A 269896-nucleotide genomic window follows, 5' to 3' on the forward strand; every position below is an offset into this window, starting at 1 on the left:
AGTTACCCATCTTATCAGGCAATTTCCTGGCACTAGCAATCCCTCTCTGCAGCCTTCCACCCATTTCACTATGCAGTCAGCCCTGATGTATTTTGCTGCTGACATTTTTCGAAAGTAGATCAAATGTACAAAAATAGATACAAAGAAGCAAAGGCAGGCCCCACACTTCTGCAGCAGAACATGGATTCTTCTGGTATAAAACTGTGCTGCTAACCGCATTTTCACTCCCTGCCTTTCATGGCCCTGCACACCACGACAGATCAGAGAGGATCCAGTCTAACCCATCAACAGGGAGAAATGCAATGGCAGGTGGATTTCAGCCCTCAGTGATTTTGCATGGGTGAGGGGTGATTAGGTGAAACTTGTGCTCCTGACTTTGAATCTGGCTACCTTTTATATCCCTGTTAAGCGGAGAGCCAAGCCCTGAACTGCAGTTTCCAGAGGCACAACCAATGCGATATAGAGCATATGTGGAGGACAATAATTTGGCTCTTGATTATTAACGGTTGAATCTGAGAGGTAGGAAGTGGCAGTATGTGTCTTAAGAAGCGACAATGTCCACTTTGCTGGGAAGAAAACCTTCAGCATACGGGAAGCGTATCAGACACTATCTTCATCAGCACTTCCTTCACCAGGTATTGAACATGGCCTTGTATGGAACACTGTCTTGGTGTCAGGCTCCCAAAGTGGTCTTTGCTGTGCAATTGCAAAGCAGCACTGTGCTGATAAGAGAAATAGTTTTGTGACAGTATCCTTTTAGCTTTAATTTATTATTTCTTGGTTATTGTACAGCCCTTCTCAAGGTGGTATGTGAGCATCTTCCAGGAGCTCAGATCTGCTCAGGGAGGTGGGCACTTGAAATAAATAAACGGAACAAGGCAATCTTTTGTGGATCTCGATTGAAGCAGTCGAGTCACTTTTGTCAGAGCCATGGGGCAAATAAGTGATATTTCCTTTTTATTCCCAGTGGGAGGGTTGAACACGAAGTCTTATCATTCTGTTTTGGTACGATTTCGATCTTCATGATGACAATAATTTTACGCCACTAAGATTTGTTAGCCTCTTTTTGCACTTGGTTGTGTTTTTTTCTGTAGTGGAGGAAGAGGACAGGTTACTTTTTATTATTATCCCCCCACCCACATGTCTGAGGCATCTTTTTCAATAATCTTCTTACTGCAACAAGCAGAAACATCGCCCTGTACAACCTCTCCATAGAGTGTGAACATCAATCCTTTCTTATTAAGCTGAAGCTAAAATGCTCATAGACAAACTGTTAAAAAGAAGAAAGCATCCACGCTGTGGTGGAAAAGGTAAAATGCAGTAATTGTCCAAACCTTTCAAGAAAGAATGTCTCAGTAGGGAGGGGAGGACCTTTTTCCTTTTCGTGGCAAATTGCCAGAAGACTCCAGGAAACCTCACTTCATCAATATATATTTATTTTTAGGCACAAAATCACCTTTATTGCCCTCGATTCCTGTGAATTTGTTCCAACGACCGAGAAGAGAAGCAAATATCTTTCCCTTCCCAGCTTCCTGCACATGCTATCCCTATCTCGCATTGCTGCTCTTTTTTGACTGCTTTCTGAATCTGATTTATTTGCAGTCTTCCAAAGAAAAAAAGACACTTCCTGTCATGTCTACACAGCAACAAGAGAGAAAACTGGAGCGTGTGTAGACATATACGGTGGATTAATCTGATTAAATTCAGGCTTCTAAGTTTAAGCTAGTCACCTAAAACTCCTTTCTTATAGTAGACTGACTTCTCATCAATATACAGTCAATGGACCCAGAGGTACAATTCATCTCATTCCAAAGTAGATGCCTAAAGTAGGTCACATGAATCACACCCTTAAGAGCTTATTTTTGCCCATTGGCTATAGAAGGATCCTAGCATGACTGAATCGTTTGTAGATACTGAAACCAATGTTGACTGAAGTGACTTCTATCCGCTGCACAACAGCACTCCATGCCCTTGAACGCTCGCTTCAAAACCTCTTCTTCCCTGACGTCTCTGATGCTGTGGTTTTGCTGTTTTTGTTATTCATCCCGGGAAAGGAGGGTGGGTTCAGCTATGGAGACAGGGCTAAAGGAACAGGTCTTACTGAAGGATCCTGAGGCAACCTAAGAGAGCACTGCAGGCAGGATAGAACAATGTGGAGACGACAGTGCCCTTCATGATATTTTTATCCTCATCTTAGATACAGCCCACCAGACAGCCATGTGCAGGACAGCATACCTCTATGGATCAGTCCTCTGAAAACATCTTTTGGCAGCAAAGATGAGTAAACCCATGGGAGTCCTCGCTGCTCATCATCATCATACCTGAAGTAAACAATGGGCAGAGATAGAAGATGACAACATGATTATAGCACCAGAATATAGGAGCTCAGCCCTTTTTCTCTGCTCTGTTGTATCCTTGTGACTTTGGGATATTCACTGTTTCTGTGACTCCATTTCCCACCTGCAGCACTGAAATAATTGTCTCTTCCTTTCTCTGCTCCAGGCTGGTCTATTGAGCCATATGTGCTTGGTGACAGGGAGTGGAGACCTAAAACAATGGCCCAGTGAGCTGTTGATCTCTGGACTTCATACACAACTTCAGTCCAAATAGCAATAAACAGTGCCTGAAGGCTGGGGAAGCATCTGAGCTTGGTTGGGAATGTGAAATGGGTTGACTGGGTCATTTTGTTGGGGAAAAAGCCTTTTTCCTTTCTCTGCCAGGAGATTCTTTAAACGGCCTTTGGGAAAAACAAAACAAAACAAGACAAACCAAAACAAAACCGAAACAAAACCAAACTCAAGCAAGACAGCATGAAAACAGAGCTGTGAAATGCTCACCAGCCTGCTCAGGTCTAACCAGAAGTCTTCCAAAGCTGAATCCAAAAGTTAGATGTGAGATTTTGATGCCTAGTGAAGCTAACTTTTTAAAGAAAAGGAAAGAAGCCTCTTACAGGCTGAACAAGTCAGTTCTTCTCACAGCCGTTTTCACGAATCTAGAAAGACAGTCCATATATTATTTAAACCACCCAATTTATTGAACAGCTCAAACAGGTTCTCTCTACAGCAGCCAGAGCTGACGAGGGCTCACAGAAAACTTTGCAAAATATTCTACTTTCAGCCAGTTCCGCCCCAGCCTTAGGAAGTTTTGCTCCCTTGCCTGGATCATTTGCATGAGTAAAGGTCTTTGCTCCTGTCACCTCTTTACTGCCTCAGAGCAGAACCTCTGGTGATAGCAACAGAGTCACCTGTGCTGCTTCAGAGAGAGGTGATGTAGAGCTTCATGGCCCCAGGCCAGCGCCTTCATATGCAGTGATGACTCTACTGGCAACATCATAGCACAGATGTATCAGAGCGAGCTGGAAAATATGAGCCTTTAATAACATCTATTCTGAGATCTGTTGGAATTAGAATAGCAGACATTAGCTGGAAGGCAAGTGCTCCCATCCATGGATTTGAAAAGAGGATTGTGTTTAAAATCCTTCGCCATACCCAGCCAGCAAACTGCCCATCTGCGGTTCCTTGGGTATCAAAACGACGCACATGCCATAAAAGGATGTAGAAGTACACGTGCTTCCAAATAAAACCCACACAGGCAGGGCTCTAAGAAGCTGTGAAACTGGGAACTAAACCAAACTTTCTCATCCTTCAAATATTCTTGAGTTTTCATTTTTCAGCCAGTGCTTGGGTGAAAGTTTGCATCTTTTGTTGAGCTATCCAAACAAGCTCTTTTTTTGCTTGGTAACAATCCTTTGCCTCTCCTGGATTTTCTCAAGTCTGAGTCACAAAGTGATGTGTTTATACTGGAAATGAGTGTGAGCAGATCTTCTCTAACTAGGAGAGGACTGGAGAGAAACAGCTGAACCAGTACACACTCGTACATACACAGACACACACACAATGGACATAGCACAGCTAGTTATAAATCTAATAAACTGGCAAGTACTGCGATCCTTATGCTGCCCATAAATAATTCACTGCCAAGATGTTTGTAGGAACAGCACCTTCTGGATAGTCCATGGAAATTCTAACGGGTAGCAGGCCCTGCTGACTCCAGTTATTAATCCTGTTTATTGCTGCAGTGCCAAAGGGCCAACACAGAACGAGCTCCCTTTGGGCTAAGCATTGTATAAACACAGACTCTTGAGTTTAAAAGGACTTTGGGAGAAAAAAATATCTGGTATAATGATGTTAGCCCAGCCCCAGGACTGTCAAGATTCAGAATTTTTTTCCTCTCCGAGAAGCAGCAATTGCTTTTAGGCAAAATTCTCTGCTTTGTGTTAGAAATAGACCCCAGCTGCTGAGTCTGGAGTCTGATAAGGATGTGAATGTCTCCAGCTCTAAAGGATTTGGATGGGGTTTGTTCACTAGAGTGGTCTCTTTGCAGCATCTTTCACCCCACTGGAAGGAGGTGGCAGAGAAGGGAGGAAGATTTTGCCTCTGCCTTCTGGGAATGCTTCATTTTAGAAACATAATTTTCCTGCCAAAAGGTGTATGTTCTCAAACAGAGGGACCGCCCTGCACCACAAACATGCAGAAGTCCCAGACCTGGTGGCTTTCTCACATGGTAGTTCACTGAAGCATTTATGGGGAAGAACAGGGACCAGTTTCTGCGCCACTCGACCCTGGCTGGGTTTGTCACAGCGAGCCATGGAAGAGAAACCATGGAGCAAGTACTTTCATATAGTGACAGTAATCAGTGAAGTGAACAAGATTTGTTTCAAGGGACAGCTGAGCAGCCATTAGACCATGACCAACATTGCCAGCGGCCTAAGTGTAGAAGAATCTTAAATATCCCATTATCTTGTGAGCCGACCTGTCCCTTTCCACTGTGATTTCTAAATAGGCCCTGGTGGAGGCTGAGTGTTGTTGAAAACAGTTATTTCAAGGGGTTCCTTTTTCTTTACCCAGAAAATAGCAGGTGAGATAGGATTCAGTAGGGTTAGCTGTAATCTCCTCTCTACCACTCACTCTACTGCAGCTTAGAAATGGCATTTCAATTGCCTTAGCTGTAAAGTAGAGGAGAGCTACAGGCCTACAAAGCTCTCTGAGATCTACCAGTAAATGCTCCCAGTCAGTGCTGATCAATACTATTGATTTATTTCTTTTTTTTAATCCTGAATCATAGTCTTGACTTTTTAAGGGGCATGACCTAGTTGAGGTGCGTCTGTGGTTCTCTGAGCAAAGCCTCTTGCTGTGACTTCCACTGATGTGAAGCGCAGGAGAGGACTTTTGCCTTCTAGCTGAACTACGCACCTCATCATAGACTCCCAGAATGGTCCTGCTCATGCTTGCATCTGCAGATCAACCTATCTATGCTTTCCTCCTGCCCATCCCTGATGGAAAAGGCTGTTTGAACTGGTTTCATATCAGCCTCCAGAAGGTCATTAACACTGCTGACCCTAAGCACAGGGATTGGACACAGCTGGGGAGACCCCTAGGATTCAGGGTTGGAAGCTTTTTTAAAGGGAAGTTTAAGAGGGATGCTGGTTCCCAACACAGCAATAGCTGCAAAGAAAGGGAGGGTACAGGTGACACCGAGCAGGAGGGGACTCACAGGAGCTGTGGTGGTCTCAGTGTGACAAACAGCTCCAGACTGCAGTCATTGAGGTGAAATTCCCTGAAATTAGACATTTATACATGTATGTATAATATAATCTTGTAAGCCATAAAGCAAAGGTTGGCTCTACCTCTTCCAAGGTGTGTTTACCAATAACGTCTTAAATGAAGTGTCTCAAATAAGGATTTAATTTAGACTCAATAAGGAGAGTTATTGCTCCGTAATGAAATAGCAAGTAGTTACTGCAAACACGTTTAGTGAGGTTTAACAGTCTAATAATAGATACGTAGAAGCTGTGGCCTGGCTAGGAAAGTTCAGTGACTATCTCCTTAATCTTGTACAGGTATTTTCTGTTTTTCTCACTACACAATTACCATTTCATTAAATTTGTGTTAAGCAGCAGCCATGGATGGGAAAACCCAACTAGTTCCCCAGCACTGGCTGCTATTGTCACCCCTCCAAATGACTACCAGTAGTGTCACTTCGAGTAAATTCAGCGCTGTTGTCCCCTCCATGGCCTATTAAATGTATTAAATCGGAGCTGACATCAGGGACTGGCAACCTGGGTAGGATCAAGTTCGGGGTGCAGGGTGCTGATAGTTCATGAGCTGCTTAGGAGAGGTTTCTAACCTGAAATACGATGTCTGCACCACCTTCCATAAGGACTTGATTCTCTTTGGACCACAATAGGATCACCTATGGAGTCGTGCTCAGATTTGAGGATCCTTTGCACCCGAGGAAAATAAAAGCAGGCTTGGTTTGGGGCAAGGAGGCTACTCCAGAACCAAAAAGGCAACAGCATTTGAGAGAGGCATGGTTCCTCTCCCTGTGCTCAGCCACCCATCCCTGGGGCTCACCAGGTTAGTGCTCTCCTCTCTCTAAACATGAACACAGAAAGCATTTGGACTGGTGCCAGAACAGGTCCCCGAGGACCCTGCCTTAGTCTGTTCCTGTTATTTGCAGAAGTTTCTGCCACAGAATTGCCTCTCCGAAGATCTCCTACCTGCCCATTAGGCATTAACCTCAGCTAGACAGTATCAACTCAGGGCAAAACGAGAAGCTCAGGCTTAAAGGCAGCAGGTACAACAGAGGATGCAGGTAGAAAGCAGAATCGATGATTTTAAGGGAAAAACTACAATCATACCCCATGCTGTCACAAAAAAAGCCATGCCCCAGCTAACAGAGGATAGAATCACACTTTCTTTACACCAGCCAATGACTTAAATTGATCTAATGTAGGAACTCATCCTGGCTAATCCTAATTTTATAGGGTCTAATGGCCGTCGTTTAGCTGTGATCACACTTTACCCAGTGTGTGAAAGAGACACAGCTCGAGTTAGGGTGGATGCGAAGGCAAGTGAGAGATTATCTGCTTTACAGCTGTGGAAAATGAGGCAGGAAAGGGGGGGTGGACTGGAATAAACCCACTCTGATTGAGTAAGGCAGTTCCTTAGCACATCACAAACTGCATGAATGGATCCTGAGCAATTACAGAGATCTCCGCTCCGTATTGGTTTTAAAGATTACTCTCCCTGTAATCTGTCTTTTAGGATCTAAATGGCCCGTGACAAAAGGCCTCTGATTAAGCGCTTCTTTTGCTTTGTTACACTTCTGGGTGAAACTGGTGCTCCTGAAAATAAAATAACTGAATTAAAGTTTAAAAGGAGAGACGGCTGATTGCAGACTCCCAGTGCAGGAGGCTCTTCTTCAGTGTCAGGTCCAAATTTGTTGGAATTTTAGCCCCAATTGATTCTGGATCAAATGTTATGTTCTACTCAACCAGAAATAAAACATTTAATTTTAGGTTTTGGGAAACTTACTGTAGATCTATAAAACATCCATTTAAAAAAATCACTTAGGTAACTTTTTTTCTACTTTGAGGAAGACTTTTCAGGTACTTTAAAACAGAGCCCATGCACCAAAACATATAAAGCTGCAAAATTGTTTGGCTGACCCATGCCTGTAATTCAACAGAAAATGCTCATGAGCAGATACATCCAACTTTTCTATCAAAGGAAAGTAAGCTTCACATTTAAGTTTCTTTTTCCAGTGGGATTTTACAAAGCTGAGGAGATAATTTTTTTTTCTAATTTTCTTTAAAAATTATCCAAGAATTAGCTTCATAAGGACCACTGTGGCTGCAGGGGGAATAAGCAAATTAAACAATTAAACTTACTAAAACCAAACCCAACAAACATAACAATGTAGTCTACACTCAGAGAAAGGAAAGATATGATCAAGAAGCACAGTGCACAGGGAGATCATCTTCTTTCCCTTCAGCAATCCAAGTACTCACTGTTATATCAGCGAAGACACGCTTTTCAGTCATTACAACTTGTACCAATCCACAGCCGTTTAGCAGTACAGGACTCACACAACCTCAGCTTGTGGCTCTGCTTTTTGCCTTCCCTTAGGACAGGTGAAAGGCTGCATTACACAAATGTAGTACAAGTGGCATCTCTGCTGAATGATGTGGATGACGCTTGCTGGGCACATGCATGGCTGGAAGGCCAAGTGATGAAGTGATGAAGGATGCCTGCATGGAGGAGTTGGGGAGGGGAACTCCTTTCTCCTCTGACATGGCCACTGTGCTCCTTTAGAGAAGAGATATATATTTTTTTTTTTTTGACATGCCATCTAAACTGCATACAAAATAGCGTTGCCACAGGGTAGAAGATAACAAGCTCGAACGTCTCTCAGGACTCTGCTTTTGAGAGGGCTTGTTGGCAAATTGGCAGTAGAAGAGCAGGAGCAGAGAGAGTTAAGTCCCAGGGACCCTGCCCACAGCACCATGTGCAAACACTTGAGCCAGCAAGGAGGTAAACATTGCTTCAGTTTGGCAGGAGCAAGAGTTGGGATAAAATCCTTGGATTGGTGAGCGAGGCAATGCCTGTCACATGCAGCAGAACAAATTAGTCTTTCTCTTTGCCACTGAAAAAGTGATTCATGACTCCCAGATCACCGAGCGGAGGGAACCTGGGTTGCAGAGCATTGCTGGTACAACTGCATGTGCCATAATCCGGAGAAGGGTTTTTTCACCACCTGGGAGAATTGTTTCTCCTTCATCTCAGAGGGAATTTTTCACAAGCCCTGGCTCCATTAGCAATCCAAATATACATCTGCTTTTCATGGGCCCACCCAGTTCTCATCCAGGGAACTGAATGTAAATTTGGGCTATTGAAGCATTCAGGGACTGGGACACTTGTTTGTTGGGACTGGCTCCTGAATTAAGCTGCCAGACTGGGAGGCCAGAAGCATCCCAGTGAGCAACTGGCCAAGACCCTGTACCTGTAAACCTGATGGGCTGGATTCTGATCTTCTTTGCCTTCCTACATATACACCCTGAAAAGGTCAGGGAAATCACCCCATTAATTCAGCAGTAGCAGGCAAAAGCAGAGGAATATTTGAGAGATGTCTGTGTTTTTCAAGCTTATACATTGCTGTACCGATGGAGAACAGAAGTGAATTTCCTCCTAGCCTCAGAGACCTGAAAACACAACAATGTCCCTACAGATGTCAGAACAACTCTCTCCTTCAAATCTCCATGAGATCTCAAACAGCTGCTTCATTATTCCTTAAAACAAAAGGGCAGTTGGTGTTCCAGATGTTTTAGCTTGCAACTGAATGATTTCTTTCTTGTCTCCCCCCAGCATCCATCCCTATGTTTTCATTTGCAATTCTGTTGTCTAATTTGCAAGAGCAAATCACAGAAGCACAATCTTTTGCCTTTCACCTCTGCCCCATCCCAGCCCTATCACTCATTAAGTACACAACAACATTCCGAGGAGATATCCCATGGACAGAAGCAGGAGATCGCTGAAGTTTCTGCTTTTGGGGGACAGGCTCTGAGGATAATTCTTGAATGGGGGAGATCCATAGAGCAGTAGGAAATCTGTAGGTTTAGTGATTCAGCTGTTAGACCTTGAACAAACAGCAAAAGATAACCACAATTTGCCTAGGAAAGAATGCAATTAAATAAAGCAGGATGCACACTTGTTTGATAAATTCATCCTTCAACGCCTCAATCGTTGTTCCATAAGGCGAGCATAAAAGAAGCATTTCCAAAGCTCACTATTGGAAAGGTGTGGTAGACAGAAGGAGAAGGAAAGTAGGAGGTGAGAACAAGGAATTGAGTTATTGGAAATGAGCCACAATCTCACAAGCTGCCCTATCCAAGGTGCACAAAACCCACTTGCCCCAGGAGCCTGTACCACAAACCTATGGACGCTGCAGTCACCACAGCCCTGGGCTGGGACATCACGGTCCTTTGATCCATGCTCCATCATAGGAAACACCTGGGGAGGGCTGACTCCTCGCTCCTTCCAATGCACAAATATCTTTGGCCGCACCTCTGGGGAGAGAGGAAATTGTCAGCAAAGTAAATTGCTTTTTGGATTACTTTTTGTCCCATTGTGAGAGCTTCACTTTAGGAGCTATCATGGGAAGAGGTGACATGGTCAGGTGAAAACCCCACATCCCAGCGGCTGCTGCAGAGGCCCAATGTATTAATAAACCAATTGCAGCTGAGGCAGGAGCATGAACAGCCGCTGCTTCTTCAGAAGACGATAGTTTTCTGCTGGAGGGGTGGGGAGAGAAAGACCTATTTTATACCTAAATAATAAAAATAATAAAGGGAGACAAATAAATAAATAAGTGAATCCTGCTTGATAAATGCATTATTAGCTGTAGTAGGAGCAATTACAGGGAGAATGGGAAGTGACAGCTGCAGGCCCCAGATAGCCAAGGCACAAAAGGGAAGTTTTAGACAAATATTCTTCAGATACTGGGTTTGTTTCTCGTCTAGTTTGGGGAGGGATGTGGCAGATACTGGAAGCATTAACAGGCTATGCTGCATGTAGGGAGCAGAAATGCTGCTGTACCAACCCTCTGCAGGAATAATTTAGCTTTTTTTTCTTTTCAGTCTTCCCTGGTGCATCTGACTTCGTATTTGTTTAAAGCAACATTGGTTTCACTGTTCTCACCCTCTCTGCACAGAGCTGTTCCCAGAAAGAGAAGGAAAAGTGGGTCCTGGGATTAGCTTCTTTATAAACATGTCTGTTGCAGGACTGGGAGCTCAGATTAATAAAGTCATGGGGTGACCTCTGGAACGGGAGCAAAGGTTCTGGGACTGTCTGTGTTGGGAGGGACGATGGAAACTTGACGGCACTAGCCCAACAGAGACAACCCAGAGTCTGCTATCAGGAGGCCCCTTCCTCCAGATATCTCAGGTCCCTGCAGAAGTCAGGTCTGTCCAGGAATATCTCATTCACCAGGCGTCTGTTTGCTTTCCACGGGTCAGCCTCCCCAGTTCGTTAAATCCTCTCTCCCTGTAGCATAGCCCAAGTCTGTTGCCTAAAGCAATGCATTTCAGCACAGTATCCTTGCAGCCCCCGTGGGCAAAACCAGCACCTCTTCCACCATGACTGGCTTTTATATTTGTAAGTCCTGTGCAGCCGGATCTTAAATCTGTGTCTCCCCTCTGCTGGGTGCTGCTTGGCTAGGACACAGAGATGAAACAGCTTGGTGGGAGTCATAGGGGATCATGTTGCGCCAGACCTTGCTCCAAGTATTCAAGCTATGGTTGCTGGGAGCTCACTATAACCTCTTGCCTTGATGTTTCTCCTACCAAGGATGAACTGTGGACAAAGCAAAGTAAATCACCTCCATTTTTTTCTACTGATGAGCCCTATCCATGCCTCTAAGACTGGAATTCAGAGCCCTACCTGTTACCCTTTTCCTGTGAGGCACACACCTTCTGCTGCTTTAACCCATGGCACTTTTCCAGTCACACAGTAATGAAAGCTTTTGGCCGTTTCAGGAGCACAGGAAAGTGCAGGTGACGGAAGGTGGAGGGAGAATGACTCCCCTGTACAGCAGCATGCTCCGTAATAACAGTGTGAGAACCGGTTGCAATTTGCTGGGGATGATGACACTGAGGTCAGACAAGCTGTATTGTAATTTACGTCCAGGAAAATGCAACCAGCCACGGCCCGGCGACGAAGGATCGCTCTTCCAGTTATTATGAATAAAGAGCATGCAGCACGAAATCATAGAGGCCTCTCTACAAGACCCCTCTGCCTTCAGCTTAGCTCCATCTCAGTCTAATTACACACCCTGGTTTGCATTAGTATTGTCTACTGGCTCTGCCATGTCCCCTTCTCCATGTGTGTCATTCAGAGCCATTAGCAGATTGCACAACCGTACCAGGGATTCCCCGAGGGCATATATGAACTTCTCATGCAAAATATGATCAGTCCAGCCTGAGGCATCACCCAGGAGGGGAGATTTCAGCCTGAGTGGTTAGAATTTGGGAAAGTTGTAAGTAACAGAAAGTGGGGTCTAATAATAGGAGATGTTAGGCAGCCTTAATAGAAAGCACATGATGAGGCCTGCGCTGTGCATATAATGTATCGTCTCTGAGTTAATTGCTCATCAGTTCAGTACATAAACAAAGACTGATGCTGTGACTGTGCACGTGGCAGGGCTCATTCCACCATCACTTTCTCGCTGCTAAAAAAAGGCTCACTCTGAACATCATCCACCACCTGTCCATGACGGCAGTGTGTCTGGAAGAACAGCTTCCTACAAAACCAGGTGGCCCTCCCGGACCTAAGGAGCTGGGGCTCTGTCACACTGCCACGGCTCTCCTCTCTCCTGCCCGCAGACGTGCCCAGCTGGAGCGGGGTTACCGACACGTCTCCTCATCTCGAATGCGCTCCCTTCTCTGCCCTCAGGAAGGCTCACAGGCAGCTCCTCGGTAATTGCAGCTCCTGCCTGGTGTTTTGAAATGCTGCCAGTTTTGCTTTTGTAAGAATCAGATACCTACAGGGGCTGGGACAGAAGTACCAGCCCTGCCAGTGCAGGGTTATCAGAGCAAGGGTGGAGGCTGGGGACAGCGAGCGTCCCGCAGTCAGGATGTGCCCAGAGGACTGGAGGCAAACCCTGTAGTGCCTCTGCCGATGTATAGGAATACGTGTATGTCCGAAGCTGGAGGTCTGTGGAGGCAGATGCCCAGTGACCAGAATCAATTCTCACATCACCTGCAAAGATATGGATCTCTGGATCCAGGTCCAGAGATCCAAACCATGGTATCCATGATCCATGGGTATCCTTGGGTACCTTGGGACCTCATAGGGTGTTATTTCAAGAGCTAGTTTCTCCTTCAGCCACAAGGACATACTTTTCCTGTACTGGGTATAAAGACAACAGCTCCATCTGGGAGACTGGAAAGGTTTTCTCCATCGCACTGGGAAGTCTACACAGCCATCCTGGGCAGCACTAACACCCCTTCTGCAACTGTTTCTGCTTGGTCCCTGGGGCCATCCAGAATATCCGTGCTGGTTAGAAGGGTGTATACACACATCTCTGAAATGTGTGTGCATGGACTTCGGTGGGCAAGAGCAGGAACCTGATGTTTACAAGCCAGACACAGTAAGGTCAGCACCTTGCAACTACCCTGAGAGGTCTTCAAGTCTGCACCAAGCCTGTGGTCACCATATGGCATTGAAGACTGAATTTGCATGGCTTGCTAGGTATCGTATTAGCATCCTGGTCTGTCCCTGCTGGAAAAGAGCTCCTTGGCACTTGCCTTGGCAATGCTTTCTGAAATAGCCTTTAGGGTTGTCCATGAGAAATGCCCAAAATCTGGTATTCCTGATCTCATGAATGACTGGTCTCACCTGGAATCATAGGGCAGGAGGGGTAATGAATTGTTGGTCTCCGGCTGCAAATAGGTCTAGACACATCACCGGGCTGTTTCTAAACAGCAGAGAATGAATGGCCAGAGGTGAAAATTGTCTGGTCTCGGGAGTCCGCTGCTTGCAGCAGTCTCACTGCCCGGAAAAGTAGTGTAAGTTATCCCATGGCAAAAGATATTCTAATTTGTCTTTGGCTCAGCCTGCAAGTCTGTAATCAGTGCTGCTAATCTTTAATAAGAGGGGTTCACAGGAGCCTTTGTTTATAATGACACGGTGGGTGATAGCTCTTTCTTGTTATAATCCCCTCGCAGAGAGCATCTGATGGGGAAAATGTCTCCCTTGACAGTTTGCTTAAATTTTCATTTGCCAAAACACTGAATAAACTTCTTGTTTGTCTAATGGAACTAGAAGGAATTGTGACACTTTTATTGTTTGTTTACTTCCTCACTGGGGCACCAGCTAAATTGAAGATGTCATCACACAGCCATGAGAATCAAGCTGCTTAATTTAACTGATTGGTTTGCAAACAAGGGTCTCCAAAGCACCACTCAGCCATACAGGCTTTACAGTGACCACAGACTGAAATACATCAGAGAACTACAAGCAGGAGAAACAATGCAATAGGGAGGTAATCCCAGAAAAGCTGCTTCTTTTACAAGGTATTGCACAGAAGCACTGGTCAAACGGCACCTGTAAAACCGGCAGCGGGAAGACAAAGAGAGCAATACATTTTCCTATAAATCCTACATAATTAGCAGCTGCTGCTGGATTAATGCTAGCACTAATTCTGAATAGATGGAGGGGGACTGGATTTCTTACCTCAATTCCCTCTACTATTTGGTACTTTTTATGCCCTTAAAACCAGGAGAAGAGTAACTCTCACCTTACACCGTGCTAAGCGAGGAGAGGAGGCAGCACTCAGGATGCACACCAACGAGCAGTCCCCCACGGATCGGTAAGATTTTCAGACAGATCAAATGTTGAGCTTCAGGTAATTGGCAGAGATCCTTTAATGTCTGAGTTTAACACTCACCTACTAGAAGAGAACACAATTAGGCAATGAGATGTGGAAGAGTCTGAAGTGCCAGGTATAATAATTCAGCCGTAGTACGCTGTTCAGCGGAAAGCTGACGGCTGAGAGCTGTCAATTACACCAGGGGTGAATTAATACAACCAAATTCATGCACTGAAGCATCTTATTATTGCTATGATCACATTTTATTATGAGGCAGTTTGGGTGAGGTTATTTTTTTAATTTATTTATCTATGTTAATTTTGTTCAGAGGCAAATAAGTTATGAGTTGGGAATTGTATTAATTTCACTGCTTGGAAATATTTTAATAGCCAATTAGGTCGTTTGCTAGTTGTTGCTTTTTTTTTTCTTTCTTGTCTTTCTGCTCTTTATAAAATTAGTGTTTTGTACATCAGACACCATGGGGTAGCAAACCATGAGCCCCTCTTGGTTCCCATCCCACACAAAATTTACTAGTCACCCCCTAAACTCAGCTTCTCGACCATACATCTCCTTGCCTCCCCAATATGCATTTTAAGGGCTGGCCTCTACAGTGCAAACAGAATTGGATTTTACAGCCTGGAGGGAGGTATCCCTATCCTCCCCAAGGCAAATAAACTGTGTTTCACTCTAACTGCAAGCACGAGGGGGCTCAGTGATCAGAATCTACAATCGGGAAAAATCATAATTCAGCTGCATCCGCAAATAATGTCACATACTGAGGGCATGATCGCGCTGCGCCGTCCCAGCCTGCCATCAACAATGCTGCTCTTTGCAGACCAGGCAGGCTGGAGGGGAGCCATGCAGCAAAGTGAAGCTGTTAAACAGCCTTTTGCTTCCTGGTGGTGGCATCTAACCTGGGCTCACACTCAGCTGAAAGTCACCAGTGTTTGGTGCACATTTGGGATGGGTAGGAAGCTGTCCTTTCACAGGACATGGCATGGAGGACACCAAGTGAGGCCAAGGACCATCTAGATAGCTTGGACACACCATGGGAGACTGCGGGAGGATGGATGATGCCTGTAGGCGCGTTCTTACAGTGAATGATGCTCCTGGGGTCTCCAGCCAGTGCCTTGTAACTGCACAGATCTGACCTTCGTGGGGGAAGAGAGAGGTAAAAGGCAGGGTTGGGAGAGGGAGAAATAATTTGTGTGGCCTCTCTTGTTTCCTTACAAAACTATAAAAGGAAGAAACAATAATGTTTGAAAGCCCAGCTGCCCTGAGATGACACTGAGAGTTTTTGCCTATCCCATTCAAAGAAACAGAGATGTCTGAATATTTCCCACTTTTACAACTTAGACTGAAAGTCTCAGATGGTCTAGAGACTTTAATTAGTTCTTCACCTTGAGAGGACAGCACTCCAGGATTTTCCTCCTCCAACGGCACGGATGATGCGATCTTTGTGGTCTCACCCTACTGCTAGACATTTACCCGTAGTGGAGCAGGAGTGTCTGCAGATGTCACCCACAGCCCCTGGCTCCAGCAGGTCGTTCAGCCTCCCGGCTGGCTCTGCCTTTCGGGACACTGGCTCTGAGCAGCCTTTAAGGAAAAGGCTTTAAGCACCCCAAAGTGAGAGAAAAGGCCACTCCATTGCCTCGGCCACAGGTATTTCAGCACAGGCTCAATAACTTCAGCTGCTAACATCAGGAACTCGGAAACTCAGAGGAATCCTACAGTAACATTTTTCTTTGGCTTAATTACTGAAATAGACAAATTGGAAATTGGCCCATCATGAAGATAAATAGCAATAAAAAACCGCATTTGAGAAAACTGTTCCTGCTAAATTATAATTAACCACCCACCAGCAGCTACCTGACAGAGGTGAGAGGGGAGGCTGCGAGCAGCCCCCCAAATCGGCCGGCAGCGTTTCCCGTGATGCTCCTTGTTACTGCACCTCGGGGTACTTAATGCCCCATTTTGCTTTCAGTGCAATTATAAAAGGCCACTTACATTTACCACCCCCCCCCCTTTGTCTCCCCACCCCAAGATCTCTAATAGTCTAAATTATCAGCAAATTGCCTATTTGATAAGGGCAAGCCATTTTGCATTGAGAGCTGAACTATTTCCCACTTCTAGGGGATAATATTAGGCAAATAACAAGCATCATTCTTTTGACATGTACAATTATTTGCCAAGTGTATGTTTGAATAGCCTGCTCCTTTGTGTGACAGGGTCCGTTCCCCATTAGCATACTTGACAGATGAATATGCTGGGTCCTTGTGGAAAACCTGGCAGTAACCATGGTGATTGGGAGACAATGTTTTGAGTGAGGGATGTATTATCAATTTCAACTGGAAGTAAAAAAAGTGTATCGCTAACGAGCTGATCTGCAATCCAGGGGAAATACATTGTTCCCAGGTAATTAAGCCAATCTTGGTACTAGTTTTAAACTCACGTAAATTAGAGGCAGAGGTGTCTACCTATTTTGTTGTTTCGCTGGTTCCCAATGGAGAGTTTTCTCCTTGATTCTTAATTAAAGTTCTCTTTGAAAGAACTGAAATGTGGTTTTCTTCATGCTACAAAGTTTTGATGGCCCCAGGGCAAAGCGGATAACCAGGATACTCTCTGTCCTTGAGTGCATTAGAGAGAGGTGAGTGGTCAGCCTTGCGAAACAAAGATCTCGAGGCAGCTCCCATCACCATGGCTTTATTCTGAGCTTTCTTTTTGGAGCTGTGGAAGGAGATGTTACCCTCACGTCACTCCAGCAAAAGCAGGCAGCTCAGCAACAGCTGTAGACACCTCCTTTCCTGACCTTGCTGAACCAAAGCCTTCAATTCCCGGGGTCTCCCAGCTCCGTGGCATGCCACAGCTGTCCCCTCTAAGAGGAAGGAACTGATCGAGCCCCCAGAGAACCCCACTGAATGCCTCCGAAATATTGATTGCAAGATACTCTCTGAACAAAACAAGTCTTCTCCTGCAACTGGTGGGGCAACCCCCAACCTCACCTCGTCAAGGAGGGAGAGATGAAGCTGGGTGAGTGTTTGCTTTTGCTGACTACACAGCAGAGGGGGAACCTACCTTGTTCCCACCTCGTGGAGGTGATTTCATCTCCAGAGTAGCTCCGACGTTTGAAGCGGATCCCAGCCCTTCTTGTGCACACGGATGTCCCCATTGAAGTCCTGTGGGGAGAGGCAGACAGACACCACCATCCACATGCGGTTACCTGGTGCATCTAAAGGGACAGCTCTGGATGTGGCACCAAATCCATCACAAGGAGGAGAGGCATCCTTATGCCTTCGTTTGATTAGAGAGGCTGCTCACATGCCTCTCCCCCTTGGGAAAGAGACTAAATAACCTATGCATAGCAATGCTTTGCCTCAAATCTTGCCCATTTAAATCCATACAGAATAGGTGAAAAGCATCTCCATTTTGTCTTGGTAGTTATTTTGCATCAGCTTTGCCTGGGGATAGACTGACACAAAACCCAGGTAGGAAAGAATAAGACCGGCTTTTCCTTCATGTTCTGATAATAAAATCGAGCAACCTGTTTGAATCCATTGCCTAGTGCCCCTCCGAACCCCCTGAATCCCCATAAAACTTAACCTCGCTTTACTGAAAAAAAGGCGCATTATAGAAACAAGGTTGTTATTATTAGCAGTTTGATTAGGAACATATTCTCTACTGTCCTTCATTAGAAGGAACGTCCCTGCCTTTTTAGACACAAATTTGCCCTCATTTCCCACACACCTGGTGCTTTCTCCCTTTTATTATTGTAAAATATCGACTTGGTCAGAGAAGGTGATTTTTACCGGAGTAACAGATCCTGCTGCCTTTCAGGACTTGTTTTCCTTGCCTTTTCCTTGTTCCTGGGTCTTTTTCAGGCAAACATTTGATTTTTTTTTTTCCCCCACCCCCAGCCTCTGTCACCATCACTCTCCCTGTTTTGGACTTTGGCAGGTTGAGAGCTACAATTAGAGCCCGTGTTTATGGTGCCGGCCATATGGCTCGCAATGCAAAACAGCAGCTGCATGGGAATCTCGAAACGAGCCCTCTTCAAGGTCACCGCGCACATGGAAGCGTGTGCCCACCCAGGTGGGACACGCAAGCGTGTCGCCGGTCGATCTGTGATCACGCACGTACCCACCGAGTGCCTCTGCTGCAAACTAATGCCGGAGCAGCTGCAGAGCACTAATCGTGTCGCAAAGGCGGCCGCTCTGCGCTGCGCCGGAGCTGGGAACGTCGGGGGTTTCTGCCTCCTCTTTGAGAGATCAGCTGCAAATTGCTGCAAGATTGCAGCATCGCAGAGCGATTTCTCTCATCCTGACACCTGTGTGGCTCCCAAAGCTTCCAGCCAGTCTTGGTGAGCTCGGCTCTCAGGAGTTGCAAGTGCTTCTGGGTTTTTTTATGGGAAAATAAGGTAGGAAATGGGCTGAAGTCGCCCAGGAGGAGAGTGTTTAAATCACTTATTTTCGCTAGAAATAGCCCTGTAAAAAACAACCTGAGCATCTTCTGCACCCAGCTGCTTTTCTAGAAACCTAATGTCAAGCTGACCAAGCTGGGATTTCCTCTGGGCCTGCGGTGACATTAGCAGGTATGCTTTTAAAGACGTCACGTTCATAAAAGAGCAAGAATGTGACCTGACTGAAGCAGGCATTTCCCAGGCTGTTTATCACCCTCCAATAAATGAACGAGAGCATTTGGTGCTTACAGGCTCTAACTCGACCAGAAGGGCACTCTCTGGGACTGCGCCAGCTGCCCTGCTCTTCTCAGAGAGCATAAAAGGCGCGTGTCCCGGGACTGACACACGGGCCGGGGAGCAGCTCATCGTCCTGAAGGGAGCCGGGGAGCTTCACGTACTGCATTGCACAGCCCGTCTCTGAAACGCATCCCGTGCCGCATTTCCGGGACGTCCCTCTTTAACAGTATGTGGCAACACCAGGCAGTGGTTCTATATGGGGAGGGTGGAAGGCTACCATCCTATCTAAGACTGCTGGGAGAAATTAGCCCAACGCAAGCCTTCCCGCAGGACACAGCCTCCCAGCCTCTGCCGGACTGACTGTCGTGGCTGATTTAGGCCCTGAGGCTCTAGTTCTCACCTAAAAAACAGCAAGCAGGATCTTGCCTGCCTGTGTTAAGGATTCCTCCCCACCCCCAGACTAAATCTATACGTGAAGGGATGGGAGAGGTTTCCCAGCTAAGCACTTCATTCCCAAAGTTTTTACCTATAGTAACGTGTTCAGTCTTCGTGTGGTGCTCACAAAAAGGAGCAGATATGGAAAGAAGATGGCACATATAAAATTTCTCATGATATTACATAAAAAGCTTTATCAACGGGTCTTCAGAATTCTAAAGGAGATGAAAGGTGCCTGAAACTAGAATAATTAAGGTATGTAATAGAAATGTTAAATGAGAGAACAAGAAGAACAAAAATAACTTAATGTCTTGCATTAGCTTGTGATGCCCCAATGCCCAGTCACAAAAACAGACACTGGGTGGCAGCGAAAGAGAAAAGCAGAGGAGGTGATGGGACAATAATTTTCCGGGATCAGACATGTTCCCTTCCATGTAGACAGAATGCTTAAACTGTGGACATCTTCCTGTGAATCTTTAACAGCGCCTAATTTAAGTTTTACACTATGTATTGCTATGCATGTGGCTGCAGAGAGCAATTGAAAACATCTTAATGAGGTACTTGGGCTCCTTATATAGTCCATGAAGAGAGCTGGTGACTGACAAACAGCTGAGAAAGCCTGGGAGCGATCAGAGCAGCTCTGCTCTGCAGAAAACACAAAGCACAGCACAGTATGATCTTTCTCCCTTCAGGCAGGAAATAATTGCCTGCCTTCCCAAACCAGGGCACTTCTGTGCCTACGTGTCACTGGATAGAGGATTTTTCAGCTGAGCGAAGCACAAAATAGGAATTAGCCATCACCAGGGCTTACCGGTGTGGGACGGAGGCTTTCCAGGTTGCTCTTTGGGGTGCAAGTACCCTCTTGCACTTTGCTGATCAGCCTTACCCATGCAAGGCTCTGAGCAACTGCTTGTTAGAAAGAAAAGCCAGATCTGGTGGTGAATTCAAGGTTCTGGGACCAAAGTCACCTGGTCCCTCACTGTTATCTGCATCCCTGTGCTCCGAGACTGACAAAGCATGCTGTGAGGGGAAGAAACCACCAACCTGATTTCTTCCTGTGATAACCCCACCTGGGTGAGATGCTGACCTGGGCTATCTCCAGCAGTAGAAACATCATTTTGGACTTCTTGATGTTACCCACCTGGTGCTGCCCAAGTCGGTGAGAAGTCCAGCCGGAGTCGTGTCCCGTACGCAGGCTGTTCTGGGCCGCAGCAGCCGACTATTTCCAGAGAGATCCAGAATGAGCGTTACTATTAGACACAGGCCTAAAGACATATTGAAACATAATGAAGTGTCTTAATCACCCTTTACAAGCTAAATTTGTCACAGGGAATCCTCTAAAATGAAAGTAAAAGAGAAATTCCACAACGACACTTACCCAAGATGGATTGAGAGATATTATTTGTTGTTAATGAATGGCAAATTCATCACCATCTCGTCTCCATGAATGAACTGTGTGGGAATGTGGAGCAAAGAACCTGGGCTGCACAGACAACATTTTGCAATCAGCTCACAGCATCTGTTTAAACTGCCTGGAAGCTTGGTTACACTGATGCTCTAATGCTCAGACACGGGCATGTCTGCCTCAAAATCCTCTGCTAACCTGGGGCTTTCAGGCCCCTCCAGATTCAATTGACTCTATCAGTGGGATTTTCCTTCACAGAGCCCAGGAGGAGAGTGCAATGATTTCTGCAGCTTCTTTAATGAAGCCAAGACATCTCAGCCTAAGTGGTGTCCTTCCCTGCATAATCAAATATTTGGCAGTGGCTAAATATTCGGGGTAAATACCCCAGGTGCATGTCTACTGGGCTGCTGAGGTCCCAGCAGTACTCCAAGCAGGAAGCACCTGCAAAGCTGCTGACCCTATCCATGCACATCCCCGCCAGACAATGCAGAGCACTGGGGACTTCTGGCCTTTTCTCTCCCCGCCTCTCCGCAGTGCTCTCAGAGCTCCCACCACTCCCAGCCTACACCATCCACTGCAGCCAAAGGGCAGCATGGGCAGACATCTCCAAGGACCACTCTCTCCCACAGGCTGGCTGCTTGGGCATAGCTCAACCCAGCCTTCAACGCTGCCCTGAAGAGCGAGGGTTTGACAAACATGCTGAGAGGCCAGATGGACCACATCCCACCGGGCTTCGTTACAGACCTTTGCTCTGTTCAGCACAAGCAGTCAACGATCTCTGTCCTCTAGATGTGCCCTGGATGTGCTGTTTTCCTGTAGCCTTAATGACAGCGATGCTGCACATTGTGAAAGCAAAAAATCCATAGGCAAGGCAGAAAAGCTCTTTGCTCAGATTCACTTGACATCTGTGAGGGCCTTGGGGCTGGGGGAGCACCCAGCTGCCTCTCCAGTTGAGCAGAAGCCCTTGCCTCCAACTCTCACCAAAGACGTGTCCACTGGGCAAACCAATGCAAGCCTCTCTAAACGCAAGGGGAGAGAGTTTAAATAATTGGCTCTTATGCCCAGATCCACCAGGCATCCTGTATTCTCCTGTTCCCATCTCATGCGTGCCCTTCTACTTCTGTGACCATACATTTAGGTCAATGTGCTTTAAGACACCAAATCTCTGCTCTTCACCTGCTCTAGCCCTGGCCACTGCAAAGCTGAACTTTTCTTTGCAGGGCTAATTTCTGCACAAAGCAGCAGGGGCAGGATGCATTCTCAAAGGGTCAATGTTTTAGGACTGTTCCAATGGACATTATAGGAAGCCTCAAAGCACAGCTGGAAAGGTCCAGCTCCCTGCTTTACTACTGATTCACTGCATGAGTGTGGATAAATAAATCATTTCACCTCTTTCTGCCCTCATATAAAAAGAAACGATGGTGCCTTTCCTTTGTCAAGCACTGTGAGATCTCAGGGTAAAACACACTCAGAGTTTTATTAATTCTTCTTTTGGGCTCTTGTTATTACGGTGATCTGTGCAGCCATGCACCTTTGAAGTAAATACCAGCAGGAAATAGAAAAAGAGAGCTCCCCAGCATCCAGGGATCAGACAGTCCCATCGATTGCAAACACACAGCCTCATTTAAATGAGTAGGTGCAGCACACACACAGCAGCAGGGGCGGTCTGCTCCCAGCCAGGCCCGGCTAGATGTCCCGAGTAACGTCTGGACACACATCCATTCAAACTGATGGTGCGGGGAAAAAAAATCCTTCTTTATACATTTGCAGCTCTGCCATCATCAAAAGCCGACAGCATACCATGACCTTCCTTCCAGGAGACGCTGGCTAAGCTGTGTATTTTCCTTGAGGGTCTCATATATCGTCTTCTTCTGAAACGCGGCCGAGGCAGGTAACTGTTTGTTAGGCTGCACGACTACTGGAAGATTGTACAAATACAGCATCTTCTTGTCCTTGAAGAGCCTATAAATAAATGGGCTCTTACCTTGACTGCAAGCTGCAGCATTAGTCAACACTCGAGCAGTTCATTTGTAAATTTGTACACAATAGAATCCAAGACACTTGAAAAAGCAGCAGAATGTACCTTTTTTGTGTGTCAGTGGATTTAGCGCTTGAGCAAACTGCCGGACTAATAGGCAAGAGACCAAAGGTTCGTATTTATCTGCAGCAACATGGCTCAGACAGCCGCTGTGGTCGTGCTCCCTCCTTTGCCACCCAGGCAATACCTCCAGAGCCTTCCAGGGATGACAAAAGGACCCCGGCATCCCCCTCCCTGCAGAAGGTGGTTATACCACATTGTGACTATCCATCCCTGGGACACGGCTTTTTTATTTGGCTGGCCTTGCAACCTGAGAAATGACAGGACTAGATCTCCTCTCCTCCCACTATTTATCCCCTTCCCACCTCCCTCCTTTGGTCTGGCGTCTGAATGGAAAAAACTTACAGTCTGTCTTGCCAGGTTCTGGGTACTCAGCACACCTGGAAAGTAGGTCCAAAGCCGTGCACAGGAGCCAGATGTCAACACGCAGTATCTCTGCTGGTCACTTCTTTTTTAATGCATAGTGGTTACAATATTTTTTTCTAGCTCTTGTTAGCTTTATAGCTGGATGACTTAATTTATTCCTCCTTGACTGTCTTCACTCTATCACTTCAGTAATTTATATTGTTTATGGTCTTGCCACTTCAAATTATTTAATTTTGCAAAATATTTCAGAGAGATGTTTGTCCGGTATGACGTATCATGTCACCATGCCGCTGTGATTTCTGGCAGTCTCGCCGCACAGGAAAGTGAGGGACAAAGCAAAGGGAGGCCTCAGCCTCGTCATCGACATGAAACGAGCCCAAACGGATCAGTCTTGTTTCATGAGCTATCATCTCTCACGCCAGTTGCGTTGTGTGGGATCCTGTGTTGTTAGCGAGGACCAAGGACAGGCTCTGTACAAACGCCTCTGAAGGAAGAGTTAAAAACCATCACACGCTTAGTGAGGCTAAATGGGTATTCAAATTGGGTAATAAAAAAGTAATGAGGAATGCCTGCAGCCCTGAGCCACCTGAAGAAAATCAACAAACGACAGCTACAACGCAAACACTTTCCGTGGTTGGCAGTGGGGATTTCACAACAAGGCAGGGAGGGCTTGTGGGGACGGCAGAGGGAAATGACATGGGAATCACAGCTGCTGGAGGAGGCACAAGGGAAAACCATGGGGGAGTATTTTCACTGAAGGCAAAGACAGAGCCGGGAAGCTCCTGGCTGAAACAGAGCACAGAGCCAGACTCCTGCCCCATCCGCCCCAAAGCGGTTCCAGGAGGAAAACCTCACCTGAGTATTGTACGGCCTCCTTGAGAGCTGAGCAATTGACTGCCAGGCTTCCTCATCCAGCCCCAAAACCAGGTGAGTTCAAGCAGGGTCTCCCAAGGACGTCCTCAGGTTTGAGTTCAGGTTCTTCCAAGTCATCCCAGGGTGCTGGAGGGATGCTCCACCATCGCATATGGCTTCGAAACATAAGTCCATGCCTTCACTGCATCATAGTTGTCCTGTAGCATGGTCCTGCTTGGGATGCTTATCCCAGGGCTCACCTCCCCTAGATATCAGGGCATTTATCCCACACGAAGCTCCCCACCTTTCTTCAGATGAGCAGAATTCACCTGTAGTGCTTTCTACCTCCTTCCGTCAATGGTGGGAACTTAAATTCCATGTCTGATGCGGGGATAGGTAAAGTTGGTGAGATGTGTGCTACTCAAGGGGAAACACCACAGTGCACAGCATTGGAATAGGCTGCCAAGCCACCACATCCCTTGATCAGCCCAGTGGGATGAAGGAGAGGAGGAGGTGACGGTGGATAGGTGTCTCTCAGGAGCATGCGAAGAGAACTATATTAGAGATTGTGAAATGCTCAGGTACCCTGGAGACCATTTAAGTATCTATGACAAGACAGCGAGAATAATTAGCTCGACAGCTCTGGGTACTGATCAGGAGCGTTTTTAACAGTATCCTGTCATGTTTGGGTCTATTACTACAGTCCAATGAGGTGTGATGCTATTTTTCCTGGTGATGGCTTTTCTTCCAGGAAGCATCAAGGTGCACTTACATTTCAGTAGGTATCTTGAGGGTCCTTAGCATATTCTGTCCCTCATTTAAAACTCAAAGCACCTTTTAAAAAATGACAAGCCAGAGAACTTGAGTCTAACAGACCTGTGGGAATAAAGTCTGACTCTGCGGGGGCCACAGTGTTAGAGTGTAAATGAGCTCAGAAGCAGGCCAAGCAAGCTTTAAAGTGCATACTTAAATGGGTAACAGGATTTCCTGGCCTTCCAGGCTCGAAATCTTTCCCTCAGCAGGCTCTCTTATGTTATTTACCTCTTCTGCTCAAGAACAGTGGCTTAGCAGAGCAGCCAAACTTCAAAATGTAAAGCAACAAGAGTGGGAAAGTTGAAGAAAATGTCATCCTCAGAGTATCCCAAATTCAAACCGGGGTGACAGTCTGGAGTTTGGCCCTTGGGTCTCCACAACGCACGCACATCTCTAACACCCTCCAGAAAGATACCTTCCCCTCACGAGAAGCTCAAGGGCCAGCAAAGGCAAAACAAGTAACATTGACTTTTGTACCATGGCTAGGAATTGCAGAAAAGGAGTGTGAAATAAGAAAATCCTCGAAGAGAGCCAGGGAATGTGTTTTCCAGAAACATATAATCTGTAATTGCGCTTATTCTGGTGTATTTGTGTCTCCAATTCTTTGTTTCCCCGTTGTCTGTATAACTCTTGATTGAAACATTTGACGTTGCTTTTGTGAGTTCCTAAATCCAATCCTCTCTGATGATGTACATGAATGTTCATCTGATGGATGTTTTCCAGCACCTTTTTGTTGCCTCAATTAAGGGATAATGAACAAGAATTGTTCCTATTTGTAAAACATCTCCTGCTATCTCCTGCTTCCCAATTGGTTGGACAATGTGTCTTAATTAAACACAAAGCCTTGTAACATCTTTTAGGGAAGAGAGACCAAGACTGGAAAGAGAGGAAGAAAAGGAGGAGGAAGGGAGAGGTGAGGGGCTTTTATACTTTCAGTGACTTGCTTGTGGAGGCATATTTGATCTGCTGCAATAATGGTCACACCTTGCGTTTTTTTCTGACTCTGATACTGGGGGAATGGATAAAGACATCAGAGTGATCTCCACTCAGATCTGTGACTCTATAGAATACCAGAATCGATGCCTCAGGGTATAAGAAATGAGATGTAGAGTCTTTTGGTTTTGGTCACCAGGCAAAATCCAGTTCATCTCCCAAGGTGCAAAAAGAAATAACCATCACATGATACCTTTTAGGTCCTGTGAAGCATAAGCTTATAGATAGCACATAAGAAAAGTAAAGTAAACTAAACTAAACTAAAACAAAACAAAACAAAACCAGAGTACACTGCACTGCATCTGTCTGAGCAGAGATACGCAGGAAAGAGGAGATCATAAATTTTTTCTAAACTCATCACTTCGGGTTGATCTACACCAGAGTGGGGGGTGAAGCCATCTTTGCACTGACTCTGCCGCTGTGCAAAGGGAGAATGTGCTTATCATGCCATCTCTCACCAGCACACAGTTCATTTGATTGCATCATTTTAAATCAAATCCATCTGGAGCTCAGCACTAGCATAAAACATGCAATTTCATGTTTTAGCCCAATTAAAGGTATTACAGAGTGTCATCTATTCTGCCCATGAAAAATCAGCTTTAGCCTGACCTTTAGCCTCTAAGATCTCCTCCGTCACCTGATCAAACATGTCTGTTTCGTCCTCTTTGGTTAAAGCCCAGAATGGGTTTCTGGGTGGCTCCTGCAGCTTTGAGCCCTAAGTCTGTTGGGTCAGCAGCAATTCCTGCCTCGCCTGCCATCGCCAATGACCGGCGGGCTGTGACATTTGTGGGGAGGATCGGATTATGCGCTGCGATGCCATCACTGACTAATCGGATTCCATCCACCCTTCATGCTCACTGCCTCTGCCAAACTTGTTCCCATCCACAGAGGACAAGGGGGGACCGCAGGAAATCCTCACCCCGCACGGGAAGCCTGGCCCCTGGTTTAAGTGGAGCCATATGTTTAATGCTTAACGCACGACGCTGGCAAAGGAGGGAGGCAATAAAAGTCTTTGGAGCCTGTATTACACATGCAAATATCGCCTGTGAAAGGCAAGTCTGTCTCCTTTGACACTGCTTGTAATCCTGATGTCATCCTCTTCACTTCCTCTTGCACACACAGTGTTTATTTTGTCACGGTGCATCTAACACAAGAATAAAACCGTGTGGGGCGGCAGAATTTTGCACTTGTCCTGAAGCCAAGTCTTCATCCCCACAGAATCTGTAAGTTTAAATATAGAAATGAGGAGGCATGACAGAAAGATGAGGGAAGTGCATCTGGTCTTTGTCATCCTGATGTAACTCTGTAGTGGCATCTGTGAGCCTAGAGCAGCTCCAGCTGAAATAACCGGCCAACCCTTCCTGTCTGCTGGGATATCCCAGACAAACCCATGCTCTGAGCTCTGCTGTTTCTTTATATTTGCTCCAAGGAATCTGGGAGCAAACATTGGATCTGTGCAGCAAAAATATTCCATGTGCCCTAGTGTGCCTAATCCATCTGTAGCTGAGAACGAGGAGACACCGATAGATGTTAAACTCCATGACTTAATGTGGATAAAAGAAGGCATATTTACCCATCTGGATCCTGGCATCATCTTTGCTTCACGAAATAAAGAGCAGCAGCATAAGTATCTCCCATTGCTGTTCCTCAAAGCCCCGATCTGCAAGCACCTTGCCAGATAAGGAAGAAGAGCTGAATTTCCATGATCCCCTCAAACCGAAGCTTCTCTGAAACTGCCAGTGAAAGGACAGACTACTTTGTTCTCTCTGTTGATACCATGTAAAATGTGCTTAGGTACTCTAGAGATGGAGGCTCCTGTAACAAGGAGATAAGCTGGAGGTGGTGGCGGCTCTGGCGATAGGGACGGGGATGTTTGAGTGCTGGACACAATGCTGAGGCTCTCAGGAAGACATCAAATGGGCTGATAAGGATATTCCCCATCCAGGCGGAGCAGAGACCCGGTGGTCAGACCTTTATCTTTCCCTCCATATGGGCTCCTTGCTCTCCTTTGTGATAAAGAGCCTTGCACTTAGATCAAGGAAAATAAAAAGAGCCAAACATCCCTGGGGCGCTCCTTCCTCAGGAGGGGACCATGCCAACTTGGCACTCTTTCCCCTTGTCCCCTCCTTTCCTTCTCAACACTCCTTCTTTCCCAGGCTCCTCCTCTCCTATCCCTGTTCCTCCTGCCTGTGCCTTGCCTCGAGAGTCAGCAAAGCCAGGCGCACCCTACGTGGGAGCATTGCCGCTCTGTGCGCAGGAGATGCCATAGGGTTTTTTCTTTTTTCCACTGCAACTTAAAAAAAAAATAATTCTGCTAGCCACTCAATAATTAATGCTTACGAGCACTGATTCAGCATGTCAGGAAGAGAATTTTGCACTCTTATTGTAGTCTTTTGTAATTGAATCTTATGCTGTTATATTAGTGTGGCCCCAGGTGAGTATGCAATAGCTGAGGGGGGAAAAAAAGGTAAGATAAAGGAATTACAATAGAGCCAAGCTAATGTGAGAACAAGGCAATGTCTTCTGTGCCTCAAGGTGTTAAGTTAATCTCTGATAAGTTATTAACTTATTAATGGGCTGAGAAGGGATGAACTACTTTTCATCCAAAGTCCCAAGTGCTCCTCGTTTTCTTCCACATACTTCTCCTTGTCAACTAATTCTCCTTCGGTGCTTCTCCCCCATTGCTCTGCCTCCCTTCCTCCACGTATCCTGTGCCAGCCGTAATGAAATCCGCTCAGAGGAGCTCCTCCACAGAGCAATCACATCGTGCTCAAGGTCTGGGATGTGGGAACTGCAGGAAAGATTCCAGGGCAGAAATCAAGAGGGTGAATGCTAAAGAATACCTTACAGAAATTTCTAATTAATCTCTACTCCTGTTGTTGACTGATCACGGACGTGGAAATGAAAAGAGAGGTCAGTGGTCTTCAGATTCAACAAAAGGACTCGGAGTTATGCAACTCTATCCCAGCCCTCAGTCCAGCACTGAGTTCACAGGGAGTATTTCTGCACTCTGGGCCCAATGTATGGTGCAGTATCTGAGACCATGGCATTTGCCAGCCCTTCTTTTGAGGCTGTCTTCTTCTTCTTCTTCTTCATAGTTCTCACTGATTTTAGTTTCTCTAAAACCAGAGCAGGAGTTTAAAACTGATGAAATGGGGTGAAATTCTGAAAAGCTCCAGGAAAAGCTTTTGTTGAGGAAAGAGGGACAGATCTCAGCTCACTCTTGGGGAATGTTATTTTTCCTCATAGTTGGATTTGCTTTGCCACTGAACTGTCTCACTCGTCCTCTCTTTTTAAGTCACGGTGAGGTGAACCGCTGTGCTGGAAGGGGTCTTTTCCTCCCCATCCCCATTGCGGAGCCTCAGAGCACCAATTGGAAACTCCACCTTGTACTTTCCGCCAGGTCTCTTCTGTCAAGGAGGGGCATCTCCCAATGGCACAATGAGGATGTATTAAGCTGATGATCACAAGGTTTAAAGCTTCCTTTTGAGCATGGTTCAACAAGGGATGGGTCCAGGGTCTCTGTCCAGTGCCATTCCCTTCATCTGGCCAAAAATGGAAAGGGAAATGGTTTAGGGGTTCTGGGGGAGGAGTGGCTGTCCCCTTGGCCCAGAGGAGCAGGCTACAAAGGGTCGGCACATCAGCACAACAGGTTCTGATATCCTGATGGACCAGAGACCTCCCTGCAACACCCCACCAGAGCCTGACACTGTTTCTCCAGTGTTAAAAACAAACTGTGCTTTCAGTATTCCCTTTCAAGCTCAGACGCTGGTGCTGAGGTTGCAGGAAGCAGATAAAAAGGATACTGTTCATTATAATCTGCAGAAGACAATGAACCTGATAATTCTTCCACATGAAAAATCAGTGACCTTTCAGCCAGGGAAAGGTGCAGGCCATCGCATGCCTTGGCACAAAGCAGGAGGGGGATGGAAAATAACCAGCAGTCAACTTTGGAAAAACACCCAAGGGGTCATCTTTGAATCAGCTGAGGCTTCAGCCCAAATCTTTCCGTTTGCTCGGAGACAGGTTGGCATCTCTGTCTGAGCTGCTGCTGCTGCATGGGGAAGAGAGCTCACCAGAGCATGAAAGAGATTGTGATAAAGATACACTGACTGCCATCCTCCTTCCACTGGAAATGCTCAGCTTCATATTCAAATGACATCTCAAACACCAGCACCAGAGAGGGGGGAGGGAGGTAGTTGCTCTTTCTTTGCCCTCTCTGTTTTTGAGATTATGATTACTATTTGCAATTATTTATTGCTAGAACAGCTTCTCGGGTACATAAATAGAGGCAAAAGAAGCCTCCTTTCCTCTCCCTCCTTCAGTGCATGCACCTCTTTCATGCGACACCCAAGCTGGTTGAATTGTTCAGTAGATAAAAGCCTTTGTTGAAGATTCTCCTGCATTCCCACTTTGTGAGCTACTCCCATGCCAGTTCTGCTTTCCAGCAATATCAGCTGTGCATATAAATTTTCAGACTCATCTGGATGAATCCTTTTCTGCCAGCCGGCTGTTCGAAAGCATTCCCTGAGACCACGAGCCATTTGCTCTGCGGAGGCTGGCTGGCACCGACATTCCCCGGGATGCTGCTGTCCTGCCACGATGCAATGCACTTGTCACCATGATGGGGAAGGGGTAAAACACCTTCCATCCCCAGGGCTTGCCCACAGTGATCCAGTTCATACGCAGGCTCTTCTAGCCTTTGCCAGGTGACAGCAGCTTCAAGATCATCTTCTGTCAGCTGAAGTTCATAATTCATGCCAGCCTCATGGGAGGGTACCATAGGAACAGTTACCAAAATACTTTCTGTGTCATGAAAGCAGTTATACTCAGGAAAGCAAGACTGGGTCTTGCAGGCATCCAGCCAGCAAAAAAGTAATGACCTACAGGCAACCAGGTTAAATCTGCGTTCTGTCCCAGACGCTGTGTGAAACCTGCTGTGTGTCCCTTCACTGGGCCTGTTCTCACTCTGTAAACATGGGGAAAATAACAGCACTGTCCCACCTCAAAAAGGCACTGTCAGAATGACTATACCAGTGACCAAGGTCCTCACATTCTCCAGCATCAAAGGCCACCGAGCAATTAAAAGAAACAGTTTTGCTCCAGCAAGGCAGTATAAGCATAGCCAGGGATGAAGAAAAGAGTTTTCCTGTCCCAAAGAGTAAATTTGGGGAAGAAAAAGGGAGACATTGCACATCTGACCAACCACAATCCAAATTGTCATTCCTATTCATGTTTATAAAGTGTTGAGATCTGTAAACACGTTCACAAAGACCTTTGCTTGGCCAAGAATCGAAAAGAAATTGTGAAATCCTCATGGTTACAACCACAGCATAAATATAGGGAAGCAATCCCGGACCATAGCCAATACCTCATTGTCAGACGGAGATAATCATCCCAACAGACTCCCAAGTGGTGAACTCTGGTGAGGAAACCCCCTTGTGGACATGGGAACGCACACATCCTGTGTGTTTTCTGCATGAAACCGTAAATCATTAAGAGCATTATAATGGCCGGAGAACAGATAAAGGCTCTCTGTGAAGCCGAGTGGCAATCTGAGGCCTCCTTTAAATGCAGGGGTTGGCGTCAAGTAGTTAATGCTCACTTGATCCACATGATCACACTGCCTCCTTGTGTGAAGAGTCTTACTGAGTGAGGAACACAGACCACAGCACTGATTTACCATCTTGCTCAGCTCAAAGGGTGTTCACGCTTCCTCAGCCAGAGAAAGCAATAGAGACCAAGGGATCACCACTGGGCTACATCAAAAATTATTGTAGCCCAAACTTGCATCTATAAGCAAATCTGGTCACACAGCTTTTGGTTTCGAGCTTGCTCATGTCTGACTGGTTCCCCTGAACAGACCTGTTCCCAAAGGCGCTAAGCTGGAATGACGAATGGAGCCCAGCACAGAGGAGTAGTTCAAATAGAGGTTTGATTTCCCTTGCTTATCAATACCTGCTGCTAGGCAGGGGAAGTGTCACTTATCCCCTCCATGTCCACCTGCCTTTCATCATACACAGAACAGAGAGGATACCTAACATGTAACTGTGTGCTTTTCCTCAAAGAGAGACATGGAAGCCACTGCACTTGTATTGCTTCCCATGTCCCTTAACCTGCACTTACACAGTCTTTCGTGTCCCCAGAATTATTGCCCTCTGATGCAGCATTATCCCATGTTGACTTGTCATATTCAAAGCAGCACTACGTTCTCTGGGGAAAAAGGGCTCCTGGCAGTACTGCTTTGAGAGAGCCTTTATTATATTGATGCCAACAGAGATTGCCTCTTTGATAAATGAGCATGTACCTATGAATAAATACAGGAGTACATTTTATATGTACTGTATATCTGCAATGACAGAGCAGAGGTTTGTGCAGGCGTGTGCTTTTAATATGCATGGACGACAGAAGGCAGCAGTAACTGGCAACAGTAAGTTGCCACGTATATATTCCATGACAAATGGAGGATCCCTGACAACCAGCTAGACAAGATGTTTCCATTGGATCCCTTTTTTGCAGCAGTTGGCAGATATCCACTTTGCACTCTGACTGGGTAGGATGCTGTTTGGATACAACAGGACCTCCCTGCGAACATGAATTTGCAAACTCACCTATGCTGGTCTGTCTTCTGGTCTCTCCTGAGGTGAGAAAGATAAGGGAGATGGAGCTTTCCACGTATTCCAACTGACAAAAAGAATAAATTGCACATGAAAATTATTGCCTTTTGTGAGACTTTCCTGGAGGCACTGTGTGAGTGTGGGATTGTCACTGGGATACTCTGGTGCACAACAACGATTGGGAAGAAGCAGGTCAGAAATAGTTCAAGGAGCAACGCCAGACTTCAAAGCCTATTTTGGTTGTCCCAAGTCTCCTGAGGAATGGCACCACCTCTTCTACAACCCCAGATCTGAGACCCCACACTAACCCACACCCGAGTCTCTGTGTGCTACCCTGGCTGGAGATCAGCACAGGAGGAGACCATCATAAAGAAACAATCCCCAGCAAGAAGCCAATGCAGAGACAAAGAACATCACTTCACTGAGGAGCTCAAAGGGTAAAACTTTCCCGAGTGCTTAACCAAGAGGTGCCGGGTAGCCGACCCAAACCAGACTTCATGCTCTAACCCAGCTCTTCAAGAAGGGAATTAGGAGGGAAGGGAGGGAGCACCTTAGCCATTCTCATACCTCCCCAAAATGAGCTCACGGGCCCTGGAGGAGGGAATAGCAGCCTGCCCCTTGCCTGGCACCTCTCTGCTTGACACCTTGCCTCTGCCCCGGGAGCAAAGGAAGCTCATTTCCGGGTTCCTGCTGACCCTGCCTGAACAGTTCCTTGTTATATTCTCTGAAAAGTTTAGAAGTTGTCTTTGAATACCATAACAGCAAGGTGATGGTTACCAAGGGAACAGGCCGGGAGAAGGTCAGACTTTTCTGGGTATTTTTTCGTGCTTTATCTTGGCTGAAAGTTTTTCCAGACAAATCAGACGGGTGTCTTTCCATCCTGGAGAAATAAAGCTGTCATTCGCTTGGAAGACAACTGACAAGAGGTGAAAGGGATAGCTCAGATTTCCCACAACTGCACAACCACATTCTGGGGGAGTTACCCTCAAAATTGCCTGTGATGGGAAAACCCTGTAATACCATCAGCAGTTGTGATTTCAATCCAGAGACATAACTAACAGATCCCTGTGGTGATGAATTTAAAACTGGATTTGCTTGGAGGTTGCGGTAGAGGTACAGAGTAAAAATATCCCCGGAGCATAAAACAGAAAACTGAACCAGCAACTTGCCTGAAGTAAATCAGCACAGCCCTTGGAGCTCTTGCATTTCCGTGGAGCTCCGTCACTTTCACCAAGAGAAAATACAACTCTCCAGGAAAGACAGTAAAGCTGAGGTCTAAATGCAAGGTCTCACACACCAGGGCATCGTGTAGCCACAAATTGACAGCGATGTGGAGCAATTTCTACTGTAATAAGAAGCCCCAGACATGGAGTTGAAATCGAAGTAGTTAAAGAAGGGCAGAGTCTGATGCTGCTAAATGTGCTAATTGCTCAGCATGGTTGCCTCCTGGCCACAGAGGACTGGACCTCTGCTCTTTTCGGAGAGAGGTTAGCCAGCAACCAGGTTCATTTTTCATGCTGCACGTGGCCCCTATTGCGCTACTGCTGCTGGTAATATCTTTGCTTTGCAGTGCTGCTCCTACCCTATTGGGCTGCCTGAGTTAAGTGAGATATAGGAACGAAGGAATGGCCATTTGAAGTTCCTGGTGTATGTTGAATGCCAGCTGCTGCCAGTTTTTCTCCTCTAAGAGCCCTGCCAAGCATCCTCACCCTCTGCACTTCAGTTTGGATCTCTTTCAAAGTCTTTCACTAGGAAAAACAGTTTTGCTAATGAAAACCTATAGCTTTGCTGGCCTCAATTGCAAGTGCTGCTAATGGGGGGTCTCAGGAGACCCTGATTCTATACAGCGGAGTCACTTGACATGAGTCAACATTAGTTGCCCTTCCAGTCCCTGATAGGGTCAGGCAAACAAGGTCTTCCTACTGCAAGCAAAGAGCTGGCTCTACTGAACATCTAAATGTCAAGGCAGGTCAGCCAAGGTGTAATGGGCTCTCATGGCTTAACCAAGAGCTCAATGCTTTGTACTGGTGGCCAAGCAGACTACTGCTGGGAGTGAAACTCTTCCCCAGCTCTAAAAGCAAATCAAAACCCCTACCTCCATCTTGGCCTTCACAAAAGAAAGCCCAGCTAATCGGGCTGATCAGTCAATGACATAGGGTTTTGAAAGAATAGGTTTTGATTTGCAGACAAATATGTGTTCCCAGCACCAAGGTGCTTGTGGTTTGTGCTGAAATAGATGGTTTAGTGTTGAATTGCTTGGACCGGGGGCTTTTGTCTACTCTTTCTCAAACAAAAAGTCAGTGCAGGTAGCCTTCATGACCTGTTCATGCGCAGCCTTCGCACTCAACGTGCGTGTGTGTGGCAGGGGTGGAACTGAGCAGTGGGAGCCTGCCAGTGCAGGTGGCCCTGAGCATAGCCCTCACCAGCACACACCAGCACACATTCATCAGGCATTGGACAGGCACGCTTCCAGCTGATTTATTGATATTTAATATTTAAGTACTAGCTGATCATTCAGCCCTAGTGAGTAGATGTTCAATAACAGCAGAGAGGAGTCATCTCCTGCCAGCCCACCCAGCCTCCTCCATCACTTAATGCCAAGTGCAGAGCCTTCTCCTTGCTCCCTGGGCTTTCTGGGGGGCTGTGCCACATGCAGCTCAGCTCCTCCCGCCCTTGCCTTCCTTCCCACCCATCCGCCCTGTTTTACTTGTGTCAGAAGCCTCTTAGGATTCACAGCGTCAGGACCCAGCAAGGAGATTTCATTCCAGATAGTTCCTGAACAGGACTGACAAAGATCTGTTCCCCTCCTATCACCCTACGGGGTGAGCAACCTCGTCCCTGCTGGTGTTTATATCTGTTTCCCAGTGTCATCTTTTGCTGGGCATCTCTTTAGCTTTGTCCATCTGTCTTAAGATCTCCCTTCCTTAGCATGCAAGGACCCTGCCCTACATCTAACACACTGCATCCCTCCCATCAGTGCCTTTGCAATAACAATTCACTGTCCTGACACATGCATCTGGAGCATAGGGGACCTTGTAAGCTTAAAAATCACTGACACTCCTCTGGGACTCTGAATCCAGCAGTACCTGAGGTGTCTGAAACAGGGAGAGTTTTTGAAAATCAATTTGCTCTCCGCTCTTTCTACCTCTTTGTTTGCATTTTCCATTTCTCTCAGCTTGGGGGATGAGGCTCAGTGTTAGGCTCACGTTCACCAGTGCTTTGCTCTCCGATTGTCACTTTGCAGCCCTGTCTGTGGGCCCTGCAGGTGGCACTTGCTTTCCCATAAAGAAATAGCACCCCCACAATTTTTCTTCCAAGTCCTGTCCAAAAAATAAATAGTACAGGAATTTTTCTGATAGTGTCAGGCTTTGTAATAGTTCATTCATTTCAACCCTAAATTTGGGACTAAATTTGAGCTGGCAGCAGCTCTTTAATATACAGGACCTGTCTTATTACATCTCCGTCTAATGCATATTTGGGAGCTTTCCCTGAAAGCTCTTGTATAAAGGAGTATTATGACATCAGGAAGTCTAAAAGTACCTGAACTGCAGATGTGATAAATTCAGTAGGATGATACGTGCCTGGAATTCGTACTTGCCTTTTTCCATTGGCAAATGGCCGCCTGGGCTCCATCCCCCGGGATAGCTGTAGAGAACAGCCAGTTTGATGAGCCTAACCAGCCATTGGATGTCACTTTGGCTCCACACTAATTCAAGGGAAACAGCATTTATCTGGCAGCCAGGCAGCCAGCTCTTCAGCAGCTGAGAGTTTAATTATCCAAGGTTCAGGCAAATCTTGCTCTTGCTATCTCCAACCAGCTGCTGCAGAAAAAAAGACCTTCTGGCCCCATCCAGAAGTTTGTGATGCTCTCGCAAGTTCCCTTTTGCTGTTAAAATGAGTCCCAGCCCATTTGCCCTTTGCAGTGAAAGCTCTGGGCTTGATGCCACTAGAAAAAGGAGGCAGTGAAAATAATAGAGTGGGGAAGGGCTCCGGGTGGATGGGGCTGAGCAAGCGGCAGCCAGGAATGGGAGCACTGGGCAGACTCCAGCTGCTGCGTTGATCCAGCCGCAGGGGTTTGCACTGATAGATGGACATGGGCATGGCTTCTTCAAACTGCAGGATGCCGCTCTTTCACAGTCTCATTGCGCAGTGACGGAGCAGAGGCACTGTCTGGCTTGCACCCGGTCTGGGCTAGCCGTGTTTCTGCTGGCGGACCTTAGCCCGAGCAGTCTCAAAGCAAAAAGCAAGGACTACGCCTTCCCACTTTCTGCCCCACTTTCACGCTTCGGCAACCCCAGTGGGAAGGGTGGGGACTGAATGGGCCAGAGCAGGCAAGCTGAAGGCAAAGGCAGCCATTTGCACAGTATTTCTGCAGGAGCTAAAGCCAGAGGGTGTCCCGGGGAAATAATGAGGGAAAAGGTGACCCCAGATGAAGCCGTCTTTCCCTCCAAGACAAGAGGCCAGTGTGTGAGGAAGGTAGAGGAGGTGTTGTGGTTATGGGGGATATTCTGCTCCACTCTTCACTCACCTCGTCCCAGTGCCTCAGACACTTGTCGTGTTTCCCCTACGTTTGGGTTCGGGTACCCCTGGATTCCTCTCCCAGCCTTGCTGTCAACCACAGTCAGTCCGAAAACAAAAGCTGTTGGTACTCTCCTGGGTTCTGCTCAATATCCAGATCTACCATGTAAGTGAGACACTCAAGACCTGAATGAGGTGCCGTTTCCAATAGATCCTTTGCACTTTTGTGGCAGGGATGTCCCTGCCCTTTCAGTCCTGCAGCGGCTGGTAAATAATGGGGCCACTTAAGTGCCTATCAGGAGAGATCGTAACTAATGTGATAGTGATGCACCTGCTTTTCGTTATTCTCAGGCTCTCCGCAGACACAGTCAGACACAATTGGCCATTCTCAAGGCACATTTATCTTTCAAATATGAAGGCAAGAGACTCAATTATCTTTTTCAAAAGTAAGCTAAGATTCTGGTGAGCAAATTAGTTATCCTCCCCATTCTTCTTCAAAATGCCATCAGGAGCTATCATAAGCAAATACTATCAATCATTATCTGTTTTGCCCAGTCTGCCTGAGCTATCAATAAGAATCCACATAGGGAAATACATTGTCTCCACTCCCCACCCAAGAAAAGTCTTTCCAAAGCTTGGGCATGATTTTTGTAGCTGAGAGTCCAGGCTAGGTGCAATAAAACTAGGGAGCTCAGAGCATATATGAACCTGAAGGAGATGGAAGGATCAGGAACCCATGAATATCTACTACCAGTTGGAAACATAGGGCCCTCTCTGCCCCTTGTCCACCAACTTAAATTGGGAAATCACCCCACCAACTGTTCTAGATGGAAGAGAAACACACCCTGTAGTAATTTCCTGCTAGAAATTTGATCTTGGGCTCCCCCTTGTAGTCCAGAAGCACTGTCACTAAGGTCAAGCTGCCTTGGGTGTCTCATTTTTCCAACCTATATGAACAAAAGTGCTTATTTAACACCATCTCTCCAGGGTTTCCTCAGCTCCCTAGTCTCCAGACCTGTCAGTTTACTTACAACATCACCAACTGCAAACTGATTAGTCCAGTCCCCCTTCTTTTCTCCCCCATGGTTACCACTTTTATTAACAGCAAGGGAGTGATAATGGGGAAAGATGATCAAAGCTGCTGGTATTAACACAGAGGATTAACGGTATTTATATTCCTGACCAGTGCACTCTCAGTGTGGAAAGGGAACTGCCACAAATCAGCCTTTTCCAACTGAGAGTTGCTGCAGTGCCACTACCTAAATAGCTGCTGGCTAATGAGTCCTTTGCGACTGGCTGGGGGAACAGCCCGCTCGCTTGGCTACTTCCTCGCAACCTAATGTGCCCAGGCTTGCATCCACAATGGTGTGCAGGTACCTGATACTGGGTTTCAAACTGCTCTTGAAGTCCTAGGGGCAAGGTCGACTGCTGAGATCAAGCCAGCCAGTGCTGAACAAGCCACTGAACTGATGTGGCCAGTTGACGCTGGGATTGCATCATGTTATCACAGGGAGGGGAAAACACAACTTACGTCCTGGTCTGGGACTTTGTGGGAAGTTCAGTGAGCACCACACTGGGAGAGAGAGGGAAGACAAAAAAAAATATTTGTCAGGTTTTAAATGTAAGACAGGAGACTGAAGTCCTGCAATCATCCAAGGAGAATAGATGTGATGTTGTATACTGATTCCACCAGACATTATTGACAGGTAGGAATGTGGGGAGAGGAAGCAGGACCAGATGACCTTGGTCAATCAAGGTCGCTGGCTACCACTAACAAACCAACGTGAAAAGCCTTCACCTGGTAGCGGATGGAGACCAATGCAATGGACAAAGAACAAATGAAGGGTATTGGGATCAGGAGGACAGGTAAGAGACACCTTTGGGGATGCAGAATTTCATTTCACATGGAAGAATGAAGACACAAGGAAGCTGTCCCCTCTGCCTCCCCTGAGGGGTCTCTCAAGGGGTACATGGCCCTCATCCTCAAAAATCCCACAGATAGGCCCCACTGCAGCACCCTCTACCAACCAAAGCACAATGTATGGATGCTCAAAGACGACCTGAGGAACCAAGACAACTCCTATCAAAACTGTCCAGTCTACATAACCGGTTGCACTTCAATATTGAGCCAAAGAAGTTCATCCAAAGCCAGAGCATTCTTACAAATTAATCTTTACGAAAGGCAGGAAAACAGATGTCTTGCCTACCAGTTTTGGGCACCTTTTGGTGTCAGCCTACCAAGAAAAGAGCAACCTGGGTTTGGTTTTCAAGTTTGAACACTGCAATCTAGGCCATAAGATGCTTCCTCAGAAGAACTATCTGGAGACTGGATGGGAGCTATTCTTCTTAATTATTACTACTAAAGAAATAAAGATCTTAAAACAATATCATTTGTTTGCATATAATTTAGGGTCATTACTCCCTTCATGACCAGCTAGAGTTATCTTCAACTATCTGCACATCTATTTCTTCCCCCTCCCCTAGCCCTAGCCTGTTGTTCATCACACTCCGTCTCTTCTCTATGTAGTGTAATAATGTCATAAGGGTTTATTTATATCATCATAATTGGTTGCTGTGGAGACAATCATTATGTCACAAATATAGGCCAGGGAGTTTTGGCTGAAGAATGAATTACAAAGGGGCCATGGAGGTGAGCCCCGTTGTTTTAGTGCACACTCCCATCCTCTCACTCACACCATGGACCATCTGCATCCGCACACACGCCCAACTCCTCTTGCAGATGTTGGTCCCACATGTGGCCATATATAAACACAAGCCGACTTGCTCTGGCAAAATCTCAGAGCAGTTTTTTATCCACATAACAGGGCAGTGACAATCGAGGGGAGAGGAGACACAGTTGTGAACCACAGGAAAAGGTTGAAGTCAGGCAAAGGACAACAGTGATCTTCCTAACCTAAGCATCTTCCCCCTCCACCCCACCCATTCTTTAGCCTCTCCCCATGCATATGCACAGTAAAAATCCCTCTGAAGGTCTTTTCAGCCCTGGGTGATCCATGGGGACTAATGAACACTTCACACAACCCCATTACTCTTACTCACTCAGAAAACTGTTGTAGATTATCCCACTGTCTCAGCCTTATTACATGGCACAACCAAGACCCTACTTTTCTGGAGAAAACCTTTTGTCTCATAGCCTGCTTCCAAGGTCATGTTACCTGGTACAGTGTAACAGCAGCCTGTCATATAGGATGATGTGGACTTCTTATACACTCCATCTTCAGGATGTGTTTGTCAGCAGGTCATGGTCTGCTTGTTTCTTGTGTATAATCAGAAGGAGCAAGCAAGAGACGAAGGCAAGTGTTTTCTCTGTGTGCCTGCGTCTATCCAAGGTCAGCCAACTAACAGACTGCCCTCCTAGCCAAAGCTGATTGAAGGTGGACGTAGAAGAGCTGATTGGCATTAGTGGGTTTTGGATAAATGGAGCTGTTCACCTTGAGATCGTGAGTTCAGAGGAAGGTCAGTTCACTGTTGACCACCATTCGTTAGCCTCTGGCAGCAACTCAACTTCTGTGAAATAAGGAGCCAGTCTTGGCTTGGGTCCCAGTGGAACGAGCGTCTGTGTCACTGCAGTTGCTGTCCTCGCTGGACTCTTGGCTGGCTTCACCAGGAAATAATGGAGCAGTTCAGAGAGCCCATCCTCTCGGATTAGTACCTTTCTGGGGCATCAACGTACAGTAAAGCGGGGGGAGTTTCTGCTGTGTCTCAATGTCAGTAGGCGCAGAAATGACTGCTGAGCTCCAGTTCTGGTTCATCGGTGAAGACCAGATATCACTACCAAAGACTAAAAGCAAGGAAAAGCTCAAACTAAAATGGAGGAGGCGGGAGAAAGGTCAAAATCTGTGGAAGAAGTCAAAGAAAGGCAACTAAAATGACTGCAAAGCAGCTAACGTGAGAACAGGAGGTGGATGGTGAGGTTAGAGACTCATGTGAGGACCGCTCTCTGCCCGGCAACTGTTGCATTCATTTGGTGCTGAAGGGGGGTGGAGAAAAGCCTTTTCCCACCCTCCGAGCCCCTTTGCCCCATGCCCAAAGCAGGTGCGGGGTCTGCAGCAGTAGAGCTGCCCTGTAGCCCACCCCGTGTGCTCCTGCGTTGCTGGGCTATGTGAGACCTCGGGGAAGGAGGGAGGGAGGGAAACACCAGCCAAATGAACTGTCCAGGTGGCCTGTGGGCCTTAAATTGAGCGTCCCAGCATATATCGAAATAAATGCAATAAACCAGGTCACTATCACTTGCGTGAAATTCTCTTATTGTTTTAAATCATCATTATCACCATCATAATTAAAATCAAGCAGCAGCTTAAAGAAACTAATGAATATTTTTATACGTGAACATATCACAGGAAGGGAGGGGGGAAAAGTAAAGTGAAAATGTGCTTGGTATTGCTAATAAATATTATTGGAGGGACTCCCAGCTTTTCACATTACCACAGTGTGATATGACAGCCTATAATGGATTACTCAACTGCCTGAAGCCATTGTAGGAATAAATCCCTTTTAATATTCATGTGTGGTCTTTGAGAAAATAGATGTAAGCAGTTAATACTTTTCTATAGACAAAACAATGTAGTTTATCAAAACAAAATGTGTGCTTGAAAACAAAATTCACAAAGCTCCTGGACTCATTCTTTTTTTTTGCAAATCAGAAAAAATAAGACCCCGAAAAAAGACAATTTGGGGCACAATGGTGTGCAGAAAGCAAGACAGGGACAGAGAGGATATTAGCAAGAGTCGGTAGAAAGGGGGAAAAGGAATAAGAAAATGAGTATTTTGTGAACCTATGGTTGTAAACAGTTCACCAAAGCAGGGTGTTGTGGGAGGGAGGTGTTGGTTGGCTGTGGGGCTGCTGGTTGCCCTGTAAAGCCCTCACTGGGACAGGAGGGAGTATATGGGTGGCAGAGGAAGATGGGGCACATCCCAGGAAGGAGGCGCAGTGCTCCACGAGGTGCGAGGATGCGAGGTGATGCTAGGGCTCAGCTGTGCTTATAGGACAGTAAAGGATATAGTAAAAGAGGTGAACGGGAAAGCTTGTGCAGGGCCAGCTGAGGGGTCCCCCCCCCCCCACCCCCGAGGCCCTCTGCTCCATTTTCCTGCTTTTCCTTTTGCAGCCAATCTATAAAACCTGCCAGGTTTTTATCTCTGGTTTGTTTGGGATTTTCTTTCTCCACTTACACAGTGGAACCAGAGAAATAGCAGTGCAGAGGAGTCCTTGTACCTTTTTGTGTGGTAGGGAGTGAGGGAAATGGCAGTTAACCCTTCCTGCCCCAGCTTTTTGTGGGCAGTCGATGCTTGGAGGGAAAAACCAGAAAGCAAAACCCTCTCAGGGACTAGAGGAAATAGCTGAAGCCTCTCAGAGGTGAGGGGGCAAAAACAAGAGACTTGATCTTACAGCACCAGATGCAGCTGAGATGTGAACCCAAGTTTTATTTGGCTGCCATGATCCGTGGCTATAAATGGCTGTAGATGCATCTGAAACTGCGAGGGAGAGAGAGGCTGAAACTCTTCAGTTCCCCTCCTGCTGTGAGATCTAGGCAGCAAAGACACGCTTAAACTGAAGCATCAAGAACAGATAAGGCCTCCCTGGGACTCATGCTGCTTTGATATCTGTGGCTGCCTGGTAGGCAAAAGGGTTGACTCACACAAGCCTTCTGCTTGCCCGTGCTCAGAGAGAGCTTGTGATGACACACCTTGCCCCTGACACAACCACAGCCAAGGCAGCTCCTGGTCTGACTTTCATTGCCGAAGGCATGGTCCAGGCTGAAGGAGACACTGTGTTCTTAAACCAAATTCAGCTCAAAACATAGCCCAAGAGACCAACACCGCTCTGAACGCTGCAGGACTTAGCCAAAGCCATGAGTCTGCAAAGACCCACACAGAGCACTTAACTCAACCTTATTGTCAAGTGCCAGTGGCTTCCATAGAGCTGCTTGGAGGAATTCGGGATGACCATGTGTTGAATCAACCACAACACCCTGAGATGTCCCATGCTTGAACACACTTGGGGAAGGCGCACTTTTACGATCTCCAGTTTTATAATAATAATTCCAATCATCGAGACAGGAAAAAATCCATGGACTTACCGTGTTAGCGTGTCAGACCAATCCACTCAACTTGCTCAGATGTTGTTCTCACGTCACGTTCATGGAATGGTGGGGTTCCCCATCCGGGCAAAGCTTCAGCTGTGTAACTGTTTACATTGCCAGCAGTGTTGGAAAGACTCTGTAATTAGAAATATTCCAGGAACACTAGTACAGACAATGTTTTTCTACATCTCTTTATTAATTTAGTGTAACAGAAAGCTTGTTGCTGTAAACACCAGGAACATCCCTTTAAATGCCAGATAGTTTTATAGGCCATATAGGGTGATATGAAAGTGGGCCAGTTTTATAGGTCATATTCTTCTTTGAAATGGAATAGGTCCAGGAGGCAATCGGGAACCAGAATGGGAAAAATTCCTCCCACCCACCTCCTGCCAGCAGAGCAGAGGTGTGTCTTGCTTCGAAAGGGAAAGAAAAAGTTTCACCTTCTAATTGTTGTATTGAGTAGCTCATTGACTGTACTTTTTGTTCAATACCTTTTTTACCACTCAGATTGTCTAATCAAAGGCTTTTTCATTCCTTGGTTTAGCTTTGCAGCCTCTAGCATTGATCCAAAATCAGAAACGAAAGAGGGAAACAGGCTCTGGGTAAAGAGAACACAATTAACACCCAAGCAGCTTCGTTTTTTGGGGTGCCTTTAAACATCTTGCACCTTTCAGTCTGTTCTCCCATCCTTTTATTTTCCCTTTTGTGTTCAGGAGGTTTCTTTAAGGAAAGCCTTTATCAGCAGCTCAGGGAGAAGATGAAAGTGCCCGTCACAGAGAAACAGGTTACTTTTTGTGTCCGAGTTCTTAATCCACTTTATTAAAATGTTCCAAATCTTCCTTCAAGGGGAGAGATCAGAAGGACGTTTCCCTGTCACCCCTGGCATGCCTTCCTTCCGGATACTTGTGCTTCATTAGATGCTAAAAAAAAAAAAAAAAAAAGGCAAGGCAAGGAAAAGAAGAGAGAACCAGACTGCAGTGACTGGTTAATACGGGATGTGGAGCCTTCTCCTTCATGGCCACTGGTACTGCTCTGGCCCCGGGCGGGAAGCAATTGAAAGCTTTTCCCTTCTGAAAGACACTCGTGTGAATCGAGTCAGAGATCTCTGACTATTTTTACCTTTGAGGTTCAAAAAAGAGAGCTTTGCAGTGAGCAAAGCCAAACATCTATCCAGCCTGCTGTCCCGTTGCTGATAGCAACAAGGAAAGGGCACAGAAAGGGTGAGGATGTTGAGTCTGCTTTGCTGTATACTCTACCTGATCCCACAGACCTCAGGCCTGGTATTTCCCACCTGAAATAATGGATCTCTGTGGTTAATAAACCTTGATGGGTTTTCTTCCATGACATAGTCTAATCTTTTTTTCTGCATGTCTGTAATCCTTCTCTGCACTGACATGGCCTTTCCAGAGCAAGGCTGAAGGACATCAGCACAAGTTGCTGCATGTGTGCCTCTGATGTCTAGGAGTGCTCAGAGAGTCACTTTTTGTGATGTTTAGCTTGAAGACTTTCATATTAAGACCTCTGGAAATGAAGTGTGTGATTCCTGTGGGCAGCCTCAGAAGAAGGCTGTGGGGAAAATAGCCTAGATCAGGTCTAAACCCCATCTTGGATCTGCCACCAACTCCTCACCCCAAGATACTTCATCCCAGTCCTCCTTTCCTTTCCCTTCCCCTCAGGTTTCTCACATTGGATTTTCACAATCTGTCTGCCCTAATCCAAAGATGTGGCCACCACATAGTGTGCGCTATCAGTGAGACACATCATCTCTGATGGTGGAAAACTAAAACAAGGGTAGGATACAAACTGCTCCAAGTAGCCATGACAGAGGTCTAATGAGGTAACTGTCAGGACGGCTTTTCCATGTACCCAGTCTTGGATTTAAAAGGCCACTTGCTTTGCATAAGTAGCTGCTGTTTTGTAAAGCAAGTGTATAGGATGCAGACACTCCTCACGCTTCCTCAGGGTACAATTACTCTCTTATCTGTCTTGTACTGCTGTTTCTCTTCAGCTGAAACAAGTTCTCCAGCATGACTCTGTAGGGTTAATCTTTTGAGTAGGGAAAATCTAAAAGGGCTGGAGAAAACCATGGCAGTCTAAGAGAACGAAGAGCAAGGAGGTGACATCTTGGCAGGCAGAGGCGAAGCATGAGGTGTTCCTGAAAGACAACCACTGCGTTTCCCATCAGTGCTGACTCATTAAATGGCAGGTTCATTAAAGGTGAAATATAAACTACAGCTTGAGCAGAGTCATACTTTGCAAAGCACCTATGTGATTGGCTTTTCCCCTGCATCTTGACTCTTCTGAGTCAAGAGTACCAGAGTAATTTGATTTTAAAATGTGTCATCCCATTAATAAAACCACAGTTGAAGGCTACATTTTATTTATCATTCATATTACAGTAGCTCTTCAAGGCCTCGGCTGAAATGCAGCCCTGCTTGGCTTGAAACCATCTATCCACAACTCGAGAGGCAGGTCCCTTCTCTTCTCCACGCTGGACACTGCCACATCACTGGGGGACATTTCCAAAGGGCTGCAAAGGTCTGGTTGTGGGACCCTGTTGATTTCCCTGCACTCCTGACTGACTTCAATAAGCCTTCGCAAAATCTCCTTTCCAGTCAAGACAACTGGTAAACACCGTAAGAAAGGGAGCTCAGAGCTAAGATCGCTTGCGATAGACTCCAGCCACTCAGTGTCACTGCTGTGCCTTAATCACAAATCGTCCCTTTTCTGCTTCTATAGCAGGCATACTCCCGCGTTTTGTATCCACCGACACTCCTGTTCCAGGTACGGCACTGTACAGCAGTCTAGCCTGTGGCTATCTTGGTGTCCCGTGTTTATCTAGTCTCTCCTGATGGCCTCCACAGCACATTTGCTCTATTTTTAAAGCGTGTTTTTGAGGCACTTTGAATTCCCTTTGTGCTTAGAGATCCGCCTCACTCTTCGAGCTCCGCGCACCCTCGCCAGCAAGGTTTTTAAAGCAAGGCTGTAGCTGGAAGTTGTCATTGATACGTGATGCAGAACAAAATCCAGCTCGCTCGAATGCGGCTAGATTGGCTCAGCGGGGCTGACAATAGATGAACTGGGTCTTATCAGCGAAGGGAGCAGATACGACACGGGAGCAGCATGCAGGGAGTAGATAGGAGCTCTGCGAAAGCAGACGGCCTGGCTGGCGATAGCATGTGAGGGAGGGGGTGTTTTCTTTTTTCCCGGCTGTTTTTGAGGCTGTTGTTTTAAATCTGGCACCTTTCTGACCACAGCCACTGCATTAATGGGGAAAAGAAGTAAAAGTGACAGACAAGCCAATGGAGGAGTGCTGTGACAAAAGGTCTCAGCGAGACACGTTTGTCCGAATGAGCCGCTGCCTCACTGGGTGATTTATCCCTTGCTCCAAATGTGTTTGCTGGATTTAATGACAAGTTGGTGGCATTTCTGCAATTAATCCTATCAAAGGGAGGTGATTTTACACGGAGCTGGTCCCATATTTCCTACCTTGTGTTTTTGTTTATGAGGAGAGGGGCTGCCAGCTGTCTCCCAAGTCAGGGCACTGCAGTTCATGGCAGTAACAGTGGGTTATTAACCGAGGGTCTTATCCTGACATCTGAAACCAGCACAGCTGAAAAATACAACCTCAGACTGTCCTAACAAGCAATCCCCGAACTGTAAATATGCAACAGTGAGAGAAAGTATTTCTTTGCCAGTGAAACACTTTAATGAGTGGATGGCTCAGCAAATCTTCCATGCAGCTGCTTTCCCCTCTGTGGATACTGAGATTTATGGTAGGAGGGGAGGGGAGAAATAAGCTACCAGGGGAGCGCAGTCTCTGTGTGGTTGAGTTCCACCTCATACTCTGGTTTAGCTGGTCTGATCCTTCTGCAACTCCCGTTTTCCTGGATAAACCATTAATGGTCTCATTCACTGGGGATTTGGAGCCAGGAACAGAAGTAGCTCCCGGTGCCAGAAAAAATGACTTGACTAAGACAATAAGGAACAATCCATCTTTCCAATGGGGGTACCAATGACACCTATCCAAAGTTTTTAAATGTCGAATGCCCTTTGAATACTGATGGCCTCTTTTGGAGAGAGAGAAAGAGAGAAGAGTGAGTCAATGAAGATGACATTTTTGCAACTCTAAGAAGCTATTTAAGAAGGTTCTTAAGCTCTTTATCCTTCTGTCCAAGTAAATGACATTTCTGATGAACATTAGTACCAAAACCAAAATCGCAATACCTGGAGGAATGGGATCCAAAAGAAACAATCTTCCTTCCTGACAGTGGTGGACTAAGAGGCAAAAGAAAAAGCCCAACATGCATTTTCCAGAAGGCCCTTCCTGGTGATCATAACCTCCAACAGCAAAGTCCTTTCGCAAAACACAATCCTTAGAAATGGTATTAATAGCTAAAAACCCCACCAAAACAAACGATACAAAACAGCACATTCTTAACTGACTCACAAGCCCTCTGAGCTGGTCCTTCAGCCGCTCTTCCTGTTATCATGGAATTTTCACTCCCCTCGGACCCGAGCTCCCAGCTGGAGGAGAACGCTCACACCCTGACGTGCTCATCGGCAGTAATGTACTCATCTGGGGAATCTGCTGTATCGGTGATAGCGTAGAGCAATTCTTGTTCTGACACCACATCATATTTTGAGCAATTTAAACCAATAAAAGTCATCTTCTGACTTTGGAAAAAAAAATATCAAAATATCTCTAAAAACTGTTGCTGTTACCACACATTGGTGTTGCAAACTGAGCCATTCAGTCTGCTAGTTATTGGGAAAAGGTTTATCATCTCCAAAAGCATTTTCTGATTCATACTTGTTTGCAAAGGCTCTGAAGAGAGACCAGCCAGCCAGGGAGACTTGAAGGAAGCTCCTGAAGGAAGCCTGTGAAGGTCTTGCTGCTGAGGACACACAGATGAAAACATCAGCAGAATACATAAGATGCTTTGCACTTTCCGTATTTATCCAAAAAGCTATTTTTGTTTATTAAAACCTAGTTACTAGCTGCATCTCACCAATAACCTGGAGTGCTTGCTTGGTTAATTTAAGCAAGCAGAGCTTTGACGAAGTAATTTTACCGTCCTCGGGGATCTGCCAGCTTATGCCGGTCTTCACTATTTCAGATGAAATTGAGTTAATTTTCGCTGAAATTGCTTCTTAGCAGACAAACACATTCCCCATCATCGCGAGCTTATGCCTCTGCAGCTCTATTATTCTTTAATTTACACACCCCAGCAGCGAGGGATTAATGCCTGAGACATACAAAAGGCTACAGTGTGGAGAGGAGAAAGGGAGGGGGGGGGAGAGTGAGCGTGGAGCTCCGCAGGGAATAGGTAATGGTGTTTCAGTTTTATAGTCAAAACATTTAAAGTTTGGCATTAATATGGAGTCAACTCTTGTTGTCCCTTCACTCTGGAAATGCATCGTCTAAGGTCTCAAGGCAGAAAACATCTGAGCTGCTCAGCCAGGCCAGGGATGACAGCCGGCCCCTGCAGGATTGCCAGCTCCAGAGGGCAATCACTGGGATATTACAAACTGCTCCACACCTGGAGCTGACTGCGGAGGGTCGGGGCGATGTGGAGCAGAACTGCACAGGAAGGCCAGGTTTTGCCTTTGCGTCTTCCACAAAGCTCTTGCTTCAATTAGGAGTTCCCCCGAGAAAATGCTGCTGCCAAGGCTCTGGGGACGCCTTCAAATGCTCAGAAATTAGAATACTGGGTTCTCATGAGCATCCAGAAAAAAATATAACTTGTGCCAAAGCACCTGCAAATGGGTGGAAAAGGGGGATTCTGCTATCTGGCTTTTCCAGAGAGAACTAGCAGAAGTGCCAAGTTCATCAGTCTCCGTAAAGTCTCTAGTGAGATTTTAGGGTAGCAGCATTTTAATCTAGTCCCTGCTGATGATTGATCAGAATAGCAATTATGCTTTTTTTATGTTATCACTTCAGTTTTCCTTCCTTAATTAAACAGCTAACCACTTCCTCTTTTATTGTGTACACCTCTGAGGTATATACAGATTACTGGATAAAATATGGCAATCCCATATCGTGTGCTGGTATGCACGTAGCAATGCCATAACGAGATGTTTAAATTCCCTGTCTTCCTTTGAAGGCCTGGCCTTCCTTCCCCTTCCCCAGCTACTACCAATGCTGCATCAGTGCCACAGTACGTACCAAGATCCCACTCCACCACCCATGTGTCCTGCTTCCACACAAACATGTTAATGCTTTTTCCTTGATACCCTCTGCTCATGAGAAGCTCTCTACCAGCCTGCTTTATTATTCTGCCTTCAAATCTTTTCTTGTTTCCCCCTTCACTATGATACCTACCACATCTGGACACCACAGGGAAGTTGCTGATGTGCTGGACCACTGCACCACACACTAATACTATCTCATTGTTGTCTAACATCCAGCTGTTCTTCCTGGCTTTTCATTAGATGTTGAGCTCTTTAGAGTAAGGGTAATTTTGTGCCTTTGGCTTGAGTACTCTGTCATCAGGGGTGCGTGTCATGAAGTCTGCAAGTTTAGCAACAGAAAAAGAAAGCTCTTGGGCTCCAAAGCAAGGCAACTGTATGAAATATGTTCATGTATTTGGAATGTATATCTTGTGATATACAAGAGACCAGACACGGAGGGTCCCTTCCAGGCAAGAACTCCTTGTATCTTCAGCTTGAGACATGATCAAGTGAGATGTTTTTCCTACAGAGCGTAACAGACCTCCCAGTACCCCTGGCACACCAGTTTTCCCTTTAGGGCTCCCCAAGGATCGTTTTACTCTTCTACCAATGTCCCAGGTGTTTGACTGTGAGGTCAGTGGAAGGAATATTGCTTTTCTTCCCAGTTTGTGGGCAACACTGGCACCTTTCTACCACCAGAACGACCACACTTGAGTCTGCCTAACACTGACACATTAAGACAAAGTTTCCTTTATTTGTTAATGTTCCCTCCTCAGGAGAGGTAACTGCGGACGGGATACCTGTGAGGAAGGAGATCCTCAATACGATTCAAGTTGAAGAAAATTAAAGAAGCTCTAATTCCCTCCAGAAATAACCTGACATCTTGCAGGTTACCATCAGCTTTGCTGCATGACTGGGAAATCCCAGCCACTGGAGCAAGTCCTTGTTGAATCCAGGAATAGGTCATGGTGAGAAAGGAGATGTTATTGTTTTGCACTAAAGAGAGACTCAGGAGAAACACCTGTGCAATCGGAGCAAGACCAAATCTGAGAACAAGGGAAATCCCCTCCCCATCTACAGAAGAGGAAAGGGAGGAAAAAGTAGGAGAAAAACTTCAGGGTGAGTGGTAAATACTGGAAACCACAGGGCACTTTCAGACACCTGCAGTTGTGGTCCAGCTCATATTGGCGAGTAGAAATTCCCTCTGTTGGACCTGCATATCCATCTCTTGAAAATCAACCTAAAAAGTCATATTAAGCCAGTGGTCTAGTAGGACAGGGTAGCACCAGAAACATGCCAACAGCAAGGCTCAGCAGGACCAGTGGCCCAGGCAGGTGTACTTTGTCCTCCCTCTGCCATCCAGGAGCAACTTCTGCCATTTTCCCAGAAATCAACTCCTTTCAGCTCAGCTGACTTTTAGCCTTATGCATTTTTATACACTCTCTGCAAGAATGAGAAGGATATTTACATTTTTTAATAAGCCTGACAGTTTGAAAGTAATTGGGGATTTATAATACGTTTGTTTAGGTCTTTTTGCCCACTTGAATTCCAACTGCTAGTCTTAGGCCTAACAAGCAAAATTATCTCTATGGTGATGAGGGAACCTCAACAGGAGGCCCTGAAGCCAAAGAGGAAAGCACTGGCGTGTTTTGGTTTGTTATGTTGTTTTTTTTCCTTTGAACCTGCATTTTAAAGCAAAAATAGCATAACAAAATTTAAAGCAAGAGCAAAATTCCTCCAGACATCCAGTGCTCATAACTCTGGCTCCTTTCGCTGATTCTCCCATGGGCAATGTAAGCGAGTGTCTGATCTTTATCAAGGTGTTTTTTTCTTCCTGGCTAAGATTTGCATTTATTTGTTCTATTATGGTTCTAAAATGATCTTAACCCTGATTTTTCTTTTGGGGAAAGCTGATGTTTGGTGGTAAAGATGAAATTAAGCTACAAAACTCGAGGTCTGGGATCAGATTCCTGCAGCTGAACCTCAAGGACTCAGTTCTGCTTATTCCTAAAATGAAAAGACAGCTGTACAGGGTGGAAGAGAGAAAGGACTGAAAGCTGAGAAGGGATCTGATCCAGTTGTGATAATGGAGTTTTCAGTGAGGACTGCTATCAAAAACATAGACTCCTGGGAGACTCTTTGGCTTCCTTAACATTGCTGAGGGACACTACTGAAACTGCAGCACTGGCTTGTCCCAGGCTCCTCTAGAGAAGGGCTGCTGACATACTACAGGTGATGTGCACTGAGCTGAACTTTCAAATTGGGTCCTTGCTTCTTTGTGCCTCAGTTCCCCACCTTCTTAAGAGAAGAAACAGCAGTCCCTGCCTTCTGCAAAAGTAAGGATATAAACGTAACAGAGATCAGCAGGGCTTAGTGTTGGAGTGGGAAGTGTCCACCAAAGCCCACAAACACCAGTGATAACAAGTTAGAAAAAAAACAAAACAGGACTAGCACTGACATCAGCACAAGGGTTCATCTCAGCATAAGCAAGCACGAAGCAGTGGGACATACCTGACTTTGTCAAGGGCAGAGCCTCTCAGTTCACATCTTTTCCTTGTGTTTCAGGCCTCCATGACATGCAGGGCACACCAGCGATTCGCTTCCCACACCCCACGTTGCTATCCTTCTCTCAGAGCAGCTAAAGCTGTGGAAATAACAACTTTCATAAGCAAAATAAAGAGAAGTGGAGATATTGCCATTTGTCATTGCTCTTGCTTGCTCTTGACTGTGTGCTCTGGGTTGAAACCCATGCAAGATATACAGACAAGGGATAGCTTTCTCCACTGGGTCTCAGACATGGGATTGTGGAGCCTTATTTCTCTCTCCCATGGGGTAAAAAGGGACAAAAGGAACCATGGTGGTTCCTAGTGTTTTCTAGCTCCCACAGCCCCAGGAGAGGCTTCTTCAGCCCCCTTGCAGTAGAGATCCATTGGAGCCATTCCTTGCCTTGGTGCCAAGACCTGGTACCCACTGCTGTGCTGCCCACTCCTTCCTGTATCTTCTGAGCACGTGCATCACGTGTGTGCAACAATGCACAGGTCTCAGCACCCTGTGGAGGGCAGCAGGCAGGGAGGGGGCTGTAGGCAGGGAGCTATGGCTGGTGGGGCATACAGAGGAAGGAAGAGTCAAAGGCAGTAAGAGGAGATAAAGAGGGATGGGATGGGAATGGGAGAAAGGCAGGAGTGGGCAGAAGGGAAAGTGGGAAATGAATTGAAATGAGTTAGAAAATTCCAGGCAGACGAGCTTGAGAATTCAGCAGCTGAGATGTAGGGCTTCATTAGTACAGACCGATGGAAGATAGAGACATTAAGGAAGGAAATGTGTGACTCACAGGGGAAAATGGGAAAAACAACACACACCATAGCAGCTGCTCCGTTTACTTCAATTAAAGAACAGCTCAAAGGGTATGTTAAGGGGAAAGGAGAGGGAAGCAAACAAAGGCATAAACAATGGAAAAGAAGCCAACCAGATGAAGGAACTGCTGCCCTCAAGCACCTGAATGAACTGACTCAGGCATTTGAACAGGAAGCCAGAGGTCCTCGCCCTGTGTCTCCAAAACAGGGTCAAGCTGCTGCTCGGGAGCTGCTGAGTAGGGACTGCGGTGCTGCCCAGGGAGCGTGGAGCCGGGCACGGGGCAGCCAGTGCTCATGGAAACACCAGCCCAGCTGCTGAGTGGGGAAGGGGAAGGCAGTTTCCCTCAGCATGTCTCTGTGACATCTTGGGAATGGATGAGCAGGGCATCCCGCTGCACCTGAATCACCAGCTACAGCATGTCTGAGCAAGGAAGGGAGGGCGGCAGTGGTGAGCGTGTTAATCACGACCATGACTCACAGCAGAGCTGTGTTGGCCAAAGGAAGCACATTGCACTTGGATCCAGGGCAGTAGCGCATGCTGCTGGAGCCTCCCTATCCTCTCGGTGCCACCCCACAATGACCACAGCTGACCTGCCCCAGGCTTTGCTGCTGTCATTAGCCAGAGCCAGGGAGCCTGTCACAGCCACCTCACCAGCCACCATGCCTGGTCGGGACATGAAGGCTTCCCTTACCTCCTCCTCTGGTGTACGAGGATGCAAAAAGCTCACTGAGATTGGCTTGTGCGGATTTTTCCAGAGAAAAAGTTGACATTAATTCCAATCAGAGACCTTAGTTATTTCAGTCTCACTGGGCACATGAGTGGGAACACCCTGGTACTGGGCAAAGAGGAGAATGAGCAAGGTGACTCCCCTCTCTCCCTTCCTCCACTAATTGCCAACCCTTATTTCTCAGACCTCATGAGCACTGAGAAATGTTATGGTAAAAATTTCATGGATTTCCTGTTTTCAGCTTTCACATGATAAACATTGGAAGTGAAGAACGGAGTGGACCTGTAAGAGCAAAGGTGAGACACAGGAGAAGGAATGGACGGAAGAAACCTCCACTTCTCCATGTGTTTCCTCCTTGCAGCTCTCACCGGGACAAATATGTGTTAAGGATTTATAGGGGAAGAAAGTTTTCTCTTTAGAGCCCACTAACTGCCATAGATCTCTGGTTTCTTTACCAGTTCCCTCACGTAAGAGGTTTATCGCTTTGCTCCAGCTGTGACACCAGCCTGCAAGGGTTAGTTGCTTCACTTGGTTGACTGAAGCCTCAAATCTGGAGGCTACTGGGTCAATCCCAACTCATGGCCTTCCCAGGTGATCAATAGAGACAACTTCATAATGTCAGAAAAGGTCTGCTTTCATTTTTGGTTGAGGAAAATCTTTGTTCAGATTTTATCTTTCCCACCTTATCTTTGTGGATGTTTCCCAATTCCTGGATACAGCAAATCCATGACCCTCAGCTGACTCATTCCCTATATGAGCATAGCAGTGGATTTCATGACAAAGTCCCATGGTCTCAGGATAATTACCTGCCCAAAGTCTCAGATGGAGCACTTAGATACAAGCAAACTCCCAAACTCCTGACATTTATCACTCTAAAAAGCAGCCAGCGGAAAAGCGGCCCTTATCAGATAAGAGGTGTCAGTCAAGATTTCAATGCAGTCGGCTGCAGCTTGAAAAGGACACATCACAGTATATCTGCAGAACGAAGCGTGGCGAATGTTAAATCACCACAGCATGGGAATTAGCACAATGGATCCTATCTCCATATGTGATAACGGGAAACTCATAATTCTCTTACGCGAACTTTAATGCCAAAAAGTTGCCACAGAGAACCATTGAGGACACAAGGGCTTTTTCTTCAAAGCTTCTGAGATAGGCAGCGTTAAACGCGTTCGCTTTGAGCTGGCTGTGTGCTAAGCTTCTTCTCTGTCCCTTCATCTCTCTCCAATCAAGCTGTGTCTCAGTCAGCACCCAGTTGTTAAATTCTGGATGGATTAAAGAGCATGAGAAAGTGCTTTTTTTTTGGAAAGCGATGTTTATCCATCACTCATCTGAGTGAGTGTTAAACTTCAGATCCTCTGCTCCTCTAATGATCGTTGCATGGCGGTGCATTCAGAGTCTTTGCCTTGCACAGCAGTGGGGATGTTTGATCTAAAGGCTTCTCTTTGCCTAAGATTAAATCTGAATTTGGATCATCCTTTGGGGTCTAATTGCGTAGGATTTTGGTGGCAGTGCAGCAGGGCCACAGGGTGTATTGACAGGAGGAGGAGGACAGGAACTTTCCAAATGACCTCGCAGAGCCCAAGAGTTTTCAATAATATTTTGGGTGAAGGAGAAAAAATGTTTGAAGACAGAAAAAGTTTGAAGACAGAAAAAGCAGCTTTCCTTGTTTATTGTTAAAAACAAAAAAAAAAAAGAGGGAGGATAATCTCTCTAATCCAATTCCTAGAATACTCACAGGCTTCCAACTAATGCCAACTCAGAAAAAGCATTGACCGCTTTTAGACCCTCTCTGATGTAGACGTGGGTAGACAGGGATCAGACTAAGTAAGTTCCTCAAAACTGCAAAGTTTCGACATTACATTAGGCATAATTATGCTTGTCAAAGATGACATACTCCTGGAAATTTTCTGTTGCAGCGCTAATGGGAGAGGGACTCTCGCAAAGCTCTCTACATAATTTCTGGATGCCTCAGGCCTTCAGAAATTCTCTTGACAGGCAGATGATGTTTTGCTGTGCAACAGGAGGCTCCGGTTTAACTACAGGTGGTGTTGGTTGGACCTGACAGTTTGAAGCAGCTTTGCTTTTCTTCATCTGGAAAAATCCACTCTTTGCATTTTGGGAGTATCATCATTTAAAGAGATATAAGAAATACCATGTCATAAAGTGACCACCTGCCAGTTAGCTTCTCTGGTCCGTCACCTCCAGTAAAGGGCAAACACTTCAACACAGCAAGGAAACACATGATGATGTTGGGCTGCCTGCTAAGACAAATACCTGGTTCCCCCCCTTCTCAACCCTTCAAATGACTTCTACGAAAAAAAAAGGAGACGTTTTACCCCCAAAAAAGCATCCTTCTATAGAATCCAAGCACAGCACTGATGGTAGCCAAGAAGTACATGCAATAGCTACAATATCACTCGCTGATTCAACTTTTTGCCAGCCCAGCAGCGCAACAACATGAAGTACCCCCAGAACAGCAGCTTTCCTCCCCACAAAAGAAAGCTCAACCAGATTAGGGCTAAGTAGGAAGGAAAAGCCTGTGTCAGAGCAGGACAGAAACCACAGGGCTTGCTACAGCTTCTCCTCAGCTCTTATCCTAGTAGATTCCAGTGCCCACCCTGACCAGGTGGATTTGGAAAACTGTCTTCAAGATCCCAGACAAAGATAGACTGTGCCATGTGTGTATTAGCATGATCCAGAGCTAACACACAGGAATGTGAGCATCGCGTCAGAGTCTGCTAACCACACTGCAGGTGAGGATTTTTTTCCTGCCCAGCGGCACTTCCTCCATTGCCACAGCACCACGCGCTTCCAGCTCCAACTTCACATGCCCTGAGGAGCAGGAAGGTTGGCACTCAGGGCCAAAGGAAGGGTGAAACATTGAAACTCTCATCTAGCTGAGATTAAATTACGGGAGAAGGGCTGGAGCACACCAAACACAGTGAGCCTTAGATAAATGCTCATTGTCTTCACTGGGAGCTGGGTTTGAATAAGAACAGAGAAGTTTGGGATTTGGCAGACTGTATGTAAAACACTGCAGAATGACTGCTACGTGCATGCAGCTAGTTTTCATGCATTATATATATAGGAGCATACCATATGTTTAAAGCATCAGGCAATCGGGCCAATCTTGGATCGTATGATAAAGCTTTCTTACCGTGTTGCATTTTTTCTAAACAGATGCATTTCTTGTTGCCTCTCCTCCTCCCCCCACAGCTTCTCAGCCTGCCAACACTCACTTATAAGGAAACCAGGTGTCCATCTTTAAAAAAAGAAATAAATCAGTATCCAAACGAATCTTTCCAGAAAGAAAGAAAGAAAGAAAGTGCTCATCTCTGCTATTTTTGTTTCAAACAGGAAATATGTTGCCAAACAAACTAACAAATGGACAAACAAGAATCAAAACAAGAAAAAAGGAGACATGAAAACTCATAGGAATTAGGTTCTGAATTCTGCAAAGCCAAATGCTAATCGCGCCAGTCTTCAAACATACAGAATAGATGAATTCAAGAAGAGAAAGAGCGCCAATGATAGCGGATATGCCTGGATGAAACATGTCCTGCATTGCTTATGAGAGGGGCTGGATGCTCTTGTCTTTAAAGCATATGGTTTGATTTTATATTAATTCATCAGCAGCATCACAGGTCTCAGAGGCTCGTCTCCACTCATTATAGGTGCTTTGCATATATGGTTGGAAAAGAACCTCCATCTGATTTGTCTTGTTGCTACTCTCTGCTGTGTTGCCCAGCAAGGGAGCTTTTGGCAGACCCCTCCACGTGGCAGGAGCGCTGCACCAGGGCCAGTGGCTCTGCTGCCTGGGAGGGGAACCCAGCATCACCTGGGCACGGGGTGCTGGCAGTGGCTGGGCAGGGCTGCAGAGGAGACCCAGGGCCAGCACGCCTTGCGCACATCACCCTCAAGTGAGCAAGAGTAGCTCTGTCCTCCTGCCATCTTTCAAGAGACCTTGCCTCTATCAGCCTCTGGGGAGACAGCAAAACCACCTTGCAGGTGAAAGCCAACAGGCTCAGCAGCTGGGAAACACTGGCAGCTGGCTCCCTATCCTTCACACAGAGTTCCCTACACTCGTGCGAGCTCTTAAGGCCATGTTTTATATCCTAATTAAACTGAAAGAAAAGGAATTGGATAATAGTCTAAAAGATTTGCAAGCTACATCTATTTCAGAAAATGACTCATGTTCCCACTAGTGTAGCTCATCAGGTCCAGCACATGCTCTAATGTGTGGGACTAATAGATTTGTAACAGTGATATCTAATATGAGTCTGTTCCGGTTACATACTTATCATGGGTCCTCGCAGACTTTCCATCAAAGCTGGTGAATGAAAGCACTTTTTAGTAAAGAAGGAGGAAAAAAAACCCTCTTTGCCCATAAATCGCTCAGCACATTAGCCCCCAAAACAATTCACTGAGGTAAGGTCATATTTCCCTTACATAATTTAGATCCTTGGAAAGTTCAATGAGATGAGAAGACAAGACAAAACACAAGAGGTTGTGTCTTCGGCTGCCATGAATCAGCGTTGCTTCCCATCAGCTGAGTATCCAACCGTATATCTAGAGAGAGCTATAGGAAATATATAACAATTTCTTTACAGTCATGGGGTCTGGTAACGATGATCCATGTGTTGCCTTATTACTTGAGAAGGAAGGGAGCAACTACAAGGACAGATGACACTTGGCAGGTGAGAGCAGCTTCAGCAGCCCCATGGGAAAAGCCCTTTTGATTTCAGCAGCCTTGAGTATGTCCCGTGGTGTTGGGGGTCACCATGATTAAGTGGAAGGGAAAATATTTTGCTGCTTTTTTCTATTTCCAGGCAGTATTTCAGTGGGACAGGTCCTGATGCCAGTCACAGGCTGTAGTAGGACGTGACAAATCAAGATGCAAAGGGACAGGCTGAAGTGAAATATAGTCATGATGATGATGCTCTACCTCTCAGTTATCTCCCATCCACTGCTCCAAACAGCAAGGAAAGCTGCCAGCTCTGAACCCTGTGCCGTGTGTTGTCCCTTTGATACCGCAGCACTCTCCTTCATGTTTACACCCTTCAGATATTTTTAGGCTTTTTTTTTTCCACACGCAGAACTACACGTTGTCATCTCGTAGCCTTGTTTAGCAGTTTGAGGCTTCCCACATAAATCATTTTTTCCAAACGTCTGATCATTTAGTGATCAGAAGGCAGAAGGGGTGGTCTGGTCGCTCTTCTTTTAGCTTCCTCCCAGGTCTCATTATCTGGTCATGTTGTGGTGGCTGGGACCAAGCGTGTGGCTCGTTTTAAGGACAAATCAGAACCACATAGGGAAAGGCTGTTTTCTTTCCACATCATAATTTGCCTCCACGGAGGCAAACGATTTTATTCGCGGTAATATACTATTTCAGACCAGTCTCAAATTTGTCATCTATTGGCACCTCAAGGACCCTTTCTGTACCTTACCTGGAACTGGTGGAAAACAGGCTGTCAAAACTGTTAATTTCTGATATAGTTGAAGGGGGAGGGTGTTCGCTGAAAACACCTTGTGGTTCCGGATGAATGCTTTTTGGTGGAGGGAGCTTGATTTTTTTAATTATTTTTACAATAAAAGCCAATCTTCTCCCAGGGAAATAAGGTTTTAATCTGCTTCTCTTTGAGACCTTCCAAAACTCTCCTTTTTGTGAGTTGTCTCCATTAGTTTGGATAGCATTCTTGCACATACACATATTTGGCAGGTTTAATAGCAACCAAATATCAAATTACAGTAACGGATTTGTGGGCATAATCTGGTCCAACTAGACAGACAGTTAAGCACTATCAAGCATTGTGTCAAATAATCATTCCCATAAAATTTCATTCTCCATAGTGGTCATGTTGTCCAGATCAAATCCTTAAGGTCTTTCCTTAAAAAATTTCTCAGAATATCCTTGTTTCACCCCTGAGGCACCATTAAAACAAGCCACCCCAGAACATGAAATAGAAATGCATTCAACCCATTATTCTGGGAAGAAAAAGGTGCTTTAGGGCCGAATCCAATTATATACCATACTTGTAGCTTCATTCCAGAAAACCTTTGAAGCCAAATAGGTCCATGTTAGCCATTATGGGGTGTTTCTTAGCAATAAAATCTCTTATTGCCATAGTCACTCCTCCCTGTTCCACCCTTGCAACGAACTCCAACAGCTGGCAGATCCAAGTTGGTTGTTGACACGAAAGTGAGAAGGTGGGTGGTTGGGAGCAGCATGACAATTACCTGAGGCATGACAAGATCTTTCCCCTTCGCCCACCTCCGACCCCCGGCGCTTCCCTGCACAAGGAGCAGCTCCCAGGGCAGCAGCTTCACAAGTGGGACCCGACCATGGGTTAGCGCTTCACTCTTCATCAGGTATGGAGCCCATCACTGTACATGACAGCTCTTGCTGCTGTGAAATGCAATCCAGCCTCTTTACGGGCTCCGTGGGTTATGAAGGGTGGTGAGTAACCATAGAAACAATGTTGTAAAACAGCATGGGAGTTGACGTGTAATAAAGTGGTACCATCGTGCAACACCTGAACAGAGCCCTTTAGGAGGAGTCATTACAGATGCACTTGTAACGAGTTTGAGCAGGGATGTCCTGTGCAGAAAGTCAAGTGCAGGCTGGAGGATGGGGTTAGGTTGGGAAGGCAGGTACCAACCATTGATGAAACTTAAAGTCTTAGATGAAAGCCCAGAAACCCACTGTATCTGCACTGTTTTTCATTCAGCTTCTGAAAGGAGCAGGTGATGCTGGGCTCTGCTCCCTGTCCCCACGCAGCTTTTGGGGCTGTGTTCACTGAAATCTCCTACCAGCATTTGTAGGACCCTGCACAAGCCTGGTCAGGATTTTCTGGAAGAAATTCTGGCTCTTCTTGGCTTGTTACAAAGACCAATTCGTGAATGGAGGACAACCTTCTAATTACACAGAAGCAGTTAAATACCAGACATCCTAGAAATAATGGTATTCGATAAGCTGCAGAAGCAGCTTCACAGATCAACATCATAAAGATATCAGCTTCTATTCTTTCAAATAGAAGTTGAACGCAAATGGTGCTCCAACAGACACCTCACACCAAGGAGCTTTCAGTTTTAACACTGAGCTTCCTGACTGTTTCTTTCAAGACATTCCCATGAATCTCAGCATACTGCAGGGACTGTAGATGATACAACTATAAAAGCCATGGCTTCCATTATTAATCTGTGCTCGGGACAGTCACCATCTGGACCTGAGGTTTCAGGCCAGCATTATTCCTTCTCTTGCCATATCTACACCTTCAGCAGTAGAAAACAGTGGCACAAGTGCAGCACAGTCCTACACTGACACTGGTTTCTGTTTGTGAGTTCTCTGACATATGGGACATGATAATAAATCATACACAGAGCACGCTGATCGATTCTGGCTGAGTAGTATGTTAGTCTCCAGGGCGAACAAACCGGCTTTTAAATAAAGTTTCCTTACTCAGCATGCTATGCTGCAATAAAAAAGTTCTTCTGCATCCAAGGCATGTCATTTAGCCTCCTGTGCAAGGAGAATGTCAAAAAGATACACATGTAGGCATAAGGAAATGTTCCCACCTGATGTTCTCAAAGTGAACTCTCCAACAGCTCAACGTTCCCCCTGTAGTTCTCCTAATAATTAATGGAAAATAGAATCCTCTGGGAAAATTGTCACTCGGTAATTAATAAAAAATGAAAATGAGAGAGCTAGAAGAAAGAAAAGAGATGTTGCAGAAAGCCTGCAAATTGAAGGAGGCGGATTTACAGTTGTGCTTTCCTTCCAGTCTCAGAGGGAACGTGACGCGTGCTCCATGTTCATCAACGGCTCACCTAGGACTCTCCGCTGCTCCCATTCACACTTCTGAAACAAGAGACGTTGTGATGGAAACGTTCACGTCTTGCCGTATCTCTCAATGGCCCTGCACGCATAGACTTGCTCTCACAGATGAGAGAATGGCCGTCAAGGACAAATCTCCAGAGCCCTGCAGGGATCTGTTACCAGGTCATCACTTGAAAATAAAGGTCGCTGTTTGTTTTCTTCCTGTGGGTTCAATCTGCTTATCAGTTTGATGGGGCTGGTGCATTAAAACCCGGGAAAGATGTCCTTTCTCTATCAAAGCAGAGATGAAATGTCCTTTTGCCTCAGCATCTCTGAAATGCCTCCCTAAAGAGTGAAAGCTCTTCCTCATGCTCAGGCACGTTTCTCTCCTTGCTTCTAAAGGAAACTAGAGGAGAGTTTAAAAAAAGCCCATGCTTTCAAGGTCAAAGTTGATGTCCTCTTGGGAAATGAGGCTGACAAACCATGCTGGAAATGCCCAGCTCCCAGCACTGTCTCCATGTGCAGTTTGCCAACACGAGTGCCTGAGCTATCACAGTTGCTGGAGAATCCTGAGAGGGAAGAGGATGAAGATGGATGGCGTTATGATTAAGCCAGAAGACAAGGATTCAAGGGAACTGGCATCACTTATAGACCTCCTGTGCTGACTTTGGGCGAGTCAATTAACCTCTCTGTGCTTCTGCTTGCCATCTGTAAAATGGAGATAAGAGACTTCCCTACAGCACAGGAGTGCTCGAAGGAGACTTGTGTGTTTGACAGATGCTCTCATCCGATGCCAACAGGAGTCATGAGATTTCATTGACAGGAGAGTGATGGAGTGGTGAAGACCCACTGCCATTTGGGGTTATGTAGCTTTGTGAAAACTCAATAGGTATCCGTTCTGCTTCCCTCGCCACCTCCTTTGCACCTGTCTGTCTTCCAAGGCACGAACGCTCTCTTGACCGAGCACTGGCTCTGATACCAGCTATGGGAACCCACAGGTCTCATAGGATGCTTCCCGTCCCTCCACAAGGGCTCAAGCAGATCAGCGAGGATTTTCATTGCTAAAAAAAAAAGTGATGGGATTCTCAGAAAAAAAAGCCATGGAGACGCCAGCCCTGCCTTACCCTCGTGAGTGTGGAAGTGACCAAGGTGAAAGGCTCTGCTGCCCTGTGCCCACAGGGATGAATCCCCAATCCTGGAGGGACATCCTGCCCATCGCAGCAGCACAAGAGGCATCACAGCTGGCCTGGCCATCTTTCCCACCACGCCACAGGGGCTCACTAATCCCTCCAAATCCTTCACAGCTCTGGAAACATTTTTTTGATTTTTGGAACTTTTTTCAAGACATCAGAAAAGAAAAACATTCCTGTGCTTTCACAGGGAACACTATATTTTCCCTACCAGCTTCACGAGACAAGTTAAAGCATCTCATCCTGACCCTGGCAGAGCCTGCCTGACCCTTCTCCGCAAGGCTCAGGGGAGGATTTCTTTCCCTCTCCTGTTGGAGGTTTTTCTCTTGTATTAAAATCCCATAGTGTTATTAAAAGGAATTGTTCAATTCCTTTAATTGGCTCAGAAGATAAATTCTTCCCCCAGCCCGGGGGTCATGGACATCAGCAGCTATTTATTAGCTGCATTGATTGAGAAGAACAGCCTTTAAATGGAAATAAATTGAATTCTATGGCAAAGAGGATTCCATACAGGCTATTAATGTAAGACAGGGAGCTTAGCAGTTTTATTCTGTATTTATTTGTTCCCCTCCTCAGCTCTCAGCTATTCTCAAGCTCCCAGCTACTTTCCATATCTCCCACCATCTATCCCCTCCTCACCGTGGAGATTTCCTTACCTACATGGGTGAGAGCAGGCACAAGGGTGACGGCGATGATGGTGACTTGGATGAGCTCAGGGAGGCTCCAAATCAGGTCCCGAGGAGCCAGTGGCGGAAGGAGGGGTGATGGGGAGCAAGATGAGATGTCCACATGCATGCACAATAGAAAGCAGAAGGGGAGCAGAGCTCTCCCACTCTCTCTGGAACATTTTTATTATGTTTTTGCCTTCTCCACTGCTCAGGGATTGTCTTTGCCACCCCCCTATTGGCTCCAGAATACATTTCATGGTGCTCGCCTTCATTCCAGAGTTTAATTGCTTGAGATTGTTACTTGTAGGCTGTTAATTTATTAAAACCAGATCTCCTGTATTACTCTGGAGCCCAGAAGAATCATTGCCTTCTATTAAAGGCAGTGGCGCGTGCCTGCTTGTCTTTCTTCTCTGGTCACCTCTGTAATTGCAGCCCTTTACTAAGATGGAAAACTCCCCCCTACCAACTAAGCATCCTCCTCAGGGGGGATTCAGCTGAGGAACACATACAGGAGACAAACTCACTCAGGGTGTAAACGGATATAACTGCTCTGATGTCCATGGAGGAGTGTGTGATTGCGTTGGAGACACATAAAGCCTCTAAGTTCTTCAGGTCACGTTTCCCCAGGTAGGATAAAAAGTGAAGTCAAGGGCTCCTGGCAATATGTAGTCACTGGACGTGTCATGCAGACCAGACCTTGCCAAAATGCAACGATGGATCCCCATGACATCCAAGGGAGGCAGCACTGCCCTCACCCAGCTAGGCACAAAAAGATCTTCCTTGGTTGCATGGGCCATCTTTTGAGCCAAACGCATGTCTCAAAGCCAGACACTTGCATCATGTACTGGTGCTACAAGCACAGATGGGGCTCATATACTAGGAGAAACAGATATATATACACACACACATACATATCTATCTCCATATATCAAGACAGGAGGTATATGAGAACAGGTGGCTGATACAGGCCAGAAATTCCCCACTTCTCAATAATCATCTCTCCAACAGGTCCCTCTGTCTCCTCAAGGCTGCTCAGCTGCCTTCGTCATCCCTTGTCTCTGCCCTGCCTTTGAAGGATTTCCTCGGCAGCCCTGTGCACACACCTCGTCCTACAGAACTGTTCAATAGCATCTAAAATGCAGAAGTTGCATCCCTTAAGGCAGTGCCTGAGCCTGGTTTTTAAACAAATAAAGGAAGGAAATCAACAGACAATTGGGAGATGTAGAGTCACCATATATTTGAGATAGATACCGCTGAGCAGTAGCATGGGGGATGTCTGCCCCTCTTGGACAGTTTTCTGAGATCCTACCATCACAAAAGACAAATACCCATCAATACATGACAGGGTCAACAACCCACACAGCTCCCTTGTGTCATGGCACAGTCCATATTTTAGACACACAGTGTGCAGTCTCCCTTAAATTTGAGTGCCTCTGATTTGTAGCCTCACCTCGATTTGGCACTGAGCTCCACTGCTATAAAAGCACAAGGATGAGATAAAACCACTACCAAACTCTGGGACGAGGCACTGGATCCAGCCCAGCTGGAGATGCTTTGTGGGGTTTCCAATACTCTCAGCCTGCCATCAGCAGGGCTCCGAGTCCTCCTGCGGTACAAAAGCCAGCAATGCTCCACAAGGCACCCAGACAGCCCGTGACACTTGTCACAAAAAGCGAGTGTCCGGGGCACAGCTCCCAGCACACGCAGGCAGAGGTGCAGGCAGCAGTGCAGGTACCAGCTCTCGTTACCCACCAGCAGGCAATTATAACAGCATTACAAGAGTAAAACAATAACATTTTGTTTACCTCCTAAATAGTTAGCTCATTTTAGTACTCTGCCTCCAAGAGCTGGATAACAACGGGATATAAGACAGGCATTAGGTTTCTGTATTCAAAACAGCGCGGGTGAATCTGTGATTTTAAAGAAGTTGAGAGTGGCTGCTCCAGACTCCCAGTCCTGTAAGTGGTGTGGCTGAAGGTGGTGGTATGAGCTGTGGGTTGGACTGGATATGAGGATTTCTCAGGGATACAGTGCTGGGGCAAGCTACGCTAGCTGCTCCAGTGCCTGTGGGCTGGCTTTGACCTACATCTTTTGAAGCTCTGGTTCCCTGTTCCTGAAACAGCCTGTGTTATTCTAGGACTGCTTTGCTTTTACCGAAGTACTTGATTTATTTTAAGTACAAAGGTCCCAGGATCTAATCTGAGATCTGCAAGCAGGACCACACCACAGAAGATGGCACTTACAAAGATCCCAAAACCCCGTTTAATTTAGATTAAACAAGGCAGTTATTGTGTTTTAATACAAGAATTGATTATTATAAGTGTGTGTATTGAGCTCAACAGCTTAGATTTGTATCTATTTCATCACTGTTAATCTTTGATAAATATGTTTTTAATAACCTCTACGTATTTATTGAACATAAAACTGTCTTGTGAAATTGAGAGTGAGATTGCCAAAGATACTTATTGTACATTACTTCAACACAAATTCATTATTAAAAACCTTTCACTGAGGTTTACTTTTAACCACAACATAACAGATGTGCATACTGCATAGTTAGCCTATAATAAATATATTTGTAATAAACTATTGATATTTAACCTGCAGTAACCATCTTAATAAATATGATACATGGAAATGGCTATTGGACAAGCTTCTCTTTTTAGCTCTGTCAAATTCTTAGAGGATACGAGGTGAGAAGGACGAAAGCTATGGCCTGGTAGAAGGCAGTTTTTTTATCGGTCCTCCAGAGCCTTCACCTACCCCGGCCACTGCACTCGTTGCTGTTTCAGTCCCCAGATCTCCAGTCCCACATTCTTACACAGCTCTGCCATTTGATCTCAGTCCTGAGTCAAATTAACACTTGGCCCCAGCCGTTCGTGTGACTCTGGCAGGCTGTGCAATGCAAAGGCTCTTAATACAGCTCCTGGTGACCTCAGATGATGCTCTGTCTACCCAGTAGTTTTGCAAAGTGGATAAACATCCTTGAGGGATTAGGAACAGACCAGAGCCCATACCCCTGGGGTGGAAAAGACACAAGCTTTGTAAGAATATGGATCAGCAGAGAAGCTCAAATGAGGAGAATTCAGCTTTGAACTCAGTGAAGGCCACCAGTGCCTTTGACACATGAACCAGGGAGGGAGCCTGACTCCAAGCCATCAGAGGCAAAAGACTTGACCTGCAGTGCTGCTTAGACCCCCAGGACACTCTCAAAGATGCGTTTGTCATTCTTTGCATCGCTTAATGACTGAGGTTAGTTGCAACAAGACAGCTCTAGTGGATATGCACAAAATTTCACTCCCAGCACTGATCAAATGCGAGAGGAACAGAGTAATTCCTCCCATGTCCTCTCCTCTGGGTCCTGCCCCATTTGTTATATGGCCACTTGTACAGGCCCTGTAATCCTTCCTGTAGGCCACCGTCTGATTGCCATATATCAGAGAGAGCCAAAGATCTCAATGTGCAACTTTTAATTGAGCTGTATCATCTGCCACAAACATGAAATTAATGGTCCTACATCATAATCATAAATTCATACATAACCTCATGCACCAGCAAATAACTCTTTGCAGTGATACTACAATGGTAAGCTGATTTGCAAGAAGCTCACGCTACCCAGGAATCCTAATTAACCAAATTAACACCATCACTTCAAATCATGTCCCAGCAGTAGGACATTCCGATTGGCCTCGGGCTGGAGTAAAGCAGCCAAGTGCAAGCCTGACAGCAACTCCATGGGTCCAGCGAGCTCACCCTTTATGAGGGAAATATTTGCTACCCATCCATGCGCACAAGGAAGGGAGCAAAAAGTCTCCCGAGCCTTTGTAGGTACTGACCCAAGACAGACCAAAGCGTAGCAACACTATGCAGCAGAGGAGCAGTTCTGTTCCTCATATATTTCCCAGATTTTACCAGCAGTGTCAGAAACCACTTCCTGCCACGCTGGCTCGCTCCAGAGGGTGGTGACACTGCCAAATCCCCCTGGAGAGTGCCAAATTGTGCTTTGGGTGAGCCCCACCATGGGTCTGGGGTCATGGAGCAGAGATGCTATAGGAGCAGTCTCCACAAACCCCAGATCCATCTCCCTGAACCCACTTCTTTGCACTGGCTTCCACTTGTGACTTGCCCGAGCTGTTTAGAGCTCAACACCTTTTTTTCCTTCCCCTTTCAGGGTAGCCAGGTTTTTCTATTTCTGTCATGGGAAAAACAAGTTGCTATTTCCGGAGCGTGTGGGATTCAAGCCCAACACAATCTCAGCACTCCCTGCATGAAAGATGAGATCCGTAACCTGTGTACCAGAGAGACTGGCTCATGTCTCTACACTTTCAGCCTGGGTGGTAGGGGAGAGGCAGTCCCACCAGGGTCCTTACACTGGGGCATCCAACGGCCTCAGCTCTCCAGACACAGGGCACAGAGCTCCCATCCCTGCTCTGAACTGATGCTCTAAAAGCTGGGGTGGGAGAATTGAACCAAGAGAAAAAGGAGGCTCCTACCAGAAGTGGGGTTCGAACCCACGCGGGCATGTGCCCATTGGATCTTAAGTCCAACGCCTTCACCACTCGGCCATCCTGGTGGACTATAAGCTCTGCCCTGGCCCACAGGCTCCTCCTCTGGAGGGCACACACCTCACCAAGTTCTCAAGATCCCAACTTGAGACACTTCCTAAGCCCAGCAGCACCTTCCCCTCTTCACTGCTTTCTCTTATGTCCCCAGCAAACTGGTGGAACATCTCATCAGGAGGTACCAGGTCTTGGAGTCATGGAGAATGGCAGAGCCCCTATGTGCCACACTAGATGCTTGTGCAAGGACCACAGTCACCAGTGAACATGCCACCAGGGACCCTGGCGCAGGAGGGGCATCTCTGGAGGGTCTTAGCCTGACCTCACCAGGTGCCTGGGCAGAAGAGAGCTGCTCTGACAGCCCAACAGCACTCAGCCAGACATGCCATACAGTTAAAGCACTGTCCCTGCACCTCGGGTCCCAATCCTCACCCCCTCCAGTCCACATTTGGGACTATACTAGGACATTTAGCTAGGAAAAGCAGTGGGGCAGGAGAGTCTTTCTTTTTCCTTTGGGGTGAGGTACAGCTTTTTTTCTGCCATTTGAGGAAAAGAAAAAAAAAACACACCACGAAAAGCTCTGTTGAATCACATGAGATTCAAACCTACAGCCCTCAAGTACCTATGTGCAGGAGGTCTTTAGCCCTTAAGCCACAGGAGCTTGATAATTTCTGTCTCTGATTTAATCCACCCTCACTCTTCCCAGGCCAGCACTGTCACATAGGGATGCTGTCATACAGAGAAATCTGGCCAGGCTTTTCACCAGAGGATCCTGTCTGCTGGAGACACTCTTGGCCAGGCTGTCCTTGCCACGTCCTACTTGAAGATGAGAGCAATTCCCACCTCACTTACCCAGGGACTGCTCGCGGACGTTCCCTGGGGTGGCTGAGCTGCTCGGAGGGCTTGCGGCTGGCTGCTGTAGAGGTGAGAGGCACTGGCCAGAAAAAAGGAGTGTTTCCAGGTCTCAAAAGAGGAGTAACCCCTCAGTCAAGAGGGGTCACCCTGGCCTCCAGAGATAACTCAGGAGTGCTAGGAAGCAAGGCAGAAGGACCTCAGGCATCCCACTGAAGGATGCTGCAGGTCCCAAACCCTGAAGGCAGAGGACTGAGTCAACCTATTCATAAGCAAAAATCCTGCCAGGAGGAAAATTCACCCCCTTAGGTGCCAAGAGGGTACAACAACGTTCCCTGCTTCCCTTTGCCCTTCATATTACAGTCACAGCTATCTACTATGCCGTTCCGTGTGTGCAGAATCACAGCTCAGCATCCCTGGATGCCTCCAGCTGCAGCACCCGCATTAATATCAAATGAAGCCATGCTCACCAAGGGTGTTGCGTTCGCCAGCTCCCAAGGAATCTGCTCCTAATGAGTGACTTCAAAGCATTAATGAGCTTGCAAAGCTCTCCTCTTCGTTTACAGAGCTGGGCCTCGCACGCTTGGCATTAAGACAGGGGTCACCCATCAGGCGAAAAGAATGCGTGTGCATGTCAGCGAATATAATATATTTGTCATCCTCTAAGAAGCAAAGATTAATCATGCCCTCTCCAAAAGCAAGCTCTTACGCCACATCTGCTCTTCACGGTGTGGAGAAAAGGGACCTGCCTGCAAGGACATCCATGACCCACGCTGCTCAGATCCTCATAGCACCCAGTGAGCCCAGCTTTGAAGTTAACACCCCACCTTAATCCTTTGGGTCTAGACTGGTACTGGAGTGGGCAGCCTGAGGGATGAATAACGTGATAGAATTGCACCCCTGCACAGTTTTAAGGCACGTATGGAGGGAGTATTATGGATATGAGAGAGAGTAGGTTTGACTGATGGTCCCTGCGCTGCGGCATCCTCCCAGCACAGGCAAGGAAAGGAGATGCTGGCCCAGAACAGCAAGGCCTGCACAATGCATCTGCTGCTCTCCCCAGGCACAGGTCTCTCCCAGCCACAATCCCCTCCAACCCCTCACCATAAACCTCTGTGTTGGAACAGCCTCTAGTGCCTGCCTGGCTACCAGCCCAGCTGCACCCATCTGAGGAGCTGAGCCTATCCATCCTGCCGAGCTAGGAGGATGCCATGCAACCAAATTGTGCTGAGGGACCAGCAGCCTGCCTGAGCACGAGCCCGCTGCTGGGCACTGCTTGCCCTTCCGCCCAAAGCCCCTCAGCCTCTTCAGCCTTTCCAGAGCCTCCTCACTGATGACATCCTGTTTGGCATTTGTGCTGCTGCAGGGGGGCTTGGACGAGGCAGAAGGGCAGTGAGATGTCGGCTTGTTATCACACCGCTGTTGCCGAACCTTCAGGACAATCTCCCTGTGCAGTCTACAGCAGCACTGGCACGCGGGCAGCCTGGTTCAAACGTACCGTGACACATATCCAACGGGGTCACTGGCACGACTTGGCTGTATTTAAAAATATGGTCCCGAGCACATTGAGCAGATGCTTCCTGAGGTCTTCCATGGCTGTGCATCATTCACGAGGTTGGTTGGCTTCATCTGCAAACCTGCACAGAGTGCTGGCTGGCACGCGCTTTGCTGGATCTAGAGTCAGCCTTGCCTTGGGGGGTTGTAACATCAGCTGAATCACCTGTAGTGTCTTGGATGTCTCCTATGCAATCCCAAGCCAGGCTGGCTGTACCTCGTTTGCAGTATCCCCGTGAAATGACAGCTTGAAGATGACATGACTAGAGGCTTTCAGAACACATGTTCTGTAAGAGAAAGACATTAATAATGTCCTGAAGTCAGAAAGGTGTCATCCTTCTCTTCAGAAACACATTGGCAATGTTAACTGGAAAGTAGCTTCTCCTCTCACCTTTTCTCCCTCCAAACGAGATCTCCTGGCACTCGGTGTCTATTCAGTAGGTTTGTGTTTAATTTAAATAGCCACTGGAGGCAACCACCATCCCACATGTTAATACTGCAGCTGGAGAGTGGCTGATTGGTAATTAAGAAAAAATCCAAAACCTTAAAGTTATGAGCAAGGCAGAGTAAAAATGGCATTTTAAGAGATTTCAGGCCAAAACTTCTCTGCCTTACTGATGCAGGGGCAAAAATCATCTCTCCATCATCGCTTTAGAAACTAATTGGAAAAGAGAAAGAGTTGGACGGAGTTCTCCTCTGTGCTCCTCTTATGCCCTTTCCCTGCAATGAGAACAGTTCAGCACGTGGGTTACAACCATCAGAAGCACTGTGACCCGAATGTTTGGCACAGAGCAGCCCTACCATGGTCATCTCAGGTTAAGTGAGAGGTGACATCTTGGGTCCATCTTGTGCAACAGGCTTGAGGGGGGAAACTTCAGGGTTGTCATGGTTTGATGTTGGGGGGGGGTGGGGGTTATGGTGGCAGGAGAGGGGCTTTGCTCCCTGTGACCTCCCTGGTTTTGGAACCGGGTCAGACCTGGTTCTGGCCACCAGATCGGACTGCCATCCCCCTCGGGGTTGAGCCAATCAGCGCCTCTGCGAATTGCCCTATTTAAGTTGGGACAAAGGAACCGGAAAAGGTGCTTTGCCCAGGATCGAGCAGAGAAGGGAGGAGGGCACCGCCCGCGCTCCCTGGCTCCCGGCCGGGCAGCTGCCTGCGTCGGGCCGGCACCACCCACGGAGAATGGCGGCGGCGGAGCCGGCTGGGGAACTCGGGAGCACCCCACTCCCGGGGTGCCCACTGGGCTGAGTTCACCTGGAGAGGACTGAGATCTGAGAGAAACAGCCGCATCGACAGCAGGTCAGTGAGGATGGAGCAGGAGGAGGTGTGCCGGAGCCGAGTTTCCCCTGCAGCTGGTGGTGAGATGGCAGGCAGCCCTCCTGCAACCAGGACGGCCTCGGTGGAGTAGAGACCCACTCACATCCTGTGGAGGGAAGATGCCTGAGCCTGAGGATGGTCGTGTTGGGACGCACGACAAGGCAGAGAGGCATCTGGAGTCTGTGTGACGACCCACGCCGGAGCGAGTGGCTACAACTCCCTAAGTACCCGAGACTGTGGTAAAGCCCACACTGGGGCAATCCGTGGGGAAGGATTGCTTCCTGTGGGCTGGACTCACGCTGGAGAAGTTTGTGGATTTTTCCTCGTGAGGAGGGGATCCACTGGAGCAGGAGAAAAGGGTGTAAGGACTCCTCCTCCTTTAAGAAAGAAGCAGCAGTAACAGCACGGAATGAACTGACCTGCACTCCCCTAGTTCCTGCCCCCTGTGCTGCTGGGGGGAGGAGGTAGAGCCGGGAGGAAAAGGAAAGGGGGAGGGGAGAAGGTGTCGGTTTTAAGATCTGGCTTTGTTTCTTTTTATCCTCTCAAGTAACCGGTTTTGTTCCCTTTGTCCTTTTAAGTAACCGCTAATAAATTGTTTTGCTTTTAGGAAAGCCAAGTCTGTTTTGCCCAGGACCGTGGTTGGTGGGTGCTCCCTCTGTTCTTGTCTCAACCCTCAGTCCCTTTATTATATTTTTCTCCTCTCCACTTTACTGAAGAAGGAGAGACTGTGTGAGTTTTAGTTGCTGGATCGGCCTAAAACCACGACAACGGTGCTTACAGCAACAGGGCTCCTGTGTTGTGTTCATGCAGCAATTAATGAGGAAGCTCTTTGGACTTTGTCAGGTTTTAAATACACTATTGATGTCCTACATAAAACTGTAAACCTCTACATTTTGAGAGTAGCTAGAGTTCATTGACAAAAGGAAGAGTCAAACAAGGTAGCATTACTATTTAACTGGTCCTCAGTAGGTTTAAGAATAAACAGGCAAGCAAGCATGGAAGATCACCCTTCCTATCTTTTTTTCCTCTTGAGAGGCAGTTCAGAAAATCAGGCCAGCCTCACTTTGTATTCAAAGGGTTTTCTTTGCAGAATGGCTAGAAAATACATGATGTGTTCCTCTGGGTGAAAGCTTATACTCTGCAGAATTTGACACGATGCCCCGCTGCTTGTTGGCTCAAGTCAGCCTCTGTGGAACTACAAACTTTATGGTGCTCTGTAGCTCAAGAGGAAGGGTTTTCCATGAAGCTTGCAAATACCGGTGTTTTGCCAGAAAACCAAAGACCACTTACTGTGGGCACACAGACTGGATTAAAAACCAGTGGAGTTGTGCAATTACAGGAGGTTATTTATCCCAGAGGGAAAATGTGTTTTCTTTGTCGAGTAAGTTCTTTCAAAAAAAACAACAAAACCCCCATCAAACTGAAAGCAAAGCAGCTACCAGAGCTAAAGTAGTAAGTCACAGAAAAGAATGCGTTTGTCTGCTTTCTCCTGCTCAGGAATGATCTCCCAGCTGTTTACAATTTTCCACAAGCTATTGCTAGTCTAAATTATTCTCCCAGTCATTTTCCACAAATATTTCTTGGATAACAGACAGTTTCTCAAAACAATAATCCTGAGGGCTCAAAGTACCTACTCTTCACATTGTTGTTTCTACTTTGGTTCTGAATGGGCTCATAATGAGACGTCTGGAGTGAATGGTGATGGTTCAGCATTTCAAAGTCATCAACTACCCTCATTCAGTTATTCCCATACATGTTCTGGACCGGATGCACATGTAGCTCATCAGGGCTTTACCTTTGTTCAGTCTGGACTAGATTTTGTGAAAGATGCCACCATGGACTCATCTCTCCTTGTCCCTGTTCCATGCCTCTTCCAAATGCTATCACTTAGAACACAGAGAAAATGAGTCGCAGCTGTGCAGAAAAGAAAGCTCAAGAACACATTGAGGATCACAGGGCTGTGATACTGATACCTCAGATGCTCAGTGCCCAAATCGTGGAGTCATAAAGGGACCTGATGTAAATGAGACATGCAGTGCATATTCATCTATTCTTGCCTAATGCAGTCAGCCAGAGCTTTTCTACAGTCACTGCAGGGAGAGAAACCTGGCTCCCGACTTGAGGCACATGATCCCTGAAGACTCCTTCCAGCCCTGCTCTCCATACCTGAATTTCAGCATACATTGGTCACCCAATGTGTGTAAAACGGGCTCTATTAAGGGCATTCCAAAATAGAAAAATGTATGTGTTGCATATTTTTGGCTCTCCTTTCACTTGACAGAGGAGCTAGCAGTGATAAACAAAAGCTCAACAGAGAACTCCATCCCTCACCGGTTCATAACTTAGGAAACACTGCAGCACGCTACTCTCAGAATCAACCCAGAGGGAAAATGAGATAATTGAGTTATCACATGGACAAATACTAACAGAAGAGACTTGCATGTGTCAAAAAAGTCTCCTGAAATTATTTACGTACCTTGGACAAAAGTGTTGGAATGAATGGGAAAAATATTTTGCGCTCCACCTGGAATGTCAGCAGTGCTCACCACTGCTCGTTATTTCAATGGAGAAGCGTGCAGGCAACATATCACATCCCAGGTGTCAACATGCATCTGCATGAATTCCTAAAATGACATCTGTTCTTTAGCCCAGAGCTTGGCTCCAGGCTAAGAGCTAAATTTGATGTTCTCTGCGGCTAAAACTTCTTCAAAAACCATTCCGGGTTAATTAGGGAAGGGAAATTTTGGCTGCAGTTTGTAAAAGAAGATTGGCTTGGGAAATCGTATGAAAGTCGTGGGTTTTTGCGAGAGCAAAGAGAAAGAACAGGCTCATTTCTGAAAGCACTGCACCTAAGAACTTCAGAAAAGCACAGATCTTCACTGAAATACAATGAAAGGCACTGCCTAAAAGCAGAACATCTCCTTTGGCTCAGCAATCCTCTCCCAGAGGCACCACATCATTCCTGCTGCTCACAAAACAGCTTCTGTCTCCTTCTAATAGTTTTATTTTTAGGGTTTTCATATTTAATTCTCTCTTTTTCCTTATGTGAGGTGCTTGGGAAGGGCTGCAGTGTCAAGCAATAATTACATCAGAGAAAATTTAGAATCCACAGTGTTAAAACGAGTCTTTGCTCTTGACAAGCGTATGAATGTAGGAAGTGAGGGGACACAGTTTTATCAAGGAGAGCGCCCAGCTGACAGTGTAACAGCATCTCTCGTGGGCTGGGGGCACCTGCCTTCAGATGTCGGTGATCTCAGCTTGGAGCCATCAGTACATGTCTGGAATTAGCATGGTCTGAGACCCAGATGCACTTTCAAGCAGTGCTATCAGCACATGCATGCCTCTCCCTGTGAGAAACTTTCAGGTAGGCTTAAAATGCAGTTTTGCCATCCTCTTAATACCCCCGGATCAGCTAAAGTGCACGTGCCTATAGCTGTAGCTTCACCTCAGCTAAGGATCAAGCATTTCCTGGCGTCAGGATGCACCACCAAGACCACCATTAGTCCATTTACAACAGAAGTTGGAGGAGAAAAAGCCCTATCTGCTTCCCCCAGTCTGTGTTTCTGAACATATGGGTACCTACCCAAAGCAGGCTTCCAATACCTTTATAAATTACGCCCCATCATCTGTGCTGCAGTAATTGGCCACATATCTGCTGTATTAAATTACATCGTGTTAAAGTTGCAACTCAGTTCAACACAACATTGAATCTTGGATAATGCCTGGGTATTGCCACTGCCAGGGCATTAAAGGAAGCCACCAGTGATAGTCTTCAGGTACCTCGGTTGTATTTTCCCACAAGTAATCGGAGAAGTGTAAGTTTGATCCTCCACCCATGGAGTCCATGAGGAAATCAGTGACAACTGAGGCCACTATGGGTCATCAAAAACTTACAGAAAGGCCAGGAAAAAAAAAATTCTCTCTAAAAGAGAGCACCAACTGCCTTATAGTGGACTACAAGTAGATATATAGAAATACTGACAGGTATCAGGACTATCTGTCATGCAATGTCTAAAATCAGGTTGTGATGAAGAGTAGGTGTATGGAGTGAGCTCACATATAGTGCACACAAGAAGTTTTCTAGGGATAACAAGTTTATAGAATATATATATTTTTCCCCATATGGGTTCCCAGCTGGACTTCTTTACTGTCTTGGAAGAGACCAACTTGCTAAAAACACCAGTAGTGTCAAAATCCAGGATCCTCTTAATTAGATGTGACCTTTGAAGGGAACTGCTGAAGGCTGAGATCTCACCTGCTTCTGTGGGCTTACCAGGACCATGTGGATTTGTGTTTTCATTTGTTGCCTTTTATCTCACGTTCATACTACCAAGGTGAAGGAAAAGAGCCTCACAGAAGAGAAGGATGGAGAGGAGGGCAAACCTGTGCAGTCTCTGCTAGTCATTCCACAGCTTCAGCTCCAGTGTCAGTCCTCTGTCTGGCATTTGTGACCCTTCGCTTTGCTTTTCCTGCTCCACTTCATGCCCATCCACTTGGCTCCTGTCCTTCCAGTCCTTCGCTTCTCCCATGGAGCCTTTGGGGGCCCAAGCCATCTCAAGGTGGAGCTGATGGCCAGAAGAGTTTACAACATAGGCAAGCAATTCCAAACCACAGAGTTGGTGGCTTCCTGGGAAACTGGAAAAGAAACTTCCAAAGTTGAAAAGATAGATAAAAAAACCCAAAAAAGTTCTTAAAATTTCTACTATTTCTCTGCAGCTAAGATATTTTTTCACATTTAGTTTTCAGAAGAGTCACATTCATTCATCTGCTTTCTTTTTGTGGTTTTTTTTTGTTTGTTTGTTTGGGTTTTCTTAAAGTAAGATATAGTCTTTCTTCTAGGATTTACAGCCTGATTTTGTAATAATTAGGCAAAGTAAACTATGTGGAGATTTTTTACATTCTGCTTTAAATGTAGAGTTTTGGAAAGTAGACAATGGAATTATTGTTATTTTGCTGCACAGCTGTGCTAAAGAGCAGGGGAAAGAGTGAAAAGACACTAGTATTTGTTTATTGGGCTTTCAATTGCTATGACAAAGCAAATAACAGCTTTGGTCTTGGTCCACAATTGAGTTAATTGGTAACACCTCAAATTGTATGTCCTAAAAACCTTCTAATTAGCAGCTAAGCACAGGATAAACTAGTAGCATTTGTTCCTTTGTGCTCCAAGAGGACCTGTGAATTCATAATAGACAGTTAAACTTAAGATTCAAAAGCACCTGAATTAGCACGTGTATATGCAAGAAGTGATGTGTGTACGTGTGTGAGTTCTTTCTTGTTCTGTGTCTGTATGGCACCTAGCATGATGGGGGTGGGGTCCCTAACCCGTTCTCTAGACAACTGGGACCCAATCTACAAACTTAGATAAGATTTTCCAGGAGACTCCTGCTGCCTCTGGGTCAGGGCTCACAGAGGCGTTGGCTGTTGCCTTCCCTGTTTAATTTGAGAGAGCTCCCAAGGATATTCCCTCTCTTTCCTCTTTCATTTACTAACCAAGCCCCTCATGCAGTGGGAACGTACTCAGAGCACCACAGGAAGAAATGATCCAGATACGAGCAACGAAGGGCTGGGAAAGAAAACGCAGATGTGTTGGAGAACCTGAAGCAAAGACCTGTTCTGTAAAAAGGGGATTTCTGGGGAGAGTGCTAGAAATTATACACCTGGGCCAGCAATTCAGACATCCAAAGCGCACACTGTAAAACCTGGGCACTGGAGGTGACGTGATGGGATGACAGTTTACACTGCAGTGAGGAAGCACAGCACAGCCTGTGTCTGCAATACAGGTCCAGAATCAGAGGTCAGCATCTCTTGCCTGCCTGATCGCCCCCTAAAATGAGTTAATGCATCTCAATGTCCGTCTTTTGCTTAGTAGATGCCTGCAGCACAAGGCCACGGCAGGACGGCCAGTGTTGCTAGCTGTCAACATCTTTGCCACAAAAGGGGAAGATTGGTAACTCATGAAGGCAGCAGCTGTGTTTCACTCCCAAGTAGCATCTGGGACACTAAGGCAGACTGATAAAAGCTGGAGGCAGCAAGACTGACACTTAAAAATTCAGAAAGGACTGCTGGGTGCAGAAGCAGAAGGCAAGACACTGGCAAAGCATTTTCCCAAAATGCAACATTAGTCCTCCTGTAGAGATGGATGAGGGAGAAGTTTTGCAACAGCTGTCCACGCTGCCTCCTTTCTCCTTTGTTTCTCCAAAGCACTAACATGGACAGAGAGGTCTGGCCACCTCCTCCTGTCTGTGTCCTGAGGGAGGGCCACACAGATATTTTGGCAACCCCAGTCCAGCTGCCACAAGTTGAATGTGAGCTGCGCGGAGACGGTGACACACTGCCCGGTCTCTTGATAGTGACATAACCCCAAGCCAGGAACGGGAACATGTTAATCCTGTACCCAGACTGATAGAGAGAGACAGGACATGCCCCACTAGAGGAAAAGCTTTATCAGGGGTGAGTGCCTTCCCTCCAGCTCTCTCCCACAGCAGGTGAGACACAACCAGCACCATAAGGCCAGCAAGTGTTTTACAAAAGCCCTTCTTCGGGCACCCTTTGCTCTGCGGTCTGCACGGCTGTACAAGGCAGATTGCTGTTTCTTATTAACTAAATAAACAAGCAGCAAAAGTTGAGTGAAATGGAAACACATACACAGCTTGCCTGCAAATAGACAAACGCCTCCATCGCACGGTTGCACCCAGCTGTCTGGCTGTTACCTGCTTAAGCAGCTTTAATTTCACATTAAGATCAATGCAGCCGTAGCTTCTCCTCCTGAGTGGAAAACCTGGCTAATGAAATGCTCAGGTTCGTATTGAGCCCCCTTGGACGCATCAGCCAAGCATTTTGAGGAGCTGAGGTGGATGCCCTGGTCCTTCTTCTGCAAGGGTGAGTCCCCAGCCTGGGCCGCAGGCACAAGGCTGCACAGGCACAGCAGCCAGCATTGGTGAGCAGAGCCTTCTCCGCAGTTGCCCACTAGAATGAGAGGGTATCTCCAGTTTTCAGTCAGGGTATTCTCTTGGCTAATCCCACACTGCAGGGAGCTCAGAGAACCCCTGCCTCTACACCAGCCCTGCCCAGGTCTGTCCTCCTTCCTCCTGGCTTCCCTGGACTGGCTCCGCATCTAGCAAAGGGTATTTATTCAGCTTACACATCCCTTCCCCCTACAATTTATGCAGCCCTCTTGCTTTCCTCTGGGAAAATAGATGGGATGAGTAAACTATCTTTATATATAGTCCGAGCGGTTTGACTTTGACTCTCATTTATTACTCTTCAATTTCTTTTAGCTTCTCCTTTCCAAAGACCAGAGTTCCTGACCAAGTTTCAATGCAGTCCATGAGGGTGACAAACACAGCTAGACTGTGATCGCTTGTGCGTAGGAAGCTATTTGTCCTGAACCACATCTTCCATGTTACTCAAAGCGAAATCGAAAAAAAAAACTTGTCTTGCGTGCCTTCAAAGTAACCGTTCCAAGGATAATTTAAAGTATTGAGACATTGATTCACTAAACATCGTTGGCCTGCTTATATGTGGGCAGGCAAAGTCACCCGTTATTGGTGATTTATTAGCTGTAGGTGCCTCTTTGATCTTCTCCAATGTTGTGCACTCAATATCCTCCTCCCATGAGGCAGCTGGGAGGACAGCCCTATCAAGACATTAGCATTATGGTAACTTATGATTCATGTCCATGGGATCGTCTCCACTTAGACACTGTATCTCACTGGATTCAGGGGAATCTTCCAGAGCCCTACAATATATGCAAAACCAGAAGTTCCTCTTGGATTGAAAAATTATGACACCAGCACCTCTAAATTGCTTTTAGCAGCTTTCTGTGCTGCCTGCGGCTCAGAAGTGCTTAGTTTGCTGACAAAAATCATAGACTCATACACACTGGAGATGGAAAAGCCCTGCTAGGTTCAGCTAGTCCATTTCTCCTACCAGGGAAGGAACATTCCTAGCAATCTGTTTTCCCTGCTACTTTGTCTTGTCTATTTTTAAACATCCCACGTAGCAAAAATACATTTAGATAGTCAGGATTTCAGAGCCAAGTTAGCTGTGGAAGTACCAGCTGTAGCCTAACCTGCTTTGTCTGGTGGCAGCAGCTAAATTGCTCTCTGCTGCCTTTGAAGTCAATGGTAAAAGTCTTATTGGCTTCTGTGGGAGCATTCTCAGGCCTTTGGTACGGATGATTAGAGCAAATAGCTATGGAGCACTGATAAGCCATTCTTACACTATTGCTTTCCAGGCCGTAACTGCATTTTAATAGGCAAGAAATTGTCTCAGCAGCAGTCAGGGTGCAATAATAGCAAAACCATGTGGAGCACACGACAGGCCGGGTCTGCACAGAAGTGACTCCTGCCATGACCACAGAGAATTATTTCCACAAGCCCAAACAGGTTTGGTGGAGTACGTGATCCAAGGGGAACGGTCAGAGGCAGTCCCTTTTGTACCTCCTCAAACTGTAAAATCCACCAGAGGTCAATCCAGCTCCTAGATAGCTCCAACGAGTTTTCCCTTTTCAACAGACTTTTTCCTTTTTTTCCGTGTTTTCCCTTTTCATCATGAATGAAGGGGGCTGGGCACCCCTTTACCTACCTTTCACACCTCGCGCAGAATATAGCATAGGTATGGCATAGCCCTTAGCCAAAAAAAAAGCAAAACAAAAATGGCTGTTGAATCACAGAAGTTAAGAAGTTACTGTATAAAAGTTGGCTCACCTTCTCCAGAAAGAAAACGTTGACGGCTGCCCCACGAGATGGAGCGCTCGGCAGCAGCTGTGACACCATCCCGATGGAGCTCGGCCCTTTGCTTTCTCTTTTTATTTCGGTAACGATGGCAGGTAGTGGGAGCCAGGGTTGGATTTAATTTAACAGTTGTTGTGCTCTGCTGGGACAACTTCCTCTGCCTCCACATTTCCTGTCTGGAAGTTCTCCCAAAAGGATGAATTAACCAATATATGACCTGTATGGGAAATGCACTTTATTGAAGCTATTTTTCTAGGGTGGAGCTGAACAGCTGTTTAACAGCGCATAGCTGCACTACATGAGAGACAGTAAAAACACACAAAATGAACCACATTCAGGTACTACTGGGCTGTGAGGAGGCAGAAGGTAATTACCTCAAACTGTAATTCTGGCTTGTACGCAGAGGGTAGCATCCTTGTGCGACAGAGCGTGCCAGCATGGGGTATCACGGCATGACAGTCAGTACAGGGGAAGGGGATCTCGGTTTTACCTTCCCTGTAAACATGGGGAGATTAACACCATCCCTCCAGGCCTCAGCATCCTGGCAAGGAAAATCCACATGCTAAAGCTATGTAGGCATAGATTCCTATCCAAAAGCTACTTGGTTTGACAAGACGGAAGCAGCAAGTGACACAGCCCTGGTATCGCCATGGGGACAGCTGTGCCTGAGATCAAGCACAGTTCAATCCCTTTTTTATGTAAGGCTTCATCCATCAATAGGAGCCCCAAGTGTCACAGAAACAGTCTTACATTAACTTCACGGCAAGCAATATCCGTAGGCATCTTGGGGCAGATGACAGCTCTTCGGGTGCACGCAGGGAGCTATTTGCTGCTGCGAGCCAGCACTGCCATGCCTGGGGCACAGTCCCACCGGTGACGGCTCCTGCCCCAAGCCATGACAGAGCATCTCTGGGTGGCAGCACAAGGCTGCACAGCCCAGTCAACCGCAATGTGAGGGATGGAAGCACCTGCCATCTCTGTCCAGAAGCCTCAGTAAAGCCCCTGCTTTCCGTCCGCGTCTCTTCCTCTCCCCCACAGCGGGTTAGCAGCGCAATTAAGCTATTGCAAATTTACGTCAGGGCTGGAGAGAATCTGAACAGAAGCTTTAAAAGCCACTTTTTTTTTTTTTAAAAAAAAAGCCTGACATAAAACACCAGCCAGATTTACCACAAGTTTCCTGTGTGCACATGAGTTATACGCACGGTAAGTGTCCCGTCATCATGAATTCTGCCGATGTGCTCCTTTTAATGGTGCTGATCACAGGGAATTCATTTGGTCTTCATATAGCTGTCACCTGTACTACCAGCGCGATTTCCTTCTAATTTAGCGTTACTTAATGGTGAAGATAAAGTTAAGTGTTAGCCGTGTGGGTCTTTTCTTGGCTTCTTTCTCTCTCTGACACAGCAAGAGTGCAACTGCGGGGTGTTTTATGACCAATAATTCAAAAGAGCAGGGAAAAGAAGGAGCAGCAAATATCAACTGCTTGTCAATCATCCGCAGTCTTTCAGCTCAAATGGTTATACCTGGACCTCTGATCTTTTCTTCTGCCGTCTCTGATCCCCCTGTTTGTTTGGAGTTCTTTAGGTTCAGCAGCCATCAAAAATATATTTTTTTAAGTTTCAGGTTTAGGAAACCTGCAGTGGTTACCCACAATGATAGGAAAATGTGGTATAAAAAGCCATATCTAATGGCTGCAGTGTAGCAACCAAATTACAGCCAGCCTGTCGGAGTGGAGATGAAGCGGTACCCTGCAAGCCAGCTGAAGACATGAAAATGCTGTAGGGAAATTGAGTGGTTTTATAGCATCAGTTATACAGCAACAAGTGATTTGTCTTCCCAAGCCCCTGTGCCCCCCTCCTTTTTTCCCCCAGCTCGGAAAGGTAATCACTCTATATATATCACTAGCTTGTTTAAACTGGAGATGAAAAGCTACAAAAGTACAACTTAATTGAACCCTGTATTGTGTTATTACAAATGCTGCCGGCCTCACTTGCAGTCCATTATCAGAGGGTTCTGCTGAATGCTTTAATTAAAGACAATAAGGCTAATAAAAAGGCATCATTTTCCTGTCTCCAGCGCTGCTGGAGAGTTGGGGCTGATGAGATTATTTCCTGCTAATGCTCTTCTGTTGTTGTTGTTTTTAAATCTTTTTCTCCCCATGGTTTGCAAATACCGTCTGAGCCCAAGTTGTACAAGATTCATTAAGAACAAGGAAAAATGTTTTGTTTCCAAAATGCTCACTAATATTTGATGAGCAGAGCCCCCTTCCAGCTGATCCCTGGTGCCTCATCTCAACTTTTGCTGCCTTTTGCTCTCAGATCCAGTCCCAGTGAAAGAAAAACCTTCCCTGCACAGGCACAGGTATTTATACAAACTGATTTAAGGACGGACTGTGCCCACGGCGCTTCGGCACGCGGCACCATCTCCATCCCTCCCATTCGCAGGGAGGACAGCGCGATGACAGTGCTGTTGCCAGAGGGCAGGATCTAGCCCAGAGTGAGTAATGCGGCACCTCACCATAATTAACACGCTGCTTACTAATGGCCCATATGTGCCATCTTTATTTACTTTCATACTGATAGTATTAACGATATCAAACCAGCAGTGTTTCCAAAACCAATTAAAGCAGCCTCTCTGGGCAATTTTGTCTCTCCAGCTTTGGTCCAAAGAGGCAGAAAAAGAGAGGGACGGTGCAAGAAGGCATCAGTCAGGATGGGCACAAAGAAAGGAAGATGAGTAGCTGGGAAGGGTAGAAAAAATGGTGGGAAAGGTTTTGCAGTAGGACACCTCTGCTCGTCTGCCCATAGGGGAATGTGCTGAGGGATAAGGGAGGCAGGATGGTCTTTACCGCTATGCACAGGGGTGACACACCGGTCCCTGCCTGCATCCCTCTGCCTTCAAGGACATTCGCGTTGGCTTGACCTCGTCCAGCCCATGCATGCCCTGGTGTCTGATGAACAGCACAAACCTGGAGGAGTGCAAAGAGGGGAACGAGAGATCACCCGCTGCTCATTGCAGGGGTGTGTTTACAGAACAGGCACATCCACCCACCAGCAGACTGAGCCATCGACTCCTCATACGCTGGCCACAAAACAGTTAAAACTTCACCAAGGATCTAAGCCATGTTTGAACAAGAGACCTAATGGCAATTGGCATTGCTGCCCCGCTGTGAATAAGCCAAACCATCCAGTCCTACTGTGATTAAAAACTCCTTCTTGGACAAGGGAACAAGCAGCCAGACGCTAAGTAACTGAACTTTGCCCCTGCAAGGAGAAGAGCAAAGCACTAACCACTGAGCCAGCCCAGTTTGCCAAGACTTTTATAAGGAAGGAACTTTTACAATTAAATACAGCAAAAGGTTTCTTCCACTGTGAGCCTCTGAACACAGGTTGAAAGAAGCAGAGTCGAACGTGGAAGCCAAGTTAAGGAAAAAAAAAAAAGAAAAAAAGAAGAAAAAGTCTTGATCTGAAGGTTGCAGGCTCAAAGTAACTAGAAACCCCATCAAGTGACTGAATGGGAACAGCAAGAGGCGGGCAAAGACCACAACTCCTCCCTGGGTAAAGGATGAAGCTGTAATGTGGAGCAGACTGACCTAGTTACATATTTCTTCTTCACCCTCCCTCTCGCTCTCACTGCTGCAGTTGCCAGGCTGGGATGTTGCAAAGCAAATTGTACATGAAGTTTCTGCTCTCCAAGCCAAGCAAAGGAGAAACCAGGAGCTCTACAGATGTGGGCATCTCAAGCAGCACCATCTTAGGCCCCTTTGGACGAAAGGCATTTGCCTGCGCCACATCACTCCATCCGAGGTGGCTCTCCCCATCGCATCCTTCCCATCCGTGTTTCTTTCATGTGTCAACAGCTGCATGTCATTTCTGGCACAGTAGGGAAATGGCCCACAGCCTGGTGACATTTGCAGCTCCATTCTCCCAAGCACGCAGCAGAGGCACATGCTAATTAAACAGACTCTCTCCATCTTTCTGGTCTGCAGTCGAAACAAAGGAGTCTTTCCCTGGGCTGGGAGGGTCCTCAGCCCCTGCTGCTGGAGAGATGCTGCACAAAGAAGAGCTGCCCTGTGCTGTCACAAAGTCAGCAAGTATGAGGGGTGACAAAGTGCCATCAGGTATGGACATGCCATATATATGGGCATGCCATATACAAAGTGATGCCGATAACCTGAATTCTGACAGAGTTGGGCACAGGGAGGACAGGGGACAGTGCCCTTCCCTCCCGGAGTGCATTGCCACAGCCGGGAGCCCTCTGACAGCCCTTACCATCATTCCCAGATACACACGTATGCTGTTGGAGACAGGCAGCAAGAACAACTTTTTGGCCACTGCAAGGCCCTGCTACTCTCTGCCTTTGGGTACAGAATCCTTGCAAAGTCACCTCCCAAACTGCTCCTGGATTGCCCAACATGTGGTGGAGCCGATCTGGATATGTCACACAGGACACAGGTCAGGCTGTGTTGGTACAATTCCCATCGTGCTCCCACAGTAGGCACTGGAGGTCAGCAGGCTGCCTGGGATCCCAGGCAGGATTGTGGAGTTTGGTCCCTTTTGTACCCCAACGATGGTCAAGGATATCTGTGTACACTGACCCAGTGAGTCTCTAAAGGTCAGGAGGTTTGGAGAAACATCCAAGATCTGGATTCCTTCTCCACTCCAAATCTCCAAAGCATCCACCATTACTGCAGACTTAACAAGACTGTCAACCTTAAACCACAACCCAGCAAGTTGAGATGGGGTGAAGGGGAAGCTTTGCTCTTGGTGAGCAATTAGAAAAAGGAGCAGCTGCCAGGAGAGGCAAGTGAAACTACCAAGGGAAGCATTTCTAAAAGTTGAGCAAACCCTTCAGGGGAGACTGTATTTTGGAAGAATCGATGCTAAATGTAGGAGTTTTAATGACCTGTGGGGAGCCTCCAGTTTGTAACTTCTAATTAGAAATGAAGGGAAAACACTGAAAGTTTCTGAACTTTCCACTACACAAAACTACTAACATTTTTTTTTGGCTCAAGAGTATTTTTGAGATGCAGTTTTCTCACCCTCAATAAAAAAAATGTTTTGACAGGGGGAGAATTGGGGGTGATTGCGAGGAGATTCACGCTGTCAGTCACAGCTACCCCCTCCAGCTGAAACAAGGGATCTCCAGAAAAGGAGCAGTGCAGATGCTGAGGCAAATGCTAAGCAAATATGAAGCCAGGCAGAGTTCATTTTGTAAACGGTTGCTCTGGCCTCACTTTTCAGCATCGTTCTCTCACTTAAAGCCCTGCTCCTCCCTCATCACCGTTTTCAGAACAGGGTAAAAGAAGGGGTTTGCCTGCATGTTGTGAGTTCATCTCTCTGGACTAGCTGAAGTGATCCTGAGCCCTGCAGACAACTTGGGAGAGTGTTTTTTCCAAGGCATCAAGTAAACATTGCTGTTGTGGACGTATTTTTCCACGTCTCAGCAGTTCTGAGTAGTGTACTCTACAAGAGGATTTACCCAAAGCAAAGCCTCAGTCCAGCCTTCTCTCCCTTCCCTTGCATTTCTCAGCTGTGTTTCACAACCCAAAATACTTACAGAGGTACGGTGTCATGCCTGACTTACAGAAATGCCAGTACTCAGGCTTTGCAGAAGAGACAAGACTGAATTCTTGAGAAATAACGAACTTCACCTCTGCACAAACAACGTACAGGAGGTATATTTTTACTCATCCAGAAGAATGTCGGTGTATCCATGTTCACCCCTCCACTTCTAGGTTATTTTGTCTGCAAGAAGCAAAATTATCCATGAGTGACAACCCTAGCAGTAAAATTCAAGCCCACCAGCCCTTTTTATAGAGGCACATTGTAACACGCAGGAAGAGCCCTAAAGGAGCAAGAGGGGCTGCAGAGGAGCCTGCATCCCACCGCCTGCCTCAATGGGCAAAGAATGGCGGTGCACTGGTAGCCGTACAGCTGAGGCCAGCACAATGGGCTGTCACTCCCGTCAAACCGGAGGGTAATTAGGGAGCTCTTCTCCAAACACAGCTGCCTGTGCTATTCAAAAGCTGCCACGCGCATGCTCTGAACAGGAACGTCATGGCCCACCAGTACAGACGCAAAACCACCCCCTGCCCTCGCCGCGGCCCCAAGTGAAAGCTTTGGAGCCGGCAGTCGTTTCAGAGAGATTGGTGGTCGGTCACCACTTTCCAGCCTTCTCAACACACAATTTGCTCTACGAGCATCTTGAACAGAGGGAAAAGGTTGGGTCACTATAGATGTGTCCTCAGGAAGAGATAAACCCATTATATGTATTAATAACCTTTACAATCATCACCATGTGAAACTGGATGTTCGTGAGAGCTGGCTCCTTTGTAAGAGTTGCACAAACACAATGCAGGGTGAATACCAGATTCAATAGGTGAACCAAAACATTTGGAGAATGAAAACAGTATGATTCATAAGCTGAGCTTTGAGGCAAATGTCTGTTTTGGGGGGAAGAAAAGTAAAACAACATTCAGTGTGGGACAACTACAAATAACTGGTTCAACCCTGGAAGAAATTTTGCTTAAATTGAGTTATTATTTGACCCCGTTATTTTCTTTCAAAAAATGAAGACATCTTTCTCATTTTAAATGAAAAAGACCATTCTAAAATGGAAGTTTAACATCTGAAGATTTTGTCTCTGAAAGTTTCACCTGGTACAGAAAAGACACATCTCATCTTGAAACCTGCAAACCAACTTTTCCAGCCTCTCTGACACCCCTCCCTCCATCTCTCACCAGTGACACACACTAACTCCAACTCATGAGTTTCCATCCTCCTGCAACTCCACTAATGGGCAAATTTGCTGTGCACTACGTGGATTTTACCCATGTCTGCAGGAACCAGACTTTTCTCCCCACTCCCTTCTTCTCTGCTCCTTCTGCTCCCCAGTCCCCCACATCTGCCTTTCTACTCATAAGTCCTTCTCATCATTTCCCACACACGCACAAATATGCTTCTTTTTCATCTGTAACATCTGTACAGTTTGACCAGCTTCCTCAATATTTCTTCATATGTACAAACTCAATAAATAATGCAAATGAACCACTGCTTAATTATTTTCTCAGCTTGTCGCGCGAGGAGCAATTTGGAGTGAGGACCCGAGGTGGCGAGGGGCAGCGCGCTCCCTCCCAAAGGCAGGCGTATGGCAACACCATCGCTCCCCCTGCCTCCCACCGACCCACCCTCCAGCTTTCCAGCAAAGACTCACTTCACAAAATTTAATTACTCTGCTAACATGTCCCATATGCTCTGTGGCAGGCAGGGAAGGCTTTAATTACATCTGCTGTAGACATGCTGGGGAGCACTGATTCCCCATCTCCTAGGGACCCAACACAGCACCCGTGGGGATGCGGGTGCTGCCAGAACCGTAATGGTGCCTCAGCATCAGGCATTGAGTACCAAAATATCCTCTTATTTCTCCTTCTACCGCTCTCCACACACATCCAGAGCTAACGGTGAGGCTGCAGACAAGGGAGGGTTCTACTCTCTAGAGGAGAGCAAATCATCCCTCTGACAAAGTGCTGACCGCCACCATTAACGAACTGATTAACAATCATTAATAATCAGAAAGGCCTTCCACACCATTACTCATTTGTATGGTGCTTGAGAGACATCATCCCTCATTTGGGAAGTGGAGGACAAAAGCTGTCCCCAGCTGGCCTTCCCCTTCCCTCCATCCTCCTGGCACATCAGCACCCGATCGGTTGGCTTTTCCCCTCCTTCTCCCACCCTATTTTACTTTTCATTTTCACAGCTGCCTCTGCAATTGCTAATTTCATAGCCATCAGGTGTTGCTGAGGTGGCAGGTAGTCAAAACCATTTTGGGGCACAATACATCAGGCAGTAGACGAGGAGCAGGCAGGAATTTGTTTGACATGACATTGTTATGCAAAGATGCTCACAGTACCCAAGGTGCTTCATGCAACTGGATTGCATTTTCTGGAGACAGAAATCCTTTTTTAGGGGAAGAAGGGCTGGAGGCAAGGGAAATCCTTTCATTCAGGATCGTGTTTAAGTGTGAGAGCAGAATATCTATTGTAGTCCCCATACTTTTAATGTGGTTTGCGGCTTATGTGATCCAGCCTGTAATCTGTTCCACATCTTGTACTGCCTTGAATTTGATCAAGCCACATCTGAACTGTGATAGTCTGCTTTGCTGACTGCCTTGTGGTGAACCATCTCCTACCAGCTACGGTTAAAGTTTTGAACAAGGACCAGTTGTTTGCAAACTCTTCAGGCAGAGGGGTGATTTTCAAGGATATTGTGGGCTGGAGAAATTCAACAGAGGATGCCTTTGAAGAGCATTTTCCAATGTGTGGGGTATGAATGTGCACGTACACACAATTTGTTTGGTAAACTCCTTGTGCTTCCTCCATCAAAGATCCAGTGGTCGGGTCACGGTTAAGAGCAGGAATAGCACTGCTCTCCCAGAGAATGAAGATTGTTCTGGGGTCTTCCAAGGGCCATGGATTTCTAAGCCCCATTGCAGTTGTCTGCAGCGTCTATCAGCTCTCGTGCTGTGTTAGGGAATCCCAAAGCCAGCCTGTACACAACCGGCAGTCCAGGCACAGGCCGTGCTGCAGTCACAGTTTGGCAGAAGAGGAGAGGTGCAGGCAACGCTGTGCTGAGCAGTTGGAGAAAAACATCCCAGGCCAGGGTAGGAGGCATTTCCTCATAGCGTCGTTCTTTGTCCTCTTGCGTGTACTGCTCTGCTTGAAGAAGAGACGCGTTGCCCATGTTTCCAAAGTGCTTTTGTTCCTATGGAGACACTGCAAGTTGCGCAGGAGCTTGCTTGTGCCCCTGCACTAAGTAGACTCTTGCCCCATGAGCAAACTCTTCAGTTACGAGCGCAAGGCTCATGCCTTGCAGCATGGTCTCCCTTCCTCCATGTCCCTCTCTGCTCTGGAGCTGCTACACAGAGCATGAAATGAGCACATGCTCAAGCTCCACATCACCGATTTCTCCTGTGAGAAGGAGATAGTCTATGAAGCACTAAGCAGAAGGGTGGCACAATACATCCTCTTTCAACAGATGTTCATCCCGATGCCCTTCTTTCTCCACCATGAGGTCCCAGTGAGGTCTGTACATGCAATACTCCTCCAGGAGATCACCAGCCCAGACAACTCCTTCCCTTTCCCAAGAGTACCTACGTTGCAGTAGCGCATCCAGGTTCCATGCCAAGGAACGAATGTGCAGCTAGTCCAGCTTCACTCTAGGGTTTGTACAGAAGACAATTCCTTTTTCAGGACCACCGTTAACTTTTTTTTAGCCTAGAGCCTAAAATTACTACCCAAGCCATGGGAAGGGAAGAGGAGGAAAAGAAAAGGGAACGAAGATAGCAGACAGAGTAAAGTGGGTGTTTGCGACATTTCAGCTAGAAAAGGTCAGGCTGCAGTTTTGAATGGTCATCCCCCTGCTTAGGTGCCTGGTAATGGGAGATGCTGCCCTCCTCTGTTTTATGCATTTCAGCAGTGGCTCTGCCCTTTAGGTGAATCAAATTGATTTAGTCCAGTCCCCTAGTTCAATTTCTAAGGCTGTTCAGCCAGGACTCCCTAATCTGCGAACAGGATTTCATTGTGGCGAGGCACTTCTGATCCTTCAGTTTATGGCTTGGCATTAAATTGGGCTCCAGTGATGCAAGGCCACTTAGATTATGTGTCTGAAAGATCAGGCAAGTGTAGCTTGAGCGGTGGGAAGACAGAGGTATTCTTGGAGAAGCAAGCCTCCCTCCCTGAGCGAAAATAATCCTGTGACATCCTGCCTGTGTGATCCAAAAGGCTATGATTTAGAGGACAGGATGAAATCTTGTTCAGGAGGAAAAAGAAGTAAATTCTCATGGAAAGTCGGTTTGCAATTAAAAGAAGCATTTCTTCTAAAGCGCCTGTTCCTAGCTTGCACACAATGGAATTAACTGAGCAGCTGAAGTTGTTTCAGCCCCCAAGTCTGCTTTTCCATTTTGGAAGGCAGGAACTTCTGCAAAAATATCCCACGTTTTTTTTTTTTTTCCACTCCTGGGGGAGAGGCAGACAATACAAAACCACCTAATTGTAGAAGCAGTGTTAGGAAATACAAATCTCAAGTCCAATATCATGTCATGGTCTTAAACCAGGGCTTATCACTGCCAGGCATACAGAGATGCTGCGGCCATCACCTAGACACAACGGTCTTATCCCGGTTGGTGCTGTGAGCTGGCTGAACAGATCTGAGCTGAGATGGAGGCATTTCTCTCCTTCCTGTCTGAGAGCAGAGCAGTTCTCCCTAGTACACATTTTAAAGGTAACCAGGACCGCACAAGCAATGAGCTCAGCCTTTGGCAAAAGAAGACCTGCCAGTCCTTCTTGTAGTGCTTTTCATCCCACGACCTCAAAGCACAGCGCAAGGCACAGAAGCCAAATATGCCTAATAAACTTTTCAATCCTAAATATCTGAGATTATGCAAGGGCTGCACAGCTGCCTGCCAGAGGAATATCTTCTGCTGTGTGCAATGTGGGCACGAGTTGTACGCCCCGAGGTGCTGCAAGAAAACATGTGGAGATGGTCGAGAGTGCAGAGCCAGCCTGGACAGTCTGCATAAGACCACGTAGTCTGATCCCGGCTGCCTTTTGGGCATGGCTCCTGGGCTGAACTGGCCTCCAGAGGTGTCCAGGGATATCCTGGAGACAATCCAAGACAAGGCCCGGAAGCCCCTTAACTGAGGAGCAGTGCAGACAATGGGAGCCCTTCTCCAGGGCCCTTCCTGGCCCCTTCCTGCAGTTGCCCAGCAGAGCCGCCCCACGCCTCGCCACCCCCTGGCACCTCCCAGCACTACCTCACCCCCAAGCCTGACTCACAGCACAGCAATGCCAGGCAACATCCCCTTCTCATGGGTAACTTCCTAGGACCTGTATTGTTCCAGGGAAACACATTATTTGGCAGTTAACATGTTCTGGCATACCAGCAAGGGTGGAAATAGCATTTTTTTCCAAAGAGCCTTTCTCTACTATGTCATGAGATAAATATCCAGGGTGTGTTTCCTCACCCCTAATACGAAAGGCTGCCACATACAAAGACAGTAGGAGGGTTTGTCAAGAGACCTCAAGGATCCATTGTACGGGGATGACAGAGGTGAACCAGCTGCAGGGTCTCTGCACGTTCCCCCAGCACCGTGCAGAGGGTGCAAAGAGCACGGAGCTCACTTGAGAGCCAGGCTCAGCTCAGGCAGAGCCACACGATCCCAAGAAATCACACATCCCTATCCCTGCACCTCACCGCTCTGCCTATAAAACCAAAGGAGGGCTCTGGGAAGCAGGGGTCTGTGCCGGACAAAGCTCCCGGCTCCCTCGGCAGCGGAGCGGGGAGCCCAGGTCGTGCCTCATGCCCCCTTCCTGTGCCCTATCGACTGGATCCCACCGCGCTGGCTTCTTGAGTGCGATCAATAAGCAGAGAGACAGGCACTACTGTTAAATTATCCCACTGACCTCCTGGTGATCTAATGGACTCTCCAGTAAGGTCTTATTAAATTCCAAGCCAAACTGTGTCCAGTTACAGTAATTACTGAATATTTAAGAAACAGCAATTAGCTATTTAGAGGACACTAACAAATGTCTCACAGAGAATTTCATGCTCTTTAATTACTATGCAATACCTGTCCCTTTGGTGACACCCTCCAACCTGGATTTTTGTATTAATTTGCATCTGTTTTTCTATGTTCCAGCATTTTAGAAAAGCAGAGAAACGACACACACAAAAAATAATAGGGAGAGCAGTGCTCCTGTTGAGGGTTAGGACCTTGCGGGTAGAGAAAACCAGAATAAAAGCAGGTGCTGTGCCAGCTTTCCCCATCCGTACATGGAAAGCTCAAATGCTGCAGTCCATCACTGCAGCTTTCCACGTCACGCCAGCCCCAAACCCAGCCCCATCCCTCCCTGTGCTCATCCATGACCTCCACAACCCCCATCGCTCCCACCCTGGGGCTCAAAAAAAAAAAACCAAAACCTAAGTCAAGCCAATCATGCCTTCGCTGACCGATGTGCATCCTCAGCAACTAGGGCAACACCTGCCTGGAGCTCATTTCCCTGCACGCAGCGAGAGCCGTGGCCAAATCCGAATCTGAGGCCTCAGCGGTAGCCGAGAGCCGTACCCCCAGCTGTGCTCTCCAGCTCGCTGCCTGCCTTATTAGCGCTAAACAGCATCCTTATTTAACACACTTCAATTTAGAGTGGAATGGATATTTCTTACTCCAGAAAGTCTCACCTGCCTCTCAAATGGCTCTTGGCACGCTGCCCGTTCTCGCTTGCGTTTTGCCTTTAACAAGGCGAGCCTCGCTCCTCTCAAATGAAAAAGTGCTGGCAGGGCTTGATTGAAAGTTTGGAGTCCTTCCCTCTCCCCATCCACTTGGATGCCACAAGAGCCCCCAAATTTGTATAGCCACCTTATTGCCCGGAAAGCAAAGCTTTTGCCAGCACATCTCCCAGGTTCCTCATCACTGAAACTGGAGCTAGAACATCTAATGAAGGCACCAACAAAGATTGGTTCAAAAAAGAAAAGGAGGGAAGATGAGTGTTGTTTGCAGAGCTTGTCTGGCCTCCTGCTACCCCTGCCCCCACCTTCTCTTCCTCTGCTGCTGTATCTTCAGAACATCCAAGCCCAAGGTAGAAATATCTAACAAGTCAATTTTTCTTTTTTCCTTCCCATCCCCAACCGCACTCCTTCCGCAGGTAGCTTGAAATGCAGAGATCCAAGAGAAAAGAGCATCACTCACCGCTCCCACTTTCCTAACAAGACCTCATTACGGTGCAGGGAAAACTTGACCCCGTCAGAAGTGTCAAGCCGAGGCACCGCATTTATTCCTCACGCAGTCCCCTTCGCCTATAACTGCACGGAGGCTATTCTTTCTCTCTTTGATTGTCATGGGGAGCAAGCTTTGCTTTTTTTAACAAAGTTATTTTAAAATGGATGCTTAACTCCCGGTGCTATTTTAAATGATGCATAGAAAAAAGCCCACAGCAGAGCCACAGTTTAGCACCAAGACTGGGCACCTGTATACAGAGGGATCTTGGCAAAAGGGATCCGCGGGTGACTGTTTTGAAGAAAACGGCCCCATTTGGGCCAGAAGATAGCCATTCAGCCGGGAACAACTGCAAACCTGCAAGAGGCTTCTTCAGATTGCTTTTGCAGGTCAGTAAATTCCCGTGCTCATCTCTGAACGCTGTGAACTACCTCACTGCGAGGTGAGGAGCGGGATGGAGGAAGGCTCCTGTATGTGCTGTGTATTTCTGGCTGCCCTGTGGGCTGGTGGCTAGGCTGTAAGTTGGGCAAAAGACTTAGAAATGCCCAAACAGGCACTCCAAATACAATACATTGCACCCAGAAAATAGATTTCCACTTCCGTCCCCAACAGGAGTGAGGTAGGAGCCACTAGATACCAACAGCTCCAGAGACTTAGCTTGGATTTGCACTGTGATCTGGAGGCAGAAGGGTTTACTCTATGAGTATTTATTATTTTGGTACACAGCAGATTATAAACCCAATCTCTGAAGTTGCAAAACCATATAGTCAGTGTTTATCTGTGGTGTTTGATTATTACAAAGTTGTTCATGCTCAGCAAATATGTTTTCTGATAATCAGCTGGCATTTACTTTACAGACATCTGTGTTATTAAACACACAGAGAGAGGGGATTTAGGGATTGTGATAGCAAATGGCCCTCGTTCAGTCTATAAAGCGTCATGTGCATTTTAGCTGCTCCATGGAGACATGCTGCCATGGGTCAAACCTCCACCCAGTCCAGAGAAATGCTACATCTCCCAAAACTCTCTCCCCTTCAGCAGATCAGGCCACGCTGCTTGCAAGGTAAAGGCATCCCATTTCTCCAGCTGCATCAGTGCTGCTGTCTGGCACTGAATTATTTAGCTTCCCCTCACTGTGAATGGAAATGATCTGCAGTTTAAACGGGTTGAAGAGAAGTTTGCATCAAAGGCACCTTAACTCAGTCAAACATACATTGGAGACTTCCTTGCCTGTGACTGTCAGGGGTAATAACCATGGCTCTGATCAAACAAAAGGCCCTTCAGACCCACTTAGTCCCTGTAATCGGCAGGTTCACATCTCCTCTTCCAGCCGTCGCAGAAGAAAATATTTAAAGAGGTTGAGTCTGAGGGAGCTGAGGACATTGGGCTGTGGAACGTGAAAGATTTTCCTGCAAATTGGAGGTTGATGTGGTGCTGGCAGTCCTGGGTTTTCTCAACGCCCAAACACTTTGTTGTGCAGGCTGGCAACACCCTCCATTTTCCTTCTGACCTGGCAGGAGAGGAGGGTCAGTGTTAGCGGCACTCGTGTTGGCTAATTCATATGGAAGTAGGGCTGTTACAGCTGTCACTGGCGCATCAAACGCTGGCTTTCTCATTTCCTAAACCTTTCCTGCCCAAAACCCACCATCTCTGACCACTCCCCCTCCTACACATCCAAACCCACCAGCAGCTCTGCACTCTACCCATCGCTAAGTCCTCCCACCTGCCCCCACATCCAGGGATCCTTCCCCACCTCCTCCGTGCTGCCGACACCGACACCGGGAACACTGGAGACATCAGACCTCCTCGGATGGTGTTGTCCCTCTCCAGGTCACACTGTGATGGGGAACACTTGTCAAGCGTCCTCACTGGTACAGCAGAAAAGATGGCATGGAGCTGGAGGCAAGTCAGGGATCTCCTAGCAAGGGTTGTTGGCAGAGACCTGGCTGTGAAAAGTATTTTGTGGTGGCAGAAATACTGTGGTGCTCAGTGAAGACCTTGAGGTTAAACTAAAATCTGTCAGCATTTGAAGAACAAGGGATTCTGCTGTCTGTCCTGTCCTTCCTTCATCGCCCTCCAATCCTGCCCTCCCCACTCACAAATCCTCCCTTCCTGTGCTACCCTGTGAGCCTTCCCCAGTTGGGGATGCCTCCCCTGGGGGATGCCATGGGAGGGAAGCAGAGCGATGCTCTGGCATCACGCTGCAAAGTTCTGCCAGCGCCAGCACCGCACCCCAGCTCCCTTCCTCCGCTGCCCCCACCCCCCAAGTTAGCCAGCATTACAAAGATTACTGAACAAAAGGATGAGAGAGATGGGATTACAGGGCATTATCAGCCTTGATCCTCTCTTAATTAATTACTGGTCAGACATATAAAAGGATGGCTCCAGCACACCCCGCAACAGTGGAGAAGAAATGACATGTGCAACTGGAAGGCAGCTGGGAAAGGCTTTGGTGAGCACCAACACTCATTTCCTGATGCAACTTTCTTCCATGAAAAGGGCTCCTCCAGAAACGGTACCTGAACATGGCTGCTGCTATCGTCTATGCAGTTTATGTTTCTTTTCACACTCATCTTTTTTCTCTTCCCAGCACTTGCATCCTCTTGGGTGATTTGCAGCAAAGCCAGCTCTAGCCCAAACCCTGAGGCTGGCTCCATGAGTCACTTTCCTCTCTCAGCAGACTGGGAAAACTGATGCTTACCTGGCTGACTGAGGGACGCCTGGTTTTCTTGAGCTAGGCTGGGGTGACTAATCAAAAGGTATTTTTCTTAAAATTCTTATGGATTGAGGCAATCATCACAACAATCAGAGCAATCCCGCAATGAGGGGAAAGAAGAGGCATGTCATTTCAGCTCTGCTCCCTAGAGGAAGAGATAACAGAAGATCTATTTTCCTATGTTTCCTGGCCTGAAAGGAAAGGCAGTCCTTATCCCTCCCAAACCTCTGTTTACTGGGAACTGGCCAGCTGCTATTTTATTTTTTTACTTCTCAGCGTACAGCCCAGTAAATCAGAACCAATGGCCAGTCTCTGCATATTGTGCCTTGCACCCTGTTCAGCACCCAGCCCCTGCAATAAGAAAGAGCCACCCTATAATGGCAGATTGGTTTACCGGTAAAAGCCATTTTCCTGAGAGCAGAGCTCTGACTAGTCCCATTGCTTTGCTGGGCCTGTTCCCACCTCCTTCCTTGATGAATCAGCTCTTTGGCAGACTCATGGTGCCACCCAAAAGGAGCTGAACTCAAAGGATTCACGATTCCTGACTAGGCTTGCATGCTCCCTTATCGAGCTCCTCACTTCAAACAAGGATGCCCATGCCTTTGGAGCGCCCAGCCATCCTGAGACAGCCTCCATACCCTGAAATCCCACAAGGAAGTCTTAAATCTTGGTGAAACTATTTGATGGAGCAGCAGGAGCTCCAGCCCAAGCCAGACACCTCCAAGCTATCTGCAAGACAAGCTGCTGTTTCCAGCCTTTGGCCCCAGCTAGACCATCAACCTGTCTCTGCAATCACCTTGGTCTTGTTTCTTCACCCAGCAGAGCATCGCCAGCCTGTTGGGTGATTTAGCTCCAGCTTGGGAAGTGCAGGGTTTCTGTTTGCAAACCACATGCAGCTCAGCAGCCCCAGGCTGGCCACCGCTCTGCCTTCAGGCTCAAAGAAGCTGAGTGGTCACAGCAGGCATCAAACTTGCAGGTACTCACAGGATCTGGCTGAACATCATCTCTTTTTGTATCACGCCTTTCCCGTGCAGCTTCCCTCGCTGCAGAACAATTCCCCAATGGAGTCACAACCAGAACACTGTATCAAGTTTCCTTTTACGACTCCCAAAGCCTTTAGGAGGAGAACTCAGACAAGGCTTTTTCACCAGCTCCAGGATCTCCCAGGTCTGTCCACATTGCCTATTTTTTTTCTCTGCTTTTAAGCCCAAAAAATCTGCAGCACCTTCAAATCAATAAAACAAAGAAAGGCAAGGCAAGCTGCCACTAAACACCACCTGCTTAGAAAAGACCAGCTAAAATTATTTGCTGCTATTCAATGAATTTCTGCCTGCTTAGTCCCTCGTTTGCTGTGCTGTAGATGACCAAGATGGAGCAGGATGCAGAAATGGAGGGACCAGCCGACATCACCTTCATCACTGCATGGGGCACTTGGGCTCTGCTGCAGCTGCACATTGTACCACGTGCTCATGTAAGCAATGAAGCAAGGACAGTCATAGCCCTTTCCTTGCTTCAGGAGCTGAGAAACCCCAGTTGCGGAGCCCAGAGACCATCTTTCTGCATCCAGCTGAGACTTTATCAAAGGGCATCCCTCCAGCTGCTGGGACAGGCAGACAGTTTCAGCACGTGAGCTCCACTTCTGCCTAGAGGACAGAAGCTCTTCTCTGTTTTGCGCAGAAGAGGTTAAGGGAAAGCAAGAGCTAGCCAAATTTCTGAGAAATACCAGCATGCTGGTTTTGACAAATGCACAAATTGGAGCTGATTTGGAATGCAGATGTATGTAAACACGCATGAAATTATCCCATCCCTCCTGCATAATGTCGCCTTGCAGCCGCGAAGGCTCTGAGCACTCTGGCTTGGCCAAGCCAGTTAGATCCATTCAAATCAAGGAAAAGACACTGGAAAGACATCAGGAAAAAGAATGGGAGAAGAATGAGAGAAGACGACACCTCATCATTAAGTTAAACATGGTCCCTCCTGGCAGCAGGACATCGCGGCTCTGGGTTGAAGTTGCTGGTTCCGAGGAGCTCATGGCCGAGTTGAGCATCCTGCTGCCTCCTGAGTTTGTAAGGGACAGGTGTCACACAAAGGCAGGAGATACTAATGGGTTTGTCTGGATGGATACTAATGGATAAGGGGGAAAAAGAGGATGGAGGAAGCAGAGCAGGAGGTAACTGTGTGCACTCAAGGGACCTCACTGGAAGCATCTCTGACCTTCACATGCACACACAGAGGAGCCTTTTGGCTCCATCTGCCCTACACAGGAGCCAGAGGTAGGTGTAAGGGAAAGACAACAAGAATTTCAGTCCTTCTCCCCACCCCATCAGCATGGGGTATTTGCCACTTCTGTTCACATCTCGTGTACTTTGCTGCATGCACAGACACCAAGGGCCACTGTCCTTGGGCCAAGACTTCCAGGCCCCAGCTCCAGGCTCCTGTCTTCCCTTCATCCTTTGGAGACCTCCAGCTTCAGCAGTGGCTCCCAGAGCCTGTCTTGCACTTCTTTGGATCCCAAGCCCAAAGACATCAATGGAAGTTTCAAAAGCTGCTTCCCTGCTCTGCCTGCAAATACTTCTAATCTTCAATCTCTGACTACTTCATTCAGGGATGGGAAGGTAAATGCCAGGTTGCAGACATTGAGCCATTTGCCCAAGATCACACTATGAGCCCTGGAAATAGAAACCAGGATTCCTGACTCCTGCATCCTTGTCCTCACCACTCCATCAGTGCCCTCCATGGTTGTTGCTATGGAGATTATTTTAATGCCACCCATTCCTCACCAGGACATCACTGAAATGGTCCAGCAAAAGCAGTACATAAACCCCCAAGAGAAAACCTCCTTCCTTGCTCCTGCTTCCGTGGTGAGCTGCAGCAGGGCAGGGGGAGAGGTGAACAGCTTTCACGGCTTTCTCCACAGAAGCAGCCCCTTTTTAATATCAAGCTCACATATTTTCTATTTACCCACTGTCAGCCGCACCTGCCCTGATCCAAGCCTTAAGCCCCGGCGGGGGCTAATCTCCCCATCCCTACACAGCACCTGCGAAGCCTCAACTCCACTTTTCATAACAGCCTGTATGAACAAATCTCTTTCATTAATCCCGCGCCTTCCCCTGGCCCTCGACGAGCTTCTCAGCACCAGCCATCTCCCCCTGCTCCAGCACTTCAAGCTGGATTCAGAGATGAACACAGGACTTCTGATTAAAATAGATAAGGTGAGGGACACATCAAAAATGAAGAGCGGAGCAGATGTCCCATAGGCTCAGTGGGTCCTTTTTTATAGACACATGCTCTTCCGGGGAACTTGAAAAATTTCATCTCTTGGAAACAAATGGGTAAGTCCTAAACTGCCAAAGATATCCTGCTCCCCTACCCCTCAATAAGAGCATTGAGAATCACCAGCCGTCCTGCTGAGGATCCAAAAACCCTCCTCCAAGAGCAACTAAAGCTGGAGGCTTCAGAGAAAGGTAAACAAGCACCCGCACACATAAATAAAGCATGGTAATAAATGTCTTAATAATTAGCAGTGATACAGATGCAGCTGAGCAAACAGCCCTAGATCCAAAAAAACAAACAAGCCCTCCGCTTTCTGTCCTAGCTCCAGTGATAATTGCTTGCATGCCTTCAACACAGACGATCCCAAAGCTCTTAGTAAACAGAGACAGGGATGTTGTATGGAGCAGGAGCTGGGAGAGGCGGTGGAGAGGTGCAGGTCTCCTGCATGGACATCTCAGAGCCACGCTTGGGTCCGGCACAATCACAGCCCACCGGTGCCACAACACAGGTGCACCATCACACAGAGCATCTCCAGCAAATCCTATTGCTCTCCAGGAACTCCACGCTTTCAGATTATTAAGGGAAAAGAAAACAGAGATTGAGGAAAACTGGGCGTGTTTCACCACTCTGCTGAGCAGCCCCAGCCCCCAACATCCATGCTCATACGGCTGCTCCGAAGCTGCCGTGGGGCTCCACGGGACAGCACTGAGCAGCACTTGGCATCTGTGCTGGTTTGTGGCCCATCTAGGACAAGGCGAACACTCACTCAAGAGCAGATCTACAAGACTTTACTCTCAGTTATTTTTCCCTCAGTTATACAAGAGGGAAATCTTATTAAGACTGGAATCAATAAGGAAAAGCAGAGCTGGAAGGAGGAAGAGAGTTGTACAGAAACACGCGCGCATGTACAAAACCCTTTCTTCTGAACTCCAACTGCAAAAAAAAAACCCAGCCTTTTGAACTTTCCCTTTGAGTCCCGAGCTCTTCTAGCTTTTTTTTTTTTTTTTCCTTTTTTTTCCCCCCTCCAGACTCAAGGATGCATTTCTAACCTCAGAAAGAAAATCCTGTTTTTGTAACAGTCATTAATTGGCTTTGGGGAATCTGGGCCACCAGATATGCCCCTAATCCTATACACACTTCCAGTTCCATGTTCAGAGCAGGGCTGCTCCACAAGAGGCATGTTAGGGGAATTAACTGCTTCCTTTAGCCACTGCAGCTGGCTGGCTTGATATATTTTTTTTGAATATGAGGAGGAAAAAAAAAGGAAAAAGGCAGTCGGCAAATCAGGTTTGTTGGGGAGACACTGATGTGAATTTTTATCTCTCTAAATGGTGCATTTCTCCATTATCCAGATGCACAAAGCAATGTCAATCACCTTGTCCTAGCACAAAAGCTAAGAGCTTGCCAAAAGGTTGGCAGCCGTACGCTCACCGATGTAGGTGGCAGGGTGTTATGAGAGCTGGTGCCAGCTTGATAGGAGCTGTTTAGATCGTGAGGGTGTTCGAGCGCGTTTGTCACGATTTAAAGCATTAAACCTTGGAAGTGCTATATAAAGGCTGACATGAAAGCCTGAAGAACACATCCACATGAGTGCGTTCAAAGGTCTGGGGAGCCAAACACGGCTCATGGTCATGAATTCCCAGCTGCCCTTGGGAAATCTTCAGCTCAAACTTATTCCAATGGGAATAAATCCAGGGGACTTATTAAGCGGTCACTGGTTGCAATATGCTATTTGCCCAGGTGGTCCTACCCCAGAGACAGCTTGCACATGCAGGGCATCTCCAAGGAGTGGGTGGGTGGAGGGGCAATCTGAGAGGGAGAGTTATTCACCTGCCCCAGGAGCAGACTCCTGAGCTGAGGGACTGATCTTCCTTTATAGCATGGGAACAGTGATTCCTGCAGAAGGCAACTTGGGCAGGGGTCAAACTTAGGTGCCCTAAACCTATTCCCAGAGATCCTGTGCTCGTGTCCTGACCAGCACATGCCAACAGGAACCAAAATGAAATTGGAGTTAAAATGAACTAGTGCCTTGAGCAAAACTGAGCCTATTCACCAATCCAAACATATCTTAGCATCCTCTCTAGAAGGAAAAAAAAGAAAACCACATAAAAACCAACACAGTATTTATTAAATTATTCTGACTTTTTCTTATTACTGTCTCTCCTGGTTCAGACTAAGGCATTAAAAAGCCACAAGGCACATTGATCTTGTGCTATTTCCCATTTAATACTGAAGCACTTGAAGCTCATGGGAGAGGTCATTCTGATCACATCTCTACCTGAGGAGATTTGAATTGCTCAACACCCATATGCTGGAGTCTCCCACTAGCCACACATGGCCATTCGTTTTGGGTCAAATCCTGCCAAGTTATATTGAGCATCCCGTTGGTGTTTATTGAAAGATGCAAAATGTCCTTTAAAAGGAGACAAAGCCAGCACAGGATGGAGTCGAGAGGATCTCCATCTGAATTGTTATCCTGGAAATTGCCATAAACCATAGAGGTGAACTCCAAATGAAAGATCACACAACAGGGACCTGGAGGTAAGCAGATGGCTTTTAGAACTGGGAGTCTCACATCAGCTACAAGCAAGTAATTACCAGCAAGTCACAGCTGTGCTGGACCACATGAGCAGGTGAAAATGTGACTACGCTAGGGTGTGATCGCACTGCCAGCATCCTCTGACACTTCTCCTCTTCCCTAGCCAGCCCTAATGCTAGCAAATGTAGGGGTTATTTGCTCTGGAGAGATCAGAGTCACATCTCCTTAGGACGCCTTTAAAAAGAGGGGTGGGAAGGAAGTTAACAAGATGCTCTGAAGTGGTGGGGATGAGTGTAGCTATCATTGCAAGAGGTGAGGCGTGCATCCAGGCAAACACAGAGCTTGTCAAAGAGGCTGCCGAGAGCTAGCAAGGCACGAGCTGAGGCTGGGAGGGTGATTTCTTCAGCCAGAGCTTGGGAGGGCAGCCTGGGACCATAATCTAGTAGTGACATTGCCACTAGGCTTTCGCCATGGGTCAGCGTGCTCTTGAAGGCATAAAGATACACTGCTCTGAAATCTTGGAATTTGTTCCCATCATGAATTACTGGCTACAAGCCCTGGTTGGGAGGGAGCAGCTCATGCCAAGTTTCTGGTGGTGGGCTGGCCTGGAAAAGCAAAACCGACTCCAGCAGTCAGTCTGCTCCATGTGCTTGGCTTTTTTTTTCCAGTTGCTTTGCCTAATATGCCTAAAGAGCATAGATATACTGACAGAGTCTCAGGAAAGGTGCACATTTGTGCATCTCCAGAAATGAGAACAAGCTAAGAGAAGGATGATGCTGAAATGTCTCCTCCAGCCCCTGCAATTCACTGTCAGATAAGTTTACAACTCTCTTCACATCCATCAGCATGAAATTCTTGGGCAACAAGCTGGTTCCTGCCTCCGCTGAAGCCCGGGAGCTCCTGGCCATTCGCTCCTTGCTGGCTCTGGTAGCAGGAAAAGGTGCCCCCAAGTGCTGAACCACCTGCAAATCTCCCAAATAATTTGCCTGGTCTGCCAGAAATTAATAACCAAGAACATCATTCAAGCAAGGTAGATCAGACCCCACAGCTCCCTCAGCCACCCTCCCCTCTGCATTAGCTTTCCAGCAACGCTGCAGAGGTCTCCTGGAAAGGACCACCTGATGCTTCCGGACAAAGGAGAGAAAAAACATCTCAGCATTGAGGGCAAAGCCACTCTTCCTCCCCCCAACCCCACCTCACCTCTTCCCCCTCCTTGTCCCCATCATGCTATCTCTTTTTTTTTTTTGGCACACCTGCCATTTCTGTCAGATTTGTGCAAAGGCAGGCAGCTCTTCTGCAGTCAGTGTGCAGGGGATGTCAGAGCCCCAGCTTTTCCCCCTTTTTCCTCACCGGCACTTGGAGTCAGCCTCTCGCATCGACTGGCGGATGACATGCCTGGCTGGGCTGAGGCACTCGGATCGACGCTTCCCCAGGGTGCTGCTCCTGATGGAGTTTGCAGCAGGAGCTAAAAGCTGCATACAGATAACTCTTCCTTCCCCCTTCCTTCCTTTCAGCAATTGAAAGAGAAGAGGGTGAAGAAGACGGCACTCGGATTAAATAAACTAACAAACAGCACGCGGGGCCCTTAGCTGTGCACGAGCCAAGTGTCCTGTAACATTAAATAAATGCAAGATTAACCTTCAAGCCTTCCACACTAAATTATTTATCTTGAGAGGCGAAGAGGTCAGGATTGAAACAAAGGGTAAATATTTGACGAAGGCGCCGCGCGCACTGGCTGCAGGGCTGTTTGCCAACGGTGCCGGTGCTGCTTGCGCTTCTCTCCTGCGGGGATAGCCGAGGGCTGGCCGTGCCCGGCAGCACCTCGGGATTCAGCTGCGAGGGCAGCAGAGGGGACGAGGATAACCCTTGCACCCATCGACCGTGGCATCCTGTCTGAGGCTGGGGGAAAGCCCCAGTGACCAGACAGGGGCTCATAAGTTGAGGTTTCACCGAGCATCCCATGCTCCGCAATTAGCAGTTCCAACTGCTTACTATACTGGAGTATTATTAACCGCATGATTTACATACAACCATCTCTGTAGCCACTGCAGGAAGGGAATAACCTGATAACAGAATACCCTGCTGTTCATGCTAAGTGACAGACTCAGAAATATTAGTTTGTTTAATCAAAACACTAACACCACTGAATAGATGAAAATATTTTGCTGTTCCCTGGCTGATGTCCCCTATTAAGATCCTCAAGCATTTTTCTGTCAAAGATATGTCAATTATTTTCCTTTCAGTAAAAAAAAATTAAAATGTAGCATCAACTGGGAAAGCATACAGCATCTGTTTAACAGCCAATAGCAACTTTACAGTGCATTTTAAGGTGAGAAATGCAAAAGAGAACTACAGCCAGGACCAATGTAATTAGTCAGGATGTACAACACCTTAAATTGCCAGCTCTGTACTTTCCAGAAGTGCCAGGCTTCAGAAGGAGAAGCAGGTAGGATCTCGGTGTTAACTCACCTGAAAAAAACTTCCCTAACATTCTTTTTCCCTAGAAAGAGCATCACCAGGTCATTAATCAATAACTTTGCTTGCAGCACCCATTTCCTCACTCACGTTCCTGTCCCAGCCTGTACGAGATGCAAACCAGCGTAGGAGCAATGGACCTCACAAGATCTCAGCTTGCTCTGGTGCTGCCCAGCAGCTGGGGGAGGTTTGGTGTTAAATGCAAAAAAAAAAAAAGGAAAAAAAAATAAAGCTGTGACATATCAAATTAAAACGTTTCAGCTATTTGTCAATACAACACTTTCACAGCATCGTATTCAAAGCAGGAGCAGAAGAGCAGGGCTGGGGTGCCCTCTGCCCCGCGTTGGTACTCAGCGGGACAGATAAAACTTCTCGGGCGTTCATGTCCGATGCATTAAAGCCCTCGCAAGGTGTCAGGTCAGGAAGGATTTTCTCTGAGTGAAGGGAATCACTGGAGCGGGTTTTTACACTCCTGCACAGTAAGGTGTGTGTTTTGGGCTGTCAGGTCATCTGCTTATTTCCACGTAGCAAATCCCCACTATTTCAGAGATCAAAGACACTGGCACTGCTCTTGATCTCTCGGTGTCTCCGAGGAGTACTTTAGCTGGTGGGGTTTAGATTCTGGCTCAGGGTGCAGGTGTGCTGCAGAGCCCTCCCCAGCAAACGCCCCACGCGGTCCCTCCCACTCCTCTCCCCCACTGCACACTCCAGAGGTGTTTTCAAAAAAAATCTCAGTCACTCCACGCACCCCTCTGAGCCGCCAACACGCAGCCAGGAGCACTGCAGGTCATGTCCAGGAGAGAGCATCAGGGAAGCTGGAAACAAGATGCCCAAAGAGGAGAGCTGCCCACCCCTCCCGCCACCATGCTGCACGCTGCCGTCGCTCATCAGCTGATGAAGGCTTTGCCTCTGCTGCCAGAGAGCACGAGTTTTCATGCAGCATAAGTGAGGTGAGTAAGCTGTGAAACTCAAGCGGCAACGAGATACGTTCCTTTCTACCAATTACGAGCACAACTATAGGTAAAGAAGCCATAGCAACAAAAACTTGACCTGCTCCACTCCAGAGACATAGCTGGAGCCTATTCTAGCTTTAATGCAGTCTCTAAACGCCTACTGCTGTTAATGGTTCCTGCATAATAAGGGGGATTACAGATCTATTACAGATCTGTCACCTCTTAAGGAATATGCCATTAATCACGATCGTTTATTTGCAAATTGGTTTATAATTTTGAAAATCTTTTGCAAATTACTTTAAATGGAAGAGGGTGGGGGGCAAGGGACTTTCAAAGCAGACTTCCATGCTATTTCCTTCCTCAGCTAATGCTCCATTTTGAGTCAAATCACTGCATGTGCATGTCTGCATATGTATATGGGAATTTATATATAGGAATAAACTGGATAAGCACAACCAGGCACAAGTGAGTGTGATAGCGGTTAGCAGACAGCACATAGGAGGATGCAACTGTCTGCACACAGACTCATCGGACAGTCCATGTGGGCAAAAGTGCCTTTTTGCAGGTTGTTTTTCACCTGGGCAGCTTTTACAGATGAAGATCAACCGGGTACTTGCACGCATGCCTGCCCGCTGGCGGGACTGCCGCCTGCGGATACGCTTCAGTGTACATCCCTGCATGCATTTCTGTGGCCTTTCACCAAGCTGGTTTGAGTGAGATTTAGAGGTTGGACCCAAGATTTGTGGCCTCCTCACCGCAGCCATGCGAAACCTTGGTGTTACACTGGACACTGGAGCCAGCAGCTCTGACCAGCTAACAGCCAAACGCCCCCCTAGCCGCTCGGAGAGCCCCGCGGGGCAGAGCGCAGGATGAGAACAGATGCAGACCCTTGCTTCATCCCACAGTTCAACCCACATCTGGGTCAGCACAGAGAAATCCCTTACCCGTCCACCCTCCCTGTCTCACCTCCAGCTCCCCTGAGGCTTTGCTCTGCTTTCTGGCTTTCCATTAAACTCACCCCAAAATCCCCTTACCTATCAGAGTCTCCTCTCCACTCTCCTTGTCTCCAGCCCTTTGCATCCATCCCCGCTCGCCACCCCCACGGATTAAGTAGACTTTGCCTGGATTACAGCTGCCAATCAAGTTCAAGTGCATTTTTAATAGTTTAATTTGTGGCACAAGGTTTCAAATAAAACCATCAAGTGCAGTCGATTAAACTCATTAAGTCCTTACGGACTCATCTGTGTACTGCGCCGTTATCAGATTCGGAGACATGAGAATTAATTAGGCCGCTGTTATCCTTTGTCTGGATTAGTGTGCCAGGCCCAGTGGCTGGGTGTTTTCCTGTGAAAACACAAGGTCCATAATCTCCTTACGAGCACAACCGGGGAGACAGAGGCCTAAGAGATTTCTTCAACATTCCTCAAAGATCAAACAACAAAAAATACACTGTTCTTTGATTATTTTTTTCTCCCCTCCCTTGTTTTTTTCTCTTTTTTTTTTTTTTTAAACTAAGTACACGTTTCAGCTCATGACTAAAGGCAGTTTAGTGGGAAGACAGCAGGCAGGTAGAAACCAGTTGTTGGTACCAAAGTTGGAAACGCTCCTCACATTAACCTCCCCTACCAGGGTACACCAGGGCTGCCCTGCAAGGCTCCTTCTGCTGCAAAGGGACTTGACTTCTCTTCAACTTTCCCCCGCTTGCCAAACAACCCTTACTCACATCTGCTGGGGTTATTTCCTCACTATGCATCCCTTGGGTCATTGCCCACATTTGGGTAGAGAGACTAAGGGTACCCAAAGAGAGTAAGGGTAGCCCCTCCACCCCTACAGATCCAGAGTAATGTGAAATCATGGCTGACACAACAGGACTCTCCAGAGTGTCCCAGATGCTACGGTTTCTATGATGAGTGTGATGCCTTCAATATATGCTTTACCCGCCTCTGGGAACCATGAGTCTTCTACCAAGCAACCATTGCAGATGGTGAGCTGCTTGGAGAGAGTGACGTGCTGGTGGGAAGGACAGTGCAATACCTTGGCTGCCAGGACTGCATAGTCTTAAATATGAGGATATACAGAGATGAATACCCAATGTGGGTATTCCAGTCTATTCTGGAGGTTATGGTAGGCAGACAGGCCAAGATAAAGATAAACAAGGATATACGTAGACACTCTGAACCTGACTGTACTCCCACTTGCAATAGTCTGGCCCCTTCCCACAGAGCAGGATCCCACCACACAAATACCAACACTAAACAAGCTTCCTACGTAACTTGCCACCTACTCTGCTCTACAGAGCAGAAATACATGATATACGTTCACCATCACAACAGGGCTTTTAACAAGCAACACTCACAATACCAATATATGAAACCAATACCTATACCATGCAATATGCAATACAATACTTAGATATATAGCTGAACAACTGGATTTCTGCAGCCCAGAGGAGACTTACGAATTACCTTGTAACTCCACCAGGGTCCACTGCAGAACCGGGTAAGTGAAGTTTATACATATATAGATCCCAGCGGAGATTTTTTTAAAATACTGTAGGCAGGTAAGAACCTCTGGCTTTCTAATGTCATGAGGAACTTCATTGAGATCAAGGAACTCAGAATCCCTCCCCTCATATTAGGGCTGCCCCTCATTTATCAGGGCCTCATTTATCAGCCAAAGGAGGGCAGGAGATCCACAGCAAGTGATGGCATGCAGGTGCCCATGTGCAATGGCTGAGGGTCGGTGCCTGTCAGACTTTGGATAGTGAAGTAGGTTGGTCCTTGTCAAAGCTATTATTTCACAGAGCGACACGGCTGCGGAAGGGTCTTAAAAAGGCAATATGCCAAAGAGAGCTTTATCCAAGAGGCTTTTCTGGTGGACACAAATCCTTTCCGATGGGCCAGCTGCCGGAAAGCATGTTGCAACAAATTTATGAGAACATAACAATGCTGTAAAGAGATGAACTTAAGGGACAAAGAAAAGTAATCCATATTAAGACTGGCAAGGGCTTTGCGCCTGCTAACAGTCCTGCAGAATTGCATTTGAGGGGAGCTGAGCTACAGCAATTTCTAAACTAAATCACTTGGGCCTGCCAGTACTTTCACCAGTTTATTACAGAAATTTACTCACAAGGGTCAGTGACCCCTCCGTCAATGACTCCCCCAGGTGACTTCCCAAGCCGCGTTAAGCTACAAGTGTTTGCTCTCATTCGCTCTGATCTTCTCTTTCTCTCCTCCTCCTCTTCCACTTCCCGTTTCATTCGCCTCTCCACTGAATCCCTTCTTTTTTTTCTCTCTATTGTCAAATCACAGGAGTAGGGTACGATGTGACAAGACAGTGTTGGAGGAACAATAAGAGATGCAGACGTGCAGGAGCAACAGAGAGGCAAAAGGGCTGAGAAGGGAAGCCGAGAAGCCTGAACGTGATGGAGGGGAAAAGGGAGGTGTGAAGAGCTGCAGGGATGGCAGTAAGGCAGCTACGCTTTTGGGAAAGATGAGGATTTCCACATCTGCTGCCCTGTACAGATAACATGAAGACAAGGATGAGGGTAAGAGCAAAGCCGCAGCCTCCAGGATGCAGAGGGCCTCCAGAATCACTTTAGCTACTAAGGTGGGGAGAAAACAATGGGAGCTGCAGGGTATAAGTGGAGGAAGAGGCAACAGAACTTGGTACAAAGGAGAAAGACTAAGGGGCAGAGCAGTGGTATGGGCAAGAGGGGCAAAGCAAAAGGTCTGATGGCATTGCATCAGGAAAAATATGAGCTATCTTGTTAATGGAGAGGAGTACATCCCTCCAAAGGTGGGCATCCAAGTGTGTCAGATGAGTTCCGCTTCCTTTTCCTAGAAGGAGGTGTAGACAATTACATATTTCCTGAGCCCAGAACATCTGCCCTTAGGCAAGCTGAATCCTACAGAAACCTTGTCTCACCAATACAACATCAGAGTTCCGCTCTGCTACTGGGCAAGTTCTCCGGGCCTGGCATAAATCTAATCCTCGTCATTTCTCCAGTGGAAAAGTAAACAAAAGAAGTTTTTCAGGAAATACTTAACCCACATGCCCTGGAATATCAACTGCTGAAAGTTTAAAGGCATCTCAGTCCACAGCTGGCTTTCTGCCACTGCCCCAGCCCTGCCAACCTCCTCCTGCTTCTGCCCAGATGCTTCTCTGAAGCAGCCTTCAGCATTTCTTGTGGCCAACACGGTTTTCCACAAATTATTAATTACAAGCAAAAGCACACAGAGCAGGCAGGCATCTTTCATTTGGCTCCAAAGGGTTCTCCTTTCAGTGTCTCCTTCTCACTCTCTTTTTTCTTTCTTCTCTCTCAACCACTCATATGGAATTGATGAATGTCTCTTTAAGGCCCTGTGTCTGCCACCTTGCAGCACATCCTTGTAAATCAGATAAATATCTCAAGGATGCTTATCCTGGGAAAATTGAGATAATTGCACTAAATTGAAGAGTGTCTTTTTTTTCCTTACCCCCCCACTTCTTCTTCCCTTTTCAGCTGGAGTCTCTTGTAGTAACAGGTGTGCTGACTGCTAATTCCTGCACAAGAATTAACCCCTCTCTCTAGAGGGACGGCTCCCAGTAGCCAGTTCCAGGCTGGCTCCTGAAGTGAGTTTTAACCAAGATAAGATGTCAGTAATGAACCTTTTCATAGCTCTGTCCAAGTCTCTCTTGGAAAAATTCACCCTTGCTGGTGACACTCACCTGCTCAGGAGATGTCTGCTGTGATGTGAATGAATGGTGGGTTGTGTCTGTAAGGGCTAACACAGGGCTGGCTCCAATGTCCTTCTTCCACCATGGACCAGTGCTGTAAAAAGCCAGATAAAGGGAAAACAGGAACAAAAAAAAATACAATGGAAGGATGGAGATGAATAGGATTCAGGTGAAATAAAATGGATTATTAAGAAATAGCAGGAAAACTAGCACGGTAGTCAAGTCAAGTCAGCCCTGAGTGATCTAATCTAAGCCGGCCTGCTCCAAGAAGGTCTTGAGGTCTCTTCCAACCCATATCTTTCTGTAGTCCCATGGCAGGATAGAGGAACATGAATGCTATTTGAGAGGAAGCACAGACCCCCAAACCAGTCCCTGTTTCTCAGTGTCATTGCCATGTGCTTCTCCCTCCACCTACAGAAGTGAGAACACCTCCCACCAGCTAAGAACAGTGCCAGCTACATCGAGTTATTAACCCTTGCTTCCACGGTAGTAGCAAACACCTCCAGAAGAGCAGGAGACAGGGCAGCAGGGGAGGAGATCGAGGGGCAAGTTGTGACCCTGCTGTTTTTCTCTGAGGTGAAGAAAACTCTACAAACCAGAAGCCTACAGCGCTTTGCTTTTGGTGCTCTACAGCCGAACACACAAGCAAATTGGGACTGTCAGAGGGACTGAAGGTGAGTGATGGTGCAATCCAAAGGGGATGATTACTTCTCTATGAGATTTCCAAGTAGCACCTGGGGTCTCCGGGGGAGCCAGCAAAGAAGATTTTTAGGTGACTTTGTGTAAAGCAAAGAGAATAAACACAGAAGGTGCTCAGAGAGCAAGGACAGCTCTGCGCTCAGAAAACTAGGGAGGTGGCAAGGAGCCAATGGTGACATGGAGTAAGACCCTCACAACGACAGGCCTCTTCCAAGTGCAGATTAGACCTTCAGGCCCAGCCAGCTCATCTAAAGCATGCATTGGCTGGGAGGAAGCACAGCAGACTGGCTCCAAGCCCCATGAGATAATCACTGAGCTTGGGCAAGCGGTCTTGAGGCTGCAGGTGGGTTGGAGAGAGAGAGAAGGACAACAGCTGTTTCTACTTCAGCCAGGTGTTCCATGCCAGGCCACCCTTCTCTTATCCACAGCAGAGCCACAGCTCTCTGCAGGCTCATCAGAGCCCATTCTTCTGAGAATGCTCTCACGCACACCAATAGTGATTCAAGAAGCCAGGCAGAGTTGAAACAAGGTGAATGTCGTGGCTGAAGGAAGTGGTTCAGAGCTGTGGCTCCAGCCAGAGCTTCACCAGCACTTCTCTATCCATTCCAGGTTCGGGGAGGAAAGAAACAAATTTTAAGAAGGTGGGAAACAGCTTCTCTAAAGGTTCACTGATGAAGAGAGGATGAAAGAAATTCTCATGAGTCAACTCCCTCTTTTCAGTCGTAGCCCAAATTCTCTCACCTTCCCCTGCCTAATCATCAGAAACAGCCACCATGTCCATGTCCTGCACTCCGGACACATGCAGTAGAAGGTGACTCTTCTGCCTGCTCTATGTCATCCCAAATTGAGCTTACAGGTAGCACCACCAATGCAGAAGAGAGGAGCTGGTTTTCCATGACTCCTCTCAACCCTTGCCCTAGCTCTGCAATGAGGCTGAGGACCACTTTCAGTACTTATGGGATGGAACGATGCCTGCCCAGTCTGTGAGCTGCCAAGTTGCTCCCGGCATCAGCAGGCTCTATGCAACATCTCCACCCATCTCAGGAAGAATAGGCTTGACGGTGTTTTGACTCCCTTCTCAGAGACTCCCACACGGCACTTCACAATCCAACTTTGCTCTCAAATACACATCCTGGGCTGCATTCCAGAGATGTGTGTCAGGCACGAAGTGCTGTCAGTCAGCCCCAGTCACAACACATCAGGGCTTAGGAGAAGTCTGACTGATCGGGGTGAGGGGGGAGGGAGCGCCAGAACGAGAAGAAAAGGCTGAACAGCAAAAAAATAGGAGAGGAGAAAGACATACCAAGTAGGAAAATGGGAGGGACTATTCCACAGAGCAAGGATGTTTTCCATTTGTGATATGGCAGTGGTGTCACGCACCAAAAAGGACAGAGATGTTGAGATATAGAGTCACGGGGAGGAAAGTGGAGGAAGCTCCTGGGAGGGATCCTGGTCTGAAACGCGGTGTCTCATCCACGTAGCTTCAGGCAGCAGGAACTGGAACTTGCTGCCACATCAGCAGCATGGCAATTAAAGCGGGCTGTAGGGAAGAAGCTACCAAACAAAACGTGCGCCTGGCTACATGTCACTTCACAGTTGGCTCCGACATGGGCAACCTCGGCCAAGAATGGCCAAATGGCCATGGCACCGGGACTGTCTCTCCCGTGCCACGGAGGAGATCGTGGGGTGCAGGGAAGGGTCACCGCAGGAATGATTTGGGCAGTTTTCCTGCCACCACTCACATATTTTCCTTTGTGAGAAGATACCTGCCATCCTAACTGTCAAAAAATGCAAAGCTGGGCAAAACAGGAAAAACTGAGGAAGCAACCAAAGCTGTGCTCATTTGAAGACAAAGGTGAATGAATTTAGGCAAGGGTTCAGAGGAGAGGTCTGCCTTTGGAAGGGCACTGCATTGGAGAGGGAGGAGGTCCCTCCCCATTCTGGGAGATGAAGGACATGGAAAGAAGACTTCAAACACGGCATAAAAGTTTGAGATTAGTATGCTTATATTATGAACTTCAGTCTCTTCCACCATGCGTGAAATGAGTAAATATTCATTGGGCTGAAGAGAAAGAGAGGAGGGGGGTGAGGAGAGATGACTCCATAGCATAATTTATATAAATACTCACTGCAGCTTGAACAAGAACCCACATCTCCCCCATTCCCAGGTAAGTGCCAGAGGAGCCAGGCTGGAAGTCCTGCTTCTTTTTACTCCCTCACTGCAACTCAGGATTTAAATAATATTTAATTATTCCTCACGAAGTGGAAAAGTTCAAAAGGCAGGACTGAGAGGACTCTTCTGCCACCTCAAAATCAGAATTCCCTGATAATCAGGAGGATTTTTCCATGCGGGTTCAAGTCTCTTTCAGAAGGAGAAAAGATCAGAGGAGAGAGGGCTCTAGCTATTGCCTTATTTTGTAAGGGCAGCCAGTGTTTCTCGATCCACACAGACCCTGATCGCTGAGCCATACCCAGAAGATGCCTCACAGATTGGGCTTTGCCAGTAAGACAGATATGCCCAGAGCAACCTGGTGTTGCTTAGGCATAAGATAAGCAGTGACCTGCTCAGCATGCTGAAAATGCAGATGGGTCTGGCAAAGAGCTTTACAAGCAGAACTTCAGGGAGGAAAAGGAACATGGAAATATGTCAGCTATATTGAGAGGCAGCTGAACAGAGGCTCTGAGGATCCAAACTAGACCCCTAAAACTGTTTTATGTTTGGGGGGCAACATACCTCTGTCAAACGGACTGATTTCCCCACAAATCTATGAGAGGCAACAATAGACTTGAGCTCACCTACATCATGAAGAAGATACAAGGGAAGGAACCACATGAGAAACCTGCTGTCCAGCCAAACCATTCCCATGGGAAACTCAGTGAGTCGTATCGGTCTCTTGTCTACAAGGAAGCACTGTTGCCTCTCTAGCTCAGACAGGTGGTGCAGGGGTACAACCCACGAACAATTTCAAATTCTTCATCACTGAGGGACAGATCTTGCATGAGGACTGCCTGCAGCTCTGGCTTCTTGGGCTGTGTTTAGCCAGCTCACGTAGGGTTGGACTGGATTTCTCTTTCAGCTTCATGACAGACAGGGAAATAAAGTGGATGGTGTGTACTCTGACTTCAAGAGGCATTTTCTAACCTCTGAGGAGGAATCTTATCAGAGAAATGGAAGAGGTCGTTAGGGGTAGGGATGGGAAGCTCTAGAAATTACACATTGCCTAGAAAATTGACTGGAAGAAATGAGAGTCTCTGTGCAAGCTGGCTCATGGGGAAAGGTGAGTCCATCCCTCCCACTTCCTTCTATTTACCATCTTCACAATCACTGGTGGTTTCCCTCTGACGCAACCCAACCTCAGCTCTTTGGCTGAGTGCTCCAGCTGACCCCTTCGTGCATCTGTAACATGGCAGGTGGAAAAGGTAGCAATAAAACAAAGAACATGGAGGGAAATCCAGATGGGGAAGCAAAGAGAGTAGTGTGAAACCCAAATCCTTTAGACCTCAGCATCCTGCACTGAATCACCTACCTTCACTGGGCAAGAGAGCTCATGAGTCAGACCACTAGACCCCATGGCTGGGGTGAGGAGCCAGCAGTCTTCCAAGTCACTTTTATGATCCAACAAAGGAGGAAGAAAGGGCGACAGAAAGGAGGACGCAGTGAGCCTTGCCTTTCACTACTTCATCTGTATCATAAATTACTTTTAGAAAGTGCTGCAAAACATCTCTGCAAACCCAAGAGGAGACCAAGGAGAGGGAAAGACCCCAGGCACCCCACCACTCCTCCCAGCCTGCCCTCAACCTGTAAAGACATCAGTCCGACAGCACATGCTTGCAAAGCCCGGCCCGGCTCTGGCTGGGTTAATGTGACAATCCATTTCTGACAGCGTGTCAATATAAAGCAATTTAGGAGTGCATGAAAAATCGACCCGAGGTAACAGGCAATTTCTCCGCTCTGCTGGTTAGACGGAAGCAGGGACCAACGAGGCCAGCCTCTCCGAGAGCACTCACTTCGGCAGTGCCCGGCGTGCCAGCGCGCACTGTCTCGTCAGCAGCTCTCGCCGGAAAGAGGGACGGAGGAAGGCAGGAGCAAGACACCTGCTGTGGGGTATGGTCTCAGGATGGGGACAAAGGAGAGTGGAGGGTGGCATCCCATCCTTTCTTCCCATAAAGATTTTGTTAATTGGGAGGCATTTAAATACATCAAGTAACAAAGTGGTTGAAACAGAGTAGATGTATTTAAATACAGACATGATTGTAAGGCAGCACCCTGGCCTCAAGTTCATACAACCTGCCCTATGGGCAGGGAGCCACTGGCTGGACCACTCTAGGCTGGAGACAGACAAGCAGGTGGTTGAGACAACCTAAAAACCTGATGCCAGAGAAGTCATTTCTTCTTTTAAGTCAAACTCAGAGCATGCCTGAACGGGACCTGAGGCACTATCCAACACCATGCTGCTGCCCTTCTGCCACGGACACAAGGACTGGGGCATCTCCCCATGCAGGGACTAGAAGAGGCCATAGGAATGAACATGGAGAGCAGAGGCGGCAATGGGAGAGGAAGATGAAGGCACTGGCATCACCTAAGCCTGGCCGGCCCTCCTTCCCTCTCTGTCACTAGCACAGATTGCAGGGAGGGCAATGGTCTGCCTCTTGCCCACGTAGTAGTCACCAGCAGCCATCTCAGAGCTCTGCCTCTGCTGTGCTGTGAAAGCACATTGGCTCAAACACTGAGGCTGGTGTAGAAAAACAGAGGATGAGCCCAACCCAAGCAAATCTGTTTGCAAATGCGGAGAGCAGCAGCGACGTGCTGGCAGTGCTCATCCAGCATGATGGGCTAACAGACACTCCCACCATGCTAAAAGCATCACGGTCTGTCATTATTAAAAGCAGAAAACACAACAGACGGAGCCTATGCCACTAAGTCCAGGCTTTTGCTCCCTCACAACCCCGTAATGTTTCACTCTGCAGAGTTGATTGAGATCCCTCACCCATCCAGAGACAAGAAATGCCACCTTCACTGAAAGAGTCAGGAGAGATTACACTTGCTGCCTACTTTTTGAATCGAGCAACTTCAAACTGGGCTGAACTTCCGCCCATGCCATGCAACATACTCACAGAAACTCTAGAGGGTGTTAAGCAAGGAAATGCAGAAGTCAAAAAAAGGAAGAATGAGTACAGAAAGAAAATACAATATTACTGTGATTCTACCAGAATAACCTGCTGGGTTGAACCTACCTTTCAACATATTTTTATCCAGGACATCATGGGATACGGCCAGGGAGGCAGGATTTGGGGTTGGGTCCTTTTGTGCGGTTGCATTAAGAGTAAGATTCCCATTTTATTTTGATTTAATAAGCTAGTTACTGCATGTTAACAAAATTAAAAGTCATTATTAAAGGCAGATGTACTGGTGTATGAATAGCTAAGCATCAGCTTTGCCTTTAGATCATCCACAGCTTCGGCATATGCTTCTGATAACCAGCTGTCACTTCCGAGCGATGTGGTAACTCTCTTACTAAATCTTAAATGGGCACATGGAGGTTACTTTTAAAGTAGTACTTTTTCCCCACTTCTATCTTTTCCCCCATGCAACTGAGCCAACTCAGGAATTTCCTGCAACGTTTTTCCCCCTCATTAATGGGATGCATGTTGAGATCAGAAAGGCCAAGTGATGACCTATCTTTTTGGTTTTACATCCCTTTGGAAAAATCCATATGACTTTCTGTGTGTCAAAACAGTCATAATACATCCCAGACGCCTGGGTGCTAATTGCACTTTTTCTACTAGAAGCCGCTAAGCTCCCCTGAGAAGCCCTTCAACCACAAGCCCTGTTTGTCCATCGCTGCCACATTCCTGAACAGCTTTGCAGTAAGAGGCTGGTGAGCTCGGCTCTTGGACGAGTCACCAACAACCACCCAGAACAAACACCACCTTCATCACAAACTGTGTATTCAGAGGATGCTGGAAACAGGGGCACCATGGGGCTTGTGAGAAGCAAAATCTGTTTCTGTGGTGGGAGTAGAGGCGAAGAGTTAAGAGAGAAAATCAGTCATCTTATTTGCAAGGTTCCATTTTTTCCATCATTAGCAGAGGGAGTTGGGACTTGTTACACACCAGGTAGGAGCGTCTGCGGATATGTTGCTGTAAGGTCTGAAAGAAACAGAAACAGTCCCTTCTTTGCACTCCACAGAGATGAAGAGCTGGCCTGTCTGCCCCGGGCTATGGTCACTGCTGCCCTGGGAAGGGGAGGGGAGCATCAGGGGACTCGTTGTCCTCCTGTGCTTTCCTCTAGGCACTGCTATCAGCCACAAACACAGGATATTTGTGGTCTAAACTTTCCCATCCTTATGTCTGAAGGTCCTGTACACTGTGCTATCAATCATCTGCAGAAATATTAAGCTGCTGGAAAGCTGACGCTGTCATGTCCGATATTCATTCACTTGAGGATCAAGTGCCTCAGTGAAAGCAGGAGCAGAGTCCGAACACAGAGTCCACCATCCCTGATCTCATTACAGCCCTGCCACGTGCACAAGCTCCTTTTCCCTCCAGGTCTCTCTTCCCACAGCCCTGACCACAGCTCATAAATTACTAAATGCATGTATTTTTAAAATCAGGTTTGTGGTGAGGGAGACATCGAAGATGAAGCGGAGGGGAGGGGGGGAGAAAACAAAACCAACAAATACAAACAGTTCAAACACTGCAAAATGGTTAACGACATGTAAGTCCTTCAGAGCCACAAACCCCTTGGTCCCTACGGCCAGCAGGATTCATTAATAGGTTTACTGCCAATGCCAGTGTGAAAGGCGGTGGTGCACGAGGACGCAGAACTCTCTGTTCTTCCTCCAATTATGTGCCAAGTTAAAACTCTAGGAAAAAAAACACACCACCTAATCCACAGTCATTCTTTAATCTTGTGCAGCTTATTAAAACCAAGAGGACAAGATAATCCACCCAGGCTGGCAAGTTGGACGCTGTTCATTCCCTCTCCAGAAGAAATCAGCTCGTATTTTCTCCTGAGGGTCCCAAGAGGCTCAGAGACCAGAAGACACTGACAATATGCTACAGAAAGAAAAAAAGAAAAAAAAAAAAAGAAGGTAATTATGGAAAAAGTTCAGAGGAAAAGATGTTTCTGCACAGCTGCAGGGTGAGTAGGAGCTGCACACACAGCGGGAGCTGCTGGCTCCCCGCTCCTGGTTATCAGAGGGCCACTCCGAAGGGGCAGAGGGGCTGTTAGTGGGATGGACAGCTCCAGTCATTCAGCCTCAACAAGCCTGATCCACAAGAAGTCTGAAGAAGAGAAAAAGATTCTGCATCGCATGCTGCACAGCAGAAGAGAGCTGGGCTGGACAGGTCACACAGAGGGAAAGAGCAGGGCAAGCTGGGCCATTGTGTAGGGCACTAGCTCAGCACTGATGTTCACATCTGTGTTGGGTTTGTGTGGTGGGGTTTTGATAGTGGGAGAAGGGCTACAGGGGTGGCTCCTGTGAAAAGCTCCTAGAAGCTTCCCCTGCTCCGGGTCTGACCCACCTTTGGCCAAGGCCAAGCCAGTCAGAGATGGTGGTAGCTGTGGAACCTGCAGTGGAGAGAGGGGGTTCATCAGGCCTAGCATGGCAGTGGGGAGAGAGGAGTGAGATGGGAGAGAAACAACTCTGCAGACACCAAGGTCACTGAAGACAGAGGGGGAAGAGGTGCTCCAGGCGCTGAAACAGAGATTCCCCTGCAGCCCATGGTGAGGGGGGAGGCTGTCCCCCTGCCACCCATAGAGGTTAATGGTGGACCAGTCTGTGAAGACCTGCAGCTATGGAGGACTCCACACCGGAGCAGGTGGCTGTGCCCAAAGAAGACCATAACTCTGTGGCTCAGTCTGTTCCTGAAGGACTGCACCCCATGGGAGGGACCCATGCAGGACCAGGAGGAAGGAGCAGCAGAAACAATATGTGATGAATGGACTGCAACCCCCATTCCCCATCCCCCTGCGATGCTGGAGGGGAGGAGGTAGAGAAATGGGGAGTTAAACTGAGCCTGGGAAAGAAGGAAGGAGTGGGGGGAAGATGTTTTAAGATTTGTTTTTTTTTTCTCATTATCCTGCTCTGATTGGATTGTTAACAAATTAAATTGATTTTTTTCCCCCCAGGTTGAGTCTGTTCCGCCCATGACCATAATTGGTGAGGGATCTCACAAGCCTTTCATTATATTTTCTCCTCCCCATCCCAGTGGGACGTGTAGCCACGTGGTGCTTAGTTGCTGGCTGGGCCTAAACCACGATGACATCCCCGACTCTGTCACAGACTCCCTTAGGCGAAGGATGGAGGTGGTTCAGAGGGACTGACATACCCAGTGGGACAGCACAGCAGTGCATGGCATGACCCCAGGTGCTGGAGAGGTGATAGAAAACAGGAAGGGCAAAAAACTCCACCAGGAGCAAAGGTGCCGATGGCTCTGGTCCTCTTGGGAAAGGTGGGAAAAAGGAGATGGCAAGGCAGGCAACACCCTCACCAATGCAATGGATGAAGACATATGAGAGGATGAAAGAAGATCAGTTGGGGCCACCACTACTTGGACAAAAGAGATAAAAGCAGATCTATTAGGAAAGTGCTGAAAGCCCTCCTTGGAGCAGCAGGGATGGGTTTGGATGGACACTAAAATTTCTGTTAACACTATTACAAAGAGAGAGAAACTACAAAAATTACTCATTCAGGAAGACTAAATTCCCAAACAAAAACAAAAAAATGAAATCTGCAGCAGTAAAAGCCCACACATCCTAGCTGCAATGGTTAAAGACTTGAACACCAACTGTAGATGCATCACCAAGAAACGATGGTGATTTAGACTCAATATTGATGAGTGAAAAGAACACTGGAAGAGCTGGAACTGGAAAATAACCTTGGATAGAGTGATTTATTTATAACTTCTACCTTATTTTGACTTATTTTAAACAGAACAGATAGATAAATAACAGTAGAATGCTGCCTAAAGGTTCCTGGTTTCAAAAGGACAAACCCAGGCCTTGGATATAAAAGGGAGGACCAACTGTCATTGAACCAAAGGCAAAATTCCCTGGAGACTGCACCCCAAACATGGAAAAAATATTGAAGGAGCAGCTCATAACTTGCTGGAATGAGTATAGTAATGGTGGTAAGAGGAATAAGGAGAGTATAGAAAAGGAAATGATTAAGCAGCAAAGGCGGCAGTTTTTTAGGGGCTGGGAAGTAGAGGGACAGAGTGAAAAATGCCAGAAGTCAAACTGAGTTAGACCTGGGGAAGGATATTAAAACAAACAGCAAAAGGTTCTCTGGCCACACAAACACAAAGATAATAAAGACAGAACACGCAGTGCTGTGATGCAGGATAGGAGAAGAGAGTTCAGAGAAAATCTAGGTAAGGTCCTAAGACTAAATGAATTCTTCTCAGCAGCTCTGGACAGGGACAATAATTACAAACATACGAACTAAACTGGGTGACCAATATGGAAAACACACTTACCACAGCTGAGACGGAAGTGAAGAGCCAAGATCTTTCTGTGATGAAGCAATGTGGCCGGGTAGCACCCAGCCCAAATTCCTGGACGAACTGCCTCATGAAATGACAGGACTGGGAGCAAGGGTTTCGACAAATTCACCAGTAAGGAGGTGGAGAACATAAAATGCAGCACCTGTAAGTGAGAAGGATGGAAATACAATCTGAGCAGCTGCCATCCCAGTGTGCAAGGGAAGAAGCAAAGACTGGGGAGGGCTGTGGAAGAAGCCAGACTTTCCTGTTTGGGATTGTTTTCATTTTTATCTCACTTCTTGTGTTAATAACTGATCTTCCAGATAAAGGAAAATATACATTTTAGTGAATCATCTAATGCGATGCCATGATGGGAAATGATTTGTTACGGTAAAGAGGACAAGGCTTAGCGCAGGCAATGTAGGGGCAGACTGGGATTTGGTGGAAGGAAGGGGACCGTTCAGCTGCAGGAAGGTTGGCAGTGGAGTTCCCTGCACAGCCATTTTAGGAATTGCCATAGTTAACAATTTCCGTAATGAGCTCGTCTTAATGAAGCTAGCCCATGAGAAGCAGGAGAAAAAACAGGAAAGACAAGGTGGATATCACACTGGAAGCACAGCTGGAGGATGGCTCCAGCCCTGGAAGCACACAGCGTAGTTTTTGAGAATTTCTACTGCAAATAAGGAATTCCTAAGTTGAAAATGAAGAAGAGAAGACCCTGCTTGTAGGAGGTAATTACAGGCTGATTAATGAGATACAGCCACAACGCAGTCAAATTTGATCCTAGGGTGCATGCAGTGGAGGGTTCCCAGCAGAGGAAGGCATCATCTGATTCATGAGATAAACTGGTCATCCACTCTCAAGAGCAGCAACAGATGCAAAGAAAGGCTGCCAGGGTAACCAACGGATGGGAGATGGCCCAGGAAGAGAAGGCACATGAATTTTTGGTTTATTTGGTTGAAGGAGATGTGTTTGCTCTCTCCATCCCAACCATAGTTAGTAAACAAGGGAAAAAGCAATGGAAGTAGAAGGATGACGTGTGCTAAAAACACATTAACCAGCTAGAAACATGTCTAAGCTCAAAATTATGCCTCACAGAGCAGGGAGGCAGCTAGGGCAAACAGTATAAAAAAAGGAGGAAAGATTTTTAAGATGGAGCCTGCTAAGAGTATGAAAGGGATTTTATGAGGTTGTTCCCAGCTGGGAATTTGGCCAAGGTACTGGGGTTAACACACCCACTACTCTGAAAAGCACCAAGGGATTTTCAGCAGCCAGAAATTGCCAAGACCCGAGTTTTAAATCTCCACTGCTGAAATGCAACTATTTATTCAGAGCAGTTCCACTTGAGCAACTATGTGAAATGCTGCTCTGAGACTCTCAAAAGTCTCCTGGGGAGCAGGCGAAAAAAATACATATATTCTGTCTGGAGCTGATTCTCTTTCCACACTTCTTTCCCTCCCATCCCTCTTCACCACTAACAGGATTTGCATCAGAGCAGCCCAGCCCTTGGAGCCATGCAGCTCCCAGCCCTTCTGCCGGAGCTTGTCACACCGTGGAGACATCACCTTTGGATGTTTCAGCAGGAGGAGCGGGGTCGCAGGTAGCCAAGGGGGACTTTGGTCACACAACACACACCTCTGTGCTCCTCCTGGCAAGCAGGGAAATAGTTCAGGCATCGTGGGGTATTGTACAGTTTAGACACGTCCAAGAAATACGAGCTAGGAGCAGATGCTTTCAGAGCTACTCAAGACTTTCTTAATAACATAAGCTTACCTGGAATGAAAGAAAACTAAGCCATCTCCATCCGAAGCCAAATGAGAAGGTACCAGCGCACTCGGTGGTTCCCAGGGAGCAAAGTGCTCATCTTAACACGCGCCATGTCCTTATGCACATGCTATGGAACAGCCACTGTTTGAGAGATCCCGATATCCCAAAGGTCATTTTTTATGAGCTCAATGTACTGTGTTTTCTTGCAACAACCACTGGACGCTGCAAAAGAGGCTGGTCAGCCAGAGCTCTCCATTTGAAGGGGGATTATTTTATTTTTTTATATCCTTGTCCCTTCTTTTACTCCATATTATTTGTGCTTCTGCTCAATAGGACCAGTGAAAGCTTCCACACCAAAGCCTGGACGTGAACCAAGGAGCGTTACAAGTCCTGCCCTGCCGGCAGTGAGGAGCACCTGCAATATAACACGCAAATGCCAAAGCACCACGAAAAAGCAAACCTGAGCAGACTTAATCCTCCTCCAGATGCTCAGCTCCTCAACGCTTCTCTCTTGTTGCTCAGTTTGGCAGTGGGGCTGAGCCAAGAGGGAAGCCCAAGTGCTGGGAGTGGGGCAGGAGGCAGAAGGATGCTCTGCAGTGGACAGTGTAGCCCTTCAGCCTGCAGACATTTACATGCCATCGAGCAGAGGTGACGGGAGCAGCCAGAGCAGCTGATACACAGAGGCTTAGCAATAAAGCCCCCCACCCCGCCACTCGCTGCCTACACATTTCACCTCTGAGCCCATAAACTGGCATGTGCACAGGCAGGTCAGTCCCCAACACTGTGACTCCTAAGGCTGCCAGCAAGGTGAGGCACAGCTGGCACTTATCTTCCCTGTCCCTTGTCCAAAGGAGACACCTTTCCACCTCCGCAGCTTAGGCAGGGTCTCTGGAGCCTAAATGCCAACAGGGAACGACCAAGAAAACTGCATGGGATGCTGGTAGAAACATGCCCAGTGCTGCTATGTCCCACTCCATGGCCAGCTCTTCCTTTGCGCTTGCACAACGATTGGCACAGAGCAGGCTGCCATCGCTGCCCTGCACGCCATGCATACACCCACGGGAGAGGGAAAGGAGACAGCCACACTGCCCAGTCCCAGCCCTCGCCAGGCACCTGGTGGTCCCCACAAGGCTCTCACCCTCCTTGCTGCCCACCGCACAGGCACCCCCTCCCCTTCCCCTGCCCTTCTCCGCTTGTTCCACAAAGGACGCGCATGACCTCAATCTGTCCGCTCGGATTAGAGCGCAGAGCCGTTCCCCTCTGCCGAGCACAGAGCCCCAGCAGCGCTGCCACGGCGGGTTATTCAAGAGGAGGTCCAGCGAGGGCTGACGCCGTCACAGGGCAGCAGGGACACGGAGGTGAGAAGGGGCAGTGTCGGCTGCACCGTGCCAGAGCCTCCGCCCCTGGCTGCGAGCAGGAGAGGTGTTGTCCCAGGAAGCTGGGCTTGCCTGAGAGGTGGAGGCTGAACAGAAAGGGTTAAGAGGTGAAGGAGGAGTGGGGACTTCTTATTATAACTGAGTGGAGATGGCTGCATGGACTGAGCCCCAGCTGCAGGAATACAGGTCCTTTGGAGAAGTGTTTCTTCATAGTACTCCAGAGACGCCTACAAACCAAAGTAAATAAAAAGTTAATTATATAAAATGCAGCAGGGCCCATTCTTTGGACCAAGACAAGTGATGCAGCATGGCTCAAAACAGCTGCAGTCCACTCCCTGTTCCCAAAATCAGAGTGACCCCACTCAAACTGCTCTCTGGGAGCTGTTGCTGGACCATGACATCCCTAAGAAGTACCTGGACAGGAGATGAGCTCCTGCAGGAAGCCCCATCAATCTTCAGTGCACCTTGCCCCATACCACCAGCACCTTCTGCTCAGGCAGGAGCTCAGCACCACAGAGATGAATTCAGAGGAAGGACTAGAGAGAGGAGGGAAGGTGCCCTTCAGCCCCCGGTAGACAAAAAGGGCAGAGACGCTTGCACAAGGAGCTGACTGGCCAGTCTGCAAAGAAGCAGAAGGACAACAGCTACCATGACGCCCCTCACATACACACAGCCCAGCAAACTGGTCAGGCAGAGAGGGCAGCGAGCCCTGGAGGCCTCCGTTGCGTTGGTTGAGGATGACAAGCCAAGTCTGACAGCTCTGCATGCTGTCACCATCTATTGCGTTGCATTCCCTGAAGGACGACGGGGCGAGGGCAACGCCCAGAGCCCCAGTGAGCAGGCTACCAGACACCCTGGCACAGCCAAGAACTGTCTCCCAGCTGCAAACGCCTCTCCAAGTCAAGCCTCTCTCCTTTTTTTCTTATAAAAACACCAGCAGAGGTATTTCCCCCTGGTTAGAAGACAAGCCTGCTGGCAGCACCCAACCCATCTCAGCCAACTCTGCACTGAAACCTGAACCTCAGGAAGGACCATCATGCCCCAGGGACATAAAGCTTCACCAGCATGTCCTGCACCACAACAGTATGTGAAGTGTCCAGGGCTGGGACTAAACAGCTGTACTCAATCCCTGATCCAGCCATAACTGATGGCTATGGTGTTCATGGTGAGGGCATGATTCCACTTACTCTGCTGACCAGGGTCAGCTGAGAAATGTAGATCTAGCTTCTGAAATGTCTCAAAATCTCAGGTGTTCAATGTAGGCATTTCCAGCTCAGTCCTCCCTCACGGAAAGGAGACATATCAGTGCTGGAATGAGAAGCTCTGCGAAGTCCCAGCTAGTCTATCCATGCCCAGAACCTCCAAGACTTTGCCCCATTCAGCAGCAAGGACATATTGCAAGCATGTAAGCTGTGGCTAAGATGCACATCTCTCACAGAAGGTGCATTACAGTACCCTCCATCATTTTCTCTCACTCTGTGCCTCACCCAATTTGGAGTCACTGTCCCTATTACCCCTTAGGAATAGTCCCTAAATGGAAACTCAAGAGGAAACCTCAGCCAGGCTGGAGACGTGACAGATCTGACAGTGTCAAGAGAATCTCCACTCCACCCACTCTCTGCTCACCTCCAAGGGGAGAAGCCACCGCTTTCTCTCGAGTTACAGCTCTGCAGATAGAAAACCTACTGCAACTGCTTGTGCCACCCTAAGACTGCGCAGCTCCGCTGCTGCCCAGCCTGTCCGCTCTGTCCCCGCGGCCACCGAAGTTCAGCCAGCAGCTGGGGTGCGTGGTGACATGGTGGTGACATGACAGAGGCCCAGCTGCAGCTTCATGCTGGAGGACAGCCTTGCCGTGACGTCCTGGGGCATCAGCAGTGAGGAGAGTGGCACGTCCCTCCAGCTGCCCCAATGGCTGGCCTGGCTGTGCTCTCGTTCCTCTGCTCCTCCAGCCCTCCCCAGCCCACAACCTCACAACACAAAAGCCTCTTCTTATTTTAGTTCAGTGACACAGAAAAACAGCCGTCAGGATGGGGGGAAGGGGTCAGATGCCAGCGTGGAGAAATCCTCCGAGTCAGACACACAAACAAACCCAAATCACTGCTTCTCGTGGATGTCACAATAAGTAGCACAAACTGTAGCTGCAGGAAAAAAATCCAATAGACACCAATTAAATGCATGACTTGACTGCCTCTGCCACAGCAGCCAGTGGTGGCTTGCTGGTGGCAGCAGAGTGTCACCGGTCACTGCTGACACTGCGGAGCCGCTGACTCTCCCAGAGGATGCCAAGGACAGTCAGTCTCACTGGTGCGACACACGCCTGCGTAGCAGCTAGCTGATCACCAAGTACACCGTAAAGTCACTCAGGTCCTGCCTTAAAAATGAAGGGATTGTCACTGTCATGAGCCCAAATCTCCCTGGAGCCTTGGATCCAATGGAAAAAGTCTCGTTTAGGCTGCTCAGAATGTAGCATGAGTGGGAGCACATCTGCTATTGCTAAGCAGGATGCTACAGCCAGGGCCAGCCCAGGAAAGGTCCTGCTGCCTCCCTTGACATGACGGAGAATGGGATCACCCTGTGTCAGAGGCATCCAGAGCAGCTGTTGGGTGGTAACATGGGACAGCCAAGAGAAAACCCACAGCCCATCCTGGAGCCGCAGTTCTTCCTTGCCTACCTGCACTGATGCTGCCATCTGCTCTAGCCATCCTGAAGACGACCCTGAAGAGTCACGCTAGTGTGACAGCCACAGCAGCACGACGTTGTTCCAGGCAGCCCAGCCACTACATCCTCAGCAGCAAGCACTTCCAGAAACTTCCCTCTTAGTGCTGACAATGAGGCACCAGGTATCGTACCACAGCTACCCCGGGCATCTGCATCATGCTACAGCAGATGTTCTTCCTGGGGGGCTCTGGGCTCCGGTATTCCTCATAGCATTGATGTCTGCTCCCCTTGCCCTCTACCCTGCAGCCAGCACCCCTGAACAGCAGCATTTAGCCTATGGCAACCACATCTGCAAGGAACACTCTTCCTTCCTCTGATTTAAGCTGCAGCCACTAGAGGGTAATCCAGTCCTCCGAGTCACAGCAGCTCCTTGCTTTGACACAGTGGGCAGCATGTAAGCGTCTGATCACCAGCAACTAATTACCAGGTACCATTCAACAGTCCCTGCCTAAATGAGCATCCATGCCCCCCCTGGCTAGTCAGAGTCCTCCTGGCTACCACTGAGCTGCACAACCTGGAGAAGGCACCCTGATTCACTGCCACGCGCCAGGGTGCAGTTGCGACTTCCAGTTGGATGATGCTGTCCCTCCAAGCTGATTAAGAGTAGTACAAAATAATAACACTAATAATGAAATAACATTTTTGAAACCCACCATAACCCTGAAATCTTCATTAATTATGAATTTTGCATGGCAACTGTTACTAAGAGAGTCTCCTCTGAAACTGATGTTCAAAGAACTTTACATCAAATCTTCAAACAGCCGAGAAGGTTCAAGCTACAAAGTCGAAACATCTGTTGCTTCCTATGCATTTTTCAATGGGGAGATCAGAGAGGAGAAAAAAGTGTACAAAATAATCCTGGTTCTGCTTTATTATTTAAATACAATGACAGCCTATGATATACACTCTGCGCAGAGAGAGAAAAGGCAAAAATGAAGGCAGAGTGTTACACAGTCCTACCTACTGGAGCCAAAAATATAATATGCTTCCATTTGCTTTAAATTTAGCCCTTCTGGGAAATGCTGTATAACAGCCCTGGGGGATGAAGTCTAAAACAGGAAAAGAAGGGCAACTTCTCCAGCAGAAACAATGAGCTGACAGTCTCATCCCTCCTCCGACTGCCATAGAAAGCCCAGCTATGGTGGGAAACTTAGGAGGCACAGCTATGGGGGGCACCTTCCAGCTACATCTACCCCCACCTCCCTTCATCACAGCCCACAGGGAACAAGCAGAAATGGCTGTCCTCCATGCCTGTGGGAAGGACCGAGCAGACAGGGATGTCTCCTAAAAACTGCCTTCAAAACACAGTTTCTGCACTCAACTTCTTGCCTTAAGAGTAGACAGAAATCTGGAGACCAGTGCCTCTTCACACCCGACCTGTTCCATCTGGTCGGGTCTTTACTAGCTCTGTCTGTGACATTTTTTCAAACTTTTCATTTGAAAAAACTAGTATCTTTTTACCTCAAACCAAATCTTTCAAGTAATAAAACAATAACCAACATTCTCAACATTTTCCGAGGCTTTGCAAAATATTTGATGTCACATAGGATCAATATCACTTTTAGTGTAACGCTGACATTTTTTTGTTGAACAGTGAGAGGAAATTTCAAACAACGTTTGGATTAAAGACCACAATTCAACACACAGCACAGCAACCTCTAGCCAAAGTACCCTCAGAGACGTGACCCAGAGGTTTGCAAGGTCCGTGTGCTTGTGGTGTTTCAACCAGTTTCCCTGGAGCCTCGAGCATTACTGCATTGTAAGACCAAGATCCAATGAGTGGTTTGCCAGCAGACAAGCCCTTCTTTAAATGGGAAAACTGACTTCAGCTTTCAAATCATGTGTTTTCGGGGACTTCCACCTCTGAGAGCTGCTGCCACTGAGAAGCTGGAAGAAACCTGGTCTTCCACAAGTAAATTCATCTAATGCTGGGAATCAAGACTGATTAGCAAACTTCAGATGAAGAGCTGGACATTGAGGACATCTATAACATGATGCTGTGAATGGCTTCTTGGGTCACTGTACCGAGTCCCTGCTGTCACAGGAACTGTTATATATTATCTTTTAATAAACTTAAAGCTCAAAGCTTCGGTTCAAATCCCCAAAAAGGAGAGTGGAGTAGATGTGAGAGAGACTAGCTGGCTCCCAAAAGCCTTATGAACCTGAGATTCATGACCGAGCACTCCTCCCTGCCTCAAACCCATCCTTAAGCATCAAAACTTTCCTCAAGGCAGTTTTCTCCTGCTTCTGTGGGGAAGACAAGAGTTCCCCCATGCCTCACCCCTTCCAGGAGGCAGATGTCAAACTCCTTCAAAAAGGCTTCGTCTGCCCTCAGAGCCTGCTTTCAGCCCAAATTCTTTCTGAGGCAGCTGAGAAATTCTGCTGCTACTGGCTCAGCACAGGCAGGAATGAATTACCAAATCTGCTCCTGAAGGCATGTGAAAAGTCCGAGTCGGTCACGCTGAACTCCTGGCCATCCTCTTGCTTTCAGTGTAATCTGTAATTTCAATTAAGTTCAACGGCCCTTGGGGCTTGGTTGGGTCAGAAAGATCAGAACAAAAGGAGGAACAAGGAATTAACCTGGGAGCTTCCCAGCTCCCATCCCACCCAGACCCACCTGGCCTCCTAGGCAGCTCCTGCCCTGTAAATCCCATCGCGTTTCACTGACTCCAGCCCTGCAACTGGGTGGCGGTGGCCAGGAGCAAAAGCTGAAGCCAGTGTAGAAATTCCCTCCTGCCCTGGCAGTGCATTTCAATTACCACAGCGTGGGCCTCCGAGTGGATTTATCAAACCGCGCCTATAAAGCAAATTGAATAATCTCATGCTTCAGACCTATAAAATATAAGTATTATACTTGAAAGTACTTTGACAAAGTAATAAAGATGGAGAGTGAGGGAAAGGAGTGAGGAGAGCAAACAGCTCATTGTCAATGTGTTGTAACTGAACCAAATCGATGCCCGGCTCCCAGGTACCAATCCATGGTGAGAGCCGCCGAGGCGCATCCAGCCGTGAGACTGCTCGGTCTGGATGAAAAGGTGATAAAAACCTGATGATATAAGGCTGTTTGGTCACTCGTTTTGCCCAAGATCGCTCCCCTCACTGCTGAACCTCCAGATCACTCAAAAAATAAGACCTGGGGGGAGAGTTGGAGATAACTGAGGTTCCTGAGACCTTGGAGAGGACCTGACAGGAGTTAGACACCCTTCCAAAAACAGCATCTGTGAGCAATCTAGTCCTCACATCTCTGCTGAGCAGGACCAATAGACAGGAGATTGAATTGTGACAAGGAAGATTTAGGCAGGTCAAAGGGAAAAACACAGTGAGTGTGAGCATGGGGAAGCCCTGTTGTATGCTGCTGGTGGAGACTGCAAACTTGCAGTTGTTTCCTAGAAGCCATTAAGGGAATATCTCGCCACAGTTTGGAACAGAGAGGACACTGATGCATTGGGCACGTCCAACATGAGGTCTTTCATGATACTAAATAATTTGAAAATCAGGGTACCATGCTTTGCGAGACACACCAACAACCCTGGCTCTTTGGGAGCTCTTCTGCTCCAACTGGTTCTGCAGACATTGTAAAGCTCCTTTTTTAACCCTGTCCCTGACTGTAACACTCACCCTCACTTCAGGCAGACTCTTCCCCTAAATCCTGATGTTAAAAATGAACACGGGTTCCTCCCCACAACAGCATGTCGTTCTTCTCCCTACCTCCACAAGACCCTTCCGTCAGAGGGACGTCCCAAACCCTGGACACTGTAACACCATAATACTGAGATTAGCTGAGAACATCTGCTCTCTCTAACATAAAAAACATCCTCACCCTGCCGGTACCAGTTTTCATCATTTGGTACCCAACAGTAGGAACAGCGCTCCAGGTTTTGCTTTCCTGAATCCCATTTCACTCCTTGCCCTTCATCAGCCCCTTGCAAACCATGCTAGCTCTGGAGACAAATCACCTATGAAGGAGGCGATGCCAAGAGCAACCATCAGCTGTGATAGACCAGACAGGATCTGAAACCCCAAATGACCAGCAACCTACAGAAAGGGCTTAACTCCTTGGCTCTGTCTCCATCCTACCTCTACAACCCTTACATGACCCAGGAGCATTAATCCAAGAAATGAAGCCCTAAGGCCTCCTTCACTATCTCTTCCCAAACACAAACACATGGGAACCCACATCTCCGCATCATGGATTTCTATCTGGTAAGTCTGGAGTAGTGTCATTGTACACATACCTGAACAGACAACCCATGTTGAGTTAGCCCATGACGCACACAGCTGTTCAGCTCTGACAGGACACCAGCTGAGGACCATATTTCCACCCAGGTGGGACATGCACCCAACCTTCCACATCACAGCATCTGGTGCTTCCCCTACAAAATCAGCACGCAGAGCTACAAGGTGTGATGGTGCAGGGTGATAAAGTCATCCAGCCAGCCCTTCAGAAAATTAAAAATAATTATCCAGCCTACGAATTTACACCCGAGATTGCCCATCGCAGTCAAACTCCCTCTGGCCATCTGCTCCAGCTCAAGTAGACATCAGACCCCTCTCCCTTGCTTGTTATTTACTCTCCACTTGCTGCCTTTCTCCTGCCCCAGTGACCTAACTGTTCACACATCCCTGCTCTGCCTTTAACCCGGTTTTGGTTTAGGGTCTGATTAACTCCTGATGCTGAAGGTTTTTGCCATCAAAAGCCTTTGTTGCCATGGTAACTCCTGGGAGGGATTATTCAAACCAATGTGTCCAGCTAGTGCAGGGTCAGCAGGATGGAGGAGCCTCCAGGGATGCTGGAGTCCCGCTCTACAGCAGTGCCCGTGCCTCCTCCCCACCACCAATTACTGCAGATGAGCCCTGAAATCCTGCTGCCCCCTTTAACTCTCTCTCTGCATTAGCACCAGCTCACATACTTTTTTTCTCACCCCCCCTTTTTTTTTCCTCTGTGCCATGTGTCACTAATTTTACTCATTTTCTGAGTTTGTCTAGAATAGTAAAAGATTTGATTAGAGCGTTCCCTGTTTTAATTGTAATTAGGATAGTCATTGTACGAGCTATAAAAGGAAAATGGGCTACCGCTGAGTGGAAGAGCCCCTGAGAGAATAGGAGCTGTGAAGGGAGAACTTCGTTCATAAAAAAGGGAAAAAAAAATATCAGTTTGGGGAAGAAATAGAACTCCAGCTCAGGATAGTGTGACAGCCAAAGTGGCCCAGGCATCTGGGACCATAACAAAAGTGTGTTTCCTAGGGATTTCAGCATGGTCGCAAGCGGCTTCTTCCCCACTGCAACCTTCTGCATGACCTTGGGCAAAGAAGCTCTGCTCTTGTGCCTCGGTTTCCGCCACTGGGACCAGTCTGGGTGATCCGTAAGCTAATGACTCATTTTGTGCATTGTGCTAGAGGAGAGGCGAGCATTGAAATAACCTGCCTTGTCCCCACCGCTTCCCAGGAGCCACCTTGCTGGTGGCACCGTGGCTGCTGAGGTACACTGCCTGCAGCCAGGGGATCGCGAGACGCCCCTGCTCATCTTCCACATCCCAAGGATGGATGCTGGACATTTCTGTTTTTTTCCAGCAGAGGGAGGGGAAGGCTGGTTCAAGCCCATCGCTGTGGTACTAATGCTGGGAAAGACACCTAGAAATAGCATGTGCAAAGTCACACCAGCCACCACCTTAAAAGCCTCCAGAGGAGTGAGGCCCCACCAGCCATAGTATTACTCCAAGGTTTGCCGGACTGGGGTGACCTTGTTGGCCACCTGTGCCATGCACGCAGTGGGGAGCCACCAAGCCATTGGGGACCAGAGGGGCAGATAAGACGCCTACAGTGCTGTTTCTCGACCGACTTCACCGCACAGAAATATTGCTCTTGACAGTCATGGCTGAGATTCCCTGTCAGAGTCTCCAGCCTGGCCACTGCATCTCGCCGCCGCCCCTCCATAGGGGGAGCATCCGAAAAGGGGCAGCTGGCAGCACTCAGAATCATGTCACCTGCCTCCCCACCCCATGGCTCTGCAGGGGGGGTGGCTTGTGTCTCTGAAGATGTCAATCCCATGCCATAAAATTCAAAATAAATCAATCTTCTCCCCTTCCCCCTGCTCTAATTCCACCAGGGCAGACAGTCGTTTTCCTGAAGCAATAATTTGCCTCAGTCAAAAAAAACCCAACAGTGACGCTCAGACTGCTCATGGCACATTAATGTGTATCAGCCGTCACCTGCCACCTCCTAATGATCCCACCTCTGAGCCAAGCCCAAAACTGTGGGCTTTTTACCACCACACTTAAAGTGAAGAACAAACATAAACCAGTCACCTCCCAGCGTGGCTGCGATTTTCATTAGTCCAGGCGGGGAAAGGAAGGGGGTGTTGCTCTGCTCAGCCCTTACTGCCTTCACAATTTATGGATTTTATTTATTTTTTTTTTTGTCTTCCCAGCAGCTCAGAAGAAACTTAATCATCACCTCCGAGCGGAAAGAAACCCCCCGTCGTATCCTTCAACTTGCTGGGCCACGTGATGCTGTTCTGGCCTTCCCCATGCGATGTCTGAACCTGGCACATGGCCGGGCACTTGCAGCCCATGTTAATATTGTAGCTGGATTTTAATTTAGTTTAATTTAATTTATATTATATTCAGTTATATATTCTATATATGTACTTTATATATATATCTTAAGTGTGTATGTGTGTATACACATAAATGCTGATCTGCATTTGGTCAAGGAACATCTTGGACACAGGAAGATAGAGCCAAAAGCCTCTCTCCTGTGGGAAGTGGCTGCTTGAGGACCCCTCATGCCCCCCGAAGATGTAGCCGGTCCTTTTCCTGCAGGATTATGGAGCTCAAGGGACAGCCCAATTAGCCCGGCGGCTCTCTTCGTTTGCGGGTCCCTGGGCCGGAGGTCGGCAGCATCGTGGGAAGGACCGAGGCTGCCCCGGTTGATGCTGCGGGAGGGGAAGGGAAGGAGCTGCCTGGTGCTTTCTGCACACAAGTGGATGAATCTGGCCATTAATGAATTATGGACTTGTCACCAGCTTGAAGAGCAGCCATGCTCCCAGCCCAGGAGCTTGGGGCCAGTGGGCGAGGGAGATTTTTTTTCTTCTCTTTTGGCTAAGCCTAGAGAAGAAGATGAGTCTAACGCCAGCGTTGGTGGCTCAGCTGCCGGAGGCTCAGCCTCTCCACTCCAAGCACGTCAGTGGTGACACAAGAAGAAAACAAGCACTAGGGGGACATGAGTGGCAGGTAACTGAGGTGTTAAACCCCCAAGTCAAACCCTCTTGTCTTTCTGGAGTGAATGATCTTTCGGGTCCCTTCCAACCCAAACCATTCAATTACTCTATGATCCTATGGAAGGCAGGAGGAGCTTTACTGGCAATTGACGCTCACACCATGGCATGTGGCTGTCCATGAGTGCGTGCCCAGAGACATGAGCGTGACACATCCCTGTGCTGCAGACCATGGGCCCCCACCATGTCCTGCACCCACCTTACCCTGTGGCAATGTGCAGCACTAAGCACACCATGCTTTCTGCACAAGCAGCGCTACCGTGTCCGTGTCCTGGCCCTCGCTGCACATGTAAGAAAAATAAAGAATTATATACCAAGACCCAAAGTCAGAAGAGGAGAGCATCTCCACAGGGCTGGAGAGGCCAAGGAAGCACACAGGGAATGTACAACACCACAGCAATGCCGCAGGGATAGAGATCTTGTGCAAAAAGCTCTGGATGAGACCTTCAGACCCCACACAGGTGCCCTGGGATGTGCCACTCACCCGGAGCAGAAGCTTGGGCAAGATGATGGCATGGGAGCCTCCGAGACCCCCAGGGTCAGCCAGGGTGGGCACGGGCAGCGGGAGGTGTTCTGCTGTGGGGAGGGGGCTGCCTTCACTGCCGAGCACCAGCCAGCTCCGGGCACGCTGCGGCCGTGGCAGATTTGCTGGATGACCGCCGTCTCAGGCAGCAGTGGTATATATGTTATTGCTAGGAGGTTCTCCGTTTTATCATTTAATCAAATAAAGTGCATTTGTGGCTTACACAATCATTTGCGGGCCTTGATAATCTTTTTCTGCTTAGCTCTGCACTAGAACTGAGGAGGCAAACAAAGACATTTGTAGCTGTCGTTGGAGGCTCTGGCTTCGTGCCAGCAGCTCTTACTCCTTGGGAAAACTGGTGCAATTTGTATTGAAGAACATCCTGGCGATCATGCAATACTAGATATTTATTTATTTGGCCAACCAGGAGGTTTTTAAGCTTTTGTTCCCCCATAAAACAATTGAGCAGCTGTTAAGGAGGGGGGAAAAACTTAAAAATCTTGCCTGGAAAGGGCTCAGAGTAAAGCAACAAAGTCCAGCAAAAGGGTTTATGGGGACAACAGCATGTTCCAGATGGGTGCCAAGGTCACTTCTTTCCCTCTCTGCATCCCACCATGCAGATGCCCTCGAGCAAGCAATTTCAACCCAAAGCAGGAGAGGATCTATGGCTGTTGTCCCCAGAGAAGTCAGGGAGCCCCAACAGCACCAAACCCCCAAGGAGAGGAATCATTGAGGGGACAAGAGAGGTCGGCTCTGCTTTTTGCATTGGCAGGGTTCTGCTGTGGGCTGGAGTGTGGTGTCCCCTCCAACGCATCCACTGATGACGTGCCACCACAGAAACCCAATCCATGTCTTTGGGGAGAGACCCTCACCCCTCAAGCCTTGAAAAGACCCCAAAAGCAACGAAAGCCTCACAACATGTTGGACTGAAAACTTTCAGAAGTGTTATTTAAATAAGTTCCCGTACCCAGCAGAGCGCTCACCTGCCCGACGCTCAGCTGGCACCAACTCCCGCATGGCCACCAGGACAGTGTCTGCAGCCACAAAATTCTTCGTCCCATTGACCTCCGTTAAATCCTTCCAGAAACCTGAATGAAATTCAGTTATGATGTGATTTTCTTAAACATTTGAAAGGTTGGTGAAAGGAAACTTTGGGATATTAAGGTGGAAAAGAAAGATCAAATCAATCTTTGTTTTAACGGCACTATGGCTGAGATAGTGGAAGTTTAATACTTGCTGCTGCTGGTCTCCTTGCTGGAGAGTAGGAAAACTATAGGAGAAAACAGAAAAAACATCCAGTTTGCACATATACTAAATGCAAAGACAAGACATGTTTGTAATCCACAGCACACAACCTGCTCTGCCCGTCCCATATCCTCAGGAAATTGGCTCCAGGAAGGGAAGATGCTAAGAAAAGAATAAAAAAAAGCAGCTTAGTTTGCGTGATTTTGGTGTGCACACTGGGCAGAGCCCCAGCCCTGATCCCACACTCCAGGGATGCGCTTTCCCAAACTCACCTCCCTCTGCCTGGGAAGATCCCCCAGCATCACCAAGGAAGGTTATCATCACTGGACTGGGCTTCCTCTCCCGGTGCTTTGCTTTAGGATTCCGCACATCCCATAACGCAGATTGGAGGTACCCAGTGTTATGGGGCAACACACTGGCTTTGCAAAGCTCAGAGACCAGGAGCTGGAAAAGAGGACGCCCTACATATTGCAGAGCCTGTGGAGACACGACTGCAGCATCACCCCACCACTGTGTGCCTCTTCCCCCCCATCCCCAAGCACTTGTGCTATCACCCCATCACGTCCTCGCAGAAGGAAGGACCAGGACGGCCAAGAGGCAGAACCGAAGCTGTCCCAGTCCAGGTCAGTGCCCTTTGAACCCAGCGAGCAGCACCACATTGGGCACATATTTACCTCTTCTCATCTCACCTCTGCTTGCAGCATGATGGATCCAGCTCCTCTGCACCTCATCGACAGCCCTGAGCGCTTGGAAAGGCGACAAGTGAAATCCAACAGTGTGAAACAATTCAATACAAGCCGTCCAGGAAAGCAGCTGATGGAGAAGCCCCCTCCTGCCCTGCATCTATCCTCCATCCAAATCCTCCTGCAAGCAGCCAGGGCAGCTCCCAGGGCTGCTCTGGGGCTGGGGCTGTGAACAGTCGCACTCGGGGTCCCTGTCCTGACACACGCACCCAGCGGCCCCGGTGAAGCTGGCCCATCCCAATGCTGTTTTGCACCGTGCCACCCTGGCACCATTGCAGATTCAGCCACTGCTCCCGGGAATGACCCTTCTTCGAAGCCACCCACCTCTCCCGCCTGCATCACCCCCAAAAACACAGGTGAGACACCAGCTTTAGCAAAAATGTTTAATCTCTCCTTGATGCGTGTGTTTATTTACAAGTACTAAATCTGAAGAACATTAAAATAGGAAATAGCAGGATATTTACACGATCAAAGGGCATTTGACCAGCTGCGCTGGCCTGTTGCTTCAAGTCTGAAACAATCACAGAAAGGTAATCAGGACTCTGTATTTTTATTATTTTTTTTTCCCCATGTCATTTTTTTAAAACTATTAAAATCCTCTGCCTTTCGCCAAGTCCACGTTAGGTTCCCCCCTGCGTTCTCAAAGGACAGCTCGTTGTGCGCTTCGGTCGGGACTGGGTGAGCCTGGGGAGGACCCTGCTCCCCATTCCCCCGCTCCCCATCCTGAGGCTGGGACCAGCCCCGGGGGCTCCATCCAGAGGGAGACACCGGGGCCAGGCATGGGGGAGGCTTCCAGGCTGGACTGCACTTCTTTTTGAACCTCAAACTGAAGAGAAAAGGCAATGTGAGCTGAGGGGGGGACAGAGAGGGACCTGCTTGCTGCGGCGGTCGGGGAGCAGCCCGCGGGGTCCAGCTGCCTCCGACGGCAGGGGGGCAGAGTGGGAGCTCCCCGAAACGCAGGCTCAGGGTAGGGGATGCTTCTCCGTCTCGCCCCATTTTGGGGCACAGGCAGCACCACCAGTCAGAGGAGTCCTGCGAACACTTCCCAGCCTCTCCCCACTTTTCCTCGTCCCTAGGCAGGGACAAATGGGGACTGCCAGTTCAGCTCTGCCCCCTGCCAGGCTGGGGTGAGGGAGGACGGACCGGCTGCCTGGCACAATTAAGGACGCTGGGCATCACGCAAAAGGCAAAGGTAGCACCAAGAAGTGCCGGAGGCTGCAGGCAGCATTGCAACGCCCACCCTGCCGACCACCACCCTCCCCGTTAGAAGCAGCATGGGGACCCCAGAGGGGTGGGGAGGTGCTGGGGGGATCCTTTGGTGGAGCAAACCGCAGAGACCCCAAAGCTCTCCAGGAGGAAGCCAATGGGAACCCATTCCCAGGACCACACCACAGGCTCTCAACATCATCACGGGGTGGGAAGAGCCAGGCCACAGCATGTGGGGGACTCAGCAAGGGGAGAACAGAGAGCACAACCATGCCATGGCACTGCCAGCTTGCCTGGCATGACACTCCCTGCACAAATCCAACCCAGGCCCACCATGGCTAAGAAACTCGCCTGTCCCTCCAGCCCAGCCAAGGGAGCACCCACAGCATCGCTGCCAGGAAAGCAACAGTCTAACAAACCCTCTGCTCTTAACGGTGCTTCCAGCCCTCATTCACCAATGAGGAAATTTTCAAGGGGATGCTCTTAGAAACACATCTCCATCCCCCTCCTCTCCAACCAGCAACGGGGAGAATCCCACCATCCCCTCTCAATTGCCATAAGAACTACACGCTCGGCTCCCTCAATGGCAACAGAAGCTCCCCAAAACACTCTTACCACTGCAACAGGAAGGACCCACACCACTTTTGGATAGAGACTTGAAAGCCATCACTCTCCTTGCACCGGATCACAACGACCACCGACGCACAGCCGCCGTCCTCCAGGCAATTTCCAGAACCTCCGCCAACACTGCCCAGCCGGCAGTGAGGCGAGAAGAAGCTTTGGGTCAACCTCGCACCAAAGGGAGCCACAGGCACCCCTCCGCCCCACTGCAGTGGCAATGAGTTCTGCACTCCAAGGGACCCCCCCAGAAGGATTTTGTGCCACCGGAGCTCCCAGGGAGATGCTGGCAGTGGCCCCCAGCACAGGGCAGACTGGCACCCCGCTGTCCTTTAAGGTTCTCCGAGTACCACATTTGAGATGTGAACCTCTGAAGTCTTTCGTTTTGCTTTGTTTTGTTGTTTTTTTTTTTTCTTTTGGACTAGAAAGTGACAAATTAATTTCAAATTAAAAAAAAAAAGAACAGGTAACAGGTCTAAACAAACCTCTAATATTCAACACTCGCAGTTTTTTTGTTTTGTTTTTTTTTTTCTTTCTTCTGTTTCTTAAAAAGATCAACTCAGACTAAAATCTAGCACAGTCATGCAACAGCCCACAGCTCTCAGAAATCCAGCGACAGCTCGGGGGTCGTAGGTTTGGGAAACAATTATTACTTCTTTTTCAAACATAGTTTTGCTGTTGTGGTTGTTTTTTTTGTTGTTGGTTGTTGGTTTGGTTTTTTTTTAAATCAGCTTCTCCTTTCCCTCCTTATTAAAACAAAACAAAACCAAACAAAACTACAACATAATGAGAGATGTGCAGGCTTCAAACGATTGTTCTGCATGGTGAGAAAGGCTTGGAAATTTCTTCCAGACCATTTGGTATCCTTTATTTTTTTTGTAGTTGTTTTTTGTTTTGTTTTAACTGGCTGTGTAAATTCATTTCATATTTATATTGGTTCGATTCTCCTTCAGTTAACTATACAGCACCCCACTGGGGCACAAGAATTAGATTGTAACCACATATATATATATACACACTTTTTTCTTTTTTTTTTTTTTTTTTTTAATTAAAAACTTCATTATTTCTCCCTCTCCCCCCTTAACTTGCGATTTAAGGGAATGGACAGAAATCAGCTGGGCTTCTTTCCACTTGGATTTCGACAGCCACCTGCTCCTGGCAGAGTTCGGCTCCGTCTGCCGTGGCCCAGGCAGCGACGGGAGCTCTCATTACAGAAAAGGAAAGGGTTTTGCTCATTTTTTTTTTTGAAAGTTTTTGGTCACTTGCTACCATTTGGGGCAGCATTCGGCACCTTTTCATCTCTAGAAAGCACAAACCCGCGAGGATCTGACATTTCAAAGGGGGCGACCAAGGGAGAGATCCCGGGTTTCCAGCAAACCCCCCCGCAGGGCAGAGGTGGCAGAGGGGAGACGGGGTGACAGCAAAGAGAGAAAGGGGGAGAAAGAAGGAAAAGACAGAGAAAGAAAGGTCAATCTTGGGCAGAAAGTCCTGCACGTTTGGGTTTCCTGGGGTGGGGGAGCAGGTGACAGCCCCATGGTGGCTGAGCATCCCAGTCGCTCTGCAGGCTGGTCACCCAGTGGGGATCCTGATCAGGAGACACGGAGGAGCTGCCTTCCCTTTCCTCTGGGGATCTGGTCCCTTTCCCTAAATCGGCACAAAAAGATGATGGGGCGGAAAAAAAACTATAGGGGTTTCATTAAGGCTTCTCCAGCTCCACAGGATCTGCCAAAAAAACCCAGGCTGGCTCTCCACGAACCCTCCCAACAGTCCCCTCGAGCCCCTGTGGCCGTCCTCTGCCCTGTATCATCCTGGTATGGGCAGCGCTGCCCAGACCGGGAAAACAAGGATGAGCTCAACAAAACACCGACCATCCCTCAGCGATCCCCTAGGAAAAGAAAAAACCAACCTCAGCATCTCCCTTCCTCTCTGATTGTAACCTCTAGAACCACTCCAGCAGCATTGAAATAAGAGCATTTATCCAGCTGACAAAACTCCCACTTTTTTTTTTTTCTCAATTTTTTCTTTTTTTCGCACTAAACAACATTCAAATAAAACATGGCACAGGACATATTTTAAGAAATATCAAAGCTCAGGGATTTCTCCCTTTCCTGCCCACCCCTACTGCCCCCACCCCCAAATCTCCCCAGCATCAGTCCTTTAGCTTATCTTTTAAAACTGTTTTTGTTAGTTTCTTGCAAAAATTTAGAGTCTTTTTTTTCCTTTTTTTCCCTCCCATTTTTTGTTATATTTTTTTTCCTTGAAATTAAAAATTTCGTTTTTCTCATGTAAATTGTGCAAATATAGCAGTTAACACTAGTGGCAGAAGGCCAGAGAGAGAGCAAAGGGGGAAGAGACAGAAAAAGAGAGAGGAGGAGGAGGAGAGGGGGTGGCCAGCTGGGGGGAAGGAGGGGAGAGCAAGTCAAGTACAGTAAAAATAGGAGCCCACCCACCCCCCATCCCCTCCACCAAAGTAACAACAACATCCAAACGCCATCCTAGAAAGCCCCGCGGTCCCGACCCTCCTTCCTGGCGGGCTCAGGGGCTCTGCCTGGGCAAGGGATGCCCAGCGAGTCCATGGGGCAGGCGACCCCCTTCTTCTCCGCCTGCCATCGCCTCTCTGCAAGGTCCTGGCTGCGTCCCGGTTGGATCGGGGCGGGGTGGGGGTGCATGTGTGTGTTGGGGGGCGGGGGGGGGTTAATCGATGTTGCTCCTGTTGTCGGGATTTGTGTTTTTTCCACCAAAGCGCGAGGTTTCCTTGTCCGTTCGTGGGAAGCGTGAGGAGGCGCGGTGGCTCCCGTGGGTCCGGCTGGCCCCAGCCCCAAAGTCGTCTTCTGCCAGTGGCTGCTGCTGGCCGGCCCTCTCTCCTGCCGCCTCCGCCGCCCAGGATGCTGGCACCGCACCGCCGCCTCCTCAGCTGCTTAAGGCCATTGTGTCGATCGCCTGCTCCAGCTTACTCCTCAGCCGCTGCCTCCGCGCCTGCTCGTCCTTCTCCAACGCAGCTAAAATCTGGGGAGAGACAGGAGAAGAGAGGGTGAGGAAATGTCCTCCTACCCGATGCGGCTCCTCGCTGCCCACACCTGTGCCGGCTCATCCGTGGCGTTGGGGCATGGGGATGCAAGCCCATGGGAAGCGTTGCGGGTTCATGCCCGTCACTAACAGGGCCAGGAACTGGCCAAAAGAGGCAGGAGGTGGAGGAGGTGGCCCCAAGTGTGGCCACCCCACAGGCAGAGCCTCCTGGGACACCCCAAAGGGCTGTGGTAACGTCAGGGACCTGCTTGATACTAACCAGGAGCCCACTTGCACATGGGGAAACACAGAAAACAAACACCCATTGTCAAACGAAGGGTGAAACCCAAAACCAAGACAACGACACCTTCCCACCATGTCCATGACTCCAATCAAGCTGAAGCCACAGGGAGGTCGTCGTTGTGTTTCAGAGACCATGATCGAGCCGTGAACTGGTTCCATGAGCACAGAAAGACCAAACCCAGGAGGCTTCGGCTGCTGCCGGTGGCAAAACCCACCTCGTTTCTCCCCAAGGCGGACAACTGAGGGACACTGGGCTGATGGAGAACACCAGACGATGCAACAGCAGAGCCTGCCTCACCGGGAGCCCTCGGCTCTGTGCAAGGGGTGCACCACGACCCCCGAGGATAGCCTTCCTCCCTTGAAAGCCCCTTTCTCTGAAGAAGCTCCTGGCCATGATGACGGATGGCCAGGTGGAGGGATGGTCTCCGGCCCCAGGCTGGACACAGCCATGCCCGCAGGGCCAGGGAAGGACGGGTGGCAGGGGGAGAGTGGAGGACGAGACTCAAAGTGGGGAGAACGGAGTAATGAAGCGTAAAACAAAGGGGCAGTTTTCCTCTCAGAGGCAGGAGTCTCGTCTCGCTAGCACCATGCCAGCAGAGCAGAAATGCTGATTTAAAAAAAACAAACCTGACAGAAATCTCATCTCCTCGGGTGAGCTAGTTGAGAGAGCAAATTTTTTGCAATTAAATATCAAGGCATCCGTCAAAGGGGATTTGATTAACCATTTCATTGGCCACATAATTGGAAACAAACTGTTGTATAATTAATAGACTTACCAGGAGGCAGGTAAAGTCCATCAGGAGCCCTACAGGTAACTTCTTAATGGGGAATCAGTTCCCTTTGATTAAGAGCTGCCGCAGCGCCGGCAGGGTGAGGAGTGGCATGGGGGACGTGCCGTGCAGCATCCACCACGCTGCTGTGCCACAGCCTCCAGCCACTAACAGGCTCTGGCTCTCCACCAGGATTTTGGGGACAGGACCAGGCTGCTCCCGGTCTGCTGGGGCAGTAAGAGATGCCCGATGGGGAATCTCTTCCCAAAGGAAGGGGGAAAGCTGCATCTCCACATCGGTGTCAGCTCCCGAGGTGGGGAAAATTCGCCAGCGAGAGTCGAGCACGTCTGATTTACCTCCCCTGGCAGCAAGGACTCTGGGCTGCAGCTGGACTCGCAAGAGCTCATAGATTCTGCCACAAACCTGCTACCGGGGATGCTCCCCTGCCATCCATCTCCGCAGCCGCTGTCGGCCATCACACAACACGTGGAATAAAATAACTATAACAACACGCAGGCAGAAATCAAAACTCTGCGTACTTGAAAGGCAGCTGAGCTGGAACCGAATGAGATTGGCCCGAGAAGTGGAAGAGGACCCTATTCCTGTCAGTCCCTCCTGATAAAACACTTGTCTATCCTGGGATGCTGAGATGTCAACAGAGTCACAACCTGCCCCTGCATTTATTTGCTCCTCTTTTATCTTACGGAAACAACATAGTCAAAAGAAACCTGTGCTGAGCATAGAGAGACCCAGGTTTGTCACCTGCTGCAAGGAGCCAGGACCACTGATTATCAAGATGCAAGTACCCAAATGAAAATTAATTATGATTTTCATTCATAGCCAATGACAGCGTATTATTGCACTGAACAACAGGAAAAATTATTCTCTCCCATTTTGCATCAAAGAGGGTGCAATCGGGCTGCATATAATTGTGCTTAATGAATGAAAACAAACAAAGGGAACAGCTGCGATTTATTAATCCCATTACAAATAATAAAAGAAGTTCCTGAGAGCTGTGAACACACTTGTGATGCTTGGAGAGCGGGAGACAGCAAGACACTCAACAGACGTCAGGCTACCATTAGTGGGCAAGAAGAGGACCTGTGTCCCTAAAGAGCAGCTCACTAATACCACAGTGTCCTCCCTGCTCTCGCCCAGGGCTTGGAGGATTTAAGGCTTGGGAGACTTTCAGCCTCAAGGAAGTGAGCACCTGACGATGGCTGAAGGATGATGCCTGCCCCGCAGCAGATCTAGATCCTCCAAACTGGTCCTCTTCCACCCTCATGGCAGCCACGGAGCTGTTGCACAAACTGTGAAACCCCCAAAAACCTTCACAGCCAACTCACCACACAGAGCTACGGGGGCCTCCTGGACGTGCCATCCCACGTTGTCTGGGGAGCAGCACAGAGGTATCACCAGCACAGTCACCAGCACGTGGACACCATCTGCACAGTGACCACCACGCGGCCCCTTCCCAAGCACCAGGGTTTCCTCCCATCCTTGTAGGCAAGCCAGGCCCTCCTTCTCCCCCCCTCACTCCTGCAAAGCACCCAGCTCCAAGAGGACTTTGGTCACCATGGTCCCAGTGCTGACCTTAGACCCAGGGGCCAGATCTGCTATGATCTGCCCATGGACTCCCTAAATTCACACCTCAAAGAGGCGCTGAGATGCTTCTCAGGATTGTTGCAGGATACGATGGAGAGCCCATTCCTTCTCCCTGTGGGTGAGAGGCTGGCACTCTCAGCAAGGAGATGTTCTGGCACTCTGTCATCTAAATAAGCCACCATTCAAACACAGTCGTCAGTCCCCTTTATTGGGACAATAAAACCTATACTATCACGTTGTATGTATAGGTTTTTTTACTATTTTACTGTAGTTATGTATCTTATTGCTTTAATAAAAAGATGCGGTGCGTGGATTTGAGCGGTGCTTTATGAAGTTAATTTGTACAAATTTCAACAGAGAAGTTTTTAACCATTCTTACTGATGTTCACAAAGCAAGCACTGAAGAGGCCACCCCATCCTCTGGCATCCCCAGGGAGAGGAGCCAGATGCCAGCAGTATAATTGCACAGCGTCGGTACCACTGGCGGTGTGCAGGGGAGGCACGCTGAGATAACACCGCAAACTCTGCAGCCCCGCCGAGCTCACGTGCCGAACGTGTAGAAAGATTGGTGTTTCCCACATTACTCACTGCAGAAAAAATGAGGAATGAAGCGCTGCTGACATCAGCGCCTCCCAGACCTTTCCCTGCCCGGCAGCCCAAGCACAGGTACAGACTACATTGTCCTCCTGCATTTCATGGGGTGTTTTTCTACAGGGAAAAGCGAGGGACTGCAGAAACGCAGGCAAAAGGACATGGCTCGCAGCCCAGGCTTGACTCCTCATCACCACGTCTTACCTCATCCTTGTACTTGGTGATGTAAGAGTAGATCTCGTGCAGCGCGCTCATGCTGTTGAACTGGCTGAGGTGCAACCGCGACTGCTCCGCCAGGTACGCGCTCATGTCCTGGTCGCTGATCGCTGGCATTTTAGCTATATCTGCATAATATCTGCAAGGGAGAAACAGAAGAGCGGGTCAGAATCAGGGACAGTCTGAAGGTGACGAGCCCCCGCTGCGACGCCCACAGAGAACAGCCTCTGGAGAGGCAAGGTGAGGAGGAGCTTGCCTCCAAGTGATGATGTACCATGATCATCTGCTGTAACACCACTGCTCAACTGAGAGGCCTCCGAGCACTCCGCGGAGCGCTCAGCATCCAAGCCCAGCACAGCTGGGGAGCCAGGAGCTGCTGCACTGAGGGATTTCCCACCCTCTCCCTAAATCACACGTTTTTCCTCCTTCCCATCCCATCGCCATGTTTTGCCACAAAACTGCATCCACCAGAAACCTCCCTGCCTGCAGCAATCTGGACGGCTTTGCTACCGCTCTCTTAAGGCTGCCATGTCACTAAAGCCAACAACGTCCCTTTGCATTCAATTAAACACTTGGTGCATGAACACAAGACAAGCTCACATCCAGCCCCTGCAGTGACACACGCTCGCATGGTTACGTCCTCCTCAGCAAAAGGCGTTCAACACAGCCTACAACGGCCACTTGCCATGCTCAGAAGTTACCGCTCACCAAAAAGCTACAAGGAGCTTTCATTTCAGCAAAAAATGAGGTTCTGCAGACATGTCTGTGGAATCAAAGGATCTCAGGCAAAAGAGGAGGCAGCTGATGTCCTAGGGCATGCCTGGGCCAAATTACTTGGTGCTTTCCTACTCTCTTGTGCTTCTCTGATGGTTGGTACCAGCAAGATACTACCTTATGTTTCCCAGGACACCTCCCATCCTATAGCCACCTCACTGATCTGCTCAGCAAACACAGGCAAACCCAGACACAGCTTATATGGTCCAGAAGCATAGTGTGAAAACAGAATATCCAACAGGATATTCATCAAAACCCAGGGAGATCAAAACCACAGCATCCCATTGCAGCAGGAGGGTTACACCAAGCAGATGCACCAGTGGACCTGCTGCTCATCAGGGTTGTGTCCATAGGCCTCTATTAAAAAAGAAACTCTACCCACAGCAAATGAGCCCTGGCTGCTCCCACCACCTGGAAACACAGAGTGCCAGTCTCTCTCAGGTTTACTTTACTCCTCGTGACTCCTCAAACTACTCAGTGAAGTTTCTGGTAAAGTGATTAGCATCATTAGCATCATCAGATGAATGCCGAGGTGGAACATGGCTGAAGTACTTCGATAGGAGCAGACGGCAGCAAGACCACTTGAGGAGATGAATATGAGGATCCACTCCATCCCACGGTGTTGAATTCAGCCAGTGATAAAATACTTGGGCAGTTTTTACAAAAAGGCTTGTTCACACCCAGAAAATGATGTGAGAAATTTCCTGGATACTGCCAAGAGAGCAGTGGCCCGAGGTGAAGACCTCTGATAAACTCGGCATCAAGAGATCTGCTATGCTGGTAGAGAGATCACCTCAGACTGATGTCTCCTAAAGCTGACATTACTCCTACCTGTGCTGAGGAGTATTAGGGACAATATGCCCAACATTCTCAGGTCCAGCCAGCTTTGATTAGCAAAGAAAACCCTCCTGGCCACCCTTTAACCCTGCAGGTGAAGGTCCCTGTGGGGAGGGACTCAGGGGAGATGAATGTGCAAGCGAGACCTGCTGAAGAAGAAAGCATTTGTGCCTGCCACAAGATGTCCAGGTAGCACACAGCAGTTTTACATTCTGGGTTTTATCATGACACAACGGATGGCAGGAAACCATCATTTTGTAATACAAATGTGCATGGCTCGTGTGTACCAAGATCTCAGTCACACCAACCATTTCCAGAGGACACCTACCACAGCCACGACTCCGGCATCAGTCCCCGTGGGCTTCCCCAGGCTCCCCACCTCCCAAGCCCTTTATCATGCTATGCCTGCCTCAGACTGGCACGATGCCCTTTTTTCAGCTGCTGCCTGAACCAAGGCGGCAGACAGACCTGCTGTTGGGACTCGCAGCCCCACTCGGTCGCCCACGCGTCGCTCCCATCCTGCCTCTGCAAAGCTTTGTCACGGTAACCGTGCCAAAAGCCAGAAATGCCAATTACGCCGTAAATCTCCGCAGCAGAGGAGCACTGGGAGACGCAGTGGCACCCTGCTCAGGGCAGCTCTACCCCCTGCTCGACTGCCTCTGGGACCGTACCAGCAGTAAGTGATGGCAGGAACATCTGTCACCACTGAGAGCTCTCACCTCCTCCCCAGGGACACAGTGTGTCTAGACCAATGTTTCACTCTGGAATGGTTTTATACCTTTTTTTCTCCGGGCACACACAGAGCTGAATATTTTTGTCATAGAGATGGCAAGGTCAGAGGAATTCACCTTATGAAGTTTGTGATGTTCCTACAGGACCCTACTCCAAAGCTCCCTCCAGCCCGCCACAAAGAACTTTCTCCTATTACAATGCAGCTCATCTCTCACCTCAGCCATCGTATTTCAGGGGCACTTTTTCTTCTGATCCCAGCCCTATCTTCCTCGAGGGAAGAAGCTTGTCTTTGTACCTGCCTGCGAAGCAGCAGGCATGCCAATGGTGCGACAAAAATAACTGTGTACAAGCAAGAATCCGAAGGATGATTTAGGCTACAAAGTCCCACGCTTGCAAACTAGAGAATATGATGCTTATTGTTGCTGGACATCTTTCAGTTGGTTCATTATGCTGAACCAGATGCTGAAAAAAGGAAGGGTCCTCAGTTAAAAAAAGAGCATGATCTACAGCACAGCGTATCAGCACAAGGGGAGAGTTGCAACAGCAACCTGAAATCTGTTGGTTTTTAAGCGTGATAAAGTCCCACTTTACAACACAGCAACACTTTAACAGCAGCTCTATTTGGAGGGCTTTGGAGGACATCTCCCAGGTTTCTCTCCCAAAAGGATAAAGCTAAACACAACATTATGCATGAGCGTGTCAATTTGCAATCAGTAGCATTCAAACCCTGAACCTTTAACACTGCCTTAATTCAGCAGGACAGAAGGATGTCTCTCGTCAGCTAACAGTGAACATGGAGGGTGTCGGAAGGAGTCGGGGGATCTGCTCCTCAGCACAGCAACGGCAGCCCAAGTGCTGCCTCTGAGCATGCGCTCTCATCAGGATCCCAGGTGAGATGTACAGATGGATGAGAAATGGGAAATGGTAATTTTCAACCATTTCAGTAAAACCTGCCTGCATTGTCACGGTACAAAAAAGGCACTTCTCTAGTCCAAGGCTGACTTCTTACTGCTCTTCGAAAGCAATCAAGGGAGGTGTTAGCAATCCCCTAGCACAGATCAGGTTTTTACAACAGAAAACATCAGACAACCTAAAAGCGGAGGTTGCTTTTAGCACCCCTTAAGCAAGTCACAAACGGCTGTGTCAAACAGTCATTGCAAACTCATTCCAGGAGACTATCAAGAGAACGCATCGTCTCCCAAACAAGAGGATCACCTTCCACAAGCGTTAGTATGGTCTCTCTGAAGACACTTGCCAAGAGGAGTCTTCCCAATGACCCAAGCCCCCACAGCCACCTACATCCACTGTAAGTCCTCCAGGTGAAGCAAGGAGCTATTGCCAAGTCTACTCACCTTTCTACCCAGCTCTTGTAGTTGGGGATGTCCTTGGCGTACAGTAGTTTGTTGGAGGGAGAGTCTTTTCCTAGCTTGTGCTCAGAAGTTGAGCAGGAGTCCATGAATGTCTGAGCCACCACGGATAGGCAGGCATCAGTAATACTGTTCTTGTGAATGTCGAACACAAACTGAGGGTTCTTAATCACATTCACCCAAAAACGTAGAGGTAGACTGAGGGAAGAAGGAAACAGGAGTCAGCACCTGAAGCGAGCTCTGCATGGCAACTGGCACACACGTACCTCCAGTAGTGAAGGAGGAGCTCCCCACGACCCAGAATCGGGCAGGTTGCTTTTCCCTGTGCCCCAGGGACGCAAACCTCCTGGGACAAATGGCTGCTCCTCCCTTGCCCACCCTCACATGACCACAGCTCTCCATGGAGAAATTCCTCAGTGCTGCCAACATCTCCAAAGGCAAACCAGGGCAGCCCATATCTGCGGTTTCTCCAAGGATCCGCTCATCCTGAAGAGCCCTTGCTGAGTCCACGAGTCAAACCAGGCATGGTCCCCTTCTCTCGCATCAATAAGCTGCTCTACTGCACCGTGTGGCATTTCACACATCTCTCATGTCGCAGGAGGAGGTTAACTGGACTTCTCAAGGGACTCATTAGCACATTTAACACCAGAGGAGAATTTAGGCAGCGTCAGACGCTGGAAACGAAGCTCTCGACTGTAGAGGCAGCAGGTCTCCTGGCCAAGCCACCGACTGGATGTTTGCTGCATCCTCACACGTGTGCCATCCTCCAGGGCTCCATTTCCCAATCCTGCTGCCCCTCTCCTCTCCCATGAGCATCTAAGGGCCTCCCCCCATCAGAAAGCCTCTGCACTCCGTCATCCCTCAGCACCGACACCCAGCGAAAGCTTTTATCTTAGACAAAACACACTTCATTCCCCAGGACTTTCCTAATGAGGGTACCGGGTGCATGTACATATTTCATTTGTGAAGGGAATGGCCTCGAGAAATTAGCTCCACACATCGAATTAGCGCCCAGAGATAAGCACAGGCATTAGTATGCAGCAGTCTGCATGCCCAGCCCCTGCGGAGCGGGGCTTTTTTTTCCTCCCTTGCCTTTCATTCCTTCTTTTAATATAGAAAGACGAGTTATAAATCAGTTCCAAGCACTTCCGCGCTCTCACATCTCCATTTAAAAATGTTTCTTTTCCTGCCCTGCTAATTGCCAACAGTTACTGAACTATACAAAAGCAATTTGGCTGCCATTTAACAAATGCCAGACACGGGAATGTACATACCCGTCTCCAGTAACGGCAAGATCAGAGAGATGAAATCAGTGAGGCAGCAGAAAAGAAAAATGCCGAGGGGGGGCTGTGGAGCAGGAGCCAAAGCCTGCTCGAGCCCTGGCCCCAGCACTGGCATTGACAGAGGGCTCATCAGCCATTCCACCCCGCTTTTCGGAGGGCGATCCGCAGAGCTGACGGGCTGGCTCTGCAGGCGAGCTTACGGAAGACGCGTGCACGGCTTTACACTGACTTTGTTAGGGCACGCTCGGCTGAGCGACGGGAGGGAGCGTGGTAACACCTTTAGGACAGCCAAGATGAGGATTGGGGCTGGCATCTCCAGAGGAGAAGCCCCAGCTGCCTTTGCTCAAGGTGAGATGGACACAGAGCCGCTGAGGTCCTCGATCTACATGACTCCAGGCGTTGGAGTGTGGAGCCTGGGCTTTGGGGACAGAAGGGCTGGGGGAGCATTGCATTCCTGGGATTTTTTTCTACTGCAGGAAGGCATGCAAGGGATTTACCCACACCCGACATACAGAGATATGGGCCTCTCTAGTCCTGGATGGTTTCCAGGGACATATTTCTGCTCCCTGTGGGAGGGGCTGGAAGTATCGCTAGCTGTGATATCCTTAGCCATGCCCCCTCCCGCCCCATCCCACTGCCCCACTCCATTACCAGTTACTCTTCCAGGTGTGCCTGACATCGTAATCATTGATCTGATGCTTATCAGCTTGTTCATCCAGGAAATCAAACATGTATTTGATGGCAAGGGGGAGCGCGCTCCCACGATGTGCTGTGCTGAAGATGGTCTCAAACAGGTCATCCACGAACTTCTGTAGGGTGCCCTGAGGAAGAGAAAGAGAAGGGTGGTTCAGCAATGCCCAGTGCCAGCAGAGAGAAGAGTCTTTAACTGAAGGTTAGACTTTAAACCAATTTCACTTGTTTTCCTACCACCTAGAAAAGAAGTACAGTTTAGTCTGTGTAACTCTACTGGTTCTCAGTGGTTTATACTGGGAAACAGACACTCCTTCGCTGCATGATCTGGCACTCTAAAGCATACAAATAAAACCACCATATACAGCAAAAACCAAGTGAATATGTGTCATATCATGGTCTTTCTTGGGTCCCATTAAGGTGCCCAAGACCTGCCGATGACAGACATTGCTGAACAAGCCCTTGTCCCACGAGGCAGGGAGCCACGTCACAGCGGAGATGGCTGAGCCCAGTCGCTGCAATCCTGAGCCAGCACCATCAGCACAGCCCTCCGATCCTCTATAGGGACATCTCGGACACACAGCACCCACTCGGCACTAGAGGAGGTTTTGTATGTGCTGAGGGAAGGGGAACCCGCTGCGATGCCAAATGCCCTGGGTAATTACCCTTCCCACATCACTGATTTTGCAGCTTTATCCCAAACACCAAAGGGGATGAGGCATCTGCCCCACGGCATCTCTGCTTTGCAGTCCAGCAGCTGCTCAAGGATATAGGGAACAGTAAAAACACCAAAGAGTGCAAATAGGAAAACCAACTCAAGGGATATTCACTGAGGGTTCTGACACACAAAAACATCACCTCCAGCTCAGGAAAGCCCAAAGACAAAGAGAGTAGCTCCGCCTGTGCTGAAACAGAAGGCTATTAAAAAAGCAGTGCTTACCGCTTTTGGCCAACCTGAATCACTACCCCTCCCCATCCAGATGTGAAAGGCCAGGCGGCAGCTCTGTGTCTCCATGGCATACCTTGGTGGCTAACAGGCGCGTCAGGTAGATTTCGGAAACCATCTTGCTGCCCCGGTCACCCTCCCGCTGGTCCATATGGTCGTGGTTTTTCACCAGGTGCCAGAGCTTGGTGCCGCTCTCCAGGTCAGGGGTGATCATGGGGGTCCGTGAGCGCAGGCTGTCGGGGCTGCTGGCTGTCCGCAGCATGCTCTCTGCAAGCACCGAGCACAGGGGGACACTCGCACCCTGCCCACCTCCACCTCACCACCAGCCCCTCCATCCCCCTTCCCTCCGCTGTGGCTTCAGGACACTGTCACGGCAGTGGAACGGGAGCTTTGGGATCCAGCCTCTGCCCAGTCATGGACTGGGAGCTTGACTGGGACAGTCCTCACAGCCTGCCAGGCTACATTTAAGCCTGGCCGAGGTACAGGGGGCCAGGACCATGGTGGAAGGGATTCTGCAGAGGTCTGTCCTTCTCCCAGCACACAGATGCCAGGATCACATCACAGATGCCTCCTGCATCAGTCTGAGCTGACCACACCGTTCCCTTCCAAACCAGGGCTGAAGCACACTTGCCAGCAAGTCTGCCAGAGTCCTCGGCTCTGCTCATTTAAGTGCCAAGTGCCTCTGTGCCTATTTTAATTAGATTTCAGGGGAATAAAAGGGAACGGATTCCTTAGCAGCACGCCATCTGACACGTCTCTTTCTCCCCTGAGTCTGACGTTGCAAAGAGAGAAGGCTCTGAGGGCATCTGCTCCCTCTCTGACACTAGAGCAAACAGCACAGTGCAGGAGAGCCGGGGGTTTCGAGGACTTTGTTCACATGAGCCCCAGTTACAACCACCTGTCCTGTGCCTTGGCCGGCAAGCCCAGCCTGGTGCTGCCTCCCCTGCCAGCACAGCAGAGGACACCCCGGTGCACTCACCGTATCTGCTGAGGGACTTGGTGAAGGTGGAGGAGTTGGAGATGTTGTACGCCGAGTTCTGCTTGGGCACCAGCGCTACCGAGGAGCCATCCGTCACCTGGGGGCAGAGATGGTGTGAGCACGCTGTGACACTGGAGAGGTACAGGAGGGACAGCCTCAGAGAGGGGAGAAACCAGCCCAGGAGGGACGAAGCTACGCTGCATCCCACTCCAGAGACATCCATCTCCTGCAAAGGAGACCCCTGAGACAGATCGGGGCAGGGTCAGAACACAAACACACCAGAAGCCTTGACATGAAGATGGCAAAGTAAGGTCAGAGCAGGAAACAGCCTCCACAAGTCCTGAAGATGCCCCATTTAGTGCTTCTTTGAATGTAAGGACCATAAACATGGGGACCATGCAGGAAAATGACTGCAGACATCCTGGCCATGCACCTGCACAAGCAGCATGGTCTGGAGAGCCATCCTGACCAAGCTGAGCAGCGAGAAGAGATGCTCAAGCTCAAAGCAGCTGGTGACTGCTCAGTGCTCCCCACCACGGACAGCCTTACCTGGTAGTGGGCCAGGGTGTTTAGCCTCTTCCAGTCATTGTCAATCTTCGTGGTGACATCTTCATCCTGCAGTATGATCCGGGCCATCCTGCCCTGCCGCCACTCTGTCCCCATGAGGGAGAAGGGCTCGTGGTTAGTGGGGTACTTGGAGCATAAAGCCAAGGCAAGGGGGCAGGAGCACAGTCTGGGCATCAACAGAAGAATCCTCCCACCACCTTTTGAACCCCAGGATTAATGACTGTCAACATGGTGTTGGGCAAAAGCTGTTTCTAATTACTCAAGGAAAGACAGCATCGCTTTGACCCTGATGACCGTTTCCTTTGCTCTTCTCCTCTTCATTCTCCTGCCCCTCCTTTAAGAACAGGACTACTAACGTTGTTCTCGAACACTTCTGGCCCCCTTGGACCTCAGCCACCTCAAGCCTCCAACCCAGACCACAGCCAGAGCCGAGGAAGCTCCTCTCCCCATCATCTCTACCTGCAGGACCCAATTCTCATGCCAGGGGTCCCCACACACAGCCAGTGCCATCAGCACAGTAGAAGTGGGCTAGACAAGCAGCAATGCTCTGGTTTTGCCAGGTCCCCTCTCCTGTAGGAGATACAGATTTTCGTGCCTTGAACAGTGTTTTTTTGGAACTTCTGCTCTTGGTCACACCTCTGCTCCCCACAGGGAAGCGCTTGGCCTCTCTCTTACCCAGGTCCATGTCTCCAGCTTTGGGTCGCTGGGAATAGGGCACCCCCTTGTAGACAGCATCCAGCAACTTCTCCTTCACTTGCGTGATGGTGTCACAGTTCAGCACCTTGACAGGGATCTCCGGGGCGTTCTCATTCTCAGGGTTCACGCAGTTGAGGGTCTGCACAGCACAGAGAGGCAGAAAGACTTGAGTGAGAGGATGTGACACACCGGTTGCAAAGGCAGGTCCAAGGACATGGGGCTACAGCTGTCTACAGGCCATGTCTTCTCACCTCCCAGGCTGCTGAAGAGGTGCAGCCACATGGCATACTCCTGCTCCCCTTTTCTCCCCACCTCACTCTCCCAGTCTCCAAACTTCCAACTGTTCCCAGAACAGCAGCACGATGTCAGTGAAGGAATCCTAGGCCAGCAAACCATGCTCAACTCACAAAAACCTGTCTAGCCTGAGTGATGCCTGTGCATGCTCCACTCCCCTCCCAACTCCACCCCAGTGGAGATGGAGTTGTGAAGAACCAGCTGCAGGCTCAGCCAGGGGAAGGGCCTGGCTTATCGTTCAGCTGGACAGAGGGGATGGCTCATATGGAGGAAGAGAAGTATCTCTCCATCTCCTTCAGTAATCTCAAGGCTCTAAACTTTGGCTGCTCCAGGTAGCCCGTACTCAACAGCATCTCTGTCCCCGTGTCTGTCAGGGTCACGGGGTTTGTTGGGAGAGGTGCAGTGGGGGATTCAGTTCATGCCTGGCTTTCTCAGCTCCGCGGCAAGAGCAAACGTGGCCATGCAAAGGTGCTGAATCTGACACTAGCTGAGATGGGTACCACACAGACAGGGTAAGAGGCACTCCAGGGACACTGGAGAGAAGAACAAGAGGCAAACCACTCTCTGCACAGTACGTTGGGTGCCTGCAAGATCTTGTTAAATAGTTGGACCTAGCAGTCCTGGCAAGCACCAGTGAGGCTCCCGCTTGCACTAACCAGCATTTTGTAGTCGATCTGCTGCCGGATAAGCTTGTCTTCACTGAGTGAGTAGCGAGCCTCTCCTGTGATGGCATCAATGGGGCCCTTCTCCATCTGCTGCTTGATGGCACAGTAGAGCATGAAGAGCGGTTCCCCGGCACACTCCTGCAAGACGGGATGGAAGAGAGGGAGGAGTGAGAAGGTGCCAGGTACCACCTTTGCCTTTCAAGAACCGCCACTGTGTCAGCAGCCCGCTGAGCCCCCGCAGCATCAGCAACAGCAAAGGATCCACCAAGGCTGGAGGCACCAACCAGCCTGGAGCCATGAGCTGGCACAGAAGGGCTGAAAGTGCCAGGAGTGAAAGTGGACACTCCTTTATCACCCAGGGCCCAAATCTCTCCCCCGAGCTGCATCCCAACGAGCCCTTCCAGCTACAGGCATTAGCCCTAAGGGCAAAAGAGGGTGCGAAGGGAGCGGAGAGTATGGGGAGAAGTTCCAGCAGATTCTCCCACACCAGCCCTCACCCCTCCCTTCCGGCCGCCTCACAAATAAATTGTACTTTGGTGCAAAGTGTGGCTGCTCTCCCTGTCACCATATGCTGTTAGCATCTCGTTAGCATCTGCGGTAATTAAAGAGACAGCTGCTAACGAGCAGGAACAGGCATACATCATCCCCAGACCTTCCGACAACACGCCTGTCTTTGAAATTATGTTTCATTTGCAAACTTGGCTTCATTAATTCAGCTTGGAAAAGTGAGAGACCCAAGGTGGGTGGGTGCTACGCTGCGCATTACCAGCTGCCCGGCAAGGCGGGAGCGTCAGGCCAGTCGCAGAGCGGGGAGCCCTCGGGGACTCCCACGGCACCCCAAACCCACCCCTCCAGCCGCGGCAGAAAGACCAGCAGTTGCTTCTTTCAGTCGCTTGTAAAATCTCCTTCCAAAACTTCTGAGTCTGCGGAAGCAGTGTGGATGAAGGACAGCTTGGAGTGCGATTCCTGCTCACATCTGGCACAGCTGCTTCTGTCTCAGCCCACAGCCTTCCGCCCCCCCAGGTAAGGCACGGCTGCTGCCCCTTCGTCTGCAGCTCTGCACCCACCTCTGGGGATCCCCACCAAGAAAAGTGGGTTCAGCCCTTCCCGCATCCACAGCCTGGCTTCACTCCAGGCATCACGGCATCCACTCCTCTGCTCGGACACCGGCCAGGCTGATCTCTTTTTGGATACGTGGGGTAGAGCTGGCCCCATGGCCTCCCTGGGGGGATGGAGGCATCGGTGGTCCTGGTGATGGGTACACCACTGCTCTAGCACCAAGTGGGCTTTTAGGGGATCGTGCGTGGCAGGGATGGCTCCGTGGGTCCTGGTCTCCTTCTGACCTGTTGGGCACCCTAAAGTCAACTGAAACAGCCCCTCTGCCCCATTCTCCCAACTCTGCGCATCCTCCATGTTACAGCTCGGCTTCCCCATGTGTCCCAAATGTGAGTCCTACCCTTAAAATACAAAACCTCATTCCCAACCTCACTGTTCCCAATGGCTCTTGAGGACCTGGGCCAAGATGCCACCATGGGTCAACAGCTCGCTGAGCCATTACAGATGACGATGGCAGAGACCACCAAAACGAACAGAGATTGCAGAAATCATCGCTGGGCAGTTGCCCCGAGATGATCTCCATCGGCTCAGATACAGGAGGGGAGCGCCAAGACGAGGACGGGTGGCCCCACAGGTTGTTGGGAGGGGGCTCTCCATGCGAGCAGAGCTGGAGGAGGGTGACTGCAAACACCCCCACGCACGGCACATCCACACCTCTGTCGGTGCGTGGGGAGCAGGCTGAGGCAAGCCAGCAAGCGCTCAAACTGTCTATTGACTAGATCTAGCTCATCAGGCACCTAATATCGTACATTTTTCAGCGCTTGTCTCGATTTATCCCTCTCCCTTTCCCCGGGGTGCCTCATTAAGAGTCTGATAAATGCTACTGCAGGGTCCCTGTGAAAGCACCAGCCCTCGCCGGCTCCCTGCGCTGCTTGTCCTGGGCAGGGGGGCTTGTCCTGTCCCTGTCCCCGTCCCTCGCCCCAGCACATCACGGCCGTGTGATGCCGAGCACCCGGCCCTGCTCCGGGCAGGTTTGCAGAGAGCCGATGTGGCAGCTGGGGACACATCCGCCTGCCTCATTTACATGGACAATTACCACAGTTTGGTGCAAGGCATATGTTTCCCTGCTGGCAAACTGGCTGCTGTGATACCTCTCCATCTACTCCATGGGTTTCTCCTGCTTTTGATGCCACCTGTGATCCTTGCTGCTGGGAGACAGGTGGAAACAGACCTGTGGGTCTCCTCTGATGGGGCCAACCCAGGGGAGGCCACAAGCACATCCTCAAGCCTCTTCCAGTCTAACTCAAGTGATCGAAGCGATGGAGTTTCAACCAGTTCCCTGGGGAGATGATTCCCAGCGTAACAATCTCACAGCCAGCGGGTTTATCCAAGCCCTCTGCATATGTTCCTCCTGTAATGGTGCATCTAGATTAGACTTCTCTCTCCTGCTGCTACCACTGAGAAACTTGAGGCGATTCCCCCTGCCAAAGTCACGGCTTACCCAAGGACTTTAGGAAAAGGCATTGCCCTGGTCCCATCCTCACAAGTCTCTCCTGCTACTCCTCATCCTCAGACCTGCCCTGCACTAGCAATGCATCCAGTAGCCTCTCCAAAGTGGGACAGGGCTGTACAAGGATAGATAGAGGACAGTGGTGGCACGTGAAACGGTCCAAAGCAGCTTCTGAACAAGGTGAATCTGCCCCTGTGATCTGCCCACAGGCCTCAGCCCAGCCAGGGACAGGCCAAGGGCATCGAGTCCTGCACATGAATCATAGAATGATTTGGGTTGGAAGGGACCTTAAAGATCATCTAGTTCCAACCTCCCTACCATGGGCAGGATCATCTTCCACTAGACCAGGTTGCTCAAAGCCTCATCCAATCTGGCCATGAACACCTCCAGGGATGGGGCATTCACAGCTCCTCTGGGCAACCTGTTCCAGTGATTTATCCACCCTCATTGTAAAAAGTTTCTTTCTTATATCTAATCTAAATCTCCCCTCTTTCAGTTTAAAGCCATTGCCCCACGTCCCATCACTACGCACCAGTCCCTCTCCAGCTTTCCTGCAGGCCCCCAACATCCCCAAATGCCGCTGTGGCCATTCAAAGGCTGTGTGCCTTTGCTCGGCCAAAGCACAACCTCATCCACTTCAAGGAGCCCTGAGGGAGTTTATCCACAGCAAGAGCTACTCCTGCTTCTCCCATCGAGCCCACAGAGCCCAAAGAGCTGTCTGCCAGTGTCCTACCTGATCCCACTGGGCACAGCTGCTGCAGGGGCAGAGAGTGGCCCCACTGAGCAAAGCCTCAGCCCAAAGAGGTGTCGGGAGGTTTGACATCTCCCCACAAATGGCACAGCTTTCCTCCTCCTCTCCCACCCCTGGAAGCGATCTCCACCGCACGCTACAGCTAGATTTTTATAGATACAGGCTATCCCTCGACAGAGGCAAAAAGCCAAGCGCATGTAAGCGATATTATAAATCACCTCTTGTTGACAATCGTTTGAGTCCTGCACAGACTCCTGCTCGCTCTCATCTCTTGGCTGGAAATGGTTCAAACTCTCTTTATCTTCATGAGGGATGAAAATCCCACAAAAACGGCTGTGTGCCACCCAGCCTTGCTGCGCTGCCACCAGGCAGAGTCCCAAGAAGTAGCTCTGCCGACTGACACCGCAGCGACAGGACAACAGGCACCGTTCACCCCGCCGCTGTCATCCTGAAGCAGCAGCAGGAGCAGGGCAGAGGTCCACGGGCTGGAGCTGTGGCTGTGTCACCCGCAAGGCCACTGGTGTGGCTCTAGCAGGTGGAAGCACTGGTGCTGATGGAATGAATGTTCTCGATAATACAGATTGGATGAAATCAGTGGTAAAATCAGCCCTTATGCTTTTGCATCCTCTTCTGCTATCCCAATGAAATTGGGAAAAAGTCGAATTCAAACTAACGGGCTCCACACCCTCCTGCATGCGTGGCGGAGAGAGCTGAGTCCGCAGCTGCCAACAGGCCCCGCGGGGCGTCCATCTTCACTGGGACACCTCTTGGAGGAGAAGCAGCAGCAGAAGTGGAGATGCCTGGGGGAAACGATTCCCCTACCATGGAGCCTCAGTGTCAAAGAGATGAAGGAAGAAGAGTGCAGCACATCAAACTACAGCTCAAACAGGCAGAAATATCCCCCGATCACAGTCATGCCTACAGAAGGACCAGCTCTCAGGGCTTCTTCCTCCTGAGTTTCACAAGCAGAGGCGAGGAGGGAGGAATAGGGAACACTCCAAAGGGATTCAAGACTCAGCTGAGTTGCTTCAGATTTATCCTTTCTCCAGGCACCTTTCTTAAGAAGCTCTCAAACTCACTACGCATTAAGCAATCCCAGTCTGCATTTCATTTCTCAATCTCAGCTATTTTCCCAAAAGGAGACCCAGAATCACCAATCACATCTCAGAAACACAGGATAGGAATAGAGGCCTGGAAAGCGATTTCTGCACCCAGAGGGAGCGGCAGCACCCAGGAGCATGTCAGCCCAGGCTGCGGGTACCACGCTGCCTGCCCCGGAGAGGCAGGAACCACCTCCCTGCCTACCTGGGGTTGCCATCCCTTCCCAAACTCACCTTCAGAAACTTGTACAGCAGAAACGTGAACCAATTCGTCAGCATCTTCTCTGCCACCGACTCCGTTCTGTAGGGAAGGCAGAGAGCAAAGTCGTCAGGAGAGGATACTGAAGGTCTCTGATCTCACCTGTTGCCACCTCAGCCTTGGACTTTGGCTATATTATTTTTGGCTTAAAAGGTCACATCTGGAAAGGCAGGAGCCTCGAAACAAAGGGGCTCAAGCAGATAGCAAAAGCTCTAGTGAAAAGCCTGCCCATCCACAAGACAGAGCCACAGCAGCCCCCCAGGAGGCAAATTGGTCTCCGACGTATTTGGAGATCCAGAGAGAGCCGAGCACAACCTCGTCCCAAGGGGAGTCTCACCCAGGGGATGACCAGCTTTCTACCTCTCCCTAGTACCTTCTAGTTCAATGAGGTTTGTTTCTTGCATTGCATCCCATTGGAACCAGGCAGCTCCCCCACAGGAGGATTGGATGAGACACCTAAGCCAGGTAAAATGTAACCAGACCCACCTCAGGCTCCTCAGTTAAAGCACAACCTGAAAGGAAGAGCTGAGGTTGCAAGGCAAGGTCAGATCCTGACTCATATTCCCATGACACGAGCACCTCCTCCCACATCAACGAGCGCTTGACCTAGCTGGAAGCTCCTTTCCCCACCTGGGAGCTGCTGCTCTGACTTCCGCTCCTGCAACACACTCAACATCACTATTGCCCTGACACAGGCCCACCACTACTGGGTGACATGGAACTTCCCAGAAACACAGTAAGTAGCCCTTGATCTCCACAGCCTCAAAGCTGAGGACCCGCAGTAGAGCAAGAGGATCATCACCACCAACACTAGAGGGAAGAAGAGAGTTTTCCCCAGGATCCTGTGCAAGGTCTGCTCAGAAGAACTGTTGGAGAAGAGGACACCTGGTTCTTGGCACTCAGCAGTGGTGACGGTGAAGCTTTAGGAGGCCACGCTCTGCACCCTCACTTCTCTCTGTGCCCCTGCCCTTGGGCCAGGATATGGGTGGCTCTCGGGCAGGGATGCAGAGCCCTGCAACGCAGAGAGGGCACTGGTCCACCAGCACATGGCCTTGGTTAAAGTCACCGCTGGATTTACGTCTGCAGACTTTGATCCCAACATGGTTTTGGTCAAACTTATCCCCAGTACTGATTCAGCCCAAACCAACAGGATTAAAGGAGGAAGAAGTGAGAGCAGTGGCTGGAAGCTCAAGTTTTCCATGCACCTTTGGAGCACTGTGCAAAAACACTGCCAGGCTTTGGATTTAACCCTTCCCCACCTGCATGGTGGAAATCCCGATCTTTGTGTCTCCTCAGAGTGGGGTGGTGATGCAGGAGTTTACAGTGAACAATGCTGCAACGACCTGCTCAAAAAGGAGCTTAAAAATGGAGCCGTGACTCTCAGCTTTTGGAGATGTAGTTGAAGGAAGCAGCCAAAACTGCCTTAAGAAAACTTATGAATTGCCCCTAGTTTCCTAAAGCATGATTCAAATCCAGATGGCAACATGCTCCAAGGCAGCATGGCAGGGAAGGTCTAGTGGAGTCATATGTGTCTGTTTGGGACCATCACCGCACAGCAGGTGCATAAGAGGGAGAGCAGGATCTCGCAGGATGGGTGTGAGACGTGGTGGGTCAGAATAGGACCTGGGGATCTCGAGGTGGTGGTACTGCAGCCCGATGCGCTGCACCAGCAGAGGAGAGGGACAGCCTGGCACGGAGGGGGCTGAGCTAACACAGGACTCAGGTGAACCACGTAGCCCTACAATGGCAGCTTAATGCACCTGTTGGCACCACAGCCTGGTCTCGCTGCCGCAAGATTAAAATTCCCTTTAACATGCCCATTATTCTCAAAGTGGCTTTCACTCCTTTTAAAGTAAAAATGTCAGCCAGGCCCCTGACCCTCTCCGGTTAGGATTCCTCAGCTTATCCACCCATTAATCATCAGATCAGCCACTTGCAAACACAGATGCTCCTGAAAGCACAAGCAATACCAATAACTCACGAACGTGGTTGCGTTCCTGTTGTACCAGAGGAACGGACACAAATGGGTTGACTCAAAAACCAAAATCCAGAAGGAATGCGAACCTCAGAGCCACCAGGAAGAGTCCCACTGCCCAATGCCACACACCACCCAATGGCAATGCCATGTCCGGCAGATGAGACAGGTGCAGTTCCCAACAGCCAGATGGCTGGGGTAGGAAATCCACTTTCCCAGAGTTTATTCAAGCTGACACAGGGTCGTAGGGTCCCTTCCAAGGCTTTCTCTCATGCTAATGGAGCTTAGCCCTTTTTGCCCTCCCTGGCATAGCACAGTCCTCCTTAAAACATTAGAGAATGGTAATACTTGAGCCTCCAGGGGACGGAAGCCTTCCTGTGCCCCGTCGGGAAACATTAATCCATCAAGAGGAAATAAAAAGGGAGAAGGGATGTGGGGAGAAAGCCAAGGGAAGGGTGGACTGAAGCTATTCAATAGACAACCTCCTCAGCCCCAAACCAGATCCTTTGACAAGCCTGCAACACTCATCTGAAGTGTCACCACCCAGGCTCCGGCGGATGTTAGTCTTTATCCGTCATAGAGCCAGATGCCACAGCAACGGAGGGATTATCCAATAACAAAATAAATAAATAACAGCCCTGTGCAATTAGATCAATGTTAATCCAGTTGCCCTGGGCAGTAAGCGCACCCTCACGCCCAAGCACGGGGCTAAGCAAAAGGACAGGGAGGCACCAGCAAGGTACTGGCCAGGGGACCTCCTCCCTGTCCCAAGCCTCCTGCAGTTCCGCCTGCGATGGGACCTCGAACTCCGTGGCTGGGGACTGACAGTCCTCGGGCTGCCGCCTCTCGCCGGGCCAGCCCAGCTCTGCCCCCGTGCCACTCCCACGGCTCAACTGCTGCAGCTACTGGCCTCCCTGCGCTGCCTTTTATTTATATTTTATTGATTTACTCCCACGGCTCAACTGCTGCAGCTACTGGCCTCCCTGCGCTGCCTTTTATTTATATTTTATTGATTTACTTCATTCCGGAGTTTTGCTCCGATGGCAGCAGCTTCGTCACGCTCCGAGAGACACAGGAGCTGGAAACGCAGTTTAAATATTTCAGTGAAGCCTGGTGTCATGGAGGGACAGGCAGAAGAGCCTAAGGATGCGCTCGGGGAACAGGGATGGGGGTCGGCACCTCCAAAATCAACCCCTCTCCTGGCCAGCCACAGTTCAGCACCGCACCCCTCTCTGGCACATTGCTAATGAGGTGCTTGAGAAATTAAGGGCATCCTTGTAACGTGATAAATGAAGCAGGGAGAGTAAGAAAGCAACATGCCTAAAGAGACCGGCCAGAGGCAGGCAGCAGAGACGTAACTGGGACCAGCTCACATCTGTGTCTTCTCCAGGCATCTTCCCAGGGCCAGGCACAAAAAACCCAACAGGTTTTGTCTGGTCTGGCCATGCTATGAGCATTGGCTGATTGTCTGAAAGATGCTCTGGTTTTCTTGAGCCTTTCTGGTGACATGCCAGCCCTGTGGCTCTCAGCCATCCTTGCATCTCCACTGGAGGCTGGTGGCACCAGGCTGGTGGAGGTGGAGATGGAAAGGCACAGCACGGCGTGCGAAGAGAGAAGACAGCAGAGAGGGCCTGGAGCTGGGCTGGTGGAGCTTATTAATTGTTTTTGTTCAGCACTTGGTGTATCTTTCAATATTCATCAGCCCGCGATGAAGGAGAGCTCAGAGCTATCGTTAAATATTGATGGGCCAGGCAGACTCATGGCAGGGCTTGGCAGGCTGCCTCCCACTCACACTCCCTCCTCGGCCCCGGCAAGACTCCCAGCTTGCGAAGATCCGCTTGGCTTTCCCAGGAAAATCCCCATGTGCCCGGCAAGGTGGGCAAGCCCCAAGGAGGCAGCAGGGAAAGAAGGACTCCTGCCTGCCACCAGCCTGCAGAGGCACCCATGCAGCAAGGCAGCTGCCAGGCAAAGTGAGAGCTGCCCCACATCCTGAGAGGTGTGAGGGACCTCCTGGTCATCTGGAGAAGAGAAGGCAGGTGGGACTATCATTGCAGCAGTACGCAACAGCACATGACACAAGCATGCATCCTCCCTGCACCAGCCTACACAGCCACTGAGCATCTTGCTCCCTCTTTCCCAGAAAACATAAACCCACATAAGCCAAATCAGGGCGAGAACATCCCATGGGCAACTCCTCAGTTGCCCAGGTCTGGGTGGCCCCACATCCCTCTCATACGTGCATGCAGGCAGGCAAGGAAATGCTTGACCACAGACCCAGTGCTGACATTGCCACAGCAAACACCAAAGCCTAAAGGACACCAGCTCATGCCCACACACTCAGAAGAGCCTGGGCACCATCCCACAGCTCCAGCCTCTCAGATGGTTGCTCACCTCCGCAAAAGCAGCTTGGGGTGGTTCTTACTCTCCAGGTTCTTCTCGATGAGGTCAGAGAGGAGTTGCTTCAGAACACCGGTGGCATACTCCATCTCGCCCTGCAGCGCTGTCATGATGAGGGAGGCCACATTGCCACGGTCCCGCATAGAGAAGCTCCGCTGAGCCTCCAGAGTGCGGATGAAGGTCAGCAAGAAGTGCTTCTTGTTCAGGAGCTGCCCAAAGAGAGTCAAGGACTTCTCCACGTTCGCCTGGACCTGCAAGGATAGAGCAAAGCTGGGAGACGGGCGAGAGGAGGAGGGCGATGAGAAGAAGGCGACTGGGCTGCATGAGATCCTGAATTCATCCTCACCCTCCAAGAGGAAAGGATGAAAAAGGGTCAAAAGTAGCTGGATTTGCTCTTTCCATACTACTAAGCTTCCTCTTCAGAGATCAGCTCAGTTTCCTCCAGAAGCATTACTAGCCTGCAATATCTCAGCATCAGGTTAACACAGTCTCAGGGCAACGATGTATATTTATGTATATATACACACACACACACTTCCATACCAAGACTCTCTCCCACGCGTGTGCAGGCACATACACGCACTTCCTTCCCATAAACAAACACTCTTTCTCTCCCAAGCACACATGCAAATTACAATTTTCTATTTCAGCTAACAAGCAGCTCAATTCCCACCCAAGTCACTGCAACATGTGCTTCAAGTATTGCACAGAAAGCAAATAAAGCCATAACCCTGAGCTCCACCAGCAGCAAAGCCACCTGGTTTTGAGGGGCTGGATTTCAGACAGGGAAGTAAATAGCAGAAATCTGTCTCTGCCCCGCTCCAGACACAGCCTGAAATATTCCCTTTCCTCTTGAGACGTTTGAAGGTATATTTCTGGCCATACTTGGCCACGTAGGACTCAGCAGGGATTGGGCTGGGATGCTTTAACCCCCATGCTGCCCTCGTCAGCCCAGCTCTGGTCAGCCCTGACCACGTTTCTTACCGGAAACGAACATTTTTATAACACGATGTTTTCCCGTTAGAAAAGATGGTTTCCTCTGAATAAAAGCCTTGCTGTGGTAAAAATGTCAATTTTAATTATTTTTCCCCCCCTTGTCTTCCTGATTGGGAGAATAAGTGAAAAATTTCATTTCATGTCGATATTTGGAGACAAAACAACACTTTTCATTTCAAAACATCAACTCAAAACGAAGAAGAGGGTTTTGACAGATCAAATCATTTCACTTCAATCAAAACTTTGGATCAGCATGCTTCAGTTCAACGAAATTCCTCGCGGTTGTAACTTCCCCCTCCAAAATACTCTTTCCCACTGGACGAAAACCCCCGTTTCCCACCCAATCCTTGACAATCCTGTGCTATGAGCACCCAGACATCACTGTCACCCTCGTCGCCCAGGCAAGCAGAGACGCCTGCCCAGAGCATCCCAGAAGGGTGATGGGCGATAAATCCTCTCTGCCCCCGTCCTCAGGGTTCCTCTTGCGGGAACCATGCAAGCAAGCACCTGGCTCAATTTCCCTTAACGCAAGTCAGAAGAGAACATCCTGCTAGGAACAGAAATGCTTTAAATTATGTTTTCCTGGAGTCCCTTCCTCCAGATTACGTGGGGATGTCGATGCAGTGACGCTGGTAACTCAGGCAGACGTCTGAGGTTCAGCAGCACCAGCTGCTCTGTACAGGGATGCAGAGATGTCAGCTGATTCCTCAGCACAGGAAGACCCAAGAGCCAGCTGGAGCGCAGCGGCTGCGCTGGAGACCTACCAGACCCACCAGTAAAACTGGGGCAGAGGGAGACATGCTGCATCCTCACCCCTGCACATTGCTGGTGCTTTTGAAGCCAAGATCAGGCAACAGAGACCATGGGCTGAGAGGCTTTCTCCCTTCAGTGGAGCAGCAGGATCTCGATAAGACTGGAAACGAGTGACCATCCCACTGAAGCCTTGGCAGGGAGCATGGGAAGACATGAAATCCCCATGGCAAGAAGCACAGCAATGCCTGAGCCCCCTATGTGCCTGTCACTTCCTGGGCCCCCGTGTTTAACTTGCTGATCATTAGCAGAAATAAATGAACAATACTGAACTAAATATTTAATCAGGCTTAAACTTGTACAACTGAACAAACCTCCCACCCCTAAAACCTGCAGAGAAAGGGAGCTGGTACCGACAGCCTGGTGCTCACTGCTGCGGATTAACGTGTGCGTGAGCAAGTGCCGTTTCCTTCCCGTCACTTGCAATAGCTAATGTTACACTCTGAGTAAAGAGACAAATAAAAGCAAACCTGATTAAATTATATGAAGCTTACACAACTGTAGTTGCTTTATTTAATCTCTTTTGGGGAATTTTTTTTTTTCTCCTTTGCAACTTTTAACTCCTTGCTTCCCAGGCCAGGCTGAGCTGATGTGCTCTCTCCAGTGGGATATTTTGAATTAGGAGCTGGAAGTCGATGAACTTCCACCCAGCCTGCCACAGTCAATGCAAAATTCCTCCTCTGATACTCTTTTTATGCCTCTCTCTTTAGGTAAAACCCTTAAGAGCAAGAGCAGAGGTGAGAGAGGAGCCAAGCGTTTGCAGAGACAGGAAGGGCTATGCCCCAGGGAGGGCTACGCTCACGCCTGCTGCAGCTCTGAGCATCCGGAAACCTGAGCTGCAAGGGGAAATCCACAGAAACGGGGTCCCCACCACCCTCCAGAGCTGGGATTAGGGACCAGGGAAAGCAAGCAGGCAGAGGGCCAGGGCCCCGCACCATAGCCATGCCGGCATACAACATCAGCACGTGCACTCACAGTTGGTAAGAGCTTGTTGTATTGTAATTAGTGACCGTGCATCTTGCACCAGGGCCGATTACTTCTCCTAAATACATTGTGAAGCCCACGTCGACAGTAATTACTGTGCCGGGTCAGCAGCAAGGGGAAGCTTAGGTCACCCCCCTCCTTTCTCTAATCAAGAATGGCCTCAGCAGCCCAGCAAACGAGAAGCCAATTGCTGTGCAATTGCATGCACTAAATTAAACAGACGTGGGGAGGCCAGGAGAGGAGAGGGAGCTGGTTTGGGGAGCAGGGGAAGGATGCCAAGGATGGGTTCTGTGTAGGGAAATGGAGCCAAGCAAGCAGGCAATGTCGGACAAGCCTGCTAGAAACGAGTGGCCGGTCAGGCATCAAACAAACCCAATTGAATAAAGCAAGTGCTGTAGAAAATGACAGCAGCAATGATATTAATATAAATATTGATATTAACATCAGAGAGTGCAGTAACCATTCGGCAGCCGGTCCACATCTACATTGAGATGCTTTTTGCCACACCAGGCTGGGCCAGCTTCCGACAAAAGCATCTCTCCAGCCTGATGCCTGGGGCACAGGGACTCATGCAGGGGCACGTCCCCAGCGTCAAACACTACAGGGACAGACAGACAGACGGTACCACACCTCCATCTCCTTCAGCACAGGGTGGTCTTCTATCCCTGGGAAGAGAACCCGCATGGCGTAGGTGCGGTAATCCAGAAAGGGGATGCCAGCCCCGTCCAGGTCGTTGGTCAGCTCATTAATGTCAGTCTGCAGCTCAGCGAAGGCTGGGGTGGGAAAAGCAGAATTAAAAGCATTGGCACCCAGCCTCTGCTGCACCCCTATCCCTGGCATCCCATGGGTGGGAACCCCCAGGTGTGAATCGGTTCCGCATCCCTCCCCCTGGCAGGCTGTGATCGCTGTCCCCATCTCACAGATGGAGAAATTGAGCTGTAGAGGGTGGGGATGACTTCCCCAGAATAAATCAAGTGGCAGATTTGGGAACAGGACCGCCTGGTCCCAGGGGGTTCAAATCCCCCATACTCAGCACTCGCAGCCTCCCAGGGACACTGGGGGCAGGGAGGAACTGCAAGGCTTGAACAAAGCCAGAGCTTCTAGGGGAAAACATCAGCCTAAACCACAAGAATGTTCTCATTTCTTTTTGACCTAAATACTACTTGAAAGAAGAGTTTGAACACGCCCACCCCGGCACCTCCCGATCCGAGCACAGGCAGCCGTGACTCCCGGGGGAACGTGATGCAGGGGGGGTCCTGAACCTTTAATTGCACCTACAGGGAAAAGCTGACGGGAGAGGAGTCCTGGAGATGCACCAGGGAAAGGGGTTGGGGGGGGGCGGGTAGAAAACCCGCAGAAAAAAAAAATCAAATTAACGGCACTTTAAAGGGAGCTGAAAGCCAGGCAGAGGACTGCAGGCTCGTCAGCCTGATGAGAAAAAACAAACCGTCAGCTTGAAAGGCGTGCTATCTTATCTGAAACTGGTGGGACTAGAAAAGAGAAAAGGCAGGGAAGAGATTGTGCCTTTTAATTAAAAGCAGATCCTTTTATCTGCCAGCTGTGGAAGACAAGACACCATCCCCTCCACCAGCTCCCACCCCTCTCCCTGTCACCAGTGCCATCCACAGGCATGTGTAGGGATGGGGATTTGGGGGAGCAAAGGGTTTCTCTTTCTTTCCCCTTTTTATTATCTTGTTTTCGGTGCCTGCTCCATCCGCAGCGCCTGGGCTGGTTGCGGCTGTGGCTGGCAGGGTCAGGGCCTTGGGAGCCAGCTCAGGGGGATAATGGGCAATTAGGTTTTATCAGCAGGATCATACAAGGAATTCTGTCCAATTTCACAGCATCCGTCTGTCACATAATGAGAGACCGACTGCCCGTTCACAGGCAGCCCTCGCTACTCCTCGCTCTCTTTTCTCCCATTTGGAGAAGTGGAGGGGAATTTCTTAACTGGAAAAATCCCCATATCCTACTCAAAACGAGTTCACTCCCTCTGACAAAACAGCTTTGCCTATTGCCATTCCCCCTCTGGAAGGCAACGGGAAAAGGGTGGGAGCACACTGAGCCTCGGGATGGTACGAGACTCTCCACGACCCCCACGTTAACGGCATAGAGATCCCTCACCCTCTTTGCACTCCAGGGCCACCCGGGACTCCAGGTTGTCCATCTGCAGCTGGAGGCGTTTCAGGGTCCGGTCGGCATCCCGGGACTTGCGCTTGTAGGCGATGAGGACGATGATGATAATGAGGAGGAGCAGACCGCCCCCGCCACCGATCCCGATGATGGCGGGCAGGGTGAGCAGGCTGTCCGAGTAGATCTGCAGCGTCCCTGGCGAGAACTCGAACCCCCCAGCCTTGATCTGCACCACGGTGGGGGAAAAAATGGACCTGGCGTCAGGGGGCACGAGTCCAGGGCAGCCCTTCCCACCGTGCCCACTGTGCTGGGATCTGCGGGATGACTTCCAGTGCAGGCAGGGGAGGAAAGATGTGGAAAAAAGTAAGGACTGCAGGAGCTGGTCTGGAGCAGCGCAGCACGCTTTAATGGGATGCAGGACACACGCTGCCAGTGCGCGCGTAGTGGGCAGGGAGTTTGATGTCTCATTCAGACAACATTACAGTAACAGATGGGATGTGAAGTGAGTTCCCCCATGGGTGGGGAGCCTGGAGGGGACTGTGCTGGGTCCCTTTCAAGCTGGCAGGATCCTGGAGCGTGAGCACTGCTGCGCTACAATCCCACGAACAAAGGAGCCTTCCTTACGGCGTGAGCCAGCACCAGGGAGAAGGGGTGGGAGCCTCCCTCCGCCTTGGCACAGGCTGTGTCTTGGCACCCAGCGGGGAAGGGAGGTTGTCGACAGCGCCAGCCAGGGCCACCCAGGGCACAGGAACGCCTCGCTGAGCATGCTGGAGAGGGGACAGAGTATTTGGACCTAACAAACACGTAAATAGGGAGAGCAATGTCCGGGGAGCAGGAAGATGGCTCCTGAGGATGCTCCTGCACGTGCACCGACTACTCGGTACTCATCCGAGGATGAGCACACAGCAGGGCTGGTGTCAGGATAAAGACTGACCCTCTGTGACACACGGGACACGAGAAGCAAAGGTGTCAGCATTTACCGTGACTTTGTGCTGGCCGGTGAGGTTGGGGGACTCGCAGAGGAGCTGGGTCTCGGAGACGGTCAGGGTGCAGGGAGTGTCTCCAATCAGCACCGTGTAGTTCAGGCGGGAGTTACCAGCAGCCGGCGGGAGCAGGTTCCTGCCCTTTGAGGGAACAAGGAACGAGACTGTCAGTTCTCGTGCAACAAGGAACGCTTAAAAAAATCCAACACAAAGCAAACTCGCACTCTCACAGTACAGGACTTTGTCTCAGGAGAGACAAAAAGCCACCTCCGCAGAGGGACACATCCCTACCCCTCTGCCCCACGCACAGGCTGCCTTACCTTGAGGATGAGGGGAGAACTGGGCTTCAGCTCCAGCATCCCTGTGGGGCTGAGAGGCTCGAACACAGGGTCAGGGTAGTAGACGAAGTTGGTGGTGTTGATGATCAGCAGGGCCTGGACATTATCCATTACGAAGCCGATCTCATCCGGGCGGTCGCCAACCTCCGGAGGGCTTCGCACAGGGTTGTCGATGGAGGGCGCGTAGCACACCATGGTGGTGTCGTTGTAGACGGTGCAGTTCTGCAGGAGGCACGGAGCGAGGTCAGACCCGGCTCCCAACAGGGAGGTCAGGATCGGACCCCACAAGGATCTCCTGCAATCAGTAGCTCTGGACATTGGGTTTAGACTTGCGATCTCCTGTCCTGTGCTGTGATATCAACAGGCACCACATCCTGCCCCAGGGCAGAGAGACTTCCGTCTGTGATGGGATATGTGAGGGGTCACAAGTGGGAGCTCGCTGGGGACAGGCTCTTTCTGTCACTATCCTGCAGATATCCCACAAACCTCCCATCAGTTTTGCACACTCAGATCTCAACATTTTTCCTGGCAGCACCTGCCTGAAGGCTTTGCACAGAGATCAGTGCCTCTCTTTGGGTGGCAGCCCTGGGCCTCAGCCCTTCCACACCATCACACCCGATGGGCAAGTGATGCACTATCTGCCCTGCGTTGCTGAGGGATGGCATCCCTCCTCCTTGTGCTCTGCCCCCAGCCAGTACCACTTACATTCTCCCTTTCAGAGCTGGAGTACTTGGCCCGGATCCTGGGCTCTTTGATGGTGGCCAGGTTGGTGCCAGTCACGGTCAGCAGTGTCCCACCACTAGAGACATGGAGACAATGGGTTAGGAAAGGCAGCTAGGCACTAGGTCCCCACTTCTGGGAGGGAAGCACCCATCCTCACCAGCCAAACGCCCATCTGCCCCAGCCCGGATGAATCACCATGGCCTGGGGACCTTTTATCCCACCCAGATGTCACCTCAGCTGACCCAGGGGCCAACTAGAGATATAAAACCTGTTAATTAACACTAATATCCTGCTCTGTGTCTGGGTTTGGGGTCTGAAGGCAGCTGCCAAGCTAAAGGAGACCAGGCATAAATGATGCTTTACCAGACCACAATGGTAAAGCATCCTGAGGAGGTCCTCTTTGCCATCCCCTTCACCACTCAGGCGGCTGGGCAGGCTGAACCCTGCCAGGTTTCCTCCACGCCTTGGTGTTAAAAGCCCCGGAGAGCTCGGCTATGCCCCTGGGGAGCTCACTCCTCATCAACACCCCAGGGAAGGTTTCCCTTGGCACTATCACTTAATGGATTCCTTCGCCTCCTCTCCAGCCAATTCAAACCTTTTAGAAAAATATGTAAACATTTAAAAAAAAATCCCCTGATGGGCAATATTTTAATTTTATTCGCCACCGCCAAATGTCAAGCTGAAATTAAGCAGATCCAAAGCGCTCTTTGCTCTTGCCCCCTGCCAGGCTGAGCACTGTAGGCCAGGAGTTAGGAGGGCCCTGGTGCCACGCCATTGCTCACGCTCCTCTCGCCACGTCTCTGGAGCACAGCCCGGCGGCTACGGCAGCAGCACTGAGATGCACCCCTCAGGAAGAGGGGATCCACGCAGAAAACAGCCACCCACGTGTCCTTGCGGGCATCCTACGATTCACCTGTTGATGCTCCACTCAGGATCGATCTTCTGGATGGTGGGGTCCTCTGTGTAGTTGTACTTCACCTCTGGGTTGCTCAGCTCTGCCCGGTTGATGTTGATGAGGATGGGGGAGCTACCGGGGGTGTGCCCAGGGGGGGTCCTGCACCGGATCTCGCGGGCACTTCTCCTGGGGCAGACACACACAACCCGTCAGAGCGTGGGCAGGAGGGAGGTAAGGGTGGCTGGGGGCAGCAATGCTGCCCATGATCCCCCTGCCCCAGCCCCTCTCCCCTCCTGAAATTGCAGAGGTGGTGAGAGGGGGGCACAGTAAAGAGAGAAAGGAGGAAAAAAAAAAAGAAAAAAAAAACACCAAGAAATGAAACAAAAGGCAGTTGGGAAAGGCTGAGCAGCTCCTGAGTGTTCCCATTGCGCTGCTGCTGCAAACAGCAGCGATTAGGGCTGATAACCAGTAATTACCACAGGAAAATATTTAAAGAGCCGCTCCATTATCATCCCTAATCTAAAAATTATCCACTTCATGCCTCAGGGCTTGTGCTTTTAGAGAAAAATCCCCGTTCTTTGGGCTCTTCCTTCAGCCTCTGACACAGAGAGGTTTTGGGGGGAGATACCTCTGGCTGCCCACAGGGTTTGGCTCCTGGGGTCCCTCGTGGCTCTCCAGCATGGGCTCCCAGCCACTGCTCTATCTGGGGGTCACATCACCTCTGGAGGTGCCCACCACCCATCCTCCTCCACCCTCTGTGCCCCTCACCACGAAAAAGCGCAGGGTCGTCCTCCGATGGTCACGGAGACGTTGCTGCCAGCGTTGAGGTGGCTCCCTTCAATGGCAATCCAGGTGCCGCCAGAGAGAGGGCCCCGGGCTGGGACCACACGGGAGAAAGTGGGAGTCTGTCAAAGGAAAAGAGCATCCCTGGTGTCGGACAGGCTGGGGACCAAAACCCGTGTCCCCAGGCAGCCTCGAGCGGGTGACGAGGCCGCAGAGGAGAGGGACATGTGGGACAGAGACAGGGCATGGTGCTAAGGGCTGATAGTACCAGCAGGACCGTGGGGAGACAGAGCAGTGGTATCCTTGGAGGAACTCAACCAGCATGACCCACTGCCTGCCTAGAGCATCCCTGCTGGCCCTCTGGGAAAATGATGGCAAATTTTCAAACTCACCCAGAAAAAACACCCAAAAGCACCCAGCATCACCTCCCTCCTGCAGCACCAGACCTGTCCCCCGGCACGGGGCTTACCACGAAGGTGAAGCTCTTGGGGGACGTGGCCCGGTAGCTGGGCGAGCAGTCGCGGATGCACACTTCCACCCGCGCCTCGTGGACCTTGCTCGGGCTGGCATCTCCAATTTCGCACACGATCCTAAGGGATGCAGGGAAGGAGCCCTCAGTGCCTCAGCACCGAGATGCTCCCTGTGTCGTGGTGGGGATGGACTGGGTTCAGGAAGGGACAGGTCTGACACCAAGCAAAGGTCCCAGATGCCAGCAGGTTTATGAGAAACCAAGGCGGTGGCTATTAGCACTGGGGGGAGCTCCCCAAAAGCCTTTGGGTGCCTCCCAAAGCAACACAACCAGCAGGCACTTCTCTCCCAGTTCAGCCCAGTCAGCTCCACATCTTCTGCAGCCACGAGCAGCACTTGAACACCAGCATGCCAGTCCCTCACCCCCCAAAGAGACCCAGAGCACACCCACCCCTCACCAGGCACTTACTGCTCAGCGCTGATGTACTCGCTCTCGATGGGGATGCACATCACTTTGCCAACTCGAACGCCCCAGCGAACATCTTCAAACTTCAGGCCCAGGTTCTCGCCGGTGATGGTCAGACGGGTCCCTCCCTGCCTGGGGCCGGTCTCAGGTGACAGCTAGGAGAGAGCACGGCCGTCAGCCAAGGCAGCAGCAGTGGGGATGCCTCACTCAGGCAGGCTGCAGCCTGGGCAGCCATGGGACATGTGCAGCGAGCAGCGAGGAGCAGATGGGTGATGGTAAATGCCAGCATGTCTGCAAGGAGCCTACAGAGCAGGAAAGACCTCCGGAATGACAGCCATGTCCACAAATCCCCCCAGGAACAAGCCAGGAGATGCCAGATGTGGCCGAGCAGAGGGTTGGGATTTGGACACCCTGCTGCAGATGGAGCCACCCTGCAGGTGGCAGGGACACGGATGGGAAGGAGACAGGGCAGCATCAGCCACAGCTCCAGCTGAGCCGGCACGGAAGCATGTGGATCTGCCTGGCCTTTGGCCAGGTCCCACATACCCGGGGATGAGGTCCCCACGTCCAAGATGTCCTCAAAGGAGAAAGCATCTCCACCAGGTCCCTGTGCGAGGTAGGCAGCAGGGAGAAGAGTTTTTCTCTGCTGGCAAACCCTGTGCTAAGGCCGGCTGGGAAGGAAGGGGACCTCACCCTGGTGCTGCGTCTCATTTACCAGGATGATGCCCAATAAAGCGGACAGATATGGCGGACAGACGGCGGTGGGATGAGGGATGGATGGAGGCATGGGCCCACTGCTGCCTCCAGCCAGGCAACTACAGGCAGTTTTACACCAGCACTCGCCGGCCCCGGGGCCCAGCTAATCAGGATGAAAGGCAGGGCTGTGTGCCCCGGCTGGGACCAGGGACAGGGCTGGGTCACCGGTGACACTGACATGGAGCAGGGGAAAAGGCAGCCACAGGCAGCGGGTGAGGGAGAGAATAACAGAGGCTGGGTCAGTTTAGGAAGAAGGTGTGTCCTGATCCAGGAAAGGGACCGTTTTGTGGCAGGTGATTCCCTCCTCTGCTCCTGCTCCTGCTCCCGTGGTGCTAGTGAAGGTCCCTCTAGCACCGGGAGACATCTCTGCCAGCACTGAGCCCAGCGTGGGGACAGGCTCATGCCACAGCCCCACTCACACTGCGACCCAGCACGTGTGAGCTTGTTACATTCCTGGCAAATCTGGGCAGCTGCAATCCTGGGGCCTGAGCCAGCTGGAGCCTCCTCCTCCTCACATGGGGCTAGTCCTGGCTGCTACCTCCGCAGCAAGGAAAGGCAGATGAGCAGAGGGTGGGAAACGTGCAGCAGTGGACATTGTCCACATCCCCAACTCTGATGGACCATGGGGATGGTTTCTGCAGGGCCCCATCGCTGCCATCGCCTCTCTGGGGTTAACCACTGCCCTTCGGATTCACACCGGGCTGGTCGCCTTACGCGGTTCCCCCCTGCACACAGGCAGCCTGCAGGATGAGACCTTGAGCAGTGGCAGAGCTGGGATCGGCACCCGGAGCCCTGGCTCCCACCAAGGCAGCCACAACTCTCAACTTACACGGTACCAAAACCCTCCCGGGCTGGGAGGAACTGCTGTTTGCCCAAACTCAGCTCAGCCCCTGCCCAAGCCTGGGATCACGGCTCATTACAGCCGCTGCAGCCGGCATCGCGTTGGGTCTTCCGCCTAAATCGAGCTCCGCCGGGGCAGCTGGCAAGAAGTGTCTGTTTGTTTGGTGCTTCTAAATGAGTGTTAAAAGCTGCTCTGGCGCGTTACATTCCTCCTCCTCCTCCGCGGCAAAGCTGACGAGGGCCACGTGTTCAGGGAGAAACGAGCCCAGGAACGAAATGACATCGCGGGCTGCCCAGCGCGGGGAGGTCACGGCCAAACAAGGTGCGAGGGAGGAGGAAGTTCGCAAGGAGAGCGGGGGCTGCTCGAGCCTCCCCTTTCCCCCCTCCACCTCTGAACCTCCCGTCCCCACAAACACCGCCGCTTTCTGCTAATGGTTTCACAGAGTCCTTTTATATCAACAAGCGAATGGCTCCAGCAGGAACAAGCAGTGGGCTTGTGCCCGGCTCCGGTGGCTGCAGCAGGGCCAGGAGGTGCCGAGGCCAAGGGATTCGCCATTCCCAGGGGAAAGGATATTGCTCTGAGGGTCACAGCCAACACCAGGCAGGAGCCCACAGAGGCTTGGAGGGGGCTTGTCCTCATCACCAAGCAATGGGCAAGTGATTCTTCACTCCAAAGGTGAAGAATCATGGTCATCTCCCAGCCCAGCACCACCACCCATGAAGACACCTGCAACCCGGTGGGCTGGGCAGGGAGGAGGCTCCAGCTCCTCCTGAAATCACTGTAGAAGACTATTTTCCCCCACCACCCCATGCTGCCCTCTCTGCACCAGGCTGCTGTCTGGACCGTTTCCAAGCCTGCTCACAGCCTGGGATGCAGGACAGGGCTTGTGGGAAGTAGCAGGCAATAGACAGGCTGCCAGAGGAGCATCAAACCAACAGCTATGCTCATCCACACCGACGACCACCTCCCAGGGCACCAACAACAGGGTGGCACCACAGTCAAGCCTACCTGCTAACAGATTCATTTCTATTGCACCTGCAATTACTGCAAAATCTTCAATGATTCAGGACGGGAGAGCTGCTACCAAGGCTGGACACCACCAGCTGCTGGGAGTGATGTATGTGCAGATGGCTGCAGATGCCTGCAGCCCTGGCCATGTGAGGACAGGACACAGCCTTCAGTGAGGCCACCTTGGGCCACCCTTGGCATGACCCAGCCACTGTGGTCTCTGCTCCCACCATCGCCAGGGGTCCAGGCTTTGGGAATTTCAGTCAAAACATCATGGGAAGCCATAAGGGAAGGATGGGGAGCCCTGCAGTCCTGTATGTAGCAGCAAACATCCTCTTACGGATGAAGACTTTGGGGCTCGACCCTGCTCCCCCATGGAATGGATTCCTTCTCCCGCCAGTATTCCAACCAGGCAACTCCACAGTCAGGAATTCTCGCAGGCAAGGCTCTCTGCAGGCTGGGATATGCCTAAGGACGGGGGCATCCCCCTCTCTCCATGCAGCTGCCACCCAGCACACTGCAGCAAGTCATGCCTTCCCCAGCATCACTCGCCTGCGTACTGATACCCCTGCGAGAGGCGAGTGATGCTGGGGAAGACATGACTTTCACTTCCAGCCTCCATCAGATAAGACACCGAAACCCAAACAGATCAGATCCTGTGCTAAAACTCCAGTAATTAACACCAGTGAGGACCAGCCAGCCACAGGTAAACAGAAGGTATCCAGTTGAAATACTCACCAGTCCCATCTCGTGCACTCGGAGCCCAGCCCCACAGGCACGCGAATGTTAATATGCACAATCTTATTAAATGAAGGTCGCAAAAGCTGTCAGGGAAGGGGCATGATGAAGTACCAGCATGCATGGTGACATGAGGAGGAGCAATGCGGAGCTGAGGCTTTCCTGGGATCCTCTGGCATGTGCAGGAGGACTGATGGGAATCTGGGAGATAGGCCAGAAAGCCCAGTGCATGAGGGTGGTGGAGAGAGGATTTTAGCCTTGGAAACACATGATAGGACAAGAGGCAATGACTTTAAACTGAAAGAGAGTAGGTTTAGATTAGATATAAGGAAGAAATTTTTTAGGATGAGGGTAGTGAAACACTGGGACAGGTTGTCCAGAGAAGTTGTGGATGCCCCATCCCTGGAAGTGTTCAAGGCCAGGTTAGACGACGCTTTGAGCAACCTGATGTAGTGGAAGGTGTCCCTGTCCACAGTAGAGGGGTTGGAACTAAATGATCTCGAAGGTCCCTTCCAACCCAAACCGTTCTATGATTCTATAAAATGAAAGTGGCAACAAGTGATCCTCAGTCCAAAACACCAAGTAGATCTGGCTGTTGTGAGGTGCCATTGGAGAGTTCCATCCCTATCTCCATCCCCATCCTGGTCCCCCAGCACAGAGCATCACGGATCATACCTTGGTGATCTTGGGGTCAGTGCAGCGGCTGTTGCCACTGCTGGCGTGCATCCAGCTGCTCTCGTAGGCCAGGCAGTGCTGCCGCAGCGAGCACCGCCGCTCCGACACGCACCAGCCGCACTCGAAGCGCGGGTCAGCCTTCAGGCACAGACCGCAGCTCTCCCGCAGGGCCGAGCACTTGTACAGGTGGGCTGCAATGGCAAGAGGAGCACACGGGGGTCAGCATGCCCCTCAGCCCATGGATATGGGGCTGTTGGGGGAAAGGCACCCACTCTTGCCCACCCCACTGCATGCATGTCACTGGCTGCTGCGGGAGCAATCCCCATGGGCAGGAGGCACCAGCACTCTGGCTCTCTCCCAAAGCTTCTTGCAGAAAAGCCTTTTGTTTAAAAACCCAACTGATTGATGCAGCCAGAGCATCACTCCGTCCCCCAAGGCACTGGTGCAAACCACAGTCAGGGCAGGGGATCGGGGCAGGCGGGAGCCTGGGGTGGGCACCAGGCTGCTTTCCCATCCCTGTCCCGTCCCTCACTCACCTTGGATGTTCTGGGGGTTGTCAATGACAAAGTTCCCGTTCCAGACCACGGACAAGTTGACCGGCAGGTCGCTGATGTCGTTTCCTTCGTAGAAATACTGCAGGAGGGGACAGAAGGAGGCAGAGTCCGTTAATCGGAAAGGCGAAACATCCTGGTGAGGGGCACAGAGAGACACACAACCCCAACACATGGATGTGTCCCATCAACCCAGAGGAGAGGGATGGGGGCCAGCTGCAGGCCTGATGGCCAGGAACAGACAGGTCTAACAGCCACTGGTCAAAGCATCAGACATGGTGCGTGCACACCAGTAGGCTGGACTGGCAAAACAGATAAATAAGCAAAAGAGAGTTTCTAAATAGACCCAAAACCCATTAATCCAAAGGTAGGAGAGGAGGAAACAGGTGGTGTCTGTGCGGCACACAGGTACTGCTCCCTGCCAGGCAACCAAGCTCTTCCCCATGTCCTCCCCACTCCAGGGACACTCAGTCGGGGTCAGGTTTGGGATCACGCTCATCACTAATGAAGCTTGGGCAGGACAGGTTGGGCACACGGCAGGAGCAGATTCGGTAGAGTCACTCTTGACACTCAGCAGGGGGATGTCCCCCGCGGTCCCTTCCAGCCCCATCGTCCATAACACAATGACAAAGCTGCAGCCACAGAGCCATGGGTGGGACAGAGCCAGGCATCAGCCTGGTACCACACCAGCCCTCCCAAAGACCTCAGGAGAACATTTCTTCCCCCCACACACCTCCACACCACATCCCCAGCTGCCCCACTCCCAGCCCCACACCCCCAGCTATATCTCACTCCAAGACCAGCACCACCACCCCAATTCCCTCAGCTCCCATGTAGGGAGGTGACACTGGGGGATCCTGCCCCCCAGCTCCAAGGGACCCTAAATTCAGGTCCCAGCACGTGTTGCTGCCCAGACACACCCACTTCCGTTGCTCCTCCCAGCCCAGCCAGTGCCTCCTCCTCACCCAAAGCCCTCTCCCCTGCCTCAACACCCAAGCCCCAGCCCCGGCAGCCCCATCAATATTCCCCGCACAGCCCCTGCACGCAGGCGGAGAGGTTTAATCGATACAGAGGCAGGAAGGCAGTCGGAACCGTCCCTGACAGCTAATGACCTCCTTCGGCAAGAGATTCCCTGCTTCTCGCCGGAGAAAATGACAGGCATGTCAGGAGAGATTAAATGAATGATTCATGGGTTGTTGGAGTTTGTTAGAGAGCAGCGGACACGCCGGCAGCAGCTCACCCGGCCATGGGCTGGCCACAGCCCTGCCACCACCTCCAGCCAGCCTGAGCATCACCTTTTGCAGCCCTGGTGCCATACCTGGAGCAGGTGGCCTCAGCACCTCCTCCAGCACTGCCCCAGCTCCTGCCTGACAGAGCACATTGTCCCTCCTAGCACCAGGGACCACTCCAGTGGGTCTGCTCTGCTCGATCTCATCCACAGGAGGCAGGGACATGGCCCACGAGAGAAGTCAGCATGCCCAGATAGCTGCAGAAAGCTACAGATGTTTGGGTCCTTCTCGCCTCACTGGAAGGCTGGTCCCCCCTGTGCCAAGTCTCTCCCAGCTGAAGCAGCACCACCAGCTGTGATCCAGCATCAGACACGGCACTGAAATGGGGCACACGCCCTATATGAGACATGGCTACGGCAACACACCCCCCTCTCAACCCCACAAGGGGCAAATAAGAGGCTAAGCCTGGTCCTGGGTTACACCTCCACAGCTTTTAGCTAGTGGTCCTACACCCAGGAACCACCACACCCAAACACAGGGGAGGAAGAACCATACACAGCAGTTGTAAGGCATGAGACAACGAACTGCAAGCTCCACCCTTTCTTGAGCACTCAACAGCTCCATCACCATCTCCCCACTCCAGGAAAAGTCCCACCACTTCCCACGCAGCCTCTTGGTCATGGCACTTCTTGTGATGTTTGCTTGGAGGACCTTCAGCCACATCTCCACCACACACCATCTGCAACCAGAGCCTCTCAGCAACATTCTCATCACCAGGCCTGGAAAGATGAAGTCAGAACTGGGCTGGGTGTCCAGATCTGTTCCCCTTTCCCTATCCTACACCCACCCAGGGATATCTCCAACAGGACCTTGACAAGGAGCTGGCCAGACCTACAGCCACATGCAGAGACCATCCCCTGGCAGCAGGAGGGAGCGTGTGCCGGGCAGGGTGACGGCGGTGCCGGAGCAGAATTTAGCTGTGACGAGCCACGTGGCAGCGTAAGTGAAATTGGCATTTTCAATTTGTACTCTGACATGTCTCATTTGGGGCCCTGGCATCTCGGGAAGGCATCCAGCCTGCAGCTGTCCAAAACACTTATTTGCATCTCTCTGCCCTGGCTGCTTTTGGAAATTAGTTCTTCTGGGAGGTGGGTTGGAGGAAGAAGAATAGGGGAAGAGGGAGGGAGAGCATTAACTCTTCATGCACCAGCCCCGAGACAGCACATGCACAAGAGACATGGGAAAGGTATCTGTCTGGGAAAGGACAGGGCCTTTCCTCCAAGCCACCGTGCTGAGGACGCTGAACTCGTCGCAGTGTGGAGCTGGAGCAGATGGCGGGGAGCAGCCAGGAGCGTGGCAGCACGCTGAGGGAAGCGGTGGGCAGGAGCAGGAGTCATGGCCCTGGCTGGCATTCATGGCCTGGGATCACCAAGGGAACGTGGATATCAATAAAAAATGCATCCTCAGCGTCTGTGTTTCCGTCAGCAGTGTCTCACCTGCCCTGCAGAGACAGGCATGGGACCCGTGGCTTGGATGCCATCACTGGTCCCTGTGGGATGATGGAGCTGGAACAGTGGCTTGGCTGCACACAGGCAGGAGCTGCAGCCGCAGGAGCTCAGGGCTCAGCCTCATGGGATGCTGAGGTCCACCCGGTCCCACTCTAATGTCCAAAGAACCTCTTATTTGGAAGGACGTTTTCTAAAGGCCTCCTGGCAGTTGGCTGTGCTGCAGCGTGGGCAGGAAGGTGCCCTCTCCACCCACGGGCACAGTCACAGCCAGGGAGATGGCAGCATCCACAGTGCAGCAGCTGAGCAAAACAGCAGCCGCTTTCCGGCTCTGAAGGCTCCAAAACAGGTGGGGATTGGGCAGGGGGGCGTTTACAAGTCTCCATCCCATGGGATCCAGAGAAGAGCCCACGGGCAGCCAGCAGGTCTCACCACGCTGGCTCCTCCCTGCTTCTAGCTAACACAGTGATGAACATCCATTAAACATTTAACTGTTATTAACTTCCCGGTTAATCAATCACTGTGGCTGGCGGTGATCTGGGATGAGCCGTGGGAGAGGAGGGGAGGCCGGGGGGTCGTGAGAAGGGGGTGCACCGACCCAGGCAGCCCTGCTATCAGACCACCAGTCACACTACAGAGGTGCCCGGGACCCGCTGGCTGCACCACAGGATGATGCGGCATGGTCCCTGCCTCGAGGACAAGTTATGGGAAAGGGACATTTGCTCTGGGAGCAGGAATTGACAGGCACAGTCCTGAGAGCAAAACAACTGCACCCAAAATAGAAGCGCTCTCACGCAGCATGGTCCACGGAAGGGGATGGGAGAAAGGATGTCATCGAGTGAGTCAGCAGCAGAGATGTGAGCTCCTCACCCAACCCAGCCAGTCTACCAGGTGAACGTGGAAGGGCTGATGGGGGACGTGCCAGCCCCACTTATCTGGACATGGCTATTCCCAGCAAGGTCTTCTTCTGCAGGGATGTGTTTCAGGGAAGAGGACTCCTCACCAAGCCTTTCTCAAGGCTCTTCACCCACAACTTAGCTCAGGCATCTTCCCAAGTAACAGCCAACAACCTCGTCTGCTTCTCATGGCTCCAATTCTCATTCCCACGCAGGAGATGCTCACCAGCCCAGCACACTACAAAGGCTGTGGGTGCCACCTCTGCTGAAGGTCTCACATTTGGTTTCAGCAAGCCCACTGCTCACCCACCAGCTAGCAGCGCTGGGCACTGAGAGCTGACCAGGTCCCCTTGGGGTGAGGCACTCAGCTCTCCAAGAAGGCACCTCCAGGGAGCCGTGCTCTGTGGGGGCAGAGCTGCAGCCAGCAAGGGGGCACTCTGACTCCAAGGGCAGATGGCACCAAGATGCACTTTGAGATGCTCCTACAAGCACCATGCCAACTAGCCAAAGGCACTAGCCCTTTCCAGCCCAGGTGGCCCCACGGCCATCACACCCCTTGCCACCTGGCATCCGCCCAACTCCAGCCACAACCCAGCACGTGAAGGAAGGGAGGGACCCCGCTCCCCAAGGAAGGCAGCAGAGGAGCTGCTCCTCTGCCCTCTGCAAGCAAACCTACACGTCCAAATTTCCCTTGCAACCCCCCTCCCTCTCACATGCCCCATCCCCCTGGGCTGCGTTTCTGGAGGAGGGCTTGGGCTGCAGCTGTGTCCTATTTTTCTGTAGTTGATGACCTCAACTCCTTCCCCGCACTACGGGGACGGCAGTAATGTACATCGCGTCTCGCCAGGGCTCAACTGCAATTCATCATTATTTTATCTGCTGGAATTTAATTGGATCCTATCAAACTCTCCTGATACTCCCTTTTCACTTTAAACACTGCTGCAGGAAAGATAAATGTAGGCACCGCGAGGACGGAGAGCACGGCTTTGTTGGCGAACAGTGCTGGGGTTGCGGGCTCCAATCCTGTTTCCCCCTCCATGGCTGGTTAATCAGAGATACATACACCGGAGGTGTGCGGCGCTCCGAACAGGGCATGTGTGTATGATTTATGTTCCTCTATAAATACACCCCAGGCCTAGGAAAATACCGTCATCCACGCAACAGCACAACTTGACAGTAACACTTGGCCTTTTTCTGGATCCCCTTTTGCTGTTTTCACATAAATTTCCTCCCTCCCTCCCCGATCACATACAAGCTTCTTCGCCTGGATTCCTCCTGCCCAAAATTTGGCAGGGTGTAAGTGAGAACCTGAGACCCTGGGAATATGTCAGGGCAACACCCAGGCTCCACTGCAATAAAAAAATACCCGGAAAACATCAATCTGTCAGGTCTCACCTGCCCTCCCAGCACCCACACCTGGGGCTGGGCACCCTGGCCTCAGCATCTGCACTGGGCACCACTCACGTGCCCACCTCACCAGCCCGGCTTGCTCTGCACCCACATCACTTTGTCACGGGGATGAGCGGCTCCTGGATGAATATTCCGACCCAAGCCTGGCTGGAGGGGTGTGACCTCCAGAGCCACAGCCAAAATGGGTGGGCAGGGAGGGCTGGCACGGCCAGGGGGTCAGCAAGGAAGGAGCCGAAAGGGGGACGGGGAGGTGACGCAGCTGCTCTTCACCACGTGGGGCTTTGGTTAAAAGGAAAGGGAAGTAACTGAGGTATGAGGCTTAATTTAAAGTGCTGAGACAACAAACTCAAAGGCTCGTGGAAAGGAGATCAAGGGTTGTTCTTGCTTTTACATTTAAAGAGAAACTCTGGGGGGCTATTTCAGCCTTGAGAGGAACATTCTGAAGGGAAAAAGCCAAACCCTTGGCAGTGAGAAACACCTGTGGCCATTTTGCCAAGGCCAGGACTAAATCGGATGAAGTCCAGTGCCACAAGCAGTAGTGCGGATTGGGACTGCCGTACTTTCCAACAGCAAAACTGTTTCTTTTTTGCAGAAATCAGAAACATCAGCCCCATTAAGGGATGGGAGATGGAAAAGTATGGGCAAAGTCAGGGATGTCTGCAAAATAAAACTTGGGTGTTACCTGCACACATTAAGACAGATGACCACCTCTCCATCCTCCACTGCAAGAAGCAAGCCTGGAAATGTCAGCCTCCAGAAGACTTAAAGTAATCAATTAACAAAAAAATAGTTTACTGGCAAAGCATTTATGTTCTTAATTAGGCTTTTCCTTTCTTTTTGCTTCTTTACAAAGTATGTGGAAAACTTCTAGGGTTGCTTTCCTTTTGAACAGCTAAAAGAAACAGAAGCGAGGAGGCAGAAAAGGGGTTTTTTTGTTTCTTTTTTATCCTGGGATGCTGGGGAACACCAGGCTGGTCTCAGTTGAGTTTGCTGAAGATCTATTGGGTGTCTCAAATGGTGTTTATAGTCAACACTCAAACCTTAATGAATGGACTGCTGAGTATTTAACCAAGATGTCTTTTCTTCAAAGTGCTAACAAGTCATTGGAGTTTGACAAGCACTAAAACTAAACAAAAGACAAAGAGTTTTAAGCAGCCTTGACTTATTATCCCTTCCATTTACCAGAGATTCTGAAAAGCATCCCTAATTCCACAGAGTAATTAACCTCTTGTTTAGATCCCGTTGAACTCCTGGAAACAAAGTGTGCTTAAATGCCTTCCCGAGGAGAGGACACCCATTCCTCACTTGCCGGCTAGGAGGACGTCATCCTTTCCCTATCTCTCCACTCCCCAGTGTCCTCCACACCAGGCAAGACCCAAAATCCTAACCCGAAAAATGAATCCTAATGGAAGAAGCGGGTGGGTCACGGATGGGGGTGACTGCGCGGAAGCCTGAAGTGCTATCAACCAGCCAGATGGACTGCAAAAAAAGACAGGGAGGAGACAAGCACCACAGAAGTGTGAATCCGAATCCCCCACACCAGAAAGCAAGCTGGCTAAATGCCCTCAAACGTTAAAGCGGGCGAGCAGACCCTGAAAGCAAGACAGCTTCTTCCAAGCCAAAATTTTCTTCTTCCGTCTGTGAAGCCATGCTGCTCCTGAAAGCCAAGTCTCCCGACTGAGACCATGGCCCCATGGAGCTGCTGCCACCCACTCCTGTGCAGCCCACAATGCCTTCCGCGCACTCTCTGGACGATTTGCTCTGCTTTCCAGGCTTTCCTGGCAATTTTCAGGTCAAACATCCCCCACTGTCAGCTTGGGAGGAGGTGTTGGTCACCTCAGCTCTGTGTGGGGTCCGTACAGTGGGCAGGCACACCTCCAGCCATCCCACCCCTTTGGACAAGAGCTGCAAAGGCCGTGCAGTTCATGACACCGGTGCTGGCAGCCATGACACTCCTTGGGAAACACAGGCAGTGGATTTTGCTTCTGTCTCTTCCTCCTGCCTTGCAAATTGAAACTTACTGGGCAGAAATGAGTCCAAATGACTCAGATGCTTCTCTGAGCCCACCTCCGGTAGGTAAAGGCACCAATCTGGCACAGGCACCTCTCCCCTGGGAGCCACCAGGCTGCACCATGCAGCTGTGGCACTTCTCCGTCAGGAGCATCCTGCAGCATGCACCACCCCAAACTGCTTTGGAACGAAGGCAATCAAACCACACGGTGAAGAACTGGGCAAGAAGGAGCTGCCAGCTGTGCCAGATGCAGACAGAGGAGACCTGGTAGGAGGTTGGGTTGGCTGAGGGCCTCTGGCCAGGCAGGGGCTCACAAGATGTCCCCACAAAGCTGGGGACCAGTAAATCACCACAAGGGATGAAAGTCTGCAAGCCAACATCTGCTTCCTCCCACAGACTTCCTGTGCCCTGTGCAGACACAGTTTCAGCTCCCGGGTGCACACACAGCTCTGTGCCTGGCCAAGGTCCCTGCAGGCTGAGCTCTCTCTTTGGGACAGAGGCCACTCTGCTTCCATGCTCTGCAATGGGGCAATGGCTCCTGCAGCCCATTTCCAGCCCCAGGTGCTCCAGCAGTGGGGCCAGGCACAGGCACATTGCACAACAGCCCTCGGACAACCAGGCAGGTACCTGATGTAACCGGCCTTCTGCCGGAACAAGAGTGGCTTGGCTGACACACAAGAAACCTCCCACATGGCTGTGATGGAGACAGAGCAGCCAACCCTGGCTACCAGCAACAACGAGACTTCAGCAAAGGGACTCTCACCACGGTGATGTCTCTTCACACACACATCCATCATGTTCCCCTTGAAGTACCAACACCGAGCCGTGCAGGCAATGGGCAACACTAGGGCCAGGGTCAGATCCACGTGGTGAAGCCCTGGTGAGAGTCACAATCAACACCAGGGACAACCTCAGCTTGGCTTCTTTCCTTCCCTGAACGCAGCAGCATTCGTGCCCACCCCAGCGTTCGTGCCCACCAAAGACAACAAACCTTTGCTTAAGCTACCTGCTTCCTGCAGCAGAGCCCTGCCAGCACTGCTCCGGTCCTGCTCCTCCCTGGGGCCTGCACTTTGTGCTGCTGCCCGCGTTCTCCTCCAGTGGGCACAGACCCACGAACAATGTTTCCAGCCGGCAGCTCAGGACGGGGAGCATTCCTGCTCCTCACAAACCGCGTGTCGCCAAGACAGACCCCTGGCAGCACAGCGCCCCCCGCACTGCTGCCCAGGGCAGGAGGCAGCAGCTCGGGATGCTCCTCCTGCCCAAAGGCTCCACAGCCCTGGGAGCGTGGCAGGGAACTGGGACTCATCTTCAATGGCCTTTAAATGTCACTCGCGCCACCGGAGGACCAGGGAGCAGGGATCGGTGCCGGTGTTAGGTTACAAACGAGCTTTCACAGTGTGAGTGATGGAAAACAAATTTGAAAAGGATTAAACGGGAGGGAAAACGGAGGAGCCGGCTCCACGCGGGTGAGGGCAGGTTGGTGCAGAGCCCAGCGGAGCAGCTGAGTGACACCGGCTCCCAGGGGGCTATTAACACCCTGGGTGGGTTTGCTCATGGACTTGGTGCTCCCTGCACAGGATTGCCACGCAGCGTGGGGCACACACGTAGGTCAGTGAGGGGCCATGAAACACCTCTCGGTTAGGGACAAGGAGCCGCAGAGGGCAGAGCTGCCTGCAGCAGAGAGCTTAAACAGCGGAGCGGCAGGGGGCAAGGACAGAGAGGCAGGGAGTGATGAGCCAGCAGGGCCAGGACGGAGGGTGGGCAGGGGGATGAGGCAGCTGCCAGACGGAGCCGGGGATGGACAGGGGCTGCAGGGGAGTGGGGGAAGCATTTGCAGGGTTGGCAGGCATGGCTGCACGTGGGGGAGCGTGCGCAGCGAGACACGGGGAAGATGTTAGCTCAATCCTGCTTGTGAAGCGGGATGGCTCGGCGTCAGGGGGGAGCAAGAGCAGGCAGAGGGGAGAGGGAGGCAAGGCTCCAGCACGTCCAGGCCAGCTGGCTCTGGCCCAGGCAACTTTCTTCAGCTTTCCAAAGCCAATTTCCTTGGAAGTGCTCCTAAAGCCTGGCAGCTTCCCTAGGGTGGCTCTGGCTTGATCCTATGCGGAACAACCCTGGGCAGCAGCCTCCTGGTGCAGGGGAGCAGGTGTCACAGCCCAGCGGGGAGGTGGGGGAGAGCCCACACTGCACCCCATGAGCATCAGAAACTCCCGTTACCTGCCCATGGGAGAGCAAACCCGGCTGTGCAATGAGCTGGGAAGCTCCCAGGACAGGGAGGAACGAGCAGCCCTCAAACGAAGCCCGCGCCGAGCTGAGCCACGCACTCACCGAGGTGTTCTGGCACTGGATGCTGGTGCTGTTGAAGCGCAGGGCAGTGACACGGGTGGTGCTGCCGGGGATGTGGAAGATGCACTCGTAGTTGCGCTGGCCGGACTGCGGCTGGGGCAGGTTTTTGGCCGTCAGGGTGATGGGCTTCACCACGCCCACAGGGATGTAGATCTGGGTAGAGGGCAGGATCTGGGGGCAGTCCTGCAAGGGGAACAAGGGGCAGCCGATGAGACAGGAACACCACGCAGCCTCCCCCAGCACCCCTGCAACCCCTTCTTGGCTGGCAGGCTGGGCAATGCGCTGCAAAAAGACCACCCTGAGCACACGGTTGAGTAAATCTTTGTGTGCAGGCAACCTAAAGCAGCATCTCATGGCTGCTCTGACGGAAGCCCTGAAGACAGAAAAGGAGAGCAGAGGAATGTGGCAGCAGGGCAGTGGAGTGCCCTCAGCTTATTTCCACAGCTCAGGTTGATCCAGGCAGGAGAAGGGGAGTGGATTCAGCTATGGGACCTTCAACCTGGCATTGCAACAGCAGAACACATTTGGGCAAAATGAACAGTAATGAGACAGACTTTAATGCCATCATTGTAGTCAGTAGGTTTCAGAGTTAACACCCACTGGGGTTGTCCATTGTCAGGCTACCCTTCAGTCCTCTTGTTTCCCTTACAGCCTCCATCCCCCTTCCTTCACAAGTGGACAGAGAAGCCTTTTACCCCTTTGAGACTGCAATGTGCTTCTGCAGTGTTGCAGAGAACCTGTTGTGCAGCGAATTTTGCCACTGCTGCTTCTATCCACAGCCAGCTCGAGGCAGCGTCACCCCAAGCAGCCCAGCTGCAGGCTGCCCAGAAGACAGTGGCTCCAGCAAGGGGATGTCGGTGAGTCCAAGCCTGGGAGGAAGGCATGGGCAGAGGCTCGGCACTACTGTGCTGGCCCCCCAGGCACCCAGGGTAGTAACCATCAGGAGGGCAAAGCATTTGACTTTTAATAGCCGCTAGCTTCCAGCTGCTCCAGAGGAGCCGATGAGCCTTGTGTGCAAAGCACAGGGGAGCAGGAGGGAGCAAAAATAAATGAGCTCAGGCAGCAAAACAGTTCTGCGGCCCCGGCGGGTGCCACTTCGGCAACAACAGCCTGATGCAATCCCACACCGGCCTTGCTGAGCCGGGCGGAGGTCTTGCACCCACAGCAGTGACTCCTGGAAGCATCGGCTTGAAATAACGTCAAGGGGGAATAACGTGTGCTGAAACGAGCTGCTCCAAAACCAGAAACGGCAGCAGCAGCGCTGGGGGTGGACGCAGCCGCCCCGCTGCTCTTGCACGGCTGCTGACTGCCACAGCTGCAGGGACAGCTCTGGCCCCAAGGCCATGGGCAGCCATGCGTGGCCAACGCTGCCCAGCTGCCTCCTGCCACCCCGCAGCGGGACAGGCCGGAACCCACGCAGCACCGGGCTGTATCGCAGCCCGTAGGATTAACCTAACTTTCAAATCATGCAAAGAAATGAAAAAGAAATTGTTTCATTTAGCAAATACTGACAGTAACCCCCAACTCATTTTACTCTTTAATTCCTGCTCTTCGCAAGCCTGTATTCCCCAAAAGCACAAATTTTAAGAGGAGAAACTATTTATCCCCAACACGTGCTAAACGAAAGTGGAGAGGAACAGCAGTGTCAGTCCCAGCCCAGCGATGATTACAGGGCTGGGACAGTCTGGGGACCCTCAGCACTGCTTTGCCACCTCCCTGCTCCATATCACGGCTGACCCTCTGCAAAGTGGGGCTGAAGTTGCTCCCTCCTTCAGAATCAGCTTGGAGCTCACAGTGGGGACACTCCACTGCCACTTATAAAGAGTGGCCCCGTCACTGCAAGGCACTCGGTACCCACCACCTTCAGGCTCAGAAGTGCTGACAGAAGGAGATGTCCTCGTCTGCTTGATCCCGCTCTGCATCACAGGTTGACCCCACGAGTGGCACGTGCCTTCTCCGCAGGGCATGCACTCAGTTGGCGAGAATTAGCTTCCAGCTCGCTCCTCAACACGTGCACCTCTTTATTTTGCCATAATTATTGCTGCCGGCCCGGCCGGGGCAGTGGGTAAATCCATGTCGTCCCAGCTGGGCTCACCACAGATGCTCGCAAGACCAGTGCCCGGGGAGTGCGGCGAGCACGTGCGCCCCTCTCCCTGCGCAGGCAGGCAGGCTCGTTTTGCTGAGTCGTGGTTTGGGCCGAGTCCCCAGCGATATCACATGCTCCGCATCTGCCGGCAGAAGTGCCTCATCCAGCAAAAATGTCAGCCTGCGCCCAAGCAGGAAGCACCTGGTGCTGGTGGGCGCGCGGGGTGCCCGGAGGGGTGGGGGCACCGGGACAGATCATTTCCCCTACAACAATTCCAACCGCTGACAAAACTCACCCCAACACTGCCCGGCACTTAACATCCCTTGGGAACGCTCTGCACAGCCCACGGAGCTCCCCGTCCTGCCGAAAACAGTCCTCCCGCAGCAGAGCCCCACCTCCCAGAAGCAGGGAGCTACAAATGGATGGGACAAGCAGAAAAGCAAGGCCCCAACACACACATTCCCAAACATCCACAACTCGGATTCTCTCCATTAAAACCGTTTTTCTAGTTGGATGAGAACATGACAAGGGGATCCGGGTTTGTTTCAAGAGGTAAGAGCTTTAGAGCAAAGCTGCAAATGCCACGGTCTGGGTTTCTCCAGCAGCTCCCAGCTCCAGCTGTAAGGCTGTGGCATCAGTAGAGACAAGGATGAAGGCAGTCTGGGGCTGGGCTTGATCCTGGCTTTTGGGGTGTCCCTCCAAGTCCTCAGCCATTCCCACTGGTGGGGGAATGAAGAACAAACACAAGCTGAACCTGCTTAGGCTAAACCGACATGCTTGGTTCCCACAGGCCAGGAGCCTTTCGCCCTCTGCAGCAGCTGGGACCATGGCAGGAGGGCAGCTTTTTGGGACAGGAGACCCCAGCACCCATCATTGATCACCCCACGGCCACCACTCGACACCACAAGCCTGTGCTGCTTCATCATCCCTTCCCCAGCCCTGCACCCCAGAGCAAGTCACAGCAGAGGGTGATCTCCAGAGCCCAGGGTTCAGGCACACCTACATGAGTGGTCGCTCCTACCCACACCCCTGTTCCTGTCCTGCCACTCTCCAGAAATCCACACAAACATTCCTGGCATGCCCCGGGCAGAGCATCATGGGTCAACTCTTGGCATTTTCCTGCCAACAGCTGCTTTCATAGAATCACAGAATATTAGAATGGTTTGGGTTGGAAGGGACCTCAAAGATCATCTAGTTCCAACCCCCCCTGACATGGGCAGGGACACCTTCCACTAGACCAGGTTACTCAAAGCCTCATCTGACCTGGCCTTGAACACTGCCAGGGATGGGGCATCCACATCTCTGGGCAACCTGTTCCAGTTCCTCACCACCCTCAGAGTAAAAAATTTCTTCCTTACATCTAATCTAAATCTCCCCTCTTTCAGTTTAAAGCCATTGTCCCTTGTCCTATCACTACACACCCTTGTAAAAAGTCTCTCTCCAGCTTTCCTGTAGGCCCCCTTCAGGTGTTGGAAGACTGCTAAAAGATCACTCCGGAGTCTTCTCTTCTCCAGGCTGAACAGCCCCTTTCCCACCCCTGGAGAGAAAAGAAAGCCACTGCCTGTGCTGCGAGTGCCGGGAGGGGTACCAGCAGAGATAGAGTTAAGCGCTGCTGTTAACCCTCCTCCCTCCCTCTCCTGACCAGCACCCACCACACTCTGACCAACGCAGACAGGCCAAATCCTGCTTAAAATAACCCTCCCAGTTAGATGTCCTCCCACAGAGAGGACGGGGCTGGACGTCTACCATTAACTTGTCCAGCGGTGCCAGAGTCCTCCCACCCACCACACGATCCTGCTGGGGACAGGGACGGCTGGGGATGGAGACGGGATGTCTCATCCCAGCCTGGACACAGCCCACAGCCGCAGCTGGTCTGAGGGTGTCTCGCCATCCCCATGCCGGGAACTGCTAAGGTCACACCAATGTGCAAACAGGCTGAGCCAGACGCTCCAAACCTCAAGGAAGGCACTGCTCCAGGTCCCAGGGCGGCCAAAAGGTCCACGGGGGAACAGCCTGCCTGTGCCTGGGAGTGACACGAGTTCCCAAGCAGCTGGCCCGTGGGACAGCGGCAAGCGCCCCAGAGACACCACCAGATGCTTTTGGGTTCGCCTGGCAGGGAAGGAAGAAGAGCCCAGCAGCCTCCCCATGCCCTCGGCGAGGGGAACGGGCAGACGAGAGCCACCATGCTCCAGTGGTCTGGATTTGCAGAAGCAATGCCGGGGCTGGCTGGAAGTGCAACCTCAAGAGTAGGTTTCTGGGATGCCTGGGACAGGCCGATCCCTCGCTGGATTTCTTTAGGGCACAAGCTGGGAGAAAACAGCTTTCTCTCATCTTTTCCCATCACCGAATCCTCCCTCTTGTAAGGCCACCAGGCTGAGCTCATTCTCGCCCCTCAACCACTCCGGCACCCATAAGCATGGTGCAACCCCTTTGCACTTGGATGATACCTCCAGGGAGGTGAGGGACGTTGCCAGAGGCTGGAGTTTGGCTATCTGGTGGAAGGGGCAGTGAAAAGCACCATCCGAGAGGCGCGGAGCGCTGGCGGCAGGGCTGTGGCACAGCCCAGGCAGCCGCACACTCGCCGGCGGCGCGGGGGGCAGGAGGGGCTGTTTGACAAGCGGAGTCTCGTTGCCGGCGCTCGCCTGTTGCCGTGCAGAAATGACAAGCGCCAACCCCGTCTGCACACGTGTGGGAGCGACGGTTGGGCTTTTCCAGTTCTCCTCATGCACTTGGCTGAGGGACGGCTTCATTCAGCTCCACGCTTGGAGTAAGGATCATGACAAGAGCCCAGCACAGCCCCGTGCAGGGACACCAGCATCTTCCGCATGTCCATGGAGTCCTCGAACCGGGGAGCACCCAAGTATGAGACCCAAGCACCTCTCTTTGCAGGCTGCAAAGCCCAAATGTTTCCCCATAGACACAGCAGCTCCCCTGGGAGAGGCAGCAGGACCAGAGGCTCCAGCTTTCTACAGGGAAACCTTGGCTGGCTGCCAGGGGCCCACCTGAGCTCCACAGAGCAGCTCAGTGGGCACCTGGCATCCAGCCAAGGTCAACTCACCCCAAGGAAGCAGGGAAGCTACACGGGGCTCAGACCCAGTGCCTGGGAAGATGCTACTCCATGGATCCTATCGCTGGCACAAGAGCAATGGTGCTGCTGGTGGCTGGGCAATGGTAGGGTAATGGCCCAGCTCTCCCATCCTCTCCTGGAGCGCTTGAGCTCCTTGAGTGATGACAGAGGCAGAGAGGTAGGCAAAAAAATTCAGGGCATCTTTGCTGCAGAGGGAGCCGTCTAACTCCACGTGTGCTCCCAGCCCAGCACGGAAGCAGGGGGACATGGGGAATACAACAGCACTGATCTGGAAGGAGACCCGGGAGCCCACAGGTCCTCACTGAGGATGAGGGCAGACCTCAGAAGACACAAATTACAGAGGATGAAGATTCACTGCTCCTCCCGAGCAGGCAGATGCTGAGGCAGACTTCCTCTCGGTGTCAACCAGGATGGCAAAGACCTTGAGGGACATCTCGGCTGCTTGCCTTCACACATGGTCTGTGAAGCAGAGACAAGCCTTTTTGTTTCACCTCTGCTCCAAGGGAGCAGTCCTGGCCGAGGAGGCTTATGCGACCAGAGCTCTGCTGGAGCTCAAAGACTAAACTTTATCTGAGATGATTGGGGCAAACGCTTTCTCCAGGCCAACACCCATTTCAGCAGTTCCTGTGAGGACAGCACATGGTTTTGCTCCCAGCAGCAACCATCAAGCAGCAGGAACCTTCCTGCTGGGCCTCTGCACAGGAGAGTGGAAAACCAGGTAAGCTCAACCAGAGGCCCCTTCCAGGACAGGGGAGAAACTCTCCTTCCCCAAAACTCTCTCTTCTGGACCCGAATCAGCATTTACTGCAGAGCCAGCAATTGCTGGCCGGACCTCCAGACTCAACCCAAGCAGCCAGATATGTCACCACAAGCTGAGGACATGGGGACCTCCTGCAAGCACCCTGCCAGTGACAGGTTTCCCTGGTGGGTGGCACGGATGCTGCGGAAGATGAACTCCCACAAAAGAACACATTCCTTAGCAAAGCATTTGAGACAAAGGCGGCGTGAGGTGCAGCGAAACGGTTTGTTTTACGGATTGCAACCTTCTCCTCTCTGAAAACAAGTTGTTTTGCAGTGACAGTTCAAGCTTGCTCCCTTCAAAAACATCAAAGGAAAACGCTTCGGCATCTCTGCCTTTGTTTTTCCTTTCATTCAGCCTAAAGTGCTCTTGGCTGCACCTGACTCCCCGAGCAGCACTCCTCAGCCAGGCACAGCCTTTCCCCACAGGCATGTGGTCCCAGCGCCGCTTCCCACTCCTGCCTCACTGCTTCCAGGCAGCCTCAGCAAGGCGGTGGGAAAGGTTTCCAAAGCAGTTTGTCCTCTTCTAAACCCTTCCCCACAGGGCACAGGGTCAGGACAGGAGAGGGGAGCTCGTTCGCGTCGCCTTACCTCGGAGAGCTTGACGCGTCCCTCCAGGAAGGAGCAGTCGGCGGCGTTGTGGGTGCAGATGTGCCGGTACTTACACCAGTGGCAGGGGAAGGAACCGTTCACGCAGGAGAGGCAGCTGCAGAGAGAGAGCAAAGTGGGCAGCATTAGGGCAACGGTGCAGCAGGATCCGCCGGGACGCTTCTCAGGATGCTTTATGGGACAGCATCCATAGGGGATCCTGTACCTCCGACCCCTCCGGCGCGGGGCAGGGCTGGGACGAGAGATGCCTGCACACTCCGGACCTGGGTTTTGCCCATAGCACGGCAAGGGGAAATGGCCCTTCGGGCAGCGCGGGGTCTGTGCCGCAGCCAGGCCAGCCACGCTCCCTCCTCCGCTCGGAGCTGACCCTGTCTGCCCCGCTCCCAGGGTGCGGCCGAGCTCCAGACTTTGGGAGCTTTATTTGGGTTCGCTGAAAGGCGATTTTAGCAAGAGGTGGCGGAACAAGGGCTCTGCATGGCAGGGGAACAGGGGAGAAGGGGCCAGATTAATGCACGCTCATTGAGAGGAAAATTATAACTGGCGAAAGGTTGGGTCGGATTAACATTTCGGGACTGTAGCGCCTTTCAGCCGCTCACAATAGGTTGTGTGTGACCCCCTCTCTCAGTCCCCCTGTCTCAGCCTTCCACAGCCACGCGTGCATGTGTGTGTGTGTACACGCTTCCACCACCTCCCTCCAGCCCGCCACGTTTCCGTCTCTCTCCGCAGCCTCCTCTCCAGGCTCTTTGTGCGGTGGGATCGCGCGTGCTCCCCTCTCCCCGGGGATGCACGCAGGCACCCGGGGATGCCAGGAAGCCCCGTGCTCTGCTCCGCATCCCTCTTACCGAAGAAACCAGTCCCAGGGACCTGATGCCTCTCGCCCACACGGGAGGGGACCTACAGAGTCCCCTCCTTGTGCGACCATTCGTACGAGCAGCACCCTAACAGCCGGTCCACTCGCTAACCCCTGCCAAAAGCACGCACTCCCAGCACCACGGGGCAGCCCTGTTTGCAAGCATGGGGGATCCCATGGAGCCCCCAGGGTCAAAGGGCGGCTTTCAGGGCTCTGGTCCTGAGCAGAAGGCAGGGACCAAGCCCTCCCCACCACGCTGTCCCAGGGCGGCGGCGAGGTCCCACGTTAGAGCACGGAGCCTCTGCTGGACAGGTGTCCCTATGGGCTGCCTTCCTGAGAAGGAGAGGGGAAAGATGCTGAGGTATAAGCTTGCAGGCAAGAAAAATAATCAACTTGGCTTTAAAAAGGAAAAAAAAGAAAAAAAAAGAAAAAAAAAGCAGCAGTACTGTTTTTCTCCCTAAAAGACTCGTACCTGCTCTCATTGATCGAAGCATGAACAGGATCGGGCACAAAGCAATTCTATTTAAACAAAGGCAGGATCTTCCCCCCAATGCAGCTCTGGCAGGAGGCAGGCAGCCCTGCCCAGCTCCAGCTCCTAAATCACACACTCCCTTCTCTGCCTCTACCCCCCGGGAAACAATGGGAAAAACACAGCATCACCATGCCAGGTGGCAGAAGGAAAATCTTCCTGGAGAGAGGGATCCTTGGGTGGCAGGAGCCACAGCAGCGGGCAGCGCAGGGTGCAGGCAGTGCAACGTACAGGCAGCACAGGGTGCAGGCAGTGCTAGGTACAAACACATACCTCGGGCTTCACAGGGCCACCGCTCCCTGCCTGCCCTGGGGTTTCACACACCATTACATATACAGTAAGAGCTTCCCAAATCCGTGTGCACACACTAAGGAAATATTTAATTAAGCTGCTTGCAAAGGGGGCTGGAAGTCATTTCCATGTTTCGCTCACATTTTCACTTCCAAATGAACAGCCCTTTTAGCTTTACCCACAAATATGCTAATTGAGATGCTCCTTATGCAAATATATGCAATTTTATTTCAGCTGCAGAGATTCAACTTAAAAGCAGAGCCGTAGCCTCCTATCTCTGGTTCCTTTGATGGAGGAAGGTGCATAGGGTGGGGGGAGCAAGGGACACAAACAAAGCGAAGGGACTGCTCCTGCCCTCCCGATAAGGGCTCAAGCAGCGACCAGTGCACAGGAAAATCCAAGATGTGGAGGCAGCGGGGCAGGGAAAGCATCAGTTAATCCTCATGGAAGTAGAGCAATCCATGTAGAGCAGAGAGGTCATTCAAGAAAGGAGCATGGTACAAGGAGTCGCAAGCCACATGCCAGGGCATAACCACCAACCTTCCCATGAAATCAGCCCTTTGCAAAGGCAACACATCAGGAGAGGTTTTCCAGCTACCAGGTCTTTTAGGGTTGGCAAACAGACTCCCCAGGCCCCTCTCCACCACCTCACAAGGCACCTCAAAGCAGGTGCAGCACCCGGCGCAGCCCTGCCCTGGGCACCCTGGCAGTTCTTCAGGATCAAAGCCAAATCTTGGCTATTTCAGGACTCTCCTCATCTGAGGGTCTCTCCATTGCCACTTAATTACTGTAGGTCCTAGCCCACCTCTTGGTCTCCACTTGCCAAAAGACACATACACACCTAAAGCATCTCAGGTTATCCTCCACGTACGCCCGAGGTGCAGGGATCCCCCACTTCTCCTTCAGCCCTCCCAGATGCTTCTAACTTAACCACACTGTTTCTAGAGCTCCATCCTCAGAGATGTTTTTCACACTCTCCCTTCTGCTGAGGTCCTCCATCTGCCACAAGGACATCGAACGCTGCCATGAGAGTGCTCACCACCACGTCTCACTCCACAGCATCTCTACTGCTTTTAAAGCCTGTTTGGGTCAGCACCTCCCAGCTGGCCAAAGACTCTGTAAAGTGACAAGCAGGTCAGTGCCCGGGTGCCAGTAACGCTGTGAAACCCCACTGCCAGCCCACCTTAGTCCTGCTGCCTTCGGCATGTCCCTTTGACCCCCCCTAGCTCCCTGCAAGGCTGCCCAAAACGCAGGGCAGGAGCCGAGGGAGGGGTTCCCGGCTGCAGGTCAGGCTGGGCGGCGCAGTCGGGGCCGTATCCTCGGTGTGTCCGTGTGTCACTGCTGTCTGTTGCCGGCGCGGGAGCAGGCTGCTCGGCAGCATGATGCCATCTGTGCCGTCTCTCTCCTTCCCACGGTCAGGCACTCTTCCCTCATCACTTCTTGCCTAAGAGGCTTTCATCACTCCTGATAATTAGAGGGAGGCTCTCCTTCATGTGTTGAAGTCCCCCCCCTCCTCGAAGCGTGCCGGGAGTGTGAGAAGCCCAGTCAGGCAGAAAACTGAGGCTGGGGGTGCCGCGCAGACATGGACCCACAGCTTGCTCCCCATCCACCTCCTTCCCAGCCCTGCCAGGGGCCAGGCGGAGAAGCCGCCCAGCCTGGGCAGGGGGAAGGGGGTCAAACCCGCCGGCAGTGCCCCCTTCCATCCCAAGGTCCTGGTGCAAGAGGAGCGGTGCCCAACCTCAGACCCATGTTTCAGGATCATCCAGTGCGAAGAGCTCCCCATCTCAAAACAAGTCCAGGCTCACTGCCTGCCTGCAACCTCCCCAGAAAAGCAAGCAGCCCTGCCCACTTTCGAGTGACCCAGGGGCAAAGCCGAAGCCTTCCCACAGCCTCCACGATTGTCCCCAACTTGCTACACAGTGGGGTCAAGACCTCCTGACACTGCTCCCCTCCACTTCCCAAACCGGCTGAGGCCGCACTAGGGAAACATCTGCCAAGGCTGCAGAAGAGCAGCGGTGCAGAGAGGGCGGCAGGACAGCGAAGGAGCATCTCAGAGCAGGGCGCATCGCCAGGGCAGGTGCAGGGCCACAAGCGTTGTTTCAGGATGAGTCCAGAGCCAGGGGTGGCTTCGGAGGACACAGCTCCTCACCGGGTGCAAGGGTAGCTCTGCAGAGGGCACCTCTGGCCACCACAGCGAGGTCGCAGCTGTCTCCATGCCTGATCCGAAGCAATACTGCAGCTGATGGGAAGCCGGCAGCACCAGATCTGGGCTCCTCACTCACCCTCCTTCCCGCGCTCCCAGCCCCAGGCGTGCCATGTGCCCGAAAAAGCCCAGAGCTCTTCAGCAGGGAAAGCAGAAAACAAAACCAGCGTATGCAAGGGTGTGATAAGCCTGAGCAGCAAACACGAGAGGGATGGGGGGTGCGAGCATTGCACACGTGTGCACACACACACACTGGGGCTATTTCCATGGAGCAGCCTATTCCCGGAGGGAGGACATGGAGAAGGGACAGGGGCAAGTTCAATGGCACCAAGGGCAGAGCAGGGGAGGTCCGTCGAGAAGGGAAATTATAAACACAGTGCGGATGGAAACAGCATCTGCGCACGCACGGCGCAGCCCGCCCGCAAGCCTCCTGACGGCTCCTCAGACCTCCTCTGGGCAAGGAGGATGTTTCCTTAGCAAATACTCAGCCTGCATCTGGAGCAGCAGCTGTCAGGGCTGAGGGGCTGAACTGCAGCACTTTGGGCTTCTCATCCGTCTCTCCTCCCCCAGGATGGGGGGAAACCTTGAAGAGCAGCAGGAACAGACAGACGGTCAGTGCCCCCCAAGCCTCTACATGGACCTGCAGGCAGCCCTGTCCTTCCCAACCGGTGCCCAGACCCAGAGCCAGGAGAGGGGTGGGGTGGGAGATCCGCTCTCACTTCCCTCCATCCCTGCCCATCTCAATCCGTTTCTGCCCTTCCCTTCATGCCAGCCTGACGCTTTTCTATCCCCGCTGGGTTTTGCCAAAGGCCTTACTGACAGGGTAGGGGCTGGGCACGTAGGCTTGCTGGAGGGTGGTCCAGGGCATCCACCATCATGCTGGTCGAAGGATGCAGAATGAGGCCCTGGTTTTTAAGGTAATTCACTTGAAATACCTTCAGCTGCCTCCCCTCACTGAAACACACCACCAGGCTGCACCAGCCCTCCTCATTCACAACAAGCATGTCATAAACCAGGTTATCCCAAGCAGTCTCTGGGGCCATCCTACAGGATTTTCCACCTGCCCCAGTCCAGGAATACAAAAGGATCTGTTACGGCCTCACAGCTCAACTGTGCTTACTCAGATACAGTCACTCGACTGCTTGCAGCCATCTGTCCGTGCCTTTGAAAAGACAGCATCTGTAAGCATCTGGAATTGAGCAGCGCTGGGCCAGCAGAGCAGCAGCCACGCCGTGCATGGGCAGCTTGGCGGTGCGGGCAGCCAGAACGGCTGCAGCCAGGAGCCCAGCGGCACAAGGGCTGGCATCGTCCTAGGGGTGCCAATGGGCACCTCAGCCACCAGAGCAGCCCAGCCCTGCACTGCCCCGCTGCTCCCAGTCCCTGTGATACGCATTAAAATCCCATTTACTTAATGGAGGCTTATAGGGAAAGCCTGCTCCAAAACCCAGCAGTGCTGCAAAACCTACCCACAGCATCGAAGGAAGTGCCGAAGGCTCTTGTTTTCTTCCCCAGCCCCCTCCCGGCAGCCACGCACTCCAAAACACCAAACTGCAACAGGATTTATGGAGCAGAGTTTCCAGAGGGGACACCCAGAGAGCAAACATGGAAATAGTGGGAAGAAATACACCTCGGTATTCCCTGGATTTGCTCGCTGGCTTTCCGGGAGGATTCCCCACTCGCCCACTCCACCAGCAAGCGCAAGCTCTGCCAGAGGCAGGCAGGGAGCCTGGTGTTAACATCTTTATCTTGAAAGGGGACTCATTTCCCCACGAATGCTTTGAAGATGGAGTTTAGCGCTGACAAAGACGACCTCAACATCTGCCTGCGCACGCGCTGGACACGGGCTGATTCATTAGACGATCAAAGGCGCCGAGCGGGTCTTTAAACGCCTGCGCTTGATCAGTGCCCCATAGGAAATCCCCAGGGGAATCCACCCCAGTCTCTGCCACGGGGTTTTCCATCCCATCCTCCACCGCAGGAACCAGAGTCTGTCCGCAGGAGCTGCAGGCAAGCCTGTGTGGGCAGCCCTGCTTCCTTGCCATGGGCTGGCAGCGACCCTCAGCCACCCACATTCCCCTTTGCAAGGGACCCGTTGCTCTGCATCGACCTCCAAGTTTCCACTCCCTCGTTCAAGGCACCTCTCACAGCCCAGTCAGAAACATCCCCTGCCTGATGTACAAGTCTTCAGGAGCAAAATGGCCAAAAGATGCCACGGCCTGTAACGCCTGCCTGAGCTCCACAGGAGCCCCGAAGCTGCCGGGGTGCGGCACACCAAGCTGGGACCCCTAGAAGCTTGCCAGGTGACCTTGCTGGAGCAAGGAACGGAGCCCCAGAGAGGGTGCCAGTCCCAGATGAGGGCTCCCAGGGACTCCGCATGGAGAAGCACCCCAGGAGCCAGCAATGTTGGGCTGCGATGGGGACAGTCCCATCACACCGGGTGACACTATAAAGCCCTGCAATAACAGGTGGGACAGCAACAGGGCTCCACCTGGAAGGCAACCCCTTGGCCAGGACTATCACAAGCCAAACATAGGCAGCACAAACTCCTCTGTACCCCTCCTCCTCTGCAGGAGAAAGGATTAGATGTGTCTTCCCTCTGGAACCCCTCCCTGGGCCAGGCTGGTTCCAGCAGTCCTTGAAAAGGCACAGGAAGAAGCATTTTGCAAGGCGGTGAGAAACGAGAGAGCCAGGATGCTCGCGTGGCGGCAGGATCAGCCCCACAGCCTGCAAAAGGGCCTCAGTGGCGCCTTTTGCTGATGCCTTTCCAGATGTCTGCTGAAGACAAGAAGGGTCAGGCTCTCCCCGGTGTACGCGGTGGAGCTGCATTGGCTTCCCTGGAGCTACCCCAGCTGACACCAGCGAAGAGCTGCCTCATAATTCTCCCATCTCTCCACAACCATCCGAAAAATCTCATCTAAACATTTCGTCCTCAGCTGAGAAATGATTCAACACACAGGCCTCTGGCTTCCAACCTAAGCAAAGCTGCCCAAATATAAAAAGAAAACGTAATGCACGGTGATCAGAGATCTCCACAGGAAAAACATTAGCCTGGTGGAAAAGCATATTGTTCCTAATACAGAATTTATCAGGCTGACGTATAGATTTTCCTCCACAAAATATGAAACCTGGATCTGAAAGGCCATTAACTCCGAAGAGATCCATTAAAGACGCCTGTCTGCAAATGGTATTTAAAAGTATTGCATCATCCTAGGTATTGTCATGCTCTTTGGCTATGACTCGACTGCAGGTCACATAGTTAAAACTGCCTCCAAACCCTAAAATTCTTGACGTAAAGAAAATAATACTAATGTTCACCAGCCTAGAACATGGACTTTTCTATCAGCTCCAACCGGAGCCCATAAATATTAATGCATCCATAATTAGCCTTTTTAAATAATGCATCCAAAATTAAACATCAACGCAGTAATAAATCAGTCAGGGCTCTTTGTTGTAGGTTTGGTTGGAGGGGGGTAGGTTTTTTTCCCCTTCCGTGTCAGGCACATAAAACCCCAATTCCCTCATCACCTCTTCCCGCTGGACCAAAATGCAGGAGCCCGATTGGATGGAATCCGATGCCATTTATACTTAAAAGTCTGCTTTCTTCCATTTAGAAAAATAAAAGTCACATCTGCTTTTTGATTTGCAAAATAATGTCATGCAGCCAGCCCCAGCCAAAGCTGAGCTAATGTTATTGAAACCGCCCGACATGAAGGGAGACAAGGCTCATCTCGGGAGTCAAGGTGAGAGAGAAAGTCAAGTTTGCAAACTCTCTCCCCCATCGTCGGCAAAGTGCTCCCAGGAGCCGAGACCCACTCCCTGTGCAAAGAGCGAACGGAGCAGAAACCCCTCTGATGCATGAGGTTTGCAGGGGTCTCCTCTGACACATCTCTGCCTTGGAGCTCAGGGCAGGTACCCAGCCCGCATTTCACCTGCTTTTCCCTGATCAAAGTGGAAAATCCTAACAGGCTTTGGAGGAGTAACCTGCAGCAGAATCCCCCCCTCATCGAGTCAGGCTAGACATTTTGCAAAAAGCCATCCGAGAGAGATCACTCTGCATTTGTTTATCTATAATTACTGATCAGCCGGAGCACCACCATCCATGGGAGGGTTCTGGCAGGGTAATGAAATCACTTGCATTCTTGAGCTCCGAGTTCTTTGCCCAAACACACCCCAGCGTCTCCTCCAACATTGCCCTAGCAGAGCCATCTCCCCACCACTCAAGCACACCGTCCACAGCTCCTCATCAGGAGCTCACCGTCAGAGGCTTTAGACACCCTGCTCAGACAGCACATTCTATTCTAGAATCCACACCTCTATTTTATCATATGCATATCTGAAACTACCTAAAAACCCGAAGGTGGAGTACATTTCACAGCAGCTTGACAAGAAAGCAAATTCACAATTACTTCCAGTTAGGAAATTCTTTGGTAAACGCCCCAGGACATGCAGCATGTTCCGTCCCATGTAGCTGTAACTTTCCAGCTCGCTCTCCAACAAGCCTGCGAAGCAGGTACCATGTCGAAGGAAAACACAGGCTTCTCCTTTTGCATCGCCAAATCACTCCTATTAACTGTTTCCAGGAATAACAAGATGCTTGGCATTTTTGGTCACATGGATTGCTACAGTCTGCAATGCAGTAAATTCACTTTTTCTTCCAAAGCTTTGCCAAACCCAAAGCCTTGTTTTTAAGTGAGGTTCTGCCCTGATGCTACATGTTCCCACGCACCCAAACCAACTGTGGGTGCTCTGGTCACCGTCCCAGTTTACAAGGGCAAAAGGAGGAGGTTTCTCGCTGCAAACACCACTATACTTGACTGCCCTTCCTCTTGCAACATCAGCACCCACAAAGCTGAGATCTGTCTCTCTCAGTCTCACGTTGCCCCACCAACCTGTCCCCAGAACAAGCTCGCAAAGCCCAGGCCACTTACGACTGATGGACACTGCAGTTGTAGAAAACAAAGTCCACGGAGGCAAACTTTTTCCCCGTCTCCTTAGATTTCAGGTAGAGCTTCACCACTCGCTTGTCCCCTGGGAGAGATCGAGGTAGAAAAAGGCATCAGAAAGGACACAGTGCACAGCCCAAGGCTTGTGATGGGCTGAAGGGAGCTGGGCACCACCACTCAGCCCAGTTAACCAACAAAATCCTCCAAATTTGGCAATAAAAAGTGTTCAGCCACACCCACCCAGTCATCAAATGGGCCAACAGAGACCAAGTACAGCTCTGAGCCCCTACAGCTAACTGAAACCTGCTGGCATGGAGGCAGGTGCCTTGTGTTGTACAGTGGTACTAGAGTGAAGCTTAACAGTTTTGGAGTGAGCAGAATATGTCCTAGAGCCCATGGCCACCTACAGCACATCTGCCCAGGAATGGCTCATAGGTGGGGAACGAGGCCAGGGTGACTGGGACTGGTGCACAGAACATGTCAGCAAGCAGCTGTGCCCCTGGCTCAGAGGAGAGCAAGTCCCCATGAGCAGCAATATCCTCCTCCTCCTGCACCCCAAGGACCCAACTCGGATCCTGCTCAGGGACCAGGCATCACTGTCACAGGAGGACTGTCCTCCTCTACATCTGGCTGTTGAGCAACAAGAGGGACAAGGTTTGTCCGAGGCTTTCTCCCCACTCTAGATCACAAGCTCACCGCGGCCCCTGGTGATGGGGATGACGTCCTTGGCAGAGGGAGAGCTGCAGTAGATCTTCCCGTCTTCGATGCGGCTCTCGGACTCAGTGAAGTCTTCAAAGGAACAGTTGACTCCTGCCGAGAGGTCTGGCACGTTCCAGGCCTGCAGGACCAGCTGGGGAGGAGAGGCAAGAGCATCAACACGGAAAACTAGCAAAAAAGAATCCTCCATGTCTGCTATGTGTAAGTCCAGTCAACGGAAAAGACCAGGGGCATGATCCCTCCTCCACCACCCACGCATAGCAGGGAGACCTGCTCCGGGTTTTTGCAAGCAAACCTCCCCGCTCAAGCAAGGAGAGACGACTTCAACGGGTTAAAAGACAGAATGACTCACAGGCTCTGTCCTCTGCCCTCCATACCACAAGCCATTATGCCTCACCTCTGCAGAGACCAAGCACAGCGTCAGGGCTAGAGTGTTTCGCGGAAAGGCACCCACTTCGGCAAAGCCGAGGAGGGAAGGAATCCACCTCTTCCTTCGCAAAGTCATTCCTGGGGTCAGCAGTTCTCACTTTACAAAATGCTTGCCTTATTTCTAATTTGAATTTTTCACAGCTTCCAGCCATTAGTTCTTGTTATGCCTTTCCTTGATAGATTAAAAAGCCCTTTAGTCCCTGATATTTGCTCCTTGTAAAGGCACTTATACTCTGTAATCAAGTCACCTCTTAATCTTCTTTTTGATAAGCTAAGCAGATTGAGCTCTGGAAGTCTCTCACTGCAAGGCATTTTCTCCAGCCTTCAACTCATTTACATGATGTTTACGGGAGGTTTTCAGCCTCCTCCTTTCAAATCTGGACTCCAGCCTGAGCTCAGCATCCCCACGCTGACCACACCAGAACCCTGTGCAGTACCCTGCCATCGGTCAGGAGACAGCTGCCCAGCTCCCAGCTTCGCCCAACAAGCATGGAGAGCCCCACAGTGAGGGATCAGCCCCGGAACTGTTTCCAAGGTGCTGGGAGAACACCTATCTTCTCCCTCCATATCTAACTTTAGACTTGGTAATATCAAACCCCAATTTCTCTGCTAAACCAGCCCCACCCAGACCCACCTGCTCTGCAGAAGAATCTCACCCCATACTACTCCACCAGTCCCAGCACTCCAGCAGGTCCCATCTGCAGCCATCTCGCATTTATTTCTGCATTACCAATGAACGTTAGACCCTGCAGAAGCACTTTCCAAACTGTTTCCATCCAGTGACAATTCCCCTCTGACGAGAACTTTTTGAGATCTGTCACAGAGCCAGTTCTTAATCCACTTAACACATGCTTTATCAATATTGTATAATGCTAATTTTTAATCAGAACATTGTGTTGTACCCAGTCAAACACCTTGTAGAAGCCTAAAGACATCACATCCCCATAGTCCCTCTTCTAATTCAAGTCATAATTTCATCAAAGAACAAAATGAGGTTTGTTTGACATAAAACCGCGTTGACTGGCATTAATTATATCTCCATCCTTAAATCTTGATCAGTTGTATCCAGCATCCATTTTTGATTCCGTTAGTTTTTCTAAACTCAATGTCAAACTAAGCTGTCTCTGACCATTCAGTCCATCCCATACGCCCTTTCTGTATTGTGGTGAAAAAAATGAGACCCTTCTCTGTTTCCTGGGCTTTTCTCAACATTTGTTTATGTATTACAAAATAGTAATTATTTAATATTATATTGTTACAAATATCCACAGGCCAAGGAACTCCTCAGCAATTCCTGAGTGCCAGATATCCAGACCTGGCAGTTTTCAAAACTTTATCGCTAGTATATGCTGTTTTGTATTCTCTTCCTGGTGCTAATGGCCTGGAAAATACTTTGGGGAAGTCCATCATCCTTCCTGTCTGCACAGAGAGAGCATCGAAGTCTCGTCCCAAAACATCTACTGTAGGCCAGGGTCAGAGACAGGCTATTGATGCTGTTGTTTGTATTACGGAGAAATATTTATTGCTCGCTTATGTCTTTTCTGAATAATCATCAACTGGTTTATTATCTCCATCAATAGGCCAGCCCTCGTCAATGGCCAACCCCCTGCACTTTGCTATGTTTTATTTGGCTTGGACCTCTCTTACACTTTTCTCCCTGCTTGTCGTATATTTGTTCGTTATTTTTAATTGCCACCTTCCCATCCGTTGCCCGCAGAGAGTCAGGAGGTGGCTGGGGGGGTTCCACGGGCAGCAGAGGTGGCTTACCGGGACCTCCGACATGGTGACCGAGATGTTCTTCGGCTGGACGGTGAGCTGGACGCACTGCCGCAGGTCGGAGGCGAAGCGCTGGGGCTCGTCCGCCCGCTCGCACCGATCTTTGCGTGAGCATCTGGGGGGAGGTGAAACCGCAACGGTGTGGAGGAGAAACTCCCGGGATCCTGCGTGGCTCTGGGCTGATGCCATGGCCAATACAGCCTTTGGCACGGAGGGGATACCCAGCCGGGGACCCTGGGAGCTCTGCTTTCCCCTGGTGCCAGCACAGGGGACTTCTGGGGTCTTTTATCTTCAGTTTTTCTTATTGACACAAGGACATCAAACCCGGGAGCCCAGGAGCAGGATTAGAGGGACCCTGCCGGCAGCTTCACTGTGCATGGGTGCGCATGAGCACAGCCCAGGTGCTGCAGGAAGGGATGACGGACCCCTCAAACCACTCCACCCCCACATGTTTCTGGGCCAAAACCCAGGAGGGGGTCTCTCCAAGGAGAACACCGTTGGGGACAGACACTGTTTCCAAACTATGGTTCACTGGCATGGCCTTGGGGCAGAGCCCACAGTACTTACATGTTGTGGAGGACACACCAGCCACAGTGCGGGTCCCGGGAGCCCAGGCACAGCTCACAGCTCTCATACTGCTCGCAGCTCTCCACCGGCACCCGCGTCACCTGTGGGGAACAGGCAGGGAGTGAAGGGGGACGGGCTGTGTGTTTCCCCGCTGTGTCCATGCCAAGGCCCCGCCAGAGATGGGACTCACCCTGGCCCATGGCTCCCATCCCAGTAGAGAGAAGGCAGCGGCAGGCAGCACGCTGAGCCTTCACTGTCACCCACTCCTCCCCCAGGCAACACCTCTGCCCAGGGAGGCTTTTACCCCAACCAAGCTCCTTCCACCATTGCATCTCTGCAGGGTTGGGGAGCAGGCTGTGCCAGCTCAGCCCTGCACCAGCTCCCAGTGCCAGCCAGGCACCCCATGGCTGCTGCAGCCCTGCTCCGAAAGGGTTACCAGTCCTTTATTAATTGCTCCTCCAGTTTTGATTAAAATCCCCTCGTTCTCCAAGCCCTTCGAGCTCTGTTACAACTGTTCATTTAATTACTTTCCACCAGCGCTCTGATAACACCAAGCCGTAGTAGGAAAGAGAGTGGATTTTATTAAGGAGAGGGGAGAAGAGGGGGGATGGAGAGAGGGTGCAGGAAGCAGGGAGCTGCCTGCTCGCCCGTCGTGAGGAGCTGGCAGCACCGGGCCACTGCCTGCGCCTGCTGTGCTCGTGCCTCAGTTTCCCCACTGCTCCCACGAGGTGGGACTCACTCGTCAATTACAATTTGCAAACTTCTCCACTGAAGGCTAAAGCCAGGGTGCTCTCCCTCCTCCCAGCCCAATAGGGGATGGGCTCAGCATGATGCCTACAGGGCTGGGCTATGACTGGCCAACCAGTACCTCTGGTTTGCATACCAATGAGGGTACCTGTAGCGTTCCCATTTGTTTGTTCTCAACATCACTTCAGGCAGACGGTGTCAATAGAGTCACTAGCAGGTGTCCCCCAGGCCAACCCCTGCCAGGCACGTGCCGGCCCCCAGCACCCTCAGCAGCCCTTGGGAGAGATCTCCAGTCCAGCTCAGCGTGCTGATGCTGCCATGCATCACACCACTGGGCATGGTGTACGTCCCCCTGACACTACATCCAAAAAGTGCCACTACCATGGCACGAATCTGCTTCACCTGCTCCAGCGCAGCCCGTGGACGGATGAACTCGCACCAGCAGGCTCTCTGGCCAGTTGGGGATCACACAAACTCCCACAAAGCCAACCAAAACTTCCCATCGTGAGACCCAGCCACGCTGCTGGGATGGCAGTGCCAGATCCGGATCGGTTCTGTACCTCCGGTTGGCTCAGCAGGAGCAGAGGCAGGGATCAAGCTGTTCCCACCACAGTCTGGGGGCACAGCGTCCCCTCCGCCCCAAGGTGCAAAAGTAGTCACACCAGAGAAGAAAAAGCCATTTGGAGCAAGTTGCTTCTGCTAACCTCCAAAAACCTTGCTCTGGAGGGGATGGCCAGAGAAGAGAGGAGGTTTATGGCCAGCCCCCCACAGCAAGGAAGGGTCAGGAAGCTCTCGGTCCCCAGGGACTGCGGGGATTTCAAGCAGCTGCTGCTAACAATTAATGCCCGGGGCACGGCCCCAAGAGGAAAAGAGCAGCAGGGCCACAGAGCCAGTGCCTCGGGGCAGTGTTTTTGCAGCGAGGAGCAGGGGGAGCAGCTGCTGGGCCCTGCGACAGGAGTCCCCAGACAGCCCCGACCCCAGGAGGCAAAGGCTGGACCCCAGGAGGCAAAGGCTGGACCATGCCGGGGAGCTGACAGGTCAGGAGAGCCAAGGGGCTGCCCTCCCCTCCCCTTACCTGTTTCTCAGTCATGGCATAGAGGTGCTGGTGGTCAGGGCTCAGCACCAGGTCTCGTAGGATGGAGCTGCCCTCATGGGCCACGACGTTCTCATACTGCAGCGCTTGGTGTTTCCTCTCAGCCGGCAAGTCCACCAGGATCTGTGGGGAGAGCAAGGGGGGGTGAGAACGCATGCACCTCAGCCCCCACTCTGGAAGCAGGATGGGGAATGTGTCCCGTTGGGGATGCCACTCCTCTGACCCACGCCAGCGTGGCCACACCATGGCCACCACAGCACAACAAAGCAGCAGCCACTCCGCAAATATCCCAGTCCTTTCTGGGAGACCAAACTGCAATATTTTCCTCCTTTTTTTGCATTCATCCCATGTCTATGCTGATCACCTGTCTTCAAGAAGGGAAGCCTCATCCATGGTTCTCACGCTGGACCCCCTGCTTCCCCCACTGCCACTCAGCCCCAAAGCCCCCTCCCAACTTGCAGCACAGCCCAGAGAAGACCCTAGCTTGCAGCAAAGCAGCAAACCCCATCTTGGTGCAGCAGTACCGAAAGCGGCTTGTGCACCGCACCGAGCCCCAGCCGGGCAGGACACTGCAGTACACGCAGGCAGGGCTCCCGTCTCTCTGTCCATCAGAGGAAACACTTAGGCTCATGATTGGGGAAGTCAAGAGGGTCTCAAGGAAGCTGAGGGTCAACAGAGGTTCAGAAAGCGCCTTTGTTTCCTGAGCAGGAACGTGGCAAAGGCTTTAATCCCCTTACGGCTCACAATTACGTTAAAGCTCTTCCTAAGCACACCGGTTTCTGGCTGTACTGGCGATAACCACATCACGAGGCACCACGGGGCTGGAGGCACCCACTGAGCAGGAGCTAAACTTGCCTGCGCGACTTGCTGTAACCCGACTGCCACCTCCGTGAGCAAGGGACACTTCCTGCTAATGCCATCCCTCACAATTCCCCCAGATTCGGGCTGTCCGGTGCCAGAGAAGTGGCTCAATGGGTCTGGTCCGCTCCCACGGGATGCGATGAGGAGATAATGGGACCAAGCTCCAGCTCTGTCTGCCCCATAACCCCGGCCGTGCCAGCGGCACGCTCTGCAAAAAACCCAGCAGCAGGCAGAGAAGCAGCGTGCCCAGCAAGATGGAGCAAAGGCTGCCCAGGATCGGCTCCATGCTGCTGCCAGCACGCACGGTGATCCAGTCCAGCATTCCCAGCCTCAGGATCCTCCCAGAGCACAGGGGCAAACCACTGCTCTGAAGCACCCCCCGAAATGCATTGCACAGTCCTGCCCCGATCATCGTGCCCACTCCCACAGCCCAGCACAGCCATGCCCAAGCCCTTGTGTCCCCCATGGCAGCCGCCCCAGCACTCTGGCCGCTTCATCCCTCTCCCGCAATAAATCGCCGCTGGCATTTGCATAGTTCCCAATCAGGAGGATACGGGGCCAGGAAAGCAGGATCCCGGTGTGCAGCTGATTAGCATGGAAATGTATGCGGCTCACAAACAAACCGGGGCCCGTTTAATTAGAGCGGCGCCTTTGATTCACCGCCAGCCTCCTGCATGCACCAGCCCCGGATTATTTTTAGGCAGTTTTACAAAACAAATGTATTTAATTAAGAAAGAGACCCCTGAGCAACCAGAGAGTGACGAGTCCTACATAGCAGTGAGCAAAAGGGCCGCCCTCTCTCCGAGGAACTTGGCGACTGGGTTTGCAGGGCCAGGCTAACTCCTGGGAGCCCACAGCACAGCCAAAACCTTCCTTGTATGTCCTGATGCAGGACTGGAGCACCTTCACCATAACCGAAACTGGTCCTGGTACTTGCCTGCCTTCATAGCATCCTTCGTCAGAGCCCTGCACAGACTCTGCTCCCCATCACCCCACTGTGGGCACCACTGTGTGCTGGGGAACCCAGAGATGCCAAAAGCCCATCCTAAAGCCTCTGCCTGCCCTTTTCAAGGAAGGTCTTTCTGCCTATGTCCAGGACCACGGTTGCTCCTACTCCAAACACCAGAGGAGGTCAAGCCCCAGACACCTGTGGTACAGGGCCATGTGGCATCCCCTGCCCTGTGGTACCCCTTATCCAGCATCGCTCCCGGGATCTCCCCTCCCTCCCCGCATCCTCTCACATGTCACTCCCCTCCTGGCTCTCAGCTTCTCCCCTACAAAGACCTGTCCCAGCCAGCTCTCCGGAGAAGGGTAACAGGGAGCACCCTCCCTCCCTTCTTGCTACGGCAACGTGACAAACGCACCTTTCCAACCCTTTTATGGGCCGCAGTTGCGGCGCAGAAGAATCGATATAGTTTTACCCTGGTTCTAAAATAGATCTATGGCTGGATGTCGCGCTGGCAGTAATTTTTAACTAGCGGGGTAATTTCCCCATTACATTATTGCACTGCGCAGTGCTGGGAAAGAGAAAGAGATGTATTAAAAAAAAAAACCACAACAGACGTGAAGCACTTCCAGTTAATTTGAGGCTCCAGGAAGAACCTAAAAATACTCTCGGTAGGCAAACAAAGCTGGAGCCCAGCCTGCCCCACGTCAGGGTCCTCCGGTGGGGGCACACACAGGAACCCTTCTCTCCGGCACCTCTCCTCCTGCTAATGATGCTCTATAAGTGAGTTTGAGATTCAGGAAAATGAAATTTGGAAGACCTGGCATTTAAGTTGTTTTCTAGTCAGCAAAAAGGCAAGGCATGAGGGAGTTTTTGAGTTAGCTCACAAAGGCAAACCCATCCTCCCCAGCATGAGGAGATCACCAGCAAACAGATCCCAACATCATCCCACGCCCGGAGAACCCAACTGCCCACAGTACCTACTGCCGTATGGGCAGAGGTGGGAACCTGGCATCAGGGATTCCACCTGATCCTGATCCTACCTTTCCAGCAGGATTAGCTCGATGGGAACCTGCTCATTCCGGCTGGTGGGAAGGGGACAGGCTCTTTGGACCACAACATGGCGGAGAAGTGCATGGGATGCACAAGGTGCTTCCCATCTGATCTCTTACAGATGCCAAGAGGGACTGCTTCCCCCCCTCTCCCCACACCTGCGGGGTAGCTGGGGGCAGAGGAAGAGGGAGAGGATGTCGTTTAATCAGAGCAGTCCCCTTGGAAACACGCTCCTTCCTGCCCATCCTGCCTGCCTTCCCACCCAGGGGAAAAGACATTTACCGAAAATAAATAAATAAATACACCTATTAACCTTTCTCCTCATCCTGATGCTGATATAATTACTCAATACCAATAATTACTCGCACTAATTTCTCGCTCAGGATTCCTGCCCTGGTTCTTTCCTGCCTTGGGCTGGCTGTGGGTAGCAGCTCAGCAGCGCTGCCTCCTGCGAGGGGCTGCCGGGAGCCCCGGGGGATGCTGGACACTGGGGTCCTGCCGACATGGAGGAGCAGGAGCAACAGTCAGCTCGTTGGGCTGCTGCCTCGTTAAGCAAACGGAGGAGACCAGAGGCAAGAAATCACAACTCCCTGCTGGGGTAAATCATCTCAGAGCAAGCCCAGAGCCTTCTTCTGCAAGAAACCCACGCATGCGCCCTCGCCCCACCAAGCACGGAGCCCACCCCACGGGGCGAGCACCCAGCACGCTTGCTCTGCAGAGGGAAGGGCTGAAGATCTGGTCCCCCAAGAGCCGAGAGGGCTGGCAGAGGCAGCGCAAGGCCAGCAGATGCAAAGGCATCTCACTCAACCAAGAGGTCCCTCATCCCTCAGGCCAGCCATGGAGAACCCCAGCAAAGGAAGGATGAGGGAAGGGACGGCGTGCAACGCTTCAGCCCCCGGGCACCATGGCACAACGAGTGACTGCACACAGCACGCCTGGCTGGGCAGAGGCTAATTCCTCCCCAGGGAGACCCAGACAGGGTTCATGGGGATGGTCTGGTCTTGGCTGGAGAAGGGAGTTTCCATCCCATGCAGGTTTTGGGGGAGAAGGAGAGCACGTCGCCTTTCTAAGGAGCACACGGTGGTGCAGGGTCATAGCCAGACACCAGCGCCAGCATGTCCTGCTGCTGCCATGGGCCCGGCACTCCCGCCAACACTCGGCTCTCCTTTCAGAGCATGATGTTCTGTGGAGATCCAGAAGCTTCTTCAGGGCCCATGGCCAGAGCTAGAGAAGAGCTCCTGCTCCGAGGAGCTGTACCTGAAGCCTGGGACCTGAACCCCACATGAAAGGCGAGGAGAAGCGAAAACGCCGGAAGGGCAGAGACAACACATCAGAGAAGAGACAGCTCCTTCCATTGCAGCACGCTTGGTTGCCTGGGCAAGATGCCCTCCAGGCTTGTCCATAACTGCCATAACTGCTGCCCGACGGCCATTCACCAAACCACTAAGGGGGAAACCTCTCAATGTCCTTATGGCCATCAGCAATGGATGCAACGCAGAGAGGAGCATCGCCCCAGACTCCCCTGTTGGAAAGACGGGCGATGAGATGAGTGGAGGGCAGCAGCCACGACCCAGCGGCCACCCAGGGCTGGCAGTAGGTCTGAAGGACCGCAGCGGAGGACAGGGCATTACAGCTCTGGGTCATCCCCACCAGGGCCAGGGACGCCAGGTGGGGAGGCAGGAGGCGCAGCCAGAGAGGGAAGGCAGCTGCAGACATGCCAAGGCTGCTTTCGGATCTAACATGTGCTGGTAGGGCCAGAGGGTGCTGGGGTTGGTCACCTGCTCCCTGAGAGACTGAAAACATGTGCTTGGAGGCATGTGTGGAGGGTCACCAAGAGACATTGTCTCACTGCAGGAGACCACCGGGAAGAGGCAACTCTTCACCGCCCCGCAGCAGGTCCCCCCGCAGGGCTCTCCCACCCTACCCTCCATCTCCCTCCCTCTGGGCTCTTGAGGCCCCATCCTGGGTGCCAAGCAGTCCCTCGCAGACCCCTCCTCCGGGCAGGAGAAGTGCTCAACCACGCTTTGTACTCTTATCTGTCCAGGGCTGTGATTAATTCGCAGCGGCTGGCAGCAGCTACAAGAGGCGGGCGCCTTTGCCCGCCTGCCACACTTCAAAGGCAGCGACTTATCTGCCTGGAACACGCTCCGCAGCCTTTTCACGGGGACCCTTTCCAGTTCCACGGGGCTTGCACGGTGCTGACGGGCAATGCAAAAGAAGGGCTTATTTAACAGGAGTGCATTTCAAAGCCTCCCCCTTCCCTCCCAACACTCACTGGGGAAGCAGAGTCCCCCGGGCTCAGGAATGTCCATCAGGGACAGAGACTGAGCCGGGGGGACGAGACAGGGCTGCAAGGAGAGGATGTCGGATTGAGGTTCCCGTCCCACCTCGCCCACACCTTGGTCCCCTCCTGTCCCATCCTCTTGCCAGTGAGCAGCTCCACAGCACGTCCCTGAGTTGGGAAGAGGAAAAAGCTTTGACATGTGCAGAGGGAAGAGCCCAGCCCCAGGACTGAAACCTTTCCTGCCCCACAGCACAAGGGTTCATGGCTCAGACACTACCAAAGCCCCAGGCTCCCGTACCCAAACCAGTGGGTGCACATACCCCCTCCACAGAAGTGAGGCCATGGTAACACTCCCAGCATTTTGCTTCAATTTTGGCACCATTTGTCCAAAAGGCACAGGACGGAGCAAATAAAACCAGGAGAGGAGCAGGTCCTGGCAGAGCTGACCCCCAAACAATGGGGCCACCTCCTGGAGGCTACAGAGGACACGAACAGCCTGGCCATCTCAGGGCAGAGGTGACAGCTGCCAGACAGCACCACACGACACTGCGCCAACGAGCCCACAGCCGGAACGGGAGTATCCCTTGTCCAGCTAGGGTGGGCTGGCAGGGAAGAGGAATCCCCCCGGGGTGCCAGCCTGCACAGACCCTCTTGATATGTGGCCTGGGCTCACCCCAAGGCAGCAAGTGGCAGGGGGACGGGGACACCAGCTGCCCCTCCACATGCCTCCCCCCGCCAGCTGTCCCCCAGGGACCAGTAGCACCGGCAGCTGTCATCTGCACACCCTCTCCAGTTTCCAAAGGAGGGCAAGGGGTCTAAAACAAGGTTCCTGACTCAGCTGCTCTGGCGGGATGCGCTCCTCTCCCCCATCCGACACTGGGAAGCTGCCCAGCGAAATGCAGGTCCGGGAGCAGCTGCAGGGCTGTGGCATCAGCTGTTTCTGGGGGCACAGCTGACGGGGACGGGGGGCTGGATGCTGCCGGAGAGGGGGGCCATCAGTGTGCAAGAGTGGGAAGAAGGGGGATGGAAGAGGCAGCAGCTCCTGCTCCCTCCCACCATACTGCAGGTTACCAAACTTTAGTGGCCACAGGGATGAGGACACACACTCAGTTTTGCTCAGAGAAAATCACCACCAAGAGAGCGCCGGTCGTGCTTCACCAGGGCTCACTGAGCAGCACACGCAGCCCAAAGGGTATGGGCGGTTGGCAGCGGCGGCATAGGCGGCGTTTTGGGGATGCGTCTCTCAGGGGCTGGCACTTGGTGCTGGGGACAGGACTGCCTTGCAGAAACATCCCAGCTATGCAGAGCAGGCTGGCAGCCGGCATCCCGGCTACCTCTGCTCCCCCCAGGCGGCCGCCCTCCCCGCCAGCTGCCCACACAGGAACGCACCAGCCCGGCGCGGATCAGACACATGCCTCCTCCCAGACGGACAGGCAGCTGCTGCCGCCTGCTCCAACCCCACATGCCAGGGCCCTGCAGAGGTGGATACTGTCCTCCTGGTCTCCTCGGCAGGGAGGAGGTTTCGCCAGTCCCTGGCACGGGGCTGCGATGCTCCTGCCTCAGCACTAACCTGCTGAGGGAAAGGGGGCAAGATGAGCTGCCTAATTCCATCCAGTGAAACCGATTCACTTTATAAAGATGAATACAAGAAGGCTTTCGTCCTGGGCCGACATCACCCTGAGACAGGGAATACCAGGATTTTAATTGTACCACTAGTAAAGCAAAAACCAAGGAGATATTTAATCTAAATGAATGCTCATGACAGCAAATGCCAGCGACTCGCTGACACTGACAGATATGACATCAGTTCATCTAATCAGTTTCAAAGCACTCGTTATTGCCAGTGTGTCGTCCCCGGGCAGTATCCCGAGCTCGGCCACGTGGGCTGAGGACAGACGCACTCGCTGCACCTCTCTGGGGAGGTGGGGTGGGAATTGGGTGAAGGCACTGGGGTTTGCCATAGAGAAGAGGGGGAGGCAGGGGCACAACCCTGCCCAGCAGGACCCCGAAACACAGCACCACCTTCCCCCAAACTCAACTGCCTCTTTCTTTCGCTCAAACTCATTTCCATCTTTTCCTCTTGTTCAGCCACCCACACGAGTGGCACTGTCCCGTGTCAAGCGGGCTTGGCAAAGTTGGCCAGACCAGTGCCAGCCCACGTGGCACAGCATAGCACTGACCGGCTCCTCGCCCACCATCTGCAAACCTTCCCCAAACCTCTCCTGACCAGGTTTCCCCACATTGCTCCATCAGCAGGACAGGGAAGTACAGCCTGACACACCGTTCCAGCGATTTTGACAGAATTAAAATGCTGTCAGAAAAATCTTTTCAATCTTTCTGTACCAAAACTGAACTGCTGAAAAGAGGAAGCAAGTGCCAGGGAGTACAGGAGCAGCGCCTTCGCCGGAGTCAAACCCGAGTGCAGGAGGGATTGATGAATGCAATGAAGCAGAGAGAGGAATAACAAGCACTCCTCCACTGGGAGCCACGCAGCATGGGACGGGTTAAGGCACTTGCCCTGCTTCTCTCCTCAGCAAAGCCTCAGGTCCCATCCCCATTCCCACCAGCCCCATGGTTGCTCCAGCGGTCTGGAGTCATTGATTTCCCAGCTTTGCCCTTCAAAACTCTCCTGGCTCAGCGCCCAGTTCCTATTGTCTAGTCACTCAGGAGCAAAATATCTCTATTATTATTGCAATTATTTCCCAATCAGCATTGCTCAGGGCTGAGGCAGTCAGAGGGGGGTCCCCGACATGCGGATCGATGGGCAGCCCCTGGCCCAGGGGCTGCCGGGGACCGGGTGGGAGGCACTAGCAGCTGCTGAGCGGCACAGGGAAGGGCAGGAGGACAACGGGGGACCCCAAGGACCCCTCCGTGCAACACTGTGGCCTGGCAGGGTGGCAGTCCTCGGTCTTTGCTGATCCTCAGCACCAGTCAAAATAACCTGTGCAGGGAGCGGGCACCCAGCCACCAAACCGCACATTCAGGGTGCCACACAGGGGCTTTACCTCCCAGGCGCTTCACAGCTAAAGAGAACTGATGGAAGCTCCAGGGCACTCCCAGGGACAGGACAGCAGCCACCGGGGCATCAGTTCCCCAGGGAGGGTGCAATGGAGCATCCCAAAACTACCCCTCCAGCAACATGGAGCCTGCACCTGGCTGTGCCCTCTCCGGTGTAAATGCACGGCAAAGCCCCAGCACCGCACCTCACCGCAGACACGTCACGTCCCTCTCGAGGGAGAGGAATGCAGGCAGGTAAGAGGGTCCCGCTGGTTTTCTCAAGCCACAGAAAAAGAGGAGGGAGCTGCAGAGGTAGGAGAGCCTGGTAATGGATGGGGAAGGAATTTTAGCCCTGCAAAAATGGAACGTAAGGGCAGAAAAAGCACATAACAAAACGGGACGGGGACCTCCTCCCTGCATCCCACTGTTCCCCTCCATGTAGGAAAAAGCCCTGGGTGACAGCAGTGAAGGGCAGAGCATGTCATGGAAACACCAGAATACATTTTTCCTGGTTTATTAATTACTGTAGGCATCCCAAGTGTCCCAGCAGGCCCTGGGCGTACCGAAGCCATGGCAATTTGTCACCCTCCCGGCTCCCACAGCACTGAGATTGCACATGACCAGCCTGGGGCAAGTTAATACCTAAACGTCCCAGAGAAGTCTCTGGGAAGAAAGCTCTCGCCTGAAGGACTCAGTACTCAGTTTTCCAAACAAAAGCCATCCCTTCCCTGCAAAGTCACTGGCTCCTCCAGGGAGACCGCATCCTTCTGTCCCATGGGGACCAGCCCAGATCCTTGGCTACCAGTCTCCTGCGATGCACAGCCCATCGCCCCGGCTGGCAAGCAGAACAGACCCAGAGCCATTATCCACAGCATCTCCGCAGCCTAAAAGTTGCTATTTCTCCTGCAAATCCAAAGCACCACTTATTTTCCTCCTAACAACGCTGCTCAGCTCAACAGGGTGGCACAAGTCCTCCCTTATTGAACCTCGCCATGCTTCTGACCGTGTAACCAGACCAAGATAACCCCAACATGAATGCTGATGGCTTGTCCCACCACCCTCACCCCCCTGACCACTTAGAACATGCCTACGGCCAGGCGCTCAAACCCCGGCTGCCTGCCAGCACCGATGGGGACACTCCCCTTTCCAGATCTCCGTCAGGGGATCCCAAAAGGCAAGGAGGAGACAGCAGGGCTTCACCAGGGATGCTGCGGGGAGGAAGGACAGGCTCCCGGGGCTGCAGCACAGCTGGAGATCAGCTGGATCCTTCCTCCCATCTCAGCTCCAGGAAAATAGCTGTTTCCTTCCAAGTCCCTAAAACAACACAGCAGCAAGAGCAAAGCTGCCTGAGAACAAGGCAGGGGCTGTCGGGCTTGCAAACGGAGGAGCCAGCAGCAGGACAAGCCAGGCAGGGGAGGCTGTGGAGGGACAGACCCTGAGGCGAAGGTCTGCTTCAGGGTGCCCCTGTGATCAGGTGCCCTCCCATCCCAGTAGCCCCATGGGCAGAATCAGCACCAGTCAAGCCCCTGTTTCAGTGGGGCAGCCTGTGCTGCCCTCCTGGGCTGCTGAGCAGGGCACCACGGCTTGCATCTGGATTCATCCATCAGATTACCCTCTGGAGCCCTACATCCCGCAGTATAACCCCATAAACTCCAAAGCCTTCTGCAACCCCATCTCAGCAGCTCCCAATCCATTCAGCTCCAGCCATGTAAGGGCACCAGCCACTACTTCCACAGTGCACAAGCCGAAAGCCGTTTGCGGCAGCAATACATTGCAGCAAGGGGGATGTAATAGGGACTGAACTTGCTGCCTGTCCACCTCCACCCAGGGAGTAGGACAACACCAACTGCACAGGGGGGATTTGGCTTCACCCATTTAACACCGGCTTTGATCCCTTCCTACCGATCAGGCCTCTTGTTACCACAGGTCTGGGCTGTCCTGGTGTTTTATCTCCATGGACAAATCACACCAAACTGCCCAGGAAAAGCTGGTACATAATAAACGATCAGGGTCTAAATATCGCAGGGCACAGGGACAACATTAAATCTTAACACCCAGCTCAGGCAGCAGGACCAGGCACACAGAATCTCTTACAAATTCAACAACAAAATCATACATCGCATTATGTACTTCACAGGAACGTAACCCATGGCATCAGGAGGAGGTAGAAAATTACCGCTACAGGTTTTGTCTTGTTTTTTTCTTTTTAGATCAACATCTCCACTATTGACACACTGTAATCAAAACTCCAAGCTCTGTCTTTCCTCCAAAACAGTCCCTGCTCCAAACAGAAACACCTCCAAGATTAGAGAGGAGAAACCTTCCACCACTCCACACTTGGTGTTCCCGGCGATAACAGCCAGCTAAGCCCGGCTTCGGGCTCAGCGCAACGAAGAGCACCTGCAAATATTTTGTTTCAAATACACTCAGACCCTCTGGCTCAGTTCACCTTGAGCTCTTGACGTATTTGCTAAAATTCCCTGCCCTCACCTTTTGTTTGCATTTTAAGGCTTTGTTCCCACACCTTAAACCTCTGGCTCTCCTACAGCATCTCCAATGCCAAAAGCCACATCCCTGGCTACATTACACCCTTCTCTACGTCTCTGTAAACCAGGGGAAAGCTTTGGGGCCGCAGCTCCCCACCATGCAGAACCTGGAGTAGTGAAAACCACTTCTCTGCAGTGGGCTCTCTCTATTCAAAACCAGGATGAAAATTAGTCTCTTCAGGCTGCGAATAGGAGTAATTTCAAAGGAGAGATTGAGAAGATTTAAATATAGAGATTGCTTTCCCCAAGGATGTTGCTCAAGATATTTAAGAGCTCAGGTTTTACATGGCATGGATTTCCTTTGGCACTGACGCAGAACTCCCCACCCTGCTTCTCCAGGCAGCAATCCCTTCTTCAGGCTGTTGGGGAGCCCCACGTCCCATCAGCTAACGTAGAGCACGACAGTGACTGCGGGGGTCATGCAGGAGGTAAACTGGGGTGCAAGCGGGGGCTGGAGCCCACCTGGAGCTTTCCAGGTATGACAGCACCCAGCCACGAACTGTTGTAAGCCCAGCGCTTGAAGGTCCATGCGATGGGAAATGAAGAGCTCAGCTCTTGCTGAGACCAGACCAGAGCACATGCCGCATTCAAAACCAAGTTCTCAGACGATCTTTGAGGAACATCTGCCACGTTCCCCACCATCCCCACCACTGCCAGGGGACCTCAAATGGAGCTTTCACTTGCCGTGACTTGCCAGCACTGCGGCCGAGAAGTTGCTCCCAGCCGGGGATGCAGGTTGGCATCCAGCAGCCCGGCAAGAGATGGGCAAGCAGCAAGTGCGGTTGGACCTCACTGGCCTGATGCTGGAGGGAGCGGAGATGGGGACCGGCAGACAGCCCCTGGATAAACAGCTTTATCCTGAGATGCAACCCTGGCAGGCACCCATCGCATGCCTGAATATCTGTAGAAGGAGGCCAAGGGGTGGGAAATGATGTTAATTAAAGTTTTAATTACTGTAACCAAATGAGTAGTATAATTACTTTATTCTCACAGAGACTTCAAACTGATTAAGGACCACGTGCACAATCTTCGGGTTGATGTGGTTTTTAATTAAACGTGCCATCAAAGACGGTGAGAGGGGTGGGCAGGACGATGGCTTAGCCCTGCCTGCTCCTGCCTGGACAACCCCTCCGAGACCTCGTGCAAGGAGGGAGCCCAGGCTGGCAGAAAGATGAAGGTCAAGAGCAGCAACTAGTGCAAAAGGCCAAAGATAGCTGCTTTCGGAAGACCAAAGTCCGGGGAATGCACACAGGTGTCTTGAAGGAGAAGCTCCTTTCCTATATATCAGCATTCAGCTTCACATTCCCCCAAAACATCTACCTTTACATACATCTCCAAAACAACCCCGCTCGGGCCCTGAAAATATTAATGAACTGGTGCTGCCAACTGGAGGGAATGATTAAAAAACAATTTTGCAAAGGTATCATTTTCAAATAATAATAATACTAAAAGACAAAGCAGTAGAAATTAAATTCCCAGTCCCCTACCTCAAATAAATAGTATCAGAATTTGAAATGAGACATAATTACCCCAGCAAGGTTAAAGCCACTAATGCACGCGGAATACAGAATCACCATCCATCATAATCATATCTCGTATCGCACTCATTATTTATAATTAGGAGGCACGGTTTAAAAAACACATAAAGACGCCCATGCAATGCAGTAATTCTTCTGTTATTGCTCCTGGAGGGCCAATCCTGTTCCAACGTGTGGAGTCCAGGATCAGGTGAAAGTAATTCCCAAAAAAACCCCAAAAACTCATTCCCAAAAAGCTCCTTGCCAGGAACGGAGACCCACTTCAGCTCACCTGCGAGCCCTGCTTATGTGCTGGGCTGGCAGCAGCAGGACACAGCCAGGCTGCGCTGGATCTCTCCCACCCCTTTCAAACCTAACCAGGCTCACGAGGCATCCGCATAGTCCCTCTCCTTTAACTACACCAAATTTATACTTTTTTTCCTCAAATGCCAGAGCAGAAGGAGCAGAGCTGAGCAGACACCAGAGCCACGACCCAGCTCAGCGAGGTGATGCCCAGCCTGCTGGGCTTTGCCCGGGCCTTTTTGTCTGCTAGGTGCTTTGCTACCTATTTTTAAAACCACAGAACAAGTTACAGCAAAAGCTGGGGAAACCAAAAGCTAACTCCAAAGCTCCTGAAAGCTGCCCTCCTTTGAAGCACGAGCTTTGCAGGCTGCTCCCGTGTCCCAGTGAAATATTAACAAGCTCCCAGCAAAGCAGGAGGAAATTATCCTAAATATATTCTGCGAAAGTCCACAGACAGTGGTGCCTACATGGCAGAGTCTGGCTCTCGAGGTACCTACTTCCAAATCCCTTCTCCTTCCAGCAATGGGAGCAGCGGGTCTGCAGCCCAGCGGGGACATGCGGTAGCTCCATCACAAACGCAAGTGCTGAAGCCAAAGAGAAGCCCCGACACATAAAAGCACAAAGCACAGGGACGCAGTGGGGTATGCAGCTGGTTCAGAGCCCCAGGAGTCTGGGAGAGGCAGTTTTGCACCCGTCAGTGACAAATTAGAAAGCAACAGTGGTTGGAGAGGGTGTCCTGGGGACACAGAGTCATGACGGCAGCGGCTATGGCAAAAGCCCTGGGATGAGACCACGGAAAGGACAGACACACGCATGCATGTGTGTAAATCTGAGCTACGGTATTTTCAGAGACAGAAAAGCAAGCTGGGATAAGGATGGGAGAGCTGAGGCACAACCAGAGAGGCACAAGTCCCCAGCAGAAGCAGCCCCGAGAAGGAGCTCAGTCCCACCACTGGCTGCAAGCGGCCCAAAGGAAACAGATGAAGCCGGCTCATCCCACCAGTCTCATGACTCTTACTCACAAGCAAAGCTGCACTTTCTCAGAAGTTTCATTAAGCAGTAAAATAAGAAAAAAATAACAAGGAGGGAAAAAAAAAGAAACACAAGAAAAAGTCAGCTCGCAGACACACATACAAACACACACTCTCCAGAACCCACGAAACATGTTTCTAATGAAAGTTGCTGCAAACACAGCGAAACACCAGCCAGAGTTTCCAGCCAGAGTCCCCTTACCGGAGATACTGTGCTCCTGCGGCACAAAAGGGCAACAAGCATTGGAGGGGGGGCTACATCCCGAGAGAGGGGCTCTGTGCAGAGGAGCATCGTGCTGCTGCCACCACGGAATGGAGGGGGATGAGCCTTTCTGGGGTTCAGGCACTGTGCCCAGCCACCTGTCAGCTCTCCGGGACAGGCTGTCTTCTCGCATGATGGGTACCAGCCTATGCACCCCATCACAAACAATCGCTCTGACCTCTGTGGCTGCACGCAGGGGATGTGGGGCATCTCTTGGGCTTGCCCTGAGCATTTTCCAGCTCCTCCTCTACTTCAGACAGCCAGCACGCTGCCCAACATGCCAAGGATCAGACCACTCTTGCAGGAAAGTGTAAGTTTGGGGAAGGCCACCTCGGGATGCTAGATGCTCCCCACAGGACTATGGAGGAGGAGGAGGACTCCAAAGCCAAAGGGGACCAGGACATCTCCCTGCAGCCAGTGCCTCCCCAGGCCCCAAAATGGCCATCAGCACCTCGTCAGGTTCTGGCTGCCATCCTTCAGCCACCGCAGCCCCAATGGCACACGCCAGAAGGGACTTTTAACATCAGCAGCAGCAAGTTCAACGCAACGAAAAGGAGCCGAGAGAGGAGGTGCTTTGCAGGATCGGGGAGAGGATCGCTATTTGCCCTTCCAAGTACTGAAAACTAATCCCCCCTTCCCCCTTTTTATCCCATTGAAAACTTGACAGAACCTCCTAGCGCTTTGCAGTTGGAATTGGCAGGTCTTAAATTAATTGACTGCAATTTTACACAACAACATGTTTAGCTGCGAGCTGGCCCGCAGCCCGCTTGGCTCGCCACTGCTCCCCAGACACTTTTCAAGCAACCTCCAAAACTTCATAACACATCTAAGGCGAGGCGAGCCGGCTGCCAACGTGACCCGCTCCCTGCCAAAAACCAGCCCTGCCTCCCCGCACCCCCACCCCGACCCTGCTCCAGCTCCTCCAGTGCTTTCCCCTGTTCTCATTAACGGCTTGTTAAATTATTCTCGTCGTCTCCAAGGATTTTTTGCTCCTCCAAATGGCGAGGAGCACGGGGCGGGCTGGGTTACGGGCCCGCTGCTTTGCCATGGAAACGGCAGCAACAGGACTGATGTACGCAACAGGGGCGAGAAAAGTCAGGGGTTTTTTTCTTATTTCGATCCCTCCTGATGCATTCCTGCTCTCTTTCCGCTTACTACGCCGAAGGACGAAGCCCGAAGCAAAAGATGATGACGCAGTGGCATGTCTGCAATGTCTCCATGCGGGGTTGGGTGCTTGGGGCAACGCAAAAAACACACAACTCCAGCGCTCAGGCACGAGGCGGTGCCTGCAACCCACTTCCAACCCACCCAAAATACAACCGTGCTCTTCTTAGGAGAGGATCTGAGCCAGCATCGCCGCTCGCACAGAGCCTGCCTGCAACCCAGCCCCCAAAACACATGGCTGGTCCCGCCTGGTCCCGTCCCAAGGTCTCCGAGCCGAGCTCCCGCGAGATGCTGCCGCCGCCTCGGCCAAGCACGAGCCCCAGCGATGAGTCAGCCCCGGCTCCCAGCCCTAATCTAATCCCGTCCCCAGTGCTGGGCGGCTTTCCAGGGCATGTCCGCAACATGAAAGGCGTGCTCTCGCCATGCTGCCGGGTCAAGAGCCGGAGGAGGAGAGGAGAGGACTGTTCTGGCTCTGCCTAGGACTTGGGTCGAGCAGCTGATGCTCTGCGAAAGCCAAACTGGGGGTGGGTTGTTTGTGTGATTTCATTGCTTGAACAAACAGAAACATCCTGTATGTGATTAAGAGCCTTTATGAAAAACACACCAGCGCCGAGCCCGGCAGCTGGGGCTGAAGGTACGGCTGCGGCTGGAAGGCAGTGCGCTGTGGTGAGTGGAGCTCGGAGGCAGATACATGCGTTTCATGCCACGCACGGAGACAGACGATGTCCCTAGGAAATCATCTCCCCAATAAAACATCATTTTTTTTCATACCAACCCCCTCAAGCCCCGACTTGTTCCAGGGAGCAAGAGGCGCAGCAAGGTCACCCACAGCCCACGAGCTGCAGACGACGGCTGCACAGGGAGCAGCCAAGGCACTAACATCGCTCCAAAGCATTAATTCTTTCCTTTATCACCTTCTGCCCCAGGATATCAAAGTACTCTGCGCATGCCCATAGCTCCCACCTCCTTCTGGCTGCAGGCATCGATGGCGCGGAGCAGAAACGGGCAGCGCAGGCAGGAGAAGCGAACTGACCACAGTCTCCTCCTCACCGAAAAAGGGAGGACTCCAGCTCCTGCCAAAAATCAGGACTCGCCTGGACTCGTGCGGCCGTCACCTCCGCAGCCCCTGCCCTCCGCTCCAGCAGAGCTGCCTCCAGGGAGCCGCGCCAGGAAAGCACATGTTTTTGTTTAAGGAGCATAGGCTGAGACAGGGGCAAAAAAAAAAAGCACTTTAACATTACACACACACAAAAATAAAAAGAAAATCGAAGTTTTGAAGTTGTTTCTCTTTGGCAAGGTTCAAAATAGGGCAAAGTTTTTGTTTTTGCTGGGAGGCTTTAAAAAAAAAAAAAGTATTTCATCCAAACCATCCTTGAAACATTCTTGACATTTATTACCATAAACTTTTCCTCCAATTAATTACTTCTATATGACTATCATTTTCCTGATGAAAAACATCACCAGAAACTCACAACCATTAGAAAAAACACACACACTCTCTTCTCTTTTTCTCCCTGCTCACAAGCATAAACAGAATTAGGGAGGTTGGGGCGGGGGGTCAGAAACAACAATTTTGACTCAACAGCCTTGGCCGGCGAGAGCTGCCACCCACGGCATGGACGCCGATGGCAAGACTTGGAGCTCACCGGACGCTCGCAAAAAGTATCCCACGCTCCACAGGTACGCGCTACCACCTCCGGCACTGACTCAGAAATACAGGTTAGACCAAAGCCTTAGTCCCAAAAAAATCATGTTCTCAGGGATTTGGGCTGTGCTACGAAAGCCTTGGCTGTATATATGAGCACATAGATGAGCACATCAGGAGATACATACATACATATAAATATATATGTATGTATGAGACCAGCTGGGAGAAGAGCCCAGGAATCCTGTTCCCAGGTTATTTGCTCCAGCCACGGGCTTGCACTTTCCCACCAGCAGATTTGGGGCGGTGGGGGGGGAAGGAGAGGCAGGAAGGAAACTCCTAGCTGAGACGGGGAGTGTTTATCTCACCTGCTAGAAGAGAAACACGTCTTTAATTTTAAACGTTGAGTGTAAAAACACGATCCCTCAAGGCTCATAAACATACCAGAAAGAGAGGGAGAATAACACGGAGAAACCCTAGGGAAATAAACGGAGAATTCAATTTGGGAAGTTCCCATCCCTCGCGTAGGGTGGGAATCAGCTGGCACGGGCCACGCAGGCAAGGTGCCGTTTGGGGGGGTTTGAGTCTTTTTAAAGGATTTTGCTCATTTCTCACAAAAACCTCTGCCAATGGAAAGCAAAGAGCCAGGGGAGTCAAAGAACGAGCCAGGCACTGACCCAGCCTCTGAGACCAGCAGATCTGCTGCCTTCACATCTTCCAGGACTCTAAACTGCTCTACAAACCTCAAGCTTGCCCGCGAGCATCCCTGCTGAGCCCTCGGAAAGCTTTTCCTGCGTCTTTCAATGGAAATTTAGCTTTTAGGAAATTTAGCTTTTAAGTCCTGGTTGGGAAAGAGCATCACCAGTGACACAAGTTTGGTGGTGCTCAGGTTTTGGCAGAGGGTTGCTGCTGAGAGGACTGGAGGCACGTGAGAGGGCCGGGGAGGACTTCTGCAAGTGAGAAAAGTCCTGCTGGAGACACATGGATGACGTGTCCTTTGGGGTGGGAAACAGGACCCAGTGCAATCATCCACACGTACATTTAACATCATCCTTTCATCCGCCGCTGCCCCAGCTCCCACCCACACAGCTCCGGAGGTCCATCGCATCCCGCAAAGACGCTGAGTTGTCCCCAAAAAAGGCAAGGAAGCCCCTTACCTCAGCGTTGCCAGCGCTAAGCCTCCAGCTAAAGCATCACCAGGTTCATTCCGCAGATGTCGGCACATAATTAAGATCTACGGGGCTCTGTCGATCACCGAGGGGAAAGAAACGGCAGTGAAAGCTTCTCCGGGGACACAGCGGAGCCTACACGGTTACTGGTGCCAGGGTGCCCGAGGGATGCTGGCAGGGTGGCACAAATCCAATGCATCCTTGGAGCAAGCAGCCGGGCTCTCCGCCCTCCAAACTGCTGCCTCTTCTCACCCGCTTTGTGAACCATAAACCCCCTGTAAAAGACAAGCCTATTCTCTCCCAGCACGGCGTTGCTCCAAACTCTCGCTACAAAGGGAAGAGCCGCAGTTAACGGCTTGGTGGATACGGCAACCCTGGGCCATTCTGGAGGCAACAGCTGTTGGGAAGAGCCAGCGATGGGGTGCTACAGCATAAGAGGTTTTGATCTGGCACCCCAAAGCAGGGGCTGGGGGAGAAGCAGAGTGTCTTTGCAGAGGTCTTCTCATCCCCACTCCAAGGAGAAGCCCTCCAGGATACACATCCAGCACAGGGAAATGGCTCCTCTCCCCACTCTCCGCTCTGCCTGCAGCAGCCCTGAGAGATCAGGGAGGACAAGAGGTCTCCAGGAACAGCTGGAGATCAGCAGCAGGATGGCCAGGAGCCCTTCTGCCTAGACCCATCCCTTGTCAAACCCTCCCCTGGTGCCCACCTCAGGGTGGGGGCAATTCCTTGGCTTTGCCCTCAGCAAAAGGCTGCTCCAACAGAGACACACACAACCAACCTTCCCGGGGCTCCAGATAAAGGGGGTACAAGAGGAGGAAAGGACCAGTGAAGGCAGAGAGCAAGCCCCCTCCTGCCCCAAAACACTCTCCCATTAACCCTTCCCCTCCCAGCCAAAGCACAGAGCTAGGACTCACCAGCTCCCAGCCCTCCCCACAGCAGCATCACAAAGCGGGATGGCAAAACTGCACCCCAAGAGCACACACAGCCCAGGGAGCAGCAGGACAAACCTCCTCCCATCCCCCGGAGCATTGACCTTTCCCCGGCTTGTCCCCAAAGAGGGGGACAGCCCAGCGGGACGGAGCAGCATCCCCACTACCCCAGAGCTGCACACAGCCACGCTAGCGCACAAATTGCTTCATTAAATTTCATCGCATTAAGCCAGTTTCATGAATTTAACATTGTCCCCGGACTATTGTTTGCCTGAAAATTAAATTACAGCAACATTTGTTGTTTCAACAAGTCTGTCAGTCAGGGACAGGGCCAGGGCCGGAGGAGATGATGCGAGCGCAGGCGGGTGATGCCACTTCGGCAGCGGGACTCATCCAGGCCTGTGGCTCTGGTGAAGGTGGGAAACAGCCACAGCTTCCTTCACGGGGCAGGGAGAAGGGCAGAATTAAGCTAACATACTGTTTTAACCAAAAACCACTGTGCCAGATTGCAAAGAGGTGAGCCAAGCTGCCCAGGAAGGGAAAGTACCGCCATTTTTGGAGTGGATGAAAGCTCCGACCGGTGCCGGCAGCCACTGGCCGGCATGGCACAGCATCATTTCGTACCCCTCTGGGCACCACGGACCCTGGCTACATCTGCCCAAGGAGCTTGACACGGCAATTTGGGGCTTTTTGATCTTTCCAGATTACAAACCTTTGCTGTGTACAGGAACACTCTGAAAAATTTCTCATTTATTCTTCTTTTTCCCTTGAGCAGCTCCTCCCTGCAGTATCAGAAACAAAGGTGACAACCTTTCGCTTTGTAAAGAAAACCTTCAAGTGAAGCAGCCTATAAATAGCACCCAAAACTGACCCGCATCCCCGGCCGAGGGGAATGAAATGAAGACGAGTGAACGAACAGCTTCAAGGTCAGAGAGGCTTTTTTTTTCCCCTTTGTTCAAGGTCTGGTAATTTTTATCCACGCAGGAGAGCAATCCAAAATACATCATTAGGGATGTAGCTAATAAAAACCACGCAGGCTTTTTTCAGCCCAGTGTTGTTTCCTTCCCCCATACAGAGATTACAATGGGAGGGAGATGCTTCCCCCAGCACCGGCTCTATCAGCACGACCCCTTCTTTCATTCCCCACATCCCCGGCACTGAGCGTCCCGGCCATGCCACATCTGTCCCGGCACTGAGCGACCAACCAATGCTGCCCTCAAGAGCACAGAGCGTGGCAAAATTAAAGAGCTATCAGATTATCCTGCCTTTCTCTGCCAGACCGTAGGGATGCTCCCCGCCACCTCCGCCTGTCCTCAGTCTGCACAGAGTCAGCTTGTCACATGGCACAGGCACTCTTCCTTCTCTCCAGCTGCTAAACAGCATTAAAAGAACTAAGCATCCATTAAATAAAACTTTCCCACTATTGCTTCCCATGTCGACAATTGCTCTCACTGCCACGGGGAAGTTTCGTGCTAGTGGCTGGTCCATGGGCGGACAAAGAGCAGGGAGGTGCCAGGATCGGCTCTGGTACAGCACAGGCCACCCAGGGAAAGCACTCAGGGGCCCCGAAATTCAGCACCGTACCCCAAATGATGGCACTCCCGTCACATCCCCCACTGCATCGCCTTGCCACCCCGCTCTCCCCTTCCAGTCTCAACCCAATTGCAATGCTAAGGAAAAGGAAAGGAGGAGGCTATAGGGAAATTTCCCAGCTTGGAAGCAGCTGGGGAAGGTTCAGGAGTGTTTACTCAGTGCAAAGTCCTTCAACACCACTCCTCCAATCAGTCAGAAGTGATGTACAGGAACCTCATGGATCCAGCAAAGGGCAGGAGAAGTAGAATGTGGGGCTTGTGTGCAGCAGTCAGAGCTGTTTCGAGCACTGGTGGAGTGAGGACAGATAGAAGACAGAAGCAAAACGGAGGAAAAAAGTAAGAATGGGAAATGCTTGCATTCTGGGAAGAAAGGGAATGGAAAGTGGATGCAGTACCACGGTCCCTCCCATGGACTCGGGGTTCTGGCACCCCTCGTGCCCCTGCCTGAGACGCTCTGCCCTGCCATGCACCCCAGCTCTGCCCATCATCCTGCTCCAATGCAGTCTCAGCAACTGCGTCCATTCGAGGGATTAGAGCAAGAACCCATCAAATTCATTTCATCGTGAAGCGCCATCATGTAAAATGCTACGATCCTTGTCGTGGTGGTCTAAGCCAGGATTAGCACCCATGTCTCCCAAGGCTGGGAGACCCCTTTCCTTAGCCGGGTGGCACATCCAAATCCTGGTGCCACAGCTCCAGCTCCGCTGCCTTTTGATGAGCGGAACTCCTGGGTATTTGCTCATCCACGAGGCTCGCCAAGATTACCAGTGCAGCCTTGATCCCCAGGTTTGTCTGCCTTATATCGTGCAGGCTAAGTAGAACCCAGGCAGGATGCTGGCTGAGCACTCTGGTCCTGCCAGACATTAATCATAGCACATCCCGTGTGTCTCGGGAACCCAATGGGATGGGGTTTAACTCCTGTTTCCCACCCCACTGCCCAACAAGCAGGATAAACAGGGCCACGTTCCCAGGGGTCTGCACCTTATGATCACCCAGCGCCTGCCCCAGCTCCTCTACTTCTCTGTTTCACCCCACGATGCCGATTCTGTGGGGCATCTTGCTGCTGCCTTTCCTGACAGCACCAGCCAGCTGTTATCATCTGTTCCCCTGCTCCATTTCAGAAAAGCCCATAATTAACGAGGGCAAGGGACAACGGAAGCCAAACAGCAGCTCTCCCGAGCAGCCTGGAGCTGAGTATTGTCCCCGCCTGGACCTGCGGCAGAGACAAATGATCCCCGTGTGTATCAACGCCTCGGAGATGGATGAGAGGCTCCAGCAGTCACCAAGGGGTGGCTGGAGTCCAGATCCTGCATCCCCCAGTGCCGCACCACACCTCCGCCTGATCTTCAGTTATGATGGGTTTTCCTCCCAGTCTGGAGGAAAGCAGGGAGGTCAGCCCACAGGGACTGGGGACGACTGACCTTCCCCACTGTCACATCTCTACCTGAGGCACTGCTGGAACATGGCAGAGACCCAGACAACATGAAATCAGCTTGGCCCCTGCTGGGCATGCATCCTCCCTCCTCCTGCAGGCCATGGGCTCAGGGCAAATTCTTCAGGCATCATTAATCTGGGTTAATGGGGCTGCACAAAGGAGAGGCTGGACACCAGCACTGCCCTTCCCACCCAGGCATACCCACAGTCCCTATCTTCCTGATGAGCCGCTGGGCCTCCCTCTTCTCTGCTGCCTTGGGTGGGAGGCTGGGGCTATTATCCCACCTGAAAAGTCGAAATTAGTCAGTGTTCAAGCCTGTGAATAGGCACAATGGCTCCAACAGGAGGGACCCAACAGAGCTGGGGCCTCTCAGATCATTTCCATCTCAATGGGGTGGCCTTTCACCCTGCCCTGTCCCCATGGGGCCACTGCAAAGGTCCTCAGCAAGAGATGAGGTCTAAAGCAAGAGCAGCACTCCTGCTCTTTCCAGTGGAACAGGGGTCCACAGACAGGAACCACAGCCCCTCATTTGGGGGCAGAGAGATGCAGAAGGAAACGCTCAGCAGCTCCATGCTTCACCAACCAAACCAACTGCAACAGCCAGGAGGGAAACCCCAGCGCTCGCTGCTGGCACTGCACGCCTGAGCCGCGGTTCCTGCCCCATGCTGGCCCCTTCCCACCCTGCTCCAGGCACCAGGTCTGGGCTGGGGGAAACGCAGACGGGACTAGAAGTGCCAGAGAACAGCCCCAGAAGTGCCAGAGACAGTCCCAGTGCTTTGGCAGTCCCTGACCTCTCAGCATTACTCCTCTGCCTTGCGGCCTCCTCCTCTCCAGTGCTGCTGAGCCATGGCACCACTGCCCTACACAGCCATGCAACAACGGGGGCAGAACCGACAGCGTGTACGCACATACCCACAGGCTCTTGCTTTTTTAATTCCTGGCCCTATTTCCAGGGTGGCAGACCCTGCCGGGGCACAGGACAGTCTACAAGGATCAACTGCGGAGGCGATGTCGCTGCGTTTGGCTGGCACAGACTTGCCAGCTCCTGACCATGCCCCATGGGGCAGCACCATGCCGGCTCAGGAGGCTGCCGTAAGGCATTCTGCCCTCAAATCCCTTTTTTGGGGCGATTACAGAAGCCAGGTTCGCACCCAGCAGCCCTTTCAAAGACACAGGATCTTCGGGATTAACCTCCACCCCCCGAGCCTCCTCCAGCTTCTGCAATGCGCCGCTCCCCAAAAGTCACCTTGCCCCGACACCGGCAAAGCCCGGCGGCAACACTGCCTTACCCGTCGGGTCGGCAGCTCCGTGGCAGTCGGAGCAGGCTGATGGATCGGGGTTAGGTGGCACGTTGCCTGTGGGCGCCCGGTGTTGGAGCCAGGGAGAGGCGAGACGTGCTCCGTCAGCGCTTTCGGCAGGGAAGGTTGGAGCAGGGCTGGCTGCTGCTGCCTTCCCGGCTGGCCGGGCGCCAGGCTCCCAGCCCTCGCTCACCTGCCGGCTTTGTTCGGAGAGCAGAGCAGATGGGGGTGGGGGGGGAAAGAGTTATGGCTTGTGAGACAAAAAGCCAAGGGCATGGAGGGTGGAGGGAGCGGGGTTTGGGGGGAAGAAGTCCCTCGACACCTCCTCTCCCTCGCTGAGGCTGTGCGAGCACGCCGGAGCATCCCTCTGAGAGCCAGGGCCATGGAGACACTCGGCCCCATCCATCCCACTCGAGGCAGGATCCCAAACCCCGGCAGGGTCCGTGCCCCTCCAGGAGTCACCCGAGGACGGGACTGGCAGCTGCCTGCAGCCCCAGCCTCAGCCAGTGGCCGAGGCCAACGGTTCACGATGAATTTCTAATTGTTTCCTCCAACAATGAGACATCCTGTTCGGAGCCAGGCGGCTCAACAAAGCCCGACGCCGGCAAGCGGGGCCCCTTCCTGCCAAGTGGGAGCGGGGCGATGCCGAGGGCTCCCTGCCACGAGCCGGGGGACGGGAAAGGGTCCGCCGCCCCCTCTCCACCACCCTCCCCACTTAACATGGCAGTTCTCCAGCCTCCACCTTGATTAAAACAGCTTAACGGCTCCAGTAAGAGCTCTCGAGGGGGCGGGGAGCCGCCGAGAGGTATTTGATGGATTCGCTTTGGCAACCGTCGGCTACCTTGTCATGCCAATAAAATTATTGCCATTGATCGGGGAGAGGCGCGGACGCATGCTCCGAGGAGCAGATCTCCCTCCTGGGGCTGGGCGCAGGTGCCCGTGGGGGCTGCGTGCACATGGGGAGGGGTCCCCAGGGGATGGCACTGGAATGGGGACGGAGCAAGGAAGGGCAAAGGGAAGAGGCAGGAGGAACAAAAGGCCCTTGTGCCGGCAGCCAGCTGGGGAGAGGCAGCAAGACGGGCAGGAGAGGATTTCCAGGGGCTGCGACAGGGTCAATGCTCAGGGAGTCCTCAAGGGTCACCGAGTGACACTGCCTGGGCCAGGGCAGGCTTCATGCCCCAAATCTGCACCCCACCCCCCCTAAAAAGCCTGCCACGGTGCAGGCAGTAAACAGGGTAGCTGGCAGTGGGGTCACGAGGTGGGCCGAGCCCTCCTGGGTGCTCCAGGAGCCGGATTTCACGTGCCGAGACACAAAGGGCCCCTTTTCAGCCAGAGCCGCTTACCCTGAGCACTAAGCAGAGGGTGACACGAAAGGACCCACGGGGACGGGGACCGGCAGAGAGGCAGGGAGCCTGATAGCTTCTCCTTCCAGCTCACGTGGACCGCAATCAAGTCATGCTTCATACCCCAGAAACCGACACACAGAGGCTTCCGTGATGGGAAGAGAGCCAGCAGGCAACAGGGGAGTTACCGAAAAGCCCCCAGCCAGCAGCAAACCCTGGCCCGACAGCACATCTTTTAGGCTTGTACTGCCCAGACGCACACCAAGGGTTGTGGACGCATCGAAGCACCCTCCTCCAAAGCTTTAAGACAACCCTACACGAAGGGAGTGCCTCCACAGGCTGCCAAATCTGGCCTCCACAAAGCACCCCCATCTCCCTGCCCTCGGTGGGACAGGGGGCTGCAGCAGAGCCCCTTGACCCTCCCCAGGACAGGAGGGGAGCACCGCATCCCGTTGTGTAGGGATGGGGATGACCCACTTAGCGTGAAGAGTTTATTTATTATTATTATTATTATCGAAGTGGAGAAGCCAAAGCAGCCAGATGTGGGGCCAGTTCAGCTGTGCTTTCTGTGGGAGAGAATAAACAAACTGCGGTAAGCGCAAGCCCCAGGGCAGCAGATTCCCAATGGAGACATCCTGATGCATTCACGCCTGAGGCCAGCCGGTTTCAGGACAGGGCAGGGAGCTGCAGGGATTTCGGTGGCCAGATAATCCTCCAAAAAAATGAGGGCTCAGCTGGCAGTGAGGGATGTGCGGTCTGATGTGATCCTGGCTGGGATGCAGTGGCTGTACCGCCCATGACCATGCCTATAGGGATCTCCAGCACCTGGATCCCAGGTGGTGCTGGATATCTCCTGCTGGGCTGTGGCAGAAGGGACAGTGGGCCTGGTGAGGGCGAAGGCAGCTCTCCTCACCCTAACGCACCAGGAGCTGATCCAGACAGCACCTCCCACCCCACAGCATCCTTGCTCCGCAGTGGGCAGGGAGCCACTGGCTACTTCAAGGGAGGAGCTCAGCTCACCCCCCAAAAATAACCCGCAGGGCAGCGCCCAAAACTGGGTCAACCCACAAGGGCCACAACGGAGCCCGAAGGCTGTGCCTTGTTTGCATAACGAGGAGCAGATGGCAAGCTAGAGGGCAGCCCCGGCTCTGCACTGCACCTCCCAGGATGCCCCACTGCCCCAGCTCCAAGCCGCCAGCAGGGTGCGGTTACTGGGAGGGGGCTGCACCATCAGCACACTCCCTCCAGCACCGTCCTCCTTCCCTTTCTCCATACAATACTTCGCGCACACCCAAAATCGAGTTCTTGGCATAAGAGGTGACCGCGGGTGCAGTGCGAAACGTGCCTATCCAGCACGCGACTGAGCACTCCCATTGCTCACATGCAGCTTTCTGTCCACCCAAAAATAGGAAAGACAACCTGGGAAAATGACAACTGCCCAATAAAAAGACTGTCAAGCAAGGACAGCTGGCTTCTAGGAAAAACCCAAACACTAGGAAGCAAGCCCCGCTTCCCTTGTGCAAATATCCCCTGGCCGTCCCCACTGCAGCACACTCACAGCTCATGTTCCTGTGTCACTTCCCCATCTATAACATCCTCAGAGCAGAGGGTGCAAGGCCGGGGTCCCTGACACACCAGCTTGGGAGCGCGGAGGAAGTGGCTCACGGCCAGCCCCAGCAGCGTGAGAAGTCATCCCTGCATGGCTCACCCGGGCAGCGGCAGGAATTCCCCAAGCACCCCAGTCCCATGACTGCTGGCGCGGAGAGCAGCCAGCACGCGGGGCCCAGGGCTTTCCAAGCCCAGCCTCTCCGCGTAACTCGGGGCCAGCCAAAGATAACCGTCCGCCCGGTAATTCAGCGGGGACAAGCAGAGTGGGCTGCCGTGGGCTCTGCTGCTGTGACCCACTCAACATCCCGGGGTCCTGTATCTCCATCCACTCCCACTGCCTCCCCATCCCGCAGCCAGTTTTGCAAATACACCCCTATTCTGACATTGCTTGCAATATCGTTTCCTGCCTCCCCTTCCCAAATTAGGGTGTCCCTGCAGCTGCGGCGGCAGCAGGTGCTGCCCAGCACCCCAGACTCACGGCGGCAACTGCTGGCAGCAGGGCGGGCAGGCAGGGGCTCGCGTGGCTTTTTCGGGGTGGGACAAAGGGAGGCTCTGTCTGCATGCAACAGCCTGGACAAATGCTGGGCATGGGAGCTGCCATCCAAGGCAAATCCAGACGCGGCAGTGACTCTGCCCTGACCTTACCCCAGCCCAGATGGCGAAATCGGTGACCCCTCGGCAGAGCAGCGTCCATTACAGGGCTCCTGGGGACGGGGAGGGGAGCACCCAGCTGTCGGCACAGCCCTCCCTCCCCAAAGGAGATGCTGGGGGACGCTGGCAAGGGCAGGAGGGACTGGCAGGAGGGCAGAGAAGCCACCAGGCTGCTCCAAGCCTAACGCTTGCCAAGGGGATGGGGGGAAACGCTGACAGCTGGAAAGCAGAAGGATTGCAACTGCTGCTGAGGGATGGACTCTCCTCCACCCTCTGCCTGGGGGAGCCACCTTGGTCCCACTGCTGTACCTCTGCCGGGCACCCTGGCCCCTGGCTGGGGACATGTCGACAGCAGCCAGGAACAGGTCGGCAGCCTCCCCCTTGCGTTCCCCGGGCAGCGGGAGCCTTCCGCTCCCTCCGGCCCTGCCAGCAGCCAGGCAGCAGGATCAGGTAGCTGCTGAGGCAGCGGTTTGCCACGGGCCAGGCAATCCCTGCTGCAGAATGGCTGGGCTGCCCACCCCAAGGTCACAGCAGGGGACAGCCCCAGCGTCCCTCAGCCCTTGTGGGGACCTGCAGCACAGGGCTTAGAGCCTGCAAAGCAATCCCATGCTGCTATTAGAGCTCCCACGCTGCCATCAGAGCCGCTCTGCGCCCCAGGGGCTGCAGGGGCTCCAAGCAGGACGAGCCTACCAAACCTGCCCACAGTCTGGTGCTGGGACAGGATCGAGACCCACCTCTTCATCCCCCATGGAGATCCTGCTCCACATCTTCATGCCCTGCAAGGGCAGAGAGCCAGAGCAGCCCTTTGGGGCACGGAGTTTACAAAACAGAAAAAAACAAGCTGGGGAAAGCCCTGCAGGAGAAGAGGATACTCAAGCCAGACCTGGGCTCCAGGTCCTGGCCTCAGCCTTGACCTTGTAGCACACCGCTCGCACTCCAGCCAGGCACCCACCCTAGACCAGTGCTTGCAAGTGGCTCTGAAGGTGCAAAGGTCAGAGAAAAACTGAAAGAAGGAAGGAAAGGAAAAAACAAATCTGCCAGTAAAAAACAACTGCCAGTCCCTCTAGATAAATCAGGAACTGGAGGTGTAACACTGTCTCTGTGGCTTTCCGAACCCTTCTCCCACACGCTCCTTCCTTCCCATCCCCATTTAAAACCTCCCATCTGCAGTCCAGCAGCAGGAGAAGATGCCAGCAACACGACACCGGTCCCTCCGGATCCCACATCGATCCGGAAGGGAGGACGAGCTGCCTCCGTCAGCTCCCCGCAGCCCTGCTCAGCCCTGGCGTCGCCATGCCCCCTCGAAGGACCGCAGAAAGCCAAGCAGACCATGTGGGGCCGGAGAGAATCACCAGCATTCTGCCCCCCACCCCAACACATGCTGCCCACATTCCCCCACCCCTAAACACGCCGCTAACAGGCAGGGCTGCAGGCAGGTGGAGGTCCAGGGAGAGTGGAATATACATGGACCCCCTCCCTGCAGTAGGTACTCTGCCCCCAATTCCTGCCAGGGAAGCCACTCTCACTCCTCTGGGGCACCCTGACCAGCGTAACCTGCCAAAATGCAGGGTGCTGTGCTTAGGACAGGGTGCTGGAGCACTTGACAAGGCACAGCGCAAAGGGTCGGACCCCCGGCCAAGCCCTGCTCCTCCTGCCCCTGGCAGGGACCATACCAGGACCTTTGCACTGCCTTTCCCTGGCTGAGGATGCTGTTAATGCAAGCTGTGTTTATACAGGGCATGTACAGCTGTAATCACAGGCACGATGTTATGATAACAGGAAATCCATGCCCTGTGGAGATGCAGGCAGAAAAAGGCACACACGGAGGTATTTGCTAATTGCCACCAACAAACAGCCCTTTGTGCTGTGGTGGGGTACGGGAAGAGAAGTCACCTCCTCACCGGGCTGGAGCCATCAGCACCCACCTCTGCCCAGGTCAACAGCAAGAGCCATATGGATCCGGATAGACAGAGTCCACCCCGTAGCAGCTACAGGGCAAACACACCCACCCTGAGAGACAACACAACGGACTCTGATCCACCAGTGGCCAGGACTCAACTTCACTTGGTTATAACCCTTCCCAAGACAGAGGTTTCATAAATTTGGTTGGCACAGGAACAAGGGGAAATCGCCCCTCACTGGCCTTTTGCATGTTACCCTCAATACACCAAGTCACGCTATGCCAGAGGCACAGCCCTACCTGTACCCCAAAAGGGCCGGCGAGGCGAGTGCTCATCCCTCCCCATCAGCATCACTGAGGCCTTTCCTACCTTTTTAATCTTCCCGCTTCGTGTGCCTGCGAAGACGACGGTTTGTCCTCTGTAGTCGTAGGCAGCCACCGAGGTCATCCCATCCTCCTTATCCACAAAGAGCGGCGTCCCCTCGATGGTGACCGTCCCACCCAGCGGCTGGTTAAATCCTGCCCACAGAAATTGTCGTCGATCTGCAGCGGCTGTCAAAAGAAAACGGAGGAGACATGAGCTTTTTGCCGATGCCTCCACATGCCGGACCTCCCACCTGGCTGCCAGCTGCCCACCGCACTGGCAGCCCCATCCCTCACCCCTCCTGTCCCAGTCATTCTACACTCTCCGTCGGGTCAGAGCAAGTTGCTGACCTGCCTGGTGCAGAAAGCAGCCGCTGTCCCATCTCCACATCCCCAACCCGCCGATGCTCTTTGCAAACATGGCTCCGGCTGCCCTGGCAGCTCCTGGCCTCATGCCCTGCCCCAGCAGCTTCCGGCCTCATGCCCTGCCCCAGCTCATCGGCCAAGGGAAGGGACATGCCAATGTTTCCCTAAAATTCCCTGTGCGCTGATGCAAAGCACTCGGGACACATCCGAGGCAGATGGACAGTCCCTCTCTGCCTCTCAACAAGCTTTCCAGACCAAGACCTCGGCTCTCGGTCCTGTGTATCCTACAGAGCAGCACTTAACCCAGCGGGAGCTGGCACGGCATCTCCGCTGCTGCCGTCTCAGACACATGGGATGCTGGCACGAGCTCCCCAGCAGCACACACCCCTCTTCCTCCTCGCCCTGGCGCTACCTTCAAAAAGAAAACAGCTTGGCAGCAAGGCAGGAGGGGCTGAATTCCACGCCCCAGCCTTCCCCCAGAGACAAAACACTTCCCAGCCAAGGCCGTGCCAACACAAACAGGTCAGGGCTCCTGAAGGAGCCTCACTTCATATAGTAGAGCCTTCAGCAAACACATTACCCACCTACCAGCCCTGTTCCTCTTCTCGCAGGAACGTTTTCGGGAAATCCCCGCATTCTTTTCATGCTGCCTTGCCCCAGACAAGGTGCCTGGCCCAGCCAGCTGCCTCTGTGGTCCCGCACTAGCCCAAGGGTCTGAAAAAAGCTTTTGCAAGCTCTGCCCAGGGAGAGGCAGAGGCAGGGCTGCACCAGCCCCTCTCTGCTCTCAGGGCTGCAGCAGCAGGGACCTCCAGCGAGGACGGTCATGCTAACGGGCAAGGCAAGGCCAGAGGGATGGCTCCTGTGGAAGTCAGATGCAGGCAGGAGAGCGAGACCAGGACCAGCTCTGCAGCGCTCACCCACTCCATGGAGCATCCTTGCTGGGTCACCCTGACCTGCTGAGCAGGACAACAGCCCCTGGCCACAGGCATCCAGCCCGCAGGGCACATGGCAGCGCGCAGCCTCCTGGAGGTCCCACGCCAGGCAATGACCTCACACAGTCACACAGCAAGAACAAAATCCACCCCTGGCAGCCCCCGTCCCGTCCCAGGCAGCGAGGGGCTCCGGCCAAGTCAGGGAGGGCAGCAGCAAGCCTGGGTGCAGGAGGTCACGGAGGCAAGGCAGGCACTGCCAACGGGGAGACAGCCGGCTCCGGCCATGGGATTCTTCCGCTTCACAAGGTTCCTTACGTAACTCTGAATTTAAAGGGGAGAGAGGTTTTTTTGGCAAGCAGCGGCCTCCAAATGCATGCCAGTCCCCAAGGGGTTTTAAATCCATACAGCATGTGCATGGAGCATATGGGAAAATGCCAAGCTCCACGTATGCAAGGGCAGCAAATAGCTCTGCAATTCCCACCCTTCGCTGCCCGGGAAGCGAGGGTCATCCTGGACAGACTCCTGCCAGCAACCTGAGACACCCACAGGGAAGGAGGGAAAACAAAATGCAATTCCATGTCTGGGTACGATGTGCTCGCAGCCATAACGGCTTTAGCCTCCCACAGCCACGGCGAGGCTGCTCACCCTCCTTGCCATGCCATCACGCCAGCCCCGAGGCCAGTGGTCCTGCTCCCGGCTGCAGCAGGGACTCAGCGCCGTGCCAGCCTTCTGGCAGGGGAGGACCGGGAACAATGCCAGCCGCTCACGCTCGGCCTCCCCGGGCGGTTTGGGGACGCTGGTCTGCTTCCTCAGTCACTCTGCTTTTGCTGGGTGCCTGAGTTAGTGCACAGCCCCTTCTGCACCCGACCTCTGCTCATCCTTCCCCAAACTGGGAGAACTCCTACAGCCAGGCATAAGAGACGCGGGGATCCCTGAAACAGGGACGTGAGGCACCAAGCACCTCCTCAACCACAGGGAAAGGGGGGAAAGGGGAACTAGGACCTCTCCATCCATCCTCTGAATCGCAGCTTTGCAAGTGCCCTCTCCTACCCACGAGCCAGCCCATTGCACTAAGCATCCTCCTCTGCATCACCAGGCTACACATCTTAAAACAGAAGATCCAAGAAATTCCCAACCACAGAAGCAATGCTCCCACCCATACCCAGCTTCCATCCAGATACCCGGGATCCTTCAGGCACTTTGCTGGGGAAAAAAAACGCTCTTTGGCCCCAACAACTCCTCCATCCCAGTAAAGCATCCCAGCACCTTCCACCCAGCCACCAGCAGCATCAGAGAGGTAAGGACAATGCCATAAAGGTATTGAAGCCCTGGCAGCCCCTGGGTGCAGTTTCTGCTCTCTCTGCACTCAATCTGCGGCTTCCCCAACCCTCGGCTGCTGAATACGCAGGAGGAGAGATGTTTACGGCGTTTACTCCTCTCTGCTTTGTCGCAACAAACTCTCTGGGAAACGACAAATACAGCTGCGCTCCGGGACCCCGAGGAGCGCCCGTCACTGCCGGAGCCATGCTGACACCACCTCGATAAATAATTACGCTGACAATTAGCTCATTAACAGCAAACTGCCTCATTAGGGAAGCACAGGCAGGCAGCACGGCGATGTCAGGCCAAGGGCGGCCGTACCGGGGTTATGGCACCGTCCGCCATCCCTGGGGGACGGGGGCTGCGGAGAGTGGTGAGGCGGAGAGATGGAGGGACGGAAGGACAGAGGGACAGCTGTGCCCTGGCCGGTGGTGGCCAGGACCGACATGCACCACAGCACGCGAGGGCCAGTGACCTTGCAGCGTCTCAGCTTGCAGATGCTGGGATCTGCAGGAGGCATTGAGCTCTGCCCGCTCTCCCATTTGCATGGGTCTTGCAGGGATCATGGCCTCAGCTCATTGCAAAGGCAGGACGTCTGGTTTGGGGGTATTTTTTATTTATTTTTATTTCATTGCTTTCCTTTGGCACCCCTCTTGGTTGCTCCCGGCCCCCAGACACCCCAAACCTCCACCTCCAAAGCACTGCAGCCTTCTCTCTGCCAGTACTAACCCACCTCCCCAGAATAAGGTCAGGAAACTCGGATTTCCCAGGGAAGCAGCCTGCCGGAGCGGGGAAGGCAGACTGGCAGCACCAAGTGAGCAGAAGAGGGCCGTCTCCTTGATGTGCCTTGTCTCATTGCCTCCCTTCAAGCCCACTTACGGAAGCAATGAGGGAGCAGACAGCAGAGGCGAGGCTCGCGCCGCTCAGCATTATTAATTAGCTAGTAATTCACCAGTTAACACTATTACAGGCACACCCCATCCCCCTGTGCCCACCCGCGGCTGCGATGGGGGATGCAGGGGACACACAGAGCCAGGCGGGCACCAGGTACCAAGTGCCAGGCTGGGATGCCAGGCGTTTTGCACATTAATCACTGCCCAGGAATAATTCCAGTACAGTACAGTTTGTTAACATCTGCATTTCTCTGGCTGCCCCCAGGAAGGACTTGGCTTATCTCAGCCCAGTTTGGGCGTTTGTCACCAGCTGTCGCCCCATGCCAGCAGTCTGGGCACCAAGCCCCACCAAGGACTCAGAACTCATTCTCTCCCTTGGGCAGTGCTGCTGTCCACATCCTGCCAGCTCCGGATACCGGCTCTGCTCACGCTGCCAGTCCAGGGTTCAAGGACTTTGGGAACCCAGCGTCGCTCCCTGCTGCAACATCTCCGCTCCAGCTCCAACTTGCTGCCCCCTCGCAGCCCAGCTACATCAGACCCTCATCCCCCATGAACGGGGACATGGGTGTGTTGAGGCGATGCACGGAGCACGTCTGGCCACAGGTACATGGACCTTGGTCCCTGCATTGCACAGGGACAGAAAAGACCTGGGCTACACAACACTAAACCCCTCTTCAGTGGAACACCATGAGCAGCAAAACCTCTGGACAGGCTCTGGAATGATTTAGGCAGCGCGGCTGGCACAGGAGAATGGGCCAGGCAGTGTTGTAAGGTGCCTCTGCGGTGCACGCAGGTCCATGCACACATCCGAGCATGACAGCACGAGCGGTGTCACTCTGCTTCCCGTTGCCAGATTGCTGAATCCCAGAAGAGGTGCGAGAGAAACAGGAGACAAGAATTCACTCTGCTCGTCCACACCAGGGAGGGACCACGAACATCTCCCGAGCTGGCTGCCAAGCCTGGCGGCCTCTCCTCCTGGCTCCAGCACCAGATCCAGAGAATCGGAGCTGCCCGGCAGAGCTAGGGGATGAGCATCCCTCAGCCCCGTGCTGCTCGAGGCCTGGGAGCAGGACATCAGCAAAGCCTCCTCCGTCGGGGACCAGCCTCAGCCCCTTGCTGCCTTGAAGAAGAGGAGCAAGACAGCTACCAGGATATTTTCCATACAGATGGGGCGTAAATCCCAAGCAACTACTGACTTGAGCAACTACATTCTGCCTCCTTAAAAATAAAAAGACAACAGGCTCTTTATTTTCCGGACAGCCCTCACCACCGAGAGATCTGTCACTGCCATGACCCACCCCAGAGGTGGTTGCATTTTATTAGGGACGCAGAGATTCCTGCCAGGAAGAGGTTACATGCTCCACAGGGGCTGGTTTGGCTTCTGCTCAGCACAGCGAGGGGCTGAGGGCTTGACTCATGATCCAGTCATGCCTTTCCCAGCTCTGCTCAGCAGCTGGAGCGGGACAGGGACAGAAAATACCACCTGGCTCCCTTGAGGGAGGGCAGCACCCCTAAACTCAGCCCATTAAAAAGCAGGAGCCACCCCTCATCGTGACATGCATCCTCCCACCCAACAAGCCTGCAGGACCCAAAGAACACCTTGAGATCCACCTACTCGCTCAGACTGGCCACCAGGTCACAATCCCAGGACCCTTCTAGCTTGAAATCGCCCCAAAAATGCAGGTGGGCAGAGTCTCCTCCCTAAACCTGGGAGGCACAGTGCTGCCGCAGGACACTGGAGGAGGCAAGCGGGGAGCGCGGGAAGCAGCGGCAGCGAGCGTCTCCGCCGCCGGAGCCAGCAGCTGTGCGACCCAACAGGCAGCAGTGTAACGATTTCATCATTTTCCAGCAAAATTGAATTAGTTCAAAGCCAAAATCTGATTTGCGAGCCCAGCGCTCTTGACAGCAAACCCTTTACTTTGTCAGGCAGCTGTTAGCTGTCTCCTCTGGAGCTGCGGGGAGGACGGTGGGAGGGAAGGCAGAGCTTCTCCAAAGGGACCCCTGCCCACCTGCCTGCACCACCAGGCACCCAAAACCCTGCTGGGGCAGGGCTGGGGGCTTAGTAATGGATGCTGAGCACCAGCAAGAGGAGCTGGGGGGAGGTGGGCAATAGCAGGGGTGTCGAGCCCTCCACCAGAACCTCCCAAATGCACACACCGGCATCCCAAAGCCACCCCTCTGCTGGGTATCTGACTCCGCCTGGGTTCTACCCAGCCCAGCTTGGTGATCCCAGGGTAAGACCTCCCCATCACCCAGAGCCACTCATGGTTTATAACGTTGTCTGGAAAAAAATCCAGCAATAGCAATAGTTGGAGAACAAACCCAGAGAGCCAAGCACAAAGGTCCTCCATTCTCCACCACTCTCAGGCCCCACACAGAACCACTGAGCCAGAAGCAGGGGCTAGATGCACCCACATAAGCACCAGGCAGGAGGACGCATGTCTGGGAACCGAGAGGAGCACTCCCTCAGTTGGGAATCACCACTCTGGGATGTCAGCGCTTGCCTCTGGCACCTCTGGGTGACAGTTTGCACTGGCCATACTCAAAACCCACCTTGTTCACAGAGCCTCGAGCCCTCTGTTCTCCTCTCCAGCACCCCACAGAGGATGTGGTTCCTCCACACCAATCATCTGACCAACTTCTAGTGGGACCATCAACCTCCCCACCTCCTTCCATCAGGTCTGTACACTCCGTTGCCCACATCCTACTGCCCCAGCACCTGCTCAGCCACCACCAAGCCCCAGGTGACACAACACTCACAAATCCACACGTGCCATCTGTGAAGAACTCCCCAGCGGAGCTGCAGCAGATGCCCTGAGGACTGAGTATCCTGCCCTCCCAGCCTAGCTCACCAAATCCACAGGGCAGGGGCACCAGAAGCAGATACCCGCATCGGCACGGGGCCCCTTGCTTGGGGCTCTCCGCGGGCACCGATGCAATCCTAACCCAGACGGTTGTCCCACAATGAAGCCGCGATCTCCGTGAGGAATGCTACCAGGCAACCCAAGCGCCCAGCCCTAACAGTGCCAGTCCTCACACCGGGAAACACGGCCCAGGCCAGGTCACCAGCAAAGGTCCAGCCAGGGAGCACCGCCAGGAGCCAGAAACAGCCTGGCTTGGGTAGAGACAAACAAGAACTTACCGAGTTGATGCAGCCCAGCTCCTTATTCAAGAGCCAGGGCAGCGAGAGTTTCCCTTCCCCTCTGTAGCACGACTGGATACGCTCCTTGATCTTATCCTTGATCTTCTTCAACGTGAAGAGGCAGAGCACAGACTCCTTGGGAGGCTTAACCCTGTTTTTCTGGCCCTGGGAGAAGATGGTGAAGAGGATATCCTCCTGTTCCGAGATGCCCAGGTACTTGGCCAAAGCCTTGCCAGGTTTGGTCAGGTATGCATCCTGGATCAGGCGGTACTCGATGCCATCCTGCACGCAGCCGATGGGGAACTCCACGTAGGAGTAGAACTTGGGGTCGTCCACGCAGAGGCGGACGATCTTAGAGGTGAAAAACTGCTCCCCGGTGGAGTCGGGGGAGGTGAGCTGGGTGTCCAGCTGCAGGGTCAGGTAGTAAACAAACTGCTCACTGCTGAAGCTGTAGATGTAGTAGATGTCAAAGGTGGGGAACTTGGAGAGCGTATCCGAGGGGATCTTGAGCTGTGAGGACACAAACTCGTCCTGGTAGACAAAGCCAAACATCTCCGCGTTCTCCTCGTTGGCCATCAGCTTGCGGCTGGAGAGGGTGGGGAAGTACTCCGACTTCCCGTCAATGGGCGTCCCAATGAAGAGCTTGTTCTGCCCATTCAGCACCTCAATGATGACCCCAGACATGGTGCCCGATTCGTTGACACTGGAGAGGTAGTGCTCCTTGCGGTGGTGGGGCTCACCCAACTTGAAGAGGTCATCCAGCCGCAGAAACTGGCAAATACCCTGGGAGGCGCTGCCACAGGCAATGAGCCGGTTCCCCGAGTAGTCCACCAGCAGCAGTTTGTTCACATTGTTGGTGGTGACCAGTCCATGCGGGCAGGACTGAACGCTGGGAGGAGGGTAACACTTCTCATTGTCCTCTACAGGCCCTGTCACGTGGGTCCGCAGGAGCGTGAGGTTATTGGAGAGCTTGTAGATCCGATTGACAGCCCCCACATAGACCTCCCCAGTTTTGTTGTGGACCACCAAGTGCGTCAAGCTCCAGTCTGTAACCGGGAAAGTCCTAAAGGGAGACTTGGGGCTGCCTTCCACCAGTGGTAGCCAGGTGCTCCCCAAGAGCAGCAAGGTCCAAACGTTGACGGACAAGTGGTGCTTGAGCCAAAGGAGCCACATTGCAGCAGCCTCACATCCGGTCAAGGCCATGCCCAAATCCAGCCACAAAATAAATAGAAAAAACCCCAAACTAAAGGGACAAGGGAGGGAAGAGGAGCTAACGGAACACAGTCTCCTCTGCTTCCGCTACGCTTAGCATTCAGGGCATCGTGGGCACAGCCAGTCCGGTCAGCCCTAGAGGGAAAAAGATAAGAAGATGAGGTTAGGAGGCTTTCCTGCACGGTGTCAGGCCTGTTCCACCTCACCCACCAGACTTGGCTGCTTCGCACTCCTCTAGCCAGCAGCCCAACAAAATGCCTCCCAACAGCTCCTGCCCCGGAGGAAGATGCGTCCCTGGTGCAGGGACCAAGGGAGCCTGCGCAATGCTAAGGACAACGCTGCCTGGTCGCACACCGCTGCGCGCAGCACGTCCCAACTAAGGCACTGCCACGTGCTCTGTCCCACCATCCAAGCCTTGGCCACCGTCCAGCAGCCCCATTCACCCCCACCCAAATCCCCTCAGGAAGAGCAGCAGCTGCCCGAGTAAGCCTGCAGCCGCTGGCTGCACCAGACCAGCGCATCCCCAGCAGCCTGGTGATGCGCTCCGGCACACCTACCGCATACAAATACCACGGCCGGGCGTAGCTGGCCCTGATCTGCTTTTAAGACCACCAGCAGCACCGAAGCATTAGCCAGGGATGGCTGCTAACAAGCCACCAGAGGAGCCCACTGGGTCTGCTGCCTCTGTCCCGCTCCACAGCTGCACTGGGAGCAAATGCAAAAACCCAGTTTGCAGGAAGCACAGGTCTGAGCCCCTGCAGAGGAGACTCTTTTAAAGGAGGTGGGAGAGGCGAGAGCCCCGGCATGCTGCCTGCTGTCCCCGTCACCTGCCTGTCTGACAAAGCCCAGGAGGGCTGTGGGCAGCAGTCGGGGGGAGTAAGCGGGCACAGCAAGGAGAAACACATCCTTCTGTCATTTATACACATTAAGAAATGCAGGGCCAGTCATCAGGCAGTTGGCTGGAGAGGCTCCAGAGGGACGAGGGGGCACACACAGGGAGGACGGAGAGCTGTGCACGCTGCTGTGCCGCAGCTGGGGCTCGCCAATACGGAGCAACAAAGCAGCAAGGAGCCGGCCAAAAACCCCCAGCACTGTCACCTCTGCATCCCTGGCAGCAGGGAGATGGCTGCAGGTAGCCGATGCAGACAGCTCTGCCCTCTGTGTCTGCTCAGCAGCCCCTCGGTTGCAACCCCTCCCTGTCTTCTCCATCCCCCCCACCACAGGCATGACCACTCCCCGGCTAATGCGGGGTCGTGCGAACCTCCCCTGCCAGCACACGGCCTGACACCATCGTGGCCAGTCCACCCGGGCTGGGACCACCCTTCCCGAGGAGATGAGCTCAGCCGGTGGCTCCCCACCCCAGCCACCGCAGATAAGTCACGCTGAAAAGCAAGCAGAGGAGGAGAGCTTCCCTCTCCTTATCGCCCATCTCTGACTCAGCCCGGGATAACCTGCCTAAGGATCCCCACCCCGGAGCAGCACGGGTAGGAAACACGGCCCGCAGTGACTGCGCGGCTCTGCCGGCATCCCGAATGGCTACCCCGGAGCTCAGCAGCCCGCGCTCAGCAGGGCTGTGGGACCCACCAGCCAGGCCCCGCACAGACCTTGGGGGGCTGCATCATAACCAGGCCAGCATCTGGGCCATACGGTATCCCAACATCCCAGATAGCATCCTCCAATCCTGCTGCCCCCTGCCCAAGCCAGGGAGTGGTCAGAGGGAAGGGAGAGGATTTTTACCCTCCCTGTCCCGCTCCCAACAAACACAAAATCACCTTCTCCCTTCCCTGGCCACCTCCACAGCCCTGTCAGCTCCACTTTGGGCAAAGCTCCATACCACCTCCAAACCCCCTCTGCAGATCTGCCAGCTCCACCAGCTCTCCCTTGCCCAAGCACTTGCCACCCTGCTCCCTTCCACCCCCAACACATCCTCCTCCAAGGCCACAGCCTCAGGGGAGGTTCGGGCAACCTGCATGAGCAACTCTGAGACCAAAGCCAAGTGCCACAAAGCTCCGTGGGCATGGAGGCAACCAAAACGTGGAGCCACCAGCCCTAGAAACCATCCCCATGGTCCTAATCCCCCATTCCTGCTATAGTCTGCAACATTGGGAGTTTCCTAGCAAAGAGCAGGCAGCCACACCGCTGCCGGGGCGAGCACGCTCCCAGGGCACAGCCACGCTGCCCAGCACCTTCATTTTTACAAACCTGTTGGTAAGAGCATAACCACAAGCACCCCCAAATCAGAGCTTATTAATCCCAAACCACACCGAGGCACAGGACCAAGGCACAGACCCATGGTTGGCTTGGAAAGCTGTGAGCGCGGCAGCGGCAGGCAGTGGTTTCCTGCCAGGTTGCCAGAGGGAGGTTTCCCACCCCAGAAGCCAGCACCGCTCTCACCAAGCCACTGCGAACCACGGGGCTGAGCCCCTCCAGGAGCAGCACAGCCGGCTCCCTCGCAAGGAGGATCACCATCGACACCAAACTACCACGCCAGCAACGCGCCGCAGAACAAGGAGGAGCCAGGAAGGTGGTGGAGGTGAAAGCAGGAGGTCGGTGCAGCAGTGCCAGCCAGAGCACCGCCCTGCCGGGACGGGTGACAAGGACAGGGAAGTCACTTTCTGAGCGCGTTTCTACAGTTCATTGCTTCTCTTTCAGGGAGCAGCAGAGCTGGAGGTTGGGCTGCTGTCACAAAGCAGGGCTAGTAAGCCCAACAGGAGATTCCCAAATTAATGTAGGGAACTGCTACTCAGGAGCTGGAATGAGAGCAAAGCGAGGCAGAGCTGGGGTGAGCAGAGAGACGACACTCTGCAGAGCTCCTCCAAGGTTTCTGCTCCTAATAATACGTTAGCAGCAACATTTTGTCCCAGTGCCCTGACACCAGCTGGGCTTTTGTCCAGTCCTGCTTAAAACCATCGCAGTGATTATTAAAAAAACATCAGGAAAGGTTATCTTGTCTGCTTCCTTCAGGATTAAATGATCTGGCTACCTGAGACTTGGACTGAATTAAAGTGGGGTCCAACTCCGCAGCGGTGCGGGCAGCAGGCAGCCCTGCGCTGCAGCACAGGCACCTGCACGGACCCAGCTCCCTGCCTGCCGGAGCAGCCAGGGAGCAACAGCTCGGGGGCCAAAGGGCATTTCCCTCCCACCATGTTGCCTCCAACCGCCACGGAGAGGCCGTGTCATGGCTGACGGCAGGGCAGCTCCTCCACTGGCACACGCTTTAAGCCCCGTAGCGCCCAAACCCCATGAGTAGCACCTCACTCTGGGGAGGACTCAGACCAGGACCACCAGGCAAGCCCTGCCAGGAAGCGAGACTTGCACCGCACACACTGCCACCGCAGTCCCAAAGCATGGAAAACCCCGAGCAGACACACTGGAGCCGAGCCCAGCCCTGAAACAAGCTGCAATAAAATAACACACACCAGCCCCAAAGCACGTGTGCCAGCTGGGAGTGCAGGACCAAAAACGCACCCCGTTACACTGCCCGGGCAGCAAGCGATGCAGCAGAGAGCATCCCAGAGAGCATCCCCATGCAGGGCTGGCTCACCCCGCAGCGGGGCCACGCCAGTGAGACAGCACCACAAGCTTGCGTTCGTTCTCCATGCACACACACAAACATATAACACGAAACCTGCTGTCAGAAACAAAGCCGGTGAAGCAATCGCACAAGCGCCAAATCCGCCCCGGTCCCTTTCATGCCACGCCAGGAAGGACGTTTGCTCACAGTTTCACCTCGAAAGTGGCCACCCTGAGACAGTCACCACGCTGAGACAGTCGCAGCGGCTGCATGACCAGGATGGGGCCGCCTGTCTCGCCACAGTCAACACTCATGCACTCCAACTTCAAAAGAGCCTTTCACCAAAAAGCCATCGGTTTGTCCCGCAAATGCTCGAGTTCCATTTGCTCGCGGCTAAAGAGGTGGCAAGGGGCCATGGCAGTCATCCCCCGAGGCTGTGGGCTTCCCGGTCCCACAGCGCAGCCAGAAACCTGGGTTAGGGATGGGAGATCATGCTTTGAGAAAAAAAACATCACTTTTGATAGCACAAAGCAGGAGGACTGGAGTGGAAAAACTAACCTTAAAAGGCAAAGACTGGACAGACCATTAAGGACCAGCTCTCCACTCATGCGGGCAGCATGTCCAGAGCACTGACGGACACCGAGTCAGCTCGGCTACAAATCGGTGGCCCTTGCAGAAACAGCCGAAGCCAGGGTTTAAAGTACGCCAGTGAGCACAGAGGTGCACATCTGGCACCCAGAGACTCGCTTACTGTCCCCCACTCCTGCATCACCAACACCCCAGCGGGCTCACATCACCGCTAGTGCTCCCCATCACTGCCCAACGTAGCGGGAGGGGCTCCGCACAGCTACTGGGGTCCCAGGCAGGTCTGCATCCCCAGGGCTAGGGAAAGCATTGTTTTCCTTGCAGAGAAGCTGCTCTCAAGCAGTGGGACGAGGCTGGAAACTGCTCCAAGAGCTTTATGATCTTGCTGAAGAGGAGAGCTTTGCAAGGGAGTCTAGAAGAGAGAAGCAATGGGAATGAAAACCCTCATAAAACCAACACATGAAAGGAGATATGGCATCTAATGGGTCTTTACCTGCAATCTCCAAGTCACTTGCTGCTCTCAGTGATATCAAACTGACCGAGAAGTAACCGGCTCCATTTTCAAACGTGAGAGCTGCAGAGCCGTCAGTAATTAGCAGAAGGGAGATTATCGGGGAGAAGAAAGCCTGCAAGCCACAGGAGAGGCAGCCTCACCTTACAGCTGGTGTATTTTTAGGTTCATCTGCTTGGGAAAAGCCTTGCAACAAGGAGGAGAGACTGGTGATGGTACCGAGTTTGGAGCTGCACTACACACGCAATCATCTGCAACGGGGCTAAACTTTAACTCCCTCCTTCACTGCACATAGTCATTACAATTTGGCGGGAGTTGCTACCAAGCGAGTTAAATCATTATAAATCTTATCCCTGGCTCGAACCACACCCTGATGAAATCAACGGCAAGCTCTGAAGCTGCCCTGTTCTCATCTCCATCACTATCACCCGCATCACGAATATTTTTAGCATCTTCAGTTTCCTCCCGGCCTCCTGCCATCCCCGGGCAGGGGCTGAGGACCCCGTCCTGTCCTGCCACCGCAGCGATGTGGGCAGAGCAGCTTCTGTTCCTGCCCTGCAAGGATCTCAATCTCTTCTGCTCTGAGAAATGCAAGGAGAAGGAGCCATCTGCTGCCCAAGGGCTTTGAGAAGAAGCTTGACCCTCAGCAAAAAAGGGGCATAAAAGAATAAGGAGCAAGGAAATTAAATAGCATTTCTCAAGCGTGCAATTCTCCTTCCCTGGTCCTCTGCAAGAAGTCACCTCATGCCAAGGAGAAGAGCTCTGGAGCCACCACGTGCTCTCACCATCAAGAGACTGCATGCTGCCCTGCGGAGAGCTAATCCCAAATAGGCTCACAAGCATTCCCAAGACAGAAGCACAGGCTTCCCCCAATCACAATGTCCTAAGACAGAGAGGCATGCAAGGACAGTCTCAGCAGGTCCCGCCAGGACTGCTTGTGCCTGCTATGGAAACCAGGCATGCACCAGGACCTTTCACATATTCCCCAATTCCCTTCAGCTATGCTGAAAGTGCAAGCCGATGGCTCTCCTTTCCCTTCTTTTCGCAACTCACCTCGGTATCAAAGTACCTACAGGGACCCTATAAGGGCTGCCAAGGGACTTTCTATATATAGCCTACTTCCCAGGAGGAGAGTGCACCCTGTCCTTGCCTTCAGCTCCTGCAGCAAAGGGAGCAATATAAAGACGTGGACCAACTGATGCCTGGGATGGAGACCAACACGCAGCCCACGGCTGAACATCCGCACAGGACACAGCCTGCTGCCTCCCTCTCCTGCTTCATGAAATGTGTCCATCAACACACATGGTGCAATACACCTCAACCCAAACCCCTCCGCGCCTCTCGTCACACCACAGACCCTGAGCCAAGGTGCCAGGACTCCAGCCACGGGATCGCAGCTTCCCACTATCAACACCCAGGTCAGCTCAAGGCTTCACACCCTAGACTGATGTGAATTTTGCTACCTCAACCAGGACCACTTAACAACATTTTGCTTCCAGCTTCGGAGCAAAGAAGTTCAGATCAAGTCCCCTGAAGGCCACCTTCCACCTTGGCTTTGGCCCATATGCTCCAGACCCTGATTCTCACATCCCATCAGTCCATTGTCCCATGTAAACATCCCGAAAACCAGCCCTGCTGGCAGAGGTCACCTAGGTCCAGCTGGACCTGCAAGAGACCCAGAAGGTCACCCACAAGCCAGGTTTCCCAACAGTCAGCAAGAGAAGTCCAACGAGAGGTCTTCTGGCCACCAGCATCCTTCCCTTGTCTGATCTCATTCCCTGTAGCATAACACACTGCTTCCTCGCTCCCAAACCTGCTGCTCCATGTCCTTCACCAGGCCAGGACAGCCACGAACACAAGCCGATAACCCGACCCTCCCCATATCAATTCAGCTCTTCCAGCCCAGCTCTCCAGACAGGGCTTTCCCATCTGTGAGGCATGCACACACCTCCACACCTCCTATCCGCCTCGGCAAGGCCAGCGGCAGAGATGCGCTTCCACCTCTCCAGAGGGAATCTGGGGAGCCCCTACTTTGCAACGACGCACCGGCACAGAAGCACCTCCAGTTACTGGACCCCCTCAGGGAGGTCGCTCCGGGACTGGTTTAATCCCAGCTGAGCTGAAATTCCTGTGCTTCCGCCCAGCCCCGCGCTGACACCAGCACTTGTGCTGTCACGTGGCGAGCTGAGCACGACCGCTGCCAGAGTTGGGTCCGATTAAAACAGATCACAAAATTCCTCCAAATGAGGTTTTCTCAGCTAAACCCCAAGCCGTGCATGCCTTTCCTCCCCCCTAAACCTCCCATCCTTCCTTCTCTGCCATCCCAGCCATGCTGCCCCAAGCACCGCAGTTGGAATCAGCTCAGGTCCCGGCTCTGCTTCCCATGCGGAGGTCCCAGATCAGCACAGCCCCATGATTTATTTGCCCAAGGTGGAGCTGAGCTGGGAGCAGCGAGAGCTAGTGAAGCCACGCTGGGCAGCGGGCTGAGCAGAGAGAGGACGAGCAGAGCCCAAAAGCCTCCTGGCAGCACCACCACCACAGGGGAAATTGCTCTGAGAGACTAACGGGGGCTTCATCCGCACCAGGACGGACACAGGGCATCCAATAAAACCAGTACAGCAGCGCGCACACCACAGCAGGGGCTGTGCCTGCACTCTTGCTCTCCTGGCAGTGCCGCCCTCAACGGCAGCGCCAGCATGGCTCCCCACCCTGGCACACCTCCTTACCCGACCAAGCCGGGGGTCTCACCCAGCCCACCCAGCGTTACTGTAATGGATCTACTTATTCACCACGAAACCGAGCAGACGCGGCTGCCTGCCTGTGCTGGGAGGGCTGCCCAAGTACCTCTGCCAAAACCCCACTTTCTGTTAAGGAAGGTGGCTGGATGGCAGCTCCAGCAAGCGCCGACAGTCCAGCAAGGGCCAGGGAGCCGCGCAGGACGCACCCGGGGCACTGAAAGACATCTTGCTCCGAGTCCCGCTGCAAGCTGTGGCTCGGCCCTGGCAGGGGCACGTCCCTCACTCCCGCCTCTGGCCCAGGCAGGCACGAGGCCGTACAGAGCAGGACCTCTCCCGCGTGTGCTGGCAAGCCCGCAGGCACCGCCGCCGTGCCGATAGTCAGGAATAATAGCGGGTGTCGGTGGAGGCTCAGGCTGCCGGCGGCGTCACGGGCTCGGCAGCGGCTCTCCTTCGGAAGCGACGCTGCCTTCCTGCCTTCCTCCTCCCCCATTTCTTCCCGATGACATCAGCCTGAAAAACAGGTTCTTGACTTCAGAAGGGCTTCATCGGGCCAATTCTGGTCCTGCTGGAGAGGGGAGAGCCCCCCCCGTGACTCCCGAAAGGATGTAGCCATCCAGGAGCCAGACCTCGAGATAAGCAGCAGCGGACAGGGACCCCGCTGGCACTTCTAGGAATAAAAACCACCGAGGAGGAGATGGAGGTGGAGGGAGTGCGACACTGCGGCGCTGGGGAACAGATTTTAAATGTTTTACGGAGGCCTCGGCAGCTCTGAACTTGAGCTTGGTCTCATGTCCCAGCTCTGCCACTGCTCAGGTATGGGGCAGCTTGACCTACCCAGCACAGAAGCCAAAGCCCAGGGCCACCTCTTGGCCCGCTCCAGCTCCCAGAGCCCGACAGCAAGTCCTCAAGCTGGTCAAAACGACAAGACAGGACTTAACACCACCCAGTAAAGCCTTCCCAGGGCTGCAAGGCTGGACCCTGACCAGCGGGGAACATGATTCTACGAAACATCCTGCCCACCAGCCAAGCTCCAAGATTATTTTTAAACTCCTCCTAAAATATTTTTGGGTTTTCCTCTTCCCCTGTTGAAACTAACAGTCTGCACAGGAAGAGCGCAGCAGCCGCCCATACAGAGCGCGCGGCCGCCGCGCACACAAAGCAAACAACTTATTGCCATTATAATTACCTGCGATGTTATCGGCAGCTCCGACTGGGTCGGCATTCGCAGAAGGAAACGCGCTTTTCACATTGTGTCGTTCGAAACGTGAGACCATCCTTCCTCCCACCCTGTCCAAAGGGTCAACCACCCAACTAGCACCAACACGAAATTAATGGGAGGGGGGACAGCCCCTGGACACGGGGCTACATTACGCAGGAAATTTATTCCCCCAACACAAGCACCGATGGGAATCTGCTTCTCCTCTCGCCAGGGATTTAATTTCTGCAGGAGCCTGCATATTTTGACACACAAGCAGTTGCTTAACTAAGCACGTAAAGCAAAGGGACTCGCAGGGCTCCTAAAACGATGCCGAGATTTGCCTGGATAAGGGTAGCACCGGTTGTGCTCTGCAGAGCAGAGGATCGGGCCCGGACACAACCGGTGCTACCCGGGAGAGATTCATCCCATCCGGCTTCCCGGTAACAGTGGAAAACCAGCCCTGCTCCTAACCCCTCACGCGCCAGACCGCAGCTCTGCTCTTCCAAATTCCCAAGAAAACGCAAATCGCTTGACATTTATCAGTTCAAAACACCCGTGCAATTAGCAAGATTTTTTTTCTTTCCCTCCTCCCTCCAGTATAATTATATACGTTTTAACGCAATTACCACCCCTGTATTTTGTACATTAAACAGTAGGCAACCAAAGGAAGAGAGAGACTTTATTTTTCTTGGCTTCACCTTCCTGGAAATAATAGTATGTCGCAAAACAGCTCCAGCAGAAGGGCTTATCTTCACCGGAGAAAAAGGGGGAGCAGACAGAAAACGGGAAGGGGGAAGGAGGGATGTCCCGAGGGGAAAGCGGAGATTGCAGTGCCCCTCCACACTGCCGGTCCTTACATGTACCTACACCTGGAAACTGTCCCTGATATCAGGGGCAGGACTCGGAAACAGCCTCAGCCTCCGTCCTCCGCTGCCGATGGAAAGGAAAATCTAATCAGGCAAATGGTCGTTGGTTACTCAAGCCCCGAAGCCAGGGTCATTAGCCGGATCAAAGTCCCAAGCTCCAGCCAGCAGCACGGATAGTGAAGTGCAGCTAAACCTCCCAAATTGGATTACTACAGCTCCTGGGTCTCTGTGCCAAGTTGGCCAGTGGATTGCGGGATGCCTGAGATGGGAAGGAGGGTGCTGTGCCACAGGGCTGATCCACAGGCTGCTGAGGAGGAGGAAGAGAGATTGGGAGGAGATGGTCCCCACACAGCGGGTCCCCCAGAGCTCTGCAGACCATCCCCAGGATCCTTGTCGTGCTCTCACCCCAGGCACTTTCTCCAGCGAAAGCCCTCGCAAGCTCGGCTCCAGGAGCAAAGAGGATATCGCACTGTGGCTCGCACCAGGCACCGGATCAACCCCAGCGACAGCAAATCTCCTCTGCGATTCAGGTGGCTCACAAGGGTCTCAGCCCCCAGGCACAGATCAGCCCCCAGGGAAGGCGTGGACTCGGTCCCCATCACACCAAGGCACCCTGCACCATAGGGACAGAGGGGTCACCCAAAATAGTCCACCTTGTGCCACACAAAGAGACTTCTGAGGAGAAAGGAGCAAAAGTGTTTGTAGAGCACTAAACCAGTGGCCCAGACGTGGAGTTTTTCTCCAGACTCAAACATCTCAGCACACCAGCAACAAGGTTTGCCAAGCCTTGGCTAGAGGGAAAATAAACTTTTAAATGCTTTTAATTCAGGGTTTTAAGCGGTGGCTTCCACCTGAAACAAGGGCTGGAGATGGCCACAGGATGCTCAGAGAAGCAACGCAAGTAAGGACACTGGCCTGTGCCCAGCTGGTGGGAAGACGTCTGCTTTGGCTACGCGACACGCCAAGCACAGGAGAGATGAGCACGGAAACTATCAAGGTTTATTTGTAGGCTTGAGCTTTTTTCCTCCATGATGCACAAGACATTTGTTCAAACCTGACTTCCAAGCACAGCTGGAGGACCACGTTGAGGTACCTACATGGCTTCCATGCTGCATCCATGACCAGGACTAAGGGGAACATGGCTGAGGCTGCGGGTCAGAGACAGTGTCAGAGCATACACGTTTTCATCACATACCACCTATCTGCAGTGGGATGTTCCCCAGAGCACTGCTCAAAACATGTCATGGGCTACAGCCAGAGAAGAAGGTGATCGCCTCAAACCTGAAGCCAAACCACCAACCCCAGTACTGGAAGGTGGCAAACACTTGCTTCTCCCCATTTTGCATGGAGCTACAGCACTCAACACCTTGCTGGGAAAAGGGACCCCAGCCCAAACCCAGCAGAGGTAAGAGATCGGGGGCCATGCTGAACCAACCTCCCCGTCACTCATGGGCCTTCCTCCACACGCATGGCACACTACCGAGTCATTCACAAGTCAAACGCCAGCCAGGAGCCTTCTGCCCACTGTTTTCTTCCACATAGCACACAAGCATCTAACGACACAATCTGGAGGAGACATCAGTGGCTCACAAAGAGCCACAACTCAAGGTCTCCACGCATACACCCCGCCAGCCCAGGTCAATGCAAAATCTGAGCTTGCAGGCAGGGAGGATGGCATACGGACATGGGGGGGACCCATGTCCACCTTCCCATTGCCGCACAGAGGGATGGCAGCACCTCCACTGCCCTGCCTCTCCCAAGGTCCACCTTCCTTCTGTTGTGCCAAAGGTGCCGAAAAACATGCTTGACTCCTCACTGTGAACACAAGCGACCGCAGCATCGAAACCCTCTACGCGGAGAGGCGGTCACAACAAAGCCCCGTGGGACTGAGCAGAAGCCCGACGCTGCGGGCGAGGCTCCCCCTCGTTCGCTGGGAGCCCGCGGCACCAGCACAGCAGCACCAGGCTCTCCTGCTCCGAAATTCCCAGCTCGGGGCCGAGTCCGGCTCTCGCCAGTGGTCGGTGCGACAGCCGGGAGCGAGGCAGGCAGCAACAAAGGCCCTGACCCACACTCAGCCTAGAAAATAAACATGAACGAGTTCCCTTCATAAGTCCGATCCCAGGGCTGAATCCTTCCTTTTGTTCAACGGATGTCAAACACAGCGAACCCAACTGAAATAAATCGCCTGGTGTGACATTTACACCCGGGAAGCAGGGCTGGGGCCGGTCCCCACTGCTGCCGGGATGGAGGAGGGGAGGCAGCCCTGCCGGCACGCAGCAGCGCCGCTTTTATTACCCTCTTCCATTTCGGCTGCACAAAGCTCCAGCGAAACAGCGCTCACCCGGAGCCGCCGGCATGGCCCTCGGCCCCGTCTCCACTGGAGTTGGGAGTTTGTTTATCTCTCGCAGGGCCCTTCACCTCACATGGGAAAAAGGGCTTTGTGTTATGGAGAGGAGCAAGGGCTCGTCTCCACAGCTCCATGCACAGCCTGAATGGGCACGAAGGCGGATGCCTCCGCTCTGCTCCAAATCTGATGCATCTATTGAAAAAAAAAAAGCCAAGAGGGGAAAACTCTTGCTGGTGCCGCTATCACCGTGCTAACAAAACCAACGTCACCGAAACTTTAATTTCGGGGTACCAGCTGCACAGCAGGAAGCCCAGCCACCCAGCAGAGCAAGAGCCAGCCAGCCCCCGGCACTGCCTCCCTGCAGCCCCTCGGGAAGCCACACATCCAGGCTCACTGCTCTCAGAGGAGCGGCACCGGCAGCCGAAGCCGCAGGCGGATGGGGAACACCAGATCGCATGCACGATCGGGTATTTTGAATCCAAACTTCCTTACCAGCCTTCCTTACAGCCCCATGCCACCGCACCGCTGCCAGCACCGGCATCCACCGGCGAGAGCAGACCACGACCGCGCTGCAGCGAGCGGGCAGAGGCAAAAACCTTCCCCCCTTGCAGCCGCTTAAGAAACTATCCGTGCATCCTCCCAGAGGCTTCTGCCCCGCTGGTTTTCCTTGGCTTCTCCACCTTTCCACCCCATTCGGTCACCAGTGTCTTGAGAGAGAGACATCGAGTCACTCATTTTACCCACTGAGTACACACAAAAGACCCTGAGATTGTTCAGGAAGCAATTAGCCGCTGTTCGGAGGAAAATGGTGTTTTCAAATGGATAACCTTTGATGTAGTCAATAGCCTCGGCTCCTCTTTTCTTTCCTTTTTTTTTTTTCTTTCTTGCAGTCACACACAAAAGAAATAAAAAAAAAAAAAAAAAAAGGAAACCCAGCAAAAGGCTGGTAATTCCCCCGACACAGCCCTTGCTCAGCAAAAAGGGATTTTCTCGCAAGCCGGAAGAAAAGCAGCTTCGGAAAAGCAGCTCATCTGCCCAACTTTTCTCCCCTCCGTGTCCCAGAGCATAGGAGAAGGATCATGAATATTCATCCCCCCCTCCGTTAGCAGGTTCTGCTTTTGTTTTGTCCTCCCAAAAGCAGGAGGAAGGGAGAAGCTGACAAGTGAGGTTAATGCCCGTCTCTTCTCTCCCATCCATCTCCTCTTTAACCAGTGACCTTCATGTTAAGCTGTTTACACACCAGCCCCCCCCTCCTCGGCTCCCCCCAGCCCTGCCCTCGGCCAGGGGCAGAAGGAAGAATTTCCCAGCGAGGAAGACAAGGGAGAAGAAGGGATTTCAGGATTTATTTCAGCACTCCACGGAGATTTGGCAAATCCCTGCCCGTGCGCACGCCGGAGCCGCCGTGCGCGTTTGCAGGGCAGAACTAGGGAAGGCAGGAGGTGCGGGGCACCGAAGGCGCTGCCAGCCGGCGTTATTCGCCACCTTCCACGTTCATATCAGAGGCGACAAGCGTGCACCGGCACGCAGCCCCGCACGCGGCTATCGCAGCCTCCCACGCTGCCGGTCAGAGACGCCCGGGCGCTGCGCTGCAAAACTACACCAGGATCACAATAGCAACGATTATAAGGAGGGCGACGGCAGCCATCCCGCAGGGCGCCCAGCCTCGCTGGGCAACCCCGGCATCCCCTCGGCCGGCTGCCGGGGAAAGGGGAGCGCAGAGGGAACGGCGGCTCTGCGGGTGTCGGGGCGAGCCCAGCCCGGCTGGCGCGCACCGCGCCCCGGCGGGATGCAAGAGCGAGGATGCGGGATGGCAACAGGGATGCGGGTAGGGTGGACACGGGGATGACAGCGAGGATACGGGGCAGCGCGATGCGGGGATGGCAGCGAGGACGCAGGGCGGTGCGGATGCGGGGATCCGAGGCGGCGAGCCCAGGAAAGGCTGCGCCCCGCTCACGTCTCCAGCGGTGCCGGACTCGGGTGGGCAGCGGGGCGGTGGGGTCCTCGCGGTGCGGCATTGGGGAAGCAAAGCCCGCCGAGACCCGGGGCGGGCGGGCTGCGGGAGGGAGGGAGGCGGCCAGCCCCGCCGCTGCGCCGGGCAGGGAGGCACCCCCGGCCCCGGCACCCCCGCGGGACCGCCCGCCCCGGCCCGAGCAGGGAGGTGTCCCCCGCCCGCTTCAGCCCGCAACTGCCCGGTCGCCTGCACTCCACTGCGAAAAACACGCGGGGCGTGGGGTGGATAAAGAAAAAGGCTCGGTCCCCGGCGGGTTTTTGTCCCCTCGTGGGAGGCGGCTCCCGCGGCCGCGCTCCCGGAGCCGCGGGGCGCAATGCGGGCTGGCCCCGGGCGGCAGCAGCGCGGCGCCGGCCCGGCCCAGCCCAGCGCGGCGGCCGCGGCCCCTCCGCGCCCCCCGACGGGCCGCCGCTGCCCTGCCCGGGCCAGTCCCGCTTCGCCGCCGCCGCGTATTTTTGGGGGCGATAAATACAAATCCGCGTATTTTAAACAAATCAACCAATCGGGCACATAAAGGCACGCGCCGCGCCCGCGGAGGAAAGTTCCAACCGGGTTACTCACGGCTCCGGTCCCCGCTCTCCTCCGCCGTGCCAGCCATAACTGCATTCCACACCGAACCGCCCGCCGGGCCCCCGCCGCCGCCTCGTCGTCGTCGTCGTCGTCCTCCTCCTTCTTCTTCTCCGCCGCCGCCCCCTCCTCCTCCGCACCCGCCTCCCCCCGCCGCCGCCGCCCGGGGCTCCGCGCCCGCCTCGCTCGCGCCGCCGCCGCTGCCCCGCATGAATGGGACGGCGGCGCGGGGCCCCGACGGAACGCCGCCCGCCGCGCGCCCCCGCCGCCGCGCGCACGCGCACGCCCGCACCGGCGGCGCGAGGGAAGGGAGGCGGTGGCGGCCGCGCGCGCGCCGCCTCCAGGGGGCGCCCAAGGGAGGGGGGCGGGGCGAGGGGGCGGGGCAGCCCCGCCCCCCGCCCGCCCTTAAAAGGGCGATGCCGCTTGAGGCGGGGCTCTAAAAGCGGCCACGGCGCGGTGGCGGCCCCCGCGACGCGGCCGGGCTGTGGGGCAACCGCGGGGGCCGGAACCCACCTGCTGGAGGAGCAGCAGCGCGGAGGGTCTTCCTCGGCCTCCCCTCGGCAGCCCACGGTAGCACGTCGTTCCTCAAGGATGTCCATTCACCATCTTTCCACTGGCACCGCGCCCACTGCACCTAAAAATAAAATTACAAATGGGGGAAAAAAAATAATAACAGCCATTAAAAGGATTAATTGGGGGCTGAGGTAATTGTTTGTCTTTTTTAAGCACACTTAATGCCAGCCACTTTTATCACCGTCGTTCCCCCACCCTTACGCACTCCGTCCCTTGCTTTTCCCTTTCACCACACGGGCCGTGGCTCACCTTTCTGCAGGCAGCGGTGCTCCCTGCCTGCCCCAGCACAGCACACCCCCCTTCCAGGGGTCCTGCTTGTTTGTGCAGGCCTCACTGAAATGCTGCATCATCTCTCAGTTGGGAAGGGACCTTTGTAAACATCAGCAGAAATAAATACAGCATTTGTAATCAAGATTTCCACTGATTTCATGAGCAACCTTTGGGATGGAAATGGCAGGGAGCAGCTCTATCCAGACTTGCCCACCAGGCGATGGAGATGCAGATGGTTAGGGTTTACCAGGACCCATCATGTCCTGCAGCACTGGGGCAATGAGAGTGATCTCTCCATGGGCAATCAATGCAGAGTGGCTTGTTCACCCGAATTTTCATGAGTCAGATCTTTATCCCCCCCGGCTCTCAGCACTGGGACACACTTTGCCCTTTAGACAGGGACATGCCCTTGGAGTTTGGGAGTTGTCCCTATCTGTAACGGAAGGCGTGCACTCACCTCATGTGAGCATGCATGCGTAAACCTCCTCCTCTGGCATCCCAGCACGCGTGTGTGCCTCTGCGTGGGCCAAGCTCTGGGGCCGCACACAGCTCCTTGCCCTGGCTGACAGGAGGAACCAAATCCCAAAGCCATGGAGACGGGGAAGCCTCCTTCGGCAAGAGCAGCACAGAGGCCACTGCAGGTCCTTTAGGAGAGGGCAAGGAAGGAGAACAGGGGGCTCCTGGAGAACCTCAAGCACCAGAATGGAGAAGAAAAGAGGCCCTCAGAGGCTCCAGCAAGGGTAGGAGGGAGGATGGAGTGGAAAATAGGTGATTTGGCTGAGTAGGACAGCAGAGGACCTCCCTCCTTCCTCAGCACCTTCAGCACCTCAGTGCTCGCACCTTGCTCAAAGCCCACCGGAGAGCAAAGGTGACATCCCTGCCACTCGGACAACAGGTCCCTTTCAACTCAAACAGGGTTTTCTCCTCGTTTATCCCCACACCCTGCCCTCACCATCATCCATCTCTAGGCGTCTGGGAGGAGCCGAGAACGGGCACATTCCCCCGGGACGCAGCTTCAGTGCCTGCCATTCTCCCACCTCTTGTTTGTGCACAGACACACATGGGGCCCAGACTTGAAAGCTTTCGAGACAGAGGAGAACAGAAGAAATCGGTGAGCTCTGCTGGCAGGGAAGCGGCTGGGGTTTGGGTCGCTTCCCCCAGATTGAAAGAAACGCTTCTCTTCCCTCCCCCCCTCTCCTTTTTTCCCTTCTCCAAGAGACTAAATTTAGTGAATTCCTTTCACATTAAAAACTTGTCAGGTATTCACATCCAAAAAGGCTGCTGCTCAGGTCTCTCAGGGGAGTTACTGAGACAGTGAAACCTCTTAAACATATGAAGAAGAAGGGAGAGATATTCAGGCAATCTCCCACCACCGCTTTTAATCCACTCCTTCCCTGGACCGGTGCACAGACCCCTTGGTCCCATGGCTGCCATCTCCTGCTGCAATCCAAGAGGAGAGGGATGAATTCTTCCTCCCTGGGGCAGGACCGGGCGATGCAGCAGCACCGACCCCTGGGCCATCACTGTCGTTTCCGCGTCCCCCTGCTCAGCGCCGGTGGGAAGGAAACTGAAGCCATTTATTTTTGCTGAAAGATGGATTGTCAACATCCATCCAGAGTCGAGGGAAACCAAGGTGGTGGAGCTGAGAAAAGAGCAGGTGTCCCAGCCGTGGGGGCACCACGAGCCCCCTCCTCAGTCACTGAGGAGGGTCCAGCCTGAAAAAAAGACAGCAAGGAAACCCAACTCTAGGCCAGGAGCTCAGCAAAGGGTCAGGGAGGGACCTGGCAGAGGAGCATCCCCAGTTCATAGCAGGTGGGAAGCAGCCCCAGGCTCACCGTAACCCACAGAGCTCACACAGCCGCTCCGACAGCTCGTCCAGCACTGTGCCCGGCGGGCACTGGGACACGCTTGTCACTCATGCGGCTTCCCCTTGGGTCTGGGCATCTCACCCCGGCAGAGACACCCTCGTTATCTCAGGAAGCCTGGCCTTTTATCCTGCCTCCCACGGGTCTCCAATTGCTCTGTTCATTCCCCAGCCTCCTTGTGCATCCTCGCCCCCCTTCCCTGACAAAACCCCACGGGCTGACAGCCTCGCCATGCCCCGAGGACAGCCAGCTTGAGTGGCACCTCAAAGGCACTCAAAAGCTCCAAGCTCAGCAGGGCGCTGGGAGGAAGGGCTGGAGGCAGAAGATGGCTCCGGTGGCAGCTGGACCCAAAGTCCAGAGGTGAGGGGTTCACCCGGTTCCTTCTCATTATGCTACAAGCTGACTCAGCACTTCTTACCCACAACTTTGACCAAAATTATGTTGAGACACAGCCTGTTCTCGGTGTGTCTGGTGCGTTTTCCCTATGTTACCGAAGAGACCGAGGGGCATTTTGTTCTCTAAAAGCGGCTTGACAACTACTTTGTAAAAACAAAACTCATTGGGACAGGATTAGGTTGCTGGAGAGAGCCCAAAGAGATGGGGAGGCTCTTCTGCTCAGCTCACTGGGTTAACCCAGTCTGAGTGGTGAGGGGCTGAACATAATCAGCTAAATTCATGATTTTTCAACTGTTTGCCATTTTTGCTAGCTGAAAATTTCTGCTAAAAGGCAGGATCCTGCATGGCGTGCCCAGGTCCTCAAGCACACGCCACCTCCCTTGGTTATCACCCATGGACCATCGCAAGATGGATCCCCCAGAACCTGCAATCACAGTTTAAACCCCCTGCACTGAACAGCGACACATAGGGATGAGACATCCAGTGAAACTGGATTTGATGAGATAAATCAAGAAGCTCCCGTCAGCTAGGACTGGGAAGGAAGAGGTCTGTGGCAAAGCGGGTCACCTTGAAGAGGATGAGGAAGGAGGAAGAGAGGTCCGGGAACATCCCTGCTCCCCTAGTCTGTCACACTGGCACCGATGTGCCCTTTGGTTTGGGAAGAGGTTTGGTGGGATGGGGGCTGGGAGCTGTGGTTGTGGGGGATGCTCTGGGGGACCCTGCCCGGTCTGTAATGGCAGGTGTGGGAGTCAGCGCCAGCACGGGGAAGACACACCACCACAACGGGAGAGGACAGACACCCAGTGGGGCGGCTTACTCTGCTCTTCTCAAAGCTGATCCCCAGCTCCCAAAGGACCTGTCTGCCCCGATGACTGCGTACCCACCAGCCAACACGCCGTGCACACACCAGTCCTTCCCTGATGGGCAGGGAGGTCCTGCAGAGATCCCTCCCGGCCATACCTGCACCGCCTGAGCTCCTTCCCGGCTCCTTCATCCCTCCACCCCATGACTCACAACGGCGCTTAATTAGCAGGAAGCCTGATGCAGACACCTGTCAACTCCTCCGAGACAACCAGCATTTCACGTTAGCTGCCCTGGGGCTGTTCGGCAGGAACAGCTCGCTCTCCGTATTGATATTCCTTCATCTCAGCCTATTTTCCAAGCCGTCAAGCTGCCATCTCAACCCTCCCAGGCCCAGCAGCGCTGAGGAGAGCAGCCTCGTGTCCATCAGCTCCTGGACTCTGATCCCACCTTTGCAGCCACTCAGGAGCGCTGGAACCACTTTGTGCTTCACCCCCGAGAGCCAGAGGGCTCCTCTCCAAGGAAATCAGGCAGCTACTGATGAGCGAAACCCTGACGTCCCCGCACAGTGTCCACCAAAATCAGACTTCAAGTTGGAGCAACTTTGAAGGTAGAAAAGAAAGTCACTGTCCAACTCCTCAGTCCCACAGAGAGTCCCTGAGATGCGGACCTCCACAACCATAGATGTGGCATTACCGCCCCAGCCATGGCACAGGTGCACCAACCCCACCGGGAGCCACGGCGATAGCTGGTAGAGGCTACACTGCTGCTTTGATTTATTGCAACCAGCAGAAGGGTGCAGGATCATCACTGGCATGTTTAGTGCCGGAGTGTTTTGTGATGCAGTGGTGCCCTGCGGCTGCTGCGCAGGGTCCTGCAATGGGTTACCTGGGGCAGGCTGAGGGCAGAGACAGGAAAAGACAGGACAGATTGACCCAATGGTTTAACTAAAGTATAAATAGATCCTCTGTTAATTGCAAAAGGTGTTAACTCTGAAACCTAATTGTTGAGGGCTGAATAGCAACGTGAGGTCAGTGCCTACCACCTTGGCTGGCCTGGCACCAGCTGGAACCAGGCAGAGCATCCCTCGTGGGGAAACTCCATGTCCTTCAGAGTGCCCCTCCATCCCTCTCTGTCGCAGTCCAACCTCCTGCTGCTTACTCCCACCTGCACTGTGCCCTTCCTCGCCACCACCAGCTGAGAACTCCTTTAATGGAGCCCATGTGCCTCCTCCCTCACCCTCAGGATGACATGTGTCATCGTTCACTTCCCAAAGGCTTTCAGGTCCTCCACCAGTGCCAGGAGGAGAGATGCTGTGCTGAGCGTGCGTAGGGACACAGAGGGGTTGCAGCGGTCTGAGAGCATCCCCCTTCCATTTCATGCATGGGGAGAAGACAGAAAATGACACAATGCAGACCTGATGATGCATGCGCCAGACTAAACCCCAGGCCATAGTTGCCCCTACTTCTAGGTGCCAGGCTGGCTGTTTCCCCCTGTGACTCAAGGCAGTGGAAAGATCAACACTCAATCCTTCAGTGGCTCGGAAATTCATCCTTGTCACATGGAACAAGTGGGTGGCCAAGAGACACGAAGGAGTCCCTTCCCTTTCTCCAGTGCCCATGTAAAATTAAAATGGACAAGGAAGAACTGCTGTAAATAATACATTTGTGGTGCACTACACGGCTTTGGGAGCACATATTCATTGTCTAGTCTTATTTAAAGAAACCCAGCCCTGCCTGCATCATTAAAAATGCATCCTGGTTTCAGCTTCGTCCCATATACACTCACCACTGTGAAGCAGGTGGCTCGGTGGCTGTTTTCATGCCTTCCCACTCTCAGCTGGTCCCAGGCAGCCCCATGCTGGTATGAGCGAGGCCTCTGGGTCACATGAAAAATTCACGCACTTGACATCAGGCGTTTTCTGTCTACATCCCCCCGCTCCTCTCTCGCACCTGGGCCTGAGGACCTGCTTGCTGACGCTGCCTCCCAGACCCCAGTGGCATCCTCTGAGCTAATAGAGGATGCTAACGAGAACTGCTAAGCCCCAGCCTGGCCATGGCATCGATCCCACCACCTTCCCATCCTGCTGTCTTCTCTCCATCTCCCTCTGGCCAGTCTTAACTCTCCCCAGCACGTCCCCCTTGCTCACACCTTTCATCTCCTCCCCACCCACAGCCCGCCGTGCTGTGGGGCTCATGGGCTCTTGGCCAGCTGTTAACAGCTGGTGGGAGCAGAGCCCGAAGGGAGGCATTTTCCCTACAATATCCTCCTGCCTCACCGGAGATGGCAGTGAGGAATCGGGTCCCTTAGGACCCACGGGCTGCAGCATCATGTTTGCTCTTCATTTTCATTCCAGGGACACGGTCCCCAAGGCTGGTGTCTTGCACAGCTCCTGGCAGGTACTGGAGGGAATTTAATGCACCCTTAGTGCTCTGGAAATGGTGGCTGGGTGGGAGGAGGAGAGGCGAGACCCAAGGCTGGGAAAGAGGAACACTTCACTGAAATTCGCCACGTGCCGTTCGACAGCCAGGCAGCCTCAAGCCCAAACGCCTTGTTAATGGGGCTCCCACCCCGAGCAAAGGTGGAGCCATCTCACCGTGCTCAGCCCATCTCTGCCTGTTGGAGGGAGCACGGGGCCGACCGTGAGCACACGTGAGACCCCAGCAAAGCCTGGCTCAGAGGCTCATTCACCACTCACAACATCCATCTCTGCTGGCTGCTCACTGCCTCCTCCTCTTCGGAAAGCCCTGAGCTGCCAGCCAGCCAGAGGCAAACCGTGGGGTGAGATGAACTGGGAGCATCGCTCGAACACATGGATGTCCACTCACAGCCCCGCGCACGCAGCCTGTGCCCACCCGGGCACCCGCCTGGATCCCCCACATACCCCCGCTGAGGAGCTCCTCCAGAGACACTGCAAGAAAACCTGGGAGATAACACATGCCTGCGACATTAGCAATTAAGGAACATTAATTATAATAATAATAATTATCACAAAATAGCATTTTTATGGCACAATATTATGCTGAAGGATTTACAACATACTGAATCATGAAGTTTGTAATTAAAGTTATTTTAGTTTCTAATTTTGCTTTAATTCTATTCCAATAAAAGATATGATAAATATACCTTAAAAAAAAAAACCTGCAGAAACCATTACTTAAGGCAATTTCTCTATACAGGGATGTTATATTGCAGCACAGAGATCCCTTGAGGAGCATCACAAACCTCGGCGAGGAAGAAGCATCTGTCCCTGTGAAACACGGAGCTCCACACGCCTGGACCCACGTGTTTTCAGCCCACAACGCACCCACGGCCTCTGGGCTTTAGATTCCAGCCACGAGCCCTAATGAGATGGTTTTGTAAGTCACTGTCTTTCTTCTGCTGGTGGGACGGGAGGAACTGGAGAGCCTGGTATCCATGAGGAAGCTTCCCCAGGAAGAGCCAAGCTGGATTTATTCCTCACGCTGCTGCCGGAGGAGTCCTGGCATCACCACAATGTGTGTGATGCTGCCCAGACAGAGCAGGGGTGTTTCACTCCGGCTCTGACTTCAGTCCATGCACCTGTAACAGTGGGTAGGAGAGAGAGAGCAAAGAAAAAACCCAAATCCCAATATTCCTGGCCTTGGAGACTTCCTTTTTTTCCCACCTCTCAATGTTTCTTCTATGGGAAAATGTTGATTGACTAAAGAGATTTTACTTAAAAAAAACCAAAAAACAAACCAACAAACAACCTGCAATTGTTTTGGTGAAAGTTCATCACCACAGCAAGAAAAGGAAAAAAAAAAAAAAAGACAGGGAAATTCTTTAGACATGGTCAAAGATCTATGTCTTCGAAGAGACATTAACATCGTAAAAGGGTGTTTCAGTTCCATTTTGTGAATAAATCTCATGATATGAACAAAGCCAAGACCAGAACACAAAGGGTGACTCTTACCACCGCAGCCCGCCCTGGCCGCCCCATGCCTTGCTGCACAGGAATTTCAAGTAACAAGTGTATCACCCTGCTGTGGAGGCAAGATACGTTCTGAAGTCTCAGGTCCTCCAAACAAACAAGTCCAGCCTCCCCTTTGCCGGACTCGCACCGTAACCCAGCCGGACCCGTGCAGACAGCCAGGCTCACGCTGTCCCAGCCTTCCCGTCTGAATGCGTCACTTCGTCAGGAGACATGGGGCCATCTTCAGCGGGTCTGAGCCCCTTCAGCTGGGAGCTGCACCCCGCTCTCACCACTGACACCAACCAGCACAAGGGGAGGGAAGGTAAAAGGAGGAGCTGATGGGCTTGAGAAGCCATTTGCCTCCAAACCCCCCCAACACCGTCTGCATGGCCCGGGCAGCCCTGGCTGTGTCCCAGCAGAAGCCACCACAGGGTGTGAGCAGCTGAATGTCCATCACATCCATCCCGCCAGAGTCAGTGTGGACGTGGTTGGCACACTGCCATCCACGGTGGCAACGGCCATTTGATTTGAAAGCCAGAGGATGTGCGGCATTCCCCACGCCCACAGCGCGGTCCCTGCTCGCTGCCTTTTAGGAGCCCTGTCCGCCTGACCCCACGGGGCTGGGGTCTAACGCTGGGGCAACTCATCACACCAGTGGAGCAGCCACAGGCCAAGGCTGGCAGCCCTTTACCCTTAGCTCTGCCCAAACTGGGCAGTGCAGTTGACTGCCTTCGCGCCCAGCCCGCAGCCCTGCTGCCCCCCCGGACCCTCCTAGGACTTAACTTCATCATTAATTTAAGCGCTTCTGTGTTGCCTGCCGGGGCCTCCCGGGCACCCACCTCACCCCAGACACAGGGAATGTTACGAGCAGGTCTGGGAGACGATAGATCTTGGCTCCCTGACAGACCATAACTGATGGCTGGTTCGGGAGGGAGCCGGGCAGCGCCGATTCCCAGAAAAGCGGCGGGCGATCCAAGCACCCACGCTCCTCCTAGATAGAGGAGGACCTAACCTCAGCTGGGAGGGAGATGGGAATCCCCCAAAAGCAGAGCAGGGGCAGTGGGGCATGTGTTTGGGGGAAGGGTGGGGGCTTTAACTAAACGAGGCACCTATATTACTAGCAAGGTCTTTAATTGATTCTGGAAGAGTGATTTCTAAATTATATCCTGACGTGTACACCACAATCAATAAATGCATTAAAGCAGCAGGAACCTGCAAGCCCTTCAGTTGTGCTGCTCCACGCCATCCCCGCAGCCCATACCCTGCTCCGCACCCCTGCAGAGGAATCCCCTGTGGGAAGCAGGGCCAGGTGTTGCAGCAGCTCAGGATGTGTCCCCATGGAGCATCCATCCCTGGGCAGGTCCCCTGTGCCCCAGGGGGGTGCAGGCACCCCAAAACGCTGATTTCATTGAGGCTGTGCCACGGTTTGATGGCAGAGGCAGAAACAAAACGCACTGTGCTGCACCAGGCTGGTGCTCCCACTGCAGCCTGGAGCTCCCTCTCTTACCCTGCTCCCCATCTCCTGGCTCCTTCTTACAAACTTCTTTGATCTGGAAAACCAACAGTGAGGCAGAGCGGTCCTTTCAATACGGACATGCCACAAATCCTGAAAAGCTCAGCTGCCCACCTGTTTTAGGATCACAGGTTTAGGAAGGGGTTTACCACCCTTAGGAAGGGGTTAAGCGATTTGAAGAAGCCTCCTGGAAGTTCCCACTCTCGGCGCATGCTCCTCTGGCACATCCCCGCTGCCCAAAGGGAGAGCTGGGAGCTAGAAAAACAAAAGCAAATACAAACACTTCAGCCTATTCATAAAAAAGTTTACAAAATGACGAGTGAAAGACAGCTAATGATGCATCGTATGGTTAGTGCCAGGGAAAACGCTCTAAATTAAAGTCCTCAAATATGAAAGAATCAACATTTAATACGACAGTTAATGTATGTTATTTAAATGTCACTTCATTATTAAAAGTGTATATTTTTTGAGGTTTAATAACCATGTAATTGAGGCATCTTTTCTATAGTTAAACCTTGGCAAATATGTTTTTCATAATTAGCTGGTATTTATTTAACATGCAATAACCATCCCATTAAATTTAATGACTTCAATTAATAGGTACAGAGGGGCCTTTTTTAATGTCAATATGTATTGTTAAAGTTGGTTCCTGACACAGTGCCACGAGCAAGCTTGGCTACCTGGGGGTGACCAGGGAGGGCAGGAGCTCGAGCCCAGCCACCCGCTTTCCCCTGCAGGTGTGAGACCCCTGGTCACCCACAGCCAGGGAGGGGGTGCTGCGTGCCCTGGCCAAGGCTCAGGGTGCATGAAGAGGGTGATGTCAGCAGGCACGTCAGCCCATCCATGCCCTCATGGCACCTCCTCACCCCGCCAGCCCCAAGGAGCAAAGCCGAAGGGCAAACTTTGCTGGGGCAGTGAGTCAGGAGAGGCTGAGCCCAGTGCAGCCTCGGCTGAGCCTTGTAGTCCAAATTAGCGAACAGCCCAGGGTAAATTAACTCCTTTAACAAACCATCCAGCACAGAGTTATTAACGGGCTTGTAATAAAGCCCGGCAGGATGCTGTGCGCGCTGCAATCCCACTGGGCTCCAGGCTATAAAACCCCACACCGTTAGGGAGCAAACCTCCATCACGCAGGTGCTGTGCTGTCTCCGTCACCCCAGCAGCTCCCCGGCCCAGGGCAGGGGCTCTGCTGCTGCCTCCCAGGCCCCTGCAGCCCCAGGGCTCTCCCTGCTCCCCAGCTCCAGCAGGACCCCTCAAATGCCTCTCCCCATCCTTTGGGCCTCTGTTCTCCCCATGGAACTCACTCACATGCCAAGGGACTTGGATTTGCCTGAAGGCAGAAGGGCCCAAGGAGCCAAGCAGGGAGCAGCACACGTTTCCCCATGTAGGGAACTGGGAAGTGCACTGGGGAACACGGACCAAACCCCTCGGAAAGCAATTACTGCTGGTGAGAAGTGGCGCACTAGAAGCACATCGCCCTTTTGCTCCAGCAAAAGTGCCGGAGTGTGGAGCCACAGCAGCTGGCCCTGGGGCAGGCTGCAAGCAAGGCGCTCCCCCAGGGGCCCCAAAAGGCCGATGGCCAAGGTCAGCAGCCACAACCACCCCCCTGTGCACAGCCCAGAGGACCCCGGTGCTTCCCAGTGCCCTGTGGCCACCCACCCATCCCTGAGGCCATATCACCTGGGGATGTGATGCTGGATGTGGGCATCAGGTCAGGTCATATCCTCCCGTCTTTCAAACTGGTAAGATGATGCTAGAAGAGCTCAACTGCAGCAAGGGGACCCTGGGGAGGTGGTTGCAAGCTCTGTTGTTTTTCCAGTTGTCTCGAGCCAGGACAAGGCTGGGGAGATGCTAAATCCTTGAAGACAAAGGATTATAGGTTTGGCTTACACCTCTGGCAAGGCTGGCCTGTGTTCAGGGTGGCTTGGTTCACCCGAGGGCAGAGCTCCAGCTCTAGCAGAGCCCACATCCCCAGAAATACCCAGCACACGGCCCCGGGGCTCTACTTCCACCCCTGACTTCTCCCTGCCCCTTCCAGCCCTTTCCATTGCAGCACAGCGGGGGCTCTTGGGCAGCCACCATCTCACCACCTCAGTGTCCCTGGTACTTTCTTCCCCAGTTAAAACTCTATGAAACTATTTCCAGACGATGGCCAAAATGCCCCGAAGATCAACCAGATTGGAGAAACATATGTTTCCACGCATTTCCCCAGGCATGGAGCAAGGTACTGGCAGCACCCCGTGCCTCCACTGGGCAAGACACCGGCTGCTTACGCTCGCCTGGCCCGAGCGCAGTGAGGTGGCAAGACTTAGCAGTGATCAGTGAACACCATTTAACTTCAGCATCAGTATTTGGGGGACCCCATCGGCGGCTCTGACAAGGCCACCATGAGCCGGCTGCAGCCATCTGCTCTCATGGCCTGGGACCCCAGTGCTGGCAGGGGTGGACCGGTGGTTTGTGGGCTGGGTGGGAGGACTCCCACCCCAGTGCCCTTTTACCTGTGAACTCAGCTGGGATAGCCTAGCTGGGAGCAGAGCCGATGGGGTTACTTAGTGCCTCAACTCAGGCACAGGTGCCTGGTGGCGAAGCTGCCAACCTCCAAACAGCCACCTGCACTGACATGGCTGTAAACTGCCTTCGGAGCCACCCAGGAC

The 269896-nt window shown here is 51.5% G+C and overlaps 1 protein-coding gene and 1 non-coding gene across 2 annotated transcripts; both read right to left on the minus strand.

The window, feature by feature from the left end:
* Positions 1-67521: 67521 nt before the first annotated feature.
* Positions 67522-67604, minus strand: TRNAL-UAA (transfer RNA leucine (anticodon UAA)). The gene has a single exon. It is a non-coding gene; the product is annotated as a tRNA-Leu (tRNA).
* Positions 67605-140067: 72463 nt separating this feature from the next.
* PLXNA1 (plexin A1) lies at positions 140068-243547 on the minus strand. The gene is given in 32 exon segments (XM_086618773.1): positions 140068-140163; positions 143637-143787; positions 147344-147556; positions 149293-149462; positions 150354-150544; positions 151257-151353; positions 151806-151909; positions 152499-152658; positions 153470-153616; positions 158130-158196; positions 162521-162777; positions 165947-166089; positions 167438-167672; positions 168427-168570; positions 168750-168989; positions 169473-169566; positions 170404-170571; positions 171154-171290; positions 171638-171758; positions 172106-172257; positions 176121-176311; positions 176657-176753; positions 186048-186248; positions 192629-192743; positions 201448-201547; positions 202159-202312; positions 204376-204499; positions 204952-205052; positions 206774-206914; positions 235699-235847; positions 235850-235880; positions 242345-243547. Coding segments are annotated over 32 exon segments (5694 nt in total).
* Positions 243548-269896: the final 26349 nt, after the last annotated feature.

This window comes from Tauraco erythrolophus, chromosome 12 (assembly GCF_009769465.1).
Source record: "Tauraco erythrolophus isolate bTauEry1 chromosome 12, bTauEry1.pri, whole genome shotgun sequence".
NCBI classification, from domain to species: Eukaryota; Metazoa; Chordata; class Aves; order Musophagiformes; family Musophagidae; genus Tauraco; species Tauraco erythrolophus.